A 246592-nucleotide genomic window follows, 5' to 3' on the forward strand; every position below is an offset into this window, starting at 1 on the left:
CACAAGACACACACCAATCTTCAGGCCTTCCCTTGAGCACCCTGCCCAAGGGGTGGGCAGCACAGCAGCAGGGAAGGGGCCTCCTTGCCGTGGGGTAGCACAGCACCACGCTGGCTCCAAGGTCAGGAGGCAAAAAAACATCTCCTGTTAGAGCTAGAACGCAGTGGGCTGTGGCCACCCAGTGTATGAAGTGCTGGCATGAGAGATTTCTTTGTTAAATCTAACAGGACAAATAACTCTCCCTTACTTTAAGTATAAAGGGACATGAAATTCTGTAAAATTAGTTTTTTTCCTCCAAGTTTAATCTATCATTTAGAAAAAAAATCAAGCTAATTTCAACACATTTTTGTAGACAAGCTGCTTCTAGCAACTTATGATTATACAATTAACACAAAATTGTCATTGCAGTCACTGAAGTTAGTATACACTACAATAAGCCTTAAACTGTAATCTCAGTTGAAATATATTTTTCTATGCTGGAGTTGTCTCTGCTAACATCTCCACAGGTCCTCCCTAGCACCCACCATCTTGTCTTCCAGCCTTTTGGATCCTCTAGGGTAGCTCCACTCTCTCTTTCACCATCCCATTTTATTTTGGGCACATGACAAGTCTGAGCTCAGACTTAATCGGTTTCTTCACATTATTTTTAAAATAATAATTAATAGCAGCATGAATAATGAAGCAAAACAAATAATAATGTGCCAGTATGCAATCATATTGCAAATGGTTTGAACTATTAAAACATTCCAGGTCCCCTGTGGCCAATTGCAAAGACCTGGATGGAGGAGGAAAAAACAATTGCATTCTGCCAGGAGAAGCTGTTAAATTCCTGTGAGTGAATGTGGTCCTGACTTAATTACCACTTCCAAGAGACTATTTATAGTTGTCTGGGAAAGCACTTAAGTGAAATAGGCTTAAGTTTGCAAATAGAATAAGTGTGTGAGTATTCAGGGTTAAGACAGAGTTGAGAGAGAGGCACTATGGGGTAACTGCTCCAAACCCCCTACTACCTACCCCTACCCTCTCACTCTGTGGTGGCATGCTGGAGCAGGAATTTTATATTGTCTAAACTAGCTTGACAACTCAACAGATCTCTACAGATAATTTTAAAAATCTGAAATTTAAAATATTGTGCAATTTATACACAGCACTTCATGATGAACCTCAGACTTGAACATTGGCTGGGACAGATTGTACCACAGGAAGGCACATGAAAAACTTCTGAGAAAATAAAACAACAATTTTCTCAGTCTCTGAGAAAAAAAAAACAAACAATTTTTATAGCTATAATAATCTGAAATGTTTTAATAGATAAAATGCCGAATCTAGGAATTTAAATAGTTGGCAAGAAGAGGTGTGATGTAAAGAATGAGATTTGTGGTGGGGCAGTGAGATATCCTGTTGAGAGCATTTATGCTGTTTGAAGAAAATACTCACAGCTGATAAATAAATCAAGTGAAATGTTATATTAGGAATGATAAAGAGAAATTCACATTGTCTTTATCCCAGGCCTTTCAGAGACAAATAAGTAGGTGACAAAGAAGATTAGAAAGGGATATGCAAGCTGAATGTTAGCAGGCCTGCACACTTAGGGAATTGGTCTATATTTAAATCTATTGCTATAGTGGTTTAATATCTAGCTTCTGAACATTTCATAAATTTTCTGTTTGTAGCTAATACAGTCTTATTAAGCTGTGAAGCCTAGAGGAGTATCATATCTCATTATTTCTACATAATTTGGTTTGTTTAAAATTCACTGTTCAATAATTTGTCCTGTATCTGGTGTATTAAATCAATGCCATAAAATAAGAATTTTGGCATGCCACAGAATTTTGAATGTGCATTATAATGGCATATTATATACATATTTCAGTGGTTCATAGGCATAATGATAGGAGGAAAAAATAGTAGTATATGCATTTCATTGCAGTGAGTATGTAAGCATTTGAATTGCATTTATTTAAAGGCAAACCACAGCCTCAATGCTTGAAGTAAAAATACTGTAAGAGAGTATTTTCTTGACATGCCCAGGTGCACTGTCCTCTTTGTCATCTACTTCACGGGTCATCTACGCACACTATGCACTATGGCAATGCAACTCTGTTATTTCCCTACCAGGAAGTGAAGCACCAAACAATAACTTGTTATTATTTATTTCTTCAGTTGGATGTGGACTACTGACCCAAAGACTCCAACTACAGAGCTTCCATACTCCAGTTAAATAGAATTATTATGGAGAAAAGAAGCAGGGCAAAAATATTAATGATTACAAAAGTCTCATAGAAATATTTGTCCTTCTCTCAGATGACTTGATGGTGCAGAATAAATGCCTCCTTCTAACACAGTTTTGTTTGTGAAATCTTTCATTAATACTTCATGTTAGATTCAGATTTATCCTCTGTGGTTCCCCCCTCCCCCGCTCCCTCATTGATTTGGAATTTTCAGTCGACTTTTCACATGGAAATACCCTTCCTCATGAAAAGTGTCAGATTTGCTTGATGTATAGAGGGAAAAACTTGCCTCCTTCACATGTACACAGACACAGCTTCTTTCTTGTAACCCATCCTGAAAGCCCTCAGAGATTTACATTCCTGTGTTGCTTCCTGGCACCCTTCACACCTACAGCTGAGCCAGAGAATGATCATCAACAGGCCCTCTATTCCTGGAGCCCTGCTCTTGGCTGCTGACAGCAAGTGAGAGTTGAGGGTTTGCTACTTTTTGGCTCCTCTGAAATGGATGACTGCTGATCACCCTTCCAACTACACACGGTATCTGTCATCTATTACACCATCCCTGAACCCTGTGGAATCCCTGGGGAATGGTTCTTGTCCAGTTCCCCTACCATCTCAATCAGTACTCCTCAGGTATCAAAACTCTGCTTTGCCCAGCAACCTTCTGAAAGAACTCCAGGCACCACACCAGCTGGAGACTGCAAAGGCAGGGCAGCCACTATGGTTTCCACCATGCTGGAGGATGCTTAAATGTCTGTAAGGCAGCCCAAGGAAAGCCTCCAACTGAGATAGATTTCTCAGCAGTGAAGCCATTCAACCAGCTAACAGATTGTCATAGACAGAGTGCAGATTTGTTTGCTTTGGGGAGATGGGCCTTACAACAAATCTTTCTGTGTATATGTGTGTATATATTTCTATGTCCTCTCTATCTCTAATTTATCTTTGCATTTATATTTTTATTTTTGCATACACGTGTATGTGTGGGAAAAATAAATGACCCAAAGGGACAGAGTAATGAGAAATTATGTCCCTGTCTCTTATGATTTTAATCTGTTGGATATGGGAAGAGCAGCAAGCCCCAGCTTGCAGGATGAGTGTGATAGATGGCCATGAGGATGATGATGAGAAAGACTTGCTCTGCTCTTCCAGATGACATCTATGATCCCAGAGAAGTGACAATTTTAAATTAGGTGTCAAGATAGTACAAGGGTCCTACAGAGGTTGGAATATCTGGGAAATGGGAAATAAATTGCAAATAAGTATTCATAATTAGAAGATGGGGATGGAGTTGTTATACACAATAAGATATCAGTTCTGACTGGCTGCCATTTTCCAGCAATTGTGAAAAAGAAGTGGAGAGCCAAAATGAGGTTGGGATTTTTATGCAGAGTTAATGGCTTTTGCTGTGGATATAAATGAAATTAGAATTTACTATCTACAACCTACAGTGGGAAATATTTACATTTTCTGGGGAAAATGTTGTGATATCATTCAAAACCTGGGTATAAAAGCATGTTCAACAGAGAAGTGTAGGTATAACCTGTGATTATAAACACTGAAGATGGCAAGGGAGGGCACATGAACAAAAGCTGCTTATGTAATTTTGAGTTAATGGGTATAGGTGTGCCTAAGGAATGAGTGAATGTGTGAGCAATGTTTGTGGGTGGAAAAAGTGGAAGGAAGGGAAAACAGGTGTGGAATGTAGGTGTGTGAAATACATGAGAACTGATATGTGTATTATGTTTATTTGGAGAAGATGTGAGACAAGGAACTGTGTAAACTTATGTAGTTATTACTTTATATGAAATATGATTTATTGCCATTTGCAAACATTTAATTTCTTGTGGTGGATGTTTATCTATTTTAAGTCAAAATCTTCTGTGTTATTACATGTTCCATACTATGCAGATTCTCTTTCTGTTTTAGAGTGTTTCCTTCTGCAACCCAAACCAGAGATAAGCTGGGTTGCACCAGGTTCTCTGTCCCACTTTTTCCTATTACCCTCTGGATGTAGGACAGACATTAAAGATGAAGGAAAATAAAAGGGAGGGAGCAGCCATGCAGGCCTGGGAGGGGCTCATTGGACAGCACAAAATGCATTGCAAATTAGTACTTTGGCAGGAAAACTACAGTGACCTTTTTAGGTTCTTCTCTTCTTGACTTGTAATGTTACTCAAAAATAATCCTTGGCTCCTGAATATTTTGTTCATTTCCTCACAAGGAACGGGCAGAAGGATGAGGTAACATCCGAGGAAGGGTACTGTTCTGGCCTGGAAAATAATTGAGAGTTCCTGCCTAGCACCTTGGCATGGATGTGCAGCAGACAGAAGGAGTTTCAGTTTTGGTGAGGTGAGTGCTAGCCCTATCATATCCTACTAGTTCCCATAGGCAGCTCTGTGCACTCTTGGCTGGACTCTTGAAATCAGATTTTTCAATACTTTTATTCATGAGTCTTTAAGAAGCTTCAGCTCCTAATTAAAGCTAATGATATTTCTAGATACAGACAGCCTAGAAGTTAGACCTGAAGTCTTGGATCACTTTAAATCTAAGGGTTTTTTAGGACATGTTCTCATATTTAACCTGAAAACTTCGCCAAGGCAGAATCTTGTTGAAGATTTGGAAGATGCAATGTGTTGCAGAAGCAACTACAATGCACCTGAAAATCTTGGACGTGTGCTTTACATAGTAGCATATGAATCTTCACCAGCTTTTATAATGAATCCATGAGATCCTGGACACACTGGATATACAGATCATGTTTTAGACGGAACATGTGCATGTTAATTCTGCCTGAGAAACCACAGCCCAGCCAAGTCCTTTTCTGGCTCTAACCTGGAGCAATTTGCCAAAGTTAAGACAAGAATTTAGTTGAAGGGCTATGACCTGAAGGAAATGTTCCACGCTTAATCCTGCCAGTTTCCCTCTTGTTCACTGCTGTGTTGAGTTCCCTGCCTCCTTTTTTGCTGCCTCCATGGTCAGTCCCACGCTGTTTCTGCAACTTCCATCTACAGGTTTTTCGCTGAAGCTTGATCCTCTTTTGGGACTCTGGGGAGTGATGAGGAAGAAACAGCCCATGTTGGAGGGCAGTGCTGCACGTATTCTCAGCAGGGCTCATTAGTCTTGGTGGATTATTATAGCAACCTGGCTGTACTGCTTCCAGGTATTATGAACTAGTCCAGTGTCTCAGAATGGTGCTGTGCAGCTACTGTGCTAAGGTAATTGCTGCAAAGGCATTCAAAGCAGTGAAAGCTGTGGTGCACAGTGGACAGCTGTTTGAGGTTTTTCTGAAACAAAAAAAATCCATCCTCCCAAAAGATTAATACAGACGTGGGCCATTTAGAATGCCTACCTCTGCTAAACAAAACTTCTGAAAATCTGGGAGACATACTTAAAATAATAGAACCTGCAACCACTAAAAAATAGTTTGTACTGTGCCTTAACTCTGCCCACTTTGAAATACTCTTCAGAAACATCTGTAGCACAGAAACAGCACCTCGGTCCTGGAGATACTGCTGAACTCTCGGGACCACATGGGATGGCCTGACCAGTGTTTGCTGAAGTAAACTCTGGTGAGATGAGCTGATACAAACATAAGCTGTTATGCTTATAAAGATCAGATCTACAGCCTTGCATTTGCTAAATGTCACACCTTTACTACATTTTAATCTACTTCACCTTTGCTCTCAGAGCTTCCTACACTGCCCATCATTAAACCCCCCTATTACTCTATTGCACTTCATGGCTGACAGTAACCAGGGTAAGAAAACTACAGTCTACTGCTACTGAAATTACCTACAAGACATAAGTAGAAAGTCAGAAGTCTATTATCCATGCTGCCTCTCTCATGCACTGATTTTGGATAACCACTGTTTTTTTGGGGGTGGGGTGGGGTGGGGGGGTGGAAGAGAAAGTTCTAAGAAGTCAGGAGCAAAAGTCCTCTAATTTCCTGCACTTATAACCATACTGCAGCAATTAATGTTCATAGAAACGTAATTTAAAACGGTGAAGGCAAGTGAAACATAATTGGAATTGCAATATAATCCCTGGCAGGGTATTGCCAATTTCAAGGGGCTGAGTTAAGACTGTTTGAGAATATATTGTTAACCCCCTAGTTTTCAGAAGCTTAGCCTCCATTACTTTAACTCTTTATTTCCAGATTTTTAAAGGTTTAGCTAACGGCAGCATCCTGCCAAGGCAGAGAGTCCCATATGCCAATTTTTAACTCTGTTTTAACAAAGTTTCATGGAATTTACTTCTAGATGATAGCCGGAATGCATTGTGGTCTCCAGCAGGCTCAGGTCAAATCAGATACAGCTGGTTTCTGCTCTACAGAATGGGGTTAAGAGACCAAGTTGAGATGTCAAGCAAACCAGATGTATAATTTTCCATCCTCCATTATCCAACCATGGAGACAGCACGATCTCCATGAGTCGTGTGGTCTCCAGTACTTCTCCACCAACATCTTTTGAGCCTCTGCAGTGGACTCTCATGCCTTTCCCATGTCCCTGTGCACATCGTGATTGCTCAGCACCTCCGAGGCATTTCTGGTGGGCGCCGGAAAAAAAGATAACCCAGCGAGGGCCGAGCATGGCTCGCCTTTTCCTTCGCTCCCCCGGCCGCCCACGGGCCGTGGCAGAGCACAGGCCCCGAGGCAGGACAGGACGGGCCCGGGCAGGGCCTCAGCCTCCTTTCCCCCGGCCCGGGGCGGAAGGCAGCCGCCCTCTCCCAGAGCCGACGTGTCTGGGTCTGGGCCCGGCTTCCGCGGCGCGGGGTGCGGCCGGGCCGGGCCCCGCTGCTTCCCCCGTGCCCCACAGAGCGGGCCGGGCCGGGAGGGCTGCGCGGCGTGGGAACAGCCGGGCGGGGCGGAGGGAGGGAAGATGGCCGGGGCAGGCGCCGGGCGGCAGGCGGCGGCGGGGCGCTGCTGACCGGCGGGCGGGGGCGCTCGGGCCGGGATCGGGGGCTGGGAGCCGGGGCGGCGCGGGGCAGGTCCCGGGCGGGGTTAGGAAGCGCGGCGGGGCTGGTCCCGGCTTGGAGCGGGGCTGGCGCGGGGGAGGATGAGCTCGGCGCGGCGCGGCCGGAGCCGCCCGAGTCCCGCTCCCTGCGGGGCCGCCTGTTAGTGCTGGAGGAGGAAGAGGAGGAGGAGGCGGCGGGCGGCCGCGGCCCGGGCGGGACTGGAGCTGCCCCGGCGGCGGGCGGGGAGCGGCTTTCGGCCGGAGCAGGGCGGCGGCGGCCCGGCGGCGGAGCGGCCATGCCGTGGTTGAGCGGCGGGCGGCGGCGGCGGCAGCAGCAAGCGGCGGCGGGACAGGGCGGCGGGCCGGCGGCGGGCGGACAGCGGGGCCGGGAGAGCTCGGAGCTGCCGCTGCCCGCCGGCTGGGAGGAAGCGAGGGACTTCGACGGGCGAGTCTTTTACATCGACCACAACACCCGGCAGACCTCGTGGATCGACCCCCGGGACAGGTACGAGTGAGATCGGGGGGGAAAGAGGGCCTGAGTCCCGTTCACCCGGGGCCGGGCCCATCGGCGACATTTTCCTTCCCCCGTCCGCGGACGCCGGCAGGGTGTGGGCGGTGGGGCCGCTGCCGGCGGGGCAGTCGGAGGCTCCGGGTCGGCGGCCCGAGGTGGGGGCTCTGTCACACCGGCCCTCCGCTGCCGATCGTGGGGGCAGAGCCTCTACCCTTGCTGCTGATGGGTTTGTCGGGAGTGTTAAATGTTAAATCTGATCTAGAAAAAAAAAAATTGAGGCTTTCGGCCCCCAACCTCCCCGTAGTGGGTGCTCGGACTAAGCGTTGTTTCAGTGCGGGGGGAGATGGGGAGGCAGGAGTGCTGCCACCGCCTGTGTTTATACTCCCCGCGTACCGGACCAGCCCCGCTGTAACCGAGCGGCTTGGCCATCCTGATTTATTAGCCGGGCTGAACTAATTGGCAGCAGCAGGCTGGAGGCATGCTGGAGTAATTTGGTAGATTACCTCCTCATAAAAGATAACGCTGCGTGGAGGTAAGCAAACCGGGAAATTCCTGCACTTAATTTGACAAATACGCGGTCTGCTGCAAATTAGCAGCAAAAATCTGTAGCTGCGTGGTGTCCGGGGCAGCGTCTGCACGGCCCGGCGGTGCATGCGGAGACCGAGTTAGGCCTTTTCTTCTCACTTAGGGTGAATAAATGCGGGCAGGTCTTGCTGCTTTAGCAGAAACGCGTTATAAGCAGTGTTTAAGCGTCGTAGCTGAAGTCTGGTGGAAGCGTGGGCTCTGCTGCGAGTGCTGCCCAGTAAAGGACAGCCTCGCTTCAAAGCGGTCGCCTAAAAATTTCCACGCGGAGTTAGTGAACACAAGTGTCAGTATTTTAGGTGTCTGCGAAATAAGAAACATATGTCTCTGTGTATGCTTTTCTATATTAAACAATGTTTTTATAGTAAGTGAAAGTTGGACAAGGACAGTTTGAACCTCAGCCAGAGAGAGCTACCTTGCCAGAAGTATGCCTGGAATGTTAAGCAGGCCACAGAAACATTGAGCACAGTCTGGGTTAAAGACTCTAGTAATTTGAGAGATTCCTGTCGTTTTGCACGACAATGCATAATTGTTTAAATGGCCTAAATATTTACCTACTGGATAGTGTTTTATCTCATAATGTGAACGTACTTATGCATGCACGTATATTTTTGCTGAGATGTTAAGTATTTGTTAATATTCTTTAGATAGCACATTTTTTCTACGTCAGAATGCGTGTACACATCGTTAGGTTACTTTTAATACCGTGTTGCAAAGGTAATCGATGTCTGTTGCTTCTCTGCATTTCATCCTTTCCATTAAATTTCAGAGTATGCGGTTTTGTCTTCTGCAGTATCTTCTATACAGACAATACAGAAACGATTTAGCTATTTACTACAGTGTTAAAATTGAACTTCTGTTTAGCTTATGTAGTATTGCTAAAATTATGGCTCCATGTTTGGAAGAAATAATTGAAATGCCACACGTTGCTTGAAATTTTGTCTAAATACTTCACTCCAAGCTTTAAACTTAGATCTATTTTTCACACTGGTTGAGGACAGGCGGCAGAGATTGAGACATTTGTATTGGGGCAGATAGAAAAGAGATGGTGTTTTCATGAGCATGTTATCAGTAGTTTGTAGAGAATTCAAGTAGCAGGAGCTGGTTCTATGACTGCAGTGTTAATCTCTGGTTGAGAATAGACTACTGTTGTTATTTTAGTGAGAGTCTGGGTTTTGCATGGCAGAAAGTGACCAATCTTTTTGGGTTTCATTGCAATTATTCAGATTCCCAGGGGCAGCAGAAAAGTAGGAAAGGATCAAGGTAGTTGTTTTCTGAGGAAGTTTGGAAAGGAAAGGTAAGAGCAGCAATGAAGTGGTATTGAAGCTATATTTTTGCACAAAGTGGTTAAATGGAGGGTAGAATAACCTACTTGTGTTATATGCACGTCAGTATTATGAGTTAGGCATAGAGTGACAGAGTTCAGCCCCCCATTTCTGTGTTTGGGTGGTTTTATTTCTACCCAGGAGGAATTGGACAAAGCTGTGAGACCTCAGGCCATGCTGCACTTGATCAAGGGCTCTGAGAATCAGCACCTCCAAGCTTTCTTATGGCTACTAGTCTCTAAGAACCCCCACAGGCTCCTCTTTCCATTTAGCTGGCACTCAGTAGTTTGTTTTTTGTTTTTCTTTTCAGGACTCCCCCTGAGATTTCTGAGCCTTTTGTATAGTTTGGTTAGTGAATTTGATTTGAAATAATTATTCAATTAAAAATCCCACCACAAAACAAAACAAATTTCCCACCCCTCCCCCAATGTTTTTCCCCATTGAAGCCAAAAAGACAAAGAAATGCTAATTGGAGAAGTGCTCTGTAAAGGATTTTGCAGTTTGGGAAAGAGAAGATGATGAGGGTAAGGGAGGCAAGTCAGAATAATAAAGACTGAGAAGGGAAAAAGGACTCACAAGTGGGTACCTTATGATTTTCTGTGGTAAGAAAAACGAGGTGAAAGAGTGATAAAATGAGCAGATTTGAGAATGATGTTATCTTCAGTGGTTATCAAATCAGTGGTTAGGTTCTGGAGGATACTGTGTTGCTCTGCATGGGTTGTGTGTAATGAATGGATTGTGGATGATTGTTTAGCAGATCCTGTCCATCTCAGAAGGCCATTCAGTGCATGTTTTCATCTCGTGGTAGTAGTCGTCTTTTATCTTAATAGGTTGTAAATTCTTCAAGGCAGGGAACTGCCTTTTTATCTTGTGTTTGCACAGTTCTTGCTACATTGAGATTCTGTTCAATAACGGGATTGTAAATGAATTTATAAAAGACTGACTGTATTTGTGGTTGATATTGATGATCCTTGTGGCACCAGAGATCTTATTACTGTTGCTGTTTGTTACATGACTGTTTTCAAGTGATTAGAGCTTAGAAAAAAATCTTGGAATTTGGCAAAAGCTTTTGAGCTCGTGAGTCTTGCTAGATTTGCTGTATGTGGAAACTTCACCTAAAATACAGTGTTAGTTTTTTTTAATAATTAGGGAAGAGGGAGTCTTTCAGCTTCTTAATGTGACTTGTCCTGGTGGTTTAAAGATTTGAATCATATTCTTTTGGAGTGAGGATTTTAGACTTAAGAGGTGTAGGAGTGTTTTTGCATGGAGAAATCACCCATTTGGACCAGTCGGTGAAGAATTATAAAATCTGTATGGGCTTGGTGAAGACCTAAGTTTTAGCAGCTTCATGTAACTTCCTGCAACATGGACTGCTGGTACTAGGGAGTTTTTCTGTCCTATGTCCTCATTAGCATCCTAGTTCTGAGGCCTGATAGCTGAATGATGTGAGCACAGGGGGAAAACCCTGGCCTTGCAGAAGAGGTGGGTTGGAACAAGGAGTGTGGGATCAAATGGGGTTGGCCCTGGAATTTGACAGAGAAGGGGGGAAATTTGGTAGGTTTTGAAAGCAAAGCAGTCAGGAGCTAGGGATAGAGAGAAGGTGGATGGCACCTGAAGTCTGGGAAGACAAAAGTAGGGGAACTGGACTGAAAACCAGTAGGACAGGGAGCAACAGGTAAGGAGAAACTGGTCTGGTGAAGGTTCAGGGTGTGAGGCTGTCAGCTCTTTTCTGTACAGGGAACCCTGAGGGAAAAGAAGAAACACTGGGTTTGGATGAGGAATCTTCAGGGTGAGCAAATACCACGAGGGGCAGTATGCAAAGTCTAGGTGAAGAAGGGAGGATGACTTGAAGGTGAAATATAAGAACTATGTCTGAGATGTGAGTATGGGGGTCAAGAAATGTAAGATGTGCTGGACAAGGAGATTATTGAAAAGTCAGAATTGTAGAGACTGGAAATGAGCTGGAAAGGCTAATGGGTTTAAAACAAGGAGTCAGCTTGGCAAAGTCACTAGTGGCAGGTATCTATTGTTAGGAGTGCAGAGTAGAAATGTTTGAGTACTGGGCAGGAAAGTCCAGAAGTGCTGACTGCTTTTTGCTGAACTATTTCAGGACTCCTTATTCTCATCATTTGTTTGATTTTAGCAAGTGTCTGTATTACCCAGTTAGTTGACTTCTCCTGTTGGGTGAGACAAGTCTGCTACTGTTGTGGCCTCAGTTATGGCAAGTGGCACAACAAGGTGTTCAAACATGTGCTGGTGTGATGCTGCATCTTGTGATTTCTCTTTCCCCAGACTGGCTTTATAAAGGAATAAGAAATTGTAAGTAAGAAGCCTAAATAAAAAGCATATTCATGTCAGATATTCAAATCTAGAAATTTCCAGACTTTGCTTCCCTTAGCTACTGCTTGTTTCATATTAAAAGAGCATTTTTAGTGACAAATTATTTTCTCATAAATTTTCTTGCCTTATTTGATACATGTAAAGGAGCAACTCTGAGGGCAGATGGGAGAGCTGTGAAGTGATGAGAATTGCTTCTGAAGTTTTTTGCCCAAATTGGAAGATGGGCCTTTAGGGAGGCAAGGGATCTTTTGACATGCCACCGTGTGATAAGGTTTTAAAGTCAGTGGCCTCTTTGTCAAAGCAAGGGAATATTTCCTAGTGTATTGGAATTTATCTGTACAGTTGGCAGTATTCAACAATCCAAAGACAATCATAAGAAGCATTAAATTTTTTTCAAAAATAAGATTTTTCTGGGTATGCCTTAAACCCCTGTACTGAGAGTTGCAATTAGTGACATTCATTATTAGAATTTAAGTACTTATATTCCAAAACATCAGACAAATGAAGGTATAGTTAGTACCACTGCCATTTTGAATGTTGCCTTCAGGTTTGTATGTTTTCAGACTTGTCTACTTCCTGTTTGTTTTGTTTTGATGTTCAACTCTTTCAACTCATAGTTTTGTTCTGAGCTAATACCATTTGTGGAATGGGAAGAAAACAAAGTGATTGTTGATCATTACTTTAGTCTTCTCTCAGAAAATATTTCAATGACTGGACAAATGTAAATCATATGCTTTATTTGACTATGATGTATGTTGTTAATATAAAATGTAAAATGAAACCTGTAAGGTACAGAAATGCATTTCTGGACGTGATTCTTTGAAAATGTTTAAAGTGGAGCAGAACTGTTAAATGCTAATTTGGTTGTGATTTTATAAATTTGCTTTTGTGATTTTATAAATTTGATTTGTGATTTTATAAATTTGCTTTTTTCTTTTGCAAGATTTTAGGCTGTTGTTACCAAGCTCGCAAGAGATGAAGAAACTTGGAAAGGGAAAAAAGAGTTGTTGAATGAGTATAGATCTGGAAAATATGGTTTCCCATGAGAGGAAAAGAGTTGAATTTATTCAGTTGAAGAGGTGTTTAAGAAGTGATTTGAGTACTGTTCATAAAAAGAGATGATACCAGAGACTTCAGAACTCTTTTCTTTGGTAGATTTGTAATAGCATCTGATAGTCAGAAGTTAAAACCAGAAATATGCTATGATTTTAATCGTAGTAGATATTAGATGTCAGAGTAGTTTTTCCACTCCTTTACTCTATAGCTGAAATCGCCTATTTTTTTTCCCAATTTAAGTCGGTTGTCATTTTAAGTCTCATTTTTTATGACCATCAGTTTTTACTGCCTCTATTGCATGATATATCATTTGACCTGTATTTAAAATATATATAGCCAAATGTATCTCATAAGGATTGGCAGAGCAGCCGTCCTTTCATTAGAAAGTGGAGACCTGCTCTATTTCGTTGTTTCTCTTTATGCACCCGGGACGAAATCCTATTTATTGTCATTACTTCAGGCATCTAGGTCACTGCAGTTGCACCATTTGATTACCTCAAGTTGGCAATACAGTGGACTTGATAGAATTTATGTAAAAGCATTGCATATAAAGCAGTATTTGAGATCCAGATGTTTTGAATTTTCTTTGTAAATGTCAGGCCTGGATGCAGCCACAGTGTGGATGGGAAAGTTGTGCAGCTGTGTAGACTGCTCCTGGTATGAGACTGGGAATACATGCTGCAGCAAATGGTGTTGAGAAAGGGCTGCAGCACCCTGAACCTCTCTGGGCAGTGTGCACATATTTGTACTTTAGCTCTTCCTCAGATGAATTCAGTAATATTTTTAAGGGCATGCTATAGCTGACACTTGTTTTGAAAGTTTCACATATATATATATATATATATATATGTGCCATGATAGATCTACTTCTCTGCCTTTCATGAGGGAGATACATTCATATTTTCATCCTATCTGGTAGGTCCTCAGACCGATATTTAACTTCATGTTGTGTGTGAATCCCATGAAAATGTTTCTGATTAAGAGTGAATGAAGACGCAGGCATCCTAGAATTAACGTTACTTGGTATTACCTATGCTCTTCGAGCGGAGTCTTTTGTTTGATTGGTAAATTTGGATGAGGTGTTAACATGTTACAATGTTAATCGGCTGATAATTAGTAAATACTTCTAAATTGCTGCTTTTCCCCCTCTCCTCCCTTAATCTCATCTCTGATTTAAATGTTTTAAAAAGTAACTTGATTTCAGATTTATATTGCTGCTAGAAGAGCAGTGCCTGTATGAAGTGAGCATTCATGTTTTCTTGCGATTTAGCATTGTTATAAATAAGTGCTACATCTCCAATCACTGAGTATTATAAATGTTTTTAGTAGTTTTTCATTGTATTGAAAAGTAGAGGTAGAAGACATCCACTTATTCTTCCTTAGATGAAAGGTTTTCCTTATAGTACAATAATAGTGATTTATGGTTTATTTAATTGGCTTTTGCTAGTTAAAATACCCTATCCTTTGAAAATCTGGCTTAGGCAGCATAAAATTTCAAGACCTAATGCATGTGTACTAAAGCATCAAAACATCTATTGAGCCACAGAAATCTCACTAACAAAAACAGCCACCGCTGTTAAGCTTCTTGACATTTTGTTAAAGATGAAGGGTTTTTTTGTGTGTGGAGTTTTTACCACTTAATGGAAGTATTTTCAGCAATTAGATATGTAATGTAGACACCTGCCTTATTGTATTTGTGTGCATGCTAGAAAGGACTAAATTAGCAGTTGTGCTCTGAGTGTGGTGCAGCAATGTGATGGCACATGTTATGAGGGCTGTTTCTTGAATGAAGGGTTCTGTGACATGATATTGACTCACATCTGTGTTGGTTCTTGCAAACTGAGAAACCCTGTTCTGTTGGAACTTGTCCATGCTTGAAACTGTCAGAGAAGGTACTTTGCTATTTTTATACATATATAAATTAGTGTGTATCTAAGTTGGTAAAGACATAGTTGTTGTATTTATTGTAATTAAACTGCGCCACGCATTGTAAAAAGAAAATTGGGTGTTTGCATTAGCATATGTTTTAAAGAGTATGGGGAGGGAAGTCTCTGCTTTTCAGGATCTGCACACGTGAGAATGAAAGATGTGAAATGTCAGAAGGCTAAGGCTGGGGTTTAAGTTGTATTATGTGGAGAAAAAACTCCTATTTAGGCTTGGATGCTAGTGATTAGTTTGAGAGATAACAACTTCATTTTTTTTTAGCAAATATAAATATAGTGACAATGCTGTGTAAACATAAGAACAAGTGACTTGTAGGCAGTAAAATAACTTAGAAACTTATCTATAGTAGAGCCCTGTTAACAAGCTTCACAGAGGTGCCTGTTAAATATAATGTTGGTTTATAATTTTGTGTTGTTTGTTGGAAGATAGAGCTTTGTAAAGTTGTAGGTGAGGCCAAACAGGAGCATTTCATTGATACATTGTTGAAAAAAGTAAAACTAATACTTTTCTGCCTACAGTTAAAAATAGAACTTCCTGAATATCTTATCTGCTGCAGATGTGACCGTTCACATGCACCAGCAAAGTCAGCCAGTATTGCAGCTTTTAAGTAATCTTCAGTTTGTTTCTGGTTGAAAGAAGCACGCTAGAGAAAACACGCTCTAGGTATTTTTCCTACCTCATTGCCTGCTGTGGCAGGGTAGGGAGCACGCTCAGCAAGGTTTGGCAATACAGTGCTCTTGAGCTAATAATTCACTGCTGCCAAAACCAGTCATGTCCTCTCTGCCAAACCACATGGTCTCACCCCTCTCTTGCACTGGTACTCTTGCTTATCTGACCTTGCAGTAAGAAAAATGAGGAAAAACCCCCAACCCTAAGCAGTATTCCATGTCTCTTTTTTGGGGAAGGGTAGTGTTCAGCTGGTTTAGTTCCCTAAGCTGACTTAACCTTTGGGGCAGATGGGTATTTAAGTGGTTTATGTCAATTAAGTTGGATTCAATAAGGAATTGGATTAGGCAAAAGTGATGAGTCAGTTTAAAACCTTTGAGTAAATCCCCTTTGTAAATGGCAGCCTTGACTACTGATTTTTAAAATATTCCCATAGTAAAACAACACAGCTTCAAAGTTACATTTTAAAAGGAGGGAATCAGTTCTCAGACATAAGGTGGCTGTTTAAAGGCCAACAGAAGGAAAATAGGTGTCAGAGTCAGGTTTTTGGAGTAGCAGCACTGAAGTGGCTATTAGGAGGTGATAGAGGTGCAAGTAGCAGAACTGATTTGAGGACTGAGCTTGTGGTATCATCAGCAGCTTGGAAACACTAAGGACTTGGTGAAGTCAGTGGTGAGACTGCCCTTGCTGACAGGGAGCAAAGTTGATGTGTGAGGGAATTGGACCAGATGTGTGTTCGGGAGGTGTGTTAGAGAAGTGAGTATAAGTTCAGGTGGATGTAGGAAGGATCTTGACAGTGGAGCACCTCCACGGAAGATCTCAGTCGGGTGTAGAAGTGCAGGGTGTGCCTGAGGAAAGGATGGAGCATGAAAAGGCATGTCAAGGTAACAGCAAAAACCACAGAGCAGCTATTTGGGTGACTTAAAAGGTGGTTTTGTCATCAGTGTTTGGAGTGAGAACTCGTCAAAAGATCATTACAGTGCATCTGGGGAATTTTTTAAGGGAGGTGAGTGTGTACAGGTGGAAATTGCCAGGTCATAGAGGAGGAGGTTGTAAATATTAGGATTAGATGAACAAGATTTTTATCTTTGCTTGTGGAGAGAAGCAGGGACTCTGATGATGTGTTCTTTTTCCTTGATACCAATCTAGCCTGTTTTGTGAGAATAAATCCTTCAGTTCTTAGCTAGTCATTAGTAGCAAGGAATGGGGGTGTAGGCTTTGTTCTGCCATGGCACCAGGTCTTGATAATTTCTTATTCTGTCCCAAATAGAGAAATTAATTTGGATTTAATACAGTGAGAGTGTGCTAAAAGGTTGGCAAGGCACGATCTGTGACTTTTAATAGCTGATTGAATTCTTCGAGTCAGCCATGTAATACTGTTACCCACCTGGTGAGGCTTGCTCTAGGTACACGTTGCATGATCAAATCAGCTGTAATGTTTCTCAGCTTGTTTCTCTACTTTTCTGTGGGTGTTGGCTGGAGTAGGGAAAGGCTTTTGCATCCAGTGATGAGCTTGGTGGTCTCCCTGTGGTTTGCAGGATGAAGGCAGTTCTGTGCTGTACTGTTCACTCTTTGGCTGAAGGAGCTGGTTGCCATCAAGGGCTGAGTTAGTAAATATCAAAACCTAAAGCAGCTACATTTTTTAATTTTTATTTTCAAAGACTTTTCTATTTCAGTATATTTAATTGTCAGTGGGACAAAAATAAAGTTCAGTGATATCAACACCCTTGAACCAGCAACAGAGAATCAAAGGCTATCTTTCATAGTGCTCTGAAAGAGTTATTTTCAAGATGAAATATCTATGGAGAATCTTGTTGAAACTGTTTTGACTTATATTGTACTTAGGCTGAAACTCTTTTGCACAATGAGTGATTAGTGTTCTTTATGGCAAAATGCAAAGTTTGGTATTGAAGCTGAAAATGTAAAATATTTCAAAATTGATTTATTTAATGTTGGATTGCAGTTTAAACAGCTAAAAATAATACTTAAAAAGCAGTAGTGCACAACATTTTCTTAGAAAGCAGGACCTACCCATATTTGGGAAAGCAGCTGAAGTACTGCATAATTATCTAATTCTATAGCATAAACAAATTGTGACCCACTTCTCAAAGGTGGAGACAGTCCAAATTTACTTGACTTGAGCAGCAATTCTACAAGTGCTTAAAAGAGAATTGCAGAATAAAAAGTGTACTGTCTTTATTTTGGGCAGTGTAGGGACAGTTAGGAGATGGAGAAGGAAGTGCGCGTTTGGAAATAACTGTTTGAACACTTGTGTGTCTTTTGTTTGCCACAGATTACATCTTTTGCATAAGACTAAGAATCACATTATTAAAAATATGATAAGGCACATAGATAAAAATTCTTGAACCCCAAACTTCAGAATAAGTTAACCACAAAACCCAAGAAATAATTGATTTAATGACCATCATGGCTTTTGGATCAAAGGTTAGTTTTAGTAGACTCTAAATAGCCTTTAACACTATAATTGATGATTAACACAAATTAACCTGATGATCATCTGTTAGAGATAGCATAACTGACCTCTACTTTATATTGGTAAAAAATAAGTTGGAGGAAATGGTTGGAGATGAAACTGCAATAGGTAATTTGTCAAAATTTGGTTAAAAACATGTACATTTGTATTGTATATTTGTATATGCTTGTTTTCAACTGTATGCAGTGTACTGATTGGCAACATTTGGAAAAAAGTGTATGCTACTTTGTGTTGGTTTGACTTGTCTTATTTTTGCTTTTCTGCCAGCTCATAGTTTATTCAAGGGAAAGCCTAGTGGTGCTCTTGTGGTTATGGGTGTACTGAGATTTGTGATAAACAAGCACCATGTGCTCAAGACTCTGCACGGGCGTTTGAATACTACTTCTGTGCTTAATGTAGCTGCTCAGTTGGGACAAATTATAGAATTATTTTTTTAGAAAAATGTTCACTAGTACCAGCTTGCAGAAAGATGGTTAAAAATGCTGTACTTTGAAATGATGGGCTTGTTTCTTGCTTTTCTTTGAAATGATGGGCTTGTTTCTTGCTTTTCTTTGAGATTCCTCTCAAGTAATCAAATCTGATCCATGCCTCAATAGATGTACACCTATGAGCTTCTACTTTCTTAATTTGATAATGCTTTGGAGGCTGAATTTTTCTCTTAAAAGTACTTTGAAAATCCATTGTAGCCTGTTTCTTAATTTCAGTTTGATTTTGATGCTTATGTCTCATCTGTATGGCAAAATACATAGTTTTAACTAAATGTCCATATTTCAGAAAGGTTTTAAAAAATAATTTTCCCCGGAAGGAAAACAAAAGCATTTTAATTAAAAATGATAAAGTATTTTTTATCAGCTGTATTTTGTATTTGGACTGGTTACCATAATTTTGTGTTGATTGGGAGGGGACTTTGGGAGTAAATGTCATATCATAAAGAGGAATATCTGTTGTGAAAAGTTCTTTTTGATTTCACACAGTTCTCAGCCCTTGGAAATGCAGCTTAATGCATGCATGGTCCAGTACTTTAATGTCCTTGTTTATAGCCAGGACTGCAGAAAGAAGCAACTCTCTAATTACCTGCATTACTGCAGGCCACAGCACGTATTGGAGTTCAAGAAATGAGATTTCTTAAGCCTTTTGCCTTAGTCAAGGGAAGCATGTAGAGAGGTGGAAGGAGAGGTCCTAGAACTTGCCTTCATCCTTTCTTTTGTGTTCCTTGTATTTAATAATCTTTGTATATTGAGTCTTGTGTACTGATGGACCTAAACAGGCTATTCATTTCTCATAACACTGTGTAATGCACTGAATTTAAGAAGTGTTTTCTTTGATCTTAGTGAATGGCTATTTTCAGCTAAGTACCTTGGAACTGATCTGCAGTGTAAGTATGATTACTGTTCTTGAAGTGTGTTACTTAATGTCTTCTGTTCAAGAGCATGATGATGTTGTTGAGGGAAAAATTAAGTGCTGAGCCCTGCATACTTGTCTTAAGCAGAGTGAAAGTGGTAGGTTGGTATATTTTGGTGTGTTCTCTATGGCTTGGTTGGGTTGTTGTGTTTTGTTTTTTTAATAGAGTACAGCTACAATTTTTTTTTCCCCAAGAAATTGTGGAATAAATCCTTTAATATTTGCTAAATAAAATCTTTCCCTTTAGCCTTTTTTTGGAGTAAACTGTCAAGAGGTTTATGATCAGGCTGACTCTTGGATTCTGATAGGTTGATGGTGCAATGAAGATACTGTATTTCCAGTCCCAGGAATTATTTTCTTACTCTAAAATAAGCTACTTTGTAAGTTCCTTGTTGTCATCTTTAGTAGTTTTCTATGTGCACTTACATGAAGTTTTGGTAAAGTGTTACAAACTTCTTCAGTTGGACATGATAGAAGGCTTTTGGAGCAAAGAGCATTTTTAATCCATGAGCAAGTATCCAAACACAATTGTGTAGGAAGGAGTATGTGAGTGGTCTGTACCATGTCATTCAATCATCTGAAATTTCAGGCAACTTACTATGTACAATATTTGTTTATGGGTATAATCTCAGTGCTTCTCTTAGTAAACATAATTCTGATTTTGCATCTGGAAGGTTGGAGTTGAGAAATGTTTGTGGGGAGTGATCCATGGAAGGTGTGCCGAGCCATGATTAGTTTTGTGATGGTTTTTTTGTTGGTTTCAGTTTTTAAAGAAAAGTCATAGAAGTGTTTCCTGTAATTGGCTGTAAATGTCATTCAGAACATCCTTACTCTTTGTACTGAATCTGTTCTTAGGGATTGAAGGCCTTTTAGGAAATTACCAGCTACCTTAATTTTTAATACATTTCCAGAAATGGCTTCTGGAAGATTTGGCATAGATTTTGATATCCCAACTTTTTGTCTTCTTGGAGTGCGTCATGTGCTTAGAAAAAAGACTTAAGTTTTCTTAGAAGAAAATCTAAAAAAACTTCAGCATTTCATAGAATTTAGCATTAAAACAAGTTTACATCTAAGCTGGATTATAGGGTTATTATTCTTATTACTTAATAAAAGACAAAACAGCAGATGATTCATATGACTTGAGATATATGTATTTTTTTTAAAACTAATGTTCATAAAACATGTCACAATGTTTGGGATATGGGCTGAATAAAGCTCCAGTGATTGTGGGAAGTAGTTCATTTGTGCAAACTCTCCCCCTGAAATACCATTACTTGTATGTAGAGTGAGCTCTCTTGTAATACTGTGTTAGAGAAGTTATTTCTGGGGGTAATCTTGTATTTCTGTCTCTGCCTGTTGAGGGCTTCTGTTGGGTTGCAGCGATGATGTAGCTGATCTTGTTCTCTTGCTATCTGCCTGCTAGGAGTGAGACGTGTCCCCTGCTCTGTCTCATCATCTGCCAAACAGCCCATAGGCAACACTGCACTTTCATTACTATTGATGGGACTCTCTTTGAATTCTTGAGTTAAAGACTTTCTTTTTCTGTTTTCTGACTTGTACAAAAATTTTTGGCCCTTACCTGTGTCTTTTGGAAAAAGTATCTGAAAGGGAATATTGGTAATTTATTTTCTTCTAATGTGGAATGGGTTCAGATTTTTTAGAAAGTTTTGTTGTTTTAAAATACAGCTGCCTCATTTTATCATTAAAACATACTGTAATAAATTTCTGGAATATCTCCTTTGGGGTAATTATGTTTGGTATGTGAACATCTGGAGTTTTTGAAGTTTTGCACATGTGACTGTTTGCCCACATGGTCCTTAAGATATTTGTTTTATTCTTTCTGAAGTGACTTGATAAAGAAAAACATGTTCATTTTTTACTTGAATCACAACTGTAAGTTTATTTTCTTTACATTTGGAATCTATGGAGCATTTATAAAAGGCTTTTCTGTTCTCTTTAAAATACAAATTACCCTGTGTCCAAAACTCTGGTTCCATTTAGAACACCCTGAAAATACGGGTAGTGTCCTAACTGTGGAAATTTTCTCCCCACCCTCCAGTCCTTGAATATGGTTCTTTAAAATGCAAGTCCTTTGAGATCCTGTGTTCATTTTTTTCTGTCTTTTGTCTTTTTATGTATGTGCTCAGAAGCTTATTTTTCAAAGTGGATGAAGATTTAAATACTAATACCCATATCCAGAAATTTCTAGGTTTTCTGTAAAGAAAAAAAACCAGATGTTATACAGACTAATAGGCTCTTAATCTAATATTAGTATGTGATGTTAGAAGTGAATTAGTTCCCCTTTATTGTGATTTCTTTCTCAAATTGGGAATACATTTTTTTCCCATTAGCAAAGATAGTCAGTTGTCCAGATTTTTACAAGAATAATTTCAAAATAGTTGTGCGAGCACTTCAGTTAAAGAATTTTTGACTGTTTTAAGGTACTACACATGGTGGAATTTAAAATACATGAGCTTTGTTGTGCTTTTGGGGGTTTAAGTATTTGGGGTTTTGTTTCTTTTAGAAGGCGGAAATCTGTGCTATGAGTAGAGTGCTAATACAGGAGATTTTCCTTGAGTCCACGTTATACTCATTTTATATACTTTGTGTATGCTAGGCAGGCACACTTTTAAAATGTTGGGTTTTTTTTTTCATGGCAAAAATAGCTTGCAGCTTATTGAAAAACAAGGCAGACCTGTGCCTCAAAATCCAAATGAAACTGCTGCTTGGATGAGGCTCTAAAGAGGGCATTTATATGTTTTGGAATGAATGGCATGCCTGCACTAACTCCCGCAGGCCGGATATTTCCAAGGTATGCACTTTTTCCCCTTTGGATCCGAAGGTTTCTCCCTTGGCAAGGTCTGAAGGACCCCTGGCCTTTGTGGGGAGGATGAGGGGCTGGCAGGGGAAAAGTAAAATGAGCAAGGTGACTGGATGTGTGTGATGCTTTTTTTTTTAATTTTCCACCCAGACTGCCCTTCTTGTGCTTTGTGAGCTTGTGTTGTTTTTCTAATCATTGTTCTTTGAACAGTGTAGTTAGGAATTTCCTGTTCACGTTTTACTACAATGGTTTGTTTAAAATGATAGACCGCAGTCTTTCCTGACCTAAAACTAGATTAGCCTTGAATGTCGAAAAGAAGTTGGACAAATAAAGAGGATAGGCTGTATTTGCTTATGTCATGGAGAGAGGCCTTTTAACCATGGTCTCAGTTGTATCAAATACCACAAGTCATGTTTCTTAAATATTTATTAAAACAAATAAACATAGTTATTGTATGAACTGGCATGTCTCCAAATTTCTGTCTCTTTGATTCTCATGGGTGGGTTGCTTTTAATCAGGAGAAGTATTATTTAGTCAAGACTGATATCTACTGGATTACTGAATCAAGCCATAGCTCAGTTTTCTCCTCTCCTTTGGTTTGTTACATTTTTAAAGTGCAAGAAAATAAGTGTCAGGGAAGTTGATGTTTTAAAATACTAAGCAGCAAATTTTGGGAAATACATTGGGCGCCTGTAATAAGGAAAGCTTAGTATAGTCTTTGTATGTGCTGCCATATGTTTGCTGTCAGATAATGGAGGAAAAAAATCTCCCAAGCTCAGCAGTGTTAGATGTACAATGAATTGCAATATCCTTATTATACAATTTATGTTTATTTAGAGCAGCTTCCTTGTATAACACTGCTAATCTGTGTCAATAGTGCACACCTATAATGATGGAAGGGTACAGGTGATAAGGCTATTGATTTTTATCTGGAAAGAGATAAAACTTCAGTGTTAAAAGCAATATATGACCTTGACTTTGGGCTTCTGTTTTACAGAAAAATATTGTATCATAAATGATATTATGATGTGGCACAAAAATTTTATTCTATTTTGGAGGAATGGCATATTGAGCTGCCTGAGTTGGGTACTGAAGTCATCAGTGACAAGTGTCAAGCTCATGAATATACACTTTGTACATTGCTCTTGGGTATTTTTAATGCAAGATTGGCTGTGCCCATGTGCATGTGAAATTCTGGTAAACCTGCTAAATCACTTTTTTAAGATGAGAGATGTCAGATTTGTAAGGTTGTGGAGTCTCTAGCTGATATGACACACAGACATGTCATTACAAGGGTGTTGCCAGTTAAAATACTCAGCTGTTATGGTATTTCCAGCTTAGCATCTAACTTTGTTCCACCCAGCAAATAGTCACATAAATAGGACTAGCTGTGGATTTTTAAAGGAAATATTTAATGTATTTTTAAAGAAAATAACATTTGGAAGGAAAAATATTTGGGTAGCTTGTCTAGGGTAGGGCAGGGAGATGCCTTGCAGGGTACAGAGTTTGATGTGCTGAAGAAGCTCTCAGTAGATGTTATATGGAAAATGTTACTGTTTATAGAAATCAGGTATTTCCGTGAGTACCGGAACTGGTGAAGCTTGGTTTCCTGTGGGTTTGAATCTTATGACCAATTGACTTTGGAGTCTGGGAAGGTGAAAGTTCTGTTGGATGCTTTTTTTGCCTTTTGTTTGGGCTATTTGCATTCACTTGCTCCTGAGCAGATTTTCTGATACCTGGTTAGGTGTGAACATGTGTTTCTCACTTTCCATTAGACTTCCTACTTTCATAAATTTTTATAGGTATTTGAATTATGTGGGGGGGGGTCTCATTTGAAAACTCATCAATGGAAAAAAAACCCAAATAGACTTAAGTCTATTAATTGTGTTATTAATAAAAATCACATATCCATATTTTTATAGGAGATGGGACTATGAGTCCTTGATTTCTTTTTTTTTTTAATGACCCTATTGTCAGCTAATTTTTAGTAGCTAGTTTTGTTTGAAAACTGAGCCAATTCTTAAAAACCAAGTGATGCTTTTACCTATTAAATGGTCAGAAATACATTTTGAGATTAGTGTGCCAGATTTTGTGGTACAGACTTAGACTTTAATAATTCTGTGTGTATGTGCAGTGGATGCACTATTCATGCACAAATGAAACAAAGCATTAGATTTAATTTTCTAGTGTAGCTGTTAGACTGAGTTGTGTGTGCTTTTAGGTTTGTTTTCCTATATGCATGAGCAAAAAATGTTATCTTGAGTAGAGAGCCAGAGTCCTGCTGAAGGCTTATCATTGAGATTCCTGCTGTTAATGTACCTCCTGGAGCTGTTAGCAGTCGTTTTTTTGTTCATAAGTATCAGAGATGTATTGTGTGAAATACTGTCAAGGACAGTGGGTGCCTTTGGTTTCACTGTCTGCAAAAATGGTTCACCTTAGTTTTGACCTTCATGAAGCACAGGTTTTCTACCTGGAAAAGCTCAGTAAGTTAAGGTGTGAGTAAACAGGGCCCTCAATCTTCTGTATGAATGCTTTTTGTGTAGCAATACAGGTGAGTAGTTTATTCCACTAGATGAAGTAAGTGAGGTGAATAAGGTGAGTAAGCAATTTCATTATGAGACGCTGTCGGTTGTGTCTAAATGCTGTGTTGCAGATTTGGCTCATGCTTTGAGCTGGTTGGGAGCCAGTGGCTGCGGTTAATTCATCACCAGACCTGAGCTAACAAGCCCTGTGTAGGCTAGGTTATATTAGATGGAGCTCTGTGCCACACTGAAGTAGCTGGAAGCTGTACTCATGGGAGCCACTGCAAAGCTGCTTTGAGTCTGCTGGAAACATCCTGTGTAGACAAATGTAGAAGTGTTTGTGTGAGGTAAATAATTTATAATATGAATTTACAGTACCTTTACTGTAATGTTACTTTCTTTACAGAAGTCAGTTAATATTTTGTGTAAGCTGTAGGCTCGAGTTATTTCTTCTGGGGTTGTATTTATAAATAATGCATAAAATCTGTATTATCATAGTCTGTATCACCAGTGTTAAATGAATTGATAATGTTCTTGCCTCTTGATTTGCAGTAGTACAGCATCTTTTATATAATAAAGTTGTCTTAAGCAAAGATCTTTGAAATAAAGCCATGACTTCATGAATATTTCTAATATGATCCAATCACTTGGAAGGCTAAATTGAATCTTCCCACTCGTGTGCCCTGAAAGGAGCTGGAGGAGCACGTGCCATGATGCAGCACAGCAATGCTGCCATGGTGCTCACAGAGATGCTGCTGGAGCTCACCATCCTTGTGTGGAACAGGCTGGCTGTGCCTCTGGAGGGCTTAGACTGCTCCCAGTACTGTGAGAAGGCATTCATGTGCTTACAGGAAAGAAAAATGGCATAGAAGAAAAGGGAGACAGTACTAAGAAAGTGTTTGTGTAATTGTTTGGAAAGTTGTGTATTGTGTACAGTCAAAATTGACACTTCGTAAAGCTTGCAGTTGGCAGCAATGTAAAGGGAACAGTGCACTCTGTGCCATTAATATGTGTGCATGGGAGAGCACATGCCTGATCTAAAAGGTGTGTTTGAGAATGCTTTTGTAGTTCTCTTGTTTTGGAAATTGAAGATCAAAGCAATGTAGGTTCAAAACAACAGAACAATGTGCTGGGCTTAATTGTACAAAATACATGAGGATGAACTGCTACTGAGGGCAAGGCAAGTTCATTTTCATGGTTACTTTTGAGAGAAGCAAGAAATTAATTTTATTTTTATGGTGGATCTTTGAAGACAATGATTTCTTTTTTTCTTCTCAACCTTGATTTTGATGGATGCTAAAAATTGCCAGAAGAACTTGTCCATTCTTACAATATATTTAATACCTATTAAATTAAAGCATGTGTTAGAACAAGCTACTATTTAAAATGGCATTTTTGTAAATAGTTTTCCTTTTTAATACCAATTAGAGTCCATAAACTTTTTTTTGTTTACTTTTATGCTGTTCTTGGATTGCATAAGTTGTTACATTATGAAATTGTTTTGGCTCAGTTGTCAATAAATTGTATGTTATCCTGAATTTGTATTATGGCAACAGTAATGTTATCCTGTCCTCTGCTTCTGTCAGCACTCATTTTCTACTAAGAAGAAAAGCGTCCCTTTTACGTGTTTGCTAGAATTTTGAGAAATGCAGATTACTCAATCAGTGGAAATGTGTGTTTGTGCGTGGGTGTCTGCCCTCAGCATCACTTCAGTGCCACCTCTGAAAGCAGTGTGGTCCAGGGATGTCTTAGGTAGTTGATATGCTGCCTTGCATGGTGCTCTCTTTAGAGGGTTTGGGCTTTGGTTTGTGGGGAGTGGGTGGGATTGGTATTCTTGTCCAAATCAGCATTCCACTTGAGACTTGACGGGTGTCTTAAATTGGTGTACTTGTTTATGCGTCTTTGTTGAGAGGAGTTAGGGAAAATTGTCTCCATAAAACTAATTTTTGAAGAAATTAGAAGCATTAAGTCATTGTGAGTAAGATGCATTGCTCAATATATGGCCAGAGGGTAGGAGGGGGCCTAGATCAGTCACTTCTGTAAAATTCAGGCTTTCACTAACATGCAGCACAGCAACAGGGTTTAACTTTAAGGCTGTGCAGTGATGTTCCTTGCCTCAGAAGGCTGTTGTGAAAACCAAATAAAGATGACTGGATAGGCTGAGAAGACTTGCTGCAGAATGATTGTTAGAAACACCTTGTCAGTTGCATGGGGAAGGAATAGATTTAATGCAATATGATAATAGTTTATTTAACTGGCCATATTTTCATTATATTCTAACTTCCTTGTCAGGGAAGTTAACTTGAGGACATTAAGAATTTAGGTCTTTCAGCTATGATGAAGAGTAGGGAAGGGATGGATGTTTGCTCATCTTACAGCTTCTGTTGTTAGTAGTTCCTTGTTGTGCTGTGGCAGTATGAATTCAGAAAACCAAATCCTGTGAATAAGAAATCCTGTGGATTTCATGCTCTGGGAAGAGCAGAGAGTGGCTACGTATGTAAGCATCTGGGTTTGCTTTTGGGGAAGTAAGGCCTGCAGAGGGAAGCTAGATGAAGGGTGATGGCAGAAGAGAGGCTTTCCTGGCAGCAGCAGTCTGGGAAATGGTGAGAAAATCTCTTCAAATTATTTGTTCAGTAGTGGCATAAGCTACAGGATGGGGGAGGAAAGAGGGACTGCTCCTGTTTCTTTTTCCACAGCTGTCTTGGAGAGGCTTTCTTCTTGCTTAATAGATAATGGTGAAAGGTTTTTAGAAAATGACAGAACATGAAATTGTGTGGAGAGGGGAATGTAGGAGTCATTTCCATGTTTTTCTGGGATTTCCCTGTCAGGCTTGTGTGCTGCCTTCCCATGCGCCATAGTTTCCCTTTCAGTTCACTCAGGTTTCCTAATAGCATTTGGGAAGCTGGGGTAAGTTTTGAAGTCCTGCACTGTTAAACACTTGAGTAACAAATTTTTCAGCACACATCTGGAATAGCAGTTGTGGTTCAGTTTGCCTCATGCTCTCCTTTTACTGGATCTCCTGAAGCATTGCTCATCAGCCCAGCTAAGCAAGCAGGCTTAGAACACTTCTGAAAACTGGAATTCTTTTCTCTTTCAGGCTACTCAGAGATTGAGTCAGTAGATCTTTTAGTGACTGGAAATAGCTAGCATTGTCAGGAAAAGGTTGTTACCTATCTAAAATTTTGCTGATGAGCTCCTAAGTCTAGGAGACAGTCCTGCCTACCATCCTCACTTCAGAGACTGGGGGGCCCTCATTGATGGTTAACTCTTGCATATGAATAGTTTTGAAGAAAATAAGTGCATTGGAGTTAAAGAAACTGAAACTTTATATGCTTCCTCTGCTAGTAACACAGAAGGCTTGAAATGCAGGGAGCAGTTACTCTGACAAGATTTTGCATAATTTCTGTGAGAAAATAATTTTCTGTATTTTAAGTAAAGGAAACATATGTCCGTTCTGGTAGAACTTAGAATTCTAATATGTCAGACATAAACCCCATTTCTCTTCTGAATGCATCTGTCCAACCTGCTTGTTACTTAGTACCAGACAAACCTCATGGAAATGCAGATGCTTTTCTTTACAATTCAGTTTTTCCTGCTGCTCATTTAATCTGCATTTTTGATGTCTTTGTGGCTTTTCTGTGGTTGCATGTGAGCAAGTGTTTTCTGTATTAAAGATAGACTTGATCTTATATGAGTAAAAGAAGAGAAGCTGGGAAGAGATTTAAATTGCAGTTACTATGGAAAAATAGTGTTTAGTGAATATATAGTTGAGGATATGACTCAAAACACAGTAGCTTGTTTCACTTGCACACTTTTTTTTAATGATTGCTTGGTCAGTCAATCATTTAATGTATTTTAGTAGTTAATTTCCTTCATGAATATCTAGTTATTTCCTGCACAGCTCTTGTGTTTGGGTTTATTTGGTATTTTTTTAACAATGTTAACGGGTAGATGGATTAATTAGTTGATTCCCAAACATGTTATCTGTGTCATTATCTTATGTTGTTAGGTCTTAACCTTTCATGAGCACTGAAGGAAGTGTTCATATTGGGATTACTCTTCCAGGGGGCTACAGTACCACTATCTAGCAGTGCATATTCAGAGGTGCTTTTGGGGTTTTAGTTTTTCATTTGCTGTATACTTGAGCTTCTCAGAAACTATTAAAATAGACTGTGTTTTTCTTCCAAACTTTAGAAGGCTCTTTAACATATGGATCCTGGTGCCTCAGTGTTTTCTTCCTGAGAAGTTTTTGTGATGCATCTGTGTGTTTTTTCATATTTATTAAAATTGCATAGCCAAGCATAGACCAAGCATTGTAAAATGCCAGAATTCATGTCCGCACTGTCATTGTTGTGAAACTGTCTTTATGTGGCTGTTCTGATTTTTATCTGGGTGAGCTTTTTGGTTCTTCTTTCTTCCCCCGCCCCTCAACCTGACTGATGCTTAGTGCAAGTTAGGCTAGTAGTTTGTTATGAATAGTAGATCTTGCTCACCTCATGCATTTTTTACATTGCCTCTCTGCTCATCTGATAGCAAAATAAACTCCATGCAGTGTCCATGCCCCCCCCCTCCCCCCCACAACAAACTGCTACTTTCCCCTTTCTCCATTACTTTTTTTGAAGTTCTGGTGAGGTGAAGCGTACCTACTCTTAGTTTACTGTCTGGTTAGATGAGTGTTAGAAATAGCTGTGCTATGGGATTGTGCAGGTTAGGGCAGCGGAGGGGAACACACTGGAAGGCAGCAGGGATCTCTCCAGTTCAGTGGTACCAAGCTGTTAACTGAGCTTTCATACAAAACTGCAGGTGGGATTTATGGTATATAGTTGGAGAGCACAGCAGAGAACAGAGCCATGAGCAGTCTCAGAGCTGCTCAGAGGGATGTAGAGGGATGTAGATGTTTGTTTCCCCATCCAGCCAGATAGGCTGTGGCCTGTTCACGCTGCTGCTGGTCAGTCCCTTCTGTGAGCTCTGCTGTTAATCTTTCTCCTTGCGTATCCTGCTTCTCCCTCTGTGCCTCCTTGGAGCATTCATTGCTGCCTCTTCTTCCAGCACCTGGTTCCCATGTTCTTCATTCTTTTGTGTCCCTTTGTGTCTGCTTCCTTTTTTTGCTCCGTGATATTCAGGTGCTAACAGTTTGTATTGAGACTGGAAGGAGAAACTGATTTCCTAGTCTCTCCCTGGAAGGAGCAGGGTTGTAGTGGAATTGTTTTTCTGGAGCTGCTCCTTGCAAAAAAAGAGGAGCAATCCTCTTGGATGTCCTGAAACACTGGAGTTAAATGGCTGTGTGGCCAAGAGAGATCCTGAAAAGCTGGATCAGTGGAGATCCTGTTCAGTGGAGATTAAATCTGCAAAGACCTGAGCTTCCGTGCTTCAGAGCTATGATGAGCATGTGCAACAATATTCCCCTCTTCAACTCCCTTGTACCTTCACCAGACTTGAATGTTTTTTCCTTGGGAATAGAAGGATACCTACAGAATTCAGGTCCCAGGGTTAGCAGTGCTGAGGTTATCTGGGAGATTGATATAAGAATAGAAGCAGGGGTGTGGGGAGGGACGGGACAGCATTTTTCCTGTGCTTCATTGTTTCAACTGGCAGAGCTGTTTTAATTGATTCTTACAAGAGATGAGAAGGAGGCACACCCTCAGAAGGGAGAACTTCAGCCAAGGCAACTCTACTCTAGCAGAATAAAAAGCAATAAAAAAAATTGCCTAATGAAGCATACCAGACTTCCTAATGAATGGGTGGCACTGCTTTATAGTAATGTGCAGATGATACAACATCATATTGCAGCAGAATTTAGATTCCTGCTACTTTTTGGTTGTTGATACTCAGTGCTTCCAGATAAAGAATTCAGATGTTTATTCTGTGATGTAAATTTTTTCAATATTTACAAACAGTTCTCTTGTCACTATGGAAGGTATGTTCTAGGTTACCCATGAGGTTGGGCTAGGTGCAAGGATTACCAGCTGAAGTTTTGTGGCTTGTAGGATGCAGGAGTTGAATTGGGTGATGACAGTGACTTTCTGACCTTGAAATAATGACCTGGACAGCTGGGGCCACTCTGTACTGCCGTGGTGGAAGTTAGGGGCTTCCTGTGGCTGAGTTCCTCAAAGGCTTGGGGCAGGGAGGGAGGGAGCTGAAGCTGTCTTTCTACAGCTCTTAAGCTTTGCTTCCTAGTAGCGGAGCTGCTTTTGGATATGGGGAACTGAGCACTGTGCACTGAAAATATCTGCATTTACTAACTGCAAAGGAATGCATAAATATAGAAAAATATGCCAGTACAGCTTATTCCAAAAATATGTTACTATGTGGTGCAAGGGACCTTTGGGTGAGCAACATCCGAGAGGAGACTTTGGAAGAGATACCTCCCACTTCTAGAGAGGCTTGTCATTTACAAATGATAATAATAATGCAAGCCACAGAAGCCAGTTTCCTGAGTTGCTGTAAATGTGTGTTTTTAACGCTGCTTTTCTAACACAAATGTAGGAAGCTGGCAAAGTAGCTATTTCAGTGCTCTAGAAAAGTTTAAAGTGAAATAATCTAAGGAAACGGAAGCCTCTATTTTTAACCTTCTCCGTCATGGGAGATGGGGCGGAAGAAGAGGAGGCCATCTACTGTTGAAGCCTCTTCAATATCTTACTGTAAATTTAATCAGATTTCCACTGCTGTTTTAATGAAGAGGTATTTGTTGATGTTCACTTATGTTCAAATTAGGATCACTGTAGGTTTGATGGCATGGCCAGTGTTCTATAATTGTGCTTTTTCTCCTGTTTACTGGTTTTTACTTTCCCATTTTCTGGTATATGTGAAATTTTATACTGTAAAATAACTCTCAATACTGCTTGTGCTGTTTTATGGTTTGATTTATTTTTATATATTAAAAAAAATTCTGAGAGTTCAAAGTGTTTTTTTACATTCGGTTTGAGCAGATTCTTCTAAGTTTTTTTTTTCATGCTGCATTATTATAATTCATTAGAAGTACATTATTTCACTGGATTTCTCTGGATTTTTTCACAAAGTATTTTTTATTCTTGTATATATGTAAAAGCATGAAGTTATGAGTAATTCCTTGTATTACTTATTGGGAACTACTTTATTAGTTTAACAGGAAGCTCAGGTATAATACATTGTACAACTACTGGCAACCATAGAAGTAATAGCATCAAAATTTGTAAGTTCAACCTCTTAAAAATGTTCAGAACCTTATGTTCAGATGAACATAAATCTGTAAAACTGACTTTGGGATATATTACTAAATCACTAATTTTGATTGGGGAATATACTGCATAAATTTGCAAGGTCAGCATTAAGGAAGACTGTAGAAAGCAGGTGTATTTGGGGAATGATAATAATAGTAGGATAATTGCTTATTGGGAGAACAGGTGCTGGGCTAAGTTTTCCTAAAAGCTTGAAAATTACTGTCTGACAAGGGTGCTGACTTGGCGTGTAGAAGCACTTCTAAGAATTTAAGTGCATGTCTTAGAGAATCTTCTCCACAACATCTAGGTTAACATTATATATATGTAGATAACATGAATTTCTGTTTCTGGCTGGTAGATTTGGACTGTTGAGAATCAAAAGTTTAGGAATTATATAAAGTAACGTGTTATAAAGTGTAAATAACTTGACAGCTGTATCTGTAATTTTAAAGGCAAAGAGTGAGCTGTGGAGGAGGAAATGTAGCAAGGCTGCAAATTGTTGGAGAACCATTGCTTTTTACCCTAGGCACTTACTTGGCTTAAAGAAATTATTTTACTTTGTAGGGGGGTTGTTGCTCCATTGGTATAAAAGCAGCAAAGGTTTTAGGGAGATGAAATTTCTTCTGTTAGGTCTCCTGATTATGTTTGGAAAATAAAACATTTTAAGCACAGTTCTCTTTAATGGGTTTATTTTTAGACCGCTTCTAATATCTTATAGATAATCATTAACTGTTTTTGTAATTCCACCTAAAATATGGAGTTTTGAAATAAATGGGTAGATTGAGGATGCTAACATATACAATAGTCACTAATCACCACTTCTAGGCAGCTGAAACATTCATCCATTCATGCTTGACTAAGGGTCTGTTCCTCCTGGAAGAGTGGAAAAACCTTAAATAATGAGGTGACTGCTGTAGATCAGTGCTTGCAAGAAATGGACTCTGAAACCCAAAAGCATCAAAGATCCTGTCAACATATTTCCACTTCAGTTGCTTGGTGCTACATCAGGCTTAGTAACTGTTCAGGCAAGGGATTGAAACAGTGCCCTTGGATGCAGTGTGCATGTCACAGTAATTGCACTCTTTCACCCTCACATAAAGTATTGCTTTATTAATGTAGTTCAGAACTTAAGAAGAGGAGCAGTCTGAAAAGCCGTCCTTGCAGATCTGCACTGCTTGGGCAGGGGGCTGCTGCAGTGCAGTGTAATGTCCTTTCTGGTTGCAAGGTTCCCTCCATGCCCATGGGAACAGACTCCACTGAGAGGGGCTTGGAGCCAGAGCTGTGGCTTTTACAAGGCAAAATTTCTCTGCTTTACAGGCGAAGTCAGTGCGTGACAGCTCAGTAGCATGTTAGAAGACATAACATAGAAATGGTACAAAAGAGTCCATAAAATTTCCAGGAATGTGATAATTGAACATGTTTGAGAAATGCCATATGTGGTACTTTTAGGAAAAATATAGGATGAGTATAACACATTTTCAAATGTGTTGGAAGATAAGGAGGAGAAAAGCTGGTTTGAAAGATTAAATGAGAAACTCTTGTCTTGAATTTCTAATATTAGCTGGCATTGTAGACTTTTCTGGGTGTGAGGCCTTTGTTTACTGTTTTACCTCACAATTTGTTTTGAATAGGATGTATGTGAAGTCATGGTATGCATATTCTTTTGGCACTTATCTACACATCACTTTGTTCCAAGACTTGAAAAGAACAGTCTCTTGAATATGTATTTTTCCAACTGTTTTTTTTTTTTTTTTTTTAAACTCAGGCCAGTTGCATTTACTTTTTCCTCCCATTGTTTGTCAATTTCTGTAGAAATGGTTTCTGGTAACTTTCAACATACGTTTTCTTTTTTATTAATATAATTGAATAATACTTGTTGGTGCAAATAGTTTCATGAAAATAATTTCAGAAAAACTTAATTGAATATACTCCAAGTATAGTAAGTTTTTTGAGGGTTGGGGCTTAAAATATTTTAAAGCATCAAATTAACTAAATTTTCACTGAGAGTAGTGCTAGGCTTGTTTGTGCATACAGGCACATGGATGTGTGTTTCTATTGTCATTAAACTTCAGTTTACCTGTAGGGGAACATTAGCTATAGCCTTTTCTAAAACATTGTTTCTTTCAGACTACAGAAATAAAAAATCCCTTTAGCTGATTTGTTGGCATGTTTTCAGAATGTTGGACCTTAGTGTATGAGAGAGATTTTCACAGAGTCATGGAATATGCTGAGTTTATGGAGGATTACAAGGATTATAGAGCCCAGGTCTCAGCCTTGCACAGAACTATCTCCCAGAGTCACACCATGTGCCCAAGAGTATTGTCCAAATGCTTCTTGAACTGTGTCAGGCTTCATGCTGTGACCACTTCCCCGGGGAGCCTGTTCCAGTGCCCAGCCATCCTCTGAGGAAAGAACCCTTTCCTAATATCCAATCTAAACCTCCCCTGACAAAACTTCAGGCCATTCCTTTGGGTTCTGTCACTGGTTACCACAAGGGAGAGATCAGTGCCTGCCCATCCTCTTCCCCTTATGATGAAGCTGTAGACTGCAGTGAGGCCTCCCCTCAGTCTCTTCTTCTCCAGACTGAACAGACCAAGTGCCCTCAGCTGCTTCTCATACTGCTTCTCCTCAAGGCCCTTCACCATCTTTGTTGCTCTCCTTTAGATGCTTGCTAGTGTCTCTCTTACATTGCAGCACCCAAAACTGCCCCCAGCACTTGAGGTGCGTCGGCCCCAGCTCAGAGCAGAGCAGGACAATCCCCTTCCTTGCCCAGCTGGCCATGCTGTGCCTGATGCCCCCAGGACAGGGTTGGCTCTCCCGGCTGCCAGGGCACTGCTGTCTTATATTCAAGTTGCCACTGAGCAGGAGCCCCAGGTCCCTTTCCACAGCGCTGCTCTCCAGCCCCTCCTTCCCCAGTCTGTCCATACATCCAGGGTTGCCCCGTCCCAGGTGCAGAATCTGGCACTTTCCTTTGTTGAACTTCATACAGTTGGTGATTGCTCATCTCTCCTAATTCGTCAAGGTCTCTGCAGGGCCTCCCTGTCTTTGAGGGAGTCAGCAGCTCCTCCTGGTTTTGTATTGTCTATGAACTTGATTGTATCCCTTCCAGTCCTGCATCCATTGGGTTCTAACTGCATATGTACTTCAAGATTCTAAAGTTAACCTTTATGCATCTTCAACTACTTGCCTTCTAGTCAACCCAAAGGCTACCAATTAATGTAAGATTTTCTGTGTTGCTAAGACTTGTCTAAAGTGGTTTAAGGAGTTCACAAAAATGTGTCACAGTGCTTTCTTTATTGAAGAATATCTAAGTCATTTAACACTTGAATGGTGTTTAGACCATAAAATCAATACATTATGTGGACACATCACTTGTATGTGTGTGTATGTGTGCACATATACATATATGCACACACAGATATATTTAGTTATTTCCAGTCCGGATAATTGGTAAAGAAGAATAATAAATTTAAGGGAGGGGAGCACCTTCAGCAGTGAAGACATAGCCATTATAAATGTACAGAAACTTGAGTAACCATTGGCTGTTAGAAAGTTGTAGAAAAATCTTTGCTATAATGTTTGGGACAATCACATAGACTTCAAAATTTTGAAGAAAAGTTTAGTCTAGCAAGTCAGACTTAAAGGTAACAAGATAGTTAATGTAGTGTAATCTTTCCGGATGTAGGACGCCTGAGGTTAGCAAGAGAATGTAATAGATGGGCAGACAGCTTTGAAGAACTTTACACTTCTCTACTGCACTAGTAAGCAGTACTAGTGATAGCCAAAACATTTTAATAAACTGGTAGTGAAATAGCCAATGTAATAGTGAGGATGTTCTAATCTGTTTTGATGTAAACTTCGAGTGATCATGGAAGAGTCCTCAGGAAGTATTCAACTGCATGATAGTGTCTTGCAGCATGTAAGACCATTTTACTTCTTACTGAGATGTAAAGCTTTGTTTTGGTGCCTCTTTTTGTTCTAACACATGGAGCTTCATGGACTTGAATTTGGAGTTTTATGTCCCATTTTTCTGCTGGGGACCATTTTCCTGTCTGCTACATTTTCTTCCTGCTTTGAACTCCTCCCATGATTCTTGTTCATGTGCAAAATGCTTATTACTAAGAACTTGCTGGTAAGATCTTGCCAGATGCACTTTTTCACCTTTGCTTGGGTGACTTCCATTAGTAAAGTGCAGGTGTTTCCTCCTCATCTGATGTTTGCATGCAGAAGTTGTGACCGGCAGTCGGAAGTGAATATTTTCTGTGTATAGGCATTACACACAAGCACATGTACATATACATACATAGACTCCTCTGTGTGAGGGTGAAGCACTTATTGCCTCTCCCACTGCCTCTCCACAATGGTTTAGTTAACTCGTGGGCTGGATCGTGGTCAATAAGCTAGCTAGAAATTTATATTCTCAAACCAGAGGAGTCTTTACAAAACTAAGGTTACTAACAAACTGTCAAGCAGTTTGTTAGCCAGAACTGAACATAGAAATGGGTTTTAGTATATTCTGAGGACATAGAAATCTGACAGCTGGATGACTTGCTTGTCTCCAAGAGAAGGTTGCAGAGTTGTGATTTGCAGGATGGAAGAAATAAATGGATAACTACATGCCTGGCCTTTACTAACTGGGACCTTGATTATCAAGGTTATCAGATGTAGTTGGAAAATGCTACTATGCACAGATTTTGGAGAAAAGTTATAAATGTTGATTCAGAATCAGTGAAACTAGAGCACTGCATACTTGCTTGCTCCAAAGCTGTGCTGTGTCTGGACACATGTAATGTCATGTTAGGCTTCTTACACAAGTGGAAGAATTCAGATTGCTTCTCGAATTTTGAAATTCTCTGTTAAATTTTCTTTATTGTTTAGTTAAGGCTTTTGATTCTTTTTCATTTGGTTTTAGGGTTTTTTTTTGGAGTCTTACATGGAAGTCCTTGAGAAGATCTTGTAAATATTTAGAGATTTTTGAGTAGCACTGGGAAAAGAAAAGTTTTAAATATTTTGCATGTTACTCTTTCTAGCAAAGAGCATATTCAGTATGAAGGTGGGATTTGAAATCAGAAACTGCGGTTTCCTAATTTCCCCTCCCTAGCTGTCCTATCTGCCACACATTCCTACTGTTTTCCTCTTACAGTTTATACCCAGCTGCCATGTATACTTTTGTCTATTTTCTGATCTAGATGTCAAGTCATCTGCTGTCCAGTCTGCTTTTCTTCAGCCAGACCCTCCAGCAATTGTCTTTGCCCCACTGCTAATCTTAGAATTTGGCTGGTGGTTTTGTACAGCTGCTGGTCACTTCAGGCTATCCATGTGTAAATAAACTAAATAAGTTTTAAAGCATTCATAGATAGACCTACTTAACCCTTCTGCCCATTTTTTACTGTTTATTCTCTGTAAAAAAACACAATAAATTGCAGATATAAAAATAGTTTTCTTAAAAGCATTGACTTTTAACCTGGCTATGATTTTTGAGCAAGGCATTTTCATTGTGTGCATGAAATATTTTCAGCAAGTATTTCCCATAATATTTGTGTTCTGATTTTGGATATGGATCATAGCTGCTGTTAAGAAATGGATAGCTGCTGGAAGACTTGGCTGCTTGTGTGGAACTGTTTCAGCAGTTCCTGAGCAGCCAGACAAGTTATGCGAGAGCTGCAGTTGAACATAGCATTTTATGTTTCAACATATTAAGCCAGTGGTTTTCAGCTGTTTTGGTTTTGGGGATTATGAGAAAGGGTAAAAACAAAAGTGTGTTATTTGACTATTGTTGCTTGCTAGTAAATATTTATTTTTCTAGAATAGTGAGAGGTAAGAGGGTGTCCTTGGGTACATTTCTTAGAGGTGCTTATAGACAATGTAAGCTGATATTACTTCTTGTAAGTCAATAAATGGTATAGGTTCTCTCTCAGCTGTGTAACTTTATATACATTTTGCATCACAAAATCTCATTGTTCAGATTTTAAATTTAAAAAATGGTCTGATAGTGATCACACATTTTCCTCGCACTTCAAGATGTTGATTTATTACTGTACAAATGGCTAGCTAGTGCCATCCTGTTCCTTGTGTTTTGCACATTGATTTGTGCTGTGTTGGCTTGTAAATTGAAGCAAATACAGTAATTGGACAGTATTAACACCATTGTCAGTTTATTTGCTGTAGAGAAAAAAAAATAATGAAATAATAATAATAACAACAGCAATAGATGCAAAATACAGTGTGGTCTTAAAAAGACTGAATTTCAAGTGACCTTTAGAAGAGTTGGTGCTGTGATTTCCTGGCTGCAGGTTACCTTTTTTTTTCCAAGAGTAATGTATCCCAGCAATGACTCTGAACACGTTACCTTCTTTAACTGTTTGTCCTGAGCACAGAATTTCATTTATGTAAGTTTCAGTCTGGCCATCTGTATTGTGGATCTATTTTCAGGAAGAATTGAATAGATGTTAAGGACGAATTGAATAGCTGTTCAGTGAGGTATTTTATTCAGAGTCTGATGTTAAATCACATAGTAAAATGAAGATACATAAATTGGATTAAGAAAAAGGTTAAAAGAAACTTGTATCTTGAAAAGATGCTTATAGTTGGGTGAACTTTGTTGTACTTTTGACTAAGCAGTTGGTATGTAATTTGCCAAACTTTATTTCAAAATGCAGTTCATTTTTATGACTTGGCTGCTTGCAGAGAGCTGAGTGGATGGAGGACAGAGAGGAGGAAAACCACGGTGTACTCCAGAGCGCTGTAACAGTGGATCTGGAGCTCATGGTGGCACTTGCCGCGAGCAGCCCGTGGCCGCCTGGCGTGGCTCTGACCGGCGCCTGGTCCTGCCCGCCGGGGGAAGCTCCTTCCCTCGGCAGCTGGCCAGTGTGTCCCTGCGTGTGCCTGCCGTGTGCCTGCCCTGCTCAGGCAGTGTGTCCCTGCCGTGTGCCTGCCCTGCTTTGGCCAGTGTGTCCCTGCGTGTGCCTGCCCTGCTCGGGCAGTGTGTCCCTGCCGTGTGCCTGCCCTGCTCGGGCAGTGTGTCCCTGCCGTGTCCCTGCCCTGCTCAGGCAGTGTGTCCCTGCCGTGTCCCTGCCCTGCTCCGGGCACTGTGTCCCTGCCGTGTCCCTGCCCTGCTTTGGGCACTGTGTCCCTGCCGTGTGCCTGCCCTGCTCGGGCAGTGTGTCCCTGCGTGTGCCTGCCGTGTGCCTGCCCTGCTCTGGGCACTGTGTCCCTGCCGTGTCCCTGCCCTGCTCCGGGCAGTGTGTCCCTGCCGTGTCCCTGCCCTGCTCGGGCAGTGTGTCCCTGCCGTGTGCCTGCCCTGCTTTGGGCACTGTGTCCCTGCGTGTGCCTGCCCTGCTCCGGGCAGTGTGTCCCTGCCGTGTGCCTGCCCTGCTCGGGCAGTGTGTCCCTGCCGTGTGCCTGCCCTGCTCAGGCACTGTGTCCCTGCCGTGTCCCTGCCCTGCTCCGGGCAGTGTGTCCCTGCCGTGTCCCTGCCCTGCTCAGGCAGTGTGTCCCTGCCGTGTGCCTGCCCTGCTTTGGCCAGTGTGTCCCTGCCGTGTCCCTGCCGTGTCCCTGCCCTGCTCAGGCACTGTGTCCCTGCCGTGTCCCTGCCCTGCTTTGGCCAGTGTGTCCCTGCCGTGTCCCTGCCGTGTCCCTGCCCTGCTCAGGCACTGTGTCCCTGCCGTGTCCCTGCCCTGCTCAGGCACTGTGTCCCTGCCGTGTCCCTGCCCTGCTCAGGCAGTGTGTCCCTGCGTGTGCCTGCCCTGCTCAGGCACTGTGTCCCTGCCGTGTCCCTGCCCTGCTCAGGCACTGTGTCCCTGCCGTGTCCCTGCCCTGCTCCGGGCAGTGTGTCCCTGCCGTGTGCCTGCCCTGCTTTGGGCAGTGTGTCCCTGCCGTGTCCCTGCCCTGCTTTGGGCAGTGTGTCCCTGCCGTGTCCCTGCCCTGCTTTGGGCAGTGTGTCCCTGCCGTGTCCCTGCCCTGCTTTGGGCAGTGTGTGCCTGTTGTGTCCCTGCCGTGTCCCTGCCCTGCTTTGGGCAGTGTGTCCCTGCCGTGTCCCTGCCCTGCTTTGGGCAGTGTGTCCCTGCCGTGTGCCTGCCCTGCTCTGGGCAGTGCCTGCTGGGGAGGGCAGCCTGCTCGGAGTCACGGCACAGCTGTGTCCCTCTCTGTCACAGAGATGCTCTTGCTGCCCAGACCAGAGCCATGGTGGTGGAAGATGTTGAAGAAATGCCTCCAGGACTGCAGTGTAACTTTTAAAAACAACATAATAGCAATCCTCCCATTCTCCCCCTCAGTGTAAGCAGCTCTTGCCAGCGTCTGTGAAACAACATTGCTTCTCAATTTCTTGGTTTGGTTTGTTTGGGATTTTTATTTATTTTTTTTTTCTCTCTGTGCAGTTGGAGGGAATAAGAGCCATGGTACAAGACAAGAGGGTTAGTTGAACTTTATAGCAGTATCTGTAACTTAAATTCACATTTGAAAGGAGGAAAGAAAAAGCCATTGACTGAAAGCTTTAAAGTGTGTGCATGATTTCTCATTTTGCCTTTTCTCTTTCTTGCCTTGTGACACTTCAGTAATATACTTGGCATAATACTTTCTTTGGAGAAACTATTGCTAGATTTATCAGATTGCTAATTCTTTTCTAGTTATTTTATTACTAATTTTTAAATTGCATGGTGTTCTTCAGATCTCTAATGTGAATTAATGCAGTTTCCTAGTAAATTAGTAATACAGTTTCTGTATCTGCATTTGTCAAGCAGAAACATCTATCCCATTAGATGACAATTCAGACTGAGATCAGGTTTAAGGAAATTTTTTCTCCTAGTTGTTTGTGGAGGTGTATCAAATTTTGTTATTTTGTTATATTTTTTGCTGCCGTTGGACCTGACCAAAATCAGAAACAAAATTAAAAACACTGTTTTTAATTTAGCACTGACAGCTGCTATTCTTGCATCCTTCTCTCTGTCTCCTACAGACTTTTGTTCAGAACTCGGTGGTTCTTTTTCATAATTAGCTCTCATGGTTAGTGCTTTCCTCTTAATCAAGGCCCACTTTGAAAGGTGAGGTGACCTTGTATGTAATTTAGGTGTTTAGGCATTGTTTAAAGGAGGGCAGCTAGTTTACAGCAGTTTCTACTTTGGAACACCTTTTCGATTTCCTGTTCAAGATCTTGGAAAAACAGACTGTGTTTGTCTTTATTTAGTTCCTCCCAGGGGAAGTTTTACTCAATTAGACCTAGGGATTTCAAGCAGCCAGGGTCCTCTAATGTGGCATCAGGGCCATGGGAAGACTGAGGATCTTACCTAAAATTTTCCAAAGCCTTGTGCTTTTAGTGATCTGGTTCTGGTTTTGAAGGTCTGTGACAATGAAGTTGCCCTACTCTATGTGTGAAACTGTGCTTTCGAGATGTGAAGTATGTATTTCCTTTCCTAATAAAGCTTTTCTTTATTATTTAAAGTTTGAGGTTTTCTGTGAGTTTTTTTTTTTTTGCGGGGGGGACGGGAAGAGGGGGTCGAAATTAGATGCTGTTAACAATGTATCTGAAGCTGAAAGCACTTTTGAAGTAAATTATCTAAAATGGTATTTAGCCATTATCTTTTAATGCCTTTTCTTCTCCCCATCCAACCCCATGAACTGATGCATTCAAGAAATACTTGCTTTGCTGCCACATATTCAGAAAGCTGTAATAATGTGTTGTGGAATCCTTCTTTGTGTTGTAGTGGATAAAGATTCAAAATAAGTATGCAAGGAGGAGAAAATACTTATTTTAGTCACTTGTTTGCTTTTATTTTACAGTTTAATTTCTGTATTCTAACTGTTAAGCTTGGTAATTGAAGCAGAGAAAATGTGAATAAAACTTGTCTTTTCAGATGTGTCTGTTGGATTGAGTGCAAATACCTGGCTTTTATTTCTTGATGAAAACATATAATTTGGGCAGAGTCAGAAATGACAGATCCGAGGTGCATGACATTGCTCAAAGATTTTTCTCTAGGCTTGATATACTGGATTTGGATTATGAAGGCTTTCTTATGTGATTCTTTATTCGCTTCTGAAGGGTTTCAGAGTCACAAAAGATTGGGTGCCTAAGGACTGAAGAGCATCATCATTTTTGGAAAGGATAAAGTCAGTTAATCTGACATTAAGGTTGGTTTTTTTGATCTGTGCAGAATTAGTCCCCATGGAGAGTTGTTACTTGTACCTTGCCTGTAGGTCCAGTGGCTGCAAAAACTTAATGCTGTAAAGTGGTCCCAGAGGATTTTCATCTTCAGCTGAAAGTTCAGAACCTTCTTGTTAGTGTCTGCCAGTTGTTTTGGGGGAAACAGGTGATCATGGGTGAGTGTGTTATTGTTTGCTACCTCAAACAGATAAATGCCTTAGTTTTTCTTTACTGTGAATAGCACAGTTTGGGACAGCCCTGGTTTTTGTTTCATCAAAGATGGCAGCATTTTTGTTGTGTCTTTGTCTTCATAACGCTTGGAAAAGTTTTTTGTCTTTATTTCAATACTTTGAAATGTTTTAACAGATGTACCTTGTACAATTCTTTATAAAAAAGTAGAAACGATCTCTTCTATTTCATGGAACTTAAGCTAATTAAAAACAAACCCAGAGGATAAAGCAGTATTTCCAGAAGATACTTAATTTCAGCAGTCAACTGCTGTACTTTGTGGCTGACCTCCAATGTAGATATCTGCATCTCTTCCATTTTGTCTTTATTATTCTGAAAAACCCTAGTTTCCTTAACTGGCAAGAAACTAATCTTGTCCTCAGTGTTGTGCTGGCTAAACCTGGAAGGTATTTTTTCAGTTCACTTTGTCAAAGCAGTGCAAAACAAGGCAGAAACTTCCAATTCTTAGTTTTGTGTCTTTGCCTGAAGGTCCAGCTACATAGGTATAAATGTGACTGCATTGAGTCAATATGACATTGTGCTTTGTCTGAAGGGAAGCCAATTTGGAGCAACTTTGATTATAGTTTAAAATGAGCAACATCAACTTAATAATGGTCTGAATATCGGTAAGACAGCTTTTTATGTGTTGGGGTTTTTTTTTCCTTACAAGTTTTCCTTCAAAACTATTAATTAAACTGTTCATATATGCTTTTATAACTCTGTAATGAAAACTGGTTAAACCAGATGCATTGGTTTTCTTCAGTCTCCCTTTTCCAAAAAGTGAACATTGTCCTTGTCCTGCAAGTCTGAGTCCTGGCAGGATCACAGAGAGCATTGAATTAAAGTTTTTGTAGTGTGAAAGGTTAGAGTATAATGTGCAGGTTTTATTTATGAATAAAGGGTGAGGGTATGTTTGTGTAACAGGCAAGCAAGTCTCATAACTCATTCCAAAGAAAATCTTGTCTATAGTGCAGTAATTTAGGAGCTGATGTCTAGACTGCTTTGAGAAATTGTAAACATTATGTCTTCAGAACAAGACCATGGGAGTTTAAGAAAAAATGCTGCACTTTGTATGTTTAATATTTGACTGAATTCCAGGGAAATCAGGAGTATTTTGGCAATATCTGGTCTGCCTGACTGTTAGATGAATTAATGAGAGTGCTTATGTCAGTTCCTAGTAACATTTTCTTTCTTGAATAGAGCATCTCTGGATTTGCATAATTACATGATGTAAACTACATATTTGTCAGTAATGGAAAAATTTTACTTTAAATAGTGGTGCACAAGTTTATGTACATCTTCTTGCTAAACTGTTTATACATGTTGGAGAATCAACCAAGTAGTATCAAGCTATTACTTGACCTGAGTAGCTTGGTCTTCCTACTGTTGTGCAGAGCTGTTGAAACACAACATTGAAATGAGTAAGGGTATTTTTTAAATTATTCTGCTACAGTTAATTTTGAATACTGTAACCTCAATCACTATAAAATAGTTTCAGGAGGTGGGTAAATGCAGTTTTTCTGTTTGCTGTGTGCAAAGTTTTGTGTTGTTTGTGGTGGTTGAATGGTGTGCTTACTGCACCATTGGGCTAGCTAGAATGTAGCTGTAGTAGTATTTCCATCATTTTAAGTCTTTACCACTGGATTGTTCTGGTTTGTTTTATTTTGGGGTGGGCAAGCACTTCCAAGTTCAAAGACAGATGTAGTTTAGTTCAGACAAGTTACTGTGTTATACAGGTTATCTGATGAAGGGCAATTATGAGTCCTAATGGTCTCTTCATTCAGCAGTGTATTTGTATGCATAGTCCAAATCTGGTGTCAGAAAACCTCAATTGGATATTGCAATATAAAAGTGGAAGTACAACAGAGAGTATAATGCTACAGATTCTGTTGAGCTTAAGTCAGTCCCTAAATTAATGCATGTATTTAATGTATGCAAAGTTGTCATCGTCGTAGGTATTAGAAGTGCCTCAACAGATATATGAGGAAGGTGTTGTGTCTATATCCCATGTATAATCGAAATGACTTTATTAGTAGCTTTTCAGTAAATGAATTTTTGACAGTTTTTAGAGGAAAACATTACCCTAGGGGTTAAGTAAAGATTAAAAGGAATATTTGGATAATAAATATGATAGCATCAAGGATTTATATTTATATAAAGGATTTTTTATTTATATCATTTATTCTTCCTATTTTTTATATACCTTGCTGTTCTAGAGCAGTGTTGGTTTAGAGTCTTTCTGTATAATATGGAACCGAGAACTTTCAATGTCCCTGTCAACACTGACATGGCTGTGCCAGTTTTCTATTGCCCACTGATCTATTATGACTTTGTCTAGCAAGGGCTGTGATATTTTAAGCTTCTAGTTAGTAATGCAGTTACTTATTAATTACTATTTCTTGTCTAATTGCTTCAGAATTTTTTGGAGACATTTGTTTGTCTCTTCTTTTTTGAGGGGGAGGAAGTAATTTGGATATGTCTGGACCAAGAGAATATCATTAATAGTTGAAAATATATAGTTGAAAAGAGGAAGTCTGCTATAAAGTGCTGTCTTGAATTTTGTGTTATTTTTTTTAAAGACAAACAGTTTTGCTACATTGTCACTTGAAAGAAGTTAAAACTTATAGAGCTTCTAGTAGTTTCAGCAATGGTGAACTCCAGTTTCACATTTGTGTTCTTTGCAGTATGGGAGAAAAACTGGCAGGACTGCATGCCATTATAATTAAATTGTTATACATAGAAACTAGAGGGGAGAAGCTTGTCTTACCTGTTTGGGGAGTATCTGTCAGCATATTTAAATGAAAATTTATTTTGAAACTGTATGTTTGTAATTATCAGCACATTCCTAAGTCGCATAACTAGTTTCTGATCAACTGGCGAAGGTATCTTCAAAACATGCAATAACATTCATTACATGTTTTGAAGATGTACAATTCATTGCATTGTAAACTCTGCACCTTTTTGTATTTATTTGTGTTATTTTTATATTTACAGGATTACAAAGCCCCTGACGTTTGCTGACTGTGTTGGTGATGAGCTTCCTTTAGGATGGGAAACTGTTTACGATCAACAGATTGGAGTTTATTATATGGACCACATAAATCGTGAGTAGATAATGTGATTGTTTTGAGGAATGCTAGCAAGCTGGTGTTTACTCTTGCCACTAACTTTGCTTCCTATACCATTTATACACCTCGTGCTACAGTGAGAAAACGTATGCAAATAATTTCTTGCTGAACGTGTTTCCTTATCTTTCATATGGGGACATAATTGTAAAGAATTCCATTTGTAAAAATTTTACAACCTATGATTGAACTGTATTGTATCAAAATATTTTGGTTTGCTTGGTCATATTGTGAAGTATTAGTAATTTTGTTGTTGCTTTTTGTCATATGTCAGAAAGATTTTTGTGTTATATTCTTACATTTCCTATTTTTCCTGTCATCCATAGTTCACTCTTATAGATTGAAAACCAAAATACATTCTGAGAGAAGTGTGCTGATTTTTAATCAGAAGCACTGTGAAATACAGTAATCTCATTCTTGCTTAAGCAATATATATTTTATGTTTTAATACAGTACAAAATGCTATCAAAAAGACAACAGATGTGCCTTTTGGAAACTAATTTTGAACACTTTCCCTTTTGGACTGTCACTGAGCTTTGTATCATCACTGTGGCACATTTGCCAGTTCTACTTTTAAAAAAATGTCTTATCTTTATAGCTTTGTACTGCTGCTGCTGTTACTGTTGTGCTATCATTAAGCTTCTTATCACCATTGAGTGAATGCTTTCAGTATTGTGGGAGTTGGCAGTTGGTGGGGACTAAGAAAAGAAGAAAGTAGTTACATGGGCTATCACAGCAATGGTAAATAGTATAATCTGAAAAACCAACCTCAATACTATCTACTTGAAATCTAGTCAATTAAAAAATGAAAGTGTAATAATAATTTTGGGCTTCCAGCCATCATTGGAATTACTTGTGTATTGTGGTTTCACAATTACTTGCTTTAAAAAACCTAAACAACAGAATAATAAATATTCCCATGGTATCGTTTGACCTATACATGTACTTATTTGTTGTGAAATTTAGAAAGATCATTAACTAAATGATAAACTCTAAACAGCTGTTAATACATTAATCACGAGGATAGATAGACAAGAAAATTCAAAGGCCATAAATACAGACTGTTAGGTAATTCTTAAAATAACTCTGTGCTTAAAAAAAGTATTAGTTTAAGGAGTACTGTCATGCTAACTTTACTAATGCTGAAATTTAATAAGAAGTGAGGATTACATTGGAGTGCAGTAATGGAGCACACTTACACCAAAGTATGTGCATGAATGCATATATTTTAAAAAACAAAAATAAGGTACTGCCAACTCTTTAAATTTTTTTTTTAATTTGCAGGTAGGTTTAGAGTCCCTGCAAAAAATGAGTCGAACATGAATTCTTATTGCAATGCCTTAAAAAAGCTACTAATAGGCCTCTGTGATAGGAATAACAATCACCATCACATGCAAAAACAGAGCTTCCTTTTGCTTTTTGAATTTTGTTATTAGCGGCTTTACCACAGACTTCAAGTTTGAACTTACAGAAGGGATATTAATCATTGTAGGCATGTCAGGTCTGGCTTGCATTTTTTTCTGTGCAATTGTGAGCAAAAATTGTAGAAGAGAATCTTTGCAAAGAGCAGCTGAGTTCCCAAATGATCAGTGAGTAGACAGAAAGAAAAGATGAATATTAATGGGTCTGGAAAAGTAAAGCTAATTATATTAGGTATGAAATAAAGTTAATGTACGAACAGAGGGGTAGAAGCTTCATGCGGACAGTGCTGAACCGAGTAAAAGGAATCATTCAACAATTAACAAGGTTGCAAAATTTGTCTCTTTCATGATAGCTAATTACTTGCAGCCCACAGATATTATCCTAAATGGTAATTCAACCGTCACAGTGAAATGGGTTTGTCACCCTTAGGCTAATACAGTGCTTTCATATACCAGCAAGATTTATAATAAGAGGAAAGACAGAGTTGATATTATAGCTGGATAATTATTATTCAGAAATTAGTTGGACACATGATCTAATTTTTAAACTGTGGACAACAAAGATGTCAATCAAGACTGCATAAATTTCCTTTGTAGAATTAAGAACTAATGAGTAGACAATCATGTGCATCATGAGGTGGTGTCATACAAGTGGAGGAGATGGTCTTGGAGCTGAAGAAATGTTTTTTCTGAAATGAGTATGTCTAAACCACTTGGAATGGCAGCTTCAGGAAAAAACATTTGGATTGTCTTTTGTGGCTGACTGAGTTAAATGCTTTATGCAGCATTCGAGTTCTGTGTTAATTGACAAAACAGTTAGCAGTGCCTCAGTGTCAAGAAATACTGTGAGAAAATGCAAGGGATAATTCAAAGAGAGTCTTTCTACACTTACACTTACCAGGGACCTCTCATGTTTTGTGCACTCTCTCAAGCTTTTTGCCCTTGCACCTTTCAAAAGAAAACAGCAATACTTCTGATTTTTTTCTAAGTCTTTTGCTATGTTTGTTTACCCAGGAAGCAAGAAAAAGATTTCTAGGCAATAGTTTTCCATTTAAACTGGAAAAAAACCAAGGAACAGAAGAATCTTCTGTAAATCTCAATGGTGCTTCCAACCCTGATCTCCATCTTGTTCTGTAAATTCAGTACTTTGTTGACACCCTTACTAAGCTGCTCTTGGCTGTTATCCAACCATTGCTTAAAAACCTTGGCGGTTGCCAGCCACAGAATTCCTTTCCCTCCTCCTCAGAGTCTTGGGAGCCTTTGAAGTCTCCTCTAAGCAGTTGGGCATTCCCCAGTGAGGGAATAATATATTCTCTGCATTTGTCTGGGACTGTTCCTGAGTTACTATAGTGGGATTTTTTTAATTGGTTGTAAAGAAATGAAGGAAGTTAATTTTATCATACAATGTAGCTTTAGTCTCGTTATGTGGCAAACTTGTTTAGAAATCCAGGGCAAAGTTTCATAAACCAGAAAAAAGCAGAGCTTCCCATGCACTAAAGAAGTTTTCTACCTCTGATGAATGCTGCTAGCTTTTCAGAAGGCTTCTGAAATAATTCTGTGAGAGATGCAGTGCCCTGAAGTATAGGATCTCAGAAGTTTAATGTGTGATAGAACGTAACACTTTAGTCTGGATTGTTGTTTGAGATTAGGACTAATAATTTGCCATTCAAAGACAAAAAGTGAATCCTAGTAAGCCTGTCTGTTTTATAAATATTTACTGATTTCTCATTGTTTCCATGGGTGTTTAGCAATCTTAGGAATATTAGAATTTGCACAAATTTCAGAGGTACTTATGGACAAATGAAGTAGCAGTGGAAATTGAAATGCCCTCAGTGAAGGGTGGGCAGCAGTCAGAACTCTGTTTTCTTCTGCTTGCCCTCCATGTAGAGAAGGATTTATGGCAGCTCAACAAGCCAAAGCACATCCTGTCCTTGCCAGAGGAGATATTTTCAGGACACTGGAGCCAGGAGGGAATCAAAGGGGTCCCTGGGAAGTGGGGAGAAATTGCAGAACTGTAGGCACTATCTTTATACTGTTTCAATGTTAGGAGTTGCAGGGAGAGAAAGGTACAACTGTTAAGAGAAAAGGTTATTTAGGAACCTAATCTGCAAATCTGTTGGAAGCACTGCTCTTTGATGAGCCTTCTGTTTTTGTTTATATACTTTTCAGATGGCTCTCAAATGGTAGAGCTGCTAGCATGACCTTGACACCATTAGAGCTCTTAATCTGTTGTGCTTAATCTTCTACAGTTTTGTATTTCATCACTGGCACCAATATACTGAATTATGTACTCAGGATTAATGCAAAACATAACTGGCATTCATCTCTTGTAAGAAACTAACTTTGGAAAAAATTGCTAGGTGCTTAGCTCCTGACTCTGCTTCAGGTTTTGCCACTACTTTGACATTGTGTCTGCAGCAGCTTCTTACTGGTAGAGCTTCAATCATCAGAAATTAACATTCCATTTAAACACAAGGCTTTACATCAAGAGCGTTATGTAAAACATATTATTTGACTCACAACCCCCTGCCAAAATGAACCAATTTTTTTTTAGGATTTTAATGTGCATCATCCTCAAATGGCTTTGCAACTGCAAAGAGATCATTTTGCAGTAATAACCTTGAAAATCAATAGATATGGGAAAGACTTTTTTTTGGTGGAAACTTGTTTTAGGTTTGTGTTTAAATAATCTGGTCTAAACCCTGGCAAGGAAAAACATCAGACTGTTGTTTCTTAAGGGAAAAAAAAAAAGAGTAGTGATTTAAAAGCTTTATGGATTCGAGACTAAGATGCTGACTTCTCTGTTGAATTACCTCATTCTTCTTAACTATGCAGGGGTAGCCTCTGTCCTTTTAAGATGTTATGCTTGTGAAGTTGTATGCAGTATCATAAGTTAGTTCCAGCTATTTATAGACTTATGGGTTAAGCTATGAGATACCTTTAATTTTTCCTTGTGGTTCTGGGATTTTAGGTAATTCTTGGAATTTTCAAGTTGGCTGTGAGGGAAGGTTAGAGCCAAATTACTGTTTTCTTTGGGTTTGCACTGGTTTGTAAAGAAAAGAATAACATTTAAATGCCTTTTATATTTGAAAAGCCTTTCCTGTTCTTTCACTCTGCGTCCTTCCTCCTTCTTTCCTGGCTGGAGTGACTTTGGGCACTGTAGTGTCAGGTGTGCTGGTTGAGAATGGACATTAATAAAAGTAACTTGGACTTGGTGGCACAAAGTGTCATATTATTATTCTTTTCTCTCCTTAGAGCTCACACAAATTGAGGATCCAAGGGAACAATGGAGAAGGGAGCAAGAACGCATGCTGAAGGAATATTTAGTAGTTGCCCAGGAGGCACTCAATGCCAAGAAAGAGATTTACCAAATAAAGCAGCAGCGTTTTGAGCTAGCACAAGAAGAATATCAACAATTGCACAAAATGTGTGAGGATGACAGCCGTTCCTATGCCAGCTGTGAGTTTACTACCTTTTCTTGATATTACCCACCTGCCCTCACAAGATGTGGTGTAAGAAATAGTGTGAACTGTTTCCATCACCTGAATCTTCTCTGAATGAAGGTCCTGACTACAGCAGTGAGGTGCTGTCCTTTGACTCTGCAATTCAACAATTCAATGTCTTCCAATTCCTGTTACGTCTATTACAACAGAGATTTAATAAGGATAAATGTTAGCATTAAAAAGAGATGTAACTTTAAGCAGGTGTATATCCCAGCTGGTATTTCTGCCCATCTTGGAGCCAGGTGTAGTGAGGCTTCCTGCAAGGCAACAAGGGCTGAATGTTGCTGGATCAGCTGCCTACCTGCACTCCTAAACTCAAAGATTATTTTCCACTCAACATAGGAGGGAGCCATCAGCTTAGGGGGAGCCTCCTGTGGATCCGTAGTCTGCTTAGCAAATTTACAAAGCGTTAGGGACAAGCTGTTTTGTTCGAGAGTACCTCTGACCATGAAGCAGGAGACAATATTGCATTAGTTCACCTCATTCTTGAGTGCCAGCCTGTGATACTGATGTTGGTGATAGAGAGCTTTAATTTCCTGCCCTTTTAATTCTTCAGATGTCTCTGGTAGCTTGGAGTAGATAATACACTTTTTCTGAATTCTGAAGATGTTGCCCCATTGTCATGGCTGTTGGTTGGTGCGTGTGTCTTTGTCAAAGAGTCAACCAGACTAGTTCTAAGAAGTGGATATACCCAACAGCCACATGGAAATTAGTGGAGTTTTATTGGTTCTTGCTTTTTTTTTTTTTTACTTGGAGTTTTTCAGTGTCTGTACAGTCATTGTTTTAACTGCAGGTTTGCTGTTAAATGCCAAGGATTTAATAAGAATGGGAAACTCTGCTTTAGCCTTTTCTGAAAATGCTCAAGAAATTTGACTGTGGAAGGGGGTTTACAGCAGGTATCTGGATAGAGATGTTTAGTTACTGATTCAATTGTATTTATTCATCCAGGGGTACTTATCCAGTACTCTGTTACTGTTGAGCTGGGATTAAATTTTTGTTTACTTTATATATATGTATTCTGTCATTCAGTTTGTAACATAACTGAACAGTTGTGACTAGTCTTATTTCCCCCTCTCATGTTCAAGTTTCTGAAGAAGTAGCAAGATATTTTCCTATTAAGGAAGAATTTTTAAAAGAAACTACTGTGTAAAGTGTGTTTAAAAAGTATTTAAAGACTTGTAATAAAGTAAAAGGTGGTGTCATCAGTATTTTTTGAGATTATAAAATCTAAATTGATATTTATTACAAAACCTTTCTAGGACCTTGGGCTTTTTTTAAATTTTTTTTTTATTTGCAATAGTTCTGTGGGATATTTTATTGAATTACTTCAGGTGAATATGCAGAAAGAAAGTTCTGTTGAAGATGAAAATATACTAGAAAAAAGATAACCTTTTTCATTTTTTTGAAGCTCTTAGATAAACAAGTTATTTGAAACAGCAACAAAAAATGACTGAAAATGACAAAATTTGGGGTTATCTGTAATGAAAGCAAATGCTATGCCAATTTACTTATGTTTCTCAATCTTCTGATAGTTCAGGGTTTTGTAGGTATATCTGGAGTTGATAATGAGAATCTGTAAGAGAAATTACATAAAACCATTTGCTTGTTTTGAGGTGCAGATTTTCTACAGATGTGTTAATATATTTTGTATTGGCTTAAGGTCATATGCATTGGTTTTGAGAAAATGGGATGGGCTGATTACTCAGATTATTTAAATTTTTTTTTTTTAATATCCTTTTTGGGATTAATCATGCTGTCAATTCAAGATTCCCAAAAACTCCTTCTCCACTTGTTTTTCCTAATTTGACTTCTCCACTCCACTGTGGGATGCTTGTCTCTCTTTTTATTTTACAGAAATATTAGACTTCTAATTACATTACCAAAGTTGGATGCTTATATAGACAATATCTTTTCCTCCACTACCACTTGTTTCAAGTTGTTGAATTTAAAGAACTAGAACTTCACAAATTGTTTTTCTCCACTTTGCTTGTGGGTGCTGCCATTGACTCAGTGTCGTGTGCTCATGAGTGGGAGGTGAGCTCAGCGGTTGTGGGTTGGCAAGGAGGTGCCCATGCAGCAGTTTTGTGACTCAGTTGTGATCAGCACAGTTAAAAAAAAAATCCATAGAAAATCCTGGATTTAGAGAATTAGTCCAGACATGACTACTCATTTTGGCAAGTTCCTGCACACTCAACATGACCTTGGCATTGCAGTATTCTTTAAAGAGTCAAAAGGCCCCATGCAGCCCCAGACATGGATTTGGGTTTCAGTGCAGCAGCCTTCAGCTCTGCAAAAGGATGGAAGGTCTGACAGCACAACCCCATCCATTCACATACCAGGCACTTTTCAGTGGGCCAGTGCTGCCTTGAATGGTTTGCTCCATAAATCATGGTTGCTCTTGCCCCATCTATCCTCTAGGACCTTTACTTCATCTGTGCAGGCTTTAGCTTGTAATGCCACAGCTTAAAATCATTGCCTGACTGTAGACACCTTAAGGCCTTACTTGCCAGGATTGGTTTGTATTTCAGTTCCCTACATTGTTGCTTTAGAAGGCAGCTTCTCTCCCTAGCTGGTCTAATTTTGTTCTGACAATAATTTTTTTTAACTTTAGTCCCTATCATAGTGTAAATTCAGTGTACCTAGGAAGTAACTAGTAATTATTAATATTACACAAATTGCTTGCTTCAGTAGATGCCATCATCCTATCACAGGAGCTAATTGCTTTTAGGAAATGTGCAGTGCTGCTATATGCAATTTTTGGTGGTGTTCAGGATGAAAAGAAAGTTTCAGGTGGGCCAAATGGAAATCTTCAGTTGTACTTCAGCACAGAGGATAATTTTAGAACCTAGTGACTTGTAAGTAAAAGAATTAATGAAATGATTTATCAAATAGTGCCACATCTTAACAATTGTATTAAAGAAGGGGAAAAAAAAAAGTAAAATACTGTTTTCCATCTGTTTAGCATTCTCTGGATTTTCAGCTAATACCAAGTATGACCCATATCAGATTAAAGCAGAAATAGCCAGCCGTCGTGACAGAGTGAGTAATCTTTTTTCATTTTGTAAAAATATGAATTAGGCATGGGGAAGGGAGGGAGGGAAGGGTCTGTTTTACTTTAGCATTTACACTGAACATTGCATGCATTTCTAGAAATACAGTATTGAAAAGTGCTTTTTTGTTCTTATCCATTGCTCTGTTAAAACAGCTCTATATTAACTGCATTTCAGTGACTTGAGAAGTAATGCTTTTTCCATGGTAAAAATGCAAACATTTTTGTCACAAATGTCAGAGGCAAGCTCAGCCAGGCTTTCAGAAATTGCTTTCTCTCTACAAACTGCCACAAGTAGTAAATTCTCTGCAGCCAGATTCTTTCAGTTCAAACTCATTTACCCATTTTCAGTGAGGTTCTGCTGGACTGCAGGTTTAGCCACTTATTTGGAAATCTCTTCACAATTCAGTAGACCAATGGCCAGATAGAACTTTTCAGCTGGTTGGCCAGAGCTCTTTTATGAGGAGAGGGAAATTCAAGTATTTGGACAATAATAGGCAGTTCTGTAACAAAAATGTTCCTTATTTATGTATTTTTAAAAAAACCTAAAGTCATGGTTTTGATAAATAAGTATTTTAGAAAACACTTATCCTTGCAGGATAGTGTTCCATTTTTGTTGTAGTAACCACTTTTCACATGAGTGCCTCTGAAAATAAATCCCGTTCACCACCCTTCAAAGGCATTTATTCTATCTGTATATATTTATTACATGCTGACTAGTGTTTGCTTGTTTTGCATACTCTAAATGTCAGTGTATTCCAAACAAGAAAACAAGCCTTATTTATTTAATATATGAAGAAAATAAACAAGTTTTTCACTTATGACTATCTTCCTCTCTTTCTCCTTAAACAAAACAACCTAGGATACATAGGATATCATGTTCAGGTGACTGTGTGCATAGTCATTGAGTTGTTTCAGGAAATAGAATGAAATAGGCACTATAAACTTTTTGTGTACAGGTTGCATTTTCTCATTTTACTTCTGGTGAGTGTTAAAGGAGCTGGTGAGCATATAGAGCTTAGGGGCTCGTGCTATAAATTTTGATGAAAGGGAGAGAGCTGTGCAGGATGGTGGGACTCTGACAGTCCTGGTTTGCATCCTGGTACTGATGCAAAGCCCTATGCTCTTGGAATAGAGCGGAAGAAAAAATTAATTTTTTATTCTCTTTTTTAAAAAATCTGTTTTGTAATGATTTTGTCATTTACTGATGTACATGTGGAAATCAAGAGTGCTCTGGGTAAATTCTAGCAAATATCCTGAGTTTGGTAGCTTCAGAAAAGAGAGCTTTTTTCCTTCTATCCCTGCCCCTCTTTGGGCTCACAGTTCAGTCTTAGCCTCACTGAAACACCCCTATTCCCCACATTTGTCTGCTGTCCCTTGCATTCTCCTCTCCCTGTTGCCTTCAGTTATCTGTCAGCTTTGGAGGGCAAGAAGCTCTTTCTCTGCAGATCATGCTTGGCTCTTCATGGTCTGCACAACCCACTCAGGTAACTGTTTCCATAAAACCACAAGAACAGGTTTTTGGAGATGTCTTTGCTATGTCACTTTCGATTTATGCTCATTAGTTGGATCAAGATAATTGACCAGAGGGTTGAGAGGGCAGGATAATATGAAAATAACTGTGGCAAGCCAGGCTGCCATTTCTGGGAGAGAGACCAGTTCTGCTGGCAGTAATTTTGTTTTCCTGGATCGAAAAATTAACAGCATTGAATGTTTTGTCTTTTTTAAAGTTGACTAAAGAATTTAAGACAGTTGAGAGGTGTCTTTGCTACAAAGGGAGAAGAAAATTTATATGGGTTGAAACTTGCTAGCTGTTAGCATAAACTATTGGAAAAAGAAACCTTATAGAATAGGTGAGGAAATTGATACTTTGAAAGCTGAATGTTTTGACTGCTTTTTGATTGGGCCTTATGATATTTAAGAAAGTCTTCTGTTATTTTAATGCACAATTTTAAAGCAAAAAAAGAAAAGAGAAATTATCACTTCCAGTTCTTTAAAGTAGCTTAAGATTTTGTATTTAAAAACCAATTATTTTTATTGTGGAAATTACTGTTACTTATTTTTAATTATTTTGTATTATTCAGCTTTCTAGGCTGAAACGAGAATTGGCACAGATGAAGCAGGAATTGCAATATAAAGAAAAAGGAGTGGAAACTCTGCAAGAGTAAGTTAAGAGTTCGTGGGAGGATCTTTTTTTGGGGTTTGGGTTTATTTTTAATTGCCTTTGAATGAATTTCATAGAAAAGTCTTGTCAAAAATAAAACTTTAAAGGCTTTGCTTCAGACTTTCAGCTGTGATAGTGATGCAGGGTGAGAACAATGTGAAAGGACAGAAGAAGAGTTAAACAGAATTGGTTGGAGTTGTGATTTTGTAGGTTCATATGCAAGAATAGCTTTATAGGCCATGTTCTTTAACTTTTCCTCAAGATATTGCCAAACTAGAATTAGATTTTAAAAAATATTTCCCAAAATATCTTTCTGGAGATACCTACTGCCTGGAGCACAGCCCAAAGCACCATGCTGTTGAGTAGTTTCCCCATGCCAGTACCAAGGCTTTCTGGCTGGGCACAGATCTTTTGCTTGAGGGATTTCTGTACACCACAATGCTGCTTCTCCCTGTTACCTGATGGTCAGGCCATCTCACTCTGCACTGTATGGCTGATTTGTGCTTGTACTGTAAATCTAGTGGTCTGTGAGACCTTGGGTTGTGTTGCATGTGTGCAGAATGTCTGCATGTAAATGTGACTCCTCGTCTCCTCCTGGTAAGGAAAGGAAGCTCAGGGCAATTTGCCACTGCTCCCAGGGCAATTAGGCAGCCCTGCTGTTGGCTGTGTGCACAGTGGTGTCAGAGGTTGTGAAATGTTGTGGTGACCCTCTCCCTGCCACTCTTCCTGCAGGCCATCTGATGGGAAGGGAACTGCGTGGCTGCCCTCTGTGTGTGCTTAGTCACCTGCACACGTAGCTCATACACGCGATGCCCAGTGGGATAGGGAGAGAGGGTGCCAGGCCATGAAAAAGATGGCAGGTAAACACACGTTGTTGTGGCTTCCAGATTCCTTCAGCAAGGCCAGTGGCTAGACCAAGAGCTTGAACAGCACTTGGATCTGCCTTGGATATGTGGCTGTGCATTTAGAAACCTTGGCCTTTTTGCAGCATGCATGTGAGCAAACTGCCTAATGCAGGAGCTTCCTGAAAATGTTGTAACTGTTGCATGTCTAATGGATTTTGCAACATAAGTGCAGCAGCTGCAGAAATATTTTGAAGCTTTGGACTTATTGTGTTGGTGCTACAAAGCATGGGCTTTCACTTCAGGAATTCTGATGAAATTCCAGGGATCTTGGAGCAGTTAGGGTACTTACTTTCCAATTTTGATTGATACTATGATAACAAAGCAAATTAAAGGAAGATTCTCAGATTTAACTTCTAAAAAAGAAGGAGTAACCCATACACTTAATATTTTTGGTGTGTCTGATTTGGTTTTTTAATAACAAAATTTTCTGTTTTTTTTTTAAACAAGGCTCTTTGGTTTATAGTGCATTTAGAAAGTTTCATAGGAGAAAACTTGTTAAACCAAAATACCAAAAATCTTAACTGGCAGATACAAGGTAATCATTTATTAATAAATGTATTTTTATTGAAGTATTTAGAGGTAGCTGAGGAATAGATAATGTATGATATTAACTGAAAATTAGTAAAAGAAAGCATTCAAAGTATTTGCAGTTTCAATACACTAAGTAATATTTTAAAGATAGCCAACATATCGGTATGGTGGTGTAGATATGTAAACAGTAACAGAACAAAACCAATTTTGTCTTATGATTCTTAATCATATTTTCTTAGAGTAAGAATTGCTATTCCATTTCTGCTTTTTAAATTTGTTTTCCTTTTCTGGATTATTGGGTTATTTTAAGGATATAAGTTCAATTATTTTATAAAAGGACTAACCACTTGACTAGGATGATGAAAGCATTTGAAGACCATTTGAAACTCAAGATTGTTTTAATTAGTGTAATTCATTTAAGATAGTCCAGTAAAGTAGAGCAACTTCTTGAAAAATAAGGTCTGCAAATGATTAAGAATACAAATGTTACTCTTGGATTATAGCCCAGGTCAAGTTGCCCATGTTCCAGGATGGGGTTATAGGAGAGACATTCAAGAGAGGAATTATTTTAAAGCATATGTGATTATCAGTGGTCACTCTGGGCGTGTAGTTTAGAAGTTCAGGCGTGACAACTCAGGGCTTCAGTGCTGCTCATTGCTGCTGTTGCTGTGGTTGCTCTCTGTCCCGTTGATGCACTGGTGGCTCTTGTTATGTTTGCTGGAGCTGGGGAGAACCTTTTGCCTGTGAGTTACCTGGAGCTGTGCTCTGCTCTCTGCAGTGACTTCTTCACTTACGAAAGAGACTTGTGGTTTTGTTTTTGTTTCGTGCTTTTAAGTGGTTTTTTTATTTCCTCTTCTGGTGAGATACATGTGGTTTTTTTGGGAGTATTTTGCTTCTAGGAGGAAGTGAGCCAATTTGGAGCATACTTAAACTAACAGCAGAAGAGAGGAGCTTCTCTCACCTCTTTGTGTAGTCAGTAGACAAATTAGCCTGAAAGCCTAACTGTGCTCTAGCCTGTCCCTGTGCAATCTCTCCCCTACCTCCTGTATTTGTTGGGAGAGAAGGGTCACTCAAGTCAAGTACCAAGACTGAAGTAGTTTAGTTTTTCCATATCCTCAAAGTAAGTATATTGTCTGAAAAGAATTTCATTGCTCCTTCTTTAAAACAAAAATGCTGAGTTTTTTTTACTGTGTTTCCCCCCTACTCCGCTTCCCTTTCCCCTTTAGAGTTTATTCATTTCAGACATTTCCCACTTCTGTTACATTTTCTGAAGTTTTGGTCTGCGTCATTCTTCTTCCTTCTTGTGCTAAGTCAAATCTTCAAGTAACTGCTAGACTGCAAATGGCATGCATCCTGTTCAGGTTTTTTAAAGGCATGTACATCACTTTTTTTCAAGTGTAAGCCAAGAACAACATTAGGAGCCATCAAACTTGGGGCTTTACGTCTGGCTGAATGTTTGCTTTGAAACTGTTACCAAAAAGGCTTCATGTGCAGATATTGGAACTTGCTGCCAGGTGACTCTCTGTGCAGCCTTGCTTGGTATAGCTCTCAGAGAAGAGACAGCTTTTATGGAAAGGGTAGTTGGGTTGCTCAGTATTTCCATCATTTTATGTTGCTGTGTGATTCAAATGCCTTTGTTAAATGCAAATATCTTACATTGACATTTTCCGTGTACAGTGTCTGCCTTGGACTGTGTTTTGTTTTCTGTTCTTTTTAATTTTAGTAAAATGGCTTAACCATCTTTGAGGAGAATGAAAAGAAAACAAAATCACAAAATGACTACACAAGTGGGGTTTTATGAGTGGAGACATGATTGAGGGGGATTTTGATACCTCTACAAGTTCAATACTGTTAGAATTCCAATATTCATAGAGCTGCAGCTTTATATCAGGACTGTACTTTCTACAGTTTCATCTAAATTTGGTAATGTTGTGTGTGATAAACCTTTGGACATGGGTTTGTGTTTGCCCAGTGGAGACTTTGTAGAGCTTATTGTTCAAAGCCTGCAAAGATCCCCACCCTGCAGGATGGTGCACCTTGGCCTCCAGCACCTTTGCCCCAAGGTACGTCTGATCCTGTCACAGTCCAAACTTACAGGGTTAAATATGAGCCTTTTCTGGAGCAAATTCCTTCCTCTGGCCTGGCAGCAGGGACTGAGAAGGAGGAGCAGTTCCTTCTCCCCTGTGTTTTCAGTGACCCTACTGCTCCCTGGCAGGAATTTTGGAGGAAGAAGGCGTTTAGCAACAAAGGAAATGAAAACTTGGCCAGTTGGCCAGGAGAGCGGAGTGAATGCTGTGAGAAGTCGGGAGTGACAAGCAGTTAGGACTGGCTAAACAATTTCTAGCTACAGAATAATTTAGAGGTTAGGAGATCTGACAAAAACTTTAAAATTAGATTTTCGCTGGAGTACAGGCCTGTGCTTTGGTGGAGGAAAATGGAGGAATATGGAATCTGCCCCATAGGACTGAAACAATGACCAAACATTAATAGTCTGCGTATCCTAGAAACATCTTCATATCTTTACAGTCTTGCATATTAGTTGAATATTCTTGCTATGCATACAAAGGTCTGATCTATATTTTTAGCATGCTATTTTCCATTAATAAAATGGAAGACTCCTGTTAACTCTAGGCTTTCAGAAATAGATCTTTATGAAAAAAAGGAAAAGAATTATTAGACAATAAATAACAGGTAATTTTGTAAGCTACTTTAGTCAGTTTGGGTTGCCAGCAATACTGATTTAAGCCTAAATATTTTTGGCAGGAGGAACTTCTCCAATTCTTTCCTTAAACAAATACCAATTCATAAGCTGGGCTCCAAAGTGGCGTCCAGGAACATGAATATGTGGATAACTGGACAGAAATCTGGTTGAAATTAAATAATTTCCTTTTCCTGAAATGCCACCTTAGTCCTGGCAAACAGTATAACGAGCAGTTGTGTAGAAGGCATTTTCATGTCTAATATTTGAATATAGTTCTTAACATTACAGTTACCTTCATATAAAAATGTGTTATCTTTTTAACGTGACTTTTAGTGAATTGGATTAGTTGTTTTATCTACTCAGGATTTCAACTAAAACTTAGTGAAGACTCAACATTTTGAAAACAAAAACAAACAAACCCCCAGCTTTAATACACATGACATTTAAGTCCTTTCTTGTTCTTGAACCACTATTCATAAAAGCTTGTATGTTTTCTTATGTAACTTGGGGAAATTTGTGTTCAAAGAAAAATCTTGAGATGCAGACTTATTTTGTGTTGTCTCCAAAAAGAACAACTGTCAGAAAAAAACATAACAAATTAAAACTGTAGAAATCAACCTGTTTTTTTCCTAAATATTGTGAGCTATGCAATAAAACCACAGGATTTTCATTTACTCTTTTTGATTTTTCATTTTAAAGTTTTAATTTTAAAACAAGTAATTAGGTGTAAGGGGAATTGCACTGCTTGTGTTTTAACTGGCAGAACATGCTGAGAGACTCTTGTTGACACTCTTAGTTTAATGTAATAGCTATCTTGAAACTTGTTAGTTAGTCTCAATATTTTAAATAGAGTTTGGATATTCTTCTGTGTGTATAGCATACCTTCTCCTACTGCATCTTTTTGTAGATTGATGGCCTTTGTCATGAACAATGTGTGTTTTTATCTTTAATTCTGTTAACATGGCATACCTTTTCCTGAAGCTATTTGTTCTTAGCATTGGCCTAAAGACCTATACACTTTACCACATTTTCTCTATATACATTCTTTTCATGATAGATTACAGGAAAATTTAGTTTTCCATATTTTAACAGGAACTTCACGTGATTTTCAATAGTTGGTGTAAATAACCTGTTAAAACTCCATAGCCATTTGTTGTAAATCCAAGACCAAATAGTTCTTCTCATAAGTTCACTATAGTCTCTTGTCTTATTCTTTATCTGTAAATCAAAGCAAATTATCAAGATTATACACTGGACTAGTCTTCTGCATCCTGAGATGTTGTCCATTACTATTGTGAAATGTTGGAAAATAGGTTGAAAACTCAGCCAGTGGATGTTCCACTTGAGTGATTTTAATATGTCAAGATGGAAACATTAGTATTACTTCAATCTTATGTCATAGCTTGTGCTCTTGCTTCTTGCTTAAAGGTGTAAAATCTTCTGGGATGTTCCCATATCATGTTTTTCAGTGCAGAATGATAATATCTTATAGATATCTTATGGAAAAGATAGTCAAAGAGGCCTATAATGGCAGGATAGCATTTGCAATAAAATTTTAGGCATTAAAAATTTCTTCCTGAGAAAATTTAAATGCCCTTGTTAGAAACTTGTAAAGCAGGATCAAGTAGAAGCCTTGGAAGAGATACTGCAATATGTGATGCTGCATGAAAAACATGACAGCCAGACTGCTCAACCTTTTGAGTTATAACCATCTAGGTTAATTTTAGGTTAATTTTGCTTTTGGTGCATGAAATCACCCACAGACATTACTCATAAGTAAGCTCTGCATTAGGATATTAAACCCAGGATATTAAACCCAGGAAATTTGTTGCTTCTGCAGAACCTGGGTAGATAATTGCTTTGCTTTGTCTTTAGAGTGGTCTTGGCACTGAGTGCTGTGTTAATTCCAAGTAGAGTATAATTTTATTCCTGGAAATGAAGTGATACATGAATAAACAAGGTCTTAAAAAGTCCATGTGCTTTCTAATTATGTGCAAATTCCTAAATTTTTCTTAATATTTTCAACAGGATTGATCGTAAGATGTCAAATGCTCATACAAATTACAGACTGGACGAAGCACAAGCTATAATGAGTGAACTTCGAACCATAAAGAAAGCTATATGCACAGGTGAAAAAGAAAGGCAGGACCTTATGCAGGTAAAAAATATGCTGCTAAATAGAGGTAACCTATCTCTGTTTTCTTGCTTGGGATTGCATTGGGTTTACCAAGTTTAAATAAAAAAGTAGGATGACCTAAACTGATTTTTCTGTTTGATAATTACCAATAGCAAGCAGGTCAAAAATGGTAAGTGGTCATTGTCTGTACTGTGAGCACAGGACTTCATATGCATTTCATATTTTTGTCTTAAGTTTCATTTAGCTCAGTGTTTAATTGAATATAGCTTTTTATTGTTGCTATGTTGATAGTTGCTATGTAGTAATTACATGGTATTAAGAAAAAGCCTTTGTGATTTGTGGTAGTTGTTTTAAATTTTATTTTATGTCTCTCTGTATTACCTATAATGAAGTAGGATTGAGAGTTCATGTGCTAAAATGATTTATCCTTGTGTCAACCATGTGTTTCCCTTTGTATGTATTTCCCCACACTGGACCTCTGTCACTGTCACCCTTTTTGCCCCAAGCTCTCAAGTTTGCGAGTATATCAAGGCTCTTGTTAGTTTCAAAATGGTCTCACAAAACCTTCAAATAGTATGAATAAATACAATGTGTATGCAAGCATGAAATTGATGAATTAGAGCATGAGGATTGAGGGGAGATACAAACCTAAGTAGTGGAACTTCTGAATGGATTCTGTGCTCTGCCTCGAACTCCCAGTTGTGTGTTTGTTATTAATGTGATAAGAGCTTGATCAAAGAACAATGACCCTCTGCCACCAAGGGATTTCACTACAGACCTGCCTAAATATGCTGCACATACAGAGAGGTGATAAGGACAGTTCTCTTCACCCAGTCTTGAAGCATTTGTTTGGAAGAAGGCATCTTTGTTACCTAAGGTTATGGAACCATACAAATTACCATTGCCATGCAAATGTTTTCTTTCAGTTTTCTCTGCAGTAGTGTTTTTCTTTTTTTTTTCTTTTCAGTTGTTAAATGATATAGGAAATTTATAATCTACATATAATGAATTTCCATAGTTATGTAATTATTAAGTTTCCAGTACATTACACAAAGATCATCTGATGGACCACAGATCCTTGTTCAAGTAGACAGAACACTGAAGTCACTATGAAAAGTTTCTGCCTTGGCAACTTTTAGCATACTTGTTATTTTGGGCTGGCCAAGTTTTAAAGTGATTCTCAGTGTTCCATGTGCCTAGCTAGCAAGAAGTGATTAGAAAGACAGTTCTTCATGGATGCAATAACACACATTTTAGGAAAATAACTGGTAATATAAGGACTTATGTGTGAGCTCTTGGAGCAGTTTAACTACTCGCCTTGTTTTTACTTCCCCAGTAGATTTTTTTGCCTCTTTTCCTTACGTTTTCAGCCCTCAGTGGCAGTAAATCCAGCTGTAAACATTCAGATGCTTTGAAAATCATATTTGGTAAACCAACTTTAAATGTGCTTGCAGTTTCTTTAAATAGTGTTGTGGGAGTTAGAACTCTAGGATCAAGGATTTGGCAGTGCTGGCAGGACCAGAATGTAGAGGTTGCACAAAACAAAAGCAAAAATGAAAGTGTTTCATCCTTCTTCATGGCTTTGTGTGATGTACAGGAAATATGAGTCTAGGAATTATCTTTTTTAAATTAATTACAATCTTTTCTGATGGAATCCAATATTACAGCATTAAAGTATATGCAGTCCAGGAGAATGTAGAAAACAGTTGTTCCACACAAGTGTAGCATGCAAAACATTTCTTCATGTTTTGTTACAATGGCTATACAGAATTAAATGTCATCATTTACAAGGTCTGTAGTTGTAAAAAAATGGTGTATTTTTGCCAGCTTACTGTGCTCTGCAAAAATACCCACCTCTCTTTTTAAATTTTGACCAAAAAAATTTTTTTTAGTGTCACCAAAGTAATCTGTGCTATGCCTTATAATAACTATTGAATATTATTGTCATAGATTTAGTTAGCTATGTCAAATAAGTACAAGTCTGTTTGAAATGTCTTCCTAATAAGTTCAGAATTCAATTTTTATTTTCCTATTAATACTGGAGTTGTACTGTCCTTGAAAACAATACATTTTAAAGCTATTGCTGTTCAGAAAAACTTCCTTAGGAAATCTTTTTTATTTTGAAATTTGTTAATAGATGATTTAGAAGCATAGTGTAAAAAATATGGGGTTTTATTTCAGAGAAGGGAAACAGACCATTTCTTACTACTTTTTAATTTAATCTGGCCAGTGTAAGCAACAGAACTAAACATAGTAGAAGTGACTCAGTCTTGTGTAGGTGCTTGGAAAATTGTAGCTGTTGTAGAAGTATGATAATTGGTTTAGTTGTGTGGGTGAGGGTGGTCAGATTTAAATTGGATGCTGTGATTACAAATAAAGCAAAATATGCAGTGCTACTGCTCAAAAAAAGTGGGCAGACTTCTTATATAAGGTTGAATAATAAAGGTATATGGTTAGGTTCCTGAAAGCAGCATGTTTACTTCTCCTCCCCCATCTCTTTCTTAATTTTGTTTCTGTTCAGTATGTGTATTGTTTTAAAATGTTGTCCTTGGAGAGCGATAGACTTTGGTTTTTGTGGGGTTTTTATTTCTTCTTTTTTCTTTTCACTTTGTTACCAGATAAATTGGCTAAATAGGTTAGATAGGAAGTGCATTGAAATTGTGCAGAGTGCTCCCAAATCAACAGATAATGGTGAAATGACAGTGCTCATTTCTCTGGTTTTGGGTAAGTCTGGGCTGGTGTGCCTAGAACTTCCCATTAGCAGGAGGCTTATTGGACAGTTTCCGTGGGATTGCCATAAACAATCCTTAAACTCCAGATGAAAGATGGATTCCTCTGTGTAGCTGGGGAGGAAATTACTCCTACTGTTTATAATAACAATTATAAATTGTTTCTATCTAAAAATGTGCTAACTCTGGTTGTAATTTTCCATGGTAGGGTTGCTGGTGCCTGTTTTCACTCATCCAACTAGGACTTAAAGCATTTATGCTTGCCCTAGGGTATTGTCATCTGTGCATGTAGATGTAATTTAAGGTGATGCTGCTTGGTGATTGCCACCTGTCAAATGCTTCCTCATTTTTAAGTAGGGGCCAGGATTCAGCAGCTGTGCCTGGATAGGAAGCCTGGCCAGCAGCCAAGTAAGTGGCCCTTCGTTACCTGGCAGGGAGAATGCTTGAGGGCATCAGGAGCATACCAGGAGTTCATAAAGTAGCTGAAATACAGGGAAAAATTTAGACTTAAGTTCTAGCATCAGGATCTGTGGTATTGCACATACCTGTAACATAATATGTGTTAGCCAAAGTGGCAGATGGAACATAACTTATTAGGAGAAACTTCAGGCATTCTGAATCCTGAGTTTTTGTTGATGCAACTGGCCATGCTTTACTGGGAAGAGGCCGTGATCTGAATTTATTATTTCCATGTTACAAACCCATTAGAGATCCCTCTTGATCCTCCATACAGCTGGAGTCTTGACAGGATTGGATGATGTCCAGTGAGTTTTGAAGAAGAGAGTTAGACAGGAGTCTACAGTTTTTATAAAGTAAAAGTTGTGGGGTTTTTCCCACATTGTGGAGCAGTTCCTTTCTTAAGGATAAAGGGACACTAGCTAGGGATCTCTTGGCAATGTAACTTGAAAGTGAATTTGCAGTTTCAGGCTGAGAAGAAAATATGTTTTTTATCCTTCATTCTAAAATGGCTTGTTTCAGTTGGGAGGTGGCAGAAGAATTGGCTTTTTTGGTGGACCCAAGAAAAGTTAAGCTTCTGGAGGCAAGTGATGGTAGCCTTGTCCTACTGCCAGCACGTCTGGCATTGCTCTGTGCTGTCCTCTGTCCTTGCCAATGCTGCTTGTGAAATCCCAGCCCCTCTGAGACTTGTAGAGAGCAGGCAGAGACTGAAGAGGGAGCAGCACAAGCTGTCCCATACGTGGCATGAACCACGTGCCATTCCCCAATAGGAGGGAAACAGTGTGCTTTAAAGGGCTGTCAGGGAGGAGCACAGGGCCCCACTCTTGTGGCTGGGGAGCCCACTTGCTCACTCATCCTGTACCAGGCTGGATGTTCTCCCTCTTTTTCATTTCTGGTGGAGGCTGGCCTGAGAGAGGGGCTGGTATATGAGAGCAAAGTGAATGGGCCATGCATGATGGAAATGGAGGCCATCAGCAAAAGCTGCTTTGCTGGCTAGTTTCAGGCCAGCTACAGTTCCATGATCCTGGATGCTTCCTAGGCTCTGAAACCAGATGCCTCCAGCATGGCCTCGCTCTTCTTGTCAGTAGCAAACAGTTGCTATTACACAGGTTCATTTCTAGACTCTACTAATTGAATTTGATGTAAGGAAAAAGCAGCATTGCTGCGTTACTCTTTTTAAACTACACTTTGAAGACTGAGAAATTTTCTGATAATTGGTTATGGACAGTAACCTCGGTTTGTTGCAAATCACTGGTAGTCAGAGCCACTGAAATTCCTGAGGACCAGCCTTTTCCCAATGCAATGCCCCTGACTCTGTAATTCAGACACTAGAGTAAGCAGTGTTAGTAAGTTTTTTATGTGAATTTTTTGAACTAAATTTTTTGATTGTGTTATGATTTATAAATTACTACAGATTTTCAAATTTCTGATAGTTTTTTTTACCCCACATTTTTAGATTGTCCTTTTTCCTGTGAAGGATGAGTGAGAGAACAGAATGTTTTTTCATTTTTGTGTGATGTGTAATGCTTAGGATCTCTGTCATAAATGACAGCTGGTGATTTTATTACTAATACTACATTATCTTTAATTTTTGAACAAGAGAGAATGCATAATGAGAAAGTAAAAGTGATACTAATAATTTTGTTCTTTTATTTGTAAGAGCCTGTCAACCAAGCTTATATTGTCAAAAAAGTTTTTTTTGTTATTTTGTGAGATTCTGTCATATTCCCCTTTCCCCTCAAAGACTGATGTTTCTGCTTTACTCTGACAGTTTGTGTCATTGTCTAGACATTTCAGCGATGTCCCTTGCTTAACCCAAAGCGTAAAATATCTCTTAACTATGTGAACCCTGGCTAAGAGAGCACAGGGATGATACCAGCTGTCATAAAAGTGCAAGCAATACAAGGTATTCATCAAGTTGGATGAGATAACAGTAGTGACTAAGGAATGTAACCTGTGCAGAAGATGGCAAAAGGGCAGGTGAATCACATTTGTCTTCCCTATCAGCTAATGTGAAGTTGACAGCTGCTAGATTTAAAGAGCTGCAAGCCATACAGAAGATAAAACATTCACAGATCTAAAACAAATAATGTTAAGTCTGCTTACTGTTACATTCATCTTTAAAAGGAGAGGTTTATTTCAAAGCAAACCTTTTGCATGCTGGTAACACAACAATGAATTTTACTTTCTGTAAATAGCTCTGTATAGGCAGGCTACCAGTCTTTTTAAGCAATTAAAATTTTTTTTTCTGTTATTAAGAAGTATTATAAGAACAAATTTTTCTAATATTTTTAAATATGTCTTTTCCTTTAGAGCCTGGCCAAATTAACAGATGGATTCAGGAATAGCTGTTGTATTACAGATTCCCTGCAGGATCTCCAGCACAATTCTAGTTCACTCAGTGACTCCTGTTTACCTCAACAACACTGTGATGCTTGTTCTCAGACTGACATCACTGGAGAGGTATGTGAGTGTTCCTATGTGAAACATTTGCTGTACAACATTAGCTGCTTTTGAACTACAGTGATACAGTGTTACTTACACTTTTAATTGAAGAGGTGTTGGCTGGAGCAGAAGGAACAATCCAAAGCATTACTGCTGCTGAGGGAGTTGCATTTGCTTGTTGTTTCCACTGTGTGCAAGCTATGGGCTTGGGGGTTCTGCTGCTGGAGCATGGCAGAAGGATGCAGGGGCGTGCTCATGGGCAGTGACAGGTAAAGTCAGCTCCTGGACTCAGCCAGCCCAGCAGAACCCTTACTGCATTACCACTTTGGTGACTGCAGGTTCATCTTGGAGTAACAGCTATTGCTTAGTTGTCCATGGACCTCTTCTCTTTATATTTCCAGCTCTGAATTACTGATACTTGTAATAAGGCAGGAAGGAAGAAAATCCTTTAGCCAGCTTGAAGTTGCAGTAGAGACATGATTTTGCATGAGATGTATACATTGGGGTAGTAGTAATAGCTATGTATTTTTTTAAATTTTATTTTTTATATCTTGTTTTTATCATGCTCATATTCATTGTTCATATGTATTGAAGATGTGTAGTAGATGTCTGCTCCTTTCCTCTGTCTAAGGCAAGGAAAGTATTTTTTATTCTCGAAGTATTTTTCTTAATCAACAAAACTTACGATGTAGTCTATTTATACCTTTGTGCTCAAATGTGCCTTTAAATATGATATTTGAGGAGAACATACTGGCATTCCTTGGAAATCATTCTATCTGAATGAAATTGTGTACTCCAAATAATAGTAAGAAAAAAATCAGCTGGCACTAGTACTATGGCAACCTAGTTGTTAGTGAGTAATAAAACTTATGCCTCTGTGGATGACTGACACCAAAGCAAGAAGGCAACTTGTTTGTAGTTTGTTTGTATGGTAGTTTAGATGGTACTTTACATTTAGTTAGAAATCATCTCATTGTTGGCTTTACCCCATCCCATTTCTCACCTATTATAATTCTCCTTCACTGCTGGCTAGTTGTTAGATTGGATGTCTCCAGAAGGTCCCTACAGAAGAGGAAATCTTGTTTTTGAGAAAACTGAGCTAATGCTAGGCTGTCTTTCAGGATGTTAGGCAGATGGTGCCTTCAGGGTGTAATTTTTCAGTTGGGCCGTGGATGGGGTTATTGAATTCTGAAACAAATTACCAAAAGGAACACAGGAGTATTTTCTCATTTGCAGTACACAATCCAAGACAAGTACACTGTGGAAATCATGTTTATCAGGTGTAGGCTTTTTGTAAGGGAAACAAAAATACATAATTACCTGAATCTTTTCACAGAACTATTGTTAGCGCCATGTGAGTAGAAAAAAGGTGGAGTTTTTACCCATGGGTTGATGGAGACAGAAAAAGCAGCAGCTAGAGGAGAACTCTGGAGCTGCAGCAATGCACTTGTGTAGGAGCTTAGGTTTTAACTATTAGACCATACACAAACTTCTGAGGAGGGAAGTGCCAAATGCCCTAAAATAGAAATTGCTGTACAAACACTATGCAGTAGGAGTTGCAGCATAAATACACATTCTACAACTGCTTCAAGGATCAGGTGGGTTTTTTTTGTACTAATGTTTAAAATGCACTAATGTTGTAGGTGCTGGGTAACATATCGCAGTACAGGGAGTGTAATCTGAATTGCTTCTAATAAAAGTATTCATAAAATAGCCATATTAAATAGCAGAATATTTCAATTAAAACACTCTTTGTCTTGTAGACTTGGATAAAGTTGAAATGCTTTGACCATTTATCAATGATTCAATTTGCTAACCCTTGATTTCCAGGTTAATAATTTATTGAAAGGGCTTATTTTTCTTCTCTGCTTTTAGCAAGAAATTAGTTTTGCATTTCTAAGGCATAAAATTGATTTTTTATTATGTTACTGCTTAAAAGCATAGAGGTTTCTTTAGTGAATCCAGTAAGGAAGACTAATATATCCGTTTCATTATTGTGATGAGAGTGTTTTTAACTTGTTTCTTTCCTTCTTTCTTTTTCCTCCTCTCTGTGCTATTCAACACTGCAAGTTTGGATTTGATGACAAAACAAGACTTGTAGACAAAGTAAGGCTGAACTGGCAATATGAAGAGGCCAAGAAAAGGTAATTAAAGATAAATCTATTGGGTTTTATATTTACTTTTGTGATTAAAGTTTTCAAAGTAGAACTGGACCCAGCCTCCTAGCTGAAATGTCTTTGAGAACACTAATTTGCTCTCTATTGAGTAGTTCACAGATAATGAAAGTTTAGGTAAATATAAGACTTTATCATCAGATTATTATATTTGTTTGCAGAGATAAAGCTAAATGTCAGCCCTGTTCTATACTTGTATAAACACAAAATTGTAGTGGTTTAATTAAACTGTTTTACATTTTTTCACCCTCTTTCTCAAACCTAGATATAAACAGTCTTTAAATTTACACTTATCAGTCTGGTCTGTCAGGATACCCAAAGCCTTGCATACCTGTGTCTTAAGTTCAGGGTACTGAAGCCATGAAGAAGAAAGAATGTTGAACTTCCTGTGAGATAAATGAAGATGTCCAGAACTGAACAAAAGGGTACATAAAAATAAATGTTGAAATTGGAAAAAAATTCTGATAAAGATGATAAAAAGTATTACTTTAAATAGATTGATTCTTCAATAAGTCCTTCAGTCTAAATGCTTATTGTAAGTATTTCTCTTGTAGAGTCCAGTCTTGCAGTATTTCTTCATTTAGCTTATTGAAATTTTAAAAGTACAATCTGCTTAAATATTTTAGCAGGTCCTCATTGAACCTCATTGTTTTCAACTATTTGCCACATATTCAGGACAATAGTGTGGGTACAGGTGATTTACTTAAAGTCAGTAAATTAATGCACTTATAATTATTTTGATTTGTGCTGGTAGAATATTCTGTTACTTAATTTGACTGACACTTAAAAGATTCAATATAGTTAACTTCAAAAACCATAGTTTTAAAATTTGTATTAATTAGGATTTCTTTTTCTTTTCATTGTGTTCTATTCTACCAGTTTTTTACATCTCTCAGAACAAGAATTAGATAAAGAAGTTAAATTCTTTTACCTCTTTTTTTCATATCTTGATGACTTTTTCTTTGGGGACATCTGTAATGCTGTCACATATCTTGGCAAGAATTGGAAGTTTATAGGCAGTACACCATTTTGTTGTTCTTGGAAAATTTACCACATTTGGACACAATACAGGCTTCAAAAAACTAAGTTGGTACAAGCAAGTTAGATAAACATGGCTAAATCTTCAGGATTTATAACTTGAATGGAAGTCTGTGTTGTACATACTGTGTGTAAATACCAGTGACTATTACCTAATAAAGTTAAATAATTGGGGGAAAAAAGAACAAAACAAAAATGTTTCTGTGTCCTGTGTTTGCTCACAGGCTAATTTAGCACTTAATAGTCCAGTGATAATTTAGCAACTTAGAGTTGCTAAAAGAAGAATGATGGAATTTAGTTTTGTACTGTTCTGTTTAACAGAGCCGCTGGATGCTGTGAAGATTGTATTAAAATGTTTTTAGTTCAGCTTTCTGACATAGCTTTTCTGTGTTTTTTCAAAGCAATTATCTTCTTATTTGTTTATGACAGGGAAAAGATGGTGTTTTTTCAGAGGGGGTAAAGAGGTGTTGGGTTTTTATGGGTTAATTTTTTTTTAGTAGCAAAGCATTTCTCAGCTGGAAATGCCGAACATTTGTTTCTGCATGGAATGCAGTATTTCTGAACATCAGAAGTGAGCTGGTGTTTGATCTTAATTAAGTGTAGAAAATCTGGGTAGCTAACCTTCCAACTAGAGAATGGTGATTGCAGTAAGAGTAGTTTTGCTTTCCCAGGATAGCAGCTCTGACAATGGTCTGTTATTTAGCAAAAGCATGTTAGTTGCTTTAAAAGAGTAGCCTTATTCTGCCCAGTATGTTGTACGGAAGTAATCAGCTTTCAGCTTTTGAGTGGAACTGCACAAAGCTCATTGCCCCTACCAGTTATCTCTGTGGTTGCATTCTTCATTTATCATGCATTCCTTCCCCTTAGCTTGCTGGCATTTCTGTAGGGCTTTTGTCTCTACTAAATATCTTTGTGTTCATTCTCCCTTGGCTGGTGAAATATCTACTGTTACTGCACAGTGTGGGTGATGGAATGTGCTGCCATGGATTAAATCTACAAAGTAGAAAATTAAAATGCTACAGTATGTCACAACTGTAAGGCAGTATATTGTCACTGCTTGCTTGTCAAGTGGGTGTTGAAACATACAGCAAATAGTACAACTGACAAACTTTTAATGGGAGACTTAAAATGCACTGTAGTAGAAAAGTACATCCTTTCCCTGAAAGGAAAGCAGGAAAAAAGCTCTACAAACTGAAGGACAGAGTGATGCATTTTAGTTGCTCTTGTGAATCTGGCCATATATAAGCAGAATATTTGCCTGATGTAAAGTCTTTAAAAATTAAAATATTCTCTGTATATGGAATTTAAGCAAGGAAATGCAGGGATTTTTGAATGAACTATCTTGAGAAATTCAGATGAGACCCAGTGATTGCAGAAGAGTTGGCTTGCACTCCCAAAATATCCTTCCTCCCTTATAAAGGATAGTTTTATTTTAATTCCTCCTTCAAAAATCTCACTGACTGCTGAATGGTTTGGCCTTCGCATAAATTAAGACATTCACGTAGCTTATTTTCCCCTCCATCACTTTCCCACTGGAAGGAAGTTGGATGATTTGCAATTTAATTTTTCCCATGGGCATTTCAGATGTTGTACACTGTGGGTTCTGACATTTCCAGCACGCTGGGGAAGAGATCCTCTCCCCTGTTTCTGATCCAGGCTCTTGGAGGAGTTTTGTAAATTCTGTTTTTTAACTCACCAGTCATGCTGAAAGGAGGCTCAATCACTTTTCTTCCGCTCTGTACTCTTCCCCCTCTCCCATTATTTCTAAATAAACTGTACCTTATTTCCATGAAATTTCTCCTCTCAGATCTGCCAGTGTGGCCCTCCAGAGAAGCAGGAGGGGGAGGGAGGACGGTCTTTTTGAACAGACAGCCCCAAGCTGCCTGGATAAATACTGTTTTTAGTTTCAGTTGCTATTTCAGTGAGACCACCTCTCATGAAAGCATTTGCACACTGGAAAATGTACCCCTCAAGCACTTTTCTGAATATACTGCTTCATAGCACGAGAAATCAAAAGCAAATTGTTTTTCTTTGATAACTCTTAAATTGTGCTGTTCAGTAGAATGACTACATGAAGTATATTAACAAATGTTCATGAAATGTCATTGCTGCAGTGCCTCATGTCCTGTGAAGTGTGTTAACCAGTAGATGAAAAATAATCTGTCCAATAAGAAGCAACAAAAATTTTAGCTGTGGAGGTTTTTTTGTTTGTGGGTTGTTTTTTTTTTTTTTTATCGTCCAGTCTGATGGTAGCTAACTTTAATGAACTAAAAATACATTGAAACAATTTCAGCCAGCCTACCTAGTTTGGGTAGTATTTATTTGTATCTTCTGTGAACTTGAGTTCAAAGATGTTATTTTTCCATTCATTTCATGGAGGCATGCAGTGGATGTCAAGAGATTTATATTAGCCTTGAAAAACACCTCTTCCTCAGAGATGCATAATATTTCTACAGTTGTCTTTAAGGATGTTACTTCTTTCTGTTCAGTATAGTTTGTTGCAAACTTGTCTCATTTTGAAAATTAAATTTCAGTTCAACCTTTAAAATCATTAGCATAAGCAGAAGTGTGGCAGTGCAATTTGTGCTTATAGTGGCCTGTTGTTTGGATATTGATAGCAACATTCCAGTACTAATACAATAACACAGTCAAGTAGTTTCCTTTTAAAATTTATCTTGTATAGGCAGGTTTCAAGGTTTAATTACTGAATCTCTAGTGAAATTCAGTGGATTTGTATGCTTTATTCTGCTGAACAAATCTGAAAATCTGATTTAAGGATGAAGTAATTCTTTTGATAGCACATAAGTACCTGGCTCAGCCAAACCTAAATCTCCCAGTGTTGGTTTTTAAACATAAAACATTTCCTTTGGGTTATAATGGGAGCTTAGACATGCTTTTGAGTTTCTTTAAAGTTTTGTACTATTTCACCTGTGCATTTGGGACAACTTGCTTTTAGCAGATTTTTTGCAGTTTTCCTAAAATCTGTAAAATGCCAGTGGATTCTAATGGTTTCATGAGTTTCTTAAGCTAATTTAAGACCTTGTTGTTATTGAATGAATTGGGTTGTCAGGAAGGCTGGGTATTGTACAGAGCCATACTCTTGTTGTCTGCCAAAGCTACAGTGGCACATACTTGCAGGAACAGCCAAAATAGACACAGTGGAGAAATTTTGTGAGCATTTGGCTGAGTTCCCCAGCTTCTTGTTTTTTCCATTTCTTTCTTTGTCTTTCTCTAGCATTCCCCTCTTTGGATATAAATCATAATCCACACTCAAGAGGGTCAGTAAATACCAGAAATTACCAAGTTCTTACACCTTTCATTATGTGTCTTCAGTCCCACAGCCACCTCCTTTGGGTATTGCATGTGGGAGATACTCCCTGTTTCCTGAAGCATCAGAGAACTGGGTTCAATTATAAGCCTAGGGAAAAGAGTAAGCAGGGCTGATTTTTGTGATCTTAGCCACTGTTTTCTTTCAAATAGGAACTAGAATATTTTCTTTATTTTGTCTCCACTGGTCTTCCCATACCACATGTAACAAAGACCTCAGTTCTAGAGTGGTATGGTATGTCAGCCAAAAGCCTAGGCCTTTAAGTGTAAAGGAGTGTTGTTGGGTTTCCTTTCTTCTCCTTGTAAAATTCAAACCATGGTAAGTTTGAAGAACAAGTGCCAGCTGTAGGATACCCATAATTTGTCCATTTTATGAGCATGAGTTAGTACCTTTGAATTGGTTTAGAGTATTTCCCTCCCCAAGACACCTGTCTTGTTTATAGTCTGAGTAAGAATCAAACATGGGGTAAATTGTAATTGTAAATCACTCATCTCACAGTGACTGATTTTTACTTACTTCTTATGCTCTATTTAATAAATATCCTCTTGAGCTCAGCAATATAAGTTCATTAGTGCTGGGTTCAGATACCACCCCTGAATGTGATTTTCTGGACATTAATAAAATCTTTAATGTTCCCCAGGTATTTTCAGTGACAGAAAGGTTGCCCCATTTTGTCAGGGGGAGAGGAGCTGTGTAGAGCTATAATGACTCAGACATTCTACTAAATTTAATTAAATTATGTCTAATTAAATTTTGGAAATACATGCCTTTTTCCCCCTGATGTAGTTTGCATAGTAAACTAGTGTCTCTGCTGATCTTCATCCTCATGCTGCATCTGCATTTTCTTGAGTGAGACATCATTCTAGATCCCTAGGTATGGCCATCTCAGGACAGGTGTGCCATTTCAAGTCAGTGTTTGCTTAAGGTCATCACCAGGTTAAACCTTTGTCATCCCATCTGTGCCCCTCCCTTAACAGGAGCTGTTATGTTCATCTCCATTAGAATTTTTTAAATACTGAATTAAGCACCAAGTTGGCCTGCCTACCTAGGGAGCCAGTCATTTGATACCACCTACTCCAGTGAGGAATGCAAGCTCCCCAGCACTTGTTATGCAAGGATGGGAATGGGCAAAATGCCTGGAATGTTGATGGCTCAAAATTAACAGTTTTTTCCACAGGAATATGTTAAATGGCTGGATCAGTAGGGACCTCAGTGTCTGGCATTGGGCCAAATAAAAACACTCTTTTGCAGTTACTACAGTTAAAAAGTAGTATCTTTAAATACTCGTTAGGAAGGAAAAATGTGTTTGAAAAACAGAGGCTTCATAAAGGATCCTAAATATTTTTTTTCCACTTTAGGTTGCAATCTATGTCAAGTCATTGATTTAAGTGGATATTTTAAGGCAGGTTAATATATGCACTGAGTTTGACAACAGCCATTTTCTTCTAACACAGCAGCAGTGAGAATGGTTAATGTAGTACAGGCATAAAAGTCTGGCATAGGCAAGCATAGTGAAATGGCTTATTCATGTATTTATTGTGATTGGAAGAAAAGTTTGTGTTTGAGGAGACAGACTGCAGTTATGGAACATACTTAAGAGGACTTTTTTATTAAGTTCTGAGCATAACTAAACATGACTACTCCAATTTTCTTTTCGTAATTTTGGGTGAATGAGACCATAAAAACCTTAGGGGTGTCTTCTGTCCAAGGAGATAAATATTCGAGTTTGTCACTGGTAACTTCTTGGAACAACTTACTATACAGAGGTATTCCCCAGTGGAAAGCAAGCAACAAAACTGCCCCATAACTTCAGTTCATGTGCAGGAAATAGAGGTTGCAGAAAACTGGCTTATTGGTGCTTCAACAGATTCCTGCATTATATAGTGTTTTGTGCCTGCTTTTTCTTTGTGTAAAGGGAAGACTGTAGAAACAAGAAGAGCTAGCTGAAAGAGCTAGCAAAGAGTGTCAAGGGAATCAAAGTAAATACCTAATCAAATTTTGGAACTCCTCAGTGATACAATCCTTGTCGACGGCAGTACTTTCCTTTCTTTAATAACAGTATAATTAAGTTATTGTATGAGAACTTCCTACTTTCAAAGCATCACCATAACAGAAATTGAAGGGAAAAAACAAACTTTAAGCTGGAATGTCATACACAAAGGGAGTTATGTGCTCTCAGCAAGCTCAAGAGTCAAAATTAAAACCTCTTGTATTTAGTGAAGGTGGTGTTTTACTTCACAGACAAGTGGAATCACTGATTCACTAGCACTGAAAGAGGGGAATCTCTTCTCTGATCATACTTCTCTGTTCCTTGTTGCCTTCATTAGTGTTCATTTGTACCTGTGATCTGCTTCTTACGCAGCTCCTCCTGCAATGTCAAAATAACTACCGAAACAATTGAGAGTGCTAAAATGAAGGAAAGGGTCAGCCCTTCAGCTGTCTTATAAAGAAACACAGAGACTTCAGATGAATCTCATCTTCTTTTGTCCACAAGCTGTGTAAAAGCTTATGAACACAATCAAATAGTCCAGGCTCATATGATTCACGCTCGCTTGCCAAGCTGTGATAACTCAATTGTACCAGAATTCTGTGATTCTGTTGAAAGGATCTTGAGTCCTTATTTGTTTCATTTGGCACTGAACACCTGAAAATCAAGCTCTATGTGCTTCAGGAGTGTTTACTGAATATTTAACAGAGCAGCCTGGGTAGGAGAGAGAAGAGATCCTGACCTTGCTTGCTCTTCCTGGCCCTGACATTTGGTCAATGGGGCGAGGTGCTCTTCAGGAAGCTGCATCTGGAATTCATGCACAATAGCTGAAGCATGAAATATGTAGACTATATGTATTGATCCACAGTGGTGCCTTCAGTAGCTATTGGCAGGAAGTTTGTTATTAATTCAAGGAGGAGGAAATGGTATTGAAGGGCTTGATAAAGAATTCTGCTTTAGACAGAAATGTGACATAATACCCAATTTCTTTACTTCCTGAAATGAGATCTGAGGGATGTGGGGAAATTGCAGTGAAATTCTTATTCATATATGGATGTAGTCACTGCAAAATTACTTATATTGATAGTTTATTCCCTTCCCCCGATAATAAGATGGCCAAATGCTTCCCAGATGTTAGTGGGAAATAAATCTTATTGCATGAGCTTTTGTTTTCAGGTGGGGGAAATGACTTTGTCATGTTGATATCTTTTCTTTTGTTCATAATCACATTATCACACGGTGAATGTTCTGTTTGTGTGTTACGTGCCTTTACCTTGCTTTTTTTGTTACTAATTTTCTTTCTTACCAGATATTTTTGAAAAAGATTATTTTAATCAAAACCAATGAGCTATATCCCACTTTTATGGCTGGCTTGAAAGTGCCTTAATTGATTAATTAAATAATTAATTATTTTTTATGTGCCCTATTTATTTAAAGGGTAGTAATCTTTTAGAGGTACTGATCTTTGTTTGAATGCTCCCATTTCAAAGTGAAGATGAAACTGAGGTGTAAAGTGAATAAATGTTGTACAGTTCTTGAGTTTCAAATGTTCAAAAATCAGAAAGCTAGGTTTTCTCTTACTTACCTCTAATTTTAGCTGTTAAATTCTAAAGTGTCTAAATTGTCATTGCAAGACAAACATAAATACCTAACAGTAAGTGTTCTCCCTCTAATGCCAAAAGAAACATTCATGAAATGTCTAGCTTTAGTGTTCTTGGTAATACTGATAAGAGTTCAAAATTTGTTTTTAAAAGGACATTTTCTTAAAATGTCAGCTGTGGAATTATTCTTAAAGCTGTTGTTTCATGTAATGGTACAGCATGTTAAGATACAAGAAACCACTTCTAACTATAAAGCATACTAGAGAAAAAATCCCAAGTTAGCTTATTTAATTGCATATTTTATGATAGATTCATCTAAAGCCACTTGTATTTTGTAACTAGTAAGTCTTTTTTCCAGACTGATTTTCTGTTTTAATGGCAGCTTTAAAAAGTTAAAATTTTTAAGATTTGTCATTTAGGGTAGCCTAATATTTTTGGCCCCTTGAACCATTCCTCTGCGAGGTGGGACATGATTGTATGGACCTGTTGTCACTAGTTAAGCATCTCACCTTCAGCTTCTTCAAATTCTTACTGCACTTTTGAAATCCTAATTTAAGATCTGATTGTAGAAGAAGGATGAATAAGAAAATGTTCAGCTTCATCAGCTGTACAGGCAGTAAACTTGAGTTCTAAAATATTAATTTATTACAAAATAAGAAAGGTATGAAGACAGATATTGTCTATACAGTAGATAAAAACACTGTAGTTCTCACACATCTACACATGTAGGAACACTTGCAGTTGTTTGCTGTTTTAAAAATACACAAAAAACCAATTTAAAAACTCCTAAAACCAATCAACCAAACAAAACACTCCAAAAACAAGCCCACCTCAAAACCCAGAAACAATCCTTCCAAACCCCTCTAAATTTTCTTGGTTTGATATTTAGAAGAAAAAAGGCACAGGCATTAAAAGGCAGGCTTCACATTCTGATATATTTCCTCTTGTCTTTCTCTTCTGAAATTTCAAATATATTTATTCTCTTTTAAAGAGTTTCAAATATACAACAACAGCTGGCCTTGCTGGATAATGAATCCTGGCCAGGAATGGCTGAAGCAGACAGGGACCGTCTCCAGCTCATCAAGGAGAAGGAGGCTCTTCTTCAGGAGCTGCAGCTCATCAGTCAGCAGAGACGATCCCCAGAAGACATTGCACGTCTGGAGGAAGAAAAAAGACGCTTGGAGGATGAAATTCAGCGAGCTCGAGCAACGTCTGCTCATGGGGCCACTGAAAGGTTTGGGAACTTGGATTGTTTTCTCCTCTATTATGAGATCCATGTAGATAGCTTCAAAAGGAAGAGTAGGGAGTTTCATTGTGTTTAAGGAAAAAAGTAAATTGCTAGAGAAAAAATTAGTTTCAAAAAAGTTGAAGACCACTCCTGTCACTATTTAATTCCATCTGTCTTGAACTTTTCTAAAGCAGAGTCACAGGGATGTTGACTAGTTAATTTTCCTTTCATTCATCTAAAAATTCTGAATAGGAAGAAGAAATCTGAATAGAATCTTGAAAGATGCTTGGAATAGGTCTGAGTGATACTGTCTGATAATAGAGACCTGAATGACAGTACCTGGATAGTGAAAGATTTTTCTGTTCTTTGCAGTGGAGTAGTAGTCATCTCCAAAAGCATCAGAACAAAGATCCTTTGCTATATTTAGTTTCTGACCTATAACAGGAAAGTTAAATGATTATGGTTTTGCTGCCTTTTATATACAATATTTCCTTTTCATTTGCAATCTCAGCAGTGGGAACACATCCCAGTTCTGACATTCAGTGAACATAGTAAGCAAAGTCATTCTTGACAACTTAAAAATCAAGTTATATATAAAATAAACAACCCAAAAACATATTAGTGGAAACTCAGTGTTTATTTCAAAGTTGCTTAGCTTTTCCTGTAGCCAGAGAAAAGGACAAAACCTCTTAATCTCTTTTTACCATAGACTACTTCCAGTGAAAGCAGGAAAATACTTGTTCTTACTTCTCATAAATAGTGGTAAAACCTCAGCTTTGACACTTAAGGAAAACCTACAAGAACCGGCTTTAATGTGATCTGTGTAAAGGTTAATATTTACACAATTAAGACACTTCAAAATATTTGAAAGTGCTTTCCAGGTACAGATTTTGACAACTTCAGTTTCCTTGAAAATTCTTACTTCAGACAGCAAATTCAGGCAATAGATAGAAAATTCACAGCCAGCCTGCAGGTCAGTGTAATATATTTTGCAATTTTTGCCATATCGTTACATTGGTTTTCCAGCTTAAACTGACAGAAAAGGGAGTTGACTTTACTCTGTCGTGTAGTAAGTTTTATTTGTTGGTTTTGGGCTCTCATGTTAGGTAGTGCATACTGTGTTGGCAAGAAGGCTAAGCTATTTTTCCATGGAGTTCATGCTGTGGAAACCAGCATTCTACTGTGGTACTTGATATTTCAAATGCTAGCAGAAGTTGAGCAAAAGTTAAAATAATACTGATGGGCACTCTATTTTTTATGACAAATTGGGAGGAAAACTTAACTATAAGTAACCCTGATTTTTTGTTTGTTTTAGGCTCAGAAATAACCAAAAATACTTCTAATTCTGCTTTTGTATTTCTACTTTATTCTAATTGTGAAATACAAAGGTGTTTCTTAAATAATTAACACTTCTGTTACTGAGTTTTAAAGGCACTGAGTTATGCACAGATCAGAATGAACTTATAATCTGTATGACTGAGGGGTTTGTTCTTTGTTCTTGTTATAGTGTTGTTTTTGTTAGTATTGGCTGACAGCCTTAGTTGGTGGCATTTTTTACCTTTTAGCACGGATACCTACCCTGCAGCATCTATCACTGTGGAGTGTAGGTTCCTAAGTTTGTTTCTTACAGTAGATGGTCTGAATATCTCTGTTTTCACCTGAAAGCTTTTGAATCAGTTTAGTTTCTTGTGTCCATTTTTCCTTTTCTCTTGGTTCCTGCATGCAGTGCCTGTGTGGTGTAAGTTTGCATAGCTGAGCTGCAGCCTTCCTTGTGCCACTAGTTAACCTGGCCTGGAGTGCACAAAGGGAGGAGGAAAGCTTGAGAGGTGCTGTTTTATCCAGTAGAACTGGATAAAACAGTTTTCTGTTGATTTTAAAATCCTTTCTGTTGATTTTAAAATACTGTTCATTAACATGTTGAATTCTAACAGCTGTCTTTGCAGCTGAGGAAGGTCTGAGGCAGCCTGATAACTTTGATCTGCTTTCTCCAAACCATTTGTCAGAATCTCCATTTCCAGCCACCTTGTGATATAGGGCTGGAGCTGTAACTTTTCTGGATGTACAAAATGTACAACACAAACCAGAATACTACCCTGATATTATCTTGAAGTTCAGTGGTTGGGCTTGGAAAAACAAAACATCAGGAATATAATTGTGGATCCAGAAAAAGAGTAGATCGTAGATAAAATCTATTATTTGAAATTCTAATAATGTCAGAATACTGAATTTAAGATATCTTATAGGTGTGTGAGATTGATGGCATTAAAGTTACATTCTGTTTGTGTTGTGGTAGTGGTACTGACTAATTCAGCTGCTTGTTATTACAACGGGCAAAAAATAAATTGCAGCATGAAATTTTTCCCGTAATGTAGTAGTCAAGATGCTGTATTGCCTGCTTAAATATAATGATAAATGAATGCACATAAAACACATGGAATAAAAGATTAAATTTGACATTGGTGGTTATACTCAACAGAAATCCTTCAAAATTTTTCTTTTTATCTTTGAATTTTTACACTAATTTTCTTGGAAGTTTTTTTTTTTTGAGACAAGGTGGAAGGGCATAGTATTTTAATAGCAGAATCAGGTTGGTTGATGCAAGAGAAGAAAAATAATCTTGTAGAGTCTGATATTTTTACGTAGGACTTCTTATGACCGCTAATTGCTTTAATGTATTTTCAGCATCATGACTCTTACATTATGGTTCAGTTACTTCTCTTGTCTGGGAACTCTCCTGGAGTCCTGGTTCTTGTGTTCTTGCTGGAATTACCATCGCTGCATATGAGCAGCATAAATTAAAACTTTTCATTAAGCAGTGCAACTTTTTTCAGTATTCCAAACTTCAATGCATTGATGTTTTTCCACACTTGGGAAGTGCCTAGCACTTTTTGAACAGTATTGTGATGAAGAAAATAGTAATATGCATATGTTTAATTATAGGATACTGTTACAGGAGAAGAGAAATTGTTTGCTTATGCAACTAGAAGAAGCTACACGTTTAACCTCATATTTACACTCCCAGTTAAAAAGGTAAGTTATATAAAAGCAGCAGATTTGGAAGTAACTACAGCAGAGAAGAATATTAATAATGTATGAAGTTTATCTTTTATACTTCTCTGTATGTATGCCAAGTAAATTAATTTTTCACTACATTTATACACTTTGCTCTGTGGAATGTGATGATTTGGATGGAGTTTTATAAATAGTATTAGTGATGGCTGCTTGGGGTACGTTATTAAGTGTAGCTGGGAATTTTATATTGCCTTACTTTCTGAAAAGGAGATAAGTTATTAAAATCTGTTGTAATATTGTTACAGTTTCACTATGGGCAAATAGCATTCTTTTAAATTCTCTGGTTTCTTAATATTCTGATACCTTCAAAGGTAGGGGGTTTTGATGTCTGGTAAGATGACAAAATTTTGCTATTTAAATACGAGAATGTGTTAAGACTCACACCTGAAGTTCAGAATGTTTGCATATTCACACTCACAGCTGCCTTTTGAGATGCAGCTCTTGGGGATTCTTCAGTTTAACACCATAGCAGCATCAAAAGCTCAGTTCCTGCTGAGTTCCTGTCTCACTTCATCTCTCTCTGGCGTTAATATTCTTGCCCCCCTTAACTGAGAATGGTAAGAGGAAGTGGAATAGGATTCATCCTAAACTCTTCTTATTTTGCATTGGAAAAACCTGTGAGAGTGAGACTTACGCAGCAGTTTGTTAGGACTTTGCAAATCCCTTTGCACTTCTTCTCCCTGGATTGTTTATTACCAATCATTAATGTAAATTTGAACTGGATCATGGTAATCTATCCTTCCTGGCTTTACATTGAGTTTGCTGAGCTAGAGCCTACTCTGGCCTCTTTTCTGCCAAATTATAGCTGTTTACGTGTTGGACAAAAGAGCAGGCTCATCCTGCTCTTGGATGTTGTTGGACTGTTGTCTTCAGGCACTTAGCCCCGATCTGCTTGTCACGTGTACTGCTCCAGTCATGGCTGTGCTTGAGGCTAGGGCAAGAAACATGAGCTAGGCTTTAAAAAGCCAAGTCATCTTTCCATTTCGCCATACTGAATAAATTCAAAATTGCTTGTGTAATCTGGATTAGTGTTTTAATGTCTGCATTGGTAGTTGTGATTATATTTGAAAGGGCATTTTTGTGTTTTCTCTTTCTTTGCATGCCATAGTCTGTCAGCTAGCACCCTCACCATGTCCTCTGGCAGCAGCAGGGGATCCCTGGCCTCCAGTCGAGGATCCTTGGCCTCCAGCAGAGGCTCCCTCAGCTCAGTCAGCTTCACGGACATCTATGGCCTTCCCCAGTACGACAAGGCAGACAGCATTACAGACTACGGGCAGCACTTGCGCTTTGACATCATTCCCTTCGAGGCGCTCACCAAGGACGTGCCCTATGCTGATCCCATGGGACACTCCAGTTTCAATAAGCAGCGCAGGTCCCTGGATACGCCGCAGTCCCTGGCGTCGCTGTCGTCGCGGTCCTCCTTGTCATCGTTGTCTCCTCCAAGCTCGCCTCTGGACACCCCATTTCTCTCTGCGTCACGGGATTCTCCGTTGGCTCAGATGTCAGAGGGGTTTGAGGAGATTGCAGGCATGGGAGCCCTGGAAATGCTCAGGGCTCAGACCACAGCCTTGGGTGACGATGATGCACAAGGCACGAGCTCATCTCAGACGTCTGCTTACCCTCTGGACAGTGAGGGGCTGCGAGAAATGGGACCACACCTGACTGCTGTCCAAACTGGTGGAGGTGAGTTTGTGGATATTATTATTTTGCCACATTGTCTTAGAAAATGTCACACAGACCTAAGCATGCCAGCACAGTAGAGATTGTTCCTGAGTCCCTGAGTATTTTACTACCATCGGGTAAAAATTGCATGGTAGGTGTTACCTGTTAAAAGCCCAACCAAAACACAGGAAAATCCCCCAAACCCAAACTCTAGTTTTAGGGCAAGGAGGTGCAAGAATAGAGAAACCTTGTCAATAGATCTTAAAACAGTGGTGAATTGACTGGAAGAAAGGGAATGGAATATAGACTTTCATTGGAGTGTAGCCTTTCAAGGACCTAGCAAGAATAAGTAAAGTATTAGTATGGATTAGTTACTTCTGAGGCCCCCAGTTGTGCTGATGTTGCCTTTATTCTGATAATGGAAAGCAAAGCAAACTCAGGAGAGATAGGAAATAACAAACAACTATTCCCTACAATAAAAAACCCGAACACAAAATATGAGGTGATGCTTTTGACTGCGCTTGAAGGCTGGCTGACTACAATGCTGAATTTTGAATTTGTATGTACTCCAGCCCAGGTTCCCTTGTCCAAGTTCTGTGAGGAGCAGAAGCCACAGTGGCATGGCTGTAATGAGTGCACAGTGCACTCATGAGTAGGTGCTTCATCAACAAAGGAGCATCTTTTGTAGGGGATGTGTGAGATGTTGTGCATCTTGGCTGGTGTGCTCTGATTGCAGAGGGGGTGATGGGTGCAGCTAGCACAGCACATGCACTGTTGACTTTTCCTTTCCTGCTGGACTGTCGAATTGAGGGACTTGCTTTAGCTTGCCTTGGCAGAAGCTTCTGAAAGCACTGCAGTTGAGAAACATAAATTAGAGAAATCAAAAAAGGAAACAGAAAACTTTTGAAAAAATGAAACAAAATTAAAAGCCTGAGCATACAGGCACATGACAAATTTATTTTCCTGTTTTGACCAACCAATGAAGAATTGCTCTTAATGTGAAAAAGATAATCACGATAACATTTTTGTGTGTTAACTTGCTTGCTTTTTTAATAATACCATACCAGTAGAAAAAGGCTTTTAGAGTTTAGTTTAATATTAAATGTTGTGAATCCCATCTCATTTCTATATCCAGAATTCTGTGCTAGCATTGTGTAGAATGTTGCATTCAGGACTCATGATGTCAGGAATAATATGAACTATAACCAGAAAATGGATCATATTATCCTACCAAAATCTTACTTGGCAAGTGATAATACAAAGGAACATTGATGGTATTTACAGAAAACCTTTCTGGTTTTCATTTTAAAAGAAATCATTGCCACAGGGCTAAAAAGCCTGTATTGTTCAACAGCATTTGAGTCTAGACTTACCTAATTTCCTTAATGCAGCTAGTACTCCCTGAAGATACTGCAGCAGAATTTACTTTTACTAGCTGTAAACATTTCTAGTGCCCATACTGTAGCTTTCAGACCAAAATAAACAGAATTCCAGAGACCAGCATGAAAACTTGTGCTTAAATTAGTGCTGTGAACAGGCTTCCTGAGGCTTTCTTTAAACCTCAAATCAGACCACAGCATGTCTTCACCCATTGTGGTAAGTGAAAGTATCTAAGTAGTTCATTTATAGCTTGTATGTGTTTCCTAGAAGTGAAGGCCTAGTGTGAGAGCCTAGGCAGCAATGCAGGATGGAGCTTCATGCTTTGATTTTCCTTTTCTCAGTTCTCTGCTGTGTTTCTACACATCTCACATTTGTCTGAAAACCTCTGTGCTTAACCTGCTGTCAGTGCTGGGGTGTCCAGCTCCTAGCCCAGAGGTTACAGCTTTACTCTATGTACAATGGAGTATTTTGTGTTGCTTTTTGAGGAAGAATGTGTGGTTAAAAGGTAGCTAGGCTGCCTTCTTTTGAGACTTTTTAATTTTTGATATTTGCATTTGGAAACAATTACTTAAAAAAATTTACCCTTGCTGATTTTTGCCTGCTTTGAGTTCCACACTCACTAGCTGGTGGTTTGGAATTGTAATGCAGTTGTTTGCAAGTAGCAGTTGGAAGTTTTGAAAGTATTTTGGTTTTGTACTCTTTTCCTGGAAGAATTGGATGGAGCATCCAGCTTGTATGCCAGAGCTGGGAGCTGGCAGATGCTGGGGTTTGGCTTTCTGCGAGGTACCATGCAGTGTACCCTGCTGCTGCCACCCGATGGCCTGGCAGCAGAATGCTGTTCTGCAAAAACAGGAGGTCTTGGTTCCCACAAACCTTTGCCTGCTCCTTCACTAGGCAAAGCATGAGGTAATTTTGGTAATTTGCAAATAATGGGGACTGGGAGGGTTAGCGCTGAATAAACTGCATGAACTTTGCACTGATGCAGCACTTGAGAAAGTTCAAGGGGTACTTCAGGAACTGCAATTTTGATGTTCAGTTGCTGATTTGCTGTTTTATTGTTCTGCATCTGTCACAGGGTCACATTGTGAAATAAGTTTTCATGTGTGAATGGAGAGAATATGCTTGAAAAGTTAAATCCATCATATTTCTAAAGCTAGGAGTGGGAGGAAACATGTTAATAAAATATTGGGCTTGAATAGCTTCACAATCTCTCCTATATACCAGATCTTTCAAATGCTAAATTTCTTTTAATGCCTAAATAGTCTCTTGTTTATAAAATATTGTCAGAGATCTAAAGGGTGATTTGTCACTGTATGCTTTTTGTCTTGTTTCTCATGCGGCGCAACAGAAAAATTCACTGTAAGTGAACCTGAAATTTCTTATTGTGTGTTTTTCTGTGTGATGTGTTGGTTGTTTTCTTTTGGGTTGGGTTGTTTAGTTTTGATTTTTTGTTTTTGGAGTTGCATGAGAAGAAACAGGAGATTCTGCTACATTTGGTTTTGTTTTATATTTTGCTGTATCTGTTTAATCATTATGGCATACTTAATTCTCTTGCTATGTCAACTAAACAACATATTCACAGCTGTAGTTAAATTCCTGGAGAAAGTGTTCTTTGACCTTCAGCTTTGTTATATAATTAGTAATGTCTTATGGTAGGTAAGGTCTGTTTTTGTCTCAGATTAGTTTTTATGAGAGTGTTCTACTCTTTTATTAGTGCATTTTGAGCTGACATGCAGTATTTCCAGTCACCTAAGCTTGTGAAACATGCTTTAGATTTGTTTATGTGATTTCTTAGCAAATGAAAGTTTGGACAGCAAAATTTGCTTTGAAGTTCACTTTTTCAACTAATGATAATGAGAATGTTCTTTCATTCAGGGCTGTCTTACATTTATCAAGCTTTGGCACCCAGTAGTTCTGGAAATCATATCCATTGTTTACTGATTTGGTTATTTAAATAAGAAAATGTAAGGTAATGGTCTGTCTTAGAAACCTATTTTTTAAACAATTCCTTAACTTCCAGCATTGCAAAGTCTGTGGTAAACTTTTTTCTTAAACCAAAATTTGGTGTGTCTTTGGTCTTGACTAATTTTTCCTGCTGATATTTTACGCCCCCCCACCCCAAGGGGATATTCTGGTGTTTGCATCTCTCTCAAGTTTGCTGCCATTGTCCAGAGGTTATTGAATGCTTCCGTGGCCTGCAGACAGTGAGCAAATCGCTGTCAAATTACAACATTGTTGTAATGCATCAGCTTTTCATTGTATTATATTGGTGCTTGATGTCAGCTTTTCCTTCCAGCCAAACTGGAAACATGACAAGGACAGAGTCCACAGGAACTTTCCTCTGCTACGTTTATACAAAGTGTTCATGTAGGGGGTGAGCCAAGGGCTTATTTGCAAAAAGAAGTTAAGTTGTATAACTTGTTGAAATTAGTACAGAAATTATAGAAGCACTTAAAAAAAACCCAAACAAACAAACATTTGTGAATTTCAACCTCTTTCCAGTGATGTAAAATTTTGGAGAAACTTTAATATGTAGATGTCTCTACAGATTGCTAGTGCTTCATGATTCTTATGATTCTTCATAAATACCAGTGACAGAATAAACTTCATAAATACCAGGCAGTGAGATAGGCTTACCAAATCAAAAGTCCTTGGGGGAAAAAAAAGAAAAAGAAGGAAAAAAACAAAACAACCAAGCAAACAAAAAACCCCAGTCAAAACAACCCACAAAACCACCACTTTTGTACAAATGATAAAGAGGAGAGCGTAGTTCAAATACAGTTTTTGCATTCTGTGTGCTCACTTGAACTTGGCTCTCATTTGTGGTGAGGATGTCATGAGTAGCACTGCACAATGTGTACAAGATGGACAAGAAGGGTGGGATGGGGAGGAGTGGTGGCTCTTTCCCTGGGTGCAGAGACAAGTACAGGTTGGGCTGTTCCTAGCCAGCAAATAAATTTCCTGAATACCTAAAGGTGACTAAATCCTTCATTGAATTTGGAGGAGAGGTCCATAAGGGCTACTTATTAATCCAAAGGACAGAGAACTGGCTCTGCTGATACATAGGAGTTTTTGCTCCAAACAGGACTGGGTGATTTTTGTAAGACCTTTGGTAATATGGTGCCGTTAGTGGCCTGGTAACAGGAATGTGTCTTGGGCTGGCACACAACCTGCTGGGCTTGGTGCACCTTCTCTGCCAGTTCCACAGTGGGTTAAAGCTGACCTTAGCCAGAGCCTTCTGTTGATAGCAGCAGCGTGGTTGGGTTGTGAAGGGTTTTATCCAGTTCTCCTGTCCTGATGTCCTGTCCTCGTGGTGCTTGGGTGGGAGGTGAGGTGGGTACCATGCAGGGAGGTGGCTCATGATAATGTGCAACAGAGGCACTTAACAAGTTGTTACTTTGAGTAAGACATGCTTCATCCCTTGTTGGGGCTGTAAGCTGTAAATGTCAGCTGGTGCTTGTCCCCCATGCATTGTGCTACTCTCACTCTGCTGGAACTGTCAATGCTTCCATGCTGTCTTAAGTTTGTAAGCGTGAGCAGAAGCAAATAAAATGCTTTCCCTGCTTTTGAAGTGCCATCTCTCGACCACTGCTTTCCTGCTTTGAGGACACTCACCGAACTTTGAGCAAAAGAGGGTAAAAGTTCTTCTCTGCACAGTGAAGAAACTGCACTTCACAAGTCTGTTTAGTGGTTTTCTCTAGGACTCAAAGGAAAACAACCTCAAGTTAGGAGATATTGTTAAAAGTGTTTAAGCCTTTTCTATGCAGTTCTTGAACGTCACTGCTTGTGCATGTACTTTAAAGGATCAGTAGCTGCTATGCCTACTTGCCTGTGCAAAACCCAGTGTATAACATAATTTTGTTGGTACACTTAAAACATGAAAGTGATTGCTGAGTTGCTGTTTATTGTGTGGTTGGTGATTCAGGGAAGAGTGGCAAAGAAGGTTGAACATTACTTCCTCCTTCCCCCAGTCAGTTTTCAAAGTAGTTCACCAAGAATTTAAAAAAAAACAGTGGTCTGAGTGAGCTGGAAAACACTGGTTCTTTTTGATAATGCCTCTCAGACTGTAAATAAAAGCTGCTATTATGTGATGGTATAAACAGTATGCTTTGAGACTTTGTATTAGGAAACAAATGAGAACAAAACCTTGCATTGTATTATCAGATAACTTTAAAAAAGAATTAGTCTCTGTGTTTGTTTTCAACCTATTGTATATTCAGTAGGTAAATCTGAAAAGCTTAGGCTATCATGTGTACATATGTGAATTAATGTAAGTCTTCCTCTAGGAAGGAATTACTCTACCAGAAAAACATTTAGTAACAATACAATTGGTTTATACTTAGTCTTGTCACAGAGCAATTAGCCACAAACTTCCTTCTTTAATTCTTCCACAGAAAATCTCCGGTCTATCCTATTCTAGGCTTTTAACTTTAAGTTAGAAGAAAAATCAGTGAACTGCATATGTGCTGTTTTGCTGCTAGCTTTGATACAATAAATGTTTCTTGTTTAATTTTGAAGAAGTTGCCTTGAGCTGATGTTGTTGTCCCTTTTTTCTCCATGGCAGCTGTAACTCTGCGCGGAGACAGCGGCAGAAGATCGGAGAGGAGAGCCAGGCGAGTTTCAGCATGTCTCTCAGATCATTCACTGGCTAGTGACAGTGGCGTGTTTGAAGCTTTAAGCAAAAGGTCAGGTGTATAAATGCATAGTAAGCTGGAAATATTCCTGTTCTGCCACATGGCCCGAAAGAATTAGTTGTGAATTTATGTGTAGGCTTTCAAAATTGCTACTTATTAGTAACATAAAGCAACTAGATGGCATGTTTTAAAGGAAAGGAGCTTTTTACATGCAGTCCACTGTCATCTTCAAGTGCCAAGTCCCTTTTGCTTTTTTCTCTTTGACATTTTAACATCGTATCTCCCTTGAAAGATAGTTTCCTCATCCTGTTAGTCATAAATCAGTAATTTTATTTCAACCATCTGTAACAAAATAAAGTTATACAGAGTGTGACTTACAATTCTGAGTATCATGTGATAAAAGTATAACTTTAAGGAAGAAATATATGAATGTCAAAAGCCAAAAAATACGTAGGTTGACCAATTGATTGAAGGATGTAGAAAGACATGTTGCTTAATACAACTGTTTTAACACAGGAAGCAGTAACTGCGAAGAAGATAAGGTTTGGAGGATGCTAAAGAGAACTGGAAGACAAAATAAATGCTAAAATAACCTAAATATCTTGAAAGACTAATTCTAAAACTTCAATTTTGACACTTGTGAATTACTACTACTGTATATTTTAATATAAAACATACAGTAGTATGTCTCAATTCCTTCTACATCACCAGTCCCTCCTGTATTGCTAAATAATTGCTTATATCCACAAATCACAGAATAAATGCTAGTTCATCATTTAGCAGCTTAGGTCACTGTGTAGTTTACAGTACTTTCTGTTCCTGCAGGAATGAAGATCTGGAAGAGCCTGTTTATGGTGATGCTGCCAGTAATGAAGAACCACAAATACATGTTGGATTTCTGTGAGTAATTACTCCTCTTTCTCCTTGTCAACTCTACAGGAAGTGCTCACTACTTTTCTTGCTTATGATTTTTAGCTTTTTAATAAACTAAATCATGGTGGGAGATTTTAACAAGTTTCTGAACTGGCAGCCAAAGTTCAGTGGATGTACAGATCAGTCAGTCATGTGCCACTTTGTGTTGGGGATATGGTTTAATCAAATTTCATTAAGTGCCCTTTCAATGCTGACTGATAAAAGGGCCTTCATTACTTCTTACAGTAGCATTTATTTTCATTGTCTTGGCCATTAATGTGGGTATGGGTATAGGGATATGTCTCTGTAAGCGAGACCTTTTTATACCAGATAAAGGAGTATTACCTTAGGAAAATCACAGGTGAGGAGACACAAATACTGTACAGTCCCAGCTGTACAATGCATCTTTGAAATCCTGTGCCTATGGCATGCTCTTGTTGGTAGTGGGAGTAGCCTGGGGAAGAGCAGACTATTGTCATACAAGATGGGGTATCATATCTTAGCCCTCCAAAATCCTTTCTGCCCCTTCAAAACTAATTCCTAAGATTGGAAGTTTTTAAAATATCAACCAGGTTTGTTAGTGGCATTTCAAAATTTGTGCTGATGTGAAAGAGTAGAATTTTAAAATTTGTTTTCAATAGCCCATGAAAATAATGCAGATGGATTTGTCTAATGTAACTGATATGTTGTTACACATGCACACAGACAAATGCAATTGGTGTAACTGTTTAAAGTAAAGAAAGACTTTGTTTTGTTAAAGCCTGTTTGCTGTCAAGAGGCATATGAAGGCAACTTAATTTCAAGCTGAACAATATTAAGTTCACTTAGTTCTATTAACTTTGTTACTGTAGTTAATGCTCTTGATTGAAACTGATTTGTGCAAGAATTTTTTTAACAAAATGTGCTTTTACATTCTTTAAATCTGTTTAGTCTTCATCTTTATTTCTTAAGCAAATTATCAATGATTGGTGACTAACACAGAAAGTTTATTTTCCAGGCATGACAGTGGAAGCGAATGTCTGCTAGTCCATGTATTACAGCTGAAGAACTTTACTAGTCTAGTTGTTAAAGAAAACTGCAAAATGTAAGCTTAAATTTCACCCAGAGTCATCATTGTTTGTTTTATGCTGCAGTTATAAATACCATAGATTTATTTGGCTTCATTCAAAATTAAGCCATTTCTGGAGAAGATGGTATGTCTTAATTTCCATGAAGAAAAGGTTAATGTTCTGGTCACAAAATATCCCTTTTATGCAACTTATGTCACAATATTCAGGTAACAAGTGTAGTCTCTGTGTTCTTTCATGTTTATTATGCAAAGGAAAGTTTGTTGAAAAATATCTGATATTCCAGAATATGCTTAGTGTATTTTTCTCAATACCTGTGGCAGCATCTATATTAATCAGTAAGAGGTCTGCCTTGCCTTTTATCTTTAAGAAAGAAAACCACACCAGAAAACATGCTAACAACAACAAAGGATCTGCAGGCTTTTGTGGCCTGTACAGCTCTCCTTGAGTATCCATTAAAGACCTTCTGATAACACAAGTACTAGCTGAGAATCAGTACAAAAGATTGAATTTTTTAACCTCTGACAACTTGTGCTACTTTTTCAAATTTTGTATCACATATCGAACATCGCTTAGTTTATTCTCATAAATGTTTCTTAAATAATGTTGTCATGAAACACTGTTTTATCTAGAGATATGCATCTTAGCATATTTTAAAGAAATTCAACATGTAAAAATTGTTGATCTTTGTCTCTGGGAGAGATTGTTCGAAAGCAGGAAAATTGAGGTATGATAACATTATTTTATTGTAAAATAAATCATTTGCTGGGAGGTGTTAAATTGAAATACATCTCCCTGAATGAATTGTTGTTTGTTGAGAACTTCACCATTTGCTAACTCTGCAAAACTGCAGTGGAAATTTTTCATGTCAGTTAGTACATTAGTGTTGGATTTCTGCTCTGTTTCGGTGTGAGTTCAAGGGTGCATGATAGGGGAAAATGTGAATATTGTGTATTACTCAGCCATGATGCCTTGTCATCAGAAGAAGTAAGCATCATCTGAAGAAGGTAGTAGAGTCACCAAAGAAAAAAGTTAGTCCAGAGGGTTTGTTGGACATTATCATGTAGGCAACCAGGCATCTAAAGGACTCAAAATACAGTTCTGTTCTTCATCCTTCTCAACCCTACCTTTGGTGGAATGAAGAAGTTGCATTGCTGCAGGGTGAATTGATTAGTCTAGTCAAAAAGTAAGTTTCTATTACCAAAAAGCAGAAGAAGCTTTTATTGAGTTTAATAAACTCCTTTGTGCAACTGTACATTGATTGAATCAGGTGCTGTGGCAGCTGCAGGGAAGTTTACTACAGCAGCCAGGGAGCAGAGGAGCTGGGTCTCTGCCTTTTTACAGGACAAGAATTTGTTTAACTGATGCTCCACAGTCCAGTGTGCTGCAGTTACACCATAAGGAGCTCTTATAACCATTTATTTGCCTGCCAGTGTCAGCCCCTCTTTGGTGGTGGCAGAGGAGTTCCTGCAGCCATGTAGTCAACTTGAGTGAACCTGAGCTGGAGTGGGTTTTTTTAATCCTGAAGGCTTTGTGGGTTTTTAGTTAGGTTAGTTTTTTTAACCCAGATAAATTTTGTAATCTGGGTCACAATACAGTTGCTTGAAACTGTTTGCTGGCATGAGGAAAGGAATAGGATATTGCAGGGGCTTGGAAAGCAGTCAGGAGAGGGAGAACATGGAAACAATCCTCTAAGTAGCTCTGCTGCTTATGCTGCCAGATGAAAATGGTTGTTGATTTTGTTTTTGTCTTGGAGTCTTAAATGATATGGTACCACATATTTGAATTTGTCTTTTGAGACTGTAGATAAATGCAGTGACTGCAGATTTCTTTTGCCTGAATCTGAATTTCTTAATTTCTTAAGAAGGGGAATAGGTTGCTTAGTGGGTGGAAGAAAGAAATGGATTGGTGACACTTACAGGACAATTCAATTGTCTAAACATAGGCATGTGTTTCCATTTGAAATAGCATGGCACAGCACCTGGCCTCCAGCTGCTGCTGCTCAGAGGGAGCTTCTGCATAGCTCTCCCATAGATCCTCTTCTAATTGCTAGCTCCTTTTGGATGCCTTGGATACCTCAGGGCAGCTCAAGTGCCACTTGGTGCCTCTGCTTAAGCACCAAGTTAAAAAAAAAGTTTTTGTTAAAAAATACAGCATTTTGAGATTAGCTTTGCAGATCTTCTGTGTTAGAATGCAAAAATAGTTCTGGTGATGAGGACATCTCAAGGCAGATTCTTAATATAGAAGTTCCACTGATGTTTTTGCTTAGCTTGATTTTGAGAAATGCAGAATGGCTTTCTTTGTCTTAATTGTGCTATTTGTCTATTTTGCTGTTCCCAGTCATGTGAGAGTTTATTTGCCACCGCTTGAGTCGGGCACACCAACCACTTACTGCTCGAGAGCTTTGGAATTCCAAACTCCGTTAATATTTAATGAAGTGTTCCAAATCCCCATGCACTCAAGTGCTTTGAAATTAAAATCACTGCAGCTGTATATCTGTTCAGTTGATCATCAGCAACAAGAAGAGCTATTGGTAAGTAGTTCTGTTTCTTAAAAGCCATGTGATATGAGAAACTAAAGTTACCTGAGCAATTATTTTTTTAAGATTAAAAAGAGAACCTAATTTTTCCATAAGAAGTTCTGATAGAGTTACATGTTAATGTGTCCATGTGTTCACAGCTATAAGTATAGTTCTGTAAATAAAGAGGTGGGATTTTAAAAAAGACTTCATCTAACAGCTTTTAGACTACAGTTTCCTCAAGATTTAGGTTTCTGCATGGTACTATAATGCTTGTGTGGAGAATCTGTACTGTTCAGACAGGTTCCTTCTAAGAAAAATAACAAATACAGACACCTTGTTATTATATAACATTGGGTGAAGAGGACTACTATTACATCAATCTTAACCTTGTTGCAGGATAATAGTGGCACTGGAACAGTTCTGTTACTTCAGCCTATTACTTTAAACTGATAGAGGTATCATGTGCTAACTTCTGGTGTGTTAAACGTTAGCTTCATTTAGCTATTGTCAAATACAAATATGCATAACTAAATCTGCCTTGGGGCTAATGTTCTGGCTATTTTGAAGTGAGTGGGCTGTCTTTGCAGTGGGGGGTTTGAATGGGTTAGTGAAAAAAACTTTTAAGCCTGTCAAAGAAGTTAAGAGGTATAGGCATCTCAGTGTCATGCTGGGCTGTGGATAAGAGGTGTTTATTTGAGCAAATCTGGTCAAGAATGTGTGTTTGTTAATCCACCTTTAAATCTAAGTAGCATCTCATATAAACGAGGGTCTTAATGTTGATAGAAATGGACCCAAGATCTTGGCTGCAGTAGGAAGTTTTGTCTACAATGTTATTAAAAAGAAAGCATCTCAGGAACAGGCTGGAAATGATGGTGTAAAATGCTTTATATGCAACAGGTGTATCCTGTTCCTCTGAGAAGCTACATAGCTATTGAAGTGTAAGATATCTTTCTATTGAAACAAATGCATCTAAGTTTAGGGTGCTTTTATTCTAACTGCTGTTATTGAGTTGCCAAAAAAATAGGTCTTCAGGTTATATTCGTAGGGATTTTTCTCTTTCAGTGGTCTTCAATTGGTTATGTCAGAGTCAACAGTAATTGGTAATATAGTTTAAGGTAATTTAACAATACTACTCAAAAATAGAGAAACAATGCCAGTTTCTTCAGATATGTGCACTGAATTATTTAAACATTATGATCATTGTTTTCTTCAGCTGTAATTTGAGAATGAGCATTTTCTTACATTGAGACATCATTTGCTACCTGCTACTTCTCTTTGGAATTGCTGTGGTGGTGCCTGTCAGCAAGGCCTCTGTCTTTCAAGATGCCTTCCACTGAGATTATGGTTTTTCCCATCTATTTAATAATGCATATATTTCTCAAATTCTTAATGACTGTTTTCTTTTCAATTAGGTTATGCAAGTGTAATATTTTCCTAAGTGCAAAAGCCAGAGTGGAGTTTATCCTATTTATATAAATTCTTGTACCTTAACAAGGAAAAGAATAATAAAAAAAAAATCCTGGGAAATATTTCCATTATAAAGAAATAAATATACTACAGTTTTGGGGATGGTCTTTCCATTTCCTCAGCCTTTTACTCTTATGCCTTCCATGGGTGAAAGATCTTTTTCTGTCTGAAGTTGGCTTATTTCTTCTCTGGTGGCCTTGTCAATGTTGAGGTAAGGGAATTGTTATTCTCCACAATTAGCATATACAGTTCATGTTCAAAGATAAAAGAAGTATGAATGTCTCTCTTGCAATCAGCCAGCATTGCTGCTTCACTCCCAGTGTCTCATCATTTACAGCCCTGATCAATTATTCCCTCTGTCTTAATTTATTTGATTTCTTCTTGAGTGTAACTTTTTTTTTGCATTTTTTGTTTTCATTTTGGAACATCTCTCCCATTTTATAGCATGATTTTAAAATCCTGATTGTTTTCTCATAAAGAGACATGTCTGTCAGACATCACAGAGATATTCATAAATACTTTTACTGTTCTGCCATCCAAGTCATTAACAAATTCATCTGAACAGGCATGTGATACACCTCTAGCAGACCCACCTTGGTTTCTTCATCCTTTTGAGTAAGCTCCAAATCTTGAGATGGACATGAAATATTAATTAGTCCTTTCAGTACTGATCATTCTTAATTGAGTTTGATGGTGATTTTCTACTCCCCAGCATTCAGTCAGTCAGGAATTACTGACTCCCTTTGTAGAGGCAGCTTCTTTGGCAGACTTGCTTAGCTGCCTAATAAATGCAGTGTATACTCAGTGTCAGGTGTCTTCAGAGTTAGCCTTTGCTTCTTCCAATATTGCTGGCAGGAAAACAGTTTTACTCTCTACCTCCTAAACTAAACTCAATATGTCTTAAACATTTTCCAAGTCTGATGCAAAAGTGTGAGTATTTGATGCACATTTATATCTTCCACTGCATCAGAGTGAGTAGATAATTAGAAGACATCTATGTTATACAGAAAAAAGAAAAGGTATCTCTGTAGCCTGTGATATATTGACATTAAATGACTTTCTCAATAACATGCTGTATCCCCATGTCACATTATTTTGTTAGGCTGTTGTCCTTTATGCACCTGTTTAAACAGAGCCCCAGGGAACATTTGTCTTGGAAAAACAATACAATGATTTTTTAAAATTATTATTATTGTTTTCTACATAACTGTTTCTTTACTTGCTTCAAGTTGAATGCACATTCTGTCTACATTTCCTACTGCCTTTGTTGTTAGAATCATTGTATACAATTACTTGATTTGTGAGAGATGAAAGCCATTTTTAGAGGACTTTTCCAGTGATACAAAAGAAGACATTTTTAGCATGTGGCTCATAAGCATGGAAACAGCTTATGCTATTGCTGAAGAGATAGCCAGGGAAACAAAAAACAGTACTTAAAGGCTGACTAATATAATTGGTAGGTCCAGCTAGTGAACAGATTGAAAAAACAAATAAATAAAATAGGCAGCATGGATTTGTTCACAGTTGTTTTTCAATTAGGTGAACACCACTGAGAAATTTCTTACATGAGCTCTCTCTGATGGAGTAGGGCTACTTCAAAGTTTGAAATACTTTTAGTGAGAAGTCTCCATTAAAACTGTTTTTACCTGAATCTGGGAGATGCAAGGATGGTTATATCTACATCAGTCATACAAATTTTATTTTTCAACTTCAAAAAAAATTACTATCTACTCCCATTCTTCCTGGTAGTAAAGAGGCAAGAAATTCAGAATCTTAAACATCATAACACAACAGAATAAAACTGTCTCTTTTTAAGAGACAGTAGTATTTGGTGAAGTGGGAGTTGTACACTGTAAGATACCCTTTAAGTGAGAAGGTGTCTATCCTGCAGAGTATATGTATCTTATTGTGGTCAATGCTTTTTGTTTTTTTACAGGGCATTGCTCAGATAAACCTGACTGATGCAGAGAGTTCTGGTGAGATGCAGCTTCACTGGTACCCTGTTCAGATCTTCACTGGTTCAGAGCCCCAGAGAGCAAAGACCAAAAACCAATGTGAAGACAGTATTCCTCAGTCTTCTGGAAATGTAACTACAGTTAAAACAGTATGGCCCTAAAAAAATTATTTGTTTACTTTGTTTGAACAGCAGGGTGATTGTGATCTTACCTTGGGTGCAGGTTTTTGACTTATCATGGGAACTAATAACTTAATTTAACTCTTGGGGCAAGAACTAGATTTTAGAAGACTAATTGAAAACCAGATCATGTCTGGGCAGATGCTTGAAATAGTACCCTGTATGCATGTTTCCAGTTTAACTAAAACACATGAAAAAATTCTGCCATTGCACTGGAAGAGATTGTCAAGAAAGGTTGTGTAATTTTCATTCTTGAAGATGTTTTCAGCCCTTGACTGCGCTCTGGACAGCCTGACTATGATGCCTTGCTAGCTTTGGGCAGCACATCAGACTAGGTGACCTGCAGAGGTCTCTTTTGACCTAACTTGTGGGTGATGCTCCACAGTCAAGTAAAGTCTGCCCAGTTTCTGTGACAAGTTGAACACCACATACTTTTGATCGTTAAGATTCAAGACAGATTTTTTTGGTGGTGGTTTGGTTTTTTGTTTTGTTTTTTAAGGAACATATGATGGCTTTGGTTTTATTTTTTCTTTGAATAATACACATTAAATACATTGGTTTGTCCAAACAGATTTAATTAAAGTCTATTTTTCCTTTCAGGATGCAGTGACAGCCCTGTTAGCTAGGACCACTGCCCAGCTGGAAGCAGTTGAGAGAGAGCTGGCAGAAGAGAGAGTGAAATTGGAGTATACAGAGGAGGAAATCTTGGAGATGGAAAGAAAAGAAGATCAGGCAGAAGCCATATCAGAAAGGTAAAAATGGTTTAAATACCTCATCAAACAGATAATAACTAATATTTCCTCAAAGATATTTTCACTATGGGTATAATCTGAAATAAAGCAGTAGGTTGTTATTCTGAGATTTGCTTCCTGTTAGTGCTACAAGTATAACATTCTATTATGTCATGATCTGCAAACAGGAGGAAACCTTATTTGAATAGCTTGAATAGGTTGAATTAAGGGAATTTGGGGAGTGGGGAAACTTTATATCAAACATAAACTTTGCTAGGGAGGCAACTGTAATGAGTTTATAACAGCCTTGTATTAAGAAAAAGTAAATAAAATTTAGTGGTGACACGAGACATTCCTAGTGATAGTCCTGGTTTGTTACATGACTTTTCTTGTTCTTTTTGTTATTGCTTTCTTAGTACTGTTACAAAGACCAGAACACATGCCTTAAGAAAATTAGGGAAGGTGAATTTTTTTCTGTGAAATGTATTTGCTTATTTGCATTTGCAGAAATGCAAGTGTGCTCTGTTCTCCTGTTGAAAATACTGTATTTTTATTGGAGAAATAATACTCTAAAATTATAAACCGGCTTAGATAATGTAATACATAAATGTAATGCATAATTGCATGATATTTTTTAATACCTGCAAAATTATTGTGATGTTCTGACTTTAGGAGCTGGCAAGCAGAGTCTGTTGACAGTGGATGCAGTAATTGTACCCAGACTAGTCCTCCCTATCCAGAGCCCTTCTGTGGGGATCCGTTAGCTGGGCACGTGTTTGCAGCTCCAGCAGGCCAGTACGGTTCTGGAAAAATGCAGCCTCCACCACTGAAGGTAAGGAGAGAAGACCCTGCAGCATGAAAACTGCCACCCTGCCTGGCACAGTGAGCTACTGCTGTGCCTGGAGTTGGAGTCTGAGTTGGGTAGGAGAGGAAAGAGTCAGCAATGTCATTGGCAACTCCATATGAGTGCTGACTTCGTGACAGCTGTATGGCTGTTGAGTTGGTAGAAGTTCACTCTTTAGGGCTGGGAATTTTTTATTTTCTTACTACTTACTTCTCAACAGAATTTGGTTTTTATATCAAAAGGAAAACTGATTTTACTGTGGCCTTTATCTAATCTATAAATAAGCACTTGTATCAATTTCTGCATTTACCTGAAATTTTAACAGAAAAGATCATGATCCAATTCCAGTGCTCTTATTTCTATAAGAATTTTTAAAGGAATTGTAAAGAAAGAAATTTTAGGACTTGCATTACTATTTCAGTTTTACAATAACATGGAATAATTGTGCTGAAACTGATGTACTTAAAATCTTTTGAAAATAATCCTTCAGAAGTTGAAATCAGCAGACTTCCATTGAAGTGGAGGAACATAAGCTGTTTGTGTTGCCTTTAGCAAGGATCACACCTCTTATGGAGGAGTGAGTTTTCTGAAACATTGAAAGCTTTGCTAGAGTAGCCTATGTTTTCTGTCTTTCTGAATATTTTAGTCTTCTTGTATAATTGTGTGAACAATCTTTCAGTTCCTTTTTTCTTCCTTGTCTTCATTTAAGCTCCTGTAGTTTTAAAGTGGTTGCTTCAGAGTCACTGTGCTTACTGAAAGGTGACTCAGTTTATTTCTGTTGAGGCTGGAGATCAGGTGGTAGTTTGGGTAATGCCCAATTGCCAGTCCTGAATACAGTCCTTGTGCTCTGTAGCTGTGTTATAACTGCATCTCTTAATTGTGACTGCTCCAGCAAAGGCTTCTGGAAAGGTAATCTCACAATTTTGAATGACCCAGTTTTAAAACTTTTACATCCTCTCAGTGCTCATTAAAATTTGAATCTAGCTAGCAGGGCAAATTGTTTGCGTTTGATATTGTTGAAATGTCTGATTGTCTTTGAGGAGAAAGAAAATAAGAAAGAAACAAAAAAATGTCCTTTGTTGAAATTTTAGGTGGATAAGGAAACAAACACTGAGGATCTGTTTCCTGAAGAAGTTGCTATTCTTCCAAAAGAGAGAACCAGCCGCAGGCCACGGGGTTCTGCTTTTGTTCGCAGTAGCACAATTGTTCGCTCCCAGACCTTTTCGCCTGGAGCACGGAGTCAATATGTTTGCAGAGTGAGTAAAGCTTGAGAAGGAGGAGGGGGAAGGGGTCTCCACACACAAGCATATTGTACATTTTTTGATCATTTCACTATAAGATTTCATTGCATTTATAAGAGACATATATTACTTTTTAATATTAATGAATAATCTTTAATTGAACTTAAACAATGCAGTGGGGAAGAGCTTCCCTGACTCTTTTTTAAGTGCTTTTACCTGGATGGATTTAATTTGAAATTTAGGAATATATGATAAATTAGATGTTAAACTCTTTTCCCTGGCAACTTTAGATGTTAGGTGTGGGTGGTTGATTTTACAATGCTATCTAATGAGGTGTATAAGCAGTTAGCTTAGAAGCCGTGTTTAATTTTTACATACATAAAAGTTTGAAAAAGGGCACTGAATGCTTAATCTTAGGGCCATTGCATAAATATTCATATGACTCTGATTGCTGTCATGAATATCAGTCATAAGGTGCCTGTTACTGTGGGACATAGGATTCCTGGGTGCACTGGTGCAAGTAATTGAGGACCAGCACAACATTTTCAAGGTCACATTTATTGTTTGCAGTGTTCAGTGGCAGAAGACTTATAAGCAGTTGGCTCATGGTATTGCAGATCAATACATGGGTATTGGCTTGGCAATATTACCATAGCTTTGATTGTACTTTTTCATAAGCTTCTGAGATCTTGAGTTTGAAAATTCAGGAAATGATTTCTAAATTCTGTGCTCACTTAACCTGCACTTACTTAAAATCAGATGCGGGGAGAAAGTGGGAGACTGTATTGTTTGTACCCGTGACAGTATATGTTTTAAGATGAAATATTGCTTTTGAGTCCTCCCTCCCTCTTTTTTTTTTAGGTTAGATTGTCTTGGATATTTAGTAGAATAGAAACTTATCTGTAAAACATTGATAGTTTGTAAGTTGTCAACTACCATATGAGCATTGTTATATATAAATGTTTATAAATAACTTAAAAAAACCTGGTTGCTTAAAACAAGATAGTTTCAGTATATTTTAAAAAAGAAATCTCAAAGGCAAAAAAAACCCAACAACCCAAATATTATAATAAAGATGATCTTGCAAGCAACCTTTATTTTCAATGTCTTTTCTAATCAGCTGTATCGCAGTGACAGTGACAGTTCAACCCTGCCAAGGAAGTCCCCCTTTGTCCGGAACACCTTGGAGAGGCGGACTCTGCGGTACAAGCAGGTATGCCCAGGAAAATGACCTTCAGCTTTCATGAAGTTGCTACAACAATGGTACTTCTATACTTGAGAGCTTTAGATGTCTGCAGGTACATTCTGATCCTTGTAGGAAATGTACAAAACTTCTGCAATGTAATTGGGGCAGGGTGCATGTTTTGGGTTTGTTTTGGACTTTCTAAGCTAAAAGGTGGACATAAAAAAGTCAAATAAAGTTGTGACCAATTTTAAAGAAGGGAAAAAAGAATGGCAGATGAAAATTAGTTTAATGGGGACTGAATTCATATTGATTTAGATGTAAAGTTTCTTTCAAAATCTTTCAAATCTAGTTCATGGTGCAGGGTGCAGATTCAAAGATGTGTGTGAATGTGACATTAAGACATGCAACTCCCTCCCTTACAGCCTAACAAATAACAGTGTTTGAGACCCAAGTATTCAGGAATGAATAGGTTAAGCTCTCCATTTGCCCCCATGCCACCCCTCCTGCTGTCAAACAAGTGGGCAGAGAAGGGGAGATGAGGCATTAATGTTGTGTATATAAATGACATAAAATTATCTGGTTAGCAGAAGGTAGTGCCTTGCTGGTGTAGGCAGGTAGACAGCCATGACTCCCATTTTGATTCAGAATGTATCTTAAAACCAATATTGAATGGAGCTCTTTAAGAGGAGTCTTGCTCAGAACAGTATTTTTCTGATGTCATTGAGTTTTTCTTATTGCATCTCTTTTATTATCATCATAACATGGAATTTTAGTCCATAAACTTCATTAGGTAAATATTTGTAAGTTGAAAGAAAACTCTAAAAGGAAGTAATAGAAGGTATTAATTGAAAAATTTAGCTATAGGGGTTTTCTGTACTACATTATCTAGCCTTTTCTGGGGGATGTAAATAATTTCCAAAACTTCCTTTGGGACAGACTTTGTGTGTGAAGTACAGCATATGTATGGTTATAGAGCTAAAGACAGACCAGTAAACTATGTTGGGAGTAATATTTTGTGCATTTTGTTTGAATCCTAATAACTCAACAGTCCTGCAGATCATCTTTGGCTGAACTCATGGCAAGGACATCCTTAGACCTGGAGCTGGATCTCCAGGCATCCAGAACTCGACAGAGACAGCTGAACGAGGAGATCTGTGTTCTAAGGGAGTTGAGACAGCGCCTGGAAGACGCCCAGCTCCGAGGGCAGACAGATTTACCCCACTGGGTCCTTCGGGATGAGAGATTCCGAAGCTTGCTGAAGGAAGCAGAAAGGCAGGTATGGTAATATGACACAAACACTCAGTTTGCTCAGAAACTTCTTGTTTCAAAGTGTCTTCATTTTGATAAAGATGTCTAAAGAGCTGTTTGTGCAGAATCTCAAACAGTGAATGTTTCTTTTATATTCTTGAAGTTAGCACAATAAAAATTATTACATTGATTATTACCAAACCGTGTATTTATTTGAGGACAATTTTTGGAGAATGGCACTGTTTTGCCAGTGGCATGTTTTGTTTTGGATTTTTGTTTATTTGTTGTTAATTTGTTTTTGTTTAGGTATTTGTTATTAGAACTTCAATAATTTTATTTCTTGTGGTATTTAAAAGAAATTTTGCTGATTTGATACTTACTCTTTTACAAGTATTTGGAATGTTCCCTATGTAATTTTTTTTCCTGTTCTTGGAGAAAGAAGTTGTAGAAAAAGATAGCAAAACTGCTCAACAGACAAAATTGACATTGGATTATCAGAGACAAAAACTGGTCCCAAATTTATAGTAAGGTCTTGTTTGACAGATCTATGTGCAGTAAATTTTGTTAATTTTTACATGTCTTTCTGAAGAGCATTAATAAATGAAACAACTCAGTCTTTTGCATTTATAGTTCTTAGATGATCAGCTATTTCAGACAGTGTACTAGTGTGGTTTCACTGTGGTGGGTGGGGAAAAACATCCATTCTTTTAACTGTAAATATTCTTGTGTTTTATTCATTCACATGGCCTTTTTAAGCATTATGTTCTTGTTTTCAGACCAGACAGACCAAATTTGAACATCATCAAGAGCAAGTAGCTGAAAAGATGCTAAAGAAAGCATCAAAAGAAATATACCAGTTGCGTGGGCAAAATCAGAAAGAACCTATTCAGGTGCAGACTTTTAGGTAAGTGGTAATGCATACTGAAATAACTTAACAACAGTTCATTAATCTGGTTAAAGCCTTCTGAAACATTTAGCTTAAATTTTGTGTCTCTTTTGATTTTAATCACAAGTAATTATCCAGTGATTTTAAACTGTATCTGGATTTGGACATGAGTTCTTTCTGAATGCTTTGTTCTGCAAAAGAGCCAAAGCTAAGGTAAAATTGCAGTGTTACAATTCTAGTATACATGACAAAAAAAAAAGCTTCAAATATAAGCATAGCTTAGGTGATTCTTCCAACTTAGCCTAGTTGCTGTGAAGTCCAGTTTTTCAATACAAGCCTGTGGACATAAATAATCTGTTTAATGTAATACATATAAATTGTTAGTAACACACTCCCTAAGAATTACTCAGCAATACTGGAATTTTCTTTCAATTAGCCTTTTCTTTGGATTCTGTTTCCAGAGTTGCCATCTTTTTTTCCCCTTCTTTTTTGTAGATGGTATTTGCAAAACATAGAAGGGTGAACTTTGCATTGCAGAAGTTGTCCCGTGAAACCTTTCTACAATTAACTATGACTGAAGTTCAGTGAGTTATATAAAGCTTCCACCCAGGTTTTTAAAAATAGTAATTGTCTTCAATGGAATGTTGCTAGAAGTATCTAGTGAGGTTTAGTAGCTTTTGGAAGTTTGTTGTACTCAAATAAAAGGCCAGTTCAGTGCATAAATAACAAATACTAACCATTAACCAGAGTAAAGAAACCATGTTCTTGTGGGGAGAAGGGGGAACGTAGGCATAATTTTATTTACTTCTTTTTTCTCTTGCTTTGGTCACAGAGAGAAGATAGCTTTTTTTACAAGACCAAGGATTAACATACCTCCTCTGCCAGCTGATGATGTATGACATGTTGCATTGTAAACATGAAGTATTTATCGCTTTTATTTTAATGAAGTTCTTAGATTAGACAAGTTTCTTTAAAAAAATGTGCAAAAGCTAATATACACGTTTTGTAAAAAATAAAAAAAGTTAAAAAAATTAAACATAAACAAAAACATATATATAAATATATATACATATATATTTTATAATAGCGACTGCAACAAGGCTTGGTTTTTCCTTGTTGTGAAACTGACATCTCTGAAGACAACTTATTTTATAAAAGATCGACTATCCTGTTAAGAGCGTGTACAGTTTTTATGCTGTTTTATTTGACTTAAAGGCTGGAAGACAGAAACAAAGTGAGTTCAGGCAAATTCACTGTAGTGTAATTTATTTATAGTGCCTTTTTTCCTTGAAGGAAAATACCTACTTTAAGATGTATTTTAAGACTGAAATTTTGTTCCTCAGTATTTGTCATACAGTAGAATGGAACCATTGAGCTGGTTTTGTTTCTGATACCTGAAATGAAAATACTATGTTCTAAAATTGTCACTTTTTCAGCTTTATTATCTGTAGCTTATTATGTACATTGTATTCTTTAGCACTGTCTGTGTTATAGCAAAATATTATCACCTGCAATGTGTTTAACACTAATTAGAAGTGATGCTAAACGTTGCAGAATTCATTTGCATGTTCTTACTGTGCACTAATAGATTGTTTTCATTTCTGTTGTGTCTAAAGTATCTTTATATTCTTAACTAGATCCTCAGTTTAAACGGGGGAAGGAAAAGGGTGACAGGTCTTTGTTTTACTGTTTAATGAAAAGGGAATTTAAGGAGCAGTTTGAGCTAGCTGTGTGGATAGCCTGCTAATGGACTATTACAGTAATTTCTACAGTTCTACAGATTCTCATCTGATTCAGGAAAGCACATATGTTCTGATTTCAGAAAGCAGCTGCTTTAAGTAAGGGTGTTTAAACACATGTTCATCCTAAAGGATGTGCTTTGTGGTTACTGCAAATAAGTTCTGTTGAACAGTGACACTTTCCAGGAGGAAGGTGTATAATTCTGGAAGGTACAGCTCACTTGATTGCTAGTTGGACCAGCTAAAATCTGGTAAGAAATAATTTTATTTGTAACCATCCATTTTAATGAAAGACTGTCACCCCAAATTCCCGAGAATGCCAGTTTTGTGTCCTTGCATCCTGCAAGTATGTAAAAATACTTCTTTACTAAGCTATTATAATAGAGTTTCTCATATTTTCCTAATTATACATTACCTGCAAAGAGAGGTGCCCAACACAAGACTGATTTTGCAAATTACTGGAATATCCCCAAAGGAAGATCATGTTGTCTCTTAATTAAAGTTCAAATTGGTTCCAGAGTTTTCTATGTCAGGAAATCAGAACAAGGGCCAAAAAACAAACAAATCTATCAGAATATTTTCAAATATTCTGTAAGTAAGTTTTCTTTGTGAGTTTCAAGAACTTAGACTCTGCTACCTTGTCAAAGGTCAGGAAAACCTGGAAGAGAAATTGAATTACTTCTAGTTATCCACACTGAGGCAAAAAGTAACAGGGAAAAAAGATTGTAAGCATAAATGTTAATAAACACAACCATTTAAGGTAGTATTTCCTGTTTCCTATATGGCCTATAGTCATTACAGGCATCAAGTGTTACAATCATATAGCAATTTATATGGAATTGAATATATTTAGCATTTATTGTGCTATTCATCCTGAAGCCTGTTTTGCCTGTAAGTTTTGGTGGATGATATTGGGTTCCTTGGGCACAACTAGACTTATTCAGAAACTATGCAGATAAAAACCAAATCATGTGAGAAATTTGTAGTGTTTGGGTAAAAGTCTAGGGCCAGCAAGCTTTTCAGTGCTCATTACTTTAAAAGACCAGTTAGTCAGAATTTTGTTTCTCATTTCCAGGGGAGGCTGTCACACAGTAGTGTTTATCCAAAGTTACCATGCAGTGACACCAGAAGTGCTTGCTGTGTATTAAGAACAGACAACACCATGTTCCTGTGAGGCTGGTCAGGTACTGGAAGAGGTTGTGCAGAGAGGTGGAGCACTCTGTCCATAGGGTGGATGAGTGAGGACTTAACTGGATATAGTCCAGAGCATCCTTGTCACATTAGGCCTGCTTTGAGCAGGGAGTGGGGTAGGGACCTTGTTTCCACCCTGAATTGTTCTGTGACTATAACCAAGGGGCAGTGTCCAGTGGTCTCTCTGTCAGGGGGTTTTTAAATTGTGACTGCTGTGAGATGTTGTCAGTGTATCTTGTGGGTCTGTGATTCTGACTGCTATAATGAGTTCTGTCTTGATGTGGTAATGAGTTATCATATTCAGTATTCATCTCTCTTGTTTTGTCACAGTTCTGTATGATTGTGTCATTTTTGTATTATTTGAAAGTATTTCTTCTATAAAATAAAATAATTTGCCATAAACAGAAAAAGGGTTTTCTTTTATATCAAAGATATTTCTTGAATCTTTTATATTTGCCACATACCTGATGATTTAATGAAAAAAAATGGTATTTTGAATAACACTGTAATTTAGGTTAATGTAACGAGTTTTCAAATAAAGGTAAGAGAGAAAATCTGGGATACTGAAGATCTAAAGGAGTTATACTTAAGACCTGAAAGAGATACAGAGTGTAAGGAAGGGCAGATATATTCTTCCATGTGCTTATCAGTCACGATAAGTTGACAGCTGTATCAGAAGTTCATAGTTGAATATTCCCAGAATTCTTGGGTAGCTCCACTTAAAACACATTGAACTGCCTTTTTTCATAACAAACATTTGCACTTTCTAAATTAGTATGGAAAGCAAGTTGACATTATTAGTCTTAATTAATATCTTGCTTATGACTAATTCCAAGGTGGAAACCACTCAGAAGAATACTGGTTGACTTTTCTTTTTAGGCTGGTGCTTACTGCTGCTTTCACAAAGGAAACATTAAATCTGCATAATTACAGGACGGCCATTTCTCAGTTTCCCTCTGCAACCTTAAGCTGCAGGAGCACAGGCAAAATCATAGCAAGGACATGTGACTCCTGTCTCTGCAGTATTTGCAAGGCATCAGGGGTATGACAGAGTTTAGGTTATTTTTAAACAGTCTGCTCGGAATAGGCGTGTGGAACAGCAACCGTCGCTGCCTCGCTGCCGCCAGGAGCAGCAGCAGAAGCTGTAATGGGTACGTCGGGTTGGGCTCTCTCTTGTCAGCAGGAAGTCTTGTTTGTATTTCTTGCTGCAGTTCTTTTAAGCACTTTGCAGGACTTAAAGGTAAGTGCAGTTATAAAAAGAATAATTTTTTAATGAGTTAGATGAACTCTGTCTTTTGGTTTTTGGAGAAGAGGGCCCATCAAAGCTTGTTTTGACTCTTTGTGGCTATAGTGTTGTACATCTTTGAGAGGAAAAAGCATTTGCAGAGAGACTTAAGAAACTGCAGGCTAACAAAAGCAAGAATAGCCTTGTCTAAAACATCATGTGAAGAATGTATTTTTTTCTCTGAGATCACTCGATTGAGTAGCATTGGAAGAAAATACCAAGGAGTAAAGTTGATTTGGTTTTGGAATCTGTAAATGTCAGTTAAATCATTTGCTTGCCCTTGGAAAATCTCCATATTCTTGGATTTTGGAGCTTCTTAGGAGCTGGTTCTGGTTCCTTATAATTTCTGAAAATCTCTAATATTTGAGCATAGATATCTATTGTATTTTCAATAGAGAATCAGGTATTCTGTCCCTTTAGTTTGTCTGCAGTTTGACCATCCAACTAAAAATGTACTTGCAGTAGGATATTTAATGAGGTCAGCTGGTAATAGACAAGATAAAACCAGGAAATTAATTTAGGAAAGTCTGTCCAGGAAAAAAATGTAGGATTGAGACCCTAACACTCTCACTTTTTAAGCACACAAAAGTACTATTCTTTGTCTAGGGCCAAGTGTTTGTGTTCAAGTGTGTGTCTTTGGCATGGAAGTTCCCAGGTGTAGATATTTCACCAAGAAAATGCTACTTCTTGCTTCCTGTTTTCCATATTTTCCTCTCATAAACTGATTGAAGGAAATTACAGTTGTATTATCAAGCAAATAAATCAAGTGCTCAGTGTTTAGCTTCCTTCACAAATTCAATTGACCTATTAATACTAATTTTAATGGACACAAAGAATAGATGCTGGCAGGAAGCTGGCACTTGTATAACTTTTCCACATTGCACTGACATGGTTATGAAGGCCTGAGGCTGTTACTGATCTATGAGTGCTAGAGGATTATGATCTGCAGTGCTGTGTGTGAAGGGCAGAATCAAACCTCTTCTCTAAAGGCATGATTCTTGCTCCAGAAAAGGTGTGGGAACTTCAGGTGAAACAAGCTAAGTGTTCATATTTCTCAGTAAAATCCAGTGTGCGGCTTTGCATGGGGAGTTCCTATCAGAAATATCTGGCACATCCATAAATTACTGCTCAAGCACACTGGGACAAAAAGGTTTTCCAGAACTGAATTCCTTCGACTTTGAAGTGAGTGGAAGTCACTTATGTGCCTTCAGTCACCTGTGGGTATTTTCATGGGTGCTTGTGCTTGTCCTTCTACTCAGCTGTTGCATCTGCTTGGAAACACAAAGCCCCTGCCTGGTTACCTGTAGGGGTAAAACCAGTCTGCACAATATCCAAATACAGAAAGGTAAGCAGTAAGGGGCATGTCCTGAAATAGAACACGCTGCACGTGTACAAACGTGTACAGGGTCTTCAGAAAGAACAGGTACAACCTCTGCCTTGCAGAATACAGCCCTAGTGGCTTGTACAAAATCTGTGCAGTTAGAACTTTGGCAATTCTTACCTTCTTGTAGAAATCAAATAAATTGCTGAGTATGATAAAATTCTTAAACACTTCCCTTGCCCCTCAAAAACCACAAAACACCGCAATACCAACCACAACAACAACCAAAAAAACCCAACAACAACAAAAAAAACCCAACAACAAAAACCCCCCCAAGATTACAGTTGAGATGCTATACACAGTTAACCAAAATGTGAAAGGCTAATTACCTTTTCAAAAAAGCATTTTAGGAAGTTCTGGGTTTTCAATATTTGGGGAAGGTTAAGCAGATGTTTTGGAAAGGAAAAGTAGCCTGGCATATAGGAGAGGATCTTTCAAGCCGTGACAGTTGCATTGAAGAAAAGGCAGAAGTGGATGGATGGATGGATGGATGGATGGATGGATGGATGGATGGATGGATGGATGGATGGATGGATGGATGGATGGATGGATGGATGGATGATGGGAAGAATTAAGAAGTGAAGGTAACAAGGATGAAACCTTTGAGGGAGGCTTGCAAAGCATGAATTTGACACAGAAGATGGAGGGAAGTCAGTTTGGATAAATTTGAAATAAACGCAGTGCCAGAAAAACGCAAGGGATGGTGAAATTGCAGTTTGCCTCATTTCCAAGCTGCTGTGTTACATATTTCACAGAGCAGCAACCTGGCCTGCCGAGTCACCAGGAATACTTGCTGGCATGCACACAGCATACTTCCTATGCTTTTACCTCGTGAAAAACCTGAATGTTGTGCTGTTGCATAAAAAATGCACAGAAGGCCTGATTAGCTGAGGTTAGGGAGTGTTCCAGTGGTGAGGAGCAGGCAGGGCAGGGTAAAGCGGCTTGCGGTTTAATCCCGCAGGATTGCAGCCGGTGCGTGTGCCTGATCCCATATCCTATAGACGGAGGATGCAGTCACATGATTGTTACTGCTTCCTCCCCATGACATCACTGCTGCTGCAGCCATACCACCCGAGGAAGGATGCTATTAAAATCATTGGGATTGGCCTAAATGATGTTGCATTGCAGGTAAGCAACAAAATTCTTCGGAAAAAAAAAATAATTTGCCAGTTGCTCTTGTGCTGCAGTCGTAGAGCCCCGGCTCCGTCGGGCAGACTTTCTGCTGGAAAATGAAGCAGCACATTTCCTCTACAAGCAGAGGGTTTGCAGGTGCAGAGGCTGCCTGCTGGCTCTGTGCTGATCTCCCGGCTGGCATCTTCTGTAAAAATGCTGCCAGATGGAGCTTTATAGCTAAAGGAGGCCCTTTGTTCCCTGTACTTTCCGATGGCTCCTTCGGGTGTCTGCGGAATTCTGTATTTACGTGAGCAGCCATCATCATTCAGTCGTGCAAAGAGAGCAGCAATAGTGTTTTGCTTGCATCCCCTGCCTTTTTTTTTTTTCCCTGGATGCTTAAAGGAAGTTGCTGTTGTGTCTAAGCTTATAAAGGAATGAGGATTAACTTGCTTGAGGGGTTAAGAGGTGTATGTGGGAAAAGAGGCTTTTCCTTTATTGTTAATTTTTGCTGATGTGGTTTCAAAGCACCTAGTCCGACAGGTTTCCTGCATAATTTGCTGTAGTAAAAGGTCAGTTTTTCCTTGCCCTATATAAATGTGAAAAATCCTTTTCCAAAAAGAATGTAGGAGACGACAAGCAGATTTTTTGCTCCTTTGCAAAATGCCGATCACCAAAAGGCTGAAAAATCCCAGGCAAATTGTGCTTTCGGAAATATTTGTGGAAGCAAAGTCCAGAGTCTGTTTTCCTGGTGTGGATATTTAATTATGTGCTCTGTACAAATACATGAATATATATCTGTAAAGGAAAAAAATGGTGACTCTCCTGTGGGGCTTTTTTCTGTATAGCTTTTAAAATATATTTTAGTGTTTTAAAATTTTTAATTGTTTAAAAGCTTTATTCTAATACAAATGTTACAGTGTGAGAAACTAATTTTGAGATAATACTAGTCAGAAAATAAAATTATATATTTTTTAAACAATTGTAATAAATAATTCTGTGCCTTTGCCAGAGAACCGAGGATGACTAAGCTGCAGCTTCATCAGGCAGAGAGTCAGGTGACTTTTTACTCCTGCTCTACAGGAAGTTTTTTTTTTATTCTTCCAAAACCTGTTCTTTGTTCAAATAATTTGTTCCCACTATTGGAAAAATGTGAAAATTTGGCACACCTAGAATCTCTGTGTGCTCACCCATACATTAAGGGGGGGATATTTTGGATCTCCTGTGCTGAAGCAGATTGTACATCCTAGGGAGGGGTGAATTCTGGGTTCCAGGGATCAGGTATGCAGTTGTGTCAGGATCAGAAAATAAGGTGTGGTGGGAGTGGAAAGTAGATAATGAATTATTGAAGTACAAAATTACAATGTTTTTTCCAAACTAAAAAGAAAAATAAATTCCAATTTTATTTTTCTCCAACAGAACCTCTCCTGTCTTTTCAAGACTGAGCCTCTAAAGCAATAGAAATACAAACCTGTTGCTGCATGAGGTGATGGGGGCGGGGGGGAAATTGCATCCTGTCAGTGCCAATGCTGGGTTTCTTCTCCTTGGATCCCTCTGGAGTCAAGGCTGGCTCAGTTCTCTCCAGCACTGGCTGTGAGCCAGGCTGTGCCCTTGCCCACCAGGATCACTGGCACTTGGCTCTTTGCCTGTGCAAGGAGCACAGCAGGGCTGCCACGCTTGGGTTCTACAGGTGTGAGGGGTTCCCCCCTCCTCTGGATCCTGTGGAAATGTGTGCCAGGCAGGGGAACTCCTGCTCCCCCAGTTGGAGTCAGACATCTTCTGTGCAGGAAGAAGGGCACCAGCCTGATGTGTGTGCTGCAGGCCTTTGGAAATTAAGGATTTAAGTGTCCTAAGAGTTGCTTAGCATAAAAGGGGGATCCAGGGGTCATCCCCAGCTGGCAGGGGCTCTCCCTGGCAGCACTGGGGTGTCATGCCAGGGCTCCAGCACATGGCTGCAAGAGTGCTCAGCCCCTGTGCCCATAGGGGCCTCTCTTACACCCCTCATACCTTTTCAAAGGTAGTGGCTGGAAGCTTTTAAACAGGGACCAGAGGAGGAGGAGGTGGAGAGTGTTGACCCTGGGTTAGAGAACTTCCTATCTGCCTGAACAGAACAGGCTCCTCTGGAGCACTGTAACCTCTGGGGCTGGGAACTGCTTCATCATGAAACTGTTGTTTGCTGACCTGGGGAGCAAAGTGAGCAGGATTGTGACTGTAGCCAGGTACTACAGCAGGGAAAAGGGGATGCTCCCAGCCCCAGGCTCCTCCACAGCCCAGAGGCACCTTGCTTGTGTTGAAGTTTGGTGTTGTGTCATGTTCAGCCTCTCTCAGGCCTGAACAGCTCCTAGCTCAGCATGGTGCTCTCAAAAGGGTTGTGGTGGCCAGAGGTCCCAGTCCTTTTCCTGGCTGCTTTTGCCACCACTCTGCAGCTTTCAGGGTACCCAACAGGGGTGTGGGGTGTTTGTTAATTTTTCTTCTTTGTGAGAAATTGTAGAGAAAGTGTCTTCATTCATTTTTTGTGTGTGCATACATACACACCAGGTGTTGGGTTTTTTTCAGCTTTCTTCATCTCTAGCCTGGCTAAACTAAAAAATTCACACATGATTATTAATGTCAAAGAAGAGACTATTCTGGCAGGGTTACATGAAGGTGCTGATCCTAAAACACTTTGAACATTTTGCTCTTAAGCATCACCCCAAGGAAAGGGTCTCCCCATCTTGCAGAAGCTTCCTCTTAGGGAATGAAATCATTTGTCTGTAGCTGTGCAGCCCATAGGCATCAAGGGCAGCAGTGAAAGCCAGTGCTCTGTGAGCAGGAAAACATCACCCACCCTCCTGTGTAAAAATGACTCACAGCCTCTGCCCAAATCACAACAAGTGACATGCTAGAACAGATGAATGGCTTTCCCAATGTGGGTTTATCAGTTTTATTTCAAGCTGAAGGCTCAAAAAGGTTTTCAGTGAGAGATTCATTAAATGCCATTGAACATCCCATTTCAGGAAAGAGAGGTTAGGAGTAACTGTGTACCAGGGCACCTCCCTCCTGACAGTGCAAATCTGCTCTCTCTGAACACATTCAATTTTTCTTTTTGCAGTTCCAAACCTGGTTTTTCCCCTTAATATTAAAATTTTCTGAACGAAGAGGCAAAGAGCAGCACTGGAAATCTGGTGCTGCAAAGCTCAGCTGTGTCTGACATAAAAAGGAAAACCCTGTAGCACCCCTGACTCTTCAGAGGTGGATTAGAGCTCTGTGGCAGTAAAAACCATGGGTTCAGAAGGGAAATTCTCCCTCTTTTTTGTGAAGAGGACTTGAGGGAAACCAAGAATAGAAACCATACATGCTCCTATACTGTTAGGGCTGGTTTCCAGGGTGTCCTCTCTCCTGAAATGTAGTTTCTTACTCAGAAGTTGAAGGCTTCCAGTGTTTTACCTAATCATATCTTGTTTTCTTCAAGAAGTAAGGGGGTGTGGGGTTGATACAGTTAATGAGGCTCATCTGCCCAAACTTCTGGGCTGTTAGCAGCAGAGCATCCTTTAATAGAGATGTTTCAGCTCAGTTTCAAAACTGCAGATGAATATTCCAGAGGCAGTGATGCTTCCCTCCTGCTTTTTCCACAGCCTCAACATCTGCACTAACAAGTAAATTTATTGGAGGGACCTTTAAGATTCACTGGAAACAGAGATGTGAGTTTAACATTTTTTTATATAGAGCCAGTTTTGGCAAAAATTCCATTTGGACCTTGCTGGGAAAGAGCTGGGATTTTTTCCCCCTTTTCTGACATAACTGAGCAGCTGAACTAATTTTGCTCAGACTTTCCAAGAAAACTTAAAGGGGGAGCAGGCACATGGTATTTCATACCAAAAGAAATTGTTTTCTAAAGGGATAGTCATCGTGGGAAGGAGCAGGGGGTGGGATGTTGGGGTGTGGTTTACCCCTCAGAGGAAGAGAATGGAGGAGAAAAGGAGAAGAGGGAGTTTGGCTGTGAGGGAAGGCTGGGAAGCCCTGGTGGCTGGATATCAGCTCCCACCCATGTCACCCTGAGCCTCCCTTTGCCTGTGCTCTGTTCTCTGCTGGTGGCTGAGGGGGGCAGCTGAAGGCTGTGGTTTGGTCAGAGGAGTGCTCAGTTTTCTGCCCTTTATCCCAAACGTTCCCTCCTGCCTTTCCCTTCTCTCCAAGGCCCTCTCCCCTGTGATCTGGTGCCCTGTGTTTTCTGAGCTCTGCTGTGGCTTCGTAATTTTTTCCATGGAGGTTATTCAGGGTAAAGCTGCACATCAAAGATGTGACTGTATTTAACTTGACCACACTATCATAGCTGGAAACTCCATAATATCTGGTGGTGGGGCCATACAATAAAACACTGCAATATTTGACTGTACTGTTTCTGATACTGCAGCCTGCCTGTGCTAGTGTGGTGAGAAACTGAGGGTTTGCAGAGCTATTTACTTGTGTTTGGAGGCTGTGCAATAGTCCCTGAATTGTAGGAAAGGCATTTGCCAATTTAAAAATCTTGTCTTTCCTCTATATTTTCTCAATTTATAGGGAATTTTTTCCCATAATATGTTCCAAAAAAAGGGCTGTAAATGGATTCAGCATTTTCTGCTTTTTCCAGGAGTCTGAACTTGATTACTCTGGTTCAAGGCCATTTTAACACCTTTTCATATACTTCATCATTAAGACAGAAGGTCAATAACTTGTTTGGCTTGTTCAGTCTGAAGCTTCTAAATTGAATAATCTTGAATTGCCTGTAAATATTTTTCAACCTATAGAAAATTACCCATTTAACTTGCTGGGGATTCAGCCTGCTTGCTTTAGCTGAAAACTTCTTCTTTGTAAAATCACCACCCCACAGCATCTTATTGTTGAGAAGAATGTTTGATAACTGTTTCCCTGTCTCCTATATCACACATTGCCATTTCTAAATCATCTTCTACCTGGCAGGTGGTGGAAGGGGAATTACATCCACACCACCTTGGCCTTCCTTGGTCTCTTCTAGACTAAGCAGACCTCAGTCTCTGACCCCTCCACAAAAGACATAATCATGTACTTTTCATGTATGCCTTTCATGGTGACCCTGTTAATAATCTTGCTCACTGCCTCCTCAGCTGTCAGGCCCATTTTCTCTGGCCAGGTGGTGCTGGAGACCTGTGGTGTAACTGTGCTCAGCTCTAGGAACTTTCTCCCTCAGCCTTACTCTCTTAGGGCTCCTTCTGAACCCTTCCTACCTGAGCATTCCCTGGTTCTGTGATTCAGCTCACTCTGCTGGCAGCACTGGCCTGTTTGCCTGGATTCAGGCCCTGTGAGGAGAGTGCTCTGTGTCCACCTCTGTGATGGGTCTGAATTCCTTGGGAGTGGGGATGGATGGATGCTGGCAGAGCACCCAGCTCTCAGGAGGAGATGCCTTTGCCTGACAGATCCCTTTGAGCAGGTAAGGCCATGAGGCTGGGCCACCACTCTTGGTCCTTGCAGCAGTCAACACAAGTATTAGGGACACAGAGTGGCAAACCACCTGCCTGTGCAAAGGGACTGGCAATGTGAGGATTGCCAATAAAATTGCATTGTTCATTACTGACTACTACAGAAAATAAACCCCAGGGACTTTCACAGCCCCCACAATCCTTCATTATTGCAGTAACTGCTGCCATGTCACGCACATGAACACATCTCATCTGACCAGCAATTCAGGTGAGTGGTGGGCTCAGCTCTGGTGGAGTCATGATTGGAAAGCTTTGTGTCTGGAGTGGGATCTCCTCTGTTTTGTCACAGTGGATGTGTTGGTACTAGAGCATAGAGAAGCCCTGAGGCACATCGTGATCTCCTTTGGTGTGTTGGCTAACACATGAGACATTTGTTAGAGATGGAACAGGTGATGCTTTCAACACCCTTAAAAAGACATTCCAAATGTGAATTGAGAAACTTGCAATTGGCATTTAGGCTTTTGCTTTCTTTTCCCAGCCTTTTGCAAGGCTCACTTGTTCCTTATGCCACAGCAGAAGAGAGGTATCCTTTGCTGCCTGCATCCTGTCATGTGTCACATAGGAACCCCCCCACTTCAAGGAAAACAGCAAAGCATGCAGGTGAACGTTTGTCTGCTAGAAACATTTGAAGTGTTGAAGTAATTCAGTAACTGTGATCTGTTGAAAGTAACTTGAAACTTGTTGGAATTGCATTAAAAATCATACTGCCTGCCTCAGTGCAATGTATCCAATTAAAACAGAAAACAGGATGAGGAGAGCATAGCATGGAACTAGCATGTCTAGGAGCAATAGGCCAGGGCCAAGAGTTTTCCTTTGATGAGTGTTCAGCTCGTTGTTTTCCATCAGGATACTTTTCAGCCTCTTTGAACCATGGGATGTTTTGGTCTGTGCTTGCCATGTCAGATACATTTCATGTCTGATCAGTCAGTCAGCATATTACCTAGAATGTCAGTTCACTGATAGAGCTCTTCTAGCTGTGGCTTTACGTTTGCACGTGCTGTAACTGCTCTAAAGCTGAGTTTGTCAGCATTTTCACTGTAAATGTGATTTATTGCTCTTCTCTAAAACTTAGCAACAAACTGATCAAAGTCAAGTGAAGAGTTTACTCACTGTGAGACTTGCAGAGAAAAAAGTGATCCTAAATATGATTATATTACTACCTTTTGGTTCTTTAGAAAATAACAAAAAGGGAGTAAATGTAACGAGATCTTGTGTCTATGTAGTACCAGCTGTGCTTGTTGGTGTGTTCTGGTCCATCAGCAGCTCCCTGTGTTTGCACCCTGGCTTTTCTAGTTTGTTTGCACGAATCTCTGCTTTCCTTAAGTGTTCAAAAATGATCTGCTTTCCCACAGTCATAAAGCTTAACAGGCTGATATTTGGACCCTTACTTCCAGCTTGCTCTCATGCAGCTCCTCTGATATTTGTAGGGTAACTAACTCATTCTGGCTTCAGAGTACTGTGCACCAAGCACAGCTGGCTGGGAGGTCAGGGACTGACCATCAGATTGATCTGCCCCAAGATTTCTGGAAGATGTCTAAGGTTATGTGGCAGCCAGGAAAATCTCTATCAGGAGGCACAGTTGTCAGTCCAGCACTGTGGCCTTTTTTGATTTGTGACTCAGTCCCTGCCAGGACTGCTGCATCTACAGGATCACAGTAGTCTGGCATGGGTCTAAATCCAGGGAAGTCTGCTAATCAGAACCCTGTGAGTTCCAGAGATATGTGGTACAGTCAGGTTTCTTTGTTTTCTAGTTCAGTTTCTAGAAAGAACTTGTTTGCAATTATTAAAGCAGACTGTTGACACACGTGTTCGGTTGTAGATACTGTAAGCTAGTTGTTAAAAATGAGTGCTCACTGCTAAGGCTCTCCACTGTATTGTAGGGAATAAAATGGCTGATGGAATTCAAAGTGGATAAAGGGGAAAATGTCCCTAAGAGATTACAGAATGATGGGCTCCAAACTGGCCACTGTCTCTCAAGGAGTCACAGCAGACTGCTTAGTATTGGATGTCTGCCTAGGAAAAGCTGGTGAAATGCCAGAAATTATTAGGAAAAGACTAGGCCGGAAGCAGCCCTTGCACAAATTATGTTGCATCAGCATCTGCAAATGTAGTGGAAAGGACAGCAAGGTTGTCTAACTCATGGAACAGTGAAAGGACAAAATACAAATGTTAGACAATTCCTCAGAAAGACTGAACACCTTTCATTGTGTACAATAAGCTCTGTCAGAGCATCCAAATCTCTCAGATGCTCAGGTCTGAGGAGCTGCATTTGTAACTAATTCTGCATGTCATGGTATTGCAATGCTTTCTTTTGAACTGGTAGTGTTGCACTCATTGGGCCAGATTAGAAGATGTCTACCTTTGACATCTCTTTCTGATCAATAAACAGGAATTATCCCTTCTGGGAAGGAACCTCTTTCATTCTAATGTAAATAGTTCATTTCCTGTCATCAGCTGTGAAAGGAGTCTAGGTTTTAGTGTCCTGGCTATAGTGCAGATTTCTCATGCCAGATGAGACAACCAGCACCATGGCTGTTCATGCTTTTGCCGTCATTGGGGTGTATTGCTGCAGTACCCCTGTCTGTAATTCATGTTTGGATGAGGTTAATTTGCCCTTAATTTATGTGTATTAAAATATCTGTAACTGGTTGATTGCTGTAAGGCTCCAGTTCTGCTGACAGAACTGAGAGCATCTCTGCAAGCTTCACTCAGAGGGCAAGTTAGCTCATCCTGAAATAAACCTTGTAAATTATTACAGATGCCAAGGTAAAATGAGAGAAATAAATGCAAAATAAAAGAGAAAGAAAGGGATACTTATAGTGCTTGGTGATAGGATATAAGATGGAAACTCTGTAGTACTCAGTTCAAAAGTGCTGTAGCTAGGTTTTATTTACTAAAATTTGTTTTGCATAATCTGATATCACATCTCTGCTTTCAAAAGCCTAGTACCTGAAGTGAACTTTAGGCTGGCAATCATCCAGTTCACTGCAATTCCCAGGTACTGATGTGGTACCTTGAGTTCAAAGTTTGTTTGTTTTCTTAGTCTTCCATGGCCCTGTGGTTTCTAGCACATTTTTCCTCTCCTTGGACATGTTGTGTAGCACGTATTTTTGGGATAGATTCAGACTGAGATTGTAATTATCCTACATACTTGTGGCCTGGCCTGGTATTATCCATCACATTACTGTCATGTGCTGGGCATTGACAATATACTTAAAAAGCTATTTTTTACATGATATAACTAGCATGATGGGTAATTTTCTTGTGGTATGAAGGAAAACTTGCCAATGCTTTCAGTTTCCAGAAGTTTGTTTATTTAGCAGAGGGTGCTGCGTTGTGCAGTCAGACAGTCTGAGCTGCACGTTCTTTACAGGTCCTTCTTTGCTGTATGGAAATGTGAGAAACAGCTGCTCACTTGGAAAATCTAAAAAGCTTTATTAAACCTTAACAAAAATACAACAAAGGACCACATAAGGAAAAAGTTGCAGCACTGGGAACTGCCCACGTGCACACCACGCATCTGGTTCATCTTCAAGATGGATGCTCAGTCCTTTATACCCCTGGGGTTGCACCAGCCAGCCCTGGCCCCTCCCAAAGTCTGTCAGTCAGCTCTTCTTTGCCATTTATCAGTGCAGACTGCTTTCTTGTAACCTGATTGGAGGTCAGGTGTTGCCATGCCCACCCCCTGAGCACCAAGCTTTTCCATTCCCAGCTGCCCCATGCAGGGGACACGTGTGCAGCTTCTTTGTACCTGTGCTAGACAGCCCCGGCTGTCTGATGGCAACAATACAGCAGGGAAAGGGAACCATGGGGAGAACAGAGGACATCTAAACTACAATAACATAACTATGCAGCACTAAAGCTTTTCTTAATAGTCACACAATAGGTATCTTTTAATTGCAAGAGCCAATCATCTCATCCATCTATAACAGGAAGAACTGGGTGAAGCAAATGATTTGCAAAGTATCACAATGCTACAAAGTAATAGCATGGTCTAATCCTTTCACCTCATTTCAGCTTCCCTTTCCAGTCCTCGTGGGAGACACTGGGTTCAGCATCCCCTTGCAGCTTCAGCTCCTGTAGTCAGGCACTCATCCCCCTTCAGATTCCTGTTTCACTCAGCCACCGTGGGATGGTGCTCTCACCTGCTTGGCGAAGGATTGCTGCTCTCCATTGCTGCTCTTCTTAACTTCTGCTTTTTAAATCACCCCAACTTTGTGGCAGCTTATTCGTGCTCTGCAGTGCTGCATGGGACACCTGCTCTGCATTGAGTTTCCTTCCCCAGGCTGTGATTCACTAAGATTCTCTTTCAGACAAACACATCTCCAAGCCGTGGTGCTTGGAGATTACTTGATTTCTGCATTTGAAAGGGCTTCTCTTAATGGTATAATGGTGACCTACTGGTTGCCTGTAAGATAATGCTTTTTTCAGCTGCTTGTGCTCAGCACATTGTCTGTGTCACCCAAAAACCCTACACAGTGGAGAGCAGAGACTGACAAAGCTGAGTATTCATACTTATTACATTGCTGAAGTCCCCACTAAGGCAAAAAAAATTACCCAGTGAGATTTCAAGTAAGACAGATGAAAATGAGGAGAGGGGAAGAAAAAAGACACCAAGTAAAGACAGCTGAACAGAGTATCAGGACAGTCCACTAAAAGCTTATCTGCTACATTTTTGCCTGTTCCAATTACAGAGTTAGGAAATTTCCTCACAGTTTCAAAGATTCAAATTCTTGTGAAATTCCCATTTCTATACCTGGTGGAACAAAGTGGGCAGCAGTCATTGGTGCTGTGCTGGCCTGGCCTCATCAGTGACCAGCAAAAGTTACCTTGTGTCAATCAAGGAGCTACAGGCTCTGCAGGATCTGTTCTATACAACCCCTAAAGTCTGTGTATATCCCCATTCTTATGGGTGGGGTGTTTTCCTGTTTTTCCCTTGTAACTCCATGATAATAGATTTTTTTTAGACATACCATTTCAAATTACAAACCCTAGGTATTCCCTGGAAAACACCATTTCCCAGGCATCTCTTTTAGGATGCGTGGGACTAATGCTCTTTAGAACAACACTTTGTTAAGTGATGTAGAAGTGCACAGCTGCCTCCTCCAGTCCCAGCCCAGGACCTCTGCCCAGCTGCTGGAGCCCTCCTGGACCTGGCTGCCACTTTCTTATGTGCAGATTGAGCCAGCAGCTGAGCCTGTATCCCAGAGGCACACACACAGTAGCTCTCCAATTAATGTGAGTGGTGAGGTCTTTTCTGCTCATGTTCTTCATGTTTGCTCTGTCAGGTTTGTGTCTCTTGTATATCTTGATTCTGGTTTCTCCTCCTTTGCCCATCTTATTCCAATGTCCCTGAACAGACTACCTTGCTGGAACAGACATTCTTATACTCCAACGTGCTCTCATCCAAGTTCCCATCAAATGCCTCTTCTAACTGTTTTAGTTTGGGGACAGGTATCTTTTATTTCCTCTTGTGCTTTAGTAGGATATGTGGTGGATATTTCTCCCTCTGCTTTCTTAAAAGCAAATATGAAGAGTTTGTGTGTACCGCCCAGGACTACTGCTCATGCTGTCTTGACTTCCTGGCTTGTGGAGGTATTTAGAAAACTTGGTTCTGAAATGCCTGACAAAGCTGCTTGAATTTATTGAAAAACTTGTTTTTCCTCTACACACAGATCCTAATATGGTCAATGCAGGAGACATGAATGGTTCAGGCAACCTGATGGATTTTCTGGATGAGCCTTTTCCTGATGTTGGAACTTATGAGGATTTCCATACCATCGACTGGCTGCGGGAGAAATCGCGTGACACGGACCGCCACCGCAAGGTACCGGTGTCACAGCCTGGGCCACTGCCATCCTGGCAGTGACAAAAGCAGTGGTTTTCCAAAGTTACTGCTTCCTACCTTCTTGCATGACTTGAGGAGAACTTCTAAACATGTAGATGTGGGATGGGTTGAGGAGAACTTTTAAATATATGGACATGGGATGTCCTGAGTTTGTAAGTATTGAAAGGGCTGCTGCAACTTAATGAGCTGAGCATCTCTGAATAAATTACTAGGACTGAAGGAAGTAGGGAGTAGAGAAATGCGCCATTTAGGAGTTTAATTATTTTAAACTTTGTACTCTAAAACTGTCACCCTGAATCAACAGCACATCTACATGTGTGTTTAATTTCAGATTACAAGCAAAAGTAAAGAATCCATATGGGAGTTCATCAAGAGTTTGCTGGATGCCTGGTCAGGATGGGTTGTAATGCTTCTCATAGGACTGCTGGCAGGTATGTATGTGTTAGTGCTGCAGCTTTGCCTGAAGCATCTCACTCCAGCTGCTGCACCACCATCTGCTTCTCTTTGTACTTCATTGTCTCTCCATTGATGTTTTTTGTTTTTAAGCTAGAAAGACAACTTTGCATTAATGCAGTTATGATTCTAAATAAAAATACCCACTTGCGAAGTCTCCTTTTGAGTGCTGACCTAGAAAAAATGTTTTCACCATCAGAGGGATTTTTCTATTGCTTTGGGAAATCTGCATTTGAGTGCTTCATAACTCAATGGGCTGCTTTGACTTTCTGAATCTTCGCTTTGCAGAAGTCAATTTTATTTTTAGGATTTTTTTTCTTGTCATCACTTTAATTCTGCAAGTCAAAAATACGATGTGGGGAAAATATTGGTTGTGGACACCCAAAGGGGGGCTTTATAAACTGCTATTTCCTCTGGGTTATCTTCTTTATGTATGCATGAAGGCAAAATACAGATTCAGACTTGGGTTCAGATCTGCTTCCAGGCCAGACAGACATTACATATTCAGCAGCCTGCTCAAACTCACATGGCAAATTCATTAACTTCCTCAATTGTTCCTGTCTTCTCCTCAGTTTAGCACATCTTTCTGCTTGGAAAGCTCCACTTCTCTGACCCAGCTCAGACAGCTGCCATTTTTTATGCTTTTTCAGTGATGTCAGGGTGCTCCTATGTCATGCTGCTTGGTGAAAGCACCATGTGAAGTTCCCCAGTTTCCAGGGGGTGATGGGAATTTCCTGCTCAGCATCTGTCAAGTTAATATGTTCATTACAGTTGTTAGGAGCTTCAGAAGCACTGGTAAAGTTCTTGAGAAAACATTTCTGAAGTGGCGTGTTTGGCAAATTATGTGATTTCATAGACATGTAATTGTTTCCACAAAAGCTTGGTTGGGAGAATGAGATGGGAAGAGTCTGATAGATTGTGTACTGCAGGGCTGCTGAGTCCTGCCTGAAGGCCAGGGTTGGTCTCATCTGGGATGAAGAATTCTGCCTGCAAATGAAGTTAGAGCAAGCCCTTGAGGGCTCTAGTGACCTCAGTAATCCTCCCCTCACACAAAGAATGTGGTAAACATGCACACATTCCCATTTTATTATAAACATCCCAGAAGGTTTTATTCAGTTCTAATTTGCAATGAAACCTCTTGCTGAAACCCTCAAGGCTGTTAAAAGCCAGAGTCACTGTCCTCTGATAAGCCCTAACACTGATATGCCCAGCCTGGGAATGGGGGTTGAGGGTCAGCTACAGCTGAGATCTGGCAGCTTTTGCAACCTTTCCAACAACAAGGGTGCAGACCAACATGTTTTACCTCAGAGAATCAAATCAAATTAGTCAGGTATCTTAACCAGATTTGGGGAGGGAGGAGATGGTGGTGCAGTCAAGAGGCACTTTGTGTTGTTTTCCTCTCTTTGTAAAATATTGCTTGTTCAGAGAAGAAAGTGGCATCTGTATGATCAGATGGGCTTGCATGGACCAGCCTGGCTCCCCCATGACCCCTGCTCTGCTGAACAGGCAGAAGCTACTCCTGCTCCGAGGGGAGCGGCCTGGCTCAGTGGATGGACCCTGGGTGAACCCTTGAGCAGCTGGGTCCAAGCATTACCAGAAGCAAGCAGAAAGCATGGCAAGGAGTGGGAGAGAAAGGGAGAAGTGACAGCAGCAGTGCTCAGGACATCAGGGCCCCAGGGAGCATTCTGCTCCTGCTGTCCCTGTGCTGGCCATGGAGGACAGCAAGATGGGACTCTTGGGAAGAGGCTGCCAGAGGCTTCCACAAGTTTCCAAAAGCACTTGGGTCATTTACCCAGGCCCAGGAGTTTAAATGGAGTTAACTGATCTAGAAGCCTCAATCCCATCCATTTGGTAAACTTTATCTTTCAGATTTTGGAACACCTAAAAGGCTGCACCACTACTGCCAACACAATCCAACAAGGCCAAAAGGAGCAATCCTTGTTCTCCAGTGCATCTGTCCCTGGGCCCCGTTTCTCTGTGCATGTGTAGCTGCTTTGGACGAGTGAATATTGGTTCTGACTTGCTAGAAAAAATGGATTTTGGCCAGATTAGTTTTCAGTTGATTTGTGGGCTCAGCAGTGCTAGTCACCACAGAGCCATAAGCAAACAAAATATTGCTGATGGAGGCAGGAAGGAGAGGATCATCCTATTTGGCAGTATGATACCTATATCATATCATACATCTATCTATCTATCTATCTATCTATCTATCTATCTATCTATCTATCTATCTATTTTGTTGGTTTTGGACTGTCATCAAACCTGCCTCCTTTGTTAGTCCCAGAAAAGAGTAGGTGGGAAAGGGATGTCTGCAGGGGGTTCTGCTCTGGCTTCCTGCTCACAGCAGTGCCAGCTTCAGGGTTACAGATAGCACCAATGTATATTGAGAATGTAACAGCAGCCACTGGGATCATATCATAGTTTTCTGTGTGAGGATGGACACATAAATTAGCCTGAGCAGAGCCACTCACTGCCTCCAATCTGTGGCAAGTACCCACAGGACCTTGAACATCAGGCTGGAGGGAGATGATGGTAAATGACACAGTCAAATGGCAGGAAGGGCACTGAGGAGCTCCTGGAAATGAGGCTTTAATAGCCAAAGCCTGCTAATTGCAGAGAAAAGGGAAGGGACAGTAAAACCCACAAATGTTTGCTGAAGACTGTTCAGGTGAAGACTGTTCACACAATGGTCTAGAAAAGATATTGAACTCTGCCTGGGCCTGTCTCAGTCAGAGTTTCCACGCTTTCCTCATATAAAGCAGTGCATGGAGAGTGAGCCTAAAAATTTACATATGGATGCCAAAATTTTAGGCATTTGTTTTTAAGGAACTCTTAATTTTTGCTGGGCCCGTCCTGCCTGCAGACCAGTGGCTGTTCCTAAGCCTAACCCTTACTACTGGCCAACTGAAAACATATGCTCTTGATAGATCATCAGGTGTCTCTGTTTTCTAAAGCTATGTTACAAAAAGTGCCATTATAGTAGTGCTGAAATGCTCTGAGGCTGAGGCTGGATGTGCAAGAATTCCCTTTGTAATTCTGTGCTGTACCACTTGGGTGATGCTGTTTTCTGACACAGGTGCATGAGGAAAACTATCTTTTCAAAGCAAGTCTTTAACATTCTCATTAGGGCACTGTAAAGGAAGAATTTGCCATCATCAACAGAAGGAAAAGGAGAGAGGTAAAAGGCTAATATCTAAAATGAAGTTCAGCATTGTCTGGCTTTGGAGTACTTCGTTATTTTCCTTCCAGGCAGGAGGTTACATGGAAGGGGAAACAAAATCAGCTCCTTTGATGGGAGAAGCAGGGAGATAAATTTATGCTCTGTTACAGTCTTGGCAGCCAAAATAAGCACAAGAAATTAAAAGCTTGAACTTGAGATGCTGAACTGTCTAGCACTTGCATTAATTTCACTTAAAGTTGCAAAAATTCAGAACTTGAAAAACTTCTAACTCTGGTCACATAGGTGATGAAGCATTCACTATTGCATTATTATCCTGGGTCTCCTTATGAATTTCTTCTCTTGAAGGCCAGTGTAGTAAATTGCATGTAGTAAAAAGCATTTTCCTCCTCAATCCCTAAGATTTTGGAAAAAGGGATTAGATCAGCTGCATAATTAAGCACATTGTCTTAGGTGCTGAGGTGGCTGTGAGCTTGAATGTTTGTTCTCCAGTGTGGTTATTAACTTTATTGGGGAAACATATTCAAAAGTCTGTCTTCCTTTGCACCTTTTTCTAGGTAGCATTAATATGCAGCTTAATATGGTTAAGTGTAAACTTTGAAGGTTACAGAGAATGTTAAAGATCTATCAAGAGGTGCAAGAGGCACAGCATTTGGTGCTCATGTCCAAGAGATGAAAATTCCTTGTTTCTGAAACTTTCAGAAAGTTGGAGGAGAATTTAGAGCTCACTGCAAAGCAGGAAGCTTTGCCTGCTGCTGTTGCCAGCAATGCAATGATTCATCATCATCTAGCAGGATGGTTCATTGTTTCCATAGAAACTTGGGAAAAATGGAAAAGAATAACCAAATTAAGGCAAGATCTTAATGAAGGAAAAGAATTGTTAAAGATATCATCACTCCCTTCCGCAGCCTTTATTTTTGTGTGTGTCATCCTCTCTAGTATATCTGTATAGTGCTTCAGATTATTTTTATACAACAGAAATTCGTCATTGCTACCCTGAGCACCTCTGCTTGCCAGTGTGGGGGCAAGTATCCTTCTTAAAGGTGGGAGAAGAACCCGTGGGTTTTTTATGGTCTTTGTAGGGAAAAAAAGGGATCTTGAATTATTTGAAATGTGTTTTCCCCACTGTCTCTTTTACAGAAATGAACATCAGAAAACTTTATTTCCAGATGAAATAAACCAGCTCTTGGACTCACTTGTGTGCCCCAGCTGCTGGGGGAAAGGGAGCAGCCCCCACCCCTGCTTCATGTAGTTGTATTCTTAGCAGGAGACACAAATCTATAAGTTTTGGAAACATAAAACCAAACCAGTTTGCATTTTACACAGTATTTTTCCCCAGTACATTGATATGCATTGATAAATTCTGTTCCAAATAATTAGCAGTCTCCTGGAATTTTATTAATGAGTATTTGTAAAAGTAATGATGACTTTTGCTTTCCATTGCATATGAGAGGGATCTGGAAAATGCTAAATGACTCTTCTGTCAGTTGGTGGTTGAATTCTTTCCAGAAAGTATGGATATAGGGACAGAACATAGGTCTGCCTCTCTGTGTTCTGGCTGCTCCCAGCCTCCCATTCCTGCTGCTCTTGCATTCCTGGGGACCCACCTGCTCTGAGGGTGCTGCTGCTGGGGCAGGTTGTTATTGCTGATGAGCGAATGACCTAGAGAAGCAGAAATTTTCTTTCTTTGTGTCTGTGTAGACACAAAGTTCACCTGTGTCTGTGCCTGGTGGCCAGCGGGTGTCACTGTAGCTCTGTGTAATTACCGGGGAGCAGCTGAAACAAGCGCTGTGGTGGACGGAGGACTTGAAGGATCATTTTATTCTGCATATCCAGATTGCTGATCACTGTACACACTTATCAAAAACCCCATTCTGTTAAGTTCATAAGTCAGAATTTGGCATTATGTTGTATCTATAACGAAATCATCCTTCTAAAAGGTTGCTGTGCTGGGACCAGTAAAGCTGTACACAAACATGGGTATCCTCCTCCCTTACCCCTGAAATACACAGTGAGGTTGAGATACACCGCGGTGATACACCAGGTGTGTGTATAGAGACCCTGCACGGTGTCCTCCCTCCCCATCTCAGCTGATGGGGAACCTTCCTGGGAGAGGCTGCAGGCCTGGCCTTGGTTATAGTTCCCCTCTTTGGCCATCAGTCAGTATGAAAATGATAATGTTTGAAATAAAAGCTTAGGAGAGAGCATTGAAGGTCAGAAAAACTTGCTATTGCCCCCAGTTCTTTGGCATGTTTGTATTTATTGATGCAGAGAATGGTTTGGGTTGGAAGGGGCTGTTAAAGGCCATCCTGTCCAACCTGACCTTGAATGCTTCCAAGGATGGGGCATCCACCTCTCTGGGCAACCTGTTCCAGTGTTTCACCACCCTCGTTGTAAAAATATTTTTCCTTATACTTAGTCTAAATCACCCTCTCTTAGTTTAAAATTGTTAGCCCTGCCCTACTGCAAGAGGCCCTGATAGAAAATCTGTCCCCATCTTTCTGATAAGCCCCCTTCAGGTTCTGGGAGGCTGCTGGGAGGCTGCTTCTCCTCTGCAGAGTGAGAACACAGCCTTACATTGTGCCTGCTTACCCAAATCATGGCTTTTATTGTGTTATTAAAATTAGATATAGTGTCCTTGCAACTTGATTGTTTTTAATGCCAGCATTTCTTTTCCTACATTTCTTTTCCCAGGTACATTGGCTGGAGTGATAGATTTAGCTGTGGATTGGATGACAGACCTGAAGGAGGGTGTCTGCCTGTCTGCCTTCTGGTACAGCCATGAGCAGTGCTGCTGGACCTCCAATGAAACCACGTTCGATGACAGGGACAAGTGCCCCCAGTGGCAGAAATGGTCGGAGCTGCTCGTAAGCCAGTCCGAGGTATGGGGTGAGCTTGGGGGTCACGGCAGGCTGGGCAATGCCTTTCTTCATACTGGCTGATGGTCCCTCCAGAGAGCTGCTCTGAGAGAGAAAGTAATGAACTGAGCATACTGCAAAAAAAGACATTTCAACGAGCAATATCTGCCTGACTTGAAGGAGGTCCTGTGGTTTCAGTGCAATGGAAACTGGAAAACTGAGATTGCACTCTCTTTTTATCAGTATTAAACTAGAAGTGTTTCATAACATGCATAGTATAATCACCAGGAGACCTGAGCTGCATTTTCTTTTTTTCCTTTTAAACATAATTTTATGAGACAAAAAAAAAAAAAGATGAGCACTGACAAATACATTTGTGAGGATATTTTTGGGATTGCAGATGGGGTTTTATGTATTCTGATACAGGGAGCTGCATGAGAATTTCTTGTTTATCCCTTGCAATCAGTCTCTCTATGACACATCAAGAAACTTAGCTAGCACCAAATCTGGGGAAAGAGTGGGCTCCCTGGGGGTCACCAGAGTGAAGGATTTGCAGGGCTGTTGGACAGGAAGGGAAAAAGCTGATCTGGACAGACATAAAACTTATATTTTCAGATTTTTTTCCCTTACACTTTTTTTTTTTATCATTGTAGTAATTTTAAATACAAAGAATATTGTTTCAAAGCAACACAGGTGAAAGTTTCATTTTGAAAACAATAAAAAGAAGCCTTTCTGTACTCCATTTGGCAGATAATAGCTGTAAAAAAACCCCAAAAAACACATTTCATTTTCAACCTAAGTTATTTAATGTATTGAATAATATTGATTCCTTCACAACTCAAATATTTGGCAGAATTATTGTCCCCCTTCTTCCTTATTTCTGACTTGAATTTGATGAAAACTGAATATGATGAGTGGGTGGGTGATCTGGAATGGTTGTCTCAGATCTTCCCCCCAGTGTGGAGGTTGTCTGGTCCTGCAGACAGTGTTTAAGGACACCTTCATTGCCAGGCAAGGGTGTCATTCATGCTCCTTTCAGTGCTGCTTTAGCTTTACAGGACAAGAAGTGCAAGGTGGGAGTGCCTGTGCGTATGTATAGCTCAATTTTCTCTAGTTCTAATTAACCCCAGGGGAAGCAGTGGGGTGCTCACTGTCCCTGCATATTCTCACCACATGATCAGAGACAAAAATCTCTCAGCCAGGTTGCCAGTCACAGTGCTAAGCTTCCCTTTGCCAGAGGTTTGCTAGCTTCACCCTGGTCTTCATTAACAGATGTTTGGGGTGGCTGGGTCTTTGTGAAAGTGAGAAATATTACTCTGATATAAAGCTACAGCATGGGGCTGATGTAATGTAAGAGAACCAAAAAAAAAAAAAAACAAACCCAAAACAAAAGAAAAACCCCCAAACAAACAAACAAAATAAAAAAACCCCAAACCAAACAAAAAACCAAAGACCAAAACAAAATGTGGGAAGGGAAAAAAGAGGATACTGTTAAAATTATTAGGGGATTTGGAAATCCTGTCCATGTGTTTGTCATTCTGTTACTTTGGCTGGAATATAGGAAAGATGCATGTCCTTGAGAAAATGTATTGCTTTCTTCTGCTTCTCAAAACCAGTAGTCATGACTGTTGTGTGCTGTGGCCTTTAGAAAAGCCATCAGCCAGGTGAGCACTGTGAAACTTCACTCATTTTGTGTTCAAATTGAGCTTCTCACCTCCTGCTGTACTGTCACAGTAGGACAAAGAAGAAAAGGTTCATCTTGGCTTAGTTTTAGTTACTTTCCTAAAACAAATGTGCCTCTAAGATCTGTGGGTTCCTGAGGGTCTGCTGGAGGCTGTAAATATTATTAATATATCTGTCTGTTACTGTTACACTGAAATCGCAGGGAAAGCCCAGTAAAAATGTGAATTTGGAAAGGAAAAATTCAGTTTTGTTCAAAAGCCCTCTGTTCAAAAGGCTTATGATATGGGCAAGTTTTGTGCTGTATGGTTCCTGTAGAGGTAGAGGATTTTAGGAGGTATCAAAATACACTGAATTTGACTGAGTTTCAGAATAATTTTGCTGGGTTTTTTCCCCATGTTTCACTTTGTGCCTGACATTTACAGAAGAGCCCTATAAAACAACAGTGCTCATTGGAGCACAATTTAGGCAAAAAGTATTTGGAGCAGTTTCCCTAAAGGTACTCTGGTCTGACATGCCTTCTTTTTTTATGTATAACTGTGATTCTTTCCTGTCATAGCCAACTAACTTTGACATTTTGAGGACTGAGATTTAGATCAGTTCTTCCTTGTGGTTTTGCCAATTTATGGCTGTGATAAACCCTGTACATACATTTTCATGGAGAATTGTGACTTTTCCTATGGCATCTCTTGAAAAATGTTTCTATTCTAGTGCTCCCATAAAATGAGCCCAAAGCAGAGGGTTGCTATCAATTATTATGGAAAACATAATAGCCCATTAGACACCTACCAAGCTATGTTTTCTTCCCTAATCAGTGTTTTGTCGGCCAAATATCCTTCACCCTTCTGGTCTTGAACTACTTTGGAAGAGGAGGTGTGAGGGTTTTTTGGTGTGAGGAAGTTTCAAAAGCTCAAATTCACTGGCAGATCAAAAGGTCATCAGATGTCACTGGTGATCTGGACTTTCCCTGTTCTGCAGATTGAGTTTGGTCCCAGTCCAGCTTCACTGGAGCTGAGGACCCCATTTTTGATGGCTTACACATGTCCAGTGTAAGGATAGAGGTTTTGATGGCTGGACACATGTCCAGGGCAGAGGAAAGGACCCCATGTCTTCCATGGATTGTGACACTGGATCCAGCAATGGACTGAATTCCTATCCCAAGGCTTCTGGATTTTCTGTCATGAAGCTGAGGGCTGCAGGACAAGGAAGCCTCTCCAAACCTGGAACCCACTTCTCAGTTTTGCAGCCTTGAACCTGCCAGTCCTGAGGATGCACCCTGCTGTAACATCCATAGGAGAGAGTCTGCAAACTGTGAGATCCCCATCGAGTCAGAGCAGGGCTCTGGGCCTCTGCAGTAACCACACATTGGAGAGCATCCTGAGGGATGAGGTTTATTTCAGTGGTCTGAGTTTGTGAGGGTTGTTTTCAATTGTGTTCCATTTGTATCTAAACTGGACTGACACCAGATCTGAAATATTGCTTGGTCTTGCAAACTAAAATACAAAATTTTGCTCAGTTTTCCTTCTTGCTCCATTACTATTGCTTCCAGGGTGAGTCTTTTGAGCTGCCATGGGAAAGGTCATAGCAGGATCAGCTCTGCTGGTGATCTGCTTCAGCCTCTGACTCCAGTGTACATGCTCAAGACTTTCACTGATTCAGAGCCTTAGTAATGGCATGTAATGGATGAGAAATGAACCATTTGCTATAGTGAGTTACTGCTACTTCACTTCCCAAAGGTTTTCATATTATTAATCATTAGACACTGTTACAGTTGAACCTGCAGAATGCCAGATATCTGGCAAATGTAACAATGAAAGTTGTCCCAAGGGATAAGATTGAACTGGCCATACAGACTCTTGTGGGGTCCTGCCACAGCACTGTAGGTGTATGTGTGACTGCAGTAACGAGCTGACAGAGTTTTCTTATGACTTCTGAGATGCAAAAGAAGAAGAAGAAGTAAAAGGAAACAAAGTTATTTTTTCTCCAGTGAATTTAAAAGCAAAACTACAGTTTCTACTCAACCTTAGAAGGGCCAAATTTTTGTAATGGTGTTGGCCTTCTTTGGAGGTATTCCAGGTTCACACTGACAGGAGGATTTTGCCCTGAGGCAAGATATCCAGAGTTTTCTCTAGAGGAAGAGTAAATATTGTCATAGCTGTTTGTAATTGAAAGCACTAGGAGAAGACATTCACAAGACTGTCTTCAGCTGTAGCAACAAAGGCCCTTGGTTACCACAGCCAGATGTCAATCACTGCCAGTGTGGGATCCATGACTGCTCAGTCTCAGGGCACTGGAGGATAGCACTGTATTGCTTCAGCATTCTGCTGTCATCAGCAAAGCCAGCTGCTCACTTCAGCAAGCACCAGCTTAACAAACTGCCCTTCTTCCAGATACATCCATTAGGATAAGGGTTAGTGGTGTCCTTACTGAATTTTCATTTGGACACACCTGGAAAATGAAGCTAGCAAACATCCATGCTGTTAAAAGTTGATTCCTTGCAGATTTGAAAACAGGGAGACTTTTCATCTCTTAAGTTTTTTGTGACTGGGAACAAGGTTTGGCCAGCTCTGTTAACTGATACAATTGATTAATGCCTGTTTTCCTACTTGATTTATCATAATGTTGATATCCAGGCTGCCGTCCTGCAGAGCAGAGGCAGGGGCCCTGATGCTCCTGAGCAGCTGGGATTGCATCCGGTAGGAAGAGTTCACTTAGAGGTGAAGGATTCATACCAATTCATGCACTGAGCTCCATCTCAGTTTTTTATTCTCTAGTGTCATGTTGCTACAGGATATTGTTTGAAGGCTTAAGCTCCTTGTATTGATTTGATGCTGCTGTGTAGATTCTCTTTTGTCCACGTAGGTGGGTTTTTGAAATTTATCTAAAAAAAAATATGCATGTGAAGAGGCAGAGGTATTCCAAGGCAGATTTTAACAAAGGTTTTGACTTGACCATTGAAAAATGGTAGAAACTTGAAGGTTACTATTGACTACGCTTTCACCAGGGCACTACACAGTCAACCATTGCTAATGATCATTAGCATTCCCATTCTATTAGAAAAGTAAAGCTATTCAGTCTGAAGATAGTAATTTTTGCCCTAATATTTTAAAATCATTCCAGTCATTAATAAGCCTGAGGTGTGTGAGTGGGTTCTGCCAAGCTATGCTGTTTCCAAATTATTTTCAACCTTATCGTGGACAGCACTATATAGAAATAAATTATTTTTGTATGGTTTTACCCTTCCTGTTTGTGAACTGGACTTGCTACTGATGTACACAGGGATGTTGTCTGAAAAATCAGCATCTGCATGGAGAACTGGCCTTTGAATACCAGCCCTCAGAAAAATTCCTAGCAGGGTCTCATTCCTTGTCCCCCACCATGGGATGAACACAGCAGATTCCTTCATTAGATGCCTTTTCATTACCTCTTGCTTTTGTCCTTATGATGCATTTGTTTGATGTTTTGGAACTTTATGTGGGTTAGTTGGATTTTTTAGTGCTTGAAAGATGCTCAGTTTAAGGTATTTGGATCCCTTGCAAACAGACTGTGTGGACTGGGTTAGTTATTTATTAGTATGCTGCTTCTTTCCATGAGTAATAAAATTGTTGGAGTATATAAAACTACTTGTCCTTCCTGAGGAAAAGCAGCACTTACCATGTAAATGAAAAATTAGGCTCCATGCCATCATGATCACTAGTAGAAGTGTGAGATTTGCCAATCCGCGTTTGTCTAACAATGTTTGTTACTGTTATTTTTCTAGGGTGCAAGTGCTTACATTCTAAACTATTTTCTGTACATTATGTGGGCTCTATGTTTTGCTTTCCTGGCAGTCTCCCTGGTCAGAGTGTTTGCTCCTTATGCCTGTGGCTCTGGAATCCCAGAGGTGAGTTTCCCTTTGTGCATGAATATCCAAAAAAACCCAAACCACAACAACAAAAAAATTACTGCATTTTCCCATACCAGAACTGTACTATGAGATAGCATAGCAACAAAGAAAATTGTCTTTCCATCTCATCTGCCTTCATTCCTTTTTTTATGCTTTTATGGTGATCATCTAAGTTTTTCATAGTAAAAAGCGTTCATGTGTCACTGTGACAGGTTAATGCATGTAGTTGTTCTTTGCCAGAGCGTGAATTAAAAATCAACATCTCCAAGAGACATACTCACTAGAAGATTATAGAGAATTTTCCTAGGATGAAATTACTTGGGCCAGTTACAAAACCAGTTGCTTTCTAAGCTAGACTCTAAATAAAAGTGAAATAAAAAGAAGAGGGTGGGCTACAAAGCTAAGGTTTCCTAAACTGCTGAAGATGCCCATCATTTGGGATGCCTAAAAAGTGTCTGGTGCACGTATTTTGCAAATTGTTTTACTAAAGACAGAGTAATGTGCATTGTGCCAGCATGACAACATTATAACAGCCAAAATATCTACTTGGTTTTCAATATTTTACATATTGAGCCTCAGTCCATATTTAAGCTGTAAAATGAAGAACCTTGTAATTCAACCAGCAGAGTTATTAAAAGTCTTTGAAATCAGGGCAGTCTCTTGTTAAAAGTGCTATGGAACTACTGGAATTATTGTTTAGGAATGTGGCAGACAGAATTAACAGCCCAAAGCTTAGAAATCTTGGCATACTTTTGTTCTTGATCTGTAAGAAAAGCATCCAAATGTTTCAAAAAAACTCACCACAAATAATTTAAAATATTTGAATAATTTACATGTTTGAAAGTAGTTACGTGAGTCTTTGTTATGTGTTTGATATATTTGTGGTTTTAAAAAGTTCTCATAGTTAACTACAATGCCAGTTTCCAAGTGGTAAATCCCTCGTGTGAGGTGAGGCTCAGCTCCAGCCCATTTGCATGCCTAGAGTCCAAACCCAAATCCCACCCTGTAGCTTTTGTGTCATGCACATGCATTGTGCTCTCTGAGCCACTCACTAGCAAAATTAAGACAAAATGTGTAGAAATATGATCTTTTGGACTTTCTCATTTCATAATATGTGCATGTTTTTATGGCACAGTGATTCCAAGTATCTAGAACGTTTTTTGTGCATTTTATCTGGAAAAAGTCTGTTGTTGTTTATTTGCTTTTTTTCTGCTTTGTTAAACTCAAATCCAGCTTAACTCTGATCTTGTAAGCCAAGGAGATATGTAAGAGTTTCATATTTCTATTGATCTCTGTGAGAGTCCTTAGTGCCTGTTATGGGGACCACCCGTAACAGCAGTAAAAGTGTGGTCTGCTTAACCCCTGCTCAGATATTGCTGTGGGAAAGCTGCCCTACCTACAGTTGCTTTTTCTCCATCACTGTTTCTTTTCAAGCAGTCTGCAACTTTTTAAACTCTGCTGGAGTTTTAACTCCATTTGAAAGTTCAGAGTAGAAAAGGATTCTTCATCTTTTCAACATGTTCTTCCTGCTTTCCAGATAAAAACCATCTTGAGTGGGTTCATTATTAGGGGCTACCTGGGAAAATGGACACTTTTAATCAAAACAGTCACCTTGGTTCTGGTGGTGTCTTCAGGCCTCAGCCTTGGGAAAGAGGGCCCATTAGTCCATGTGGCCTGTTGCTGTGGAAACTTCTTCAGCAGCCTTTTCTCTAAGTACAGCAAGAATGAAGGAAAGAGAAGAGAGGTGAGTTTGGCTCATAAATTTTTAATTTCCCTGTCTGGATACTCAGGGTTTCAAACAACTCATGCCTTCTATGTAAACATTTGCTTTGTAGGTACTTTCAGCTGCAGCCGCTGCAGGAGTTTCAGTTGCCTTTGGGGCTCCAATTGGAGGTGTGCTTTTTAGTCTGGAAGAGGTGAGACCTGGCAGTTCACTTGCTTCAGTAAATATATTTCAATTTGATACCTTTCTCCAAGACTACTCATTATTTTTCAAATATTTATGTGCTTATTTTTTACCCTATAACAAAAATAATCTATGATTTCCAGTAATAAGAAATTACCAGGTATTTTAGCATAATCTGAGTAGCAGAAGGGTACTGGCTTTCTGAAAACAAATTAGATGACTCAGTATGGAAATATATCCCTCTGCTGAGGTTTCTCCAGCCTCTAGCTAGCTAATGCATGGACCAAGCTGTCAAGCATTTCTTATACTCTCTAGGCAGCAAATCTGGATTTAAATTTATGAATTTTAAACTAGTTCCTACCTCTTTTATGAAATCTGAAAGTGCCTTTTCTGATATCTTTGTGAACATGTTCAGGCTGTGGTAAGGTCTAGTGCTCACAATAAGATCAAATGAAACAGATGGTGGTGGTAGTTAAAGGAAGCACCCTCTGTGACACTTAGTGAAATGTTTATGGTCTTTGCTTGGTTTTAGGTGAGCTACTACTTTCCCCTGAAGACCCTCTGGAGGTCATTTTTTGCTGCTCTGGTGGCTGCCTTCACGCTGAGGTCCATCAATCCTTTTGGAAACAGCCGGCTGGTGCTGTTCTATGTGGAGTACCACACCCCCTGGTACATGGCCGAGCTCTTCCCCTTCATCCTGCTCGGCGTCTTCGGGGGCCTCTGGGGGACCCTCTTCATCCGGTGCAACATCGCCTGGTGCAGGAGGAGGAAAACCACCAGGCTTGGGAAATACCCAGTGCTGGAGGTGATTGTGATAACAGCCATCACTGCCATCATCGCCTACCCCAACCCCTACACGCGCAGGAGCACCAGCGAGCTCATCTCCGAGCTCTTCAACGACTGCGGGGCCCTGGAGTCCTCGCAGCTCTGCGACTACATCAACGACCCCAACATGACCCGGCCTGTGGATGACATTCCCGACAGACCTGCTGGCCCTGGGGTCTACTCTGCCATGTGGCAGCTGGCCTTGGCTTTGGTGTTCAAAATTGTCATCACCATATTCACTTTCGGCATGAAGGTAAATCGGAGCACGGGCACAGATGGGTTGCCATGGGCTCTCTGTGGCTCTGACCTGCCCCAGCCACGGGGCTGTCCCTGAGGTGCTGCTGCCTCTGACCTGCCCCAGCCACGGGGCTGTCCCTGAGGTGCTGCTGGCTCTTACCTGCCCCAGCCACGGGGCTGTCCCTGAGGTGCTGCTGGCTCTTACCTGCCCCAGCCACGGGGCTGTCCCTGAGGTGCTGCTGGCTCTTACCTGCCCCAGCCACGGGGCTGTCCCTGAGGTGCTGCTGGCTCTTACCTGCCCCAGCCACGGGGCTGTCCCTGAGGTGGAGGTGGTGCTGGCTCCTCTCCCTGCCAGCACCGTCCCTGTGGCAGCACAGGACTGAGCCATGCTTTTCCACCTTCCAGTCTTCTGTGGTTTTGTTAAGTGAAAATGAAATCGGTGTGGAAATTTAAACCCGCTGTTGCCAATAAGCAATTTCAAGATGATTCCCACTGCAGCTGTTTTTTAGCTCTCTCATGGATATGGGCTATTTACATTGTTGTTTGTCTTGTTGGATTAATGTCTTAATGTGCCTCAAGGTAGCTATACTCAAGGAAGTAATAATTTTAAATTTACTATTTTACACATTTAGAGCATCACAGAAATATAAAAGTGCCTGAAAAGGTCTATTTTTGAATATTTTTAAGCACTGTAGCTCGGAAAAAATGGAGAATGAACGAGAAGACTAACTGATGTGTCATTTGAATATTCTGGATTTGCAACTTTTTCCTTCAGCAACTCCTTCTCCCATAAATGAGTGATGAAAAGTCCAAGAACAATTTATCCAAGCTTTCCATATATACCAAGCTGTTTGTGGTGAACTCTATATATCTGATTAATAGACCACATAAAAAACAGGTTCGGTCTGTCTACAGCTCCCATTATCTGAGCATTTATTTGTGGATCTGGTGACTGCAGACAATGAGAAGCTTTTCTTAGTTATACACTATATTTTATACCATGCTCAAAACTACAGTATCTCATCTTTCTCTTAAACACTACACTTGAAGTGAGTGTAGCCTTTCACTCTAGGAACCGATTTATGGCTGCCAGCCCTTTGTTTTGCTTGTTCATGAAAAGCTTTGGTTCTTTATTCAGAATGTGATTCTTTATTTATCCTATATATTTAAAAATTGTTAGAAGCAATTGACAGTTTCATCCTGTCTGTAAAAGAACAGACCAAATAGCTTTACCTACTAAATCTAGAAGACTCAACTGAGCTGCATCAGCAAAGTTAGCACAGTGTGGTGGGGGCTGTAGCACCCACGGTTATCAGCCCTAGATGCCTCTGGGCTGTGCTGATGAGGCGATTAGTTAAGTTCTCTAGGAGGCTCAAGGTATATTTTCAGACTTGAAAAGATATAATAGTCTTTCCTTTCTGAAAACAGCAAAAGCTGCATACAAGCCCTTGTCACAGATCTGAGTTGTCTTCTCCAGCAGGAAATATATCTCTAACTTGCTGGTGCACTTGACATCTAAGTGGAAATTTCCTAAGAGGAAATGCACTTATCCAAGGCAAAGTACATTTTCATTCTCTTTTTTTCCCCCCTCCATTCTCATTTAAGTACTGTTTTTGATGATTTGTGACTTTTCTGAATAGCAAACAAAGTTATGATTCACAGAGCTTCCTGGAAAATATATTGTAAACTGAGATGGAGAATTAGTTGCCCCTGAGCAGTCAGCCTCCTTTCTCTGAATTTTTATTCTTCATTTGACATTTAATTTAAAATCTAGTCTGATTTAGCCTGAAAAAGTAGTAATAAAACCATAAAGTGCTCCATCTGATAGAGGGTGAAATCACAATGTTATTTTCAGTTAAGCTTATTCTCAAGCCTATGACAGAACCATCAGCAGCTCCTGACCTCCTGCTGAGAAAGCAATAAAGGCAAAGCCAGGAATGTCTTGACTTCAAAAGCAAACTATTATTCAGAAACAGCATTTATCTCCCTAATTCAGTGGGATGCAGCAGATAGGATTCAAAATTTCTTTAAAAAATGCACTAACATTTTATAAAGCTATTAATACACGCGCAGCCACATAAACTCAGTCACTGCAGAAAACTGTGTCAGACCACGGGGATCAGCCCTGTAGGCTGCCATAAGGCTATGGAAACTTGGTTCTCTTGCTGTTAATTAAAATTGTTTGATACTTGCCATTTTTGTCAAGGTGCTCATGTGTCTGTATTTCATTCCAGATCCCTTCAGGCCTTTTTATTCCTAGCATGGCTGTTGGAGCCATAGCTGGCAGGATGGTTGGGATTGGAGTGGAGCAGCTGGCATACCACCACCATGACTGGATCATCTTCAGGAACTGGTGCAGACCTGGGGCAGACTGTGTCACACCAGGCCTTTATGCCATGGTGGGAGCAGCAGCTTGCTTGGGTAGGGTCTCTGCTGGTCATTGGTTTGGGTGTGACCAACACTGGTGTTTGGGGACATGCTCTGGAGGGCCCTGGGTTGGTGTTAGCTGCTTGTGTTGGCATTTCTGGGTGCAACAGAAGTTGAAATCAAGACATGATGGGCTAAAGAATGGGCAGCTTCCTCTACTGGTTGCTCCAGTGATCTGCCAGATAGTCAGCAACAGGAAGGCTTGCAGTCATCGATGTCTACTCCTTGTAGTCTGCCAAAAGCAGAGAAAAGGAAAGAACAAATTGAAGTTAGGCTGCAGGTTTCCAAGCAGGAGTACTTTTGCTTGCATTTTTTCCATTTGATGTAATGAAATTCACTGTAACTGGACTAAAGCTACTTGCTTGTTTAGACTGTGCTCTCTCTCAGTGCAGGAAGAAAACATCCCACTTTTTGCTAAATTTTAAGCCTACACAGAGGCAAAAATTCTGAGTCTTATTGGCTGCGTGTCATGCTATGGTCAACTGAGCTGTGTTTTGGTTTACATTTTGATCATAAGCCAATGCTGGATTACACTCAATCAATAGGATTTATTGGATATAACAGCAGTGATCTGTTAACTATTAAAGCAAAATCATTGGAAAATACCTCACATATTAAATTTCTAGCCATAGATACAAGAAGAATGTTACAAGCATACCATCTGAGCATGTTTTTACCTGATCATATCTTTCCCCTCGTGTACTTGCATATTCTATCTCCTTTTGTTGCTGTTATTGATACCATCATCAGTGTATGAAAAAATAGTGGAGAGGCATAACACACCAGTAATGTGACTGGGTAGGTTGGAAATGAAGATGTACTCAAGGAAGAGCTGGAAAAATTTCAGATTTGGATGCTCATATTGGAAAAGCAGGATCATTTGTGTGATCAATATAGAGGAAGGAAGGGTGGGATTTTCTTGAAAATTTAATGTCTGTAATGTGAATATCAACACCTGAGCTTAACTGTCTTGATATCCCTCACAGTCAAAACAGAAAAATGAGGTATGGGAAAGATCAGTCTCATCTGCCAATACACATCCAAAACCAGGCAAATGAACAGATGAATTTGGCCTCAAAAGGGCCTGGTTTTATCTAGAGGTTATAAAGGCAATCTGGGTCATCCCTTTGGATGTGAACACCCACTGCAGTGAAGACAGTTTAAAAAAAGTTGGGATGAATTTTACGGTCCAAACAAGTAAAGCACTTCCTCTTTACAGTAAATGATCTTAATATTCATTAAATAAATAATGCACAAAATTTGGCTATGATGTTGCAGATGATGTGCTAGTCAGCATAGAATTATAGAAGCATAGAATATTCTGAGTTGGAAGGGACCAATCAGGATCATCAAGTCCAAATCCTGCCCATGCATGGACCACCCCAAAAATCACACCATGGGCCCAAGAGAATTGTCCAAATACCTCTTGATCTCTGTCAGGCTTGGTGCTTTGACCATTTCCCTGGGGAGCCTGTTCCAATACCCAACCACCCTCTGGGTGAAAAACCTTTTCCTGATATCCAACCTAGACCTCCCCAGTACAACTTCTGGCCATTCCCTTGGGTCAGCTGTCACTGGTCACCAGAGTGAAGAGATCAGTGTCTGCCTCTCTGCTTCCCCTTGTGAGAATGCTGTAGACCAGAATGAGGTCTCCCCTTAGTCCTCTCCAGGTTTAACAGACTAAGTGACCTCAGCCACTCCACAAAAGGCTTCCCCCTCAGGCACTTCATCATCCTACTGGCCTTCCTTTGGATGGTTTCTAATAGCTTAATGCCTTTTTAAAAATATTGTAATGCCCAAAACTGCACACAGGACTCAAGGTGAGGCTGCAATTTCTTCCTCTTTTAAAAGGTCCAAATTAAGGTGCAGTAGTTTTTAATAGTGTGGTGAGAAATACAGTAGAAGGGTCACAGCTTGTACTTAAGCTTTTCTGTACCAAAGACTGTCTTGCCTGAAGTAAGAGAAATGGAGTATTAAATGATCCTTACTCTGGTATTTGCTCTCAGCTTTTCACAGTCAGATGTTTAAGGCATTCCTCAGATGAAATTCATATCTGGATCATAGTGTTAAGTAATCAACAATCAAATATTTCTGTATGCTGCTAGATAAAAAGATCTTTTAATGACCTGTTTCTGATTTTTCTCATCTAAAATGGGGCTGTATTTTGAGCCCTAAAAATAGCAGATTTATTACATTTACCTTTTGAACAGAGGCAAAGAAATGTTACCTAATAATTCAGAGATACATACACACTTGTCCTCAGTTATGTGATCATTTTTATCCTTTAATGTAAACTGAAGGAGCGAGGAACTTTCTTATGAAATTAATATGGAAAGACTACACTGAAAAATACAGCTACAGCCCTGCCTGTGGCTGCATGCCTGGATGGCCTCAAACCAAGTTGTACTCCGTTCAAACTGAATTACTATAGGGATATCCAAGCTGTAACATGCTCTTGCAGTGGCCCTAAGCTGTTCCAAGGTAGGATTTTGTAACCATGTTGTGTCCAAAGATAATGCTCAGTTTTCTCCTCAGTATGACTGCAATAGACAGGCTGGTGTGAAGGCCACATCTCCACGTTCCTACCTGCCTCAGCCATGGCACTTAACTGATTCTTGGAGTCATTTAGAGGGCTAACAGCAGGATTCAGTTTTACTTTCTCAAGTATCCATTAAAGCTGATTTTTTTGGCATCCTTTCTGGTTTTAAAGCTCTGTCTTTTAGCATTCATTGTTTGCTTTTCAATGCTAGCAATTCTGGCATGAGCAAGTTCCCTCAACCTTTGTGATGAAAATTGCAGTAGATGAAAAATACCTTTCTGCAGAGAAACAAGCCTAAGAGTATAAGGGCAAAGTACTCAGCATAAATAATTACATGCATTTTTGAGTGTAAGGCTCAAAGATATAAGTGAGTTGCTTAGTATGTATACCAGCACTGAGAGAAACTTGAGTCTTCTCCTTGTTGGCAGGTGGCGTTACTCGAATGACAGTCTCCCTGGTGGTCATTATGTTTGAGCTAACGGGAGGCCTGGAGTACATTGTACCTCTTATGGCTGCAGCTGTCACAAGCAAGTGGGTGGCAGATGCCTTTGGGAAAGAAGGGATCTATGAAGCTCACATTCACCTGAATGGCTACCCCTTCCTGGATGTGAAGGACGAGTTCAGCCACCGCACGCTGGCCACGGACGTGATGCGGCCAAGGCGGGGCGAGGCGCCTCTCTCCGTGCTGACCCAGGACAGCATGACCGTGGAGGACGTGGAGACCCTGATCAAAGAGACTGATTACAATGGCTTCCCAGTGGTGGTTTCCAAAGACTCAGAGAGACTTATTGGATTTGCACAGAGACGAGAGCTGATCCTTGCAATAAGTAAGTAGAGTGTCCATGTCCAAAAGATTGGTTTTGAATGGAGTTTAGACAAGATAGGAGGTTAACACTGTTATTCACCTTGAAGAATGGATAAACAAGCACCAAATCTAACTTTCTCTTCAAATCTTTTGCTAGTTATTAGGACATGGAAGCTTTTCTATTGCATCACACCACCTGATAGAATTTTGTGGGCTTGACCCTTGTGAGCTTAATTGTGCTGTCACTCAAAAGAGTAAAATAAAATTCTTCTAGAGACAACAGAGAGAAACTCAACTCCTATGCCAGAATTTTTGTCAGAACCAGACCAAAAGTCAGTGTAGTGGTCAGTTTCTTTCCCTCTCCATGGGCTTCCAGAATGGGCTGGGGCAGTCATGAACTTTGGTCCCCCAGTGATGAAATAGCCTGTGCTCCTTTCTGTTGTTCTGTCTCAGTTTTTCCTCACATGCAGGCTTTTAGTGCTACAGGTGGAAAGTTTTCAGTGCACAATATTTTTTGGTAAAGATGGGTGAATTTTGTCTGGAATCCAGTGGATAGCTGGCTGATTGCCTGAGGGTTCAAGTCCAGGTCACTAAAGATTTTGACTATCAGGTCCTTTCCTGGTTGATCTGATGACTGAGTGGGGGTTGAAGAACAAGTGTATTGGATGAAAGCAAGTTTTTTCACCTTTTCTGGACCCAGGGCATCCAGAACTGCAGAGGTCTGCAAGGCTGACCCACTATCTGCTCCCATTTCTGGCAGTCCTGTGGTGTTGAGGGCCAGCTGGGCAGGCAGGCAAGATGCCATCTGGGCATGGTTGCCTTGTACTTTGCAGGGGAGTGGAATGTCTGGTATATCCAAATCTCCTTGACTTGGAATTATTCTTCTCTGCATGGTTTTGTTTCATCCCTGTTGTTCAGGCACCTTAAAAAAGCTGTTGTCTCTGATGGAAATTCACATATTTTTCAAACAAGAAAATTAATAAATGGAAAATTTGGGTTATTTTTGAAGGTCACTTTCCAGCTCAGTTCCCACAAAGCTAAAACAAAAATTGAAGTCTTTAAAACACATGTTTTAGATGTATTTAGCCTACCCTGGGTCTGTCTTTCATGCTGCTCATGCCATGTTATGGCTTTAACACTTGGTGCCTTCCTAAGTTAATAGTCTTTTGCACCTCCTTTTCAGGAAGGTATTTCTTTGGGAAAATGGCATGGATTGAAGATGAAGAGCCCTCACTTTAAAATCAGAAAGATCAGAGGCTGCTTGAAGTCAGTCAAAGAACTTTGAGGAACTGAGTAATTTGTTTCAGGTCATAAATGGCAGTGTGGCTGAATGGGCTTGCCAGAAGATGTGAGAAAATGTCAGGCTATGAACTGACAACAAAGAAATCAGTTAAAATTAAACTCAGTAAACATTTAGATCAAAATGCTTTCCTGTTCGAAAATTGTTTGACATCTGCATTTTTCAGTGGAAAAGGTACTGTCTCCTGACCAGTTCTAATTAAGAGCATCTTTTATAGATAATGAGACAGAACTTAGATTTAAAATTAAATTTTTACATGCATTGATAAGTTCTTCTAAAATCCTCAGCCACCAGTGGTAACTCTTTTCACCTTGGGCTGAGTGTGAGTGCTGTCATTCTGTGCTGACACTATGATAAATGGTTAATCTTTCCAGTATGGTTTGTGTCCTTGTGACTTAAAATCTGGTTTTGGTTTCGAAAGACACAGTACATGATTCCAGTACAGAGCAGGGCAAACCATGCTAGCAACTTTTGATTGCTAATCCTCTTTCTCTGAAGTTGCTTTGCCTGAATTTCAGAGTTGGTATTGTTGATCACTACCACAAGGATAGCTAATGTGTTCTGAACCTCCACCTCAGCTTGCTTCATGGTTGTGAGCATGGAGCCATTACACCAATTCTCCTTAAGCCATAAACTTGCTTACCAAGAGAGAAATATCACACAAGGTGAAGCATCTCTGATTCACCTGTTCAGGTTTACCTGCTCATCCTGACAGAGATACTGGAGCTACATCTCAGAACAGCATAAGTCCCATCCATGCAGCATTTCAGCCAGGGAGTGAGGTCTTACCAAAAGCAGAGTCAGGCCCACTCCAATATCTCTTCTTTCACCAGTATCTCTTTTCTCATGGCATTGTGCCCTGCAGAATGCCTCCTCACTTTGAGCTAGCTCTGGTACCTCTACATAAGAACAATTTGCACTTCATAGAGACATGGTTTCAATCAAGAATTTCAGCTTCTTTCTCAGGCCCAATTAATTGTGCATCAGTAGTATGGTGGTCCAGGGCATACTCTGGGGAAATACTCCAAGTCCCTCACACACCTGCCTTCTAGGATGAAGGCTATAGCTGCTGAGTCTTCCATCAAATACCCATTCCCACAAAGGTATCTGCCTCATTATTTACCCCTACATAATTTCTTCCCTACTGAGTGGAGCATGCTTTATAAATGCATCAAATACCTGTAAAGTGAATGGCAATGCCATTTCCAATTGCTCAGCAGCATCCTCAGGAGGATTGTGTCCTTCCATTGATCCTTGTTGGATAGGTAGGCAGCTGGGGTGGCAGAGTCACCCTCTGGGAAGAGGTGTCTACATTTTAGATGACATCTACTTTACAGTCTTACAGAGGGAGGGTTTTGACACTGTAAAGCTTTTCTTAAATTTGGCCAGCTCCAGAGGCACCATGCAAAAGGCAGAGCCTTGGACAATAGCCAGGTGGTCTGTATAATATGCTTTTTCCAGTATGGAGTTGAGAGATCAACATAGTTGATAGAGGCTGTGAAATGTGAACCCCTGAATATGAGAGGCTGTTTCACATTTGGGAGAATTAATTCACTCTCTAGCTATGACAAGAGCCTGCATAGATTGCTCTGTAAACCAGACATTGTCATCCATTTGCTTTGCTCTTTCTGTTAATCTGTATCTGTTTTTCTTACCCACTGACTGCAAAAATTATCTGCTCTTCTGTTTTACCTTTTCTCCCACTCCCCCATCCAGTGAGACTGCATACAAAATCCACCATTTTTCTGATGCCACTGAATTGACTCCATAGTACTACATCATTCAAATTTCTCTAGAGAGGTGTTTGACATGGAAGAGTGAAATCATGGTTTTGGCTAATCACTGCTGTTCAGGGTCACTGCTGCCTTGGGAACAGCAATGTGGTAACCAAAATGCTTGGCCCTATTTCTTAGGGTGCAGCTTTGGGAAGGAAATACCTAGCTGTCAAAGGTTTTTATCAAAGGGTGGGAGTTACCTTCAGTTTGATTAATGTTACCTCTTAGCACAGATCATGTATCAAAGAACTATGCAGACATATTCACACTTGAAATTGGACGTATGAATTGAAACAAGCTGAGACAAAACTAACATCATTCCTCTAAATTGCAATAGGGCTTGTAATATGTGGGGTGAGAAGGTTGAGAATCACATACTGTACTGATGTTAGGGTTGAGCCAGCACTGCTCCAGTTCCAGAAATATTACAAGACACTGATCGTTAAATGTAAAAAAAATTGCAGCTGAAACATGTTGGAAACCATCACTGTCTACATTACAAGTCACAGGAGCAGGTTTCTCACTCTGATTGATGGCAGAGAGTTCCAAGAATATTTACATATGCCTGGAGTATGAGTTCAAGAGCAGAAGCAGCCTATGTTAATTGAAAGTAATAATTTAACTATTTCCAAGGATTTATTAAAAAAATAAAAAGTTAAACCCTCAGAGCCAAACACATGATATGCTTATTCTGGGGAGTGAAAAGTCTGTCATTTGGAAATCTGTCTCATATAATGTTTATACCCTGTAGTGTTGAGTAGAGATGAGGTAAACACTACAAAGAAAATAAAGTACTCCAGTGGTAAGTCTTGGGGCATGCTTTAAGTAGAAGGCTTATACTGACCATGCAAACTCCAGATGTAATAATGTTCAGTTTGTAGTTTGATCCAAGTTTGATCCAAGCTTTTGAACTTCTGAAAATGGTCACATATGTGCTGTTTACTGCTATATTTTTTTGTCCCTTTACTATTTTCCTTTAAGTAGGAATCTAATTTATTTTTCCTTTTTAAAATCTAGATATGCAAGCTATATAAGGCATTAAGTGTAAACCCACAAAGTTTACCCTGCATGCCAGCGAGGTGTGCTGATCTAGAAAAACACCCACACCACCCCTGGATCCCTGGAATGTGAATTTGTCTTTCCCCAGCTTTGTGTTCATAAATCCATTCACCATGTCCACATTTTCCCAAATCCACTGCAAAGTTTTGCTCCAAGCCAGCTGGGATCTTACACAGCTGTTGACTCCACTCCTTCAGACATGTAATAAAGTTTCTGTTGTGATTCTCACAATAGAGGAAATTACATACAGTGATTTGAATTTGACAGAAATTGGATTAGTGAAGTTTGTGAATGCAATGAGCTGCATATCTATTCAGAAAAGCATTATCCCAACCAAGAAAAATATGTGCTCATAAAAATACCACATTTGCTTTGAGGGAGTGATGGCTCAAAGAAATTCAAGGTTACTCAGAGACCCAAATTTCTGGGACTTCAGTACATTAAAGACAAAATCAAACCTTGCTTTCCAAAGGAGTGATTCTTTTTAATTGCCAAACTTAATTCACTATCTGCCCCAATTTTTGTGCTGTACAGAGAATGCGCGACAGCGTCAGGATGGGGTGGTGAGCAACTCTATTGTGTACTTCACCGAGGACCCCCCAGAAGTGCCACCCAACAGTCCCCACCCACTGAAACTGCGGAGAATTCTCAACCTGAGCCCTTTCACCGTCACCGACCACACGCCCATGGAAACTGTGGTGGATATCTTCAGAAAGCTTGGGCTCCGGCAGTGTCTGGTGACCCGCAGTGGGTGAGTAGCTGACAGTCAAGTGAACATTTTTATTTTGTCTTATTTTGTGAATGGATGAATAAGGGAACCTCACCCATGTGTCTCCAGGGTAGCAAAAGAAGTCAGACTCGGAACCAAAATGGTGCTTGCAGGGTGTTATATTTCATTCTGCTCCCCCAAATCCTTAGTGTATTCTCATTTAGATAAGGTAAAAATAAATACAAAATAAACTGTTCTGACTCCCACTATCATTCAGTTTTCAGCAGAGGCAGATCTGCCAAGCAGTATTGTTTGCAAAGAATATACTGTTTTGAGATATCCAGCTAGATTAGATGTTTGTGAAAATTGTGATAAAGATGGCACTGGAGGAAAATTACTCTGTTCAACTTTCTTTATTGGATAATGGAAAGGTGGATAAACTAAAGGCCCTCAAATAACAGCCAAAGGAGGTGGGCAAACATGAAATTAGGGGAATAACAAGCTGCACCATGTGGACTAGACATAACATTCCATAGTTCCAATGGAATTTCAGATATTTGGGCATCATGGCTCATCCCAGGATCTAGTGATAGCAGGATAGCCAAACCACAGCCATCACTTTCAAATGTGCAAGACTAAAATTTATTCTTCTGTTAGAGAGTCTTTTTGTTATTCAAAAATACTGCATTTCAGTTGTTACTGTCAATGCAGTATCCTCAGCATTAAGAAAATAAGAACCATTATTGGGACACAGATAAGGGTTCTGATTTTAGGTGCTTGGATTCAGAAATTTATACCTGGAGTTTTAGAAGTTACGTGAAATGAAAGGTGGAAAAACTATTAACAATGGCACAGTTTCAATATTCAGTGCCTAATGGTCTTCAAGGACTGGAAGTAAAAAGCCCTTGAATACTGAAGGTTATGAATTTTTTGACTCTTGGGGCCAGACATCCCATAGGCCTCATCTTTCTTGACAGATATAATTCATTTAGGTTCACATAAATGAGAAATTATCATTTAAATTTGAAGGAATTATACTGTCAGTGAGAGTTTCAGAAACCCTGTGCTTTAGCTTACTCTGTGTACTACCAAGCACTGATACATTGGATTTGACTGCTGGTCCTCACAGCCTGAACCTAAAGATACTTATTATTTGTGGTACCAGTTATTAATTCTTGTAGCTCCTCATTCAGTCATGTTCCCAATAACGAGAGGTAATAAGCCAAAGTATTTCACTTAATTATTGTGGCTAGGGTAGTAGAAATACATGAGGTGAGAATACTTTTATGAAAAGGTAATAATTGGGGAATACATGAGATGGACAGTACTGTATGGAAGCACTCACAAAATGTCTCTGCAGCTGAACAGGGAACAAACCTGGATGATAAATGGGATTGTTGACCTTTCGCTTCCTTTTCTCCTATAGGAGGCTGCTGGGTATCATAACTAAAAAGGATGTATTAAGACATATGGCTCAAATGGCAAACCAGGACCCTGAATCTATCATGTTTAACTAGACTGGTAAAGAAGAAGAAAGTAACCCCGCAGGAATCCCTTCTAGATTAACACGAAGGCTGTGTTTGCTGTTTCATCTTGCTTAAAGAGAAAAAGGTAACGTATATGAGGAATGGCCTGATATGCCCCTGACAGAGGGAGTGGATGCAGGACAGCACTTATTTAATGAGGGAGGCAGTTTAGAAGCTCTGAGCAGCTGCAGACATCAAGCTGAGTTTCCTTAATGAGGTTCCCAAGAGCTCAGTTGGAGCGCTGGTGGGGGTAAGTGATGCGGGGCTTAGAGAGAAAGAGCCACGGGCACCCCTGGGAGGCATCAAGGTCACAGTAACTCCTGAGGCAGGTGTGAAGAGTAGCAGACACTGTTCATGTACAAGCAGCTAAGAGATAGAAAGGTTTGTGTTCCAAGCCATTGAGTGTAGATGAGTAATGTCAGTTGCTTTTGTTACTGGAATCATGGCTATTTGTTTGCTACTGAGTTATACCATTTTCATTATGGACAAAATTTGACATATTTTTAAATGAAAGACTTTGTCATCTTCATTTATTTTGTAAATGTTTAATGAATCAAGACTGGAGTTAAGTCTTAAGAAAAGAGTAAGATTATGCCTCAAATCACTTTAAAATATAGTGTCCCTTGCTCCCTGCTTTAGTCTTTTGAATTTTATACTGCTTAGCATTTCTGTCAACCAGCTTTCCCTTATAAATGTTGAAATGGGATTTATTTGTAAGAATTTATTATCTCTCTATGCAATTTTGCATACAAGTACTGTAAAACTTAGTATTTTGTGGTTTGCTGTGGTAACTGGAAAAAACATAGAAGCCCATAAAATAGTTTGCAAAAGCACTAAAAGAAAAGGACAGTGGTATCTATCTCTCATCAGTGTTAGTGACAAGAGATTGAATCCCTCACTGTCTTCCCTTATGTACATCACAATTTTTCACAAATGAATGACATTCTGCATTGATTCTTGGTTGTCCACTTAGGTCCTTTTTGTCATTGCTCTTTCTTGGCATTTGTCTGTATCTGCCAAGAGATGGCTGAAATTAATTTAACAGTCATAGACACTTATTCTGTAAGAGATTGACTTTTTATGCACTTGTCAGTCATAGGACTGTGGAATTCCTCTCCACAGCACTGTGACTGGATAAGATCAGAGGGACTGAGAATGCAAATGATCATAGGAAAGCTTTAAGTATTTATCTGTTTGCACCAAGAACACAAGATTTACCAGACCCTGGTAGAGACCTCTAAGTCACTCAGGTAAAAATGTTAAATTTTCCTAAACCCTTGTTCTGGTCCTCTGTGAGATAAAGAGGGTCAACCCTTTAGTCAGTACTGCTATCAGTAACAGAATACCAAATTGTACTCTCTGTAACACATAATTCACACTGCCCTTGCTTTATAGATGCAAACTTAAAGACTGGAGAAAGGTTGTGCTTTGAATCCCCTTCAGACCTCCTGGTCCCTTCATTTAGGCATCTAAGACCTCTGGTATTTTTGTTCAAATTCACCCAGATAACTGGTGGTGTTTGGATGCTTCTCATGGACAGAGATGACCTTCCATGCCAGAACAGCCTGTTGCTCACTCCAGCCCAAACCCAGACTGTTGATTTAACATGTGGGCAATGTGCATGATTGTTGTGTCCCTGAACTGCTCAGGTGCACCCTGAGATGGATGCTGAAGTTCTATGTCACAAATTCCTCCCCTTATCTCTGGTGACCCTGCTTCCTTCTGGCCTGTGTCCCACTGCATTCACACAGAGTATGGCCTGAATTGCTCAAGTAAAAGAAACGGAAGTAGAGGGAATTTTAATCTGTTAAGTACTCCACCTAACAATGGTGTTTGCAACAGACTGACATAAAGATGTGTAGCTCTGGCCAAAGCCCATAAATATTTCAATGTATACTTTTGTTAACTGAACAGCTGCAGTACAATGTATTATTTAAAAGGTAACACCATGTAAACTATAGGACTGAGCAACCCCTTTCCTCTGAAAATAGGAAATAGAACATAATGTGATTATTTCTTACATTTTTCTGTGAAGCTGTCAGCAGCTGAACTCATAAAAAGCCAACCAAGTCAATAACAATGCTCATAAACACTAGATTCCCTCATTTGAACAGAGAAGCCATCATAAAATCAGTTCATTCCCACAACTGAATCCAAATGGGGCTTTATACAATTGTCAGTCTCTACCCATAACTTCTAGAATCTAAGGGATGTAGACTAAGCTAAAAAGGCTGATTTTTGAGAGCAATCTCATTCTTGGATTAAAACTGTAGGACCATATTCTACTTTCCATGTTTGCTAGCAGCAACCAATACAGTGTATCAACACTGAAAAACATTATAATTTTATGAGAAAAAGACATGGACTTGCTTAACTGAGGTTAATCTGGCTGTGAATACAAATTCACATATGTATTAACTTGTCTTATCAGGTTAAACTCAATCTGTGGTTATGCATTGGCATGGACTTGTGTGGTTAATTCCCATTAATACCCAGAGGCCTGATTTACTGAAACCAAGTCACCCCTGTGATAGCTTGTTGCCTTGCCTTATTAGACTACTTAGGAGGAGCCCTCAGGACTTAAAAACAAGATCCAAAAAACCAACATGGTGATTTGTAGCAAGCAGAAGGAATTGAGATTTATGTAGTTGTTGTGAATGCAGTTTGACCCTGGACTACCACCCAAGTAAAAGGCAGGTAAATGGGTGTGCAGCTCTCTTCTGTCAAACACATTCCTCTCTAGATGGAAAGCTTTAAATGTAACCATGTAGTGCTGCTCCTTGTTCCAGTGTCTGTTCAAAAGATGTTAAACCAGAGCAGGGGCTGCTATCTGGCTGTCCAGGAATGGCACACTCATGGCTAGCTTCAGCTGCTTGGTGTTATCATCAAGGCTGAGGCTGATGCTAGAATGACATGGAGGGCTTTGAGACAGGACAGACTTTGCTAAATAGAAAACTTCCTCCATGCTACAGCCTTTATTGCTCTCCACACTGGTGTCTGAAAGGGAACACTCTTAATATAAATTAATAACATGCTTATCTCAAAAAATGCAGTTATGAGGTAATGATTTCTTTCCCCTTAATAAGCCCATTATCAGGCACTGTTTTCCATCTGTATTCCAAAATTTGTTTCAGAAGGTACTGAATAGACTCCAAGAGGCCCAGATCTCAGCCCTATTTGTTTGAGTTTGTATAGCTCAAGGTAGTCACGTAGTATTATCAATCTGAGTTATGTGAGTATTTTAGTATATACTGCTGAATTATGCAACCTCAGTTCAGTCCTTCAAGCAGTTGGCCTTCAAAAATGCCCAACTAAAATAAACAGGGGAAAAAAAATCTTTGAATGATGGAGGTTCAGTATTGTACCTTTGTTTTGCATGAACTGTGTTAAGTTACATTCAGCTTCTGATGTGTACTTGAAGCAATCTGTACCGGAAAGTTTAATAATAAAGTACAGAAATGGATGACATTAGAAAGACCCTTTGGCTGTCCCAGTGACACTAATTATTAATTCTTATGCTTTGAAGAAGCAGAAAAAGAATGTTTAAGGATTACAGAAGACTCATTGATTCCATGTTTGAATGACACTGTATTTATGACTGTAGTTTTGCTTTGGCTCTGTTTGTTGTTTTGGGTTTTTTTTTAATTGTAGAAAACAGTGTATCTGTTGCACCTTATGAAAACAATGTTTGGACTCTATTTTTTAAATAAAACTGACTTACAGTACTGGAAACATTTCTTGGCTATCTTATTAATTAGAAAATAATTTAACTTAAAGCCTCAATGATTTTTATCTTTTGTTTTCTCACTCACAGGGATAATTCAAGCCTGAGTTCTAGGGATCTAGGATATCCAATTAAATTATAGGTTAAGTAATATTAAGAAGGGAGTTAGTAAAGTTCATGCAGTGGACTTCAGAGAATCAGTTTTGAAGCTGGCTATTTTATTTTCAGAGAAAAATGTTTTTTATTCAGCATCAGAAATACCTTAGAGGAGGTATTTTATCTAAAAAGAGAAGAAAAACGATTTATCTAACCAGGTTGTTTGTTGCAGACATCTTTTCATGCAAATCCTTTCTTAGGATTTTTTCTTCCTGAGAAGCTGAGAGGATTCAGGAACAAAATGTAAACAGTGGTTATCTGCTGCTGTGGAATGCAACAGGTGCATCTGTGATTGGCCCATCTTGGATGTTTAGAATTAATGGCCAACCACAGACCAGTTAGCTTGGACTCTCTGTCCAAGACACAAACCTTTATTATTCATTCCTTTCTATTCTTAGCTTAGCTAGCCTTCTGAGATGAAACTTTTCCTTCTATTCCTTTTAGTATAGTTATAATGTAATATAAATATCATAAAATAATAAATCAAGCCTTCTGAACATGGAGTCAACATTCTCATCTCTTCTCTCACCTGAAAACCCCTGTGAACACCATCACAAATTTTCTGTCTAAGAGATCATGAAACTTTAAAACTAGATGTTGCAAAGCTCCTATGTTAGATTTTTTGTATACATTTTTCAATTGCACTTTAATTGAGAGCTAAGATCAAAGACTGAAAATGACAAGTTAAATCATCCCTATTTAATTGGATGAAACATAAATCTCTGTCAGAGGCTAAATTCTAGGTAGTAGCAAAGAATATGGGCTCGATCCTGATCAACACTAACTAAGGTGAACGTGCCAGCAATATCCTAGCTCAAATTAAATTACTCATTTCAGAAGCTGGTTTTGGCAGTCCCATGGCCTTCAACTCATTCCATGGATTGCTGTGCCCTTAACACAACCCAAAACACACACCATAACCCAGGAGTCATCAGGCATGCAGCACCTTCAATAAATTGTAGTAATAATTCCTGTAGTTTGTATTTGGTCTTGGGGTTCTGAACTTTAGACCTACCTGTCATCACTTGTGGTGGAGCAGCTGGGAAATGGAATAGAAAATGTTCGGAGCATTCAGCACTGCTGTGGTGCAGCTGTGCTCCACACACCCTGGCGTGCCCTCCAAATCCAAACCAAGCAGCCTGTTATCATCCATGTGCCTTCTTGCTCCTTTAGGGGAGGCTCTTCCTCCACACCTATTTCCTACAAGCTGTATTATTCCCTTGTGCTGTTCTGCTCCTCTGCTCCAAATGTGATGTTGCTTCTAGCTCCTCACTGCTGTGGTGGCCCACTAAGCACAGTCTCACAGACACCATATCCCAAATAAGAAATGTGCATCTCCAGGGGAGGGCCTCCACTTGTGGAAGAGAGGATTTGCATTGCTGCTTCCTGGAGGACGCGGCAAACACAGTGTTGCTGGAATGCTGCACAGAGTTTTTTTATTTGTTTTTTGGCTTGCTATCTCTTAGGATCTGGTTATTGAGTTGTCTCTGCCTGAATTAAGGGGCAAATAGTAAATGTCAAGTAGAAAGGGATAGAAGAGAGTGGGGGAAAGAGAAAGAGAGTGTGAGAGAGAGATTGAGCAAAGATACCACCGCCACATGGAATCCTGTCATGTCCTGATGGACCGTCTTCATCCTGGCCTGCTTGCCATGTTCTTGTGGAGGTACCACTTTTCCACAGTCCAAGTTCTTGTTATCCATAAGGCATGGGTGCTGTTCCCACCCAGCGTGGGATGGCACTTGTGTAAGACACTTCCTTTCTCACAGTTTGCCTTGGTGGGAGCTTTTGTCCAGAAAGTTACGTAGATCTGCCTCACCAGGCCTGGCACCTTCCTGTTGTTGCTGTCAGTGCTTTTCCCACAGTTTGCACAGCGGAATTTTGTCCAGTGTGTTAATTCCAAACTTTCACCTCTGGTTAGGTCTGGTATTACTGCCTTCCTTTTTGCCATCTGTGCTTATTCTAAGGTCCTGTTGTGGTGGCTTCCCTTGTGGGAACTTTCTTGTTTGACAGTGTTTGGGACTGTTCATTGTGCTTCTTGAAGTCCTCACACTATCTTAATGCAATATCAAAAAAATGAACTTCTGAGAAAAATAGCTGCTGTATTTCACAGATCAATTTAGTATGTTCACCATTTCAACCAGTAACTGGTGACTTCCCAGTGAGGTCAGTCTGGAGCTGGGACGTGACTGTGAGAGCTGTATCCTAAAGCAATTATGGGCTCTTAGGCAGAATGAGACAGGAACTGCTGACCTGTAGCTGCAGCATTTGGTTAACTCTCCATCCCTCCTTTAAACTCATTGTATTCTGAACATAATTAATGTTCTTGGTTTGAGCACATCATAAACCCTGTTTTATTACAGTATGATTTCAACCCTTGTTATCTTTCAGAATTATCTTGTATAATCAGGATTAAAATAATCTGAGTGTTCCTACTGGCTTTGCCCAGCCACAGCAGGTAACTGGTTAGGAAGACATAACCATATGTAACAGCCAGCCTGGGGAGAGTCAGCATTTGGCACTTCAGCTGTGTTTCATTTGAGAAATGATTGTGCAGCCTGAACAATCAGTGAACAACTCTCTGTGGGGATTTGCAAAGCCTGATTATTTGTTTCTGGCTTGAACACCATTTAGAGCAATGTTTGTGACCAGCTGATGTTACATACCCTTCAGATTAACTAGTCTTTCTTAATCCACAAAGATTCAGTAAAGGGCACTGAATAAAATGTGCAGATTTCTTAGGAAACTAGACAATCTAGTATAGATTATATATAATCTAGACAAACTAGACAAAACTAGTATATTAGCTAGGAAGAGCTGCTTTATTGTCTCAAAGTTATGTGAACAGAGGCATCCCACTTTCAGGAGAACCATACCATACGCTGGCTGGTCTCACTACTCGGAAGAAATAATACCTAAAATTTGAAATAATATCTGTATTGACTGCAACCAATGCTATTGTTTTTCTCTCCTAATGCATTTTAAAATACAACTTTTTCCCCTGAAATAAGTTTGCTGTTTCTGCAGTTGCTAGTGAGAGCTAGACTGTGGTCATGCACAATTTGATGTGGAGTGCTGCAGGACTAGTGCATTGATGCTAGTTGAACGTTTCTCCTTTGATAAATGCAGTAAAAAGGAGTGGGTGCCATAATTGTGCCATGCAAAAGGACCATTCTAAATAATTAAAAAGTCAGATGAACTGTAGTTCTCTGCTTCTAAAGATGCCCAACAGGTAAGATTGAAAGGTTGTGAAGCCTTATGATTAGATAATTTCCAAAGCTGCAAATTGCCTAAAGACAAATTTTACTTACCTAACTCTCAGATTATGTGAGCATTAGAATCCAAAATTTCTGAATTATGTACAGGGGGCAACCAGACCCCTGAAGTCCCCAAGCCTGGGAAGAGAGAGAGACACTTAAGCTCTGCTGTGGTTCACAGATGAGGGAGAGGACACAAACTCTACCAAAGGCTCCAAAATTACCCCAGTCAGCAGTGAAGATTCAGGAAAGAAACACGATATGTGCCAATACCAGCCCTTCTCTTTTTCACAGTAACCTCATGGTTAGAGACTCTTTGTTAGGTAAATATCCATGCAATACAGGTTGTATAGGTGTTGATTTAAGTGCAGCTCACTAAGTTACCATAGTGCAGCTCCATCTCCTTCCTTGCCAACTTCTGCTCTGGTGGGCCTCCTGCCAAGCCAGAAGGAGCATTGTCCTAAAAGGGACATTTTTAGACTTAAAGATAACTCAGCTAGCAATTCTAATCACACTGAGATGCAGAATCTGTATCTAAATTGTTATAGGAAACTTAGGCTTCTGCTGATACTCCCATTTTTCAGATATTGGGATGTTCATCACATTTTTATGCCTTGCTGTAGCCCAAACATAGTATTTTGCTTCATGTAATTGAAGTTAAAATCTAACAGCTATTTGTCATTGGACAGAATATTTAAACATGCAGTCACTGCTTGAGATCAATTATAATTTAGATTATTGTACTAATTCTTGATTTTTGATCTCTGTCCAACATTTGAGCACCTGGTTAGTAATAATAATAATAATAATAATAATAATAATAATAATAATAATAATAATAATAATAATAATAATAATAATAATAATTTATCCAATTAATTAATTCAAATGGTACAATAATTAGAGGTACAATAAAGCTGTAAGTAGTCTGCCTGAAGATTTTCCACCTCATAGATAATTAATATTGATGCTGAATTATGTTTTGGCCCTGTCCCCAACCTTTAAGGAACACTACGACAAAGCACTAGTCACAGGAACGCAAGGAATAAAACATAAGCTCCTCTGCACCTCTTCTTTCCAAGCCTGTGGGAACATACATGAAACCATTCCTTTTCTCTCTGTCAGGCCAAGTTTAGGCAATAGAAATCCCTGCTCATTTGATGACTACAACAACTCCTGCTTAGTAAATCTCTCCATGTCAGGCCGCTTCCTTCCAGATAAACAGCCACCATTCCAAGGGTACCAGTTTTCCTTCTGTGTAAGGATAACCAGGTAGGGCAGGGAACTAACACCTCCATCCCCTCCTCCTTTTCTCATGTTGATGTTTTTCTCCTCATTCAGTCTCAACCAACTCCTCCTGCCTCTTTGCTGCAGCTTTTCTGTAATAACTGAGGAACCCCCAAACAAATCAACACATCTGCTCTTTCTGTTCACTTGGGACTTCTGCACAGAATGCAAATTTGCCAGCAACAAAGTCAGTAGCTAAGCTGACCATTATTTCCACCAAATAAATATTCAGTGTTCACAAATTGTAAAATACAAACCACTGAGGGACTAGAACCAGGGGCCAGCTCGATCATCTGATGGCCTGGTACATACAGGCCACAGTAACCTATACTGCCTTATTTGCTCTTTTTCTGGCTTCATGTTAGAATTCTGCCTTCTTGCTGTTCAAGCTTCAACAATATAGAGGACAGGAGGAGTTCCTTTTGCCAAGTTCCCTTTTTTTTTGTCTCAGAATAATGCCCCATTCATGAGACTATGGAGTTTTTTTGCCTCTCTTACTGAAGTTTTTCATTCCTCATGAACATATACACTAGTCCAGGGATGAAAGCAACCTTAGCAGTGGTTACATTTGCTCACACACAGAAAGAGCAGGTGCTCCTCTCTACCTAGTGACACTGGAACAGCAGCTGGAGCAGCAGCACAGACACCTCCTCGCCAGCAGAGCTGGAGGCCACTGCCACCACTGCCTCTTCCCACCTTCATTGGAACAGGGCTCTGGGAGCAGGAATGCACAGAGGAAAAAGGTGGAGAGCTGTGATACTTGGCTGATGATACACCCTGTTGGGACTGACTTTTAAGCTGGTCCTCAGAAGTTCTGGCTGGCCTCTTCCACCCCACTGCTCCCTCCTGCTAAGCTCCCAGTTAGTCAGGGAGGAGTTTTCAGTGAGTCACTGCATCACACTGCACAGCCACACCAGGAATTGTGTTTAGCTTTTCTGCAGTTGCACAAAGTCTGCCTTTCTCAGATCAATGGAAAACCAAATCCGTGGCTGTGTCTGCCACAACTCCATGTGCACTGAGCACAAGGGGCTGGCAGTTTATCACAGCAAACAGCCATGGTCTATCCTCATATCTTTCTTGCCCTGACAAGAGGGCCCCATGGTTTTTCTTACATTTAGATTTTCTCTCAGCTTCAAAGAGAAGATATTATCAGTTATAACAGTGTTCAAGTACCAGAGGACACTTGAGAGAGGCCAGCATCCTCATGTGATAAGGAGAGCTAGCAGCGCCACACAGGCATTCTGTGCTGCCTCTGAACCAGCCACTGATATTTTGGGTACATCTGCAACATGTTGGGGCAAACACTCCCCAAGGGGTAATGGCTTTAGTCTGAAAGACAGCAGATTTAGACTAGATATTAGGAAGGAACTCTTTACTGTGAGGGTAGCAAGGCACTGGAACAGGTTTCTCTGAGAAGGTGAGGATGCCTCATCACTGTAAGCCTGATTGAATGAGACTTTGAGAATCTGGTGAAGTGGAAGGTGTCCCTGCCCTGTGGGGGTGGAACTTTGAGTAATCTGGTCAAATGGAGGGTGTCCCTGTCCATGTCAGGTGAGGTGGAACTGGAGGATCTTTAAGGTCCCTTCCAATACAAACCATTCATGATTCTATGATTTCATTCTGTGCTGCACCGAAAGCTCAGGGTGTTTAGTGATCCACTGCTCCAGGCTCTAAATTTACCTGCAGTATTTATTAATCAGGGTGAGGACAATGAGCAGGGCTTCACCAGCTCCAGTGGGTTGGAGCAAAGGGGTCCCACTAGGTGGCAATCCAGCCCTCGGCAAGGCTGCGGCGGCAGCGCCGGTGCCACCAGCCGTGCTCGGGCTGACAGAGGCCACCGCCTGTGCGCTGACTTCTCATTCTGGCAGGAATCAAAGCTGTATAATTGTTTGCTCTAAATGTGTAATTTGCCTTATGAAGTTTTGTAGATATGACAATTAAAAGCGATTAAAATTGTATTTATTTATGTATTTATTTATTTATTTTAGCTATATATATTCTGTCAGAAAAGAGGAAGAAAGAAAGAAACCTTTTTCTTTGTTTGGAATATTTGGCAGGGCTAAACTGTCTGCTTTGGCTCCTTAAACCACACATCACATCTGTAAAAACATAGTGGCAAAAGGAGGAAAAAATAATCTGCGATGCTTTCCTGGTGGTTTCTATGAGGCTTTCGTGTAAACAATACATTTTCATCAATTATGCATTTAGGTCACAGGAAGAGTTGGTTGAAGGAATTCTTTTGCCATTCCAGTGTCGCTGTCAGGAAGAAAATATAGCCAAGCTGATGGAGCTAGAAGAAACACAGTTTTGTTCTTCTGACCTGATATTTTTCTTCACTTTCTTTACCATCATTCCTATTTGCATAAGTATGTCCTTCAGCATAGCAATATCTGTGTAGGGAATGCACAGAGGCCCTTTGAGCATAGAAAGGTCTTATTTTGCAATGGCAATTCTAAAACACATTATTATTTATGTTGTTTACATAAAACAACATTAGAGAATTGAGTAAAATGCCTTCTCTGTAAAACATTTGGTCAGATCTGGAAAGCAGCATACACTCCTTGGTAGCATTACCATATGTAACCTTTAGGCTTCTGTGCAATTTACAACCCCATGTTACATCCTTAAATATCCTTTTAAAAGTATAATGAGAATTAAGTGCTGAGAAACAGGTTTCACAGTAGCTACCACACAGAACAGGTAACAGCTGATATTAGCTAACAAAAAATGCCAGAGAAGACCTTAAGATCTTACCTCTTCCCTATATTGGTAATCAAAGACATCTCAGAGCACTTGCTTTCTTTTTTCTTGTGAAAAATGACTGAGAACTTGTGGAAATGCTTCTGGTGCTGTGGTGCATCTTACATGTGCTTAGAAAGTTGAACAAGAAACAGAAAATCAAGGGTCAGGGCTTTTCACTGCTACACCTAAGGAGGCTGACCCCATCCTGCAAACCCTGGCAAAATTAACACATAAAAGCAGAAGGGAGAAGAGAGAGATTGCTGCAATTAGTAGGAGAAGAAAACTCTTCATTCCCACTCCTTCTCCCATCTTTCCTAATGTATTTTATTTAGTTTTCTCAAATGTACAATATATTACCAGCCTTGGGAACAGGGACAAAAAGGAAGTCTCCCACCTCAAAACTAAATGCCACTGCAGTTAGAGATTTCCTGAGCATACTGGGGCCAGCCCCACGCATTCCTGTGGCCCAGCTTCAGGAGAAAAGAGAAAAGTCTGCTTTTCTCTCTGTTCTTTCCTAACCTGAAAGTCAGGGCTCCAGACTGGGGAGGATCATAGAGCCAGGTGATGCTTTTCCAGTGCATCACTTCTTCCTTGGTCATGTACCTGAAAGAAAGAAGGTTTGACATTCAGCAGTGCCCGAGCACCAGCTCAGGCTGGCTGGCAGAAGGCTGGCTTGGCTAAGACAGACCAAGTTGTCCCACTTGTGCTGGAGGTTGTGTGCATGAGCTGAGGGACTCATGGCAAAGCACAAAATGCTTGTTTAGAAATCTATAGATGGTCTGAAACATGCCTCCTTAACAGTAGTCAACTTGGGCTAGGAAGTGTGGGGAAAAGATTAGCTGGAAGTGCTGTGCCCACAAAGCAAGAATACCCTGGGACAAGGGCTGGTGTCTTGACATAGCACATATTGCCTTCTACTGCTTGTTTGGATCAGTATATCTGGCAATGAGTAAATTCCTTCCTGCTGACTCTGAGGGATCCAAGAGAGGTGATGGAGAATTTGTGAAACATCGTTTGAAGATGTCAGGACCAAAGCTCCTTATTACAAAACAGGTACCTTTACAGCCCTGGTCTGAGGTGTTTCTCTGCTGAGAATGAAATACCAAGTATGCCTCTTTAATCCAGAGCAATTTTTATTAATTTGTTTTCATTTTGGAAGTGAAGAGCTAAGCACTACTTCAAAGGTTAGGTTTAGCATATTTGTACTAGCTATGCATAATCATTTCAGATATTTAAATTGATTCTCAAAATAGTCTCACTACTAAGAAGAAAACCTCCTAACTGCCTTAAAAGTAAAAAAAAAAAAGGAAAAAAAGAGTTAAATTCTGCTATACTTAAAGTTACACATGCAAAATTAGCAGTTCTTTTATGTTTATGAAATAAATCAGTCCTCTGAGACAGGGAATTTGGAGGCAGGGCTCTTTCATGCTTTCCTCTTGGATGTGTCCTATTTTCCACAAACACTTAGGTATGCATTTCACAGTATGAATGTGACTTTAGCATTGAAAGGGCTGCCAAGGAAAGTGGTGGATGGACCACCCTTGGAAGGGTTTCAGAAACGCCTGGATGTGGCACTTAGTTCCATGGTTTAGTTGACATGGTGATGGTGCTCGGTCAAACATTGGACTCCATGATCTTGGAGCTCTTTTCCAATCTTAATGATTCTTCGATTCTGGAGAAACCTCTAGGACTTTTATCTAAAGCCTCTGGTTCTGTTGCTTGCTGGATTTCTTCAGTAAGTTAAGAATAAAAAATACAAACCAAAAGTTTTATCTGAGACCATCTGCTAATCCTGGTATTCTCCTGAGAATGACCCCTAAATCACTGCATTAGAAAGAAAAACGGGCATTTCCGAGAGTAAAAGTCTTAATTTCCTTTACTTTTCTTGCAAATACAATAAAATGGATCATGCTGAAGGAAAGAAAATCTTTTTGTGACATTTTTGTGAGGAAAAAGCACTCCAAAATATTGCAGTCTCCCCCCCACCCAAGAATGTAGTTTTATTGCCTAGTCAAAAGCATAAGTCATTTCTACAGCCCCTCTTAACCCCTTGAAGGCACTTAGACTCAGATCTTACCATTTCTTCCAAAGCTGTATCTTACTAAATTGTGGGAATGAAGTCTTGTCCTTTGTTAGAGTACTAAGCTATCCATTTACTTTGTAGGGCCTAAGATTTACAGCCTGTTTATGAAAGATAAGAAAAATCAGGCTTTGAAATTCCCACTGACAAAGTTTGCAGAAGTGGAAATATTAGCTTTTCTCTTTTACTTATTCTTACTAGGAATGAATTCTGGTTTACTTTGCTCTAAATCCTGTTTACTTTCTGTTTTCCAGCATTGCTAACAGCCAGAAATTACCTTTCACCCTAGAACTGTATTTTTTCTATTTCTGTGCAACAGTATATATTAAAGCATGTTAAGTGCTTTTAAGCCATAGACTGGCAGGTACTATATAAATATTTATCTTTGTTAAGATTGCTTAAAGCAGAAGACTCAGAGGTATATAAAAGAAAAAAATAAAATAGCCTCACCTTCTGCCCTTAGTTTTCACATCTATTTCAGTTCAGAAAAAAAATCCCTCACAGAAAGGAAATATTCAAACTGCCTTGCAGCACAAAAAAAGGATAATTTCACTTCATGGTAAATTCCCACATTTGCACTCACAGATGATTTAATTTTGAAATGGCCTTTGAAACAGTTCATCCCCAAAAACTGTAACTGAAGGGGTTTATAACCAAACACCCATTTTTATTAATTTCTTTGCAATCAATCTGTATTCCTTCTTGCTTTTGTTGAAGTGCTGTTTATTCAGACTATGTGAGCTGGTGGGATGGTGGAAATGGGAAGGATGCCTGTCTTTGGGGAAAAAAAAAATCTATGTGACACTCAGCAGAATATGTGTTTTCTGGACTGTTCTTTTACTATTGTTCCAGGACCACTAAGGTTTACTTAAAAAACCAAAAGTTTCAGAGAGGCCAGGTGCCTTATATTATATGCTTGAGTGTTCCTTCCTGACTGAGTTGCTTTTCCCATTAGTGATCTTTGTCCCATTCCCATTTGAGGTTTGTTTCCTGTTCCTTTTCATTTCACCTTAGCTTTTCATGCAGTGACATCCAAATAGAAAGAGACAGTCATTGCCATGGTTTTCACTCTACAACTGAACTTCCTGGCTTTTATGGCTCATAATCAATTCCATAATGTCCTGTGATTTCTATGTATGAGTGGCAAGAAGTAAAAGGGAGTTTATTTTGCCTGTATGCAGACAGGCCAACTTTCACACATTAGGAGTAGCAACTAATCACCCACAACATTTCCTAAAGTTTATGGTGCTGGCAGACAGCTGTTTTTGTTCCAATGTGATGGTTTCTTTGCAGACTCCTGCTGCCAGCAGTGTCTCAACCACTTTACTAGTGCTCCATGCACCACACATCCTGGACTACTGCCTTTAAAGCTCCTTTCTACTTTATACAAACAAAAGCAAACTAGTCTGCCAACAAATACTAAGGAGACAGACACATTGTTACTGCAGCCATATGCTCTGTGAAAGGGAAATTTCAGTTACCAACACCTAGAACTGAAAGAACAAAATGATAGTATGGAGGCATGAACCCCAGCTCCTTCAATAAAGATTTTACCCTTATATTTTGTTTTGATTTTTTCCCCCTTTTAAATCTTGGCCCTTGGTAGGATGAAAATTCATTAAAACTACTACTCATGATGTAAGAATTAAAAAAAAAGGTTACCTATGTTCACTGAAATTTAACCAATGTTACTGTAAATACATTTGTTTCATGTATGTTGTAAATGTATAGAAGTCTGGCCTTGCCTAAGCAATTGTTGATAATATTTTCCAGCCCTTTAGTATTTGACTTGATTAACATGGAGCTTAAGAGACTGAGGAAAGCATTCATTTGATCTCTGCAATGCTTTGTCTATGATCTCCTGTCCGCAAACTTGTTCTGATGCTCCTTGCCTTCAAAGACTTCCAAAGTATGTCCTTGAAGCTGAGAATACACCCCACTGCTGACAGCCCAAGTGCCTGTCTTTAAACAGAACTGGTGCTGGAAGATTGGCATCTTATGCTATGGATAGTGTGAGGTTGAGCCCACAAACACCAGTCAGCCTGAAGATAAAACCCTCTAGAAAAGAAATACATGAAAACCTTAAGAAATTCAGCAGAACTCTGAACTGCAGTCAATTACTAAATACAGAAGAAACAAGTGGATTGAGGAAGGAGAAAAATTCCCTTTATCAAATCATTAAACAATCATCTCCAACTAATGAGGTGTAAAACTGAACATTTGAAGTGGATTCACTTTCCTTCTCTCCTACTGATACAGACACATTTGCAATCATGTATATTTGTTCAGTACAGTCATGCTGGTTTTAACTTCCATCTAATTATTATTTATATGATAATAGTTTCTAGGAGCCCAGACACAGAGCAGAAGGCTGCTGTGCTAAATGTAGAACCCTTGCCCGGGGTTCTATAAAAAATTTATTCAACCACAAAGATGACAGGAAATCCACCCAATAAATTCAGTGTTGGTATGGTAGTTGCTTCTAATTCATCTCCTACAAAAAAATACAGTAGCAAGCATATTTTTCTAAAAAACAAAACCCCCTCAATCTTAAATTTTGTATGATTTGTTGGAGAAACTAAATGCATGTTACATTTTAAAATTCATTGAAAATCTTTATTTATTTTTTAGAAACCTTACAACCACGGGTTCAATAAGTAATGGGTGAAGGTATTACTTTATTTCTCTTTTATGTGAGCAATTGTGATTGCATGGAAAAAAAAAGACCAAGTCCCAAATTCAGGGATTTGAGTGAAATTCTGTGGGTCCTCCATTATACAAGAGCTTGAACTTGTCAGTTATAATGGCTTTGTGTTACTTCTAAGGGACATAGATTTAAAGAAACTGAAATAAATGAATAAATAATGCTTCTTTTGGAAGGTACCTAATGCAAAAAAAGAAAACATTGTCCCAAAAGACACCAAAAAGCACTTTTCTCAAGCAGGAAAGAGCTCTTGGCTCTTACAGAACTGCTGGAAAGGATTATCAGAAACTACTTAACTAGACATCAAGGGATGCACTTCCTCCAGGGGAGTTTAGATTGGATATTAGGAAAAAATTTCTTCACAGAGAAGGTAAGCACCATATTGGAACAGGGTGCCCAGGGAAGTGATGGAATCACCATCCCTGGAAGTGTTCAAAAGGCATGGATGTGGATGTGGCACCTGGGGGCACGGTTTAGTGCTGAACTTGGCAGTGCTGGATTAATGGTTGAACTCGATGATCTGAGAGGTCTTGTCCAACATAAATGACTCCATGATTCCTCAGCTGGTTTCTCCAGTGACCCAAAGGCACTGGCACAGCTCCTGCCATGCTCCTTTCCATGATAACATTGGAGCTACTGTGACTGGGCAATACCAACTCAGCTTTGAACAGCCTTTGGTCCCAGCCACATCCATCACAATGTAAGGCTGTGGTAAGGATGGGTTTGATAATCAGGTGGGGGGAAGAAAGAAGATATATCCCAGCCATGTTTTAACTGCTAGCCACAGGCACAGTATAGCCAAGCTTGTAGGTGCACAGCTGGCTAAATACAGCAGGCCCTGGGAGCCACTGACATCAACTAAGTCCTGTAAAATGCTTTAGTGTATTCCTGTTGGTAATGGTGCCTGGTGGCTTGTTTTAGGACTCGGGCCACATTAGGCAGAGCCTCACTCTAGACCCTGGAGAGATTAATTCCCTCCAATGAGTCCAGCAAGTGCAGCCTCAGCAGAACTCTGCAGGGTGTGATCTGTCTCTGCTCCCCTCCCAGGCTTGGTTTTCAGCCAGTGGGCAGATTTTCCCTTGCCCAGAGGAAGACAAACATCTCTAGTGGTGCTACTTCTGAATCCTCAGGGGTCCCCCGCTGTTAGCTCTCTGCCTGAGGAAGGTCAGTGTGCCTCAGTAGTGGAAACATGGGCTCAGAATTAAAGGCAAGAGTAAAGCTGAGGCCCTCCTATGCGGCCACATAACAGCATCCATCCTATGGATGGGCACAAAGCAGGACAGGTAACCCTGAAGAGGCACTCTTCATGTCAGACCTCTGACCTGGGCGTGCCTGTGCTCCTGGGATCTTCTTGCAATCAAAGAGGCAGCAAGCCTCTCCTCTGAGCTATCTGCTGGATGCTGTGCTGTTTCTGCACTGGCTGCCTAGGGAACCAGCATCCCCTGCCTGGAAACATAAAGGTCTTAAATGCCTTAAGTAGATCGTGTGAGAGACTCCCTCCTCTGCTCCACCTCATCAGAGGGTTGGCAATTGGTGGTAACACACGCAGGTGAGAGGAGAACAAAGGAAATCTGCTTTATTTCTGGAAGAAGAAAAAGAATGCTCTATTTTTCTTTTAGAGTACGCAGGATTACCGATTCATTTATTCATAGTACTTGGGTTTTAATCTGTCAGGGAGTAATGACCCATTATTTTATACTTATGGGAAATGACACTTTCTAGTACCTGGTATTTGCAGCTGTCAAATTATATATGTCAGCATCTGTCACTCTCCAGTGTTACTTAACGAATGAGTTTTGCATATCCCAATGAGCTTCTACTAGAATGGAGAAAAATATTAACACCTCTTCTGGCAGCTGTACAGACTGACTGCTTTTTTGGCATATTAACTTCTGCTCTGTATAGTCTTACCATATACAGCCTGGGCTGAATTGTTACAAAGGTTGTAACTGGCCTATCAAATACACTAATATACATATTTCTGCTTCAATGAACTATTTTACTTTCCTAATTTGACTGACTTAATGAAAAATGAAAATGACAGTGTTAAATAACAGAGAAACACAGAGAATCACAGACTTGTTATGGTTGGAAGGGAACTCTGGAGATAATCCAGTCCAACCACCCCCAAGGCAGGGTGTCCTAATGCAGGTGACACAGGAACATGTCCAGGTAGATTTTAAATGTCTCCAAAGAGGGATATTCCATGACCTCCCTGGGCAGCCTGTCCCAGTGATTGCCACCCTCAATGAAAAGAAGTTCTTCCTCATGTTGAGATGAAACTTCTTGTGTTTTAGTTTATGGCCATTGCTCCTTGTCCTGTCTCTGGGCACCCCTGAAAAGAGTCTTGCACCATCCTCTTGCAACCCACCTTTGAGATATTTATATGCCTTAATGAGATCTCCCCTCAGTCTTCTCTTCTCCCGATTAAACAGGCCCAGCTCCCTTAGCCTCTGCTCAAGAGAGATGTTCCAGACCTCTAATCATCTTTGTGCCCCTCTGCTGAACCATCTCCTGTAGCTCCTGGACCATACTTGGAGTATCCAGTTTATAGCTGATTTATACACAGAGGCAAAACCTTTCTTTTGTAGATATTCTTTACATGAGCTCACAGAAAGAACCCTTTTCTTCCTTTGTCACAAATTCTTCATATTTTTCTACATTTCAAACTGATACAAACTTTTAAAAACAACTTATCTACTGCAACATAGAACAAAGTTTACCTGGACACAAATATACCAACACCAAGTGGGCAAGCACACCATTAGCACAAGGGAACAACTTTGCTTTAAGGCTCATTGCATCACTGTGATTCAAGTAAAGAAAAACAGGACAGAACCCAGACAAGTCAAAGAGCAAGGAACAGGTGATGCTGCTCCAGGGAGGAAGCATATTTTTACCATACTAAAAGACATATTAGTATTTTTTGATTTCTTTTTTTATATAAGAGAGACTCCAATGACAGCTCATATTCATCAGTAATGAGCTTTCCAGAACTACCCTGGCTTTTGGGCTCTTCATGCAATCCCTGGACCTGTCTTAGAGACATGAATGTACCCTCAGGCTAGAAACTTGGAAAGGGGCAACATATGGGGCTTTGGTCTAGGCCTTTGCTACAGATGGACCAATAACCTCTCACCTTGATTTTAGGGAAAATGACTGTGGTACATTGAAGCAACTGTATTTTTTAGTATTGAGTTCTGTGCATTCTAACATGGTGTGTTAACTTTTCTCACTGGAATTTCTGTGAGGGAGAAGTGTGATTTCCTCAAGTGAGTCATGCAGAGGAAAATTCCTGTGGAACTTTCATGTCCAGACACAGCTGCTCCTTGTATCAGATACAAAGCCAATATATTTTAGAATCACCCTCTATATTTTAAAGAGGATCCTGTTTGCTGGGATTCCCTACTCTGATGCATGGGATTCACCAAATCTCAGTACACTATTGGCACTTAACAAGTCTGTAAGCCTATGTGTTTTCCATGGCTAAACACATGGAAGTGCTCAGGGCCAGGTTGGATGGAGCTCTGAACAACCTGGCCTACTGAAAGCTGGCCCTGCCCATTCCAGGGCCACTGGAACTGGGTGATCTTTAAGGTCCCTTCCAATCCAAACCATTCTGTGATTCCATGACTGAAACACTGAGTTAGCAACAAGTAGGACTGATCTGCCAGAAGTCTATTCCCACCTTGCTTCCTTCGTAGACCTACTTTTCTACAGTTCAAATAGATGAAAATTGATGCACCAAAAAGGGATGAAAGTTACTGGATCCTTTCTTACACCAAATTGAACTTCATATCAGCACAGTTGAGTCCCAAAGATTTCATGAAGTTTTCTGCTGATGAAACTGGTGGATGCCACCCAAAGGCAAGAGAAATCCCTACAGGTAGCTGAGACCTGAAGGACAAGGTAGTGAAACTCATCATCCTGCAGAAAGTCCCAGAAACTAAAGCTGGCTTCTAGTTCCAGTTTACTCATACCCACAAACATCTGTGTCATTACACAATACATTTAATCAAGGAAATTGTTTAAGTTGTTCCCTTGGTTGTACCATTTTAATAATTGAGCAGAAAATCAACTCTGATAGGTTTCTTTCCCCATAGTATTATATTTGAAACAATATATGTCTGTGAGCTAATAGCCAAAATGGAAAGCCAAGATGAAGATAGAGCAATACTACAAAGAAAAATAAATCATTGATGTCATGAGTTCACCAAGTACTGCTATTAAAAAAGGAAAATGATTTTTTGAAATTCTTCTTCTGTTGTTTCCCTGGCCAAAGTTGGTTATCAGATTCAAACTGGATATATGAAATTTCTTTATATCCTGAAAGTAAAATTTTTCAACAAAATTGATATTCTTAAACAGCACTTCTTGGACTACTTAAGGACTCATAGATTTGTCTGACATATCCTAATAGTAGTGATTCCAGTTATTTGTTTTGGAGGTAGATGTACAAAAAAGTTTTTATCGAGACCTTCATGTATGCTTGTATTGACAAAAGAAAAAAAAAAAGTACCAGTATTCATAGTGACTGGAAAATATTTTAGCAATATTTCAGATATTAGCCATGGGATTAAATCTGACTAAACAGATACCTGCACTGTAGATGCCTTCTGTCTCTCAACTAATCAGCTTTGGTTTCCTCAACATGGAAAGGAATAGAGGTATTACAGCACAGCCCTAAAGGCAGCATCTAAAATACAAATCCAGGGAATCTTACCACTCATCGAATTCTCTCTGTTAATGAAGGAAGAAACACAGAGTAATGAGATGAGCTGTAAGCATCTATGGGACAGAAATCTAAAGTAAACTCAGAGGAATTCTAAGATCCAAAAATACAAAGATTAATGTGCATCAGGTTACCCTCATATTTATAGGTGATCAGCTCTGTACTTATACGGAAACCTGAGTACTCAGTGTTCCTTTTTATGGAATACTGTGGGCAGTAGGGATTATGTGAGCAGCACATTTAACAGGGAATAACAAAGTTTGCTAGATCAATAAAAATAAGTCACAAGAAATATCAACAACAGAGATGAGCACAGCAGATAATTGATCTCAGTTGGCAAAGGCTCAAATAAAAGCACTTCAGTGAAATCACCAATAGTAAACCATGAAATCAGAGCCACTGACCTGAAGCACAGGTTAGACGTAGCATCACAATATTTTTACTCTTCTAAAATGCTTAAAGACAGTCTTTCATGTTTTAATCATTTGGACATCAATTCACCATGTTTTAGTGTGCCTACAAAACCTTTTTCAATTGGGCAAATGACCAAAGTAAAATATAAACCAGCAGTGAACTAATGTAGTTTGTGTGGCATTAAAGAACATGCATGATAAATTTTGGATTTTAAATACAATGAATCAGTCATTTAAATTTAATATAAGCAGCATAATTTAATTCTGCTTCATTAGCCTATATAAACACAATAAAATCTGTCAAATGCAAACAAAGGGCCTCCTAGAGGTGATATTTTAATTGTAATAAAACTGTCATCTAGATTAATAGGCCAGCCGAACAATTAATTTCTTCATAGAAGTTAACACCGTTCTAGAAAATGAGCTTTAGCTTTAATTTCTCCTGATGCTTTTGTGCTCAGGAAACAAGAAATTTGCTTGCAGTAGAAAGCAGAAACAATCTGCTCCATAGCCCATCAGAAGAAAAAGGAGAGGGGGTGAAGGTCTGGGCTACAGCATGAAGCTCTGCTTCTACTGCTTCCTTTAGACCATAGCATTTCTCATAAATGAGCCTTTAGCTTAGAGATGGGATTTAGGGAAAGATCTTTTGAGCCAGCCAAACATCATCCAGTATACTTTAGCCAGGTGGAGGAGGGGGTTTTCCCATATGCCCCCTGCATGGACCAGGGCACCAGAAATGCACACCCAGAGTCCCCTGGAATATTGCCTCCCACAGGAGTCCCTGTTCCCTCAGATGGGGGGTAAGTTACCATTCAGCAACACACTTACTAACAAAATTGTACCTGCAATTCCTTCTGGTTGCCAGTGGCCAGTGGAAAAAATATATTGGTTTTAGGATTTTTTTTTTCCCTTAAAACCTTAATACAGCTTGTGGCTTATTTTAGTTGGCTGAGAAACAAAACACTCAGCTCTTCCACTGATTGGCTTTAATTGCTTCACTAGATGCCTTTCAGCTGGTGACTAGGAAATATTCACAAGTGATAGAATCTAATTCCAGCTGGGACAGTTAACTATCAGAGTCTAATTTTATTGGATTTACCTCCCCCTCCCCTCTCTTGTCCATATACATTGGTGCTGCTTTTCCATATTTTATCACTTCATCTGAGATCCTTTGTAGTCTATACAGGGAAAAAAGCAGTGAGGGCCTCTTTCATCAGCCTGTTGTGAAAGCACTATCCTGCACTGAAGGGAAAAATCATCTTTAGTGTTAAAGAGTTATGTGAAATTGTTTACTATATCCTTTGAATTTTAATCCCTAAAAGCATTTCTTTCCTAAAAATAGAGCTGCATACTTTCTAAGCCATTTAGCAGCAGAAAAACACCAGTGTGCCTTTGACTCTGCTTTATTAATATCACACTTAAAAAAGAAATATCTCTGTGCTCTTCTGAGTGACAGAAACAATATGAAGATTTAACAGGGGGCAAGAAGCATCGTAATTTCTTTACCAAAGAAAATAATCTGCCACAGATTTTATGGATGTATTTACAGTTCTTCAAAGCTACTTTTTAAACTGTGTCAGTCCCTTGGATTTCTTCATCCTGGGCTGGGTATCTCTGCTGTATTCAGGGGCCAGTGGCTGCTCTTTTATTTAACTAACTGGGCACCTGTTCCTGCCAAAGCCATTACCCAAAACATTCATAGCTGAGAAGGAACTGTGAGAGCTTAAATTTCCAAAGGTTGTGATTTCAAGCACTAAAACAGCCTCAACACTTCTGACAAGGCCCTCCTGCATCTATCCCAGAGCCTGCACACTTGTCCCCCAGCTGCAGGGAAAGCTTGGGTCCTGGAGCCAGTGCTACTCCCTGCACCTGGGGAGCCCAGGGGGTGTTTGCATGGAACAGGTTAGACATATCCTGGTGACTGGTACAGCCCCCTTTTTTTTTCCTCCCTCCTTCAATGCATAGCCCTCCCTGCCAGGTATTGGGTCTTGGAGCAGAGAGAGCCTCCGTCTTCCAATGACCCAGAGGTGTTTTTAACAGAAGAAATGTTCTGGAAGATAAAGTGCTGTATTTGCCTTACTAGAAAAACTAGTAAAGAAGTCTTTCACATATGTTAGACACTTAATGAATCAGAGAATGGTTTGGGTCCTTAAAGAGTCCTTAAAGGGTCCTTGAAGGGTCCTTAAAGAGTCTCTAGTTCCAGCCCCCCTGCCATGGGTAGGGATATATTTTATTAGACCAAGTTGATCAAAGCCCCACCCAACTGGCTTTGAACACTTTCAGGGATGGAACATCCACAACTTCTCTGTTGATCTGTTCCAGTGCCTCATGACCTGCACTGTAAAGGATTTCTTCCTATCATCTAATCTTAAACCTATCCTCTTCCAGTTTGAAGCCATTCCCCCCTGTCCTGTCACTATGAGCCCTTGTAAAAAGTCCTTCTACAGCTTTCTTGCAGGCTCCCTTCAGGTACTGAAGGTACTACTGTAAGGTTTCCCTGAAGCCTTCTTTTCTTCATGATGAACAACTCCAAATCTCTCAACCCATCCTCATGAGAGAGGTGCTCCATCACTCTGATCACCGTCATGACCCTCCTCTGGACCCATTCCAGCATGTCCAACTGAACCAAAATATTTCCACGTCCCTCTGATTTTCATAATTGGGATTTTCTTGGCTCCCAGAGGACACCTGAAGATTCAGAATTAAAAGGCCAGTGTATTAAAATATCTGACAGGGTTACCAGATTTCTAGATATCACCCTTATTTTGTAGATGAAGGTAAACACAGTTTGTGCAAATTATAAACCCATGAGAGACAAAGACAATTTAAACAAGTTCAGCATGATGGGTTTCTGTCCTTGAGAAGCAAAACCAGCCAGCTGGTGGGCACAGTGGGAGTGGGAAAAGGAGAGCTCCCACCACAGCCAGCCATTGTATGCCCCAAAACCCCTCTGGGCTCACCTCCTGGGATGTTGTCTGTGCTCATGTCAGCGCTTGCTGGGCTGGGGGATGGAACACGGGCTCAGGTGTCCCTCCTGCTTACCCTGCACCCCCAGCAGGCACCAGAGCTTCTCCAGCATCACCCCTACCATGGCCCCAGCCATTCCCAAATGTTTCTGTGTTCACAGAATCCAGGCTAAATCTGTAAGCCATTACATAATTTCAGCCTCCAGGGAAAATGTAAAGGTTCTCTCTAAACTGGTCACATTCCAGTTGAGCTGGGAGTGCAGGAGCACACACTGGCCCATGCCTCTTCCTCTGAGGTGCCTCCAAACATCTCTGCCTGGAGCCCTGGGGTTTGTCTGCACAGAGAAATGCAGCCAAGGCCAAGACACCCCTTTTTGAGGCAGCTGAGTCCCTGAAACAGGTTGAGATCACAAAAGCCCATGAAGTACTCTAACAAAGTCCACCTGGCATATTTTCATATTGACATGATTGTATATCTTTAGGAAGGGAGTTTGTGTTTAGCTGGCCACTTCAGACAGGAACTTGTATAAACACAGTTCTGTGCAAATATATGTACAGCCTGTGCAAATATTAGGATACAATGCATGCAAACAACCATATCATTCACTTCTCCTCAAAGTAAAAGGTCCCTGGAGCAAACATTGATAATTGCCTTTGTGAGAGCATGATGTCATTTTTCAGTTGAATTTAAAGGTTAAAATGAGCTGCCGTAAAACTTACCTTCCACAGGTTTGGTTTCAAAATGCATCATCACAGAGACTGTCAGACTGTGGTCAGTTTATATGGGACTGGAAATTGTTTAATACAATATAATATTTAACAATACAATCAGCTAATGCCTTTCTTTAGACTCTATGAGAGTACTACCAGCTGAAATGAGTTGGTTTAAGTAATTGATGCAAAACTATGGAAAACATTTTCCCCTTTCTTTGTGCTCTATTTTGTTTTCCTGGAGTTTAAAATGACCCTGTTTGTGTGAGCCTTTCATTTAGCAGGAGAGCGATGGAATAATTCCTGCACCTTTTTATAGCAGGAGGTAGTACTGTAAATAAAACAGTTATAAATTCATCATAAGGGGTTTAAGTTTATCACATCAAGTTCTTCCTAAAATAGCTGTGAGTCATTCATACTCCTGTTGGCATATTACAGTTTTATCCATTGGGAATCTTTAAATGCTCTCTCACATATTTTTGATTTAATGCTAGAATGAAACCAAGCAGTAGGGCAGCCACCAGCCATTTCAACTGGTTGAAATTCAACAGGTTTTTATTCTGATCACTTAACATAACTGCAAGTCACTTGAACCACCTGTATAATTAACAGTATGCTTGGCATTGTTAGGTGGAATACCAGCAATGATGCCTTTAAACACTGACACTGGCATTTGTATCTTTTTTTGGCTTTAAGATGGCTATTACATACCTAACAAAGAAGAGATTTTTCCTGTTGTAGGACCTCCAGACTGAAGTTAAGAGTGACATCTTGATCATTATTAATGAGTAGTCTCATCTCTTGGCTGTAGAGAATCACAGTTTTGGATCCTCAGTCAATGTAAGATATGATGTAAGAGCAGCTCCCACTAAAATAAGCTGAAATTTTTTGTACACATATCACTGGATCAAGATTTCACCAATATATTACATGTAACTGCTAGCAACAGAATTGAGAAGCAAAGTATTTCCCTCTTCTTTGATCATTTGTGTGGTTATGGTTTATTTCCATCCAAAAAGGAATTGGAGAATCACATTTACTAAAGTTTCCGTTGTCCAGTAGCCTGAAGTATTTTTCTTTGGGCAGAGAGGAAAGAAGAAAAAAGGGGAAAAGGAAGATTAATAAAATGGAAATAGCAGATTTGGTTCTGTCTATAGATGCTTAAAAGACAAATTTCAACTTTGCCCATGTTCACAGAAATATTTCAGTTTCAGCTGACTTCAGTATGGCTCTCTGGCTACATGCAAAAACAAATTTAATGGCAAACCTTTTGTTTGTACAAAGGGAGTGCAAGAAGGAAATGTAGGTCAAAACCAACAAAACCTAGCTGATATTTCTCCTGTTTTGTTTCACCCCCACCTTTTCATGGCATAGTGCACAGGAAAACTCCTGGACTCAAACCAATCCTCATCCATCATTTAGGAAATGCAGAAGCAGGATTGCTGTGGGAAAATGCAAAGGTCTCTTTTTTACTTGTACTTGGATTTAACAGATGGGATTTTCCTACTGGATAAGCCAGTGTAAAAAAAAACCAAAACAAAAAAAACCAACAAAAAACCAGACAAAATCTGGGACAAAATCACTGGAAAAAAATACTTAAGGACCACAGATCTATCAAATATTGGGTATGATTATATTAAAGGGCAATGCAGTTTTACAGCTTGAGACCTGGGGATTTCATTATTTTCTTAGAAACCAATTATACCAATATAAATTGCATTTTAATTAATTAATGTATTTTTCCATAGAAGAGTTAGAAAGTTCTAAAAAAATGTTAAAGGATATATTTAGGAATTTTCAGCTGTTCCAAAATTTTTCTTCTTAATCCAGAACTGGACACACCATACTTTATCAAATAAATGAATTGAAGGCAGCTTGTGTGTGTTATGTGCTCTGCAGTAGTCAAATGACTGTCAAAGAGAAAAAAAATAATGTACTTGAAGAGAAAATACCTTTCTACCAGAGAAAATTAAGGTTCATATGTCACTGAAGTTTTTTTAAGCTGGGCTCAATGCCGTGTTTTGCCTTGATCCTTCAGATTCCAATAAAAGATTGATCTTTTTCCCCAACAATTAAACTCCCCTGCTATTCTTACAGTCATGCAGAATGATATCTGTTAGGGTAGTAATAAATTGCTTACATTTTTTTCTGAGTATGAGGTCTGTTGATTTTGTAACATTAAGCATTTTCCTTCTTTTCTCTGTCATGTATTTTTGGCTGCTTAAGCCATACAGAGGCATGTCATGTATTTGTCCTGTGACAAATTTGCTATTCTTAGGGAAAACCACACTGGCTGTGTTGGAGGTAGAGTATGTGGACAGCAGCCACTATTCTGTGGCTTTAGCTTCAACTTTTTATGGTCATTGCATACAAAGACAAAAAAAAATGTGCAGACAAAGCTATTTCTGTGTAAAACTGAGATATTTCTCTTTGCATGGAGAAGAGAACAAGGCCTCCAGCAGAAAACTCAGCTGTGCTGCGTAGGAAGAAGTTGTATGTGATTGAATGAATGAATGCACAGTTTATTTTTCCCCTTGTGAAGAGCTACCTACCATAACCCTTTTACCCTTGAGCTTTATGCCCCTTGTCCTTTTCTTCCTCTTCTATGCTTTTTTTTACCATTTTCTCTGAATGCTTCATTGGAGTCCTTGGAGGAGATAATTCTTCTGGGCTGGCTCCCTGGGAGTTGCCTGTGGTCAGTGCAAGAGGGACAGAGAGCTACAACTCAAGAGGAGATCCAGCAGGTCCTAAAACGCGTGTCCAAGAGAGGTGGCTGAATTCTCCTCTAAAGGTTTCTGGAATTCTTTTAATCAGAGGATGAAAGTTTAAGCCAGCCCATTTTTAGGCATATGAAGATGGTTCCCACTTAGACTGAGCAGTATGGGCATAAATAACCTGTCCCAAACTAGTGAAGTAATTCATCTGGGCTTTAGCCAGTCTGAGATACAGAGATCTGGTTGTTATAGCAGCTGAGAAGAGCTTCAAAGAAGTTATTTCTCACTTAAATTTTTCAGTCAAACTATGAAGGCTTACAAATTAATAATTCCCAGATGGCATGAGAGGAGTTGCTAATAAAATTCTTTTTTCTTCTTCTTTCACCTCTGTAGATTTAAGTAAGATATGGATAGCCAGTTCAGACTAACCATCAGCATCTAACCTTTAAACTGACACTGTTACATCAATTTTTCAATCATATGTCTAGCTGCAAGAAAGCTTGTAAACTGATTTGGTGAGTCCCATATGCATGGTGACTGCTGTTTTCTCACCCAGACAAAATCCATGACCATGGAATCATTGGATCATTTAGGTTGGAAAAGACCTCTGAGATCATCAAGTCCAACCATTAACCCAGCCCCTCCTTGTTCACCAATAAAACGTGATCACAACAGCCACATCCACATTCCTTTTGAACATTTCCAGGGATGGTAATTCCACCACCCCTCCTGGGCAGCCTGTTCCAATGCCTGATCACATTTTCACTGAAAAAAATTTTCCTAATATCCAATCTAAATGTTCTCTGGCACAGCTTGAGGCTGTTTGGTTTTGACTTTTCACTTGAGAGAAGAAACCAATTCCCACACCTTCTTTCAGGAGCTGTTGAGGGAGAGAACATCCCAGTGAACCTCCTCTTTTCCAGGCCAAACAAGCACAGCTCCCACAGCCACTCCTCATAGGACTCACTCTCTAGACCCTTCACCAACTCCACTGCTCTTCTCCAGACTCGCTCCTTCACCTCAGTGTCCTTCCTGAATTGAGGGACCCAGAACTGGACACAGCATTCAAGGTGTGCCTCTCCAGTGCTGCCTACAGGGGGACAAGCACTGGCCTGGTCCTGCTGATCACACTGTTTCTGGCACAGAACTTTGGCCTTTTTGGCTGCCTGGGTGCACGCTGGCTCATGTATAGCAGCTGTTGGTCAGCACCCTCAGGTTGTTTTCTGCTGGGCAACTTTCCAGCCACTCTTCCCCCAGTCTGTGGTGCTGCCTGGTGTTATTGTGACCCAAATGCAGGACCTGGTACTTCAGCTTATTGAGACTCACACAATTGGCCTCAGCCCACTGATCCAGCCTGTCCAGATCCTTCTGCAAATCCTTCCTACTCTCCAGCAGATTGACACTTCCTCCCAATCTGGTGTTGTTTAGAAACTGTCTTCAATACCCTCATCCAATTCATTGATAAAGATATTGAACAGGACTTTTCCCAAAACTGAGCCCTGGGGGGTACTGACTGGTCTGTGGTGGGAGTCAGAGACTGTGTGGAGAGCTCAATGTTTTTTCAATATGTGCTGTCAAGCCTTAGTGCAACATTAGTTGCACTTAGTCCAACATTTTTGGCCTCTGTCCTGCTGATGGGCAGGTAAGAATTTCATGCCTTCCTGACATCAGTAACTGCTGAAGTGGCTGCTGCCCTCTTCTGCCCTTCTCTGCAGCACCTTGCATGTGTTGAGAATTGTGGCTGTACACAAGGAAAGCATTGCTGTTCACACAGCTTGGTCTCTGGCTGCTTTCTTCCAGTTAGTGTAGTCGTAAATGTCTTCATTATCTACATACACATATAGAAACTGCAGGAAAGAAATTCCTTCACAGACCAAGTACCAAGAGACCAGGGGTGAAGGACTGAGCTGCTTTGTCTCATGTTTCTTCAGAGCTTGGGGTACTTGAGCTGTGAGAGCTTGAGCTGGAGAAAGCCCTGGAGATAAACTTCTGATCTTGCATGGGCTGGGATTGATGGCTAAGAGATAGCAGATGCCTCTGGCTGGAAAGTGCTCTCCTAAAGACTATTTCAGCATCTTAGGTTGTTGCAAACCTTCCATTTATATTTCCTGCCTACAAAGTCTGCCATACAAAATATCTAAGCCTTGCATTAGTAAAGCAGACTTGTCTATAGACTGATTGCTGAAATTTTCATCCAGAATCTGCTTTATCTTGTGTATTTTTAATAGCTCATTTACAAAATAAAAGTGGGGATATCAGCTGAATTCCTTGGGTTTTTTTTTCTTTTATTATACAATTCACATGGCTCCAAGACAATTAAAAGAAGACAAGCAGAAAACTCCAAAAATTAGCACTGCTGCAAATACAGTCTTCAGTGAGTTGAACTGTGAGGCTCTTCAAGGCACAGGCATATTCTCTTCTAAAATGCATATGTGAAAATATGAATGTATTTCTTCTCTCCTTACTCAAGATATTCACAGCATTGTTTCCTGCATTAAAAATTGTCTTCCTCTTTCTTTGGCCATTTTTTGAATAATTCCCTTGAAGTAAAGAAATCAGAAAAAAAAAATAAAAGAAAAAAAAGGAAAATAGAAAAGAATATTGGTAAGGGCTCCTGTTCTGTCATCTGGGGATTATTAGTTTACAAACCCTCAACCTTTGACCTGGCATTTCTGCTGAAGTCTGAGTGAAGAACAAGCTCTCTTTGAAGCTCTCCCCATCATGTCCCGAGGAATGCAGGATGGCCAGGCTCTGACTGCTGAAAGCCTGGATGAGTTATTGGAGCAGGTTTCACTGGCTCAGGGCGGGGGCAGGGCTCCTGCCCCACCATGAACAATTAAGAGGGATCCATCTCATCCCTTTTTTTTTTCCTTTGTACAAGCTGCCTATCTATTCTCAGTATTCATCAAGGAACCCTCCATGGAGACGTGCAGGCACCCAGAGAGAGCATTTCAGCTGACACAATAGGATGTGCCTGGAGGTGATTATTTTTCTCTGCTGAATGCGGAGGGAGACCATACAGATGATGTCTGACCAGGCAAAATCAGCCAAGAAAAGATTCCGGTTTATAGACACAATTTGAAAGAAGGCCAAACACTTATTTCTTCATTGTTTGCAATACCTCTCTGTTACCCAGCACTGCCACACTCAGCACTCCAGACAAAGGACTTGGGGATTACTTCTCCAAAAGAAATATGTTCATCTGTGTGTTTTTAGCCAAGCTTGGTATAAACCATTAAAAATTCAATCTCAGGGCTTTTTTCCTTCTTGTTCCAAATAAGCAAAGAAGGCTGAGGGAGTCTCATTTCCTATAATTTGCAAAAAAAACCTGGTGAAATCTTGGTACTCCAAACAGAATTGCTGAGTTTCACAATTTCTGACAAATTCTGAAAATTCACAAGAATTTACACTACTTACAATTGTCTTGAAATCATCCAATATTCAAGACTTTTCTTTTTTTAAGAAGAGAAAATAGTGTTTTAGCCATTATGATTACAAAGGTAAAATATGCATATGACTGCAGTGCACTTTAAAATGTAAAAAATGTTAGAATAACCTATGTTAATTACATTAATATGTTCAGTCTGTTCTAGTCCATTTTGTTCTGTTCAGCTTTACTCTATTCTACATATTTACATTAAGACTCAGCCAGGAGGTAATGTGTACATGTTTTCAGAGCAAGGAATAAATTCATTAAAAGAAGATCAAGATCACAAGCAAGGCATAGAAAAACATGCATGAAGAAATGAATGTATTCCACAGGAAATATGCAAGAGAAACAGCAGTTTCCCAGTTGCTTCAATGTGTATCCTATATGCTATTTCAAGGACCTACATTTTCCCAAAAATACAGATGTCAACAAGCATACTTTTCAGAGATATGAGCTTCATTCCTACGAGCTATTGCAGAGGGAAAAAAGGTATTGAATAAAAACAATGAGACCTATTGTTTGGAATAGCATTATCTTTTATAGTCAATTTATTACTGGAAAATTAAAAATTTGTACTTGTTTTATTCTTTCCTAATCTGAAAAAGCACTAAATTGTTACTCTCTAACAAGAACCTAGCAAGTGTATCATACTCTTAAAAATCTGCAACTTACTGAGTGTGAAAGGAGAGTCCCTTTTTGGAAAGAAAACCGAGTACTTTGGAAAGAAAAAGAGTATTTTCCATTTGTCCCTGCTTTATTCTAAAGGGACTCCTAGTTTAAGGCACTGCAATATATGAAGTTAAAGGACACAGGGGCGGTGGGCACAGGACCAGCCGAGCCCTGGATGAGGCAGGAGCGAGGCGTGCACAGACAGCTCCGGTCGCTCCCTCGAGCTGGGACACCACGCAGCTCTCCCCTCCCCACAGCTGCCCTCCCAACAGCTGTCAGGTGGAATCAGGCCTCCAATTTGTAGCACATTCTGAATGACAAATCATCATATGTTTTACCCAGGAGACATCCCCATCACCAGGCAGAAATTTCCCGTGTTGCACAAGACAACTTCACTAATGCACTGAGGCTGAAATGGAGACTGCAGCCAAATGTGGTAAAAGAGGAAAAAAGCTTAAAAGAAAGCACAATTGGGAGTACTAGCAAATGATGCAGACATGACAATGAGTGCAGCTGAACACTTTTTAACCAATGGGAATACTAGCAATATCCCAGAAGGCAAAAAAACCCCCACCGTATCAACTAGGATTATTTGGTATTAATATAACTTTACTATAAAATCCAAACAAAAAGTGAACAATATGGTGATCTGTGTTATGTTTGTGCTTTTTGGGCAAATACACAGTTTTTATCAGAAAGGGGGGAAAAAGGCAGTAGCTTCAAAGACAAAGGGTTTTGTAGTAGGTAACTATAATGTATTGATTTTTTTCTTGACCTTGGCCCTGTGACACAGTAGGTAGGAAGATGCATGAGACAGTGAAATTCGTTGGCTGGGTTATGCTCTCTGCCATTACCACCATTACTTTAGAAAGATAAAAGACATGAAAGACTCCTGTCTTTGTTTTACCATTAAATGAAGACTGATGATGGCTCTAAGGTATGATATGGGTAATGTGGATGTGTTGTCTGGAAGTGATTCTGGAATTGGAATTCATCCTACCTGACTTGAAATGCCATAAGAACATTGGCAGTATGTGGGTTGCTCACATATTCCTCTTTTCACAGTCAGAGAAAAGAAAGAAGTACTCATGGCATTTGGCTCTAGTAGCATGTATAGAAACTTACCTTTGGAAAGGAATTACCTATTTCCAGATGCATTTCACCTGTTAAAGTCCTTCCTAGGTAAGACAGCAAGATGACAACTCAGATACCAACATCTGCATCTGGTCAGATAAATCTGCACATCTTATTGACTGAATTTCTAGTGTAATGTGAAAAAAAAAGCATTGATGTCTGCAAAAGATGAAAGGGATTAGAAGGTAACTGGAATTTTCAAATATGCCTACCTCATTTAAGAGTACACAAAGCAATTTACTGGAAAAAAGTCTTCCTTCTGGCATAAGGTATTAAATATTTTCTCAAATGTCTTATTTTATCATGAATACAGATCATGTCAAGAAGAAACATGTCAGTGGCTGTTGTGCTCCTGAATAGTTTATACAATTTTTCTTTTCAAAAGTCTACCAATTCTTCTACAGGCATTTTGTTTGTTTGTTCCTGACATGTTTCTTGATAACTTTAATTTGTGATTATTATCTCATTTTAAAACCTGGAATCCCAATGGAGCATACAAATGGTTGGTGTAACTCATAGGTTAATGCTGCATACACTGGATATGGTCTCTGAGTGTGGAATTTTAATTGTGACATAGAGAATGCAGTTCTGCTGCTGTGCCTGCCCTGAACTATCGGATGCAGATCCTGGTGTCCTTATTTGTCTTTTCATGCTTGTCACAGAACCATTTCTGTCCTACATTGAGACTTCTTGCAAGAGCAATGCACTTTAAAATGTAACATTCATCATCAAAAAGTAATATACTTTACACAGTTCTAAAGAAAGTCCCAAGAGATTTAGGCTACTTTTTCTTCTCATCTCAAGGCAGTTTTTTTCATATCTTCCCAATACATTTTTTGTATTATTCTTTGCTTGATATGACTGTACTAAGGAACAGATAAAAATCAATATGGACTGGTTAGAGTACAACACTTAATAATATTAAAGAGTTAAAAGCAATGGAAGAAAGAATTTAAATGGAAGAGGCCAGGTGAAAAAGAAATACAGTGCATCATGCACAGAGTATGTGTTTATTGGAGTAGTCCCAGGTCCAGATCAAAGATATGGCAATAGTGGCTGGAAACTGTAAAGTGTTTTTAGCCGTAAATGTTTCACAAATCCATGCAGGGACATATAGGATGTTCCTTTTCTGTATCATTTTAAAAGAGGAAAAAAACACCAAACCAAAAAGAAAAACCTTAACACAGACTAGAAATTGTTAAACCTCTGATCAAGATTTCCTATGTTCTGTAAAGTGCTAGAAGGCAGTTGTTTCAAGTACAAATTCTGACATGAAGGAAAAAAAAGAAAAAGAAAAAGCTTGGAATAAATGCTGTCTGCTGAACAGCCGCCAAAAAACTGCAGCAGGAGACTCAGTATCAGAAGCATGAGCAATCTCAGATGGGTGCAGAGCAGATCAACTTTGAAGCAAGACCTTGTGTCTGTTCTCTGTGACATGGAGTTGCCTTTGGCAGAGGGGGAGAAAGAAGTCCAAAGCAAGAACCTGGGCATGCTGGAAAGGTTTCTAGAGTAGGACATGGATAAGGCTTTAGCAGCTGTGTTGATTTTGGCTGTGTGTTTATATGATAACTAGAAATTAATAAACCTGTCAAAAGAAAGGCTGTGGAAGACAAACTGAAAAAGTCTGGTGTTGAGGTTTATACTGAGCTGCCAAGGTCACTTTGGGCTACTGGATCAAATGTTAGGGAAAGGGGACTTATTTCTGAAATATTTCTGCTCTAGCAATGGGCAAAAACATGGATGAGCAACCCAGATGAAGGAAAATTACATGCTCTACCAAAGCATGAGAACCTGCACACACAGGAGACTGTCCACATTCAGGTGCTCCTCGGTTCCTTCAGCATGGGCACAGCTTGGACCAGGGCTGTAGGAACTAATTTATAGAGCTATCTTGTAAATCACCATGTTAAATATCACTGTCCCCAGACGAACATCAGACACAATCTGAAGGAATGTAAGCCTAGCTACAATGTTTTTTACTATATTTTTGCAAGGTAGCTTTCCCATTTCCCATCCTCTCCAGTCTTTGATCACTTGCTCCTGTTCTTGATATCAAAATAAAAATATTTTTGCTTGGGAATTTTATCTGTTTGTGTACCAAAATTTATTTTTGGCCAAAACATCTTTTTTGCACTTGCTTTCTACTGAAAGACAGAGACTGTTGTGACTGAAACAAAGAGAGTCAAGTCAAGGCTAGATAAATTGTTGCTAGACTTCATTAGATTGAAGGTACTATTCTGAGTTTGAAAAGTATTACTTCAAGGTATTTCAGATTTTACGTCCTCTCACCTAACTTGAGAGAGACTTCCAGGGGCAGTTTGTTACTTCAAAAAAATAAGAATTTAGTACAGGAAGAACAGCTGTGGGAGAGGAAGACAGACTTGGATAGTGCATCAATGGAATATAGATTAAATATAGTTAACAAGGCCAAACAGTGAATTTTTTATTCAACTGAAACAGTGAATTTTTTATTCAACTGATGTAGAGTGAAATGTATTGTCCTGAAATGCCCAGCTACAGCCCTCATGGATATTTTCCAGCAGTTTCTTCCAGCTGCTCTCTGGAGTTGACAAAAAAATCCGTATGCTGAACTATTTGGAAACATTCCCTTGAAAAATCCCAACAAACATTTGAAAATCCAGTAAATTAAAGTCAGCATCTTTCACCTGAAATTCTTCATATCTAATGAGTATTTTAAAACTAATATAAGGTATGGTTTCTTGGTAGTTCAGACCGGAGTTATATCTGGTCTGTAATCAAAAGCTGCATTTTTTATACCCAGCACCCTCTTTGCACATTTGGTCCTGCTATGACTAAAGAGGCTGGAATTTTCTATTTTGCCGGAAGTTTGGAAAAAACCCAAAAATTTCCACGAAAAGACTCCAGTTTCTGGCCAGCACTAACAGTATGAGCTCTACCACCAATTATCATAAAGCTTGTCTGCCCAGTTTTCTCCTGGCTCATTTTGAGATTTGACCTCATCTCCATTTTCTGCAAACACAGGTCAGTAGTCAGATGTCTGCTACCACTCTGGTGTTGTATCTCTTTGCTTACAGCTTTACTTCAGTTACAAGGAGCATGTGCACATCTTTTGAGGTGCCAATAATCACCTTTGCATTTGTCTTCACAACCCTGAGGAGATAAATGCACACACACAAAACACTACCTCAACCAGCCTGAGCTAGTGGGGACTGAGCACAGTCACCATGCAAATATCTCAGCAGAGACCATAGAGGTTTGGCAACCTATTCAGCCAGCAGAAAAGGACAAGCCCCTGCTTAAGGAATAAAATCCTCACATTCAGTAAGAAGTAATTCAAAATGTAATTTTTAAACCTCAACATTATCTTGCTCAGCTTTGTTAGTTTAAGCAGTTAGGGGTGGACTAAGTTTAGAGGTAGCTATACTAAAACTCCACAAGGAAAAAACCACTCACAGGAAATTCAGAGACAATTAATGTCAGGAAATCTTACAGAAATATTTGTCCCATGAAGATATATGACAAGACTCTCCAGTCAAAGAAGACAAAATCTGTGGAATGAAAGAAGTCCAAGCAATACTGTATTTGTGCCCTTTGGGAGTCCAGCTATACCCTCTGTATTTTCTATCCTTTAAAAAATAAAAAGAAAGTTATACATAGTTTACTTTTATACTGGTTTTGTGATTCTGCTAGTAATTAACGATATCTCTTTCACAGAAAATCTTTTTTGGATTTTGATGTATTAAATACTCTGTAGAAGAGCTTGCTAAGATTCAGTCTGATGACTCAGCACTCTGAAAAAGAGCTGTTTGGGGAGTAATGTCTATGGAAGGTATCTTTACCATCTATTTTTTATATGCCTTCTTTGCTTTCTGGCAGGCAAGTATGTTGGCCAAAACAAACCTTGTAGGCTTGACAATGAAAGTCTCTCCAGATTCAACCAGCTCTTTTTAATGGAGCTTGTGCAAAATTTGGTGTTCAAAAGTACAGTTTTTTTCTCCAACTGCTTGGTCTCTTTCCAAGAGGCCTGTGGCAGGGGAACAACATTAGGACCTGCAACTACATGTTCCCTCATGCAGTGTTTATATAGACCATCAGTCTTGGCTAGAAATGAATGTCTTCAGTATAAGAACACATTCCTCGAGTCTGTGCCTTTGCATTAATAAAACCAGAGCATCTTCACAAGTACTGTACCTTTGAGTGAGATTCCTCTCTCCTGACTCTGGATAGTGACTGAAGACATTTGCACCTGAGAATACTGAATTGTCTTAAGCTTCATTTACAGTCAACAGAGAAATCATCTAGGGTGTGATTCATCTGGCTTATTTGAGATTTCACAAAATGATGGATTGCACTTAGATGAACATCCCTCTTTCTATTGACTGCAAAGTGAGCCTGGAATGTTTACCTGAGGTGTTATTACCCAGTGCTACGCTTGTATCATAAAAAGAGGGAAAGCGATGCCTTGTTGGAATAATGCCTTAAAATATAAAGGTCAGTACTGGAACTCCAGGTCTCATAACTAATATTTCTGACTGTGATCCTTACATAGAGAACTTGGTATTTCTGCTGCCTCCTTTTCACTTGTTTATTGGGTCACTCGTGAGAACTTATCCGTTGCAATCCCTCTTTTTCTGACTACTGTTGGCCCAATTGTCCAAAACTGTAGGATCTGATTCATGACCTTTCTTGACCTCTCATTAGGATTAGAGCTGGGCTCCAGCTTATCAGCAACAGCCTGAAACAATTTTAATCAGTGTTGACCCCCCCAGCCAAACAAGCAACCCTATTAAAATTAATGAGATGGCAATTCTGTGAGAACAGGCAAGACTTACTGATGGGGAAGCTACCTGATGGCAGCAGAGTCTCTTGGCAAATCAGACACACTCAGGTGTCTTGTCAACTTTGCACTCACTTTATTTTCCCACATGGGCCACCAGAAATAGACACTTCTGCTTCATTCCACCTAGCACTCACTTCCTCAGGGTGAACAACTGCCTGGAGCAATCCAGTCCTATTGCTCTCAAAGGACCATATAGGAATTATGCAGCTATGCCACAGCCATGTAATTCTGACAATCTGAAAGAACAATTTGTAGCACAGTGAGACACAGAGAAAATGCTACAATAGGAGGTGGAATTTTCCTTATTCAAAAAAAAAAAACCAAAAACCAACAACATTTTTAAGCTGTGTATTTTTAAAAGCACAATGTTGATTTTTTTATGTCTGTCGAAAGTTCACATTAAAAGTAGTATATCTGTTACTGAAGAATGTTTGTAAAAATCCTGAAGTAGCAGTGGCATCTGTGGAGAGCTGCATTTGAACACTACATTCTTCTACTTCTCATTTGGTCAAGGTTGTTTTTCTTCAAAGCTCATACCAGCAAGGGATTTCTTTTCTCTTGAGAAGTTAGACAATGAAAACTCATAGAAATTCAATCAGATAAAGGAGAAAAATTAGAGTGAAAATTGTTCAGATTCCCATAGATGCTTCTCTGACAGTTTCTTTAAAAATAATTTGGAAGGATTTATATTTGCATGAAAAGGGAAGCTCTGTCATCACATAGATGTGCTTTCTAACCATTTGGAAATGTTAGGGAATGGTCTACAGACACCATGCATATACAGCCCAGATTTACTTGCTCTGTCATGTCTTCAATGGCCCAGTATTCCATCTCATGGGGTATCCCACCAGATGAAAGAGGTAATTTTCAAAGAAGTATCTGAAATATTCAAGTTCATTAACTGTTGGAGTGAGGTGGGTTAACTCCACTAAAACTAACAGAAAATGCCTCACATGTTACTCCTGTCTAATTCTGAGCCTTTATTATCTAAAACCCCAGCACATACTGGACGTTGGAAGTTCATGTTTCTTGGCTGATGATAAGTGCCAGTGATTGGAGAATTCCTCTGGTTAGCATCAGGGACAAAGCTGGTGATATCTGGTTTTCTTCAGCCCTAATCCTTTAGCTGGTCAGGAAAGTTATTTCAGAGAGCATTAGAGAAGAACACAAGGAAGGGGGGCAGAGGCCTCTGGGCTATGCAGCTTTCACATCCTGAGGGAACTATCAGGTAGGCTGCAGGGCACCCTTGAAAGGGTGACATTCACAGCATTATTTTCAGAGCTTTCATGCAGGGGACTGATTCCATGGCAAACTAGTGGAGAGCTGGAGAAGTAGCTCAGAGCAAAAACATTTTATGTTTCTTATCAAACACTTCAAGGTTATCAGAAAGAGTCTCACACATTTGTGCTGTGGGGCTCCATTAAGTGAGATTCCTTCTCCAACAACCCCCACTGCCCACAAGTTTCTCTTGACAGCTTTTTGTTACAATTCTAGGTAATTGCACATGACCTATAACTGGAGAGTGGTGGGGTTTCTTTAGGTTTTTTTTTGTTTGTTTGTTTTTATAATTTTAAATTCAGTGAACAAGAGGGTTTGCCTTAAGTTTTTGAGATTCAGCATCTTACTTGCAGGGGCTGACATTAATGTTTAAATTCTCTGTGGTTTGGGTTACCTTTATATTTTGTGCATAGACAGCATAAAAAGTGTGCAGGAGGAGGCAAAAATGCATCTATGGGTTTGTTTTCAATTTTTAAATAAGCTGGAGCATATTTAGACACCAGTACTTTCTGCAATTGTCTTAAAAAGAAACTTTCTTAAATATTGTAGCAGGTTTTATATTATTTCTGCAATCTATAAAGAAAAATACCCGAGAACTCTGATGCATGCCGTGACCTGCAAACTCCCTTACCATTACATAGGCAGTTCCACCATCAGAGAAAAAGCATTCTTCAGTATTCCAGACTGAATATTTAAGAAGGTTCCACAGAATGTCACATTAAAAATAGTGCAGCTCCATTTGTTTATAATCCACGGAGTGAGCTGGACCAACCAAACTCAACCTTGATGACAGAAAGAACAGGATGGCAGAAGTCACTCCTGAACACAACAGCCTGGGAAATTCCTTAGGAGCAGGCAATAAACAAGCAGAGTTGTGTTTCTGCAATCAGGAAAGATAACAGGACAGCTATAGATAAACATGGAGGACCCAGGCAATCCTGCACAGCATCTAATAATAGTTTGCTTCCTGTTCCTGGAGACAACAGAACTGTATTCTAGAGGGATAAAGCATGGAGGGGATGGAGGCAAAGGGTCACTAAAGGCAGTTTGCTCTATGTTTTATATAAATCTCCTTCTTCCTTATGTCTTCCAAATCTGGGGTAGTGAATTTGCTTCCTTGAGACAATTTGATACAATCTTCCTGTTATCTATATACTCTCCCTTTCAAAATTAAGACAACTAAAAGAAAGGAACTGATACCCTGATTACTGGGGATGGGAAAGAGGAGGCCTCTGCTGTATAATTGGTCTTGGCTTTGTATCAGACCTTTTTCAACCAACACAAGACTGAGGTATTGACATGGCCTAGAAGCATGAATTCTCTGCTGTTGAAGACTGAGCAAAGTTTTGTGAAGGAAACTCTGCAAACAGCACTGGTGACTGCTGTCATTAAGTTGAGCATGGATGTGGAGAGCTTGTTGCACTATGACTGGGACAAGGGACTGTGAGTGGCTGCCAAGTCCCATGGCAGCACCAGATTCCTCCTATGTCCCTTTTTTACCATTCAGTAAAGCCATCACTCAGGTGTAAGTAACAAACACTGCTGTGAAGAGTCAAAAGAGAAAGCAGGATGCTAAGAGCAGAGAGCATACCAAAAAGTCAGTGAGACATTTCATGCCTAGCTTTGTTTCTTCAGAAAAACCCTGCAACGTGTCTTTTAACCTACAGGACTCATGGCACAGCTGACATTGGGAAAAGATACATGCATTTTTGACAAGGCATGCTCAAAGAGCTGTGAGAGCTGTGGGGTGCTTGTGACAAGCTCCTTCCTGACAGCACCAAATTTTTTAGCACTGCAGCTCCTAGATGGTTGCTTTGACAAAGAGAGAGAAGCAGAGTCCCATGGTCACCCCATTAGTGCCTTTCAGAGCCAGGGCAAGACAGCTGAGATTCTGTCAGCATCTGTTGCACTGCCACTACAGGAGATTGCAGTGGTAATAAGAATCAAAGTTGGACATCTATGAATACAGGAAAAGAAAGCACAGAGTGGTTTAAAATCTTACCATCACTTTGGCTGCTTGGTTCTGAACCAGTATGTGGGTGAATGCAGTCACGAGGGAAGGAGAGCATGCTAATCAGTGCTCTGCTGCTAGTAACTGTTAGTAAAGGAAAACCAGAATATTGGTGTTGATTTTTGTGATGAACTCTTACTCTTCTCTGGAAATCACCAATGTCCTGGAGATTTAATGCTCCTGAAACCTGGGATAATTCACTCTGACCTTTTAGAGTAAGATTAGGAGTGGAGGGAATGCATAGAAGGAGACAGTGTTGATCTGTAATGTCATGTACTTACTGCCTTTCAGTGTCTTAGGAAAAAATCAGTGTAAAATATTAAAAGCAGATTGCTTGGGTTTTTTGTTTCATTTTGGTTTTGTTTGTTTTTCTCCTTTTTTTTTCAGTTTTAAATGCACTAAGTTAAATCATAGTGCATTGTTTTGGCACGGTGTGTTTTTAGGTATCAGGGGGCCACAAAGATGGCTCCTGTGAGAAGCTGCTGGAAGCTTCCACCGTGTCTGGCAGAGCCAGTGGCTGATGGCTCTGAAGATGGACATGCTGCTGGCCAAAACTGGCCCAATTTTAGAGCCTGGTAATGCCTCTGTGATCACATATTTAAGAAGAAAATCACAACAAAATCAAAAGGTTTTGGCTTCTAGTCAGAGAAGAGGAGGTGAGAGCATGTGAGGGAAAACAACATGCAGACACCAAGGTCAGTGGAGAAGGAGGGGCAGGAGGTGCTCCAGGTGCCAGAGCTGAGATTACCCTGCAGGCCGTGGTGAGACCATGGTGAAGCAGCTGTGTCCCTGCAGCCTGTGGGATCCACGGGGGATGCAGGGATCTGCTCACAGCCCCTGGGGATCCACAGGGAATGTAGAGATCCACCCACAGCCTATAGGGATCCACAGGGAATGCAGAGATCCACCCACAGCCCCTGGGGATCCATGGGGGATACAGAGATCCACCCACAGCCTATGGGGATCCACAGGGAATGCAGAGATCCACCCACAGCCCCTGGGGATCCATGGGGGATACAGAGATCCACCCACAGCCTATGGGAATCCATGGGGATGCAGAGATCCAGCCACAGCCCGTGGGGATCCACAGGGAATGTAGAGATCCACCCACAGCCTGTGGGGATCCATGGGGGATGCAGAGATCCACCCCAGCCCGTGGGGAGGTGCCCAGGCCGGAGCGGGTGGGTGCCTGGAGGAGGCTGTGATCCAGTGGGAGATCCAGGGGAGAGGGGTCCTGGTCCCAGGCTGGAGCAGCCTGTCCCTGGAGGGCTGCAACCCGTGGGAAGAGAAGCCCACGTCGAAGCAGTTTTGGGAGGACTGTGTGCCTGTGAGAGGGAGCCATGTTGCAGCAGGTGCGGTTTGGCTGCTCATCAGAGTGGACCCATGGCAGAGAAGTTCATGGAGAACTGTCTCCCGTAGGAGGGACCCCACAGCCTCCCAGGGGAAGGATTCCCCTCCCTGAACAGTGGAAGAAAATCTTGGTAATGAACTGACCAAAACCCCAAGCCCTGTCTCCTTGCACTGTTGGTGGGAAGGAAGGAGGGGATGGGGGAAAAAAGGTGTTTTTAAGGGCTTATTTTACTTCTCATTATCCTCCTCTGACTCTGTTAGTAATAAATTCACTTTGCAACTAAAATTGAGCCAGTTTTGCCCTTGAAATATTTCTCCTGGTCCTTATCTCACTCATGAAGCCTTTGTTAATTTTTTTCCTTCTCTCCCTCTTTGCTGCCCAGCTGTGGTGTGGGGAGTATGTGAGCAAGTGACTCCCATGTGTCTGGTGTTGGTCTACTGCCAAACCATGACACATAGCATATATCTCACTAAATTTTACTTCTGCTTTATGGTGTTTATGATTTTGGTGGCAATGCAGTTATTTGTATTGCAGTCTCAGCTCCAAACAAAATTTAAATTTTTTCGTTCAAAATTCAAACTAGAAATCTGACATTAGTTATCTGTAAAGATGTCTTCAGCAGACAAGAAAAACACACTCAGTATTACCCTTTCTCTGTCCTCTAAATGGTGACCTAATTGTAAAAGGATAACCAGATGCCCACTCTGAGCTGAGACCTTGTGTTACCTCTTCACCTGAGATGGGCATCTACTCCCTTGGCCCAACATACTGTTTTTTAATAGAAGCCTTGATGTAAAATCAGATTCCAGAAGCTTCTTTTTCATATTATTGAACCCTTTCTTTGTTTTTGTTTCTTTAGAATTTAGCTTCTTTAAGGTATTTGTTCTTCCTCTGATTTTGTCACCTACTGTCATTCAACACAGAAAACATTTTCTCCATGAAACAGTAAGGAGAGGTATTTTGTCTTCTTCCTTTCCCAACACACCCTAAAATCTGAAATCTGCCATAAGTTCTGGCTTCATGTCCTCACATGACAGCCTGGAAAGTCCCAAAGCTGTAAAGGTTTGAGAAGTCAGTGATCCTGAGGATCACTCTTTACTGTCAGGCAGGTAATTGCATTAGAAAAGGAAAGAATGCTTGTAAAGACTCTGAGCTTATTTCTGAGCTTATTATCTGGGTAGAGGAGCTCCGTGGAAGGCTTTTTTTTCTTCTTCTTTTTTTTTTTCGTAAACAGCACATCCAAATGTTTGATTTTATTTATTTCTTTGGATGGAGGGAGATGTAGAGAGATTTCTGCCCAGCAGTTCCTTTCCTGTGATGGCCAATTTTATGTGACTTGTGTATGTGATCATGACAGAGACACCTTCAGCCAGCCAACATGGTGGGACAGCTTCCCGAGGAACTGTGGGAGTGCTTCGTGCCTACACTCACATTGTATTCAAAACCCTTAATCAAAGAAGAATTTATCTTGATTAAAAACAAGTGTTTTGGAATCATAGGCAGTAACAAACAATTTAAACTCACGTTTGAGGCCCAAAGATAGAACAAAGAAAGAAAATACAATGAAAAAAATTCATCTAGTCTTGTATTCTTTCTTTTATTATTTAGCCTTTTGATTTTAAAAAAGACATTGCTTTCTTAAAGTACAAGGATTTTAGCACATGATGACAGGATTTACCCTGAGTGTACAGAACCTTTTATGAAAGATTTAGGTGTATGTTGCTAAAGGCTGAAGAAAGCATGAGGTTTAAAAGCAAGTTAACAGGAGGAATGCATCAAAGTTTTTGCAGTCTCCTTTAGTTTTCTACATCAAGTCATTAGTTAAATTCACTTTTTTACTTTTGAAACAAAAGTTCCATATAGTTTGAGACAATTTAACTCTCTTCAAGAACAATTCAGTGCCATATGCAGTACAATGCAGAGAGAGAGAAATAGATTTTTAATGTCAATGAACTCTCATTTTGTAAAGATATGATCTTCAAAGAGATCTGCTTTAAAATAATGCGTCTTTATTAGCAATGACTGGTGATCACACAATATATTTTATATATTTATAGAGCTGTACAGCATATTGCATAAGTGACTATATAACTATGGGATTGGTAGGGATTATAGTCCCTAGTTTGTTAGGTGAGGCAACTAAATCATAAAGATGGTAAGTGACTTACTCAATTTGATATACTACACAAAAATAAAGTTTGCCAAAAGATTTTATAATGTTCTAAATGTAAAGGATCAGTTATGTTAAAGGTAAGTAACATTTTAGTTATCCTAAAAAACAGGTAAGAAACTAGTCCCACTGCCCATGAAAAAAATTATACAGTGTACATAAATTATTAAATCAACATGTAAATACCTAAAAAAACCAATGGTGTAGACAGTAGAAGAGTAAGAATGGAAGGACTGATTCATGTGGCATAAAATACTCAATATAAAATCCTACCTAGGACTTCTAGAGAAAAAGGTAATGAGATCCACCAGAGACATTCAATCCATGAAACAGCCTCTGTCAAATAGGTGCCTTTGGTCTGAATATGTTTTTTGAGTAAAGTTTTGCAAGTAGTCACAAAAAACTTCATAAGCCCACAATGTTTATAACTATCTATTTTGAGAATCATTTCATAGCCATGATTGAGACAGGAGATACAATAATTTCTAGAAAAGCATGTTCTTTGAAATATCATTGTACATATGAATATCTAAAATGATAAAATAGAAAATTTATCAAACTATCAGTACATTTAATAAATTAATGTTAAAAGGGTAACAAAAATAGTTGGCATTAAGGAATATAGGCAATTTATAAGCACAAGAAGAAGTACAAACTCAATGTCCCCAACATATTAATGTTTTCCAGATGTTGACACTATGTCTTCGATGACTAGACAAATGTTAATTCCAACACAAGTGGCCAACCAATGAAAGAATACAGAAGCCATCCTATTAAACCCAGCCAAACCATAGATGCAGTGCTGACAAGAACATATTTGCTCAGGGAGAATAAAAAAGCCTCAGAGGAAGAGGCAGGAGTTATGTCTCCCTTGTGGTAGGCACTGTATACCCTTGTAATAAAGAAGACTGTCTGCAACTCAGCAGTCTTATGTTTCATGCAGCTTGGCTGTACACAGTGAATAATAGGTTACTTCAGCCTTGTGAGGTTCCAATCTTGTGCAGTTCTTGGAGATTTTAGAAAAAAATCACTCTCCATTTAGCTGATCATCTTAAAAGTTCTGAAGAAGCAAAAGAAAAATTATATTATTTAATTTTTAAGTTTTGAAGACAGTTCATATGGATATCTTCTCAAACAGAATACCTACTTGTAAAGACACAAAAATCACTGCAATGCACAGAGTTAACATATATGAGGAGGGCCATAGTCCAGTTTTATCATGTCTCCGTTTTGCCAAGATCAAAAATCTTAAGAGCAAACCAGTTATTTACTTCACACAGTACTTAATAAGAAATGTGAAACTTATTGCCACAGGATATTGTAGAAACTGGAGTCAAATATGACCAGAAAGACAATGAATAAATCAATAAAAGAAAAGATAATTTGTAAATGTGTACCCAGGGTAGGTCAAGATGGAAAGAAGGTGTATAATGGTTCAGGCCACTTGTGAGAAGATGGTTTTAGATGTCTGCTTTATGCATGGTTCAGAGTATGCTGAAGTGTGCATTCCTGTTTAACCAGTGGAGAGGTTTAAGTGACTTCTGAAGATTGTTCAAGCGCCTGAAAGTAAACTGTGCAAACCCACTGGGATAGGTTTCATCAGCAGAGAAGATCAATGTTTTTAATGTTCTATGCCCATGTGGCCAAATGGAGAAGCAACAATTGAAAGGTCTTGATAAGAAAATCCTTTAAATTCCTTGTTTCACCCTCCATGTACCTCACTCTCTAACAAGAAAGAGATACGAAAGTAGCCTTGGCCCTTTATCACAAAGTGCATATGCTAGTGTTTTTATTCTGCAGCCCATGAAAGAGCCTGTAAAAATCAAACTCTTAAAAAACTGTGTTCATAATATAAAAGTCTACATTCAGACTGACATTTTTGCATACAAAGACAATTTCAAATGTAGCTGCATTGCACTCCTTTGTTAAGACAAGAACCTTCCTATCCATTGTAGGAAAATGCATTTGTAACAATTTGCTTTTTGTAATAATTACTGATTTAGGTAAAGCCTAATATTGCCATGGGTTTCAGTATATAATATTCTTGCTTTTCTTTTTTGTTTTTAACAAAATATTAAGAATTTTTTATTCTTTCTGTGAATGGTCAGAGTTTACAACTAGGTTTGAAGAACATTTCCACTTTTTTTGAGAAACACCTGCTTTTTCATTTAAAGAGCTCAAACTGTGGTCCAAGTTAATCAGCATATAGATCTGGACATCCAGATGTAGGGCATGTTAAATCACTGTGGTTTTTAAGTATACAGGAAATCCTTTTGCAGATGTTCAGTGCATGTGGTACTTTTGAAGTTCAGTTTCGTTTTCTTTCTTCTCTTTCTCTCTCCCCTAAGCTTTCTCCTATGCTTTTTGTTTGTATTGTTATATGCCACTTGGATTGCAATGCCAGGGACTTTTGAAGACCATTTTGATGCACAGGTACACAGTTCTGCATCAGATGAGAAAGTTTAGCCAAGATTTGTGCACAGAAGCAGTAGACATGACACATGGTGGCTTCTTTCTTCTTTTCAGCATCCTTGTAGAGTAGGAGAACCCAGCAGCACCTAAAATGACTGCATGCCTACATTCAGTAGCTGAGTCCTGCTGTAAGTGTTGGTAACAGTGCAGTGTACATTTACCTCTGAGCTGGGTGTCTAACTCCACGTTATAGTCTGTGGTGAGGACTAGGCAGGACTCTTTCCATTCTAAAGCTGGCATCTAAAATGCAGAGAGTCATACCCACAAGATCTGTTTCTCTCCCCTGACTATGAAAGGTGTAAACTCCAAAAGCCAGGTAACATGATTTACACCTCAATGTGCACATAAACTGGTACATTCTGTGAAACTACTGGCCAAGGCAAGTTTTACTTGGTATGAACACATAAAAAATGGTCCTATATACCTTGTTTTTATTTAAAATTTTGTATTATTACTTTTGGTAATTCAATTCCTTTACTTGCCCTTAATTATGGGAAATAAAATGTTTTCCCTTTTCATTCACATTTTCATTTGGGTAAATGCATTTTTCAGGAGTGAGGAAATAACCAATCCTAATTGTAAATTATATAAATATTCAGAGTTATTTAACTACTCAGACTTTCACAATCAGCATTAAATAAATGATAGTTTCTCACTACTGAATTTTTCTGTATATTGATATGTTTATGTGACATGATACAAATAGGATGCCACATGGTCTTTACTGGGGTGTATTTACTGCAGTTCCTAGGGTACAAGCACTTTTACAAACACTGTAGTCTGCAAATGCTTCACAGCCTGAATTTTTGTTAGATCACAGAGTAACTGATTATATAAAACAAGCTCTAATGTACTGCAGCTTTCAGTGCTGCTATATGAAATATGATACATATTTTATGTACTGTATATGAAACATATGCCTGTATGACTATTGGTATCTCAGGATCTGATTCCCTTTACCCTCAGGTGACATGCTGCTATCCCCATTTTAGTGAACAGGCAGACAGCACAGCACAAGCTGGCAAAGTGAAGTCCCAAGGCCAGAGGTGAAATTGAAGCTAATATGGGCACTGGAAAATTTATAGACTACCAAAACTTTTATCATACATAATCTGAAATTTACTTAATCTTTATAATCTTCTAAATCTCATTATAACATTGCAATAATCTTAATCTTTGGTACTGCAAGATAAGGCTTACTACTTAAATTTAATGGTCATCACAATGTATTCATAAAGGAGTAATTTAGAAATACCCATTTTAAAAAAAACCCCTTTGCTTTGTGTTATGGGGTTTGACATATGAGGATATTGAAGTCTATTAATAATGCTGTAAAAAGAATTAATTGGTTTGTATTAATCTGGACAGATTTGGTCAGGAAGCCAGCAATGTTGCAGTGGATTCCCTTTAGGCATGAAAGGACAAAAAGCTCAGCTGGTTTGAAGGTGGTTGCTCAGTTTACCAGAAAAACTGGTTAAAATAGCAGGGGATCAGACTCAGTAACACAGGAGGCCTTTACTCCTGTGAGAGAGTGAAATATTAATGGTTAATGGCTCAAACAATTAGCCATTTTTAAAAGCAGCAGAGTGCTTTGCTGATGATGTTCAGGATAACCGACCAGGCAGAGGGTGTGAGCACCAGAGGAGACAAATCAACCTTTAGCTACAAGTTGGGTTTTAAACCAGATAAAGGAAGAGGCTGACAAGAAGCAGATCCTGTGAGGTGTCACGGTGCTTTTGATCATGCCAATGTCCCCTTACACAAGTAGCTCAGGTGTAAAACTGCCCCTTCACCCAGGAGAGATATTAGGACGTTCACACATAGGACTGGAGGTGTTCATCACTTCTCATGGGCATAACTTGCTCAGCTACCTTGGTGTGAGACTCAGCTGTCACATCTTAGAAGGTCTCATAAACCTTCAAAGACTCCCAAAGCACCCTCAGACTCATTTCTAGGGCCTTCCACCAGAGGACTCAGTATTATCCACACACAGTGTTGTACCCCCCAGGGCAGGTACTTGGGCACTCCCACATAAGTCTAAGAGTATTTTAACCCAGTGAACCTGGAGTTTTGTGGGTGTCCCATCCCGTCCCCATCCTCCCCCTCCTGCTTTGATCAAGAGAGCAAACAACACTTTGACCAACAGACATCTGAACTGCAACAATCAAGCCTTGTTGCTGGATCCATGGGAGGTGATATGTTTCTACTCTTATTCTTTCTTTTTCCTTCTTTTTCTCTTTCTTTTCCTATCTTCTTCTCAAAATACATTGTAAGGCAGACTAAAGAATTCCAGTCAATGCCTGAGTGCATCATTGTGTGTGGATAAGTTGGCTAAGTTTAAATTTTAAGTTTGCTAAGTTAAATTTAGTGAAGTGCCTTACTTTGTTTAGATACTGTTGTAAAATTGCCTAAGTATTTTGTTCTACCTTAATGTTCTTCAGTTTGTAAATTGAAGTTTGTTATTGAACCTCCTGAGAATTTTGCTTGCCCCATGCATCACCCAGAGTGAATCAAACAAATTAAACTCCTAAACCTTCCTCTAAATCTGCAGAGCAGACCCGGGCATAACAACTCGTTTGAACCTCCACATTTCCTGCCATTTGATGACTTTCCTTTTTAAACTCCTTAAAGGAGACCTCTTGCATTTTCCTTTCTAGCTTTTCTTTTTTGTTTAAAGAGGGAAAATATTATATTTAAAGGTTGAAGGTGGGCTTCACTGGACTATCTTTTCTTGATTTCTTGCCTTACTCTCTTTGGCATCCTTTTTCTAAGCCAGTATTTGTCTATTTCTCATTAATTCTCTCAATTTCATTAAATAGCTTCTCCTTTTAATTCTCTGCATTACTCCTTCTTTAAAAGCATTATTTATCTGGAGGAGATGAAATGTAATGGAGCTTCAGTGAAGCACTGCAGATTTGAGGAGGAGTTTGCAAAATTAAGAGAGTCACATTTATAAAGAAAATCCAAGACAAGACATTTTTATTAAAACCAAGCCTCTGGGATTTTAATTTTTTTTTTTTTAATCCAGGAGAGAGAGGGATTTCTGGTAAAAATCAGAAGTCAAAAACTATGACTATTTAATTTTTGTAAGGTCAAAAATAAACAAAATCTCCCAGAGACAAACTCAAAACATTTGGACCTTATCCATTATTGTAGCTTCTCAGCCTCATGTGTTATGAAGTCAAGCAGAGACTCCAGAGCAGGAGCTCCTGTGACAATCCACAAAGTCCTGTTCTTGCTGAGAGGGTAGAAATAGAGGATGGGGGATCTGAATGAATCTATTTGAATTAGACTCAGTTTGAATGAGTCTGTACCAGATTCTGTTTCTCATTTAGTATTATTTACTATTGAAGTGGTGCAAACTGGAAGAAAACTCCTTAATGCAGTGTGATAAACATTGGAAGGCCCTTTTTAGATCATTCTCCATAATCAAGGAACAGCAGAACCTTTTCTAATGTAAGGTAAAGGCAAGAAGCCAACTGCAATAAAAACAAGGTCCAAGCTAAGTCTGAAAAGAATCAGCTGAACCATTGTGCACCACTCAATTCTTGGATACTGCCCTTCTCATGCATATGAGTTGTGCTGATTCTCTGATCACAGCGGAGATCTGACCTATAATGATGCAGAATTTCCACACAAAATGTGTGATTATAAGACCTAATGGAACAAACTGCTGAGCAAAACCTGTTGCTCATGACACATATTCAAGAAAAGTGAAAATAGGGCCCTTCATGTATCTGGGAGTGATCCAAAGGAAAATAATAAGAAACCTATGTGCTAGACTTAAGATACAAAAATTGAAACTTGCTGTAAGAGAATGGGAAAAAAACCCCTTTAAATCTGGCAGATTTCACTTGGTTTTGTTGTTGCTTTTTGTTTGGTTTGGTTTGTTAGGGTTTTTTGTTTGTTTTGGTTTTTCTTGAAAAGTGACTAAGTGATTTTAAAAAGGGATATTCTAAACAATATTTTAAATACATCATGCATAAAAAGTAATCACACACATGCTTAGAAATCCAACCCAACAGGCCCTGTTCAGGCAAAAGCCCATCCACCAATAGGGTGGTTCTTGCCTGAATAAAGCATGTTGGACTGACCCCTCCTGACTGACATACAGCAGGATGAATATCAAGATTAGGGCATCAAAAAAGGAATAGCATTAGCAACATGCATGCCTCTGGGTAAATGTTTAAACCACTCTGGATGTTGTAGGGCCTTTTGCTTATACTTGCTTCTCCAGAAGTTTTCCCATGGCATGTGTGTCATGCCAGCTGTTCCTTTATGGCTATGATGCATGCCCTGGCATGTTTCAATTGACATGAGGCACCTACTTTTGGGCTGAGGTTAGCAACTGATTTTTTTTCTATAGCTCAAGCATAATCACCTCAATTCACAGGTCTCAATCCCACATTGTCCAGTACATCACTGGAAAAGAGCCACGGGGACATCACCTGTGTAGTTCTAACAAAATAAATCAAGCAAAAGAGCAGAAACATAACTTAGCAGTAAAAAAAAAAAAAGAAGTCATCTGGCCAAATTGCACTAACCTGCAAAAAAAAGAGGTGATGAGAGGACAGTAAGACAAAAGCACAAAGCAGAAAGAGCATTTTGTTGATATTTTTTCCTAAACCACATATGAGAAAGCAATAGACTGGTGGAGTCACACCCTTCTGCTCTTGAAAGAAAAGCAGTGGATGGAAGTTCAGCAAGAGTCAGAGGAGGAAACCTGACCCTCTTGCCATCAGGCAGGAGGAGGGGAGTGGAAGATGCCATGGGGAGGAGGGGGAATGGAAACAGGGGTCCCTGTAAGAGATACTTTTAGGAGACTCCCTGGACTGATTTGGTTCTCTGAATATTACCCACTTCTGGTTGTCCAGGTCAGCAGTGATGAGGTTGAGGAGAGAAGTTTTAGGACAATTAGAAAGGACTCTGTGGCGCTGGGATGACTGTTTGGAGGGACAGGAGCACAGGTAATGTTTTCCTCAAACACTTCAGTTGCAGAGAAGAATGCTGAAATGAAGAGAAGAACCCTGATCAACAGGTGGCTTAAAGGCTGGTGTCATGGGTGGAATTTTGGCTTTTTCAATCAAGGGTTGGTTTACATGTCACCAGGTCTGCTGGAGGCAGGTAGCATTCCCCTGTCTAATAGGGAAAAAAAGAATCTAACCCATGAGTTGTCAGCACTGAGTGAGAGGGCTATAAACAAGGTTTGAAGGAGAAAGGGGATAAGACCAGGAGATGTGCCTAGGAGTGACATGCCAGTGTTGGGGGTGAAACCAACAGCTGAAGTGCACCCACAGCCACGCACACAGTATGGGAAACAAACAGGAGGAGCTGGAGACCGTTGTGCAGTGGGAAAGGTAGGAAGTAGTCACCATCACAGAAATGTGGGGGATGACTTGCATGACTGGAGTGCTGCAATGGATGGGTATAAGCTCTCCAGAGGGGACAGGCAAGAAAGGAGAGGCAGTGGGTTGGCTCTATATGCTTGGGAGTGTTTGGACTGTATAGAACTCCAGGATGGTGATGACAAGGTTGAGTGCCTATGGGTAAGGATTGGGGAAAGGATAACAAGGTGCACATCCTGGTGGGGGTCTGTTAGGAAGTCCCAGTCAGGATGAGGAGGTGGATAAAAATTTTATAAGCGTACCATTTCACAATTGCTAGCCACTCTTGTGGGAGACTTCAGCTTGCTGGATGTCTGCTAGAAACGCAGCAGGAAGGACGCAGTCTAGGAGATTCCTGGAGTGTGTGGAAGATAACTTCCTTACCCAGCTGGTAAGCAAGTCTACCAGGACTGGTGTCCTGCTGGACCTGCTGTTTGCAAACAGAGAAGCACTAGTGGGAGACCTGGTGGTCAGAGGCCATCGTGGGTGTAGGGACCATAAGATCATAGAGTTTTCAATTCTTGGTGAAGTAAGGAAGGGGCTTGGACATCTGGAGGGTGGACTGTGACCTACTCAGACCCTGGTTCAGACTCCCTTGGGGAACAGCTGTTAAAAACAAAGGGGTCCAGGAAGGCTGGACATAATTTAAGATGGGAATCTTATAGGTGCAAGAACAGGTAGGTCATCCCTGTGTACTGAAAGGTGGGCTGGCAGGGAAGGACTGGCCTGGCTGAGCAGGGAGCTTTCACTGGAACTCAGGAGAAAAACAGAGAGTTTATGACATTTTGAAGACAGGGCAATGTTTTTATAAATACATTAATAACAAAAAGAGAGTAAAGGAAAATCTCCCTCCTTTATTGGTACACAGGGAAATGCAACCCAGGATGAGGAAAAGATGGAGGTATTTCCTGCCTTCTTTATCTCAGTCTTTTACAGGAAGACAGGTTATCCTCTGGGCTGGTAGACAGGGATGAGGAGCAGAATAGACCCCCTGTAATCCAGAAGGATATAGTTAGTGACCTACTGAGCCACTTAGACACTCAGAAATCTATGGGGCCAGATGGGATCCACCTAAGGGTATTGAAGGAGCTGTCAGAACAACTCACCAAGTCAGTCTCCCTCCTTTATTGCCAGTCCTGGCTCACTGGTGAGGTCCCAGATGACTGGAGGCTGGCCAATGTGACAACCATCCATGAAGAGCCATCCTTCTCATCCAAGAAGAGTCAGAAGGAGGATCTGAGTAATTTCAGGCCTCTCAACCTGATCTTGGTGTGGGGAAGATTATGGAGCAGGTCATCCTGAGTGCCATCACATGGGACATAAAGGACAACCAGGGGATCGAGCCCAGCCAGCAGAGGTTTGGGAAAAGCAGGTCCTTTAGGAAAGGCTTGACCAACCTAATGTTCTTTAATGTGATCTACCTAGTAGATGAAGGGAAGGATGTGGATGTTATTTACTTGTTAATAAAGCCTTCAATACTGTCTCAGGGCATTCTCCTTGAAAAGCCTGCAGCCCATGGACAGGTGCATTCTCTGCTGGGTTAAAAACCAGGCCAAGACCAATTGCAGAGGTTCAATAAGGCAAAGTGACAGGTCCTGCACTTCGGTCACAATAACTCTATGTATAGCTACAGGCTTGGGGAAGACTGGCTGGGAAGCTGCCAAGCAGAAAAGGACCTGGGAGTGCTGGTTGACAGGCAGCTGAACATGAGCCCTAAGTGTGCTCAAGAAGGCTGCTGGCATCCTGTCCAGTGCCAAAATAGTGCAGTCACCAGGGCTAGAGCCAGTGATTGTCCACCTGTACTCAGAACTGGTGAGGCCCAAATTTGAGTCCTGTGTCCAGTTCTGGTCCTCTCACTACAAGAAAGACATTGAAGTGCTGGAGAGTGTCCAGAGGAGGACAATGGAGCCCGTGAAAGTTCAGACACGAGTCCTGTGAGGAGCAGCTGAGGGGTTCTTTAGCCTGCAGAAAAGGAGGCTCAGGGGTGACCTTATCACTCTACAAACACCCAAGAGGAGGTTAGAGCAAGATGGGGGTCAGCCTCTTCTCCCAGGCAGCTAGAGACAGGACAAGAAAAAACAGCTCAAGCTTTGCCAAGGGAGGTTTAGATTAGATACTAGGAAAAATTTCTTCACTGGAACTGTGGTTAATCATTGGAACTGCCTGGAGATGTAGTGGAGTCAGCATCCCTGGAAGTGTTCAAGAAACGACTGGATGTGACACTTAGTGCTATGATTTAATTGAAATTAGTGTTTGGTCAAAGGTTGAGCTTGATGATCTTTGAGGCCTTTTCCAACTCTAATGATTCTATTCTATGATTCCATAATTTTACAAGGAAAACCTTCTGTGAAAGTATAAAATAGAAGAACTGAAGACAAGGAGACTTTCTCTTATATTTTCAATGTTTGGTGTATCATATCTGCTATTTGGTTGTGTAGACAAGTCTGAAGACCAGGTGGCACTCATGATAAAATTTCACATAGCACTAAGTCCCTAGTTATTCATAAAGGGTCACAGAAACAAAGGTAGGTTGACTGAAGGAAAGTAACAGAGATATTCATGTAAGGAAGTGTGCAGGACAGATGCATGAATATTATTAGAAAAATTCATGGTGTGTCCCCATGGTGAAATGAGCAGCAGGTGCAGGGTTGCTGCAAGGGAAATTGAACAGGCAGTTTGAAAGGGCAGAGAGATAGCACAGCCCTGGGACACATTCATTATAGCAGAGGAGATGTGAATGTTCCCTTACCACATGCAATTACACTCTGCTGATTTGAAAACAACTGATTTTATTGTGAAAAATAAAGTCATAAGTGGCCAGAGAGCCAAAAGAACTCTGTTGAAAATTTCTGAGTACTTTTTTTTTTATTAAATGGAAGCACCAGACAAGTTTGGATGTATTAAACCAGGGCTTCAGGAAAGGCATTATTCTCAACTTGTGGGACAGGAGCAGTGGAGAGTTCTGGTTCAACAAAACTCCCAAAAGCCAGAGGAAATTTTTTTTTTTCTTCATAGAAAGCAGTTATTGGAAAGGACTAGGAAGATGCAAATAACACTGGTACCTCTGCAGAACGAATACTTCAGTATAAGTGTTTCTTAAATGTTTCCAACACATTAATCCTATAAGGTGGTAAATGAAATCCTATTTTAATGAAGGCCAAATACTGCTCCCCAAGAGATAAACAGAATAAATTCACTGATCTCAGTGGAGCTAGTGTGGATTATACAATCGTGTCATGAAATGAAAGTTCAGTTTGGCTCTTTCTCAGCTAAGCAAGGGAAATGTCAACTTTATAAATGAAACCAGCCGCATAGCAACAGCCTGGTTTCCCTTATCCAGCACAGACTCTGCTTTTAATTTCCATTTGTATTAAGGAAGTTTTATTTGGGTCATTAGGAATTTTTGTATCAGCACATCTGCCTTTGACTATAGAAACCAGTGATATGGCTTCCAAACCTAGCAGTGAAGGAAGAAAAAGGAAGATGGAGGAGAACAGCTTTAAAATATTGTAAAATGTGTTAGTTATTACTAATTATTTTAATCCATATATTAACTGGCTGAAAATACAAGATGAGTTGCAAGATTTTATAAATACATCAAAGACTTCTGGTTACATCAAAAGGCATTCACATTCTTTATCTATTATGCTTAGGGCTTAAGGTTTCCTATTCCTATTCAAACCAGTTGTCATTTTTTCCTTTGAAAAGCAGATGCTCTAAAAGAGCATTGATACTTCAAAAGAATGTACCTTGTACATCAAGTAACACTCAGTAAAAATTTTGTCTTATGTTCCTCTCTCAGTATCTTGCAGAAGAGAAACATGGAACTTGCTAATACTTTTCGTCAAAAACTCCATCATCATTATGTTAAATAAAAAATGTCTCATCTTTTGCTTCCCTTCAGTCCATCCTATACTTGTCTGAGAAATAGGAAAGGTCTGTATTCACACTGAGCTGGACAGAGGAGCAAGACTTCATTACCCTTACACTAGTTTGTGTTGCTAAGCCTCACATATAGGTGTGGGGAACTTCACTGGTGTGAAGTCATACTACACTTTTGGTTCTGGAATGATTGGTACATTGGAGAAGGTATGAATCACCTGAAGCTGAAATCAAACCAGTGTTTTTGAGAAATTTCCCACAAGATTTCAGTGAACTTTGAATCATTCCCCCAAATGCCTCATAAGTCAAGCAAAACAGAGAATTACATCTTAGAAATGTTACGAAATAAGGGTAAATGTGATGCTTTTCTTCATCAGAGAATACTAAAGTTGCCATAGATTTTGGAATATAGAATTTCCAGGGAACATAACTAATGAGTGGGAGACAATAAACATGTAGAGAAAGTTATATGACTGTAAGTGCAGAGCAAACCAAACTAAAACCTACCAAAAGGGCAATACTTCTGAAGAAAGGTTGCTACAAAGATGGTGGACCTAAGTTCTTTTACTTTAATTTAAAATAGAGGGCAATGCCCACAGAGTGGGAGTTTGGTTTGGATGTTAGAAAACTCTGGCAGGCAGGATGTATGAAAAATGTAGGAGGGCAGTACAGTGCTGGAACAAGTGCGTGGAGACATTGTGGTAAATCCCTCTCCAGTGGGATGTGACAATGCCAGGTCTAATTACTGATAGTGGCCCAGCTCTTTGAGCTAAGTGGCTCCAGAGGCCTCCTCCAAACAGTGTTTCTGCAATTGCTTTGGTGACTGAAGGGCAGCATCTGCTCAGAATTACCATGTGTTTTCTTGGAATGAATCTTGCTTAAAGTATGGCAATACTTTGTTCACACTGAACGTGAAAAGGCAGGTAGGGTGTAGTGGGGTGTGCTTGTAATCAGTACAAACCTGCCACTTTATTGGCATTTTGTTCCAAATTTGTGTAGTATAAAGCTTCCAGTCAGCATCTCCCAGCGTCCTTGGCACCTATGGAGAGGTTTCAAGAGGATTTTCAATTCCAGGAATTACACTTTTAGGTACAGATGGGAGCTGGTCTTCTAAGTGTTAGCAGTTTCTCTCGCCACTCATAACAGTGAATTTCTTACCTACTGTATGATTATTCCATAGAAATTGCTAATCCTTGAGAAGGAAATGGTCTTTAAAGGAAGCATAGGTATTTCATATTTGTTATCAGATTTTATTTATGCCATTCCAACTTCTTATTAAGAGAAGCTAGCTACCAGCTTCATCCTAGAGTTACCTCATTTTTTGTAGCTCTAGCCTAAAGCAGTCTGAATGATAATCAAAATGTTCAAAATCTACAACATATCTAGCAATTAAAAAAATATTGATAGACAGGATTACTGTGATTACTGTGAACACCTAGTGTAACCTAAATACTTCATTGAGTTAATTTCTTCTCTAAAATGATGCATCCATTTCAGAAGACCATGCAATCTTGATTTTAAAATTGCTGCTACTGTAGAAACTCACATTATTTTAAATAACTGTCCCAGAGTTCAATTATTCTGGTGAACTCACCTCTATTTTGTACTGTATTTACAATTTGATTTTATTTTCTTTCATCTTGCTTTCAGTGTATTTTGTTATATCAAAGGTTGTCCCTGTGTAAACAATGTCTAAACATTGCTGCTTAGGTTTCAAAGAATTCATAAGAGCACATGTTAACAATATGATATTGTGTCTTATGTGCTTGAAATTATACAAATGCTTTAAACACTGAATAGGAAAGACAGTTCAGGTTTCTCTTCCCTCTATTATTGCAATTAAATGAAGATCAAACAAACTCGACTGAGAAATGAAATCCATTACAAAAAGCACAGTACATGTACAAAAAGTCATTCCCATGAGTTTAAAATGACAGTAACAGTGGCTGGCTCATTGTTAATTTATATCAAAGGCAATATTTATATCAAAGGCATCTAGTGCAATTCAGTCAATTGGAGATCAGAGTTTTGTCTGAACTATTTAGTTCTACAAGTTTAGAAAGGCAGAATCCCAGAGGTACTTCTCTTCTGAGTGATGAGCAGAGGTTTAACCTTGTGACTCATGGCAAGTTTAAAGCAGACTGTGTCCCCAGATCCCCACCTCTCACATTCCCACTCCCACTTGTTAAGAATAGCATGTGTAAAAAGCAAGAAAACAAATGAGCAAATGACTTGGTTTATGTTCCCACTAATGTATGAAAAGAGCTATGGTTTGACTTTATAAATGTATTAACCAAGGAAATCCCATGGTGGGGAAAAGTGTTATTTGGGTTAAAGAACTTAGATAACCTGGCTGTAAAGAAGCTTATAGTGATAATTAGAACACTTCTAGACATTATTAGAGTGAAGAACCATAATAACTTTCTACTTGGAGGCATTAAGGCAAAAAAAAAAATCTAATTAGCTGGAAAATAGAGCTTGATCAATTATAAACCTATGGGGTTACATGATGTGACTGCCAGCAATGACAGGGGACTGAAGTCATTGAAGTCTCTCTGATGCTTTGATTCTTACTGGAATATTTCAACCCTTCTCAGTTCTCCTGCCTGTGAGAGAGGTTGTACCTTGTGTATTCATGGTATTGGAAGAAAACAAGACTGACAGTTTCACAAGACGTGTCAGTTCATTGCATCATGTACCTCTCTGATTCAAGTTCTCCAAAGCAGTAAATCTTTCATTCTCTTTTCACAGCAAAGTGTGCACTTCTCCAGCACTGGTGTGAGTCTCTAGAATTGTGTTCAATAGGTTGGTGTTAATCTGTAGTAACACCAATTACTACAGAGTAATTTCTACTCTGCCTCACCTCTTCCACTGTTACGATGATCCTCTCGGGTCCCTTCCAGCTCAGAACATTCTGCGATTCTGTGATTCTGAAATAATGACATTGCTCAAGATTTGCATAGATTTCTTTCAGTGACGATTTCCCCCACATATTCCTGATGGAAAGTGAAGTTCCCTTTCCTCTATTCCACTTCCATGGGTACACACATTCCATTTTGGCATGTTCAGAGTATGACATCCCATCACCTGTACCTCTTACCTCAGACAATAAGGCCAACTGCCCGTCTGCACCTTCCCTGGTTCAGGCATCCTCCTGCAACAGAGCTCCTCTGAACCTCAAGGATCCCAAGGATCCCTGTGACCATGTGTTTTCCTGATATTGTTCTCCATAGGGCTTATCAAACATGTTAAAGGTGACACCAAAGAGGCAGACACAGCAGACATGGAATTGACATTTTGTAGGAACTTTGGAACATCTCAGAGAAGATAAGACATTCCAACCTGATAAAACTTTTGGCAAAGGACATAGACACAAAATATTCTGTGCCTCTTCTAAGTTCACACATGTGAAAATGATAACCTGTGGCATATTTAGTAGTTTATATTTACTCTCTCACTTCTACCTTATTATATGGAGTCACACCCATAAATTTTCATGAAAACAAGTGCATGCTATAAAGGAGCGGCTGAAAAAAGTTTTATCCCTCATAATTTCCTTAATTTCAGGACACTGCAACTAAGAAATTATGAAATAGGACAGAATAGAAATTTTGTCTTATTATATCTTAATGTATTTTAAATTGGGATGGATAAAATTACCCTGGAAAATGCTTTGGGCATGGTATCATTCAAATCTGCTTTAAACAGGATCAGATAACTAGGTAGAAAAAAATTACCCACATTCTGTAAAGCCTTGTCTGTAATCACTTATCATATTTTACCCCGTGAAATAATGAGGTAGATCACCAAAATAGTAGACTAGATGCATAAAATAAAGCAACAATTTCTCTTTAGATGTTTGTGCCTTATTCTACTGCGAACTGCTTGAGGTCTTTCTGTTAGCCAACTCTAATTTCCTTCTCTGAGATTGTAGAATCCATTCATTTGAAGGGGACATAAGCCACCCTAGAGTCATGAAGTTGAAGAGGTTACAGAATTTAATCAGCTTGTTTACATTATTTATCTTTTTAATTTTTAACAGCCTACATTTTTTCTGTTGTTCTCCCAGGGCATTATGGCAGTAAAGCTTTTCCAGATAAAGCTGCCAAGCCTGAGTTTTCAAAAGTTCTCTCTTCACAGCTCAGGATAAATTCCACTATGGTCTTACTGAGGAGATTTCAGATTAAAAGAAGAACCATTTCAAGCTGTAAAATCTGTAATGGAAAAAGGGCTGAACTTGCTGTGGAGTTACGATTTGTCCTTGGTTTTTTGGTTGGTCTGCATGGGACATATCCTAGACACTATCCTCCTGGTGCTTAGAGCTCCACTGTTATGGAGGCCCTTGCCTCCCAAGAAGGCTCTCCAGAGAGTCCACACACCTTTCTTACCTCTCCTGCCTCAGCCCTCCTGGACAGGCAGTGACTGGGGCTGCCATGCAGGATTTGCCCTGGAGTCAAGGGGCCCAGGAGATACTGTTATTTTTTGCCTCCATCCCTAACATAACCAACCGCCACGGCAGAGAAAATTTTGGGAGGACAGGCACAAGAGAAAACACAAAAGTGCAACATGTAGGGAGCTCATGGGAAAGGATAAAGAGCCCCTTTTTGGCTCCTAAAAGTATAACAAGAAACTAAGCAAAATAAACCAAGTGTTAGAGGAAGTCAGAAGAGTTGTACTCCAAAAGCAGAATTGCAGTCTCTGATGCAGAGATCTGGGACCTCGCAGTGTGCAGCCCATGACTGGGCTAACGTCAAAACCACGGCTGTTTGTGGAGTAACGACCATCTGAGGAGCAGCCTTCTAGTGCTGCAAGCTGTAAAAGCTGCAGATGTCAGGAGTGCCTTAAAGGGAAATAGCCTTAAGAATGAAGTGTTTGGAGAAATCTTGTTGAGACATACCACACTGAAGATAAATCAATGCAATCATTCCTGGAAAGCCTGGCTGACAAATTTCCCTATCGCATAGTTTGTGGGGATAGCATAAAATGTTTCCTGCCTTACTGATGCAAACATTCCGGGTAATTTCAGTAAGACTCAGACTAAATCTTGGAATGAAAAAAATAGGATTGAGCCAGGAGTTTCCTGGTGCTTATGAAAATCCCCCAGGAGTCAGAAGGAAAATTATAGCTGTATTAAGGTAGCCTAGAATGTGAGAGATAATGCTCGATATTGACTTTTCAGGGGAATTTCAAAATTGATTCAAGAGGTTTCTGATTAGATTCACTCGCTGCAGAGTGCAACTGCTACAATACTGTAGTGATTTTTGTTGGATAGGTTTTCCTCCATATTAAGAAAACAGCTTTCTAAAAGACAAAAATGACACATGAATGAATATGGCATACAGTAATTGAAAAATGATGTGTCTCAGTCTCCCATACATAAAGCTGATATCACTAGACTTACTTACAAACTGTTTTAGGTCTTCAGCAGAGGTGATACAGTTGCTTATCACAGATAATAAATACATATACTGAGAAGGAGTTTAGGTTCAGCTGCAAAACTACTGAACTTCTCATGACAGCATGGTTCTTCTGGAAAGTTTCTGTGTCTTCCAACCAGTGGTAAACCAAAGCAATGCTTAAGCAAAAGGGCCAGCTGCCATTTATCCTATTTAGGGAATGTGACTATTCATACATATTGGAAGTATTTTTTCAAGGCTGAAAGTGTAATTCTTTCAGGACAAAACCACTGTTCACAAAAAGTTATCTGTTTTGATGCAACCTGGTGCCTCTAAAATGCAAGTTGCCAGAAGCTGCTGGCAGTGAGCTGGATGTGTATGAGAGCTGAGGGGAATTCCAGGAGGAGCTGGGCTCTGAAGGGGCAGCATGGAAAGAGAGCATCTGGTGGTGGGAGCTGTGACCCCAGTCACTGTGAGCCACACATAGGGAGACAATCCCCAGCACTTGCAGTCACATCCTTTCAAAGGAGATCAGCAATTCCTGTTATGAATTTCCTTTAGGGCTTCAGTAAATGCTGAGAATCTTCTCATCCTGTTGAATAAACTGCAGAAACAGAAAATGTCTCGGGACCCCTTGGGAATGCTTGTTGGCTATCTAAGCACAGGCACAGGATTATATAGCTGTGGGTATGGAGTCCTTGCTTGGATCAGTTTTACTTTATTGGTTACGTGTAAAGTTGTGTCATGCTGGTTGCTCAGCTGAAGCCACACAGTAAGAATTAAAATAGAAAAGATGTAGCATTCAGGACACAGTGTCCAGAGGTAATTATTTTGGTCCAGTCAAAACATGACTTTTTCCTAAGAAATGAGGAGGAAAAAAAGACAATGTTTTTCCCCACGGTACCTTTCTGTGCTTCTGCTGCAACAATTAAGTTAATATATCACATCTGCTGTGCATCTTAACGAGGGAGGGTAGTCAGGATCCTTACCTAACTCATCCAAGAGCAAGAGGCCTGAGATGTTTCTTTCTATAACCCTACAAGCAAAGTCTTTATTATGGCTGAGGAATGTGACTGGTGCTTATATCCTAGACCTTTTCTTTATATCTACAAGCATTTAATATAGATTAGTTTTCTAGCTTTCCCATTCCAACAGGCATAATAGTCAGTTTTTTTTCACAGAATTCCTAACCTGGAGACTAGTGATTAGTGTGTACCCTACTGGCATTTGTCTATACATCTAAGGCACTATCAGGAGAGGAACTAAGAGCATAATCCAAAATTAATCAATGAAATGAAAAAGGATCTGAAACTACTGTAAGTTTTTTTAGGAAGTTTGGATTTTGAAGATGAGAGTTTGAATTTTTAGGCTTTCAAGTTACTAACTTTGACTTCTGGGAAAAAAAAAAGAATCCAATCCTCCAAATAGTTTCAACCCAAGTGGAAAAAGAAATTTTTGGCTCACAGCTTCTAAAAGGATAATTCAGCCTAATCCAATGTTCAGGAGTAACTAAAATTGTGATGCCAAATTTCTGTTTCTAGCACAAATTGTTTTGTTATGCCAAAAATGTGTCTTGAAGAATTAAACTGCCTGAGGTTAAAATGTTTTCCCTGATTTACAATGTTTGGTTAAAAATGTATTTAGGCCAATGACAAGCAAAGCAGGGTGTAATTTAACTTGAAAAGAAGTTACTATAATGGTGAAAACGTCTCTGAGAAACTTTGGATATATAAAAGATAAAGGGAAATGCTGACAAACCAGAACTATCACAATGCCAGAAAGTAAAATGCTCTTAAATAATGTGCATATTTTGTGAGGTATTCTTTTTATAATTGACAGTGGAAACGTGTATACTTTGCAAATTCTAATCATGGCAAGTGCTGCAAGATCAGCGAAGGTTTATATATAACTTCATCTGCATAAAGCAACTGCAGTGAGCTACATCCCATCTAAAATTAATGAATTTACAGATCAAGCCCAGTATTCAAACACCTGTATTTAAGTGCCTACCCTTCTCTCTGTATCTGAGTGAGATGTTACAGTGTGTTAAATGCAGTATCTAGAATTGCTTTTCATCAGGTGAATAGCTCTTGAGGTCCAGGGAAGTGGGAAGTTCAGCTGCCTGAACAGACCCTTTGAGATGGTAAATATTTCCTCTAGTTAGATATTTTCAATTATTCTACACAGCTTGAGCTGCTGCTGCAGAATATCATGGGCTCAATCTGCCAGTCCCCAGTGGTGCCAGCCTTGGGTGCAATGGGCCATTTCACATGGCACTGACAGCCTGGCTCTGGGTAACTGAGTCTCACCTTTTGCTTACTGGATTTAGTAGGGGCTCAATTCAGTTGTATGAACAAAGGTGGCCTTAAAATAGGCTATTTCAGAAGACCCAGCATGTCAGGAGAATCTGCTCAGGTGCCGCAAATATGGGTCAGGCCTCAGGGGACAGCTGTGCTGTGCTGGCCAGGCAGCAGCAGAAAGGCAAAATGTCTTACCCAGGTCATTTTAAAAGGCACTGGGTGCTGAGCTGGGGCAACTGAATGGAGATGTCAATTTTCATTAACTCTAACAGGAACACAAGAATCTGGAAACGGAATTTCTGTCTGTGTCTTGTGTTTAAGCTGGTTATCTAAACTCCCTCCATGACCCGCAAAGAGAGATGTTTCCATCTTTTGCCTTAGATGTTTATTTCAATGTGGAACAAATCTTTCTGCAGAAAATCCTCACCCACTCTGTGTTGGTTAAATGGTGGACCTATATGAAATGCTGCAGGAAAACAACAAAGGGGAGATGAGAAAAAATGCCAGCTATATTGTGTATTATTTTTTCAGAAGATCTTTTTATTAGTTCAGAGAAGGTCTACTGAGTTCACTGGAAAATCTTTCAAGTTTTAATGAAAACAATTGTAGGTCCAAAGATACTTCAGGTCAATTAATTCAAAAGAGGTTTTATGCAATAATACACCAGTCTATTCTGCTTTTATAGCCCACCTGTTTTAAGTGAAATACTTGGTGGGCCTGTATTTGCAATACAGTGAATTTCTGGGCAATTGCTACAGGACCTTATTTCAGTACCTGAATAGTTTTTTATCTTTTATGTTCTTATAGGGCTACCTAGAGATTAAATAGACCAGTTCTGTTCCTCTACAGTCATTCACTGTCATTATCAGAAAATGCAGGGACATGTAAACTCTCCTGCATGAGCAGGTCAGTTCAGAATTGAACCTCTGGTTATTGCTGCTGCCAAGCTATAGTAACCTTTATTAAAGATTGGTTCTTTCCTTAAAAGAATTTTCAGGACTGAATCTGTGTTTCCACCTTCTGAAAACTGGAGGTTGGTATGGGGGTGGTGTTGCTATTTGTTTTTTGGATTTTTTTAACTGAGAAACCCAGATAATTTTGTGACTGCTTCTGGACCCCACTTTGATTACAGTCTTTGTAAGAGGTAAGAACCATAGCAGAAAATTGAAGGAGTTGTCTTTGTTTAATTTTTTTTTTTTTGACACAGAAAAAAAATCCAAAAGAAAAAGCTGCTTGCTGTGGAAAATACCATCTCTGCCTCTTTCTCTAAAACATAGATCTAAAAATTGTTATTCCAGCTCTCTGGTATTTGAGTAGCTGGACAGTTTAGACTGAATATTGTCTTTTAGCTAAAACATACAGTTTCTAGGTGCCAGTCAGCTAATAAAAGAAATTGACTTATACTGCTGTACTAAATTAAATTAAATTGCTGTGTTAACTAATTTTCTTCTGTACTCCAGATTAGATTGCTATGGATTTTCTCATAAAAATAATGAATGTCATCTGTATTTTAGTACTAGTCTGGACTCATCCTGACCTGTGAAGAATTTTGCTGTCAGGAAGACCTCACACTATTTGATGAAATGTGTTTACAAAAGACAGTACTTCAAGTGATTTCTAAGCATGCTATGGTCATACTAGGTAAGAAGCACACATAGTTTAGGATTACAAACATTTTTTATGCTATTTATCAGAAAGGGGTATGATACTATTTCACAGGGTAAGGGCTTTCAGTAGGTTTTAATAAGTTCAGTGCTACAATTTACTGTGAAATTGAAATTGTTTCATGCCAAGGGCATAATCAGTGTGAAAATAAGATTGGGATTTGATAAAATATGAGTTTGAGGGAATAAGTTGTACAGGGAGTTAGCAGTAGAGCCTGGCTAAAAATGAGCATCTTAGCTTTACCTTTTAGGAAAAGGAGAATACCTAATTTTGATTCAGAGCAGATTCATGTTTCAGCTGAAACTTCAGGCCTCCTTTTGATCCATTTGAATATGACAAAGGACTTCACTGGGTAAGACAGCAGCTGAAAATAAACCCTTCATTATTATTTACTTTCCCACAGTGATCACCAGTAACCAGAGAAAGTGACTTTGCATGCTGCACCGCGGGCCAGGAGGACAGGACAGCCCACCCCTGGCCGGTGTGAGAAACAACTGCTCACTTGGAAAATCTAAAAAGCTTTATTAAACCTTAACAAAAATACCACAAAGGACTACATAAGGAAAAAGCTGCAGTGCTGGGAACTACCCCTTGTGCACACCACGCATCTGGTTCATCTTCAAGATGGATGCTCAGTCCTTTATACCCCTGGGGTTGCACCAGCCAGCCCTGGCCCCTCCCAAAGTCTGTCAGTCAGCTCTTCTTTGCCATTTATCAGTGCAGACTGCTTTCTTGTAACCTGATTGGAGGTCAGGTGTTGCCATGCCCACCCCCTGAGCACCAAGCTTTTCCATTCCCAGCTGCCCCATGCAGGGGACACGTGTGCAGCTTCTTTGTACCTGTGCTAGACAGCCCCGGCTGTCTGATGGCAACAATACAGCAGGGAAAGGGAACCATGGGGAGAACAGAGGACATCTAAACTACAATAACATAACTATACAGCACTAAAGCTTTTCTTAATAGTCACACAATAGTTATTTAATTGCTAGAGCCAATAATCTCATTATCCATCTATAACACTGGAGAGAGTGGGGAGCATCCTTGTGGGAGCATCCTTGGCACGGAACATGGATCCTGAGGAGAAGCTGCTAGGGTGCCTTTCAGGGCAGTTACAGAATTGCTCTTGGCAGCACATTTCACAGGAACCAATAACATTTAATGCCCAATGTGGGCAACACCAGCAACTGTGCAGTTGTGCTCAGCTATATCCCCTCCCCTCTATGAGTTAAGCCCATATTGGCTCAGTCCTGAAATCTCAGTTTGATGTTCTGATGTGAGAGCAGAAACTGAACTGGAGTGTGTAATGCTGAGAGGAATAGCCACAGTGTGCCAGATTGCCAGACTGCTGTGTCCAACCTCAGCCTTTCCTCCAGACAGCCTTTCCTCTGCTTATAAAAATAGCCCTAAATTTGTTTTAAACTCACACTTTTGAAAACATTGCCCTTATGTAATTCTTGACATTTTGCAAAACACACGTAACTGAGCGCCAAGCACAATTTTTTTTGTCCCTAAAGGTTGGATTTCCAGTAGTTGAAGAGTAAAGCCCCACCTCCATACCTGATACATTTCAGTTTATCACTCCACTTTTCACTTGCCAACGCCTACAAACGAAGACCTAGGGAAACCTTTTCAGGTTGCTAATGGGGAACTCTCTGGTTTGGCAGTGCTAGCAGGGTGCAAAGCCAGAGCAGAAAAGGAGGAAATTAGTCTTTCACCCTGGGAAAGCATTGCCTACTGATATAAGGAGCCATCTAATCTCAGTAGCCTTTTTAAACAGTTTACATGAAAAGAAAAAAACCCGAAACCCAACAAACAGAGGGAAGAGAGGAAGAAAGGGATTTCTGTTGCAAATTGACAGGAATGGTTGTATTGAGTTTCTGATGATATAATCTATCCACAGCAAAGAGTTACAAGGAACAAAAGAGGCTTTATGACTTTTTAGAGGGGGAGAAATGAGAACAGAATGATGAGGCTGAACATGCTAACAAACTTTTCCAAACTTACCTGAGTATTTGAGGATTTATAATTTATGTTTCTGCATAAACAACACATCTACCTGGGGTTTTTTTTTCAGTTATTTTGGTGAGATTTTTTTCTGTTTGTGACTCAGCTATTTATGAGTGTCCAAAAGAGAGATTGTGCTCTACAGTCAGAGATGACAGCAACTCACTAGGCTGTTTTCAATGTGAATTAAAAAATCTACGTTACCGTACCAGCAGTATGTTAGCAAGTGCAAGTTAGTTTAAGAGAGGCCATACAAAAACCATTTATATGTAATAACTCTAATATTTGTCTTTCCTGCAATAGCAGTATGCAAAATGGAAGGCATTTGAGAAATCCCTGAAATAAAGAATAATATATTTAAGACCAATAGACTGCAGAGAAGAGAGAGAAAGTTCTAGATGATCTTTTGGACATGAAATTAATCAATGGAAGATGGTAAAACCCTGAAGTTTAAAAAAAATACAAATCTAAAATGTCTTCCATCTTTCTGGAACCATTCAGGTCAGAGATATCTTAAAATTATGAATATTCATCCGCTGAGACTTACTGGGTCACTAAAGCAGTGAATATGATTTGAAAAACTGCATAAAGGATAACACACAAAATCTGAGAACTTAATTCTTGACTATTATTTCCTAAAGCAGCAAAAATGCCAAAGAAATATGAGGAAAAGACTTAAAGCATTCAAAAAGGGACATAATGACCTGGGAGATGTAAATTAGATGTTCTGCCCTCAGGAACATGCAGGACTCATGATTCAACAACATGAAGTCTCTGGCAGCAATATTGGCTGCAGGTATTCTCATTATTATATTTTCCTGATTTCACCTGCACAGTTTCTTGAAATCCACTTGGAATTCCAAGAAACTGTGCAGGTGAAATCAGGAAAAGGTAATAATGAGAATGAAATGATTGCGACAATCATTTCAATATAGTTAATGGAAAGTTTTTAAGGTTTGGTTGTTTTTGTGGGGTTTTGTTTGTTTGTTTAAGTTCAGAACAGCTGCACAAAGACTGAAGCTGAGCTGCCCCTACCAATTCACACTTTATATTATAAAATCTATTAGCTTGTATCTAAAGGGTTGATATAGCAAAGCTGGTGTCTTGTTGATGAGAGCAAAGACACTGAATGAAATAAATGCATTAAGACTGGTAAAGCTGGTAAAATATAACTACCTAGAATCATTCTAAAGGATTGAATGCCATCTTGGTCTCTAACCTTGGGTCAACCGCTTTACATCCTTAAATATGCAATTCCAGTTACTGCTTCTTCATCCTGCACTGATAATAGTTCAGAGTTTAACCAGCCAAATTACTTTTAAAAGGGAAGTTTTACATTCTTTATAGCTCCAAGGATTGGTGTGAAAACTTCAAAAGCTAATTTTATGCTTTTAAGAAAATTACCAGCATACTGATATCTTCCTTGCCTACCAGATATATTTCACTCATCAGAAATGTTTCTCTAGGCTGCTACCCTGCAAAACCAAACTGACCCATTGCATCTCAGAACTTGGTGTTGCCCAGTTGTTTTGGGGGTTCTGGGCATGACAAAACTAGACCAATAACCTGTTTAGCAATGCTCTTTTGGATAACAAATTTCTTCAGGCGTAGTCAGCCATCTTAGAGCCTTATCTAACATGAAAAATTTGCAACATAAATAATTTTCATAATAATTGCAGGGATTGGAAAGTAATTATGTATAAAGATAAGTGCCTGGAGATAGATAAAACCCATGCCTGTTGACTCTGGATTTTGGTAAGTTCTGTAAGGGTTTCCTACTGCTAAATTTCAACTAAAAACCTGTTGGCTGTCAATGGGGTTGCTTTTCCTCTAAATAGGAGAATGCACAGACAAATTCCTTTTCATAGATTTAGTTCCTAACTGAATGATCCATTGCTAAGGAACTCTTCCCAGCTGGTGCCTATGATTAACAAACTTTATCCAGGTGTCAGTTTTACCACATCTTGAAACTGCTGACTGCCCATTGGAGTCTTACTTCTCTTCTGTATGGAGATACTTTTGACTGTTTCTGGGTCAAGGTCAAGCAGAAGTCTTGCCTGTAAGCATGCCTATTTCCTGAAGATGAAATTCAGTATCCTCCTAATGATATAGTACATCTGAGTGCTACTCAAGATTTCCAGAGAACTACTGGCTTTCTAGACATAAATTCAGTAACAACTTCTCTGTATTATTTTTCAATAAACAAATGGGAGTTTATATTCTTTCCAGGGCTCTATATTTTTTCCATACCTGTGTATTAATGTTACCCTCAGTGTCTTTATTAATTGTCATCTTTCCAAGAGCCATTACTGCTGTACATGTCACAAGTATCTTTTTGCAAGGAGTTTCAAATATAGAGGTGTGCTGCAATGTATAGAAAAGTGCTTAATTTTGATGAATTAGTCATTATTTATTGCAATAATTAGCTCAGAAAAGTGGAAGAGAGAAGATGCAAATGCAGAAATCATGATAAATAGGTGGTATAGCATACAAGAGGTACTAATTCAAACTCTGAAACAATGTAATTCAGATGTGAAATGAAGCAGAGCCAATGTATACTAAGGAGCAGATGGAATTGATGTATCTCAGAACAAATCATCATAGGAAACATTTGGAAATGATTAGGAAACGCAAACAAAGAGGTTGCCTTAAATCCTAGAGCTTGCTAATCACAAGCTATTGATTAAAAGAACCTGGAAAACAGAACTATTGTGAACAAAAATGGTAGACAGTCCAGATCATCAATAAAAATAATAAACAGAAAAAAGCTGTAGTACCTCTACACTCTGAAAATGTGTTTCTCTGAATAGCCTCTCTGGAGCATTTTTGATGCATTCACTGAGAAGATATTCCAGGTCTTCACTCTACATTTCAGATCATGTTCTGGAAGCCGAGCATCTCACATATATGTAACACCTTACATAACTTCCTGCTTTAGGTCTTCACTGATACTAGCCCTACCTCCTCTGTGGTTCTCAGACAAGGCTTTTCTGAATGATCCTGAAATGTGCACAAACCTCTTTCTAAATTTTTTTTTTGCTTCAGTTCTATGTCACATTATTTTGGAATTCTCTATGTTTTTAGGATGCCTAGATGAAAAGATACCAAAGGAATATATTCAATAGAAGACATTTTATATGAGCAAAGAAAGGTAGCATTAAGTAACAACTACTTTAAGATTAATATATAATTTAAATAATCAAGTCAAATAAAACAAGTTAGGTCTCAGTTATTCCTTCATTTCTTTGCCAAATTTATTGCTCCCACATGTGAAATTTGTCAGTCTTATGAGAATAGCCAAAATGGCCCTAAGTACCTTGGGTTTAACTTGAATTTAAATGCTCTAAAGTGCCTATTTTCATAGAAATAAAATCTCTTCAGGGTTAGCTTATTATTTTTCTAATTTGATATTTTTTAATGTGTAGTATTTTAGTCCATATACTTCAGATTTCTTTTTCTAATTTAGCTTTAGTAAAGTGGCAAGTATTACTCTATAAAACTTTACTGTAGGAAAAAAAAAGTCTAAGGAAAATATTTTCAGCAGCAAAGAACTATGAAAAGTCTGAGATAGGTACCACAGTCTGGGCCAGACATTGTTGTCTTCATCACAAATTTGTTGTAATGGGAGTGGAGACAATGACATTTTAGATCACATTGATATTCACATGACCAGAATTCATTTCAGTTTACTTTCTAAGTTTACTGTGATGCTCAGGGTTACTCATCTGCCAGTGATGTCTTGCCATATAATGGAAGCAGTAAAAATGCTGTGAAGAAAGCTCCCTTGTGTCCAGCAGCTTGTTACCAGGATCCTGCGCTGGTGTAGCCTCTGCAGTCCTGTAAGAACCATGTTTGTTAGCACTGAGCATTGAGACACACAATTCAGCCATGGCAGGAGAAATTAGTGGTTTTTCTTGCTCTATCGGTCAGATTGTTTTTCAAAACCACCACCTGTCTGGAGCAATAGGGTAGCTGTAGGTAGTTAATGTGGAGGGTGAAGGGTGTCTGATAAACACAGCTCTTTCACAGAAGAATGGAAAAGTATATTTGGGTCTGTATTTTTATATGCTTTTACTGTAGTGTTTTGTTTATCTTCTTAAAACCTTCATTGGTTATAACAAGAAAGGGGACTGTGATTAGGAAATTTTACAGCTGCATTTTAAGAACTTTCTCAACAAACATCTTCCAGAAACTGTACCAGGGGGACTTTGGAGACACATTTATTTCCAGATAGTTTGTGTTTGCTCCTGCTCTTATTGGGTATTCCCAACAAGGAATGAGCTTAGAAAAGAAGAAATACAAAACTAATTTATAGGAGTTCAGTGAAAGAGACTTGGATTTTCTGCCAAAGGAAACTGTTCTAGAAATTATTTGTAAGCATACTCTAAGTAGGGGAAATCCTCCTAGAATTCACTATAATGGATGTGTCCAACACTGAGGTGCTAGTTATACCTTCATCAATGAACTACCCAGAATTAAGGAAACAAATGGAAAGAGTTTTTTGTACTCTGTTGCTTCAAAATCTGTACTAATAGATTTATTCACTGTAACTGTTTCTATTGTCCTGGTGTGATGTATATGAATAACATACATTATTTTATTTAAGATTTCTGGGAGGGAAGGGAGATGTTGTCCAAAATAGAGGGAAGAAAATGCAATGATACTGGCCATACTGGTCTGCAAATTATTTAACTGCATGTGGTACAGGCCTTTAAATTCACATAAACCTTTTCTGTGGTTACTGCATTCACAGCCAGTATTGGAAGTTTTTCTCTGTTCTTTTATTTATCGCCAGATTCCATCTAGTTATACTTTGAGAAAAGCTAGAAAATTGGAGAATAACCCATTATTATTCCTTCTACTTTCAACTAACTGTCAATCAACCTTCCCACACAATTCTCCCTGATCTTCCTCCTGCTCCCATAGAAAGTATTTGGCTTGTTAAAATTTATTTTTTTCCCTGCAACATTGTTAAAACATGTATGATTCCATCCTTTCAGCTTGTAATGACCACAATTCCAGTTGAAGGTCATTTTGAAGCATTTTTTTCCAAATGAAGATGCATGGTGCTATTTTCCCAACTTTGCATTTGAAAAAACAAGCTTATTCCAAACTAAATAAGACCATACTACAACAAAATGTTTTTTCCACCAGATTTTCTCTTCCATCCTTATCTATAAAGAATTTTTTTTTCAAATAGGGAATCTTATCTTTACTTCATTTGATTCACAGTTCTATAAGTATAAATCTAAGTATATAAAAGCAAAACATTTCTTAATGCAGTAAAGCAGAATACTTTTTTTAATGCTTTTTATTTTTAATGTTTTTTTCTTTGATTCTCAGTGTCAGAATTATTGCCTGTTCATTGAGCAGTGAAATGCATAAAAAGTAAGACTTATGGCTGCCTGGTAGCAAGATACTTCTGTCCTACTGCTTCATGAGATAATGATTGCTCATTAAAAATGTCTTTAATGGGAGGTGCCTGCCTCTGAGGAGAAGGGAGCTGGGGCACTCTGGTGGCTCAGGCAGACCCTTTGTTCCCAGACTGTTAGAAAAGTAGATATATGTGAAGTGGAAAATCCCCAGCTCTGCAATTACCCCTGAGTTTATCTGAGAAAGCAAAAGCCTGACTCAAGCTTCAGGTGGGGACGTGTGGCAGCAGCCCTGAGCACAGAGTGGTGTCCGCTCTCAGCAAGGAGGAGCTGATTTGCACAACCAAAGCTTCCCGGGGGAATTTCTCACCCAGAGCCCACCTTCTGCAGGGTGGCACTGCTGGGTGTCACCCTCTGTCCACGGACTGGAGAGACAGAGGGTCACTAATATGGAAGCTAATATGGAAGCTGAGGGACAGCAGGGAGTTCAGTGTGGCAGCCCTGAGGCACTCAGAGCTGGCATAAAGGAAACCTTTGGAGAATAGATCAAGTGCTGATTTTTGACATGCATTTCTGACACATTCCTCAGATACTGTTCTGCAGCTTGCACAGGTAGAGGTTAGCGTCTGTGCCTGTGTAAGAGTGATGCTCTTAGAACATATCAAGACTTTATGTTTTCCCTTATTCTTTGTTGGGAAGGTGCTCAGAGGGGAACAGTGCAAGGTTGAAAGCTGAGCTCTCAGAGAGCTGAGCATGTGCAGACAAGCACAATATGACTGTAAAGAACTCACTATGTCCATTACCATGAGAAAAATCTCCTTCCCATGTCTCTTTCAGGTCTCGCTGTTGCAACAGAAACCAAAGTCATGCAATACTAAAATGTTAACGTACTATTTACTGGATATTCACCATTATACATCATCAAATACAGCATTGCACTTCATCTCCAGACCTTAAAATCTTCAACAAATTTGTAGTTTGTTGATTTTTTTTTTCTCATTACAGACAGAAGTTTATATCTCTGTTACTCTTTGGTTTAAAATGAAAAAAACACAGACTCGTCTTTGCCCAGATTAGGACCATATTTTACCTCTGGCAGACGAACAGGCACCTATTAAAAAGTCAGCACAAGCAGAAAATGAAACATCTCTGTCACTTCTCAATAACCACCAAATAAAAACCTTAATATATTTTTTTCTTAGCCTTTGATACAGCTTGATATATGTTGATACTATCTCCTAATCTAAAGAGAATCCTTTTACTTGCCCCATCGCTGTCACTTGGGAGAGGAGCAGCCACTGGGACATAACAGCCTCTTCAAAGGACCATTGGACAGTGACTCTGCTGCTTTATTGAACAGCCTTCCTGAGAGCAAAACTCAATTTTCACTGAGCACATGCTACCTACTGGTCTTGGCAGATTCTGCATGAGGAGACATACCACCAGTGTAAGAGAGGTGCTCCGAGCAGAAGAGTATGCATATGTTGATATGACAAATTTGATTTTGAGCAAAGGCATACTCTAAACACAAAACCAAAAGCTTATAGATGGATGGCTTTACTGATGCAATGATTAAGTACAGGAAAATTTATGAGATGTTATGACGTGTTTTTTGTTGAAGTAAAAAATATGAGTGGTAGATAAGAAAATGTTATCAGGAATAAAACCCAAGTTCCCAGCTGAAGGTACTGGGAACCTTTACCATGAAACCAAAAGAAGGATAAAAACTGTCATGGCCAATTAAAAGAGCCTCCTACTGCTTGTGTTTAATGTTAAAAAATCATGATACATCCACAGGGAGACAGCTGTTAGATGCTCAGCGATATTGTTACTGACCTCAGTAGGAAAGGTTAACATGTACCATGAACCTGAATATCACCAGTGTGCTTGTGATAATGAAAGCCATATGGCACAATCAATGCTTCAAGGAGGTTTAATTTTAATGAAAGATCTGAAAGGCTCAGGACAGAGCCCCGAGGCTCACTGACGCTCAGAGAACTTATGACTGAAAAAGGCTTGATCACCACTGGAACTGAAAGGGTCGTTTTAGAGTAACCAAATCTCCTTCCCGCCCATGGAGCTTCTCAGACAACAACTGCTGAAGTGATGCCAAAAGCAGCTGTTCATTTGAGCAAACCTGAGGAAAATCTGAGGAATGTCACTCAAGATCCTTGTTCCTTACAACAACTGTCTGAAAAATACAACTGCACCTTGTTATATGCTAAACAAATGGTCAGTTTGAGACAGCATATGCTAAAGGATGTGTGGAAGAAAAGACCATAAAAAATAAGTGTAAATTTTAATGAACTATGGGAGATACTAAAAGCTTGGTTCTAGTCATAATGGAAGCTTCATATCAGGCTTGGAATTCTGGTGTGAATCCCGAATGACTGACTGAACTAATAAAACTGGGAGGTTTCAACATGGTTTCCTTCTCTAACAGTTTAAACTCTTAAATTAGGCCCATTGAGCATGAATAAACAATCTTTTCCCACCGTAACAATTAATTCCCTATCTGCTGGTCCCTTACCTGAGCAAAGCACACATTACATTGTGTTACTGACAGACAGTAAATGTATGGACACAGTAGTTCTGGTTTGAACTCTGATGCAGACCCCCCCTTAGGGACACTTTGGGTGTGTTTAGTTCTATGTAAAGAGTTGCATAATTTAAGTCACATAATTGTATTGCATTCCTGAATAGTCAGAAAGTCAATAAACTTTTTCTTCTGCTGAGGCCTATTTCTATAACTGTGCTATTGAACTCTGTCACTAAGATTTTTTTAAAAGGCTCTGAGGTCAATAAAAAGCAAGGCTGAGCTACACAGTTTAAAGAGGGATGTATAGGGTACAGTAATTTACAGATAAGGAAATGACTAATTTTGACTGAACTTTAATTTCAGTTCACTGGAATCTCTCAGATATCATATTTTCTGTCAATGACTTTTAAAGATCATGACACGCTGTAAGAAATTTGCTTCAGAAATACAATTTCAGTATTTCTGATAGGATACGAGAATCTCTGTAAATCTCAGAATCCCAAAGTAGAAATAAAAAATAGCACAATGAGTCCTTGGATATACTGTTCACTAATTAACAACCATCCTGTTTTGGAGAACATAACAGGCAATTGCAAATTCTGTGTTAGACTTGCCATATTTATTTTCCATGGATAAATTTAGTAGGAAAGGTTTTTGTAAATTATTGGTGCTGCGCATCTGTTGTCTTTGTTTGCTTGCTAATTAAGGTTTTGGGGCTTATTACCCTGAACAGCTCAGAAAACACTGATGAGATATTTTTCTTATATTTGAAAATCAATAAGGAATCTTTCATAAAAAAAAAAAGTCTTAGGTAATAGCAATAAGAAAGTTCACAGTTTTAATGTAACCTAATATTCCTAGAATGTTCTCAGGAACATTCCAGTGGTGACTGGATTGGTAACACCTACTGTCTCACCATTACACCATTTGCACACCATTATAGTACATCATAAGAAACAAGCTACAAGCAAACCCTGCAGTTTGGCTTTCCTGACTGCATGCCAGCCGAGTTTCTGCAGAGAAGGTGATGAGGGGTCCCCTTCTCTCCAGGGTCCAGCAGACAGGGTGCTCTCATTACATGTGCCAGCTGCTCAAACAGGCAGCACCTGTGATTCCAGAGCCTTCAGCTGGCTGTAGGAGCCACATAACCACTACTCTAGTTGTTCAAAGGAAGGAAATTATTTCAGGCACTAAATGCCCTATTCCCAGGACACCAATTACAGAAGTAGCTCCTTAGGCAAATACAGACACTGATGCTCTTCCAGACAGGTCTGTCTTTGGTACCACAGTGCTGGCAGTGGCAAACCCCTGTCTGAAAGCCTAAAGTGTACCCATACAGGGTCTAGGTCCCTCCAGGCCTCTAAATGAGCTCTATAAATTTGGCTCTAGGCTTTTGGACACTATGGTAACACCTGCCACATCTCTGTGGGTCCCAAGCTGAATGCCTTACTGGATGTTTCCTCACATGCAAGGCACATATGCGTGCATGTGCATGCATGTGTTATCATTTATTTGATCACTTATTTATATGCAAAAGTATATCTTCAATATTACTACATTATTAACTTGCTTTCATACATTTTGTATAGGCAAAAGAGCAAGGACAAGACTTTGAGCAGTGTTTCAAACAGGTTATCTTGAGTCCATTTCTCTCTAAGCATACATAAAATATATGATGGCATGACATGAAAATGTCAGCACTTTTAGAGAGGGTTTGTCAGATGACCAGAATGGAAACTGAACTAGCTATGAAGGTCATGTGCAGCTAGCAAAGGCAGCCAAAAGACACAGCACTTGGTGCAGCAGATGATGCAGAAGAGTGCAAGAGTGGAGGACAGAAGCCCTGTACCTGTGCTTGGTGATGGTGGTGACATGGCACAAGGCACAGCCGCAGCACACATGGGATCAACTCCCCTGGCACAGCAGAGACCTTGACCCAGAGCAATCTTCCCCAGGAGGACGGAGGTCCAGAGCACTAAAGGATGTCCTGTGTCTCCCTCTGGGACCAGGGAAGAGGGAGTTCGAACATGCAATCCATGTGCATGGGGGAAGGCTCTAAGTCAACAGGGAAAGGAGCTGGGAGAAGATGTCAGCAGGATGCATGGCCACAGGGATGCTGAGAAAGAGGGAAAATTGTAGACTGGCTTTTCTATACTCAGCCCTGGTGAGACACCTCTGGAATGCCAGGTCCAGTTCTGAGCTCCTCAGTATAAGGGATACATGGAGATTCTGGAGTGAGCCCAGCAAAGGGCCACAAATGTGACAAAGATTAGCATCTTCCATTTGAGGAGTTGTTGAGAACTGGACTTAATGGTCTTAAAGGTCTTTTCCAACCAAAAAATTCCATGATTCTATGATTTTATTCAGCTCAGAGACGAGAAAGCTTAGGGAATCTCGTCCGTATATGTAAATACCAGGGGGTGGAGTAAAGAAGGAGCCAGACTCTGCTTGGTGATGCCCAGTGACAAGACAAGAGGCAGTGGGCACAAACTAGAACACAGGAAATTCTGTATAAAGATATCTGTAAGAAAATACTTCCTTCCTCTGGATGTCATCTGGCACAGTTTGCCCAGAGATGCTGTGGAAACATTCAAAACCTGACTGGACATGGCCTGGCAGACTCTGCTCTGAGTGGAAATTTTGGGTAAGGTGATTCCCAAAGCTCCATTTCAAACACCACTGCTCTCATATACCTACTTAGGCCAAATGATGCTACTTTTTGGAAATGTGGTAATTAAAAAAAATGTCTGCAAGAAAGCCTTATGACACATCCATTAATTTTGCACTTATCGTACCTGTGTTCGCTGATGTATGTGTTATTTTTTTGCACATATGGAAGCACCCATGCATAGATTGCTGCTAACAGGAAATACTGATATGCTCACAAATAATGCAAACACACATAGACATGTCTTTACATATTTATTAGCTAATTTCTTTTCTTGAATTTGTAAATCGTCTAAGAAAGTGTCACTTCTTTGGTGTCACTTTCTAATGATAAATAAAAATATTTGCTAGCAATAATGAAGGGCCATACAATAGAAGATACCTGATAATTATATCTGGTGCAGCAGTGTTTTTTTGGTTGTTTTTTTTTTTTTTTCTTGCTAAAACTGAGTGCTATTAAAAGCTGCATTTTTGCATATTAAACATTATCTTGTTCAGTGAAAGATTCCAGTCAATACCCCATACAGAGGTTAGGGAAAAAAACCCAGAAAAATATCTCATGCAATTTTTAAAGGATACCAAGCAATCCAATCTCACTAGGAAGGGATTTCTCCACCAGCTAAGAAAGTGTTCATTTTTGGGTCAGCTTGTTTGCAGCTGAGGGCTTTTAATATTTCAGCTGAGGCAATGTGTTACTACAGTCTTTAACAATTACCAGAAGGAATGCAGGAACAGTCAAAGCATCTGTTTTCCAGCACTTGCAAACACAATGGCATTCTGAAAAACACAGGTATCTGGAGCCCTGAACTCTTACTGCATTGCCTAGGACAGAGAGGCAGAGACCCATGGATTTCTTTCCTCCTTGTATCCCATTTGCTATTTATTTGCAATTTCATCTCTTATGCAGTAATTTTGGTTATAGCCTGTGCTCAGCTCATTTTATTTGCTTTTTCTATGTTGCAAGTACTTTTTTATTTCTTGCTTCTCTTCTTCTCCCCATTGTTTCAACCTGCTTTAAAGCTAAGAAGTAGCTAAACTTTTGATTTTTATCTGGTTCTGATGCAACATCTATAGATTTTTGACCATGATTTTGAAACCTTGCTGTGATCCTTCTCTTCCTCTGGTGGAAGGGATGATTCAGAAGCAGATTGAAAACTGCTCTCTGCCCAGATATGTGTCCACAGTCTCTGTATGAGGTCGAGACAGTTGCTGTAATTGAGGATCTCCAGCATAAGGAGCACCACAATAAAAAATGTATTATAAAAGTATTTGGGGAAAAAAAATGAATACTTAAAAACTTCCTTGAAAAGGGAGTCCTATGGGACAACAGAACAAAGAGACAGAATAAGGATGAAGAAAACATGTCTGTGGAGAACAGAAGTGCCTGCAGGGACATGTTTTAAGAAGGAAGATATGTGAGTGGAGTAGGAACTAACAAAAAGAATTATTCCCATCTGCCTTTCATCTGGTGGTAAAGAAAGGTCGAAGATATATTCTTTGGCACATTGTTAGAAGAAAAGTAACTCAAAATTAGAGGTGAAAATTATGGCAGATTTGCAACGTAGTTATTAAAAAACTCAATCAAAGCTGTGAAGAGCCACAGGGTAACAAAGAAGGGCAGCCATTGCTGACAGCAGCTGGATTTACTTTTGGTAGAAAGAAATGCCTCTTGTTCCTGAGCACAAGGCAGATTTTTGTACTTCCTTGTGCCCTGTAGCTCAGCTCACTGGAAGAATTCAGGATTGCTTTGCAGTCGTTTCAATGAAGATCTCAGACTTGCTGAAAAAATCCTTTCAAAATAACAAAAAGGTGTAAAAGGTCATGGAAATTTTAACAAAGCTTTGGAGTTAAAAGTGTAGTTTTAATTCCTTATGAAGTCAGTAATTTCTTCTGTAATTACAGGTGGTAGAGGAATAAAGATGACTATCAGCTAAAGTTATCTAGAAGGCTAATGGTCTCCTGAAATCAAACAAAGAAAACTGTTTTACATATGGCAAAATCCTGGCGTGTTCTGTAGCTGTCCTGTCATTTGTTCTGTTATCCCAACGATGTACCAGCCTAATTTGGTTTTGGTATGTTTTTAGATGCAAACAGTGGAACCAGACTTTGGTGTTTCATGCTGAGGCTGGATTTTTTTTTTTGTTTTACACCAATTGTTGCAGGATATCCAAGGTGGCTTTGTGGAGAACAGCCCTGTTCCAGGGTTAATACTCCTGATCCAAGCTGCCCACATGAACAGGCCCAGTTATCCTGCCAGGAAAGCTTTCTGCTCTCCCAACAGTGCCTGGCTCCAGCGGGGTTCTTTGCATGGTCCCAGGAAATACTGATTCCCAGACAAATTCTTCATCCCTTCTGCAGCTCTTTAACCTCCAACACTCATTGCATGACTCCAAGCAGGGACTCAGAAGTCTTGCCAGTCTTGGTATTGTCTTGCTACATAACCCACCACAGAATGGGGGGATCTCAGTTCCCTGGGTCTGCTCTCTTTCCTGAAGGTGAACACAGCTTTTGCTGGGAACACCAATGCCTTTCTGTGCCCATTCCATAGCTGGAATGTTAGGACAATAACTAAATACATTTTCCCTTCTGATTTTTTGGCAGTGTGATGACTAGGGATACACCATCCCTAGAAATGAGAAACTGTGGACTGCGGGGAGCTCTATGCATGACACATCTGTTTAAAATCTCTCTTTGTCCCTGAGATTGTGTCTGTCTGCTTATCTATCTATCTATCTATCTATCTATCTATCTATCTATCTATCTATCTATCTATATCTATCTATCTATCTATCTATCTATCTATCTATCATCTATCTATCTTTGTCTGACTGTATCTATGATCTGTAGTTGATTTCTCCTTAAGTATAGCATGACCAACAACCAGTAGAGGTCAGTTACAGCAGACATTCGAAGATTGAGTGCCCTTGAATTAAACCTAAGACCAACCTACAAAGAACTCCCAACTTATTTTGCAGAAGAAGTAAACTAAATGTGACAGGAACTCACAGGGGTAGAAAACTTTCAGTTGGTCTGGTAGGTATTAACCACCTCACTACCCCAGCATAATGAAACTCCATTAAACAAAATGAAACTCTAGAAGCCCCTAGGATTATGTGAGCTGCATTCTACAAAGCAGATTTGTATTCCCCCTGACTGGTGAAAGCCAGAGGAAAAACTACTGTCTGCTGCTAATGGAAATTATCAACCTCTCCTCCAAAGAATCTTGTTTGTCAGGCTCCCTGAAAACAGGCCTCATTTCAAAAAGAATAAGAACGTTAGAAAAGCCAGACCCCACATTTCCCTATCTCCAGTCTTAGAAAATTGATGAGTGGCAGGGACTGCAAAGCAAGTGACACTGGCCATCATTCTTTGTAACTGGGATGACTTGGTATGTTGTGGTTTGTGTTGTGTCCGTTCTGTTTCCCCAACTGTTCATGTTAAAGGTCCTGCCCTATTCCCAGTTATCTGTCAATCCTTAACCCCTCCCCAGTTACTATGGTTGTCGAATGTATCATTTTTGTTCCCCACCCCTGGCACCCCTGCCTCCTCTTCCAGAATCTTCTGGCCAGGGTGTCGGGTGATTGGCTCAGGGACCAGGGCCCCTCCCTCAGTTATCCACGATTGGTTCTGGTGTTGTGTCAATCCCCAATGTATCTTTTTCTTCCCTCTTCTGATTTGTCATCCTTCACCCCTCCCATCCCCTTTAAAACCCGGGGTTTTTCCCCACGTCAGGGCTCTCAGCTTTCTTCTCCCTCACTCTCAGTTCCCCCTGATCCGATAAACCCGTTTGCCCCGAAGAAACTGAGAGACGCCTCTTCAATCCTGCGGCTCGGAGTATCATAGCGGCCAACGTCCGTAAGGCAGGTTATTGCCTTAGGCGCATTACTCGACTTCGTGTTGGGGAAGCGCCCCCCTTGGCTGGAGACGGGCTGGTCATTCCTAGCCTGGGCGTGTCTTTCCACCTGCCACACCACTCCATTGGTCCTCAAGGAACTGTTATATTATTGAGGACCACAACATCCTAAAGTTACCATTGTTTGGCTATCTGCAGCTTCAGAACAACAGAGCATGAATTACCTGGAGTAATTGGCATTAGTGTGGTTTCAATTTTAATTACTTAACAAAAGACAGTGATACATGATAGACTTCTTTCTAGCCGAAATGATCTTTTTTTTTTTTCATCTTTTCAAAATAAAAAAAATGTAATTTGGGCTGTAAAATCACATCAAGTCCACAGAAAGCTGATGATGATTTGACATAACCAGTACTATCCTAAGATTGCTTTTCTTTCAGAGAAATTGAGAGATTTAGAAAAATTTAGACATTTAAATCTAGACATTTAGGAAAAATCAGTGAATCAGATTATCCATGCCAGACTTCAATAATGTTATCTGGAAAAAAAGCAGTAATTAACTGAATACCAGACTCTTCTATTTATGAGGCTGGATAGAAGCAGATGTATTTGACATTTGTATTTGTCTGGACAATTGATGTCAGAGTGCAAAATGCCTTACTTTAATCAGCAGGAATGAAATTAATCCCATCTAGTTTAACATGATTCAAAATAAAGTTGTGAGTTTAGCTAATCATCCAGACTCCTGTATTCTGTGGAGATTTATAGACATTTGTGAAAGGTGATTCATTCCACCCTGGATATTCAGTAGCAGTTGGAATAATCACTCTTTAGAGGTGTCTGTCCTTTTCCCTTGGCTATAGCAGAAAGCTAAGTGCTAGTTTAGGCTAAATGATTAGCATTTAATTGGAAGGCAAGATTAATCCCAGTTCATTTTAAAAATTCCCTGGCTACAACAGGCTTAATCCTGTCCCATGAATTTGGTAACATACTTTACTATTGCCTAGAGGTGGAAATGAAGTGTGTTTGAAGCTATGAAACACGAAGACAGATTCCTGCTTAGTGCTAAGTTACTGGAACCACATTAACCCTTTTTCCCAACTTTCTCCTGGGTTCCAGTTTGAAGAGATGATTGGTTTGAAACCTGGATTTTACTTTTCAGTGGTGACAATTTGCTGGGTCTTGCAGAAATGCAAAGGCAGCCAAGGCAAAGGCCCCAAGGGACATGAGCCTTTTTTCTTTGATTCCCTCAGTCAGGAGCTTCATGTGGAGAAGGATGATGATTTTCCTATTTTTCAGAGCACAAGACTGAATCACAGACATTAAAGCCATAACCTATGGCCCATAACCAGGTTTAGGATTAAATATTATCCTAGATTGAGACAGGACTTCAAAAATTATGAACCAGTCGGATGCCTGATCAAGGATGTAATATGAAAATGGATGCATATCACTCCATCTTCTACTTCTAGCCTTTTCTTCCTTCCACTCTTCCCTCTCATTTTTAGCTCATACACAATTCTCAGACTACTCTAACAATTCTGAATTCCCTCCCAAATTCTTCTTCTAGTGAGAATCCACTTTGATCATGATAATAAAATTAATTTTTCTATAGTAGTACATTAAATTGCAATTGTGTAGTACTGAGTTTGGATCACAATCCTTCCTAATTTTCTTCTGCAAATCTGGTGCTTCCTACCATCATTATGCAGCAGCAGAAGAAGTGAATCACTGACCCTTCCTAGGGGAGAGTCATATAACACAGCTTCAGGTTTCTATTACTGAGTTTTATAACAGTAATAAGGTAAGAATTTACTGCTGACCTTATATGCAGGAACAAAATCTTGCCACTTAATAAAGCTATCAAATATTCTGGATTTTTCCGTGTAAGACATCAAAATTACAATACCTGAATGTCCCTGGCACTACAAGGTAGCATTTAATGCCATTATACAGAATCATATGGTTTGTCCATATATTTTATAATCCTGGAAGATACTGTGTCTGGAAATTGGTTTTATTGCAAATCAATACATCCTAGATATTTCCATCAAAGATTAAACATCACTCTATCAACAGCTCTTGTTAGGGAAAACCACCTGGTGTCTATGCAGCAAAGGTTATTGTATTTCCCTTTCACAGTAGAGGTTTCCAGTCCTAACAATGGACTAGCTTCTTATAGCTGAGATTAAACCTGAGAATATGACAAGCAGAGCAAGGTGCTTCTCTGTTTATTGAATTATCTGGTGGTTTAAACAGAAAGCTAAAAAGATAATTCTCCCCACAATGTTTCTTTTATTTTCCCAAGAAATCATATGTGTAATGCCAAGTTCTAAAAACATTGTTCTTCTAAAGATTTTTCCACTTCCATTTTTTCAGGTATACCTGTCTCTCCAAAAAAAGCAATTTTAAATTTGTTTAAATCTTGAATTTTGTGTTTTCACATGCAGCTGAAACTAGATTAATTAAAAGTGGAATTAAGGTAAGACTTATTTTCCAAAACCATTATTCTGTTACATTAATCACCGCAACAATTTCAATATAAAGACTCTCCTACTGAAATCTTCAAAGCCACCTCCAACTGGCCCAGAAAAACTGAAAAAAAAAAAAGAAAAAGAAAAAGAAATATTAGCCCTCCTTAATTTAAATAGCTTCACAATGAAAATTGTGAGATTCATAGTAACTAGAACACAGTTAAGAATGTTTATAATGTTCTAGCTGTTCATTGTTCAGGAATCATGGCAATCACTTGCCTTTCTAGTTTTTTAGAATTAAGTTATCCTCAAACAAAATTTGAATAATTTGTGAACATTTTTAATGCATTTTTCTTCAGCAATTTCCATTTTTTTTCAGGCACGAAACAAAAAAATCTCCAAAACGGACTGTGGAGTCTGGTTGCCAGGACACTTAAGAAAATGTGAGTTTTTTGAAACTTGTTTTATAAAGACTTAGCTTGTGTTTGACTTACATTGATGGATGAGATGTTAATTGGTTGAAGTATGGATGAACATATGGATAGAGAAGACCCACACTTTGGGAATGTCTTCTGTAAGCCTGCCTCAGCTGGAAAGTGCATGGCTCTGCTAGCATGGGAGTTACATTGCAAAAAACCACATGCAACTCACTGCTTCCACTTTGCCTCCTAACCTTGTATATTAACTTGGGACAGTCTGGTGTTAGCACAGCTCTACAGATTCCAGACCACAACTGGCTTGGATATGGTGAGATTAAAAACTGGGCTTTTGCCAAAGTGGACACAGAGAAAAGAGAACATAATGATGGTGTAACGGGTCCTTGCCACACAGGCACTCTCTGCTGAGGCTGAAGGTGACACGCTCATGTCGCTGTGTTCATGCCACACCTGTATGGCCCCAGCTGTGGGACGGCCAGAGCAGGAGCCTGCGTGCTGCTGCTGCAGAAGGGTCTCCCCTCAGGGCTCTCCAGGCTGTGAGCAGATGGCACAGCCAGGCAGGGGATCTGGCTGCATCCTGAGCAGAGCGTGGGGTGCAGAAAGGACCCTTTGCCTTTCTCAGGCAGAGCTCCTGGTCCCCTGGTGAATGCAAATCCATCTCCTCCCCTGCAATGTGTGTAGGGCAGAGCAGCACCAACCCTCTGTGCACCTCCAGCCACCGCAGTAAGAGAGAGCTGGACTTAAACTAATAAATCACATGACAGAGATGGAAGAATCTGTGCCTTCTGCTTTATACCTCTCCCTGTATGATAAAAGCTGCCTGTTAGCTTCTTCTGTGCAAGTAAAAAAAACTTTTCTTTCTTTTTCCTTATGCATATTCTTTTCTGATTCTAAGATTCTCCATTTGCATCACAGTGCTATCCTAATTCCCAATGGTATGGGATTATTTTCACATGTTCTTTTTTCTTCCTAGATTAAGCTAGTGATTCATTGTACCCACTAAAGGCCTTTTCTAAACTCAGACCAGTATAAGAATCCCTTTTCTTTGCTCCCTGACTTTAAAACTTGAGAGAGCACCAGTAATTCAGATGCAAGTAGCAGTGCTGGGAATGGTTTCTGACTCACTGTAATTACTGGAGCAAAGGCAGTTAAATTGAGATACTGCTAAGTCTGCTCCAAGGAGTATATAGCAAAGGGAAAAGATTCTCCTCCTCCCTCCTCCTATATGTAAAAATAACCGTATTCTAAAAGGGCAGGAACACAAGAAAGAAAAAAAGGGCTTTTTTTTTTTTTTCTCTTTTAGCCTGAGCTTCAAGATGATATGCCCAAGAGGGCCAACCAAAAACAGGGAACCAAAGTTCAGCTCTAGCATAAAACTGAATGAGCAGAGATTCCATTAGAGATTAAAATGACAAAATTAAGGTCAATTAATTTAGGTCAACCAAGGAATGACCCAGTTGTTAAGTATGGGCCATTTTCCACATCCAGAGTATCTTGCCTGCTGCTCTGGAGAAGCCAAGTCTCCCATAGATTCTGTGGCACATCTGCCAGCACTTGTAGCTATCTCCTAAGCTCTGAGGTTTCCCAAATGGCAATAGATGCCAATGCTTAGGCATTAGTCACATACATATGGGCATTTAGGTGTCTTAGTTTGCAACTGGACATCTCATAGAATAGCTGTTTCCTCTTTCATCTCTCTGGAATCATGGGGTGAATTTTTTGTGGTTTATATTGCATATAAAGGTGAAGAAAGCATTTAGCAGTTATTGGAAAATGAATCACACCATTTTTTTAGAATAACAGTCATCATTGTCAGCCCTTTATGTGCCTTGTCTTGTAAAATAAATTGGCAAGCACACCTAGAAAACAGCTTCAAAATGAGTGTAAGTTAATAGGCATTTGTCAAGAACAAATATATCTGACAAATTGTGTTTCCTTTCCCTACAGCAGGGTAACCAGAACCAGGAAGAGCCAAGAGGCAGTACTTGTCACACAGTCAGTTCTCAGTGAGGCTTCTGGCACTGTGACCTGTGGGCAATTCTACAAATAAACAAGGGAAATGTTACCAGACTGAAACTAGCACGAACAGGTATAGGAGCTGCTGGGAAAACTCTGCTCAGAGAGAAGCTGTCAGCAAGTGCATTGTCACAACAGTGGCACTGATGGGTATTTGTCACAGAAAGAGAAGGTTTGTCTCAGGCTTAACATTTTTCCATTAGCTCCCAGACACCTCAACATGTGGAACAGAGGATATGTTTCTTATATTTGCAGCTGATGCAGACTGTAAATTCACTGCAGCACAGGACTGAAAACAAACATGATCCTGATGAGGTGGGATTAAATCCACACATGTTCCTGACAAGGTGAAGACAGAGTAGAGGTAGCTCTCCTGAGTCCACAGGGGCTGCAATGGCTGGGAGGGGAGTGTTATTCAACTTTGACCTGGTGTCATGAGAAAGGCAAGCACTATATTTGGGGTTGAAGACTTGAATGATTGTTTTTATCCTTTTGCTCCAAACAGCTGGTAAAGTCTTGCACTGAATTTTGTATTCACTTTTGGACACTGCCCTTGTAGTAAAAGCAATGTAGGATGAATTGAAAAGAATCCATAGGGAAGCAATGCAAATGATGAAAAACCTCAAAAAACGTGACTTACTGGAGAAGACTGAAAAAAACTAGGGACATTGAAGCTACAAGAGAGGAAAAAAGCTGGGGAGGTGGAATTGGTCTTCAGGCACAGCAAGGAAGGCACTACCTGACTGCCATGTTTGGGTGCTGGAGGTTCAGCACCCACCCTGATGAGAGCAAGGATGGAAATTCAGCATTTCCAGCACTTGGGGCTTGGCCTAGCCCTCTTGGGAGAGCTGATGGGACATCAGAACAGGACTGCAATAACTGCAGGCTGAGAGTTTGCCTTGAATAAAGTAATCATAAAGCATGCTAATTCAAGTGACAATTAACTATGTATCATGTCATGCCTCTGCCAGGAGAGAAGTATACAGTTTATAAATCCTGTATCACTGTTGGCTCTTGTACTTTATATATATATATTTTTTTTTCAGTAATAAAAGGTGAATAAATAGGTGTGATTCTTCTATAGTGAACTTGGTGAGTAGTTCTGAGCAAGTTTAGATGGGTATATCTGAGGCAAGGCTTTGGGAACATGATAGAAAGCTGTCTTTCAGTTAAAAGTTATTTTTTATACTGCGAATTGGAATTTATGACTCAGAGATAATCCCAAAACTATGTTGATTCAGTAAGAGGAAAAAAATCCTCTGAACTTCATTTCACTCATCTTTCCCACAGCACATTAATCCCAGTAAAATCCCTCTTTGTTCTCTCCTTACCTGTGCACCTTTGCAAATTTAGCTTTGCTGTTATTACCCCTGACTTCCATAGTTCTACACCACAAAATCATTTTGCTTCAGAATTGTTTCAGTTCCTATGAAATTACATGGAGGAGAAAGCTTGTCTGAGAAGGGGTGAGCAGCTTTGTTTCAGGGAGTCACTTTGATCTAATGTGAAGGTGTGAGGCTGGTAGCCCTTCCCTTCCCTTTGCCAGGAGAGCTGTTATCCTTGATTATAAAAAGTCAGAAATTTTATCCTTGATTATAAAAAGTCAGAAATGTTGTTTTTCCTCACTATAGCTTTCCCTGTTTTCCTCAGGGCTACCTCTGGGATACATTCCTGGAGACCTGCCTCCAGCTGGATATGCCCTTTGACCTCCCTTCAATGGGAATTCATTAGCAAGGCTATGATTCACTTATTTGTCTGTTGACAGTTATCTTAAACTGAGATTAGATAAGGTTTGATTACCACTCCTGATTTTGTTAAGATCTATTCTGCCCAAAATAAAATCGCTACTGAAATTCACTGGTTTACTTTAGCAGAAATTAAGCAGTAGAGTTAACATTCTTTATTACAAAAATCAAGACACATTCATACAATCCAAAAGTTGCTAATAAATTGCTATTTCTTTTCATAGCCACAATTTCCTTAGCCCAGTAAAAGCAAACCACTGACAGATGGTCAAAGCACCATCTTTTATAACCCACATAATCTAGATTACACATTCATTTATATATATATCCCACAATACATCTGTAGTATCTTATTCCAATAACTAAACATCAGTTCATTTACATTAACATAAATTCCATATTTTAACACCATTCAGAGCACAATAACTTTACAAAGATTTTGTCAAATTCCTTTTTAATTACAGTGACTGTGGTTACATTCACTAACTTCTTTGACAGTGACACCTCACCAATGCCTTGGCAAAACTTCCTCATGCTCCAGCATCAAACATCTTCACCACCCTTCAGACACATTCCATTCCAGCAATTGAGCACAAAACCATCTGAATTTTAATCACCTAATCAGTGCCTGCTTCCATGTAAAAGACAAACCATCACTGCTTCTGCCACATCAACCCACCAAGCTCCCAAACCAAGAGGCCTCAGTACCTATCAAGTTACATCATTTACCAAAACACTTTGGCTGTTTCAACTAGAGACAGAAAAAAGTGTCTCCACATTCTTTACCATGCTGGTGGAAGAGCCCAAATTTTATGAGGAGATAGGACTAATTCCATGCTTCTATGGATGGGAAATACCTAAGGATGTAAGGCCTTGCTTGCACATAAATTAAGATTATAGGCAGATAGAGATTTAGGCATCAGAAACAGAGGAACATTTTTGTTCAAATAATTAAAATTAACAGAAGTAATGAATCATGTTGCCACAGCCTGTGAAAATAAGCTACAGTTTAAAAGCTGTCTCCATTTCAATACTCATCAATGTAACAAATCCAGCTGTAAGAAGACTCATTTTACAGAAGTTTTCCATGTTGTGCTATTTTCTGTTCCCAGTTCCTTCTCTCTTGACTTGTTTTTCAGTTCCATTATTTTCTGATGCTGCTTCCAACTCCCAGACCCCTAAGCAGTACGGGCCAGTGCAGTTTCACAAACTGTTCCCATATTCTCTGTGAATAGAAATCCTCACAAAGTCCCTCCAAAGCACACCAGGCTATCTCAGTCACCTTTCACCATTACCTTAACCCCACCAACTCCCTCTGTGTCACACTTTTTACAAAATATTTCCCTAGTTTGAGTGATTTTCTGACAGTTTTCCTTATTTGACCTTCCTGGATTGTTAATCCCTTCCCCAACAGAAAGTGCTTCCTGAAGAAACTTTCACCTTTTATTTGAGAATTCTTTTTCTATCAGCCTGAAGAGCATCAACAATCTTAACTTCAAAATTTCTTCAGCCTGAGTCATTTCCTTCCCTTTTATGAACAAGCAGTTAACAATACTTTGCATGTGAAGGTTTTTTTCAACTGTGCACTCTATTAACCTGAAGAATGAAGCATACCTCACCACAGCATCATTAGATAAATACTCATGCTGTTTAGAAAGAGATAAAATGAAACCTCTGAAAGTGACCTATACAATATAGAGAGGTGAGTCTAAGTTAAAACCCTGGAAAAATGAATATTTACATCCATCTACAGAATATATTTTTCTGCTCATTTTCTGGAAGGCAGCCATTCAAAACAATCTACTGTGAATATCAAAAGGCTTTCCAGTTATCCTTCAGAGCACCTGACCCATTTCCTCTGCAGAAGATTTAAATAAATAACATAAAAAACCAAGTATTTTTGACCTCAGCATCCAACTTATATATTTAAGAGCCAGCACTTCTCAGCTATCTCTTATGCATTTCTTTTAACTGTTGGCTATTTCTCTGTTAGAAGACAGTTTTGCTCTTGGTTCCTTAACACAACCAAATCACTTGGCCCAGGAAATGCTATTAATGTGTAGCATTTTTCAGCATTGGGTAAGCAAATCAATTTAGAATCCAAAATACTTGTGCACAGGATCAATGCAATAGAATGCATATGAGCACATAAAATCTCAAGCCAGTTTGTTCTGTAGTCAAATAAAAGTTTATTTATTCGTTGATGCTGCCTGAATGGCTGTTTTACTGAAGCATTATTATAAATGCCTTCTTTTGAAAAAACAGGGCTCAGTGGCCAGAACACTCCTTGTCGAGGGATGTCTTTGAGAGATTTAATATGACTTTGACCTACAATATTTCACCTGATTCATATCTAAGAGACAAAATGTAGGCTTCACTGAGGCCAGTGAAAAATTGCCTTCGTACTTCAGCATAGTAAGGATTTTAAGACAGGAGCTGTCTATAAATTCCTGTATTATATCCAAAGAAATGGATTCACTCTCTAATCACCACTATAAAAATGTCAATATACCATTTTCTAAATATATAGAGTGGTAGTCACTTGATCTGACTTGAGCTATCTAAAAGACAGATACCAAATACACTCTAGCTGTCTGTGACTCCTCATAGGGCCAATAGTGAAAGTACAGGCATGGAGTGAGATTCTCCCTGCTCTGAGTTAGGTGGCTAGAATACCTGAAATGAGCAATTGCAGGTGCTATTTGTTTCCCATTCCTTATGGAAGATGCCTAGAAAACATGCTTATACCTAGGTGACTAATACTTGCTAATTAAGACTGAAGGGTGATTAATTTCACACACAAAACTTCTCGAATCAGCAAGGTTTCTTTATTCCTCTTGCCATCCCATAAAGTAAATGTCTTGATTTCTATAGATCTAACTGTTCATAAAAGAGCTGACCGAATTTATTCTTGTACCAATTTTAACTTTTGTTCAGAACTGTGACTCTCCTTTCCTGGAGCTATCCCTAATCATGTATTTAAAAGCACAACCACTTTGTTATCTCTATTCAGACAGTAATAGTTACACTGCCACATTTACATCTCCCCTTATCACCCAAGCTCCTCCTTAGCTTTCTCTTAAGATGAGACATTTTCTGATCCCGTGTTATTGAATATCATCTTTCTTTTAGACCAGAATTTTGCAGTCTTCCAGATGAGTGTCTACCAGACTCACTGCACTGGGGTAGCAATGCTTTCTGGTTTTACCTTCCTAGGTGTATTTCCCAGGGATGTTCTTTCTGCCTTTTATTTCTATTTCTCTCTTTCTCTGTCAGAGTTCCAGTCATGATAAATCTTCCACCTTGTTTCTGCTTCATAACAGTACTATTAATCCATTACTGTTTTAATAGTAGCAGATTAAAAATATGTCAGATATGTCAGTTGTAACAAATTAAAGTTTTGCACACAGAGGTTTTGCTGTATTTTCTTTAGTTTTTTGTTAGTTTTTGCATTTTCTTTGCATTGACAATGAAGATCAGTGATAGGAGCCTTCATGAAATGAAATTTGACAATTTTTTCTTCCCATTTGTCAAACTTTTAGGAGAATGAGAAGAAAAATTGTGGGAAAATGGTTTTTCACTCTTCAAATGAAATGAGGGGGCTGCCTGCCCACAAACAGTGCCAAACCTGACATCCAAGGAGGCAGCTTTCCATGCTTCCATGGAAACATGGAAAAATGTATCCATCCTCCTTATGCAGACCTACCTATGAGGATGAATTATGTTAAAATTTTCTCTTTGATCCTTTTGGACATGCCTTTAGAAAATGTGCCATTTACATAGGCTGTCCTGCAGCAGATTTCCCTTTCCTTTCCTGTCCATGGCAGAAGCTGGACAAGTTACTTAAGAAATGTCTGGACCTTGTTACTGGAGCCAGTTCAGCCTCTCTTTCTGTGGGGTAGGGTCCTATCCTAGAGAAGCCTGCTTAAAACTTCATGGTGTAATTCTGCTGCCACACAAGGTGTGGCCATCCTCTGCCTTTACTGTTCCTGCCATGAAAAATGTCAGGGAAGCATCAGAGATGAAGACCTTTGGGAGCTGCCTTGCTTCTCCTTCTGCTTGTGGGGAAGCAGGAATAACTGGGACAGTGGGGACACTGGGGTGAGCTGTACCCATATACACCAACCATGATTTGCAGAGCTTTGGAATTCCAAAAACAGATAAAAGGTTGTCAGGACTTAGGGCTTCTCTGTGCATGAGAACCAGCATGAGTACAGGTCCATGAAAATACTTTCCTTTCCCTATCCCAAGTAGCAGCTTTGTAGCTGATTGATCATTTTTTTTTTAATGCTACATGTTTCTACTGGCACAGTTAAATACACATGAAAGCATTCATAACTTGATGAGTAACTGCCAGCCTTAAAACTGGCTAATGGCTTATGCAGACTTCAAGATTATTGAGAATGCTGTGCTTGTTCATATGAAATTTCTTCATCCTGAGAGATTTCCAAGTAACACTAATATGGAGCAGTGACTTCATAAAAATGGAAAGACAAATCATTCCTGTTTCATCCCTCCCATGGAAGAAAGTAGGAAAATAGGAATTATTGATTGTGAATAAATAAATTTTTTCTTCTTTTTGTGTATATAATTCAAAGGTTTATTCTAATTTCCTCAATAATAAACCCTGTTTGTCAAAATATATGCAATGTAGTAATTCTATGACTACACTGTTAGAAGAGAAACAGTATTATTCTATTCTGAATTCAATTTGTACCTGTTCTGGGTTCTAAATTGCTCCTCATCTCCACTCCTTACCATAACCTGCTGACATTATATCAGCAATGTTTGTTTTAAAAAAATGTTTGCTTGACTAAAACCTAATATGTAAAAAAACCTCACCAACTTTAAGAAATGTTCAGGGAGCATGTCAATGTAAACTGATGGAAAAATTGAGACAGAGGCTACAGTCACTGGAAGAAATTAAAAGAATATGTGACTGATTGTATAAAGGAACAAATCTCCATTTGCTCATTTCTAATTCTGGGTTGTGTGTGCCACTGGTTGTAAATATTAATGCAACAGAGGCTTTTCACATCTTCCCGTACCTACAAATCTGGATGAATCTACTTCATCCTGTGGCCATCACTGGTACTTGCATAAACAAGACAACAGAAATATAGATCAAACAATCCTCTGCTGATGGGAGATGTTCTCACTGTGTTGGCACCACCTTCACACCTGCCACAGGGAGGACTTTTTTACTATTCCATAAAGGAATAGAATCCCAATAGAATAAGGGATTGGAATCTATGCTTCCCAAGTGAGACACATACTTCTAGGCTATGAACTACTGTTAGTGAGGACACACAATTCAATAATAAAAAAAAACAACCCCCAAACCCCCAAGCTGGCATTAATGAGCTTGAGTATATAAATTACTGCTATTAAAGGGAGCTGGTTCCAGGGTTATCCTAAAATAATCTACTATCTCTCTGCTTGTGCTCCTTAATCAGGTCTCCTAGTGCTGTTTTAATTAGAGAGAAATGCTATTAAGCCCAGAATAATGAAACCAAATAATTCAGTATTTGTAGAAGAGTGACAGGTTTATCTGCATTCTTTCTTTAAATTATGCTTCAAAAATATTCTCAACATTCAAGTTACATTATTGCATTAGTATTTTGACTTCTCATTTAACTTCTTGTCCACATCCTGAAAATGGTAATTTTAAAGAAAATAAAAAATAAAGCCAACTTTTTGAAACTCACACTTCTTGCCTAATATTTAAAAATTAAAAATGAGACTGAAAACAAAAGAAAGGTGAAGAAATAGAAGAATATCAGAGAAACATTTTCAAGTGGAATTGTCTGTTTTCCAAGTAAAAAAAAAATGAGAGTGAAGTAAAAAATTGCTAATGAAAACTTTTCCCATCCTGTCATGTAGCAGTTAGCTGCCATTTGTTACCTTTCAGTGATCTAAACAGCTATAGCTGTTTTTTTCCTGTTCAATGACTATACAAAACACAAAGCCTCCATCTGCTGCCTTTTAAAGGTTTGATTATCAAATATTGTAATGGTTCATAATTTTCAGGAATACTCCTAATTACTATCTGTCCATGTATATTAACAAGAAATGAGGTGCTATTCCTTAAGAGGAAGTATCTCCATGAATTCAAATAACTATGTAAATTAGGACAGGTACAGGAAGCAGTCTTCTAAACTTTTTAGCTATTATCCCTTTTTAAATGGAAGTCCAAGAACAATAGTCTTATGCTAGATAGAGCATTATATTATAACTTGTGAATCTCAAGATTTTATAAAAGTAACACAACACCTGCTAAGAGAATAGTTCCCACACTTGGAGGAAACAGCAAAGCATTGTCTGAACAATTCACCCAAGAATAATGTTACTGAGCCATACATTTTAAAAGAACCAGACATTTTAAAACACACCTGTGCTGGCCTTGGGAAACAGCTCATGAGAAACTGCAGTTTTGCTAGCAGCTAAAGTGCTTTCTCCAAAGACATGATTTACTGGGAAGTCTGAGCTGTTCTCTCCTGCTCCACTTGGGTTTGACTCTTTGGAAAGTGAAGATTCATGGGCTTGTACCTACCTCTGTGTAAATCAGGACTATCTTCTTTGAAGTCAGCAGATGTAAAAATTTGGGTGAATAAAGGAGGATCAAGGCCCGGGGCTGTCATCCCTGCCCTGCTGCTTTTATTCAGGTTAGGCTTTCAGATATGTAATTGCAATATTATTTTTCCTGTCATTTGGGAATGTGGGTTGAGACTGAGCTGGAACAAAAGGATGAATAGGTGCAGGCTTGCTTTGCAGAGCTGCAGCATGGTGCCAAGGAAGGCAGTGGTGGTAGGTTTTCAGCTGCCCTGTCACTCTGAGTGATCTCTCTCAGCATTGCTCCAGAACTCCCTCTTTTGCTACTCCATTCCTCTCTCAGGCAGCAGTAATAATGCCACTGTTGAGCATACTGTGGTAGAAGACTTCACAACTTCCTAATATATTGTTGCACTTCTAAACCAGAACTGCCTCAATAGTGATGGTTTTCTAGCCCATATCTTTCCTATATCACCCTTGTGCAATATATGTGTCCCTCACCTTTAACTGGTATCATGATTTGTGCTGGAGTTCCTTACTCAAAGCAGGACGAATTCCACCTGGGAAAGTTACACACTTGGTCAAAATCTTAAGCATCAGTCCTCATGTTGGAGGTGAGGTTGTAAAGGTTAAGATTGCAGCTGAGGTGTTCAGCAACCTGCCAGAGGCACATGATATGGCAGGGCTTGCTAAAATTAGTAACATGATGAATGATTGTATTATTTAAAGTCTCATTAACTGGGCCTGCACTTGAATCAGAAAGCCAATTAAAAAATTAAAGAAACAGAATATTCCACTCAAAAAGTGGAGTTAATGCAAAAGCCTACCTCAGAAGGAAACACTTGCACCTGCACTGTTCAACTCCCACATGAATGACAATTTAATGTTTCTGGCACAGAGATTTGATTTATGTACACAGATGCCCTAAACGTCACAGTCCAAACCAAGGGTCTAGCCCACACTGAAAGCATTCTTAACATCATTGCTCTTTAGTCTCTTAATTTTTTACTATATCAAGTACTAAATCAATAGTTAAAATGTAAAGAGGGTTTCTTTAATTTCAGAAAGCATATTAAATACAAGTAGTTCAACATCAGCACTTAGAAGTGAGTGGGATTTTCCTCAATGTGGAGAAGACAAAACCATTGTGCTCATTTCTATATGGGCAAGCAACTCAGTAAGACAGGAAAATACTGTATTTTACATCCCTCTATCTCAAGACACACTTCCAGTATTATAAAAATCAGTATGTGAAAATGCATGAGAAATGGTGTAACAGTTAAACTCCCAGCACATCACTCCATAAGCAAATTGTGCATATTTTTGTTTATCACCAGCTTCCCAAAGCTGCCCCACTGAAGGCCTTCAGGCCAGGTGTGCCCTGGTCAGTAGCTGAGGTACTGGTGAGCACTTCCTGTGTGGATCAGCTCTTCTTCACACCTCAACCTCAAACTAAAACAGCCTTTCCAACTAAAATGAATACCCTCAGTTTTGGTGACACAGATGAGAGCCACTAGCAATCCTCACTATGTTTGGTTTCATGGGCTTATCTGAAAATTGTGCTGCTGCAGCTAAAAGCAACTGCTAACTACTAGACATCTGTTTTATAAGAACAATTAAAAAAGAAATATTTACTGTATTATTAAATAATATTTTAATGGAATCACCCACAGTCCTTCAGCTATAAAGTCTGGCCATCTCAAAATGAACTGGTTAATGAGCTGACATTTTAATTTGTGCTCTCAATAGTGTCCTGTTGTGTTTTCTAATGTGTAAAGAATATAGTGTTTGCAATTAAGACACAGGACTAAAACAGATGATGCACACTGGTGTTTAGTGACCTACTATTGCTAAAATAATGAAAAATGTGTTTTCACCTGTACTTGCAGATTTCCTGCTTTTCACAGCGTACCCAGACCTGAGACACTTTTATGCACCTTACCCTTGGGACCCTCTGCTAACTGAGAGTCTCTTTGTGGAGCAATTGAAAAATGGGATATCCAAAAGTCATAAAAAATAAACTAATGGCAGAAAAAACAGCAACTTTATTGCTCTCTGAAAGCCAACAATGGAAAAATACAGTAGACTGGAGACAGTCTACTAAATAATTTATGACATACAGCCCATTTCAGCACAATTTTTTTTTCCCTATTAGGTGTGCATTAACACATAAAAGTCAAACATATGGAAAATCTTATCTGGTCTCAGAGAAAAATAGTCCCCCACCCTTCCATTTCCTCAAGCTCAACACTACTCTGAGCTGCTACTATCTCCTAAAGAGATTGTGTTATTGTTTGCTCTAATTCTGCTGAACCCCAAATTGGGTTTTAAGTACACTTTTGAAACAATCATTATACCAACATAGGCTTTATCTACCACTTTCA

General features: G+C 39.5%; 3 protein-coding genes across 5 annotated transcripts; 2 read left to right on the plus strand and 1 right to left on the minus strand.

Annotated features, from left to right (window-relative positions):
• Positions 1-6755: 6755 nt before the first annotated feature.
• Positions 6756-7481, minus strand: LOC136571415 (basic proline-rich protein-like). The gene has a single exon (XM_066571792.1). It carries the CDS (start codon positions 7479-7481, stop codon positions 6756-6758), a length of 726 nt encoding a protein of 241 aa, XP_066427889.1.
• Positions 7465-107248, plus strand: WWC3 (WWC family member 3). Of its 2 annotated transcripts, none has more exons than XM_066545348.1 (23): positions 7465-7688; positions 45402-45511; positions 50209-50412; positions 53419-53495; positions 55590-55669; positions 61835-61964; positions 67442-67591; positions 69644-69717; positions 78693-78935; positions 81870-81959; positions 83110-83684; positions 89608-89728; positions 90503-90577; positions 91587-91673; positions 93997-94189; positions 97581-97748; positions 98379-98530; positions 99182-99341; positions 100445-100609; positions 101715-101807; positions 102829-103056; positions 103805-103932; positions 104747-107248. In XM_066545348.1, the coding sequence occupies exons 1-23, from the start codon at positions 7480-7482 to the stop codon at positions 104811-104813; spliced, it is 3579 nt and encodes a 1192-aa protein (XP_066401445.1). In that variant the 5' UTR covers positions 7465-7479; the 3' UTR covers positions 104814-107248. The 2 variants fall into 2 exon arrangements, with proteins under 2 accessions (XP_066401445.1, XP_066401446.1); XM_066545349.1 differs by lacking the exon at positions 7465-7688 and adding an exon at positions 8194-8226.
• Positions 107249-110540: 3292 nt separating this feature from the next.
• Positions 110541-236977, plus strand: CLCN4 (chloride voltage-gated channel 4). Of its 2 annotated transcripts, XR_010783200.1 has the most exons (14): positions 110541-110638; positions 121767-121918; positions 122271-122370; positions 128265-128452; positions 133869-133991; positions 135532-135738; positions 135830-135910; positions 136433-136978; positions 139197-139383; positions 142357-142755; positions 147402-147618; positions 149003-149187; positions 233838-233901; positions 235846-236977. XR_010783200.1 is itself a non-coding variant. In XM_066545350.1 (12 exons), exons 2-12 carry the CDS (start codon positions 121775-121777, stop codon positions 149091-149093), a joined length of 2283 nt encoding a protein of 760 aa, XP_066401447.1. In that variant the 5' UTR covers positions 110541-110638; positions 121767-121774; the 3' UTR covers positions 149094-152834. The 2 variants fall into 2 exon arrangements, 1 of the variants encoding a protein (XP_066401447.1); XM_066545350.1 differs by lacking the exons at positions 233838-233901; positions 235846-236977 and having other exon boundaries at positions 149003-152834.
• Positions 236978-246592: the final 9615 nt, after the last annotated feature.

Source organism: Molothrus aeneus, chromosome 2 (genome assembly GCF_037042795.1).
Source record: "Molothrus aeneus isolate 106 chromosome 2, BPBGC_Maene_1.0, whole genome shotgun sequence".
NCBI lineage: Eukaryota > Metazoa > Chordata > Aves > Passeriformes > Icteridae > Molothrus > Molothrus aeneus.

Excerpts from the sequence above, each read along its gene's own strand:
- LOC136571415 (XM_066571792.1), bottom strand. The coding sequence starts at position 7,481 with ATGGCCGCTCCGCCGCCGGGCCGCCGCCGCCCTGCTCCGGCCGAAAGC.
- WWC3 (XM_066545348.1), top strand. The coding sequence starts at position 7,480 with ATGCCGTGGTTGAGCGGCGGGCGGCGGCGGCGGCAGCAGCAAGCGGCG. Across the intron at positions 90,578-91,586 it reads CAAATACATGTTGGATTTCT|GCATGACAGTGGAAGCGAAT; the intron begins GTGAGTAATTAC and ends TTTATTTTCCAG. Across the intron at positions 103,933-104,746 it reads ATTCAGGTGCAGACTTTTAG|AGAGAAGATAGCTTTTTTTA; the intron begins GTAAGTGGTAAT and ends CTTTGGTCACAG.
- CLCN4 (XM_066545350.1), top strand. The coding sequence starts at position 121,775 with ATGGTCAATGCAGGAGACATGAATGGTTCAGGCAACCTGATGGATTTT. Across the intron at positions 135,739-135,829 it reads ATGAAGGAAAGAGAAGAGAG|GTACTTTCAGCTGCAGCCGC; the intron begins GTGAGTTTGGCT and ends TTTGCTTTGTAG. Across the intron at positions 139,384-142,356 it reads GGGAGCAGCAGCTTGCTTGG|GTGGCGTTACTCGAATGACA; the intron begins GTAGGGTCTCTG and ends CCTTGTTGGCAG.